At 43.6% G+C, this 288358-nt stretch overlaps 1 protein-coding gene across 1 annotated transcript; it reads right to left on the bottom strand.

The window, feature by feature from the left end:
• Window positions 1-119419: 119419 nt before the first annotated feature.
• Window positions 119420-259694, bottom strand: UBE2H (ubiquitin conjugating enzyme E2 H). The gene is made up of 8 exons (XM_030217018.1): window positions 259689-259694; window positions 254281-254345; window positions 211051-211127; window positions 203998-204072; window positions 186897-186936; window positions 155831-155883; window positions 131540-131668; window positions 119420-127229 (listed from the first exon to the last, which is right to left on the bottom strand). Exons 2-8 carry the CDS (start codon window positions 254331-254333, stop codon window positions 127105-127107), a joined length of 552 nt encoding a protein of 183 aa, XP_030072878.1. The 5' UTR covers window positions 254334-254345; window positions 259689-259694; the 3' UTR covers window positions 119420-127104.
• Between the last annotated feature and the right edge of the window lie 28664 nt (window positions 259695-288358).

The raw sequence follows: 288358 nt of genomic DNA, 5'->3' as shown, positions 1-288358 counted from the left end.
GGCAGACTGGATGGACTGTTCAGGTCTTTATCTGCCGTCATTTACTATGTTACTATGTAAAAAGGCAACAGAGAAGGATGGGAGGGGCAGTAAAAGGGCATTAGGGGTAATGGGGAAGCAGATAAAATAACGCTTGCCACACCACCTATGTCTTCACTCACCACTTAATAACCTTCAATAACGGAGAGTCCATCTCCTTCCTGGTAACTTGCTCCAGGACTTAAGTATCCATATGACTGGAAAAGTCTTCCTAATATCTGTTTAACCTAAATATCTCTGCTTTAACATAAATCCATTCCTACTTGTCCTGTTCCCACTAGAGATGGTGAACAGCCAATCTTCACCCTCTTTCTAACTAACCCTCTTGAGCCGGTCTTGAATAGTCTCTTAACAAAGTGTACAGAACATGTGGTCTGTGTAGGTCCGTCATGCATGTGAGCCCCCACATTATCAGACTAGAACAAATAATTCTATAGCCTTAGTCCTTGAGGGCCACAACCCAGTTGGGTTCTCAGGATTTCCCTTATGAATATGGATATCTATTTGCATACAAAGGAGGCAGTGCATGCAAATAGATCTTGAAGACCTGACTGGGCTGTGGCCCTCAAGGTCCGAGGTTGCCTACCTCTGCTATAGCAGATGACCGAACATTTTGGAAAGGTGGTGCGTAACACTCAAATAACTTCTGTCAGGTACTTCTGACCTGAAATGGCCACTGTTGGAAGCAGGATACTGGGCTAGATGGACCATTGGTCTGACCCAGGATGGCTATTCTTATGTAACCTATAATATCAGAATGTGGCAGCTTGTTGGGGGGGGGGGGGGAGAGGGTCTAATTTAATTGGTATTTCCACTTATGGTCACCCATATGTCCCAAGACATCTGGAACAACCTCAGGTCATGTTACTCCACGGTGTCTATGCACTTGGTGTGTCAGTTCACTTTCTGGAGCTACAAGTCCATAAATTTAGTAAGAAAAAAAAAATCTATGACTGTTGCAGCCGGTCCCTAAGTAACAAAGAGCCATCTGGTACAGGCACATTTATGAGACAACTTTTAAACTCTAAGGGGATAAGTGCCTTGAAACCTGTTTTGAGGGGAAAGATTTAATGGTGCTCAGTGCATTCTGTACCCAAGGGTGGGCCTTCCCCTGGCACACTGAGACGTCTTGAGACTGCTGACAAACTGAACATTGCCTTCACAAACCCAGCGCCACTCTGCCCTGACAATGTCTTGATTGTATTTGAAGAGAAGGAAGCTCTAATGATATTCCCTTAGCGGAAAGTAAATGGAGCAGACTGCTTTACAGCTTTGAAGCATCTGTCAAGCAAGAGCCATCAGTACCTCAAAAGAGAAAATATTGTATGGTTAAAAAAAGATAGATTTTGCCTCTAGAAGAGCTGAGAGACGTGGAGGCAGAGTCTTGTTAAAAGGGTTGAGGGAGTCCGATATGGAACACAATCGCTTCCGTGGCCCTGGCTCTGTGAATCTTTGTTCACAATTTTCCTGTTTTAAACACCTTTCATTTACGAGCACTGTGCCCCCCCACCCTCGGCTTCAGACCAACCAGCATTTTCAGCTCCTGATTAAAATAAGTTTCCAGTAAAACTCCGCAGATCTCCTTAAATACACATTACTGTAAAAAATTTTTATTGAACAAGGAAACAAAAGTACAGGAAGTCAAACACGTGGTGGTCAATATTTTACCATTTTTAACGTCTAACCAGTGGTGTGCTGGAGCAGGCTCTCACAGGCTCTCGAGAGCCGTTTGTTAAGATTTTAAGAATTTTGGGAGCCGGTTCTCCATGGCTACTTTAACAAATGGATCCCAAAATGTGGGCTTGGGCCCCTCCTGAATTCTCTTTTACTTTGCTGGCGAGAGAGAGAGCCCCCTGTTAACAAATTTACCAGCACACCCCTGCGTCTAACCCAAACTCCCCACTGCCCACCCTACCCTTCACATTCAGCATATTTCAAGACTGTGAAGATTATAAATCTGTAGCTGGATCAAGAAACTAAAACAGCAAACAATTAAATGACTAGTTTAAGTAAAGATATCGAATGGATACAGAATGATGAACATACAAAAATACGCCATTTGTATCTGCTTTTTTTCTAGCCCATTATAAACCATAAAGTTTTATTTCTCTGTTTATCACCTTCCTCTCACCTACCCACCCCCACCCTGCTAGACTGTCAATGAAATGCTTGGATGTTTCACTTATATACACTGTCAGCTAGCACATTTGCTTATTTCCGATCTGAGGAAGAAGGGCAACCTTCGAAAGCTAATCAAGAAATGTATTAAGTTATGTCCAATAAAAAAGGTATCATCTTATTTTCTTGTCCATGTTTTATTTTGTTTGATTTCTATTGATAACCTTAAGAGTGGACTAACACAGCTACCACACCTCTCTATTTAACATGTAGAACCCCAAAGAGTAGCAACATTCCATGTAGAATCCCAAAGAGTAGCAAGATTCCATGTAGAACCCCAAAGAGTAGCAAGATTCCATGTAGAAGAAGGGCAACCTTCGAAAGCTAATCAAGAAATGTATTAAGTTATGTCCAATAAAGGTATCATCTTATTTTCTTGTCCATGTTTTATTTTGTTTGATTTCTATTGATATCTGCTTTACTGAATCGCACCCCGTTCCTACCCTGCCGTAACCATTACTTTAAGCTACCGCAGAGATGACCTGTTTGGATGCTTATGACTCCAGGTCATCATTGCAATGATAACATTGACTTTCCTAGCCCCCTCCCCACCCCACCCAGGCTCCTTAAATACACATTAAAAAATCTCCAGCATGAAATGTGGAACTGTGCCTCAAACGTATGCTCTGTTGGTGTTGCTTGCAATCTGCTTGATTTACCATGGCTACCGCTGAGCTTACAACCTACGTGTAGGTTCGTGTGCGTAATACATAAGAATAGCCATCCTGAGTCAGACCAATGGTCCTTCTAGCCCAGTATCCTGCTTTCAACAGTGGCCAATCCAGGTCACAAGTACCAGACAGAATCCCAAATAGTAAGCAGGAAAAGAAAAAGGAGTAAATGGTAATATGGCATTCTTAAAAAGTCCTAAATGAGGAGAAAGGGAGGACATGGAAACATCAGATACACACCAGAGACAAGGCCATTGGATCTCTTCTAGCTGTTTCTAATTCCAGGCCTACTGTGCGTAATCAAATCACTTGCAGCCATAGTCCAAGAAACTCTAAATCTAATTTCCATATATCACTCCTTCACAAATATTCAGAACTGTTTTATAGTATCTGCTTGTTATATTATTACCATGTTCTATCATTATCTTGTTGCCCATGATTCTTCTGTAATACTAAATGTCTATTTTCTAATGTATTTCCACTACACATGATGTATTCTAAGTCACATTGAGCCTGCAAAAAGGTGGGAAAATGTGGGATACAAATGCAATAAATAAATCTCAAAATCTCTTTGTAAAATGTAATAACAAGACAATCTACATGATACGTAGAAAAAAAATGATATATAGAAAAAAAGCAACCACTTAGCTGCACAAGCAGAAACAGCGTCGACTTGGACAGCTTGCTGCGTTCTCGGTACTAAACAGTACGATCCAAACAGCTGACATCTTACTGTAGCAAGGACATTAGCGCCCAACCTGCATTAAAAAAAGGTTTGAAATTCCATTAGTTTTGCATTTAATCTAGGCTTAGTGCAGGGGAAAGTTCTGTGTTAAAATGCGTTCAGGCCAGATTTTACTGCACTTCAGTAAAACAGCCATTAGCACACCTTAAAAATGTTTCTGCACACAGTCAGTCACTTTAAAACACATTAACCTACAAATTAACACGTGCTAGAACTTATTACATACAAATCGACCTAACATGCATTAAGAAATTTTTATTAACCAAATACATGAAAAGAACCTTAAAAAAAATTGCCTGACCAAAAAAAAAAAAACCAGAACATTTCCAAAAATGTCAAGCATGAATCCTACAGAATTCAGTTGTTACCAGGACAAAATGTAGCTACTAATGGGTCTGCAGTTCAATTTCACATATTTCTCTGTCCACGGAGGAAGCGACTTTATTCAAGGACCCGACACAGCTCGTGTTTTGACGAATGCCCTGCGTCAGGAGTCAGGATGTAGTTAGGACAACGAAAGTCTTTCGGTACAGGTTCCAGAATCACAATGGTAAAAAAGGTCAATACACTGGATCTGCAGCCCATTGTCATTGTGGCACTTCCTGTACTGGAAGATTTTCATTGTCCTAACAACCTCCTGACCCCTGACGCAGGCATTCACCGAAACACGGGCTGTGTCGGGTCCTTGAATAAAGTCGCTTCCTCCTTATCCTGGCTCCACCTCGTTGTTTCATCTGTGGCCCTCTGCACTGTTGTTCCACATTCTGTGACCTGCTTGGTTCAGTTTTCATGTTTGGCAGAACAATGCGCCAGTTTACAAGAGCTGCAGAAACAGACATTTTAGTTTGCTTTGTTCAAGACTAGCTTGATTTTTTTTTGGGGGGGGGAGGGGGGAGGTCTTAAAATTCATATTTCAACACAATAGATGGATGGAAATGGATAGCGATTTTTTTTCCAGCAGGAATATGTGAATGATATACTCAGGGGAGAGAATCGTTGTTCTGCTAAGAGGGTTTCTGCGCAAAGGACATGAACAAAAATTTGATTTGGTAAATTAAAATTGCATTATACATACAGCTCATTGACCAAAATGGAACTTTCTGATAGGTTGTTAATGTGCATTATTGGCAGCCAACGAGCAATTTGTTGGCTCTGAAAGGAATTTCCATGACGACCTGTGTAAGTATTTTATTTATTGATGCTTTAAATAAGCTGCTTCCAGTAGCAGTGGTGCTCTAAGCAGGGCTGCCGAGAGGGGGGGACAAAATTCCCCGGGCCCGGGCCTCCGGGGGGGGGGGGCAGCACCACCGCCGCAGTCCGGCCTGCCCGCCCTCCGTCACTCCCTGGCATTGAATTTAAGCGCCTCACCTTCGAAAGCACAGCAAGCAGCGGCAGACCACTCCTTCCTTCCGTGTCCCGCCCTCGCTTGACGTAACTTCCGCGAGGGCAGGACACAGAAGGAAGGAGTGGTCTGCTGCTGCTTGCTGTGCTTTCGAAGGTGACGCGCTTAAGGTCAGTGCAGAGGGCACGGGGGTGGAGAGAGGGCCCGGTGGTAGGTGGAGGGGGGGCCCCGGGGGTGGCCTTGTCCCGGGCCTGGCCCAGTCTCTCGGCGGCCCTGGCTCTAAGAATAGTTCCATGTCAGAGGCATACTAAGCTGGTCCTGGCTTTACCCACATTGCATTTAGGGACTTGTAGTTCTTCATGGACTTCCAAAGCTGGACCTTCATGGGAGTACATGATCCAGGAGACAGGTTAGGCAATTGGCATTTCCTCGGGCTCTTTAAAGTCTTCCTGCCTTATGGTCAGTGGCGTTCCTGGGGGGGTGGGTGGGTGCGGTCCACCCCGGGTGCACGCCACTGGGGGGGTGCCACACGCCTGTCGGCTCCGCTCGTTCCGTGCTCCCTCTGCCCCGGAACAAGTTACTTCCTGTTCCGGGGCAGAGGGAGCATGGAACGAGCGAAGCCGACAGGCGCGCGGCACCCCCCCCCCCCAAGCAGGTAAAAATGCACCCGGGGGGGAGGAGTGTCAGCTACTCTAGGAACGCCACTGCTTATGGTACAATCAGTGATTTCTAGAAGGCCTGGAAGAAGCTTTCAAGGTAATTGTGGTAATAGTGCACAGCAAGTGCACCTGCCTTGTACTACTACTAAACCGAACAGAGAGGGTAAACAGCATACATAGAAAGTATACAGACAAAAAAAAAAGTAACACTGGGCCTTCAAGACTGAGACAACTGAAGTAGTTTATTGATAAGTGACCCGACACGGGCCGTGTTTCGGCATGAAACAACGCCTGCCTCAGGGGTCAGGGTTATGATGTAAATGATACGTTAATGTGTATCTGTCCAATGCCTCCAAGGATGGACGGATAAGTTCTGGCTTGCCTGTCTAAGAGGATAGCCACGATGTAGAGTGTAAAAACTCCTGTATAAATCTCGTCTTAGACAGGCAAGCCAGAACTTATCCGTCCATCCTTGGAGGCATTGGACAGATACACATTAACATATCATTTACATCATAACCCTGACCCCTGAGGCAGGCGTTGTTTCACGCCGAAACACGGCCCGTGTCGGGTCACTTATCAATAAACTACTCCTGTTGTCTCAGTCTTGAAGGCCCAGTGTTGCTTTTTTTGCTGGTACTACTACTAATCATTTCTATATTGCTACTAGATGTACATAGTGCTGTATGTATTATGCAGGCACTTTCTCTGTCCCTAGAGCACTCACAATCTAATTTTTTTTGTACCTGGGGCAAGGGAGGGTTAAGTAACTTGCTCAAGGTCATTTGGAACTGAAGTGGGAATGGAACCCAGGTTGCCAGGATCAAAGCCTGCTGCACTAACCATTAGGCCACTCCCCCACTACAAAGAACTGAAGTAGGACTTGAACCTGGGTCCCTTGGTTCACAGTCCACTGCACTAACCGCTAGGCTACTCCTCTGACCTTGTCATCTGTGGAAAAACAAAGGTCAAGAGTTCTTTGTGCAAAAAGGGAGGGGGGGGGGCTATATTGGCAGGTATCTCACAGACCAGTGTGCAATGCATTAGCACATTTCATGAAAATGCCTTAGCATGCAGCTGCAAATGTGGGTGGACATATCCACAATCAATGCATGGTTCTTATTGGATACTATCGCTTGCGTGCATTGAGTGGCGCATTTAAGCACGCCCGCTTATAGGCCTGCCATTGATTTGGCGTAAATGGGTACACCTTCCTTTTGGGCATGCTAATGTGGATTTATGCTAATACAGTAATACCTCTGTTTTCATTGACTGGTTATCGTCGGTTTCATTTTTTGTCGATTTTTTCCGCAAAAAATTTGTCTCAGATTTCGTCGGCGTGCCCACGTGACCTCGCTGCTAATTTTGCGACAACAAAGGGCAACCCACATGTTCTCCTGCTCAGTGTGGCGTTGTTTCTCGTTGTGTGAGCATCACCCCGCGCATCTAGCCAAACAGTTCCATTGCTTTCCAGTGTTGATTCATATGGAAATAATTGCCTCGGTTTCGGATTTCGCCAATTGTTTTCGGACGGATTATCGACGAAAACAGGAGGTATCACTGTACTGTATAATGGAGTCAGGGCATCTTGATTCTATTATAGAACTACTGCATCGGGGGTGCCCAGCAGGAGGCGCCACTTTATAGAATTACCCCTTTTGCAATTAGAAATGGGGGAAGGTAGTAGAACAGGGTGCAAATTAAATAAGGAATCCTAATTGATTAGTCATCTTGTCCAAATCTAAGTTCAACTGAGTTACATTCAGTACACAAGCCATACCAGAGGCAATAGAAGGTGAAGTGATTGGCCTGTCACAGAGCGTCAGTGGAAAAAGTGGGATTTGAATCCTGATTTCCTGGTTCACAACCTGCCTCTCCGACCCATCTCCCAAAGAGGGCTGTGCTGAAGATAATGAAACCTGCCCTGGATAGGAAGTGATTTCGTACAAGTGGCCATGACCTGTGGCTGACAGCTTGGGTATATCCTTAAGTGGAAAGAGAACTGGGCCAGCTGGATGCACTGGTTGGTCTTTTTCTGACATCTACTACGCTAATATTTTATTTACTAAAATAGTATGCTACTGGACATCATTTTTTTTGGACTCTTAGTCCCCCCCCCCCCCCCCCCCCCCCCCCATTTACAAAACCATTCTAGCGGCTGTGCACACCCATTTAGGCCACCTACAACCAGGCCTACATACTTGCACCTAAGTTAGACGCAGATTGGGTGTATTCTGTAACAGTGTGCATAGTTTTTTGAAACATCCACAACCCACCCATTTCACGCCCATGGCCACACCCCCTTTTTGACTGTACACATTAGAATTTACGTACACCGTGTTATAGAATACACCTAGAAAGTTGTGCTTGTAAATTCTAATTGAAGCCAATTAGTGCTGCTAATTGATGTTAAGTACCAATTATCGGCACTGATTAGCTTGTTAAATTAAGTTGTGTGCGCAAATTAGCACGCATAACTTAAGGCGTCATATATAGAATTTGGAGACTAATGCACAAACACGGAGAGATAGACATGTTTAGTCTCAAAGATAGAAATGTGCCATGAAGATATAATTAGTACTTTGAAATGTACTTGTATTTGTGCCATGGATTTCTCTTATATAGATCAGTGGCGTAGCCACAGGTGGGCCTGGGCGGGCCAGGGCCCACCTACTTTGGACTCAGGCCCACCCAAAATTGTGACACTCTTGTTCTAGCTGGTGGGGATTTTCTCTCCTTGGACAACCAGCGCTCTTCCAAATGTCAGCCAGCAGTACTTGCCTTGAGCTGATGCCGAGACTGCCCCTTCTGCACATGCTCAGTTTTTGTACATGCAAAAGCAATGAGCATGCACAGCCTGCTGGCAACAGCATCATTGCTGGCTGCTGTTTGGAAGAATGCTGGCTGCTGGAGGAGGAGGAGGAAATCTTCAGCTGGCAGGGTTTGAGGATCCCCGCCAGCTAAAGAATTTAATATTTGGGGTTTGTGGTCAGGGAGGGGTGGAGAGAGGAGCAAACTGGAGGGGGCCCGGGGGAAGAACAAATTCCATGCCCGCCCACCTTGGGCTCAGGCCCACCCAAAATTGGCCATCTGGCTACGCCCCTGATATAGATGCAACTCATGTTATATTAAAAGTTCAGAAAAATCCCTTAATGCACAGTAAGGCAACAAACAGTGACAGTGTACCTTTCCCAGTGCCGGAAGACAGATTTTTGCCAATCAGCTGCCCAAACAGTAAAATCTGAATTACAAATTGATTCTGTATATTAAATAAAAATGTGTTGGTCCCAGAACATTTCATAATTAGTACAGTAATACTTTGGCTTTTGTTGACTTCGGTTATTGTTGGTTTCGGTTTTTGTCGATTTTTTCTGAGAAAAATTTGTCTCGGATTTTATCGGTTGCCTCGGATGTCGCCGGCGTGCCCACGAGACCTCGCTGCTAATTTTGCGAAAACAAAGGGCGACCCACGCGTTCTCCTGCGCATTGATTCATATGGAAATAATTGCCTCGGTTTTCATTGGTTTCGGATTTCGCCGATTGCTTTCGGATGGATTATCGACAAAAACCAAGGTATCACTGTACTCCAAATGGTGCAGTTAATGGACTATGGGACCCTTTTACAAAGGCGAGGGAGGCTCTACACGCATGCCCCAAAATGAGACTACCACCAGGCTGATGCACCTCCTTGGTGGTAATCGGATTTGGCACACACCCAGACCACAGGACAAGTTTTTAAATTTACTACCACACACGGCGTTTCCGGCATTAATCGGCAGTTGGCGTTCACCGACGCGGTAAAAACTGGCCTGGCACATGCCAAAAAACATGCCCACACTACCACAGGCTATTTTGTGCCACGGCTTAGTCAAAGGACCCCCTGTGTGAGGCTAAAACATAAAACAAATTCACCTCTTTCAATGCTAAAAATAAACTGTATTATTAGTGTAAAATCTTGTATTCACTAACTTGGCTGCAAGCGAGGGATTTTTTTTTATTGTTGGAATATTGTATTTTTAATTGTATAAAAAGAATGAAAATAGGGAATACTGGCGGCAACGAGATCTGAATCACTCTGCTCAAAATCTCAGAATCCTATATCACTAAACCCTAAAGATAAAGAATGAAAGGTAACCTTTCTGCAAATATAGGAGACCTTTTACAAAAAGTGAGTAAGGGTCTACACAGGTCCAGCGCATGCCAAATCGTCATTACTGCCCGGCTACCAGGTGCCCCTGCGGTAATTCCTAATTTGGCACACGCCGAAAACATGCAGTAGAAAATCATTTTCTATCGCGGGGCGTTCCCAGCAGTAATCGGCAGTTGGCACGCGTGGAGGCATATTTTCAAAACACTTAGACTTACAAATGCTTTGAAAATGAGCCCCTAAGTCATTGGGTAGCGTTAAGGGCTCAGGCCATAAATAGATGCGTGCTGGTTTTCATTTGGCCACACATCCATTTCCCAGCCCCCAATAACCCTCTTTTTTCCCCAGACGCAGTGGAGAAATGGTCCAGTGTGCATCCAACACATACACCCACACTACTGCAGGCCACGTTTGGGTGTGCCTTTGTAAAAAGGGCCCCATAGAATTCAAAACAAAGATTTAGGTTCCTTTCAAATACGCTAAGGGGCCCTTTTACCAAACAGCAGTAGAAATGGACTTAGTGTGGGAAATAGTAACCTGTACGGTCCATCCAGTCTGCCCAACAAGATAAACTCATATGTGCTACTTTTTGTGTATACCTGACCTTAATTTGTAGCTGCCATTTGCACAGACAGTAGAAGTCTGCCCAGCACTAGCCCCGCCTCCCAACCACTAGTCCCGCCTCCTCCCACTGGCTAAGCTTCTGAGGATCCATTCCTTCTGAACAGGATTCCTTTATGTTTATCTCACGCATTTTTGAATTCCATTACCATTTTCATCTCCACCACCTTCCGCGGGAGGGCATGGTGGAGATGAAAATGGAGTGACCCACATAAAGGCACGCTAAGGCCATTTTTACTGCTGGAGTAATATATACCATTTTTCATATTAATGGCCGCTCTCTAATTTTAAAGCAAACAAAGGAGGGTCCACACAGCATCCACAGAGGAACCAAGGTACAAAGCAGGGGTGGAAGGAAGATGTTCCAAAACGTTCACGCAAAATGAAAAGATTTTAATTGGTCAAATTCCACAGGCATTGAAGAGGTAACCCAAACGACCCTACACGGGGCCGTGTTTCAGCACAAAGCCTTCCTCAGGGGTCACCTGGACTTAAGACAAAAAATCTCCATGAATTAAAAAAGAAACAAATAATACCTGGAAATTGAAAAAAAATCTTAAAATCCAAAGTATCTGATCCCAAGATTTGTTTTTAATTTCCAGATATTACTCAATTTTTCAATTCAGGAATTCTGGAGTTTTTTTTTTTGTCTAAGCCCAGGTGACCAATAAAATCTTTTCATTTTGCCTGGAACATCTTCCTTTCACCCCTGTTTTGTACGCTCGCTAATTTTCCAATTAGCATGTGATAGGAACTTATACACTAAACCTGCACCAATCGGTTAGCCCACAGCAATGCTAACAAGCTGATTAGCACAGAACGTACCCACTCTCTGTCCCCAGCACCAAAAAGCGTACGGAGTGCATGCACATTCCCAAATTACCTTGGGATGCCCCAGCGCACCCCATGGTAAGCCATTTTGTGCTGTGGTACGTTTTAATGAAAGAGTTCAGGCTCTACAAACCAATTCTGCCTTGTCATAGATTCTGTGACTGGTTGCAGGGGGCCTGGCTATTGTGGGGTGGGTCTCTCAGTAATCACTTCACCCCTCAAAGGTGGCCTAGCATTTGAGTACAGACGACACCTTTTTTGCAAGAAAAAAAAACAACGCACTGCGTATAACCCATTTCAAAATGATTAGGGGTGTCACACACACAATATAAACTGCTCTCCCTAGACACAATAAAGGAAGCTTGCTCAATATTGGGGAGTGTTCAGGTCTCGCTGGCACGCACACAGCTGCCTCCTATTTCAAGGAGGAAGGTTATAGGATAGATTTTGCTTTGCTTAAGCATTCATTGTCTAAAGTATTGCCTTCTAGTGAGCAAAGTCCTTGAGATGACTTTGAACATTCTGGTGTTCCAAGTTCAGCATCAGCCTTGGCATCTGGGCACAGCACCAGGCTCCTTCTCTTTTCATTCTCTGAATCATGAGGTAAAGACCCGACACAGAAGCAGAGGAGAGTAAAGATCTGCTGCCAAGTGCAAAAGAACAAAGCTCTGCAAATAATCTGCTGCAGAGGACCTAATCGTAACACACGCTGAAGCCAGCGCAGGCCCCCTTTTGCCACAGCTTCGTAAAAGGACCCCTTAATAAGCCAATCAGTGCTGATAATTGCCGATTAACAAGCAATTACTGACACTAATTGGCATCGATTAGAATTTACGTGCACAACTTGATAAGCGTGTTCTGTAAATTCTAATGCACGCTGCCAAAAAGAGGTCATGGCTGTGGATGTGGCAAGGGCAGGTTGTGGGCGTTTCCAAAAAGTTATGACAAAGTTATAGAATACACCCGTTCCAAGTCTAACAGGCGCCGGTATTCACGTCAAGTTTTATTTGGTTTAAATGGATGCACCTAGAGTTAGGCGCAGGCATGGCTGCAAGGCATATTCTATAAACCCACTAGGCATATTCTCTAAACTGTGCCTAAATCTAGGTGGGGTTTATCGAAAACACCTAGGCAGAACTTTTTTCTGTGCCGATTTTTCAGACGTTATATATAGAATTTAGTCCTAACTGGCTAACGTGGAGTTAGCTCTTAAATATTTTTGCAAGTCTCGGATGCGAATGGAAAATTTAGAATGGGGACTGCAAAAAGAAAAAAAAAAAAGCCCTATTTTAGGGGTATGCTAGAAATGGGCTTAGCATGCAGGAAAGTTTCACATTAAAACATGCCATATTTATTAGAATTTATTTACCACCTTTTTGAATGAATTCACTCAAGGCGGTGTACAGCAAGAATAAGTCAAACATAAGCAATAGACAATTACAGCAGAACAAATATTCAAACAATACAAAGTATGGCATAATATAGTACAATGTCAACACAATATACAGTAATACCTCTGTTTTCGTTGACTTCGGTTATCGTCCGTTTCGGTTTTCGTTGATTTATTCCACGAAAAATGTGTCTCGGATTTCGTCGGCATACCCATGTGACCTTGCTGCTAATTTTGCGAAAACAAAGGGCGACCCACGCGTTCTCCTGCTCATTGATTCATATGGAAATAATTACCTCGGTTTCGGATTTCGCCGATTGTTTTCGGACGGATTATCGATGAAAACCGAGGTATCACTGTATAATAAAACATTATAATAGCACAGAGTGTAAGCAAAGATGGAACATATAGATAGGTAAGATTACTCTAAGAGCACTACTTTAAAGAAAGCTGCACGCAAAGTCAGAAAGGTGCCGAAGTATGATCTCAGCTAGGGAAGGAGTGAATAAACATGTCCTGCAAAGTATGTGCAGCCTGTGTTACTCCTTGTGCGTGTGACTAGCAAGTTAGTTCTTCCCTTAAAGGCCTGGTTGAAGAGCCAAGCTTTCACCTGCTTCCTGAAGTAGACAGTCTTGTGTTAAGCCAAGCCTTTCAGGGAGTGCATTCCAGAGGGTGGGGGCTCACATCATGTGATGTCCATTGTGCATCTCAGTAAAAGGGCCCCAGTATTCTCTAAGTTTCCTGTGTAAATGTCAGCCCCGTATACGACCCACCCATGTTCCTCCCCTGCGAATGCCCCTCTAATAATGATAGGCTGTGCCATAATTATAGAGCAGTGATTATACAGAGCAGTGATTATGTGGGATGCTACCATTTACGCATTATGGGCCAGATTCAATAAACGGGCATCGGGGAAAAATTGGCCATTAGCGCTCTTCAAAGAAGCGCTCCAGGCTGAGCACCCTTTATCAAATAGCACGTAGCGCCAATTCCAATGCACAAATTTGCATGCCAGGATTTACAATTAGTGTAAATCCTGGTGAACAAGTTGAGTGCACTTCATGTTGGAATGCCCCGGACCCCTTGTTAGCAACCAATTATTGGGCAATAACGACTCGTCAACCAATTGAGTTGTGCGCACAACTCAGGATCGCATGCAAATTTAGGTGCCCATTTTAGAGTGCTCTTTACAGAATCCGCGAGTAAGCATACATGAGTGAATGGCAGTAAATTTAGGCATATAATCAGCACATATGTTTAAGCAACCTGTTATGGAATGAGGGGGTTAGGGGGGAAATCTATAAAGGGGTGTCTATTTTTAGACACCACGAATTGGTTTGGAATCTATTCTAAAGAAAAAAGTAGGCCCTCCTTTTTATAGAACACCGGCCTAGTAGGTCAAAAATACACATATTTTGGGCATGATTACATACATTAGCCATAGAGTGGTGCAAATACTCAAACCTAGACTGTTAAAGGACATATGTAGGCTATGTTTTATGATCTACACATGCATGATGTGCATCTTGCACAAACTCCACCCATGTGAATGCCCACCATGTGCACAATTTTACAGAATAGCATGTAGCCAGACTCAACGTGTAATTAAACTCTGGAATTCATTGCCAGAGAATGTGGTAAAAGCAGTTAGCTTAGCAGGGTTTTAAAAAAAGCTTTGGATAATTTCCTACAAGAAAAGTCCATAAGTCATTATTAAGTTGGACTTGGGAAAATCCAGTGCTTATTTCTAGGATATGCAGCATTAAATCTGTTTTACTGTTCTGGGATCTTGCCAGGTACTTGTGACCTGGATTGGCCACTGCTGGAAACAGGATGCTGGGCTTGATGGATCTTCGGTCTGTACCAGTATGGCAATACTTATGTTCTTATTTTTCACATATGCAGATAAATGACTACAATACTGACAAGCTCCTACCTCCTAAATCTATCAGCTCCTTATATAAACTTACACCCTTAAGCCAAGATTCTATATACGGTGTCAGACTTTCAGTAGAGATCTACAATGAAACAGTCTTCAGTTTTTCTCAAAAAATATGGGATGCAATGAAATGTCAAAGGATTTTGAGGTTGGAGGCGGGGCTGGTGGTTGGGAGGCGGGGATAGTGCTGGGCAGACTTATACGGTCTTTGCCCTGAAGAGGACAGGTACAAATCCGCTCATTCTGCCTCGCCTCACCCTATGCTTGGAACAACCTTCCTGAGCCCTTACGCCAAGCCCCCTCCCTGCCCATCTTCAAGTCTTTGCTTAAAGCCCACCTCTTCAATGCTGCGTTTGGCACCTAACCCTTACCGTTCAGTGAATCCAGACTGCCCCAATTTGACTGCCCCTATCGGACCGACCGTTCACTTGTCTATTAGATTGTAAGCTCTTTGAGCAGGGACTGTCTCTCTTTGTTAAATTGTACAGCGCTGCGTAACCCTAGTAGCGCTCTAGAAATGTTAAGTAGTAGTAGTAGTAGTAGTAAATCAAGGTAGGGTATACACAGAAAGTAGCACATATGAGTTTATCTTGTTGGGCAGACTGGATGGACCGTGCAGGTCTTTTTCTGCCATCATCTACTATGTTACTCTGGTGGCACATATGCCAACTGTCTTCATCTCTTGCACATGTGATAACATATGTAGCACAGAACATGGATGGTACGTGGCCTGTACTATGAACCATACTCAGAGAGGCTGCAAGAAGAACTATAATATGCTCATTCATTCAATAAACTTCAATAAAAGAGCCACAAGGAAGCATTTTCCAAAGAATGAATAGCTCAGGGCCAAAGAGTCATTCTGGGGTCCTTTTACTAAGTCGAGTAAGCGTCAACGCAGGCCCAATGCATGCCAAAACGGAGTTACCGCCCGGCTACCGCGTGGTTCTTGTGATAATTTCATTTTTGGAGCGCGTCCGATATGCACGGCTGAAAAATAATTTTTATTTTCGGTGCGCTTGTATCGGGCGCACGCCAAGTGGCATTTGACGTGACTAGGTCATTACCGCGTGAGACTTTACCGCAAGGTCAATGGCTGGCAGTAAGGTCTCAGACCCCAAATGGGTGCGCGGCAATTTTTTCATTATTGCCGCATGTCCCATTTTCAGCAAAAATTTTAAGAGAGGCATTTTTTTGCAGGTGCACTGAAAAATGATTCTGCACGCGCCCAAAACACGTGTCTACACTACCGCAGGTCATTTTTCAGCACACCCCTGAGTTAAGAAGTGAGGTGCAAGAGGAATGTGAGAAAATACGTTCATCGAGAGGGTGGTGGACCTGGTAGAAGATACACAATGTTGGGAAAAGTTGATGCACGAGACAGGCGCAAAGGGAATTTAATATTGGGGGTGAGGGAAAATATCACAGCTCTATTAAGACCTGCACCAACACAGTTGGCTGGTACAAAGAGATAGTTTATTTGGATTTGTTATACTGTCATTAACTAAATTGCAGATCACAGCGGATTACAACTCTAAAAACAAAAGAAAAAGGCAGAAAGGAACTACAATAATTAACAAGACAGATTCAAGGAACTCAATCACACAAGAAACAGATAAATCAAACATACAGTGAAGGAAGGGGGAGGATAGGGAGAGACAATATTTCAGGAACAAGGTGAGAGATGGCCAAAACCTTATGCGAGATTGAATACTTGATGAAACAGCCATTTTTGGAGGGCTGCTTTGACTATTTTGAAATGACACTTCTGCATGAATTGAGAGAGGCACAGAATTCCAAAGGCAAGGGGGCAGCAAAAAAAAAAAGCAAGCTCGGTCATGGGTGGATTCCAGTTGAGCAGAACAGGGACTAAGGAGATATAATTAGTGGCCATTTATTGAACGGAGACATGCAGGGGAATAAGGAATAGTAAGATTAGAAAGACTGGATAAACAATGTTTTCTGTCTACATTTTTACTTTTATGAACCCCTCAGATCTGGTACGTGAATTATCTGGCAAACACAAAAAGACAGGAGAAGTTGTCTTAAAAAAAACCAGCAGTATGAGCTAGGTTCCAAAAATGTGTTTTCTTTTTTTTTTTTTTTTAATGTTTATTGAATAGAAACTAAACATACAAATAGAACTGCAGATATACAACATAATGTTTTCCAAATACAAGTTATAACCTCTTCTGCTTAGCTTTAACCCACTGTATGTTTCCCCCTTCCCCCTCCCCTAATTAATTAGCAAGGCAAAAATGTGTTTTCTGTTTCTTGACTCCACTCCTTCATTTTTGGTCTTATTCATTAGGGGTCCTTTTACTAAGGTGCGCTGAAAAATGGTCTGCAGTGGTGTAGGCGCGCGTTTTTGGCACATGCAGAATCACTTTTCAGTGCACCTGTAAAAATAAAGGCCTTTTTTAATTTTTGCCAAAAATGGACGTACGGCAAAATGAAAATTGCCGCGCCTCCATTTCGGGTCTGAGACCTTACCGCCAGCCATTGACCTAGTGGTCAAGACTCACACGGTAACCGAGCAGTAATGACCTTCGCATGTTTGGTGTGCGTAGCTGACAGGTGCCAGAAAATTAAAAAAATATTTTTTGGCTGTGCATAGCGGACGGGCGCAAAAAATGAAATTACCACAAGGACCACACAGTAGCCAGGCGGTAACTCAGAATCGGAGCACATTGGGTACACATAGACACTTACGTGGCTTACTAAAAGGGTCCCTAGGTCTCCTTTCTCTATTCCTCCTATTTCATTTTGTCTCCACTTTTTTTTTTAACTAGACAGAATGTATCTTAATATAAATAAGTCCTGGTTTTTAAATAAATTTGCCATGCCTAGGCCAGTTCTGTCTGCACTGTATTCATATTGTTTTGTCAAGAGAAGACGGCTTTAACCCAAGTCCCTGAGGAAAGACTTCTGAAACCCGCGGAGTCGGTCGTTTTCAGGGGAAGGCAGGCGGAGACTTAATAGTGGTCGTGGTACCTTGAAAGAGTGAAGCAAGGACTTAGTGAGAATGCTGATAAAACGTTGAAAGATAAGTTCACGTTTTTTTTTATTTTCTTGATTTATTTATATTTTGAGTTGTAGCACTGTTTGATACATAATAGCACGTACACAAAATGAAAAAAAAAAAAAGAGAGAGTAGCCCGATGAAAGAAGTGATGTGCCACTCGGCAATAGAAATGTAATTGCATGAAAATAGTGGTTTTTGCCGAGGGTACTCTTAAGAAAAAGAATAAATAAATAGAAAGTAAAAAAGAAATGCAGAAGTAAATACTTCTGCATATGACTTAATAATGTGTGGTTCAAAACTCTGCCGCCCGTCTCGTCTTCCGCCAGGGTCGCTTTACTCATACTACCCCTCTCCTCAAGTCACTTCACTGGCTCCCTATCCGTTTTCGCATCCTGTTCAAACTTCTTCTACTAACCTATAAATGTACTCACTCTGCTGCTCCCCAGTATCTCTCCACACTCGTCCTTCCCTACACCCCTTCCCGTGCACTCCGCTCCATGGATAAATCCTTCTTATCTGTTCCCTTCTCCACTACTGCCAACTCCAGACTTCGCGCCTTCTGTCTCGCTGCACCCTACGCCTGGAATAAACTTCCTGAGCCCCTACGTCTTGCCCCATCCTTGGCCACCTTTAAATCTAGACTGAAAGCCCACCTCTTTAACATTGCTTTTGACTCGTAACCACTCGCCTCCACCTACCCTCCTCTCCTCCTTCCTGTACACATTAATTGATTTGATTTGCTTACTTTATTTTTTGTCTATTAGATTGTAAGCTCTTTGAGCAGGGACTGTCTTTCTTCTATGTTTGTGCAGCGCTGCGTACGTCTTGTAGCGCTATAGAAATGCTAAATAGTAGTAGTAGTAAATTATCGGTGGCTATTCTAGTGTAGCAGTAGTATTCTTGGTTCTTGTTCAACATGCACTGTGTATTCATGCCTTTCAGGTATCCTTGACCTTGTACTTGCTTGGGGGTTACGATAAATAAAAAAAAAATGAAAAAAAAAGTGTTGAGATCCTTATCTCAGAGACACACAAAGCTGATGTTCAAGGGCCACAAGCAGGTCTGGTATTCTGGATAAATATACATAATACATTTATGAATATTCACTGTGGAGAACCTGGTAACCAGGAACTGAAGAAGCAGAGCCGTGGCTCCTCCAGCTAAGCTTCAGGAGGGTAAGCGTGGGTAGATAAAACGAAGATAGATCTTCAAACAATTTTGATTCATAGTTGAATCAAAATTGTGTGTTTTCTTTTTGCGATCGTTGCTCCTTTGGAGAAATCTCAGGATAAGAGCTGAAAACCAAGGCTTCCGACTATGAACTTTCAAAGCCTATCTGTTCAACCTTGCCTTGAGTGATACCATCACTGCTAGAAGTCTGGAATTTTATTTATTGCATTTGTATCCCACATTTTCCCACCTCTTTGCAGACTCAATGTGGCTTACAATACATCATGGATAGTGGAAATGAGAAGAGAATAGACACATAGAGTCCACACTCACTTACATCAATGCATCACACATCCACTTATGATCTCTCATCCCCCCTAATTCCACATTACTCATACATATACTTACAGAAATATGTACACCATGTGCCTCTGTGTCTTAACACTGCCCTTAAGCTTCCCATTGTCTCCTCCCAAAGACTCAATGTTGATGTCCCATTGTGATATTCCTAATGATAATTTGATTATCTCGCATAACTTGTACAATGTAACCCATAACCAATTTGTAACAACTGTATTCTCATTATTCATATCTTATTGTAAGCCACACTGAGCCCGCAAAGAGGTGGGAAAATGTGGGATACAAATGTAAACAATAAATAAATAAATAAAATTACAGAAGGATTTTGGGTTGCATGGTAATGGAATACATGATAGTGATATAATAGAAGTCATCTTAACATTTCTGGATGCAGAGGGTTTTGTTGAGGTCATACGTCTCCTATTCCCAGAGTAAGCGGCAAGGAGCAAGTTGGATACATTGGCAGGACAGCAGACCTCTAGCAACTGCCCTACAGATTCCCCTAGAGTAGGGGTGTAAGAAATGCAGAAGAAACTTTTGAAGGAGCAAACCAGTCAAATGTCTACATCACACAGACAGGCCCATGTACCAAATTACAATTTTATTTCACTAATGGGGGTTTACTCAAAAAATGTGCAAAGTTATTAAACTTTGGAGTTTTGGGGCATTTGTTATGCAATCCTCCATTTGCAAAATAATTTTCATATGACAAATTTATTTAAATTCAAAAGTCAAATGAGCTGCTGGTAGCACAATCATTTTGCAGGCCACTTTTTGGTTTCGTTTTGTTTTTGCACAAGAGATGTTTATATTTCAGAGAGGCAAATACTATAGAGAACGAAAGACTGTTCAAATCAACAATAGTCAGTCTCTCAAACCTTTAGCTCATAGGACTTTACACAATCAAATAAAAACCTTTGAGTGGAGTACAAAAGGCTCAGAACCCTTTAAGGTGGCAGGAGTTACTTGGGTCCATTTTCCTCATAGGTATAGGAGTGTGGTAGCCGTGTTAGTCCACTCTTAAGGTTATCAATAGAAATCAAACAAAATAAAACATGGAAAAGAAAATAAGATGATACCTTTTTTATTGGACATAACTTAATACATTTCTTGATTAGCTTTCGAAGGTTGCCCTTCTTCCTCAGATCAATCTGAGGAAGAAGGGCAACCTTCGAAAGCTAATCAAGAAATGTATTAAGTTATGTCCAATAAAAAAGGTATCATCTTATTTTCTTTTCCATTTTATTGGTGACATGAAGAAACTGGTGCATCAAAACATGAACATTTGGTCATGCCTTGAGGCAGATTTTCAGCTAACGTCTGGCCACAGTCTGTGTGACTGACATTTGAAAGCTAAAGTTTTACTTTTTTTTCTTTTTTGTTGTCTCTTATTTGAGTCACACTTCAGTTTTTGGGATCCAATGCAATTGAATACTAGTGGAGTTTTTTTAACAATTGTTTTTGGAGGTGGCTTTTATGACTCTTGAATTTTCAAATAAGAGATGAAGGTAGGGTTTTGAGGCTTTTTCCTCTCCAGATAAATTATACACCACTAGAAGGTTTGTTTGGGTTTTTTTGATTGTGTAAAGTGTTATGAGCTAAAATGTTGAGAGCGTATTTATTTTATGATTCATCTCGGAGGTACAGTTCTCTTTTGGCTGCCTGCCTGTGGCAAAATTCCTCATGAACATTTTGTACAGAGCTCATTTGCATCTGTACCAAAATTTATATCACAGGCTATTATTACCTCATGGGGAAAAAAAACACAGATTAGTACATAGGCCTTTATGTGAAGGAGACCATTTTATTTCTGCAAGAGTAACTCACCCTGAAGTCACTGTTATCACAGTGGACAGTCGGGAATGAAAAGACAAATATTCTTTGCTTTGGTAGCATCACAAGAATGTCTAAAGCTTAAGATACCACCATTTGCTTTCTCTTTTCCAAACATAAAGAGAACGCAAATGGTGGTAATCTTAAGCTCTACCAAAACAAAGAATGTTTGTTTCTTGGAATGCTCCGTTCCCATACCAAAATATGGAAATCAGCTTTTACCAGCTAAAGAGTCCCAGAACTGCAGTGACATTTCACGTCTTCTCCCACCCTCTTCTACCAGTTGGCTTGTCAAGGACAAGGGTATGGGCTGATTATAATTTGCTGATGTTGGTTGAACATGCTTGATGTTAACTATCCATCTTCCATGTGGTCTTCCTCTGGCTTTCCATCCCTTTTGTTGTATGTCTGTTTTTTGAAGCAGCTTATTCCAGGACATTTTTATAATGGGTTCAGACTGTGCAATTTGTTGTCCGATAGTCTGTTAAGCCTATTCTAGCTTGTTGTGTCACTGTCAATGCTATTCGTAGACATCTCATTTGTTATTGCTCATCTCTGTTCATGAACTGAAGTTAGAATTCACGTGTGGTCCCAATAACAGATGTTGATAAGCTTGGGGCTCTGGTTTTCATGAATCTTCATCACCTAGGCCGTAATTAATTTTGCTAACTTTAGATCTTATGGTCATTTTGACTCAAATTCATTTGTATTAATGTTTCTCTTTCATACTCAAATCTTCCTTTTTACTTTCCTATTGCTACACTTTCCCTGTATCTGCTGTTGCTCATTTTCTGTGACTAAGGTAGGTCTTGTGCGAAAAGTAGTTCATTGACGTTGTCCACCAAGGTGTTTGCTCTCTATAGACCCGATTGATTTTTTTTTTATTTTTATTACATTTGTACCCCGCGCTTTCCCACTCATGGCAGGCTCAATGCGGCAGGCGATGGAGGGTTAAGTGACTTGCCCAGAGTCTCACAAGGAGCTGCCTGTGCCTGAAGTGGGAATCGAACTCAGTTCCCCAGGACCAGAGTCCACCACCCTAACCACTAGGCCACTCCTCCACTGTTGCTACTATTTGAGATTCTACATGGAATGTTGCTATTCCACTAGCAATGTTCCATGTAGAAGTCGGCCCTTGCAGATCACCAATGTGGCCGCGCAGGCTTCTGCTTCTGTGAGTCTGACGTCCTGCACGTATGTGCAGGACGTCAGACTCACAGAAACAGAAGCCTGCGCAGCCTTCTACATGGAATGTTGCTAGTGGAATAGTAACATTCCATGTGAATCTCCAACAGTAGCAACATTCCATGTAGAATCTCCAATAGTATCTATTTTATTTTTGTTACATTTGTACCCTGCGCTTTCCCACTCATGGCAGGCTCAATGCAGCTTACATGGGGCAATGGAGGGTTAAGTGACTTGCCCAGAGTCACAAGGAGCTGCCTGTGCCTGAAGTGAGAATCAAACTCAGTTCCTCAGTTCCCCAGGACCAAAGTCCACCACCCTAACCACTAGGCCACTCCTCCACATACTCCAAAAAAATGATACCACATACTCTTGGCACACTGCTGATATAACCTGAAAAGGTTGTGAAATACCTTTTGTCCATACAAAACTATTGCTGTCCTTCTGTGACCTCTGACACACTTTTAGTGTTCAGTAACTACGTCTTTTCTAGATTGACCTGTATTTCCCTATCTCCTCAAATGCCCTCACCCTGAAGACTTTTATTGTGTATGTACCTGTGTCAGTATAATTCCTGTTTTCCTATTATTGTCTTTATTTTGTTTCTAGCTGACCTACATTTCGACAGATCTTCAGCCATCACAACCCTTATTTGCTTTGACTGCCTGCTTCTTTTTGATGCTTGTTGGGTTTTCATTTTATATTTGACGTTATGCAATCACCACCAACTTTTTGTCAGCAGTGTTTAGCAACTGATGACCTGTTGTACATTTTTTTTGTTTTGTTTTGTTACATTTGTACCCCGCGCTTTCCCACTCATGGCAGGCTCAATGCGGCTTACATGGGGCAATGGAGGGTTAAGTGACTTGCCCAGAGTCACAAGGAGCTGCCTGTGCCTGAAGTGGGAATCAAACGCAGTTCCCCAGGACCAAAGTCCACCACCCTAACCACTAGGCCACTCCTCCACTGTTGCTACTATTGAAATTCTACATGGAATGTTGCTATTCCACTAGCAACATTCCATGTAGAAGTCGGCCCTTGCAGATCAGCAATGTGGCCGCGCAGGCTTCTACATGGAATGTTGCTAGTGGAATAGCAACATTCCATGTAGAATCTCCAATAGTAGCAACATTCCATGTAGAATCTCCAATAGTATCTTTCCCACTCTTGGCAGGCTCAATGCGGCTTACATGGGGCAATGGAGGGTTAAGTGACTTGCCCAGAGTCACAAGGAGCTGCCTGTGCCGGGAATCGATTGCTTGTTACTTAACTTATCTTGTTGCCATTGTGATAGTCTTGCTTGTATTTGAACAAGGTTTACTTTCTCTTTAAAGGAGATAGTTTATGTTGTAATCTTTGTGCTAATATGCTTCCAGCTTAATTGGAAATACAGGATGTTCCAATACAGGAAGCCTCTTCCCGTTCGTTTATGTTTAACCCTCCGAAGATTATGTTTCTTTGCATGGCTTTTGTATTTTTCTACTGGCTTTTGACTCTAATTGTCTACTTGTTGGTGACCCGCTGACAGAAGTTGCGGTGGTCTTATATACCTCCTAATCTTATATTTTCAAATTTTAAGTGAATCTAGATCCTGCTTAGATGAGTTTTAAATTACAGTAGTAAATAGAATTTCTATTATCTATTATAAAGAAGGAGAGACAGACTCAGAAGGCTAGATTTAGTTATATGAGAAAAAGTAATTTTATTATAGCTTACCAATGGATAGCTATTTCAGATTAGGTAGTACAGCAAATCAAGGCAAATCAATCAGCACAGGCCTCAGGCTTCTTCTCAGAGAGATTACACCGGTCACAACTGTGAATACGCAGTAATACATCTCTGATTCCTATTGATTAGGTTACATCTTATATACTTTTTCTGTTACATTGAAGTCTATTGAAGCCTCGTCATTTTGCATCATTTGCTCCACCTTTTCAAAGTTCCCCTAATGCAAGTTTCGGGATACTTTCAAGTTCTCTCTTCACACCATCTGGCTTTCTGGGTATTTGCACTTATTTCTTATGTAAGCTATATTCTTAATTATAATTCACAGTAAATCACCACATTTTCTGTTTCTTCAGGGTCATCACTATTAGAGATTTTGACAATTGTTCTTCTATTTTTGGTCATCAACCATGTTGGATTATTTTACCATACAGCTTCCATGTATGATTTAAAGAAAATTTGTCTTCTTTGGTACAATGCCATCTGCTGCATTTAGTTGCCTAGTGATGACAATCCGACAACAAAGGAAGTGTAGCAGACCACAAGAAGCAGTGCACTAGGATATTCCTTGAAGGACTCAACACGGACTGTGTTTCAGCTAATAGCCTGCATCAATGGTGCAGTCTAGGTACCTTCAAGATCCATTAACAAATAAATATGTTTTATCAGCAACCAAACACATAGGTACTGCTGGATCATGCTACTGATTCTCTGTTTGTTGTCTGCGATGACAATCTGCCAATCTTTTGGTGTTTCCTGTTGGATCCACCCTGTAACCATTTTGTCTCTGTCTTTCTCTGTGGCTTTAATCATTTTGCCTGATAATCCATTCTATGTCAAATGTGTTATTTCTTGGTGTATTCAATAGCATTTTCCACTTCTGATAGAACGGATGGTTCAAGCTCAATCACCTTTTGGTCCAGCACAAATTTATCAATCTATCAATCAATCTTATCAAAACTACCTTTCCCCCAAAAGGCTATGATGTGCTGTGCAACATAACAACATACATAAAACAAAATCATAATCATAAACCATTTCAAATAGCCAGTTCTTACAAAGATGACCAAAAAAATCAGGTCTTCCATCCACCAGCTTAAGGTCAGGGGTTAGCTTATTCCAGAATGGAGGTCTTACACAAGAAAAGTTCAACACCTAGTAACCATCAACTGGGGAGGGGGGCAGTAAATTACATTATAGACCCGCTATAAAGAATGTTGGGTCCAAAATATTTCACTGCATTGTGAGCGAATCCATGTTATATGGTGTCTATAGTACAATATATAACTGAAGTGGAGTTCAACCCTTGACAACATTATAGATCTCACATATCAAGCTTAGATCTCCTATGTATCAAAATAGTGTCTCCATTTTTCTAATACATCCTCTGGTTGGAGTATTGATTAGAAAATGTCACAGGGATGGGGGACCCACTGTAGCCGTGAGGACAGGGATGAGGACAGAGCCCACAGGCACAGGGCAGGGACAGATCCCAGCAAGAGCCCATGGGGATGGGGACAAACGTTGTCCCCGTGTCTTTTTCTACTTTGAAGCCTGTTAATGAACTGGACTGTTATTTATGTTTGAGTGACACAGACGATATTTTCATTTTTTTGGAAAAACAAGCAAATATGCTGGCCACAACTAGCAAAATTTGCATGAGGGATCATGTACATTCCTGCTCCCAGTACATCTTCTAAGAAGACATCTTCTATTGCAGGAAGGACTGTGGAATACAGGAGAGCTAGACTGAATCCTGAGATTGTTGATGACATTCATCCAGATTTTAAAAATCATAACAATGCTTCATCCACAGATTAAGAAATCATAACAGTGCTTCATAAGGCATATAGAATGGGTTGTATTTTGTACCCCTGGACATTTTAACAGGGTGGATTAGGATTCTTTGGGGTAGTAGAAGTCAGCTATTGTTGGGGATGGAAGGGTAGAGGGTGGTGGTGGGAGAGTTATTATAGTTACTCGTTATTGCTTATTATTGTTTTCTATTTGTAATTTATACACAATAGCTGCACAGCATATTGTTCCTTTTTATACTTTAATAAGTACATAAGTAAAGCCACACTGGGAAAAGACCAAGGGTCCATCGAGCCCAGCATCCTGTCCCCGACAGCGGCCAAGCCAGGCCAAGGGCACCTGGCGAGCTTCCCAAACATACAAACATTCTATACGTGTTATTTCTGGAATTGTGGATTTTTCCCAAGTCCATTTAGTAGTGGTTTATGGACTTGTCCTTTAGGAAACCGTCTAACCCCTTTTTAAACTCTGCCAAGCTAACCGTCTTCACCACGTTCTCCGGCAATGAATTCCAGAGATTAAAATATAAAAGCATAAGTGTTCAAGGCTTCTGCAGATGAAGATAGAGCCCATGGGAATGGGAACAAACTTTGTCCCCATGTCATTCTCTAGTATTGCAAAGATGACTAACAGGAACAAAAAATCAAAAAACAAAAAAATATAAAAAATGTATCAAATATAAATACATAAAAAAGTAATAAAAATTACATAAAAAAGACACTTGGTTGTAAAAATTAAAAAACTTTATTAGCCAAAGGATAGCAGGGAGAAAGGGACTTGACACAGCTGTGTTTCGGCCGTACATTTTTTATATATTTTTGTTTTTTTATTTTTTGTTCCTGTTAGTCATCTTTGCTGTTTTGTTTTTTTGTTGTTTTTCTTGCGAAGACTGGTTTCTTCTGTTTTTTGTATTCTCTAGTATTGACCTTCCCTGTTCATTGCCCACTATTTTGATTGAATTGTATTTTAAATCTTTATTCCTCATTGCTTTCACTTCCTCATAGGTGATTTTGGCAGCTTCTTTTTTCTTCCTTTGCTAGGATCTTCCAAAATCTCCTCAAGACTCTTTGCTTTCCTTACTTCCCCTTTTTCACCTCTCTTCTGGCCATTCTGTGAATTATGTATTTCTCCTCCATTTTACTTAAAATTGACCCGTTCTTAAAGGACTTGTTCCTACCCGATTTCTTCCATCTACCATGCTGATCTTTCACAGATTTGCTAAAGAGGTCAATGTGTTAAAGCTTTACCACTCTTCCTCTATTCATCCACATCTTTGTAGGCCTTACCTATCTTTATTCATATTGTATTCCTTCAGTTTTGATCTCTTCTTTCTTGTTTGTGTGCTTTGGAGTTCCTTTGCTTCCTCAGGGGCCCTTTTACTAAGCTGTGTAAGGGCATACATGCCTACAGCATGCACCAAATCAGTACTACTGCCCAGTGATGTAGCTAGGTGGGACGCCAGGGGAGCGACCGCTCCCCCAAACGGAGTTCTGCCGGCACCAGCGCCTATTTTTTTCTCGTCGTGTTGCATTGAAAATGTGCGCCGGCGGAAGTCCGCCCTCGCGCCACTTTCGCTCCCCCTGCACCATCAACCTGGCTCCGTTTCTGCTACTGCCCAGCTAGCATGTGAGTTGGGCAGTAATTCCAAATTTGGTACTCAGCCGGACCCGCAGTAGGCGGTAAACAGTACTCAGCGCACGTTGCATGCTTACCGTGCGGGCAGCACACGAGACCTTAGCTAGGTCAATGGGTAGTGGTTAAGGTCCCAGACCAAAAATGGATGCATGCTGGTTTCAATTTTAGCACACGTCTATTTTCTGGCCCCTTAAAAATAAGGCCCTTTTTCCTAGGCACGGTAAAAAATGGCCCAGCGTGCATTAAAAAAAACATGCTCGCACTACTGTGGGCAACTTTTTACCACGGCTTAGGAGAGCTGTTCAGTTCTCTACTTGTGAGCAGAACCATCTTACGATCTGTGTCTCTCTGATATTCTTTGTTGTTGCTCTAATATCAGAAATTATTCCTCCTTGCTCACGTTTGTTTAGATGGAATCAATTTGGCTTTTGACATTTAGGTCATTCTATATATGCCATATGTATACTTGATAGAAAAAGATAATCGCCACAAAGAGATTATGTGGGTGAAGCACCTCAGTTATTCTCTCGTTCCATTACTAGTTACTTTTGTCTCCATAATTTGCCCTATTTTTACCAATCTTCCCATTAACATTACCTGTACATATGCTTTGCCCTTTGGGTCCACTTTCATACCCCCACCCTCCCACTCTGTCAGACTGTCAATGAAAGGCTTGGATGCTTCACTTATATATACTATCTGTTACCACATTTGCTTATTTCCGATCTGACGAAGAAGGGCAACCTTCGAAAGCTAATCAAGAAATGTATTAAGTTATGTCCAATAAAAAAGGTATCATCTTATTTTCTTTTCCATGTTTTATTTTGTTTGATTTCTATTGATAATCATTTGTCACAGAGTTTTGGATGTTATTGGAAATAGCGATGTGGGATACTAGAGTTATAGACCTAAATCTGTGTCATTACTTGACATGAATTTATCTCAATATATTTCAACTTCTGTGCTGTTTGCATTTATAATTTATATATTTTGTTAGTTATAAATGAACTGTAAAAGCTACTGGTGTTTCCTTGCCTTCTGTTCTTATATCTGCCAAGCCCAATACACATATGTCTTGGTTTTTATGATCATCGTGATTTCTTCTGCATGATTCCCCATTCCTGAGATATTTATTGTCACAGTCCTTGATACGAGGTTCCCATTTGTAAATCCTTCATTTCTAATCTATTATAATCCATTCAGTTGGACTTCATTTTGAGTCTGTTTCACAATCTGTATCCATCAGCTGCTTCTTTGGCTAGCTGTAGCTTCAGAATTCCCATTAGCCAGCAACGTCTCGGGTGATCCTAGTTGGCCTTCATGTCTTCTGCTGTGACCTTATGAAAACATCATACTATACTTTGCATGTTTTTAGCAATGTTTGTCCTAGTTCTGCGAGGTGATGCTCCAATACTTAGAGGAGAAGTAAAAAAAAAAACAGGCCACTCACGGCTGTTAGCAGTTCCGTTGCAGTACATGCAGCGAAGCTCATAGGAATTGAATAGGCTTCATCGTATCTGCCACAAGGGAATCACTAGCCCAGCTTTGCAAAAGGAGCCCTATATGATCCACCTAGAAATGTGTTTCCTACTTTTTTTATTGTCTATGGGGAAAATGCTTAATATCTGACCCAAAATGTCCAAGTGAATGAACACGGCAAAATCTGGATAATTATACAATGAGAATAAAAACTATCAAATTGTAGTTTGTAGGGTTTTTTTTATGTTTCAACTATTTTATTGACACCTCAATATATGGTACATCACAACAATCAAGCAGTATTACAGAACTTTTACAACGTACAGTGCGTAAACCACCTAACCTTTAACAGGGTCAAACTTTTGTTTGTACTTCGCAGTTGCGGGAGCACGATGATCATGTACAGGGTGGGCTGAGACATATATCCGATCCTAGCTCACCATGTGTCTGAGAAACCCACCCATCTACTCGACATCCAGTCTCTGTCAAAGAGAACGTCTCATTGACCTAGAGATATCAGAACATGTCCAGGGTTCCCTGCGACATTGACTACATACCAGATCCGTACCTCCTCCATAATACACTAGCCCCTAGTCCATCCATTCGCCCTGTAGGGGTTTTTTTATGATTATTTTTGACGTTATTCTGGGACCATCAATGTGTCATTAGTTCAATTCTTTGGAAAGCTCTCCCCCCCCTCAAGTACAATTAATCATCTTGTATACAGATTTTTGCTCTGTCCTCAAAACCTTCCTCTTCCAGGATACCTATAATATTAACCTTTAGATGCCTTATGATACAGTGGATGATTGGCGGAGCCCTGCATACTTCGACACTTTAATCTCTTACTACCTTAATCCTAGCCTCTCAAACTGTCTTATATTGAATGGAGTTCTTTTTCTCTAACCCCCCCCCCCCCCCCCCCTCTTTCTTCACTCTCATGTTATTTTATTAAAACCACTCTGAAAGATTTTACTCAAGGGTTTGATTATATCAAACTTTGAATAAACCCCAAACCAATGTATTCTCCATCCGTTTGGATTGAAGTGATCCTGATGTGACGACAATAAGATAATGTGCAGGAATACACACGTTGCATAGGTAATGACATCTATACTTAAGATTCTGGGGCCGCAAAGGTTGATAACAAAACCCTACACCAGTCGCCAGAAGATTATGGGATCCAAATCCTCCAACCAGATGTGTCATGACCCAAGACATTCTTGCAAATCATTTTTACTTAGGAAAGCTTTAGAAAAGGTTAAGTGTGAAGGTGGAGATGAGGCCCTTCTGTAATTTACACAAGGACACTATTATCAGGAATTGATTTAACAATGTCCGCCATCGATTTGCCTCTTTCTCCAGGAATATCTCCAGTCTCTGGTTACAGAATCGCTCTATTACAATAAGCAGTATCAGAAGCAGGCCATAGACCATCATGTCTCCATAATTGGTTTTCATCCTATGTCTGGGACCATAAAAATCTCCAAAACAGTTTCCGCTTCAAATGACACATTTGTGTCTCAAAAGAAGAGGAAGGAGCAGAGCACTAAAGCGGAAATCAACCAGATCGTGGCAGCTCATTCCGACTCTGCCTTGTGTCAGCGGCACATACATGCCCTTGGCAAGCCTACCTCCACTTCTTCTAGAACAGAGAAAATGACAGCAGACGAAGGCCGTATTGCCTATCCAGTCTGCTCATCCATACCATCCACTATCCCTTCCTCTGCCTAAGAAATCTCATGCGTTTGTCCCACACTTTCTTGAATTCAGATAAAGTCTTTTTGTCTCCACCACCTTCTCTGGGAGGCCATTCCATGCATTCATCATCTTTTCTAGTAACTTGGGATACAACTGAGCACGGTCTACAAATGTATGCATGCCAACCTGCCTCGGTGCCTCCTTAAAAAGGAGCCTTTAGTTCCACACAAAGCAGGAAAGTAGAGACTGCCAAGAGACCCTTGAGTCTAAACAGAGAAACTCAGGAATTGAGTTATGAGACAGGCAGTGAAAAACAAAGGGCTGTCAGAGAGACAGCTGTGATGAGAGTGTTGAAATAATACAAAAAAAAAAGCCCTAACCTTAAACCACTCCCTCACCCCCTGGGTCTTATACATCGACATTTTGCAAACAAATGTTACAGCATTTTTTGGGCATAGTGTCAAAAACATTGCTGACCCTGGGGCTAAGATCTCAGCCCTTACTGTCTATATTACGGTACAACTAACAGCTCCTTTCCCCAAGGTCACACCAGTGACAGGTACGTATAACCTCAGCTTGCTGGCAGTCTTGTTTTCTAACCGTGGCAAAAAAAAAGATATGGATTGTTATCCAGTTAGTTCTCAGGATGCACCATTTTGGGATGGAAGGGCAATATTTATTTATTTATTTTTGTACCCCGCACTTTCCCACTCATGGCAGGCTCAATGCGGCTTACATGGAGCAATGGAGGGTTAAGTGACTTGCCCAGAGTCACAAGGAGCTGCCTGTGCCTGAAGTGGGAATCAAACTCAGTTCCTCAGGACGAAAGTCCACCACCCTAACCACTAGGCCACTCCTCCACTGTTGCTACTATTTGAGATTCTACATGGAATGTTGCTATTCCACTAGCAACATTCCATGTAGAAGTCGGCCCTTGCAGATCACCAATGTGGCCGCGCAGGCTTCTGCTTCTGTGAGTCTGACCGTCAGACTCACAGAAACAGAAGCCTGTGCAGCCTTCTACATGGAATGTTGCTAGTGGAATAGCAACATTCCATGTAGAATCTCCAATAGTAGCAACATTCCATGTAGAATCTCCAATAGTATCTATTTTATTTTTGTTCCATTTGTACCCTGCGCTTTCCCACTCATGGCAGGCTCAATGCGGCTTACATGGGGCAATGGAGGGTTAAGTGACTTGCCCAGAGTCACAAGGAGCTGCCTGTGCCTGAAGTGGGAATTGAACTCAGTTCCCCAGGACCAAAGTCCACCACCCTAACCACTAGGCCACTCCTCCATGCAGAACAGCCTTCTTCTAGAAGATCGCAGGGGATGGTGGCCAGTTTTCATGAGAAAAACTACAGTTTGCCGCATGCATATATCTTATAGTCTTTCAGTAGACTGACTTCCCTAAACTGTCTCCTAAAAACATATGGTACCAGATGGCTAAAGGAAGCCTCATTAATACTGTATAGAATGTATCTAACCATCCTTTGCTCTAGGCTGTCTCCTCCCTCTACATCACCCCCCCCCCCCCCCCCCCCCCCACAAAGTCTGCCAGCACTTTGCTGAAATCTGGCATATTTGGCCTCTGTGCTCTGGAGTCTCCAACAGTTTCTGCATCTGAGTGCCAAATACATGGTATACAAATGTCCAGCAAAATTAGTAGATTTACAGCAAAAATGATTAAAAATAAAAATTAAAAAAGTCTGCACAGCTCATAAAACCTCTGAGAATACCTTCCAGTCATCCGTCTCCCTATTCCAACCTTCTTTCTCACTCACTCAACCTCTTTCCTATCCCTGGTCACATGTTTCCTTTTTCTAGTTCTTTTCTACACATTTTCCCCTCCCCCACATTCACCCTCCATCTCTCCCTTCATTAAGGGCCCCTTTCACTAAGCCGCATAAGGCTCTACACGCACCCAACGTGCACCAAAATGGCCTTACTGCCCCACTACCGCGTGTCTCTTGTGGTAATTTCATCTTTGGTGCGCATCCACTATGCGCATCTGAAAAATATTTTTTATTTTCGGACGCACAGAGCGGACACGCGCCAAGTGGCATCTGATGTGCGTTAAGTCCTTGCCACCCAAATTCTTTACCGCTAGGTCTATGGCTGGCGGTAAGGTCAGAGACCCAAAATGGACGTGCGGCAATTTTGATTTTGCCACACGTCCGTTTTCAGGGGAGGGGAAAAAGGCATTTTTTTGTAGGTGCGCTGAAAAGTATTTCTGCGTACGCCCCAAAACCCGTGCCTACACTACCACGGGCCACTTTTTGCCGTGGCTTAGTAAAAGGAACCCTAAGTTCTTTAAATCACTCCCTCTGTATTGCTTCCCCCATCTTCAGGTTTCTTCTCTCATTGCAAGAGCTAAATAGTTTGGCACATTCTGCTGAACACTGGAAAATAGCTCCCATCTCTCCACTCCACACAGTCTTAACTACGTGACATAAAAAATAATAATGCTACCTCATACCATCTCCAACATCTCAGTCAATAATCCCTCTCCAGAAGCACTTTATATCACCGCAGAATCCAAACTTTCCTACCTATGGCGCTGCCTCTTCCTTTCCTTCACCGTCTCCTTTGCTCTCCCTCTTCCCTCCATCTTTCCCTCTCTTCTCCTTCCCCTGCCTTTGCTGCCAGTCTGACATCAGTGCATTGGTCAAAAGATTGATTTAATACCAAGAAATGATAGGCTAAGTGATCTCAAATGCCGAAATGGCTCCCACAGCATGTCTGCTCCTCGCACACTTCCTGGAGAAATCAATACCTCTAAAAAGCAGCCAGGGTCAAAAGGATATGAAAGAACCCCCTCCCTTTCCATACTGCAGTGCTTCCCCCTCCCTTCATGGATATCCTCCGGGCACTGATGAGGATCACTTAGTAACATGATTAATATTTAACTGTGGCAACAGCCGGGTCTGTCTCTCATTGGGTGGGGCCTTCTATTGTTTTAATCAATGGAATTAGTAGAAAAATATATCCTTTGACAAACGCACTAAGTAATATATTAGGAAGCTACAGCATATACTGTAGTGTATTTTCAATAAAATATATATTTTTGTTATGTTATATTATCAAGGATTTATATCTCGCCAACTCTCTAAATTTGGATTCAAGGCAAGTTTCAATCAATATAAAGAAAGAAACTGATAAATATCAGGAATGATACAGATACAAATATAATTCCTCACACAAGTCCTAGTAAACAAATATGTTTTTCAAAGCTTTACAAAACAATTTCCCTAATTCACATGGGAGATTTTTAAGTCATTATGTAATGAACTTTATAACTTAAAATAATTACATTGTTGTAAATGAAATATATTATTGCATTCAAGTATGTAGATACATGCAGGTATAAGAAATACAATATATATTTTATATGCAATAATAAAAAAAAAATCATTAAATATATATATTGTACGTCATTCCATTTTAGTGACTAATTGGGTTAATTGACCTGTGGTATATAAACCTGTGTTTTATTTCCCTGTTACTAAATAGCAATATTCAGTCTATAAATACATTTCTTGTTGACATGTTGGAATGTCTAAAAACAAGAATTCTAACAAATGATGTCACAAAAAATAATCCATCTCTTCAAAACACTGATTCGGTGAATTACCTTTTATTATTATTTCCTAAAGGTCTTTTTTTTTTTAATGTTGTGTTTAACATTGAGATAGGTCATGGTATTCAAACTCTGGCAAACAACAGGTTAAAATCAGTTATGAAAATAACACTGATAACACGTATCATCCCTGGGGTATTCATTGCACTGATCTAAGAGGGGAAAGGTTTGAGGCTTCTGACCATATTGTCTCCTTTGCACCCATTCTCCCAGGTTTGCTTTGAGTGGGCAGCTGAAAAAAAAATCTTCCTTGACCCTCATCTACATACCTCAACCACCAGTTGGCTAAATCTGCAGATACCCTAATCCCTTAAACACCCCATAAAATAAAGCCATGGCTCTGGTAGACCAGTGTGGGTAAACTGGAAAATGAAGGCGTTCGAACCTTGCTCTAATGACCTTCTCTGATGTAGGTCAAATGCAAACCAGCGTTATGACTAGGTAATTGTTGAATGCTGTTATCAAATAGAACTATGACACAAAAATTATAAGCATCTGATTACTCTGCAGAAATAAAGACCTGCAGAACTTTGGACATAAACTTTTTAATTGTCCACACTATTCAATTTAGAACTGTTGCTTTTGTGCAAGATAAGAGTGTGTGGGGGGGGGGGGGGGGGGAGGAGGGGGTACCAAAGTTACAGAAATACTAAAAATTTGAAACTTTGAATGTATTGTTAAAGTTTACCTCATTGTTTTAAGTATTTTACACTGGCATTTGGTAATCTTACTATTGTTATGCTGTTAATACAATGTAGGTTGTTTATAAAGCTATACCTACTGTACACAACATTGGGTGAATCTTCATAAAAGTGGGTAATAAATGTTGATAAATGATGAATAATGTATTATAGGCTTCTTCCTATGAAGCCCTAAGTTCTCAAGAAAGAGGAAACTGAATAATGATATGAATCTATTGTGTTCATATTTAAATGCAACAGTCTCCCCCCTCCAGCACTGCTCCTTTTGGAAAATATACTGAATTCAAGGATACATGGAGATCTGGGCTGTGTAGGCAAAGAACCTACTTGACAGTAAAAATAATTGATATTTAAGACTGATATTAACAAAGTTAATTGAATAAAAGTCAAAACATTTAAAATGCATGATTAGATTTAACACTTTCACTCTTGATAAGGGCTTTATCAATCACAGATTTTTTTTCCTACTCTTGCTCTGGTTCTTAAGGAAGATTTTAGCAGATGAAACAAATAATATCCCTGCAATGATCTTGAATTTCAAATACCTGGGGGGTAGCCAGGAGGCATCCTGGGACATCTCTTTTTCTGATATTTTTCCTATCTTTGGGGGAGAAGGGAATAAAGGGGCAGGATATAGGGAGGGGCGGGAACGGTTGGAAGAATTCTAGTCTTGTAAAATTTAAAGAAGTTTCCAAATATGACTTAGGAATCCTTTTACTAAGGTACCCTAACAGATTAAATTAAACTCTGGTAAAGGCGGTTAGCTTAGCGGAGTTTTAAAAAGGTTTGGACGGCTTCCTAAAGGAAAAGTCCATAGACCGTTATTAAATGGACTTGGGGGAAAATCCACTATTTCTGGGATAAGCAGTATAAAATGTTTTGTACATTTTTGGGATCTTGCCGGGTATTTGTGACCTGGATTGGCCACTGTTGGAAACAGGATGCTGGGCTCGATGGACCTTTGGTCTTTCCCGGTATGGCTATACTTGTGTACTTATGATTTAGCACATGCTAAATAAGGCTTTTTTTATCAGCCCTAGTTTTCATTACCCAATAGCCAAATGACCACCAAATTTCAGTCAGGCGTCTACCACATCCAAAACAAAAATGAAGCAAAAGAGGACCATTACAAAGCCAGCCCAGGACTCCAATAAATTTCTGTGACTGCTGGTAATATCTCTGCTCCCTGTTTTCTCCTTTTAGACTGTACTTTCCCTATGCTGTGTATCTGCACCAAATTTACACCTCTCCGGGATCCATTATTATTATTTTTTTAAGGCAGAATTTAAGGGGCAGCCTCTTGCACACAAAAAGAGCGTTACAGATCATTTAGAAACATTATCATTCAATTACAATTGTTTCTGTTCGTTTTCTAGTCAAATTAAGTAAATGAAAACCAAATCTTGTCATATAGTAACATTATATTATATTCTTTTGATGTATTTTGAATGAGGTGTAGTGATTTAGAAATTGTCATTTTACAATTAGACTCGTTTTTCTAATAATGACCGTCACTAAACGTATATTATGCTATTATTTGAACTTTTAGAGCCTGTTTGTAGCTTTTAGGAAACATATTTCTAAATGTTAAAATTAGAATTGCTAAGTCAATATTCCTCGTTTAAAATTTATATTTACACAAAGGAATAATTTCTATTTTCTGGAGATAGCAAAAGTGAACTTTGACAGCTGAGCAAATTTTAAAGAAGATTTTAATGGGTTAATGTCAAAAAGTCTGAATCATCCGGGGGAATACGCAAGGAGGGTTAGTTTTGAATTCTTGGATTTTTTTAAAAGTCCGTATGAGGCTTCTAGAATTTCTTTGCCCCTCTATGAAAACGTGCTAGTTTATTTAATACATTGTGATATAAACTGGTTTAAAATGGCGAGATAATCACGTACAGAATCAGCTCTAAAATTCTCAAACAAGAGCCAATATCTGTCTCTTTTTCCCCACTACCAGTAAAATATTGGAATGATTTTATATTTAGGACGGAAAAGAATGACAAACAAGGACAAAGATATTGCCGTATAATGAGGACATTATGAGGTAATAGAGAGGTGTGGTAGCCGTGTTAGTCCACTCTTAAAGGTTATCAATAGAAATCAAACAAAATAAAACATGGAAAAGAAAATAAGATGATACCTTTTTTATTGGACATAACTTAATACATTTCTTGATTAGCTTTCGAAGGTTGCCCTTCTTCTACATGGAATCTTGCTACTCTTTAGGATTCTACATGGAATCTTGCTAGTCTTTGAGATTCTACTTGGAATGTTGCTACTCTTTGGGGTTCTACATGGAATCTTGCTACTCTTTGGGATTCTACATGGAATGTTGCTACTCTTTGGGGTTCTACATGTTAAATAGAGAGGTGTGGTAGCCGTGTTAGTCCACTCTTAAGGTTATCAATAGAAATCAAACAAAAGAAAACATGGAAAAGAAAATAAGATGATACCTTTTTTTATTGGACATAACTTAATACATTTCTTGATATATGTCCAATAAAAAGGTATCATCTTATTTTCTTTTCCATGTTTTATTTTGTTTGATTTCTACTGAGGTAATTGAAAATTTACTGATTCTTCTTTGAACAGACCCGAGGAGAAAATGTTTTAAAATACGTGTTGTTTTATTAATTTATTTCCTCTCGCATTAGTGGCCATCTGAGAAATCTTGCAGGCTCAGAACTGAATTTCTTCACTCATAAGGTTTTGCTACGCAGGTCAGTCTTGTCAGAAATTGGACATCTGCCTTTTAAGTTCTCTATTCCTCCTTTCTGTGCTCCTTTTTTTCAATTGTTTCCATCCCCCCCCCCCCTCCCCTTCCTTTTTCTCTCTCAGGTTCTCTTTCCCTCAGGCCACCTAGGATTATGTAACTATTACATCAGAACATGTTATTCTCTGAAAAATAAACGTCCCCCTTCCCTCATTTTGGGCTGGATTTTCCTCTCTCAGATTAGGTTAGGTTTACCGCAGTGATGTCGATTTCAAGATTCCTTCCTTTTCCAGCTTCTGACAGTAACAGCAGGAGAAAGGTTAAACCTCTGATCACCTGTCCCTGCTCATAATCTGATTTATCCGTGATTATATAGCATCTTTGCTTTATTTACTTAGCTCGGTGCTTCTGACATCACCCATTTCCATCATCCCTCTACCCCACTCCTTGAGTCTGGACTTCTTTTCAGAGACAGAAGTTGAGGGGAGTGGTAGGGGTGGACAGTCTTAGTCTTCTGACACGGTGGAAAAGGATGCCACAAAATGTTCCTTTTCCAACCAACGAGGTCTCTTCTGGTTGTCAGCAAATGTTGAGACCTCAGGAAGACTGTCCCTCATTTGTCTTTTGACCAGTACAATTTACACCAGAGGAGGGATTAGTGGCCAGCACCTGCCAGGGACAGGATTACCCTAGAACCATGACCAGAGCAGATGATTAAATGTCATGTCAGGCTAGGGTTCTTTTTTTTTAAACTCTCTAAGGCTAGAGGTAAGAAATCAAAAAAAGACAACATGGGGGAGAGCGAGAAAGTAAGGGAGAGACAGAGCAAAAAAACATGGAAAGAGGAAGGAAGATAAAGGATGCCTGCCAGTTTTTGCAAGGTGTGACAGTCGCTCCAGTATGCAAGAAGCCAGCGGAGGCAAAACTGCCTAATCTGCTCAGTCTAAGCCTAACCTGCTGTCTGGCTTCAAGGACAAAAGAACAAAAATCCTGCGCATCTTCTAAAATGCTCCCCCAGCCCCCCCCCCCCCCCTCTCTTTACTGCCATCACCGACTGCAGTGGGCGAGACAGGCAGACTACCAAGGTGAGGGAGGGGGAGCGAAACGCCTTAATGCCAGCAGCTGCCTCACATCTGCAAAGTAACATTTGGCTTTCAGGCTCTGAACTCACATTCAGTTGTTTTTCAGCGTTTCAAATCCCTCTTATTCTGTAGGCATATTTGCATTACAAATATGTCTTATTGTGCCATACCAAGACACAAAGGTGCTGTATTTGCAAACGCAGTGTTTGGAAAAGAAATCGTGTAAGGGACGAAAACTGGAAAGGCACATGTCTGTTTTCTCTGAACAGAATAGTCACATGAAAGGCTCCGAAATGCACCTGAAAAGCGGGGACAGCCAGTTTGCATTTAATCCTTTGCAAAAGGAACTGATTGTGTGGAAACCTTTCCTAGCCAAAAAGAAGAAAAAAAAGGGGGGTGGCAGGTAGATGCTGATACTTTCGAACTGCAACTTGCAACTTCAAGCACTGAAATATAAAAATTCAGATTGATTCTGAAAGTCATAATAATACTTTTAGCCAGTCACTTGTCAGACAGAAGAGGAAAATACAGTTATTAATAACTCGATAAGCAGTATGCATTTTTCTCTTCATTTTATCAAGCCATCATTGATATTAAAACAAATAAAAGTCAAATATTTAAAAATGCATTCCTGGATTTAAAAAACAAAAGCTTTCGCTTTCGAATGTGCAACACAGGTCACCTAAAAACTTGACATAATTTCAGATATTTTACAGCAAATGTTTTGCATCAGTTAGTACATGATCGTATTGCTATGTTGTAGCAACACCTAAATTAAATATTTTTATAGTGTATTTGCTCGTTGTGTTATAGGAAGCAAGAATCTTACTGTCAAAGTCAACCTCTATCCTAAAGTGTTATTTCAATAATAATTTTGATTTTTCTTTTTATTGCCAGATATTAGGCATATTTTACATTTCTTCACTACCAGTAACGTAATGAACCAATCTGCTAAGAAATCCTCAATAAGCCTTCTTCATTTAAAAAAAACCAAACAAACTAAAATGCTTATTCAGATATAGATATAGCTTTTGTTATATAAAAAAGAGGTGTCCCCAAGTTCATATGCAATTGACATAACACTTTCATTTTACTCTGCAAATGTTGTAAATGCCCAGAAGTACCAGTAGGTAGAAAAGACAAAGGAAACTTTAATACTGGTGTGGAATTCAATACACATTGATCAAACCCATGGATTTCAAGACCAAGATGCTATCAAAAGAACATGTCCTCTGGGTTAGTCTGCAGTGTCCTTCAAATCCTTTCCGACTATTGGTCTATTCTAAATGGCTCCCTTAATTTCCCTTCCCTATATAAAAATGCTATTTTCAAATGATTTCTAAACCGTGCATTTTTGCACACATTTCAGAAACACTTGGACAAAAAAAAATTATCCCTTGTATTATTATTATTATCGGTTTGATAAAGGTGACAAAGTTGGGTTATTTCCCCACCCGCTGCTCTTTTTAGAAGTTCAGTAAAGTAAAAGCGCTCGTATAAATGTTAATCGTTTTATTCAAATAATCCCTGCGCTGATTTCAAATATTTGAATTGGTTGTTGCTCACTCTGGAAAGGCAGACGGCAACATTTCAAACCCTCCAACCACACCCTTAGCAGTAAACCCTCAAGACAACGAACCAATATTTACATAATGTCATAGGGAAAATAAAACCCCACAGAGAACATGTTTTTAGATTAGTTAAAAAGACTTCCCTGTCTAATATATGCGCCTCTCCAGTCATAAAAGCTATCACACTTACTTACAAAAAAAACCATAATAAAGAAACCGTAAGGCAACAGTAACAATGTCACACCTACACGCCCTTCTGACACCCTGTGATTCTGTATATTGTATTGTGTTATGCCACACACACCACACCTCAATTTAGTTATGATTTGGTAAACTAGACTCGAGTGTCAACTTTAAGCTTAGCTCTACTGGTCCCCAACCTACACAGCGAGCGGACTTACCTTTTAAGCTATGAATGGGGGAAGAAAGACATACCTAGACATTTTCTGGTCAGGGAACATTTGGGGATCGGGCTAAATGGTTTAGCTCAGCCCCAGAGAAAGGACCTCCCTCTGCCCCCTGAGCTCCACCGCAGTTCCGCATGCTTGAACGAGCATGAAAGAAAAGCCAGGTAGAAATCAGCGGAAGGAGAAAGTTGGGGAGGGGGGATGTACTTAATCTGCTATCTCGCCTGCCCACTTCTAATCAAAAATCCTAAAATATATATATTGCTCTGGTATTTTCAGACATTCAAAGTGGTCGTCGTGCAACACATGACAGAAAGCAGATAGAAACTTAGTTTCCTTGTATCATATGTCAGCATTGTGCCCCTGGGCTATTTTTTTCCTTCTCTGCTGAAATAATACTAAGAAAAAAATAAAAGTGACAAAGCAGGTGGCTGCTCTGATCCCTCACCGAAGCTCCCTTCCTGCTCCTCTCCTGTCTGCCAACGGGTTTTCTCTCTCACCTCTATAAGCTGCTCTGCCAGGCTTCTTTAAGGCAAAGCAGGGATTTTGCCAACTGGAACGATAATTAGTTTGTAATCACCTTACCTGGGCAGCAAGTAAAATAATCCCGTACGCGCTCTCTCTCCCCAGTTCGGACTCTCATTTTGCAGGGCGACTGGCTCAGGTGCTTTTTAAGGTGGAGCCGCTTGGGGGCTGGGCCACCTTAAGAGCGCCTGCTCCAGACACCGCCTCCGCTGCGCTAATTAGCATGCATCTCTCTGCAGATTGGCTGGTTTGGGGGTAAAATCTCTACTAAGCCGCATCGCTAGTCCCAGCCCACTCGTCTGATGTAATTTGAAAAGCCCTTTGATGCGCCTGCTTGTCCGTGTATATTTTCCGTTGTTACTTTTTGCAATCCTGGCTTTTATTTTATTTTTTTCTAAATGAAAATGTATTTCTATAAATCCGATGATTCTTCCGTAGACCAAACTTAGAATTTAGCCCTCGGATAAAGGTGCAAAGGATGTTAGAAGTCAGTCGTCTTTCTAAAAATCGAATTCGTTCGCTGCGCATTTCTCGGTCTCTCTCGTCACAACCACTGCAGCAAAAATCGAGCAAAAACTCTTTCACGATCCAAACTTGAAAATATAAGTATCCGTTGCTCGAGTTACACAGCACCTTTTAGCTCACGAGACACTGCGAATTTAGCAACCCTGAAATTTAGGCGCGCGTTTCTATTAGAACCAAGCTTCCCAGGGCTCTGTTTTACATTTCGGCTTTAGGCACATTTCATTTTTTTTTTATCTCCGCTTTTAGAACTGTTTTCTTAGCAGAATGATATGAAAACAAACCATATAACTCATAGCGTGCCCTCCCCCCAAATTCTTTATATTCAAATTGGAGGGAGATGATTTTTTTTTATTACCAAAGAATCTTGCACAGAAAAGTCCCACTTATTCTGCCTCATTGCGCTAAGGCTAGGACTATTTACACCCCTGACCATCTTAGGGATTTTACTCCCAAGAATCTTATCCTACCTGTTCTGCAGTAACAATTCAGCCTCCTGCCGCCCTTCCACTTTTTTTTTACAGCACTCAAACAAAGGGAGCCTGTGGGAAAGGGAAAGTTTTTCTCTGTGTGTGTGTCTCTCTCTCACGGGCTTTCACTTCCACCCACAAAAGTCTTCCTTTTCCAGCTCTTTCTCGGAAAAAAAGGGGTGAAAGTCGGAGAAAAGAAACAGGTGACGAGAAACGGAGCAAAACGGGAGAGAAAGGTGGAGAGAGAAGAGGGAAATATATTTACACATTACTCACCTACCATCTTGCTGGTCTCTTTTATCATCAGAGCTGCCTTGGCAGCCTGCCCTTAGCACATCTGTTTCCCTTTGATGAAAACTACACCCCCCACCCCCACCCCCCAAAATCATCAAGTTGCAAAGTCTCCATTCAGAAAAAAAAAGACCCGTATGTCATGCCCACTGCAGGTGATGCTTTTTCAGGTTACATAACTTCTGCTTCAGGCTGGAGCTGCTGTTCCCTGCTGTCTCTTATAGACCTGTGGCAGAGCCCCCACCCCACCCTGGGCAGATGGGAACCTATAGATTTAATCTATACAGGAGAACTGAACGCGTAGACTGCTGACAACCCGATTTATGAATCCGAGGACACAAAGAAAGAAAGAAAAAAAAGTGTCCACTTTCTGGAAGGGAATCGTTGCATTTCTTTCCTTTTATCAAGAGCTAATTTCACTCTAGAAACTGCTTAAATTATTTCTTGTTTCCGCTTTACACACAACTGGATTTCCCTCTTATCGAATAAATTCAAGTTGATTTTTTTGTTGTTGTTTTTGTTTGTTTTTTTACCTTGTGTAACCTCGACTGTTTTTTTTTAATCCATTTTCTGTCTTTTAAATCTGTTGTTGTGGAAACCACATATTTGGTGCCTGCACCAGACGATTAAACCTACTTTGACTAAGCGGTTGTGATCTGCATTCCCACCCTCTCCTCTTCCTTTTTCGTTCCCTTTATTCCTCTCCTCTTCCTTTCTCCTTCACTGGCTTCCTCCTCCCTTGGCTCTCCCCTGTTATTTTTATGTTCCTCTCATCCAAAGTGATTTGCAAACGATAAACAACGGAAGAAGATACAGATGCATAATATAGATCTTTTCCTTTCCATTTTCCGCTCTTTCAGTAGAGATAACCTTACTGTAGACAAATATAATTAACAGAGGACAAGTCTTGCTCACCAGATTGAAAAAAGTATATGTAAAGTCACTAAAAGCACTACTGGCAATGGAAGAGAAAAGGGGATATGGAAGCCCATTTCCATAGATAGATAGATAGATAGATAGATAGATAGGCAGGCCACAATGGGACAGACCAAAGGTCCATCAAGTCCAGCATCCTGTTTCCAATAGTGGCTAATCCAGGTCACAAATACCTGGCACGATCCCGAAAAAGTTCAATACATTTTATGCTGCTTATCCCAGAAATAGCAGTGTATTTTCCCCAAATCAATTTAATAATGGTCTATGGACTTTTCATCCAGGCCTTTTTAAACCCTGCTAAGCTAACTGCCTTTACCACATTTTCTGGCAACCAATTCCAGAGTTTAATTACATGTTGAGTGAAGAAAATTTCTCTCTGATTGGTATTAAATTTACTACTTTGTACCTTCATCGCATGCCCCCTAGTCCTAGTATTTTTTGAAAGAGTAAACAAACGATTCAGGTCTACCCATGCCACTCACTCATTATTTCATAGATCTCTATCATATCTCCCCCCCCCCCCCCCCCAGCCCTCTTTTCTCTGAGGCATTTCCCTGTTAGTGTTTTCTCTGTCTTATATACTGGACATAGAGCAGCAATACACAGACTAATAGACTAATGGCTGACTTGGCATAGCTTTTGGCATGATTGGCGTTTCTGCTCACAAGCTTCAAAATTGTGCTAAATCAACAACCTTTATGTGTCTGTTTTAACAGAGAAACTGTCCCTTTAAGAAGAGCTACCCCAGTTTAGCAATTTAGGAGGATCAAATAACCATCCAGATGGCCTACTCTGCACTGCACTCACAAGCTCATGTACCAGCCCCATTCCAGAGGCATCTTGACACATTTCTCTCCTTTCCTGGACCACTAAACCCTTCTCTTCCATCTTAAAAAAAAAAAAAAAGAAAGAAAGTTAAAAAAAATCTCTCCTGTCTGCTAAACAGTTCTCCATCCTACCCACTTTTTCCTCACTCCTGTATTGATCTCAAAAGCTTTTCACCATCAAGAGCTTTAAACTGGGCTACAGCTCATAGATTCATTCCTTTGTGTTTTGTAAAATATTGCAAACCCAAATGGTAACATTTCTTTCCCTAAAAAAGAGAAACATCTGGCTTTATGAAAACTCTTTAAAAAAATAAGTATGGCAGCTAGACTGTGAGGAAAATGCTGATTCTATCATTATTTTTGCACAAGGGATCAATATATATAGTCATAATATATAGTTATAAATGTCCCTATTCTTCCAAGGGATTTTCTGTTAAAATCCTTGCGATGGTGCAAAACCTGCCAGTATTCATGGCATCACTGTCTGGGATAAAATAATAATAACAAACACAAAAATTAACCCTTAAGTAGCAAACCAATTGTTTCCTGGAATTTGACACTTCCGTGGTACAGAAGAAGACAGGGCTTCTATTTTTAAATCAGGCTGGAGGTAAATGCAGAAAAAGGCAACCCATAAAAAGATGGTTGTCCAAGAGGACAAGAACCCCGTCCAGAATATAACCCGGAGGCCTGGATATCGCAAAGGCTTATTCTCAGCCCAACTCCCATCAAAGCTGTCAAATGCTTCATCTTACATCTTCCTTCCAACCACCCCCTCAATTCCTGTTGCTCCAGTGACAGGTTTTCATTTCTATTTTTTAATGGCATGCAAAGTTTTGCCCATTTGTGTTTCATGTTCTGTTAAAGTCTAGGAAAGTGTGATTATATTGATATGTTAACCTTGTTATTCTCGACATCTCTGTAACAACAATTGTATTTCTTTACCCTGAAATGGCAATGCCATGACAGATATTTGTAAGCCACATTGAGCCTGCAAATAGGTGGGAACATGTGGGATACAAGTGCAATAAAAAAATAAATAAATAAGATTGGGTTTGTTTGTTTTCTTGAACCACTCCAGACTCTGACACTCAAAATTTTAGGCTTTACCCTAGGTTGAATTTACTTCCAAATGCATGGTCTGAAAACTGACTACCATACTCCTGATAGAAAACCTACTACTACTTATCATATGCAGCACTGTACACTTGAACATGAAAAGACAGTCCCTGCTCGGCAGAGCTTACAATCTAATTAGGACAAACAGGACAAATAAGGGATAAAGACAAAGAGTTGCAAGATTCCAGAATACCAGATTAGCAAAATTCTGTGCAGAATCCTAAAGAGTACTACTACTTATAATAATCATTTCTATAGCGCTAGTAGACATAGGCAGCGCTGTACACTGAACATGTAAGAGACAGTCCCTGCTCAACAGATCTTACAATCTAATCAGGACAGACAAACAGGACAAACAAGGGATAAGGACTGTGTAGCAAGATTCCAGAATTCCAAAGAGTAGCAAGATTCTGGAATCCCAAAGACTACTACTACTACTTATCATTTCTATAGTGCTACTAAACATACACAGCGCTGTACACTTGAACATGAAGGAACAGTCCCTGCTCAACAGAGCTTACAATCTAATTAGGACAGAGAAACAGGACAAATAAGAGATAAGGGAATTACTAAGGAAGGGATGATAAAATAAGGGTACTGCACAAGTGAGTAAGGGTTAGGAGTTAAAAGCAGCATCAAAAAGGTGGGCTTTTAGCCTATTTACCTGCTGTAACCCTCCGAACTGTCCCAGGTGGAGGTCCCAGGAGTATCTTCTGGACGCCAGCTCTCTCTTTCCAGCTAGGATGTCCGGAATATTGTCAGCAAACATTGCTGGTTTCTTCTCCCATGAGTAGGCAAGATCTGGGAGCCAGGGCTTGTCTACAGGTTCCGTCCCAAACCCTAGAGGCAGGCACAGCTCTGGCTCTGTGACAGCCCGGGGTCCTTCCAGGCTAATTTATACAGGTATATAAATTACCCAGACTCCTCCCTGCTATTCCTTTCTTGTCCATTTGCCTGCTGTCAGTAATGAGATGGACACTTTTACCTAAAAAGAGCTCACCTTAGCACATATGATCCAGGGGAGCTGGGGGATCCGGTTTCTACTTTTGAAAAGAAAATTTGAAATGATATCTTTCCACTCTCATTGTTTCCACTCTCATGTTAAAAATTGATCAGGAGCAATCAGCCGCCCCCTTCTCCTTCCCTTCCCTTCCTTCCTTCCACCTTTTGCCACACCGCTGGTTTCCAGCTGATTAACTTTTGAGGGAGTTGTAACCTTAGCCGGGTGGAAGGTCTGAATGAAATGGGGAGCAGGGGTGCAGCAAGGTCTCATAAATCTTTCAGATGGTCCATCAAGTTCTGCCCATGGCTCTCTGATCCAGATGACGTCCTCCTTTATCTTTCCTGTCTGTCAGGATGGAGTTTAGTGTAACTCAAATCCACCTGCGGCATCAGGTTGGGTTTTGGGAGGGGGGTGGGTGGGGAGCCGAGCGCTGACACAGACACAATAGAGAATATGAAATGAAACAGAATTTTGTGGCGTTTTCAGGTGTCTTTCATTTTCACAAAATGCAGCTCATGCATAAATCTGTTGTTCCAGAATACGCGGTACCATAAACATAGTAGCATAGTAGATGACGGCAGAAAAAGACCTGCATGGTCTATCCATATATAAACGTATATACGCTTCATACACGCCTGTGATTAAATCTTCCCTAACCGAAATTGCAACCTATTTAAATTTAACAGGCAATATTATTTTTTTCTTCAGACCCTAAAAATGTGAATAGTTTATTTAGAGCATGTTTTTGAATATTACATCATTTAAGAATCCATAAATAGACAGAGGCAGACTGCTAGGTTTGTAGAGCCGGCCCCGCTAATATTTGAATTAAACAGAGAAATGGAAATGATGCAAAAGCCATTGCTGATGTATAGAAGGTCTTAGTGCTTATTACTTCATCTTCAGTGTAATGTTTATACTAAACGCTTTCTTTCACTACCCACTGGAACTACAGATTTTCAATTAATCATACGCCGTACTAATTCGTAAAGCCAATAAAAACCCATTCTAAAATGTGTGTGTGTGTGTGTGTGTGAGAGAGAGAGAGAGAGAGAGAAGTGTGTGGGTGGGTGTGTGTGTGTGTGAGAGAGAGAGAGAGAGAGAGAGAGAGAGAGAGAGAGAGATGCGTACTAATAAATTGTATAATCAAATTCAAATTACATTCCCTCTGATTAAATGCATTAAACCTTCCTGAAACAGGGAAGGGATGCAACCCAGAGTTTAAGTGGGATGCTATATGCAAAGAGCGCATTTTGTTATTTGTGAGGTTCAGCGTCTATAAGAATAGGACGGATGTAGTAGATAACATGGAAGATGCAGTCATAGCCCTGTAGCAACTACCGTCAGGTAAGACAGAGGAAACACACTCAGACAGCCAAGAAATCACTAATAGGGAAACGCCTCAGACCTGCCGTGTGTGCACTGAATCTTACAGAAAAATGGTATAAGTATGTTACAGAATCACACACACAACCATCACTAAGAGGATTTGGGATTAGTGTCCAGATGCTTGCTTTACCCCCCTTTTTTCCTTGTGTCAGTTTCTATGGAGCATAGTCAGGTTTCCCATATACACACACACACCTAATTTAATACTATCTATCTATACACATACACACAGACACACACACACACATGTAGCACCTGTCCTCAAAGGCTATGAGGCAGTTCATAACAAGCAAGCGTTGCACCAATACAATAAGCCCTAATAGGTATAGACGTATAAGATATCTACGCGCATAGATTACACATATCCGTCAAGCAAAGCTAAACTAGTCACACCGTTTAGTAAAACTAGATCTATCCAAACACACTGTATACATATCATTCTCATTAAAGTATAGCCTAAAAAAATATATCACATTACATTGTTTCTTCTATATGTTATATATTGAATTGCATTAATATTTGCTGTTTACTGTAATGCGTTCTGAAATTCCTAGGCATTTGCGAATATAAGTTTCGTTTAGGAGAGATTGAGAACAAATTTAACTAGCAACAGACTGATTCCTTTAATAAAATGTCGTATATCTCTAAGGAATGGATTTTTGTGAGAGGATTTTACACAAGATACACAGACTTTGTGCTAAATAAATATGTATGATGGATGGATGGATGGATACACCTATGAACATGTAAAAATTCAAATGTGCAATTGATATATTTCAAATAGTCTTGTGCCTATAATTACAATTAGGTTGAATACAATTGCTCACGATTTACTTAATAATAAGGAGGAGGTTAAAAAAAAAAAAAATCATGCAATCACAAGGTACCTAGCGATCATAATACAGGGCAGAAGATGTCATTGTCATTGATCCTTAGACTGACATCTTCATCATATACTCAAAAGACAGAAAAGATTTCTGTCTTTTGAGTATGTGATGATAAAGATTTCTTAGGATCAATGACGATTATGCGTTTCTGACGGATCCAACAATACCTAAAATATACTTTAGGACTTCATCTTTAAATATCTCTTTGGAGCTAGGTGCCTTTGGATTGTATAATTATAATCAGTCATCACAGAACTGAAAATGATAGGGTGTACACGAGATACATATTACATAAACATATTTCTTGTTAAGTATAAAATTTTGATCTTTTTCATCTCTCTAAAATTTCATTCAACACAATGTGGCCTTTTCTGCTTATGAAGACTCAAGTGGCGTCATGGCCTCCCCATCTGTGAGAGTGAATCTCCCCCCCCCCCCCCCCCCCCACCCCCGGTGTAAAAATCCAGGAAAAAGCAGGAGCTGCTGAAATCATTCTTTTGCTGATTGTGCATGAGTGGCCTAGTGGTTAGGGTGGTGGACTTCGGGCCTGAGGAACTGGGTTCGATTCCCGGCACAGGCAGCTCCTTGTGACTCTGGGCCAGTCACTTAACCCTCCATTGCCTGCCATGAGTGGGAAAGCGCGGGGTACAAATGTAACAAAAAAAAAAAAAAAATACTTCCCCGAAATGGAAAGATAGTCACTGCTAAGAAAGAAAAAAAAAAAAAAATCGTTCCTATTGGCATGAGTAAGTCAGATCTGCTATAGGATCTCTCGGATGGCTTTACAGAAATATTTGGATATGTGCCACCAGAGTGATACCTCAGAAATCAAGGAACCTGTGAACACAGTCAAAAAGATAACTCGTCAACCAGTAGAAATTGCAATGGACTGAATTCCTGACCTAGGCGATAGATAGGGTTTATCTCCTATTTTGCTATTGACATTCATGTGAAGTTTTGCAGTGTCAACTAAAAAAAAAAGTCATTTAAACATTTCAACTTGAAAATGTTGAATTTAGTAATATATATATATATTTTTTTTTTTACTAAGTTCGACATTTTTCTGAGATGGGGGATGGGTACCTTAAACAAAGAATCCTGTCTTTGTAAGGGGGAAAGGTAGGTTGTATCTCTCTAGAAATGCATCCAGTGGGGAATTAAAAGGGAGTCTGGAAGAATGAAACCAGTCTGACCAGTGTGTGCAGGGGATGGGATCGGATTGCAGTCTGGGATTAAGGAGAAAAGATTCGCCGCCGCCCCCCCCCCCCCCCCCGTCGCACTGTGCTGCCCAGGGATGGGGGGATGGGGGATGGAGAGAGGGATCAAGGAGGGGAGGTGTGCATTAGAAAGCTTCCCAGTCTCTGCAGCTGATCCCTAGAATAATCTCAGCTAGAGAAAGAGGGAAGTAGGTCAGAAAATAGAAGTGGAACACCTGAGGGCTGTATAACTAGCTGAAGTACTTGACAGCATGCAGGACAAAAGATCTGTGTGTTTAGGACTCCAATCGTCAGTATTTTTTTTTTTTGTTTATGAACAGGAGCTAGAAACCAGGTGAGCAGCTAAAGTGTTTTCAGGTAGCGTCTGCGCCACTTCCTGTCATCTGTCCAGTAACAAGAAAATAATGAGGGTCTTGTCTCAACGCCACCTGAAATTAAATATGACCAAAACCGAGCTTCTCATTCCCCCCCCCCCTAAACCCACCTCCCCGCTCCCCCTGTTTTCTATTTCTGTTGAAGGCTCTCTCATTCTCCCTGTCTCCTCTGCTCAAAACCTTGGGGTTATCTTTGACTCCTCTCTCTCCTTCTCTGCTCATATCCAGCAGATCGCCTAGACCTGTCGTTTCTTTCTTTACAACATCCGTAAAATCCGCCCCTTTCTTTCTGAGCACTCTACCAAAACCCTCATCCACCCCCTGGTCACCTCTCCTTTGGACTACTGCAATCTGCTTCTTGCTGGCCTCCCACTTAGTCACCTCTCCCCTCTCCAATCGGTTCAAAACTCTGCTGCCCGTCTCATCTTCCGCCAGGGTCGCTTTACTCATACTACCCCTCTCCTCAAGTCGCTTCACTGGCTCCCTATCCATTTTCGCATCCTGTTCAAACTTCTTCTACTAACCTATAAATGTACTCACTCTGCTGCTCCCCAGTATCTCTCCACACTTGTCCTTCCCTACACCCCTTCCCGTGCACTCCGTTCCCTGGATAAATCCTTCTTATCTGTTCCCTTCTCCGCTACTGCCAACTCCAGACTTCGCTCCTTCTGTCTTGCTGCGCCCTACGCCTGGAATAGACTTCCTGAGCCCCTACGTCTTGCCCCATCCTTGGCCATCTTTAAATCTAGATTGAAAGCCCACCTCTTTAACATTGCTTTTGACTCGTAACCACTTGTATCCTCTCGCCTCCACCTACCCTCCTCTCCACTTTCCTCTATACATTAATTGATTTGTTTGCTTTATTTTTTGTCTACTAGATTGTAAGCTCTTTGAGCAGGGACTGTCTTTCTTCTATGTTTGTGCAGCACTGCGTACGCTCTGTAGCGCTATAAAAATGCTAAATAGTAGTAGTAGTAGTCTTGGTTTGTTTGGTTTTATTTCTGATCCACTTTAGGTGTAGGAAGGATTTGTATACAAAAGCGTCTCCTTGATGTCTCAGAAGTTTCTAAAGGAAATAAGAATTTGTTTAGATGGGAACCATTTCCAGCATCTACCCAGACTTACAATAAGTGGCCAGCTTTTCTTAAAGGGAAGGTTCATGAGCAAATAAAATGTGAGCACGTGAAATAGTCAAGAACAAACAATGCAAAAAGACAGGACTGACCCATGAATGCATTGGTGTCAGATTTCAAATAGGAAGGAAACCATACAGATGATGTAAGAGCAGGGATCATAGGTAGATAGATAGAAAGAAATTTAGCAGAACCAGACAAAGGATAAGACCTGGATTGGCCACTGTTGGAAGCAGGATACTGGGCTAGATGGACCTTTGGTCTGTCCCAGTATGGCAATACTTATGTACTTTTGTAGTTGGGATTCTGAATGGAATGTTGCTACTCTTTGGGGTTCTACATGGAATCTTGTTACTCTTTAGGATTCCGGAATCTTGCTACTCTTTGAGTTTCTGCCAGGTACTTGTAACCTGGATTGGCCACTGTTGGAAACAGGATACTGGGCTAGATGGACCTTTGGTCTGTCCCAGTATGGAAATACTTATGTACTTTTGTAGTTGGGATTCTGAATGAAATGTTGCTACTCTTTGGGGTTCTACATGGAATCTTGTTACTCTTTAGGATTCCGGAATCTTGCTACTCTTTGAGTTTCTGCCAGGTACTTGTAACCTGGATTGGCCACTGTTGGAAACAGGATATTGGGCTAGATGGACCATTGGTCTGACCCAGTATGGCTATTCTTATGTTCTTATGACAGCTAAAGGAGATACTGTAATTATATACTGACAGCAGGAGATAATAAATTATACATAAGTATTACCATACTGGGACAGACCAAATGTCCATCAAGCCCAGCATCTTGTTTCCAACAGTGGCCAATCCAGATCACAAGTACCTGGGAAGATCCCAAAAAAGCACAATACATTTTATGCTGCTTATCCTAGAAATACAAAATCAAAGGAAGTAGAGCACTCACTCGGAGTAATAATCAACCACCTCTGTGATAATTTTTCTTTTTTTCTTTACTTTCTTTTTTTATAATACAAATGTAACAAAAAAAAATAATCAAGGAGGAGTTTCATATGTTCACCACGGCCGATTTCACTTCACCCATGCAGTGAACCTATGCTCGTGTGTGTATTTTTAATCATAGACTCCCCCCCCCCTCCCCCCCCCCCCCGCGGGTAAAAATACACACACAAGCATAGGTTCACCGCATGGGGTGGTGAACATATGAGACTCCTCCCTGACTATCAAAAAGAAAGTAAAGAAAAAAAAGACAAATTATCACAGAGGTGGTTGATTATTACTCCGAGTGAGTGCTCTACTTCCTTTGATTTTGTATGTATAGACAGCATTAGTAGAGGAGTGCCTTACACATTTGACAGTGTCCTAGAAAGAAGCAGCAAATTTTCCCCAAGTCCATTTTAATAATGTCTATGGACTTTTCCTTTAGGAAGCCATCCAAATCTTTTTTAAACCCCGCTAAGCTAATGCCTATTACTACATTGGCAACGGATTCCAGATAAGATGGCATGGGTAGGATCTTATTTAAGAAAGATTGTTCATAGGCCCAAGGTCCAGAGAGAGACAGTGTGATGACCTTTCAACATCATAAGATAAAAAACAGTCACATAATATGAGGGGTGTGACGTGTAAGATAAAACACAGTTTTGTAATGTGAAATTTATTTCCGCTCTACGTCTCTCCACAATACCTGTTTCCGATTTTGGGTGTATTATCTTACTCAATTTTGCATTCACTTTCCGTGTTTTTGTAATTCGTTGTTCCCAGAAAAGACATGTTCCCTTGTACTTTCTCCCTTATAAAAAGAAAACTGGCATTTTTTTTTTATCTAGGCTTTCTGTAGGACTTAAAATGAATTCACGTGTTTCGGATCGAAACCTTCCAGGGTGAGCTGAGAACCGACCCCTAAGTGGTCTGTCTGGATGGATGATCATTCTTCAGCGAGTTATTTCTATCGGTTTTCAGGGCTGGTATTAAGCAAATCTATGTCTGAAGGGGCCACTTCCACTATTCCTCTGATTTTTCCTGCTATCAGAGTTTAGGATAGTAACGTCGGATGTCTAGTACAGATGCCAGGCTGCCCCGAGTGGGGGACCTAGAGATGGGCAGAAAAATCTGACTAAGTCTTAAGACCGTGTAGGTGGAGAACAGGCACCAACAATTCTTACACACAGGTCAAGGCATTTTTGTCAGTCAATATTTATATTATGGATTATCTGTAACCAACCTCCTAAGAGTTTTCTCTCTTGTATCTTGTACGTGGGCTACCCAGCCCAATCCCTGCGAGAATTAGCAACAAAACAAGACGTAATTCATTTGACAATTGACATAATAAAACCCATTAAGGTACCTTCTTTTCTTCCAGATTCTTAGCTAATCCCTGTTGAGGTACAAACGCTCAGAAGATTTAAAAGCTACTTGTGTCTAACTACGCAGGAATCTCTGGTAAATCAAAACCCAAATGCCATCACATCGATTTAAACTGCAAATGGATGAAAAATAGACTTAGAATGAGGTCTCCATAAACAGGCTGACATGCCGGGCATTAAAAATATATCATAGTAACAGAGGAACATATTTTATACCAAGAAAGAGTAAAGAAGAGGAAGAACTACCGTGTTTCCCCAAAAATAAGACAGCGTCTTAAATTAATTTTTGCTCCCAAAGATGCACTAGGTCTTATTTTCAGGGGATGTCTTATTCGGGAGTAGTAGGGGGACTGTGGCGGTCGGGAACAGTATTGAAGTAGGGGGCGGTATCCTGCAGGAGTAGGCCGCAGCTCGCCTATCTGCCCACAGTGACCGCAGGACTCGAGCGGAGCAGAGCCGCCCTGGCCGGGCTGGGAATGGAGGAGGGGTATGCACTAGGGAAGGTAAAGGAATGTGGGGCCGGGCTGCTCTGGCTGGAGGTCTCGGGACGTTGTGAGAGGGCTTAGGGCGCAGGATCATCCCTACCGTATTACAAACGTTAAAAAAAATTTCTACGGTAGCTCCGTTCCCCGTTGGTGGCGCTTTATGCGCTCCTCCTGTACATTCGCAACACTTTCCATCCTTCTAGTCTGACTTAGCCCTTGGGCGATGGAGCAGCGCCGAAAGGGCTCGGTTACTCATTTTCTTTTCTTTTATTATTTCTGCAAGGGGGATGTTTCTTTTCTTTCCGGGCTCACTTACCGGTAGTTGATCTTCACAAAAGCGTGAAGGAGGATGGTAGGAGTCCGCTGGACGATAGATTTTCCATCCCAGTCTTGTTTCTTGCATTTCTTTAATGTTATTTTGTCTTTGGCTTGCAGCGAAAAAAATTAAGGTTTCTGTGTCCATGTCCCATCAGGGCCAAACAAAAACTTTGCTAGGTCTTACTTTCAGGGGAGGCCTTATATTTAGCAATTCAGGTCTACTAGGTCTTATTTTCGGGGAAACAGGGTATTACCACAAAACATAAAGCGAAGCTAAGATTAAGGTTAACAATGTCACAGAAATAGGCAGGTTAAGATTTTCAGTATTCTGCTTTGAAGCAAAGAACATTTGAGTTGTTAACAAAACACAGCACAACAATTGCACAGAGACAGTACCTTTATTAGGAAAATAGAAACTAAAGATAATTTTAGGAAAAAAAGAAGGGACAGGAGTTCCCCGTTCATCTAACAGATACTTCTGGAACAAAATGGAGAGATTTCCTGAGGGCGAATGGCGGGTCCGGAGCCTGATTTTAACAGGGGGTGAGCAATCACCCAACATTGGCTTGGGCATTTATGATGGGCGTAGTAGGAGTCTTGCTTGACCAGGCCATGGGGGTCAAGAGGTCAAAACGTTATTGATTTGACAAGAGTGGTAGAGGCTCTAGAAGTTTCCACCAGCCACGGCCTAGCTCAGGGATGCAGGAAACTTGTCTAGCCATAGCTTCCTTTTCGCTCGCTGGGAGGAGCTGGGAAAGGAATTTTTAAGATGTCTTGTTACCCTTCCCACCCACTTGGGGGGGGGGATACCTGCGCTAAGAGCACCTTCAAAACAGGTACGTTGAAGGAGGCCTTAAAATTCACATCACCATGGTATGGTAGGGTAAGGGGTTTTCTCGCGTTTTCCTTAAAGTTTACTTTGGACTCCTTGCTGTGTATGGGAGGCTGTCCGCCAATTGGTATGGTTAAGTTTTATTCTTACTCGGATTTGGGTAAAATTTTGTATTCACCAATAAAGCAAAGCCACAACCTTTGTTGTATTCCAATAAAGTTTGTTTATTTTGAAATAAATATATGTTATGTGTATATGTTCAAATTAGTTTAGCACAGAGGGGTGAATAGTCTCACATCCCCGTTGGTAATCACATGTCCATTAAACTATAGGAACTAGCCAAACACATCACTTAAAACAATGAAGTGAAACATTGCTGGGTAAGTTTATGACTGCAACGAACAGCTGATTAGTAAAACTGTGCTACTGACCTAATTTAATGGCCTAGTCAGATAAGACAGCAAATGCTTGACCCATTACCGTCATAGCACATGCTAGAATAATACATTTGAAATTATTGATCCCATTAAAAGGACAGCTTGGTGGTTTTCAGTTCTCCTTTTCAGTGTACAATGATTCGTGTAACATTTTGTTAATGTTATTTATTTATTTATTTATTTATTGCATTTGTACCCCACATTTTCCCACCTATCCACAGGCTCAATGTGGCTTGCATAGTACCGTCAAAGGCATTTGCCCAGTCGGTGGATAACGAATGCAAAGTTGTATAGTGATCGTATGAGGTATAAGTGGAGGGTCGGAATGGATGAAGATTGCGTGATGTCCTGTTCGATCATAGTCGTACTGTGTTGGTAGGTGAAGAGGGTTACTTGGTGTCGTTGGGGTAGGCTTTTTTGAAGTGGTTGGTTTTTAGTGATTTCCTGAAGTTCAAGTAGTCGTGGATTGTTTTCACAGCTTTTGGGAGCCCATTCCATAGTTGTGCGCTTATGTAGGAGAAGCCGGCTGCGTAAGTTGTTTTGTATTTCAGTCCTTTGCAATTTGGGTAGTGTAGGTTTAGGTAGGATCTTGACGATCTGACTTTGTTTATTAAATTAGAACCCTTGGAGCAGGGACCCATTTGACCAGGCATGCCCCTCCCCCTTACTTTGCTCCCCCCCCCCCAATACTTCATCGCTCAATAACTTTTATGCACGCAATTGTGGGATAACCATAGGCCACAGCTTGATTTATTAACAATTTAAAACTTTCAATTAACATCAGTAAAAGATAACCCCCCCCCCCCCGAGCTACAGTTGTCAAAGCATAACATCAACAGCTGCCCCCCTCCGCCGCTCGCCTTGATAGCAAAGCAGCAACTTCCACTTCCTGCTGTCACCGGAACGCTTCCTCTTCCCGGCTCCGCCCTAACAGCAAGAGCCCTGGCCTGTGTGGACCTCCACACATTTATTCCGGGTCACCCGAATAATGACCTGGCTCATCCCCATGAGCCATTGCTCCTGTAGCTCGGGTTTTTGCCGCTGCGACAACTCCAACGCCATTCACCTGGAAAAAAAACAATTCCACAACACAACAAAGGAAGCCTCAAATTCAATGTGAGGGCAGGAGGGAGGGCAAAGCTGCTGCCGAGGATCAGGAAACGCCCTGAGCCTCAGAGGAATCCCAGCCTTTATTCCCTCCCAACTGCCCCGCCCCCGGCAACCTCTCCACTAATCAGATGCCAAAATCAGGCTCAAGGGCTTCTTTTAAGCCAACCAATCATGCCAGCCCTCAAGCCCTCTGGCCGAGAACACTGACCCCCACCCACGCACTCCCTCCTTCCTGCTCAGAGCCTTCTCGAACAGGCCCAACCCTCGTTTAACTGGGCCCGTCGAGACAAGCTCTCGGGTCTTTCTTTCTGGCGCTAGCAGAAATATTTCTGCAGGGGGTTACGCTGCCCGGTTACTGCAAGATTAACAGGGGAGTCCTTACCGCCACCTCAATGGGTGGCAGTAAGCACTCCCCCCCCCCCCCCCGGCATAGCCACATGGTAAGTTCAATCTTTTTTCAGCCATTTCTTTTTTCAGCCTTTTACCCACTGTGGTAAAAAGGGCATCAGCATATGGCAAAAGGAAAAAAGGCCCCTAAAACTTCCTAAGGGACAAAGAGGGTGGCCCCTGCCCTGGTTCAATGCTCTTCTCCCCTTGGGCACTTTGAAGAGAGAACAGTGCCACCCAGCATCTGCGGGAGCCCATTCCAGTATAACCCAAGCATCAAGGAACTAGAGCAGTGATGGCGAACCTATGGCACGCGTGCCAAAGAGGGCACGCAGAGCCCTCTCCCTTGGCACGCGTGCCGTCGCCATCACTGGTCCGCCCACTCTCCCTCCCTTCGGCCTCCCTCCCGCCCTCCCTCCAACCCAACAAGCATCAGGCTGCCCGCCCGTCCGTCCTCCCTCCCTCCCAGCACCAGGAACCCCCCTCCTCCTAAAATTTAAAAAGCGTACCGTCCTTGGAGTCGGGGTTAAGGCGGCATGCGTTGACTCTGCTGGTTCCCTGCTCCCTCTGCCCCGGAACAGGTTACTTCCTGTTCCGGGGCACAGGGAGCCAGTGGAGCCGACAGGCACGCGGCTGCTCTCTGCACCCTCCAGCAGCCAAGAATGCACCCGGGGGGGGGGGGGCTTGATACGCTGGGGGGTGTCATTGCACTGGGGGGTGTCATTGCGCTAGGTGGCTGTCATGCTGCACCCGGTGGGGGGGGGGGGTGCGCAGCGGCGATCTGCCCCGGGTGGCAGCCGACTTAGGAACACCACTGTCCAGGCATGTCTTCTCTGGAGATTATACAAAATGGTTAAAATGGAGAGAGAGAGACAGAGAGAGAGAGAGAAAGAGAGAGAGAGAGAGAGAGAAAGAGAGAGACAGAGAGAGAGAGAAGGACTTAGAAAGATCTTAACGATTTCTTTTTCGGTCAACATCCTTCATCTCCGTTTAAACGATTTCATCAACTCAACAAAGGTAAACTGTGGATAAAGAAATCAAATTGCAGGGGGGGGGGTCCCTGCATCTTAATAATTAGAATATGTTTTTTTTATATGCTCCGTTTCCCATGAATTAACTACTGTATTAGCAGAATCTTCTGTTTCACACCATGGCAAAGGAAAAGCTGCCAGAACCGTGCTGTATCCAAGAAGGGGGGTGGGGAGGAGAGGAGAGGGTTAACTTATACCGCAAATTCGAACAAGATCGTCCAGTTCGGTTTACAATTAAAAACAAGGAGGAGGAAAAACATGTGAGCGTAAGAAAGCGAGAAATATAAGGAAATTAAAACAAAAAACAACAACAACGAAAAATAAGGGAAAAGGAATGAAAAGAATGAGATCGAGGAAAAAGCAAGAAAGAAAGCAAAAGGAGGAGGCAAGAGAGCCAGGAAGGACCTGCTCTAATCTCTCTAAAATACAGGGAGCTGTGTGCTCATTTCTACCATCAGTTTGCTTTGATGCAAAGAGGGCGGGAGATTAGACGGTAGGGAGTAAGGTTGGGGTGGGAACTGGAGCGGGGAGGGTGGAGGAGTCCCGCTGCATTCCCCAGATTCCCTAATGCTATCTACAGGAAGGCATGGAAAAGTCAGGTATATGTCAAAAATAAAGCAAAGACCCTTTGGGTTAATACGATCACCAGACCGAGCTATTTAGCGCTTGAGGAATCGCTCGGCTCACGCTTTGTAAACTAGCAACGCGCAATAAAGCAAATAATAAAACGCACATAGAACAGCGTAAGTTCACCAGAGACCAACCAAACCCACTGAGAACTCGGACACACACACGTATATTTGAAGAGACCTGGTACTGGGACCACTCATCAAACAAGCTGGCGCTGGCTCCTTAACACGGTGGTTGCTGGGATCAAAGGCGGTTAATGATGCAACATTGATGCAAAGAGATTAGAAAATGATATTGACTTTAGGCCGAAGGGCTGGATCCATCTGCACCAGCCTCGCCATTCCCTGGCTAACCGAAAGATCTACTTTTCCATCATTAACATTCCCCAGGCTGCAAAGGTGCCGGGGATATTTGCTGACAGCCCGGCTTAGCTTCCCAAAGCTCTGCCTAACTTCCATTAATACGTCAGTCGGAATTACTAGGAATCTGCAGACAATGTCTGCAGTTAGAGGGTTTCTTGGTGCCCCTGAATAAAGGGTTTTCGGAGCTTTGGGGAAGGGTACCAACAATTTTGCTGGAGACTCGGGTTGGGGGGGGGGGAGTGTCCCAGTTTCAGGTGGATTAGATTATATCACAGGGGCTGAACGTTGGAGATTTAGAAATGCAGAAGGTAGGCAGTGAGAAATGCTAATCCTGATCTCCATCTTATCAATGTGCCCACCTTCATTTGTAGTATTGGATGCCTGAGTTATCTGCTCCAATATCGAATATTATTCTGTAAATTACATCTAGAGTTAGGCTTGGTTTATAGAAAACACCTAGCATCCATCCAGCGGCGTACTAAGGGCGGGGCGGTGGGGGCGGTCCACCCTTGGTGCATGCCGCTGGAGGGGTGCAGAGAGCAGCCGCGCACCTGTTGGCTCTGCTGTTTCCCTGCTCTCTCTGCCCCAGAACAGGTTACTTCCTGTTCCAGGGCAGAGGGAGCAGTGAGCCAGCGGAGCCGAGAGCCGCGTGGCTGCTCCCAGCAGCCAAGAATGCACCCGGGAGGGAGGGGGTTGATGCGCTGGGGGGGTGTCATTGCACCAGGGGAGGTGTCGTGCTGCACCCGGGGGGGGGGTGCATCGGCGATCCGCCCCGGGTGGCAGCCGACCTAGGATTGTCACTGCATCCATCCAGTGACTACATTTAGTTGCACTTATTCATGCCAAGTAAAACTTGATGCAAATGCTGGTGACCACGTGCCCCTTTTAGAAAGCGGCAGGAAGCCCAGCGTGGGCTTACCACTTGCTAAAAATGAAGTACCGCCGGGCTGCTGTAGCCCAGCGATACTTCCCACCTCCAGCGTGCTGTCATATTCAGCGCTAGAAAATATATATTTAGTTTTGTAGCACCGGTGAGTGTACCCGACAGTAATTGGGCAGTGCTGCACACTGCCGGTCAATGCCAGGTTAACACAGGAGCCCTTACTGCCACCTCAAATGCCCCCGAAATGGCCGTGCGGCAAGTGCCAATTCTTAAAAAAAAGAAAGACCTACCTTTTACCCGCTGCGGTAAAACAGGGCCTCGGTGCTCATGAAAAACATGCAGCGATGCCAGTGCAGGCCCCCTCCCCTTTTGCCGCAGCTTGGTAGAAGGGGCTCTAAGTTAGGAATGGAGCGGGTGTACTCCAGGGGCGTAGCCAGACTTCAGCAGGAGGGGGGTCCAGAGGCTGAGGTAAGGGGGCTCATTTTAGCCCCCCCCAGTGCCGCTGACCCCCCCCCCCCATCATTGCCAACCCCGCCGCTGCCACCAACAACAACTTTGTCCCCCCCTGCCAATGACCCTCTGGACCCCCCTCCCGCCGCCAACCCACCGTCGCCTACCTTTGCTGGCGGGGGACCCCAACCCCCGCCAGCCGAGGTCCTCTTTTCTGTTTCTAACGTCCTGCATGTTGTAAGTGCAGGACATCAGAATCAGAAGGAAGCCTTTTGCGGAAAGAAGAGGATCTCGGCTGGCGGGGGTTGGGGTCCCCCGCCAGCAAAAAGCAGGACACGGCGATGGCGGGAGGGGGTCGAGAGGGTCATCGGCAGGGGGGTCCAGGGCCAAATCTATGGGGGCCCAGCCCCCCCAGGCCCCACGTAGCTACGCCACTGGTGTACTCTATATCAGCGCAAATAGATTTTAGAAACACCCACCCACGGAAACTGCCCCGTGGCCACGACCCTTTTCAGTTCTGCATCTTAGAATTAATGCACAGAACTTGACAGACTCGGCTTAGCAAGTTCTGCAGATAAATTCTAATTAATGCCAGTGTCAATCATTACCTGTGAAGTGGCAATTGTCAGCGCTGATTGGCTTGTTAAGATAATTTAATTGCATGTGCAAATCAGAGTATGGTAAACAAGCAGAGCGGGGGTGACAAGAAGGATGATGCAGAGCAGAAACAACCGACAGACTAAAAATGTTCACATCAGAAGTTTAGTCACAATAAAATGGACTCGACACAAAATCGTGTTCCCCCCCCCCCCCAAAGGGCCCGCTTCAGGACTCTCTAAATAATATAAAAAATAAATAAATACATATATAAAAATAGCATCTAAACCAGAGGCACATACATTAAAAGATATACAAATCTGGGTTGACACAGTTAACAGAGATAAAGAAGAAAAATATAAATATATAAAATAAGTCTACAATAAGCACAAACCTCATAAAATACAGCAAATTAAATGGGAAAGAAAATTTGTCTACATAAAGATGAAACGTGGATATGAATATCATATTCAGTTAAAGAAAGCAGATGAAATTACAGATAATGCAACGTTAAGTGATAAAAAATATAAATGATAAAATCAATATAAAGAAATAGTTTCACTAGAACCCACATACAAGAAAAAAGGGCTGGTTGCTTTATAGGTCTGGCAAAAATACTTTAAAAAGGCACCTAAAACTTAATGTTTCTGTGCAGAATATGACCTGATTTGTGCACACAGCTCCGGACCCACTATACAGAATCCTACTACTACTACTACTACTACTATTTAGCATTTTTATAGCGCTACAAGGCGTACGCAGCGCTGCACAAACATAGAAGAAAGACAGTCCCTGCTCAAAGAGCTTACAATCTAGTAGACAAAAAATAAAGTTAGCAAATCAAATCAATTAATGTGTACAGGAAGGAGGGGAGGAGGGTAGGTGGAGGCTCAGTCCACCAATAAGAGCCAACCTCATCAGTGATGTCACAATGGCTTGATTGCCTGATACTTGGCTCACTTCTGATATTGTGATGTCATAAGGGAAAGGGGGAAAGGGAAATGGGACTTGATATACCGTCTTTCTGAGGTTTTTGCAACTATATTCAAAGCGGTTTACATATATTCAGGTATTATTTTGTACCAGGGGCAATGGAGGGTTTAGTGACTTACCCAGAGTCACAAGGAGCTGCACTGCACTAACCAATAGGCTACTCCTCTACTACTACTACTACTACTATTTAGCATTTCTATAGCGCTACAAGGCGTACACAGCGCTGCACAAACATAGAAGAAAGACAGTCCCTGCTCAAAGAGCTTACAATCTAATAGACAAAAAAAATAAAGTAAGCAAATCAAATCAATTAATGTGTACAGGAAGAAGGAGAGGAGGGTAGGTGGAGGCGAGTGGTTACAAGTGGTTACGAGTCAAAAGCAAAGTTAAAGAGGTGGGCTTTCAGTCTAGATTTAAAGGTGGCCAAGGATGGGGCAAGACGTAGGGGCTCAGGAAGTTTATTCCAGGCATAGGATGCAGCGAGACAAAAGGCGCGAAGTCTGGAGTTGGCAGTAGTGGAGAAGGGAACAGATAAGAAGGATTTATCCATGGAGCGGAGTGCACTGGAAGGGGTGTAGGGAAAGACGAGTGTGGAGATCCAGGGGGATAGTGATTAAGAGCTAATGTAAGAATGGCCATTCTTGGTCTACAGTAGCCCAGTATCCTGTTTCCAACTGTGGCCAAATCAGGTCACAAGTACCTGTCAGAATCCCAAAATGTAGCCAAGATTCCATGCTACTTATTCCCAGGGATAAGCACTGCCTTTTCCCATGTCCACCTTAATAGCAGTTTATAGACTTTTCCTCCAGGAACTTATCCAAACCTTTATTTTTAAACCCAGATACATTAACTGTTTTTACCACATCTTCTGGCAGTGAGTTCATTCGATGAGTGAAAATGTATTTTCTTCTACTTGTTTTAAATGAACTAGTAATAATAGCACAACAGAGAGCCCCCTAGTCTTTGTACTTTTTGAAAAGAGTACAGACTCGATTCATGTTTCCCATTCTGCTCCGCTCATAACACCATGCTCTTGTTTTGGTGACAGGTCTTCATTTTATCAACCGTTATTGTGAGAAGAATTGGCAAGGGCAACGTGTACCCAATTTCAGAAGAAATGGACTTCTACTGGCAAAGTTACTAGTTACTGGCATAACTGGGAAAACAAATGTGAAAAAACAATCAAGAACAGAAAATTCATTATAAGTGCCTAGCATTTAAGGGATATAATCAATCGTAGAAACTCACAAAACCAGGAAATTCTATAAATAAAGTGTGCATTAGACTAACAGGTGCAGTCTTGGATAGTCAATTTAATGAAGGTCCTTGTCATTTTAATAGTGGGGATCAAATCAATGTATATAACATACCCAGAGTAAGTAAATTGAAATACGTGTCCCCAAATGGTATAAATAGACAGGAAGCTATCAGAACTGAAATTTCCTTCAAAATACTATTCAGTTCTGATAGCTTCCTGTCTATTTATACCATTTGGGGACATGTATTTCAATGTGCTTACTCTTACGATTTGTGGTTCCCATTTCCCTTCATTATCTATTTAGTGGCTTCTATAGCATACCCAGTGCTAAATTGGCTTCTTTTCAATTGATAATGTGATGTAGTGTACAAAACTTCTCCACAAATCTTATAAATGTCTTAATTTTGTGTGGAGGAGTGGCCTAGTGGTTAGAGCACTGGTCTTGCCATCCAGAGGTGGCCGGTTCAAATCCCACTGCTACTCCTTGTGATCTTGGAAAAGTCACTTAACCCTCCATTGCCTCATGTACAAACTTAGATTGTGAGTCCTCCAGGGGTCAGAGAAATACCCAGTGTACCTGAATGTAACTCACCTTGAGCTACTATTGAAAAAGGTGTGAGCAAAATCTAAATAAATAAATTACCAATTGAAAAGAAGCCAACTTAGCACTGTGTATATTATATACATATGCTGCCTTGGAGAAGTGGCCTAGTGGTTAGGATGGTGGACTTTGGTCCTGGGGAACTGAGTTTGATTCCCACTTCAGGCACAGGCAACTCCTTGTGACTCTGGGCAAGTCACTTAACCCTCCATTGCCCCATGTAAGCTGCATTGAGCCTGCCATGAGTGGGAAAGCGCGGGGTACAAATGTAACAAAAATAAAATAGATACTATTGGAGATTCTACATGGAATGTTGCTATTCCACTAGCAACATTCCATGTAGAAGGCTGCGCAGGCTTCTGTTTCTGTGAGTCTGACGTGCAGGACATCAGACTCACAGAAGCAGAAGCCTGCGTGGCCACATTGGTGATCTGCAAGGGCCGACTTCTACATGGAATGTTGCTAGTGGAATAGCAACATTCCATGTAGAATCTCAAATAGTAGAAACAGTGGAGGAGTGGCCTAGTGGTTAGGGTGGTGGACTTTGTTCCTGAGGAACTGGGTTTGATTCCCACTTCAGGCACAGGCAGCTCCTTGTGATTCTGGGCAAGTCACTTAACCCTCCATTGCCCCATGTAAGCTGCATTGAGCCTGCCATGAGTGGGAAAGCGCAGGGTACAAATGTAACAAAAATAAATAATAGCAGTAAGTTGGAAAATGTAAAGTTATGGGTATCTTGACTTCTTTCACCATTGCTGTTTAGGGTCAGCTTTTAGCATGGGTCATCTCTGCAACCACATAGAATACCAAGCATAAGAGGCACCTGCTTGTGGTACTTAAGGTCTATTTTGGTACAACATCTTCCAACTTCTCCCCTTACGGATCATAATCCTCCATAAACAGGAGGAGAATAGCGCTGACCTGTGTGGCTCCTTAATCTGCTAAATTCTCTTTGAAGCCTGCACTGCCCAGAACTCCATCGTGTCATGGGACCCACCATCTCTGTATGCTGCAAATTTCATACTGAAACCATCAGAGGAAGAGGTAGACGCAGGTAAGAAGCACTGCTTAAGTACATAAGTACTGCCACCATGGGACAGGCCAAATCCTGTTTCCAACAGTGGCCAATCCAGGTCACAAGTACCTGGCAGAAACCCAAACAATAGCAACATTCCATGTAGAACCCCAAAGAGTAGCAAGATTCTAGAATTCTAAAGAATAACAAGATTCCATGCAGAATTTCAAAGTGTATAGCAACATTCCATTTAGAACCCTAAAGAGTAGCAAGATTCCATTCAGAATCCTAAGTACATAAGTGTTGCCATACTGGGACAGACCAAAGGTCCATCCTGTTTCCAACAGTGGCCAATCCAGGTCACAAATACCTGGCAAGATCCCGAAATAGTTCAATACACTTTATGCTGCTTATCCCAGAAATAAGCAGTGGATTTTCCCCAAGTCAATTTAATAATGGTCTAGGAACTTTTCCTTTAGGAAGCCGTCCAGACCTTTTTTTTTAAACCCCGCTAAGCTAACCACCTTTACTGCTATCTTTGTAGCAGTCGGGGTGCGGAGAAGAACAAGAGTTAGGAGGAGAAATGTGCAGCAAACAGAAAGGGGATGCTACTTGGCATCACAGGAAGGGATGCCCTTCACATATGGCATCCTCAGAAGCTACATTTTCCTCTTATTTATCAGACTCAGTGCAGCCTTTATTGTAGAGAAAAGCGGAGGTGGGGCCGGGGGAATCACTATATTTGACTCTTTTCCCTAAGGCTGGCCCTACTGCCTTTGTCTTCTCAATGACATCATCCCAGAATTCTGGAATCTAAAGAAGGTCAGAAACTGTTTCCATTTAGCGATACATCAGAGAATTTCATTTAGAAATATGATACATCGGAGAATTCCAGAACTTTAGTCTATTTGAAATACCTTGCAAACATTTCATCACAAACGTGTAGCAAAACAAACGTAGCAGGTTGTGATAACTTTTCAAGGATCAATTAAAAACAAGCGCTGACTGCTGCAGCCTGGATTTTCAGTACCAGCACCTCTCTGGGTACAGGCATTGAATATTCGGGGTTTTGACAGTGTCTGGCTGATACCTGGGTACAGCCGATATTCAGTAATCTATCTAGGCACTAGCATTTAATATCTGTCATGCCCGGATAACTCCCGATTCTACCCTAGGCTACTCAGAACCAGGGGTGTAGCCAGACAGCAGATTTTGGGTGGGCCTAGGCAAGAAGTGGGTGGGCACCAAATGTTCTCTCTCCCCCCCCCCCCCCCCAAAAAAAATATCTCAGCTGGTGGGAAAATGCTTCTCTCCAGTCTCCACCTTGGTAGTCTGCAGCAGGCATGCGCTGAAAACTGAGCATGCGAAGGTGCCAGTATTGTGGAGAGCAGCATTTTCATTACCATGTGCTACTGTTGGATGGGCCTGAGCCCTAAGTGGGTGGGCCCCGGCCCACCTAGGCCCACCTGTGGCTACGCCACTGCTCAGAACTAATTGGACAGCGCCATGGTGATCAGTGCTAAAATACAGCAGTGCTATCTGGTTAACTGTACTCAATATTAGTGGTTGAGAGGACCAGTGTGATTTAACCAGGCAGGAGCCTGTTGTGTACCATATCTGAGGGGGGGGGGGGGTTGAGGGGGGAGATTGTTCATGTTTGTGGGTAGGGGTTGGATCTGTAATGATTTATTCAGGGGCGTAGTTATCAACCTGGGCTACCATGAAAATAGGTTATTTTTATAGCGCTGGGATGTACCCAGCGGTCGGGCAGATAACGCCACATTAGCACAGGAGGTCTTACCGCCACTTCAATGGGTGGCGGTAAGGGGTCCCCCTGAAATGGCCCCATGGCAAGTGCTTTAATTGCTGTACGGCCGTTTCCTGCAGAAAAGAAAGACTACCCTTTTACCCGCAGTGATGAAAGGGGGCCTCGGTGAGTGTTTTTGACGCTCACCGAGGCCCCCTTTTATCACAGCGGGTAAAAGGGCAGTCTTTCTTTTCTGCAGGAAACGGCCGTACACTGCGCTGTCAAACTGAACGCCTAGAGTTTTTATCATTTTAGAGATGACAAAATCATAGGAATTAACAGTGATCATTTTGGGAATACTTTCTAGTTTTGTAAAGATTGCCTGCATCAGGGGTCTATAAATAAAAAAATAGTACATAGTAACATAGGTGATGACCAAGAGCAGAAGGAAGCTTGGCTGCGTAGAGAGGGGCATAACCAGCAAGAAAAAAAAAAGAGGTAATAATGTCCCTTGGTGAGACCACATTTGGAGTACTGAGCTCAGTTTTGGAGGATGTATCTTGCCAATGACGTAAAAAAACTCAAAGGTATTCAGAGGAAAGCATTCAAAGTGGTACAGGCTCTGCCCTAAAACAGTGTTTCCCAAGTCTGGTCCTGAGTACCTTTTGCCAGTCAGGTTCTCAGGATATCCACAATGAATATGCATGAAAGATCGGCATGAGAGCTTGTCTCGAAGGGCCCCCCTTAAATGAAGGCTGGGCCCGTTCGAGAAGGCTCGGGAAGAGGAAGCGGGCGGGGGGGGGTGGGTGCGACCTGAGTGTGAACGGGGGTTGGGGGGGTGCGACCTGAGTGTGAACGGGGGGAGCGTGGATGGCTGATTCGTAGGACGCTGGTGTGCCCTGTTACCCCAACAGAGCTGCCCGTTGGAGGAGAGGTGGCTAGGGGGTGGGGTAAAGGGGGAAATTAAACGCTGGAGCTCCTCCGAGGCTATGGGCGTTCCCTGATCTGCAGAGGTGGTTTGCCCACCCTCCCACCCTCACATCGGGTGTAGGAGGTGAGGCGGAGTATTGCGGTGGAGTCTTGTTGTTGTTTCTTTCAGATGGATGGCAGCGGAGTTGTCGCAGCAGCAAAAAACAAACCCTGAGCTACGGAGAGTGGGCTCAGGGGGTCAGAGCCAGGTCTTGAAAGGTGGGTCGGGTGACCCGAAAATTGTGTGGAGGTCCACACGGATTGGGGCACTTGCTGTGAAGGCGGAGCCCGGAGGATGGCGGCTTTGCTAACATGGCGGGGGAGGGGGTCGACTGCTGAGGTTATGCCTGGACACTCGTAGCTCGGGGTGGGGGGGGGGGGCTATACTGTTATAATGTTAAAGTTGAATTGTTAATAATAAATCAAGCTGCGGCCTATGGTTATCCCCAGTGGCATTCCTAGGGGGGGCGGTGGGTGCGGTCCGCCCTGGGTGCACGCCCCTGGGGGGGGTGCCGCGCGCCTGTCCGCTATGTTCATTCTGTGCTCCCTCTGCCCCGGAATAGGTTACTTCCTGTTCCGGGGCAGAGGGAGCATGGAAACGAATGAAGCGGACAGGCACACGGCACCCCCCCCCAGCGGTGTGCACCTGGGGGGGTGTTTCCTTTGCCGAGGGGGTGTCCTTTCGCCGGGGGGAGGGTCGCGCTGCACCCAGGGGGCGGGGTGCATTGGCGATCCGCCCCGGGTGTCAGCCCCCCTAGGAACGCCACTGGTTATCCCACCTTGGTGTAAAGAGAGTTATTGGTGATGGGAAAGGTGAGGGGGTAAAGGGGGAGAAGGGGGGAGGGGCATGCCGGTTCAAAGGGGTCCCGGCTCCAAGGTTTAAGAGATTTTCATATAATGGAGGCAGTGTATGCAAAATCAAGTTCATGCATATTCATTGTGGATCTCCTGAAAACCTGACTGGCAAGGGGTACTCCAGGGCTGACTTGGGAAAAACTGCCCTAGAAAAAGTATGAGCAGAGACTTGAATATGTATAGCCTGGAGGAAAGAAGAGACACTGTCACCCCAGATCTCTTTCCTTGCCATGCACAACAGCCATTCACCCCCTTTGCACCTTAAATGCATCACCCTACTTTTCTTCACATTATTTTTTATTTTTGTTACATTTGTACCCTGTGCTTTCCCACTCATGGCAGGCTCAATGCAGCTTACATGCGGCAATGGAGGGTTAAGTGACTTGCCCAGAGTCACAAGGAGCTGCCTGAGCCTGAAGTGGGAATTGAACTCAGTTCCTCAGGACCAAAGTCCACCACCCTAACCACTAGGCCACTCCTCCACTGTTGCTACTATTTGAGATTCTACATGGAATGTTGCTATTCCACTGGCAACATTCCATGTAGAAGTCGGCCCTTGCAGATCACCAATGTGGCCGCGCAGGCTTCTGCTTCTGTGAGTCTGACGTCCTGCACGTACGTACGTGCAGGACGTCAGACTCACAGAAACAGAAGCCTGCGCAGCCTTCTACATGGAATGTTGCTAGTGGAATAGCAACATTCCATGTAGAATCTCCAATAGTATCTATTTTATTTTTGTTACATTTGTACCCCGCGCTTTCCCACTCATGGCAGGCTCAATGCGGCTTACATGGGGCAATGGAGGGTTAAGTGACTTGCCCAGAGTCACAAGGAGCTGCCTGTGCCTGAAGTGGGAATCAAACTCAGTTCCTCAGTTCCCCAGGACCAAAGTCCACCACCCTAACCACTAGGCCACTCCTCCACTTAAGTTCCAATCATTAAGCTCAAGCTTCCAATTTTTGATGGATAGGTGCTCAGATTTGCAGATGACACGTATTACAATGGCAGAGGATTCTGAGAAACTGTAGAAGGATATTACATGACAAAGGAGACCAGGTATCTAAAGGGCAGATGAACAAGTGTAAAGTGATGCAGGTAGGGAAAAATAATCCCAGCTGTGTATACGCAATGCTGAGTAGGGAGTTAGGAATCAACAGCCCAAGAAAAAGATAAAGCCTTGACATTCTCAGCCCTGTGTGCTCTGACTGCCAAAAGAGCAGGTCTTAGCCAGTTACAAAAGAGAAAGATGCAACAGCCATTTTTAAAACTAAAAACGCAGGTCTAAAATATATTAATCAATTTTTTTTAATACTGTTGTACAACACTCCAAAATCTGCTTAAAATTATTGGACCCAATATTCAAAAGGGTTTAACCAAGTAGGAGAGGCTTTTGTCCAGTTAAACCCTACTGAGCTGGTTGTCCAGCAACACTTAACTAGTTGCTGAATGTCGAGTCCGACTGCCCAGGTGGAATCCAGGCAGTGGAGGGGTGACCCCGGGACAGAGTTGAGGAGCAGCCGGGAGTTATGCGGGTACCAGTGTTATTCAGCGCCAGTGCCTACATAATTAAGCAGCCAATAGGACCCCACAAAAGACTGCCTTAACTTTGGTCACACAGCTATGGGGGTGACGCCACTGAATATCAGACTGCAACTGCATAACTTCTGAGTAGTGGCCTGTATAAATATAAAATATTTCTTCACTCAATGTATAATTAAACTCTGGAATTCGTTGCCAGACAATGTAGTAAAAGCGGTTAGTTTAGCGGGGTTTAAAAGAGGTTTGGACGGCTTCCTAAAGGGAAAGTCCATAGACCATTATTAAAATGGACTTGGGGAAAATCCACTGCTTATTTCTAGAATAAGCAGCATAAAATGTATTGTACTGTTTTGGGATCTTGCCAGGTACTTGTGACCTGGACTGGCCACTGTTGGACCTTTGGTCTGTCCCAGTATGGCAATACTTATATAGTTTTTTTCACCTTCTCTCCCAATGACCCTCCCCAACAGCATGTCCCTCCCAAATCTCTGCCAAGAGCATTGCTCCTTCCAACCCCCCAAAGAGCAAACCCCCCTCGAGATCAGCCCCTCCAAGATTCACCCACTTTCCGATCCTTACCATGAGCATTCACCCCCTCCCCAACTCCTTTCAAAAGCAGACTCCCACCTAGATCTCCCCATAAGCTTCCTCCATCCTGATGACCCCCACCACCACCGTTGCCTCCCCCTCCCAGGCCTCCTGTAGGACCCCTGGGAGAGTACTAGCGTAATCCAGGCAGGCCTTCGATGGAGGAGATCTAAAATGGGAAGAGAAGAAAGAATCAGGATGACATAGGTAGTACTAGGTAATACCAACAGTCTACCACTAGAGGTCACAGCAGCCATTTTGTGGCTGAAGTAACTGGGGTTTGCTCCCATTCAGACTACCAGGGAGACCCAAAAGGGATCCAAAATAGTCCGGGGGGGGGAGGAGGCTTACAAGTGGGTGAGTCACCAGGAGATTGTGAATCTTGTGGGGAGGGGGGAGGGAGAAACTAATCAATTAGATGCTAACAATCAGTAATTGAAGTTAACTTGCATTTAATTGGCAATAATTAGGAGCTGCACATGGATCTGCCCTATACGCACCTATATTTCATAGCGTGTGACTCCAAAGGGGGTGTGGCCATGGGAGGGGCATAGGTGGATCAGGGACATTCCCAGAAATTAGGCTCAGTGTAATAGGCGTGCAAATGCAGGTATTCTAACTGCCCTCAACTGGGCACGAGCATTTACACCAGCCTTGGCTAGCTATAAACACTCGCACCCAAAGGTAGACACAAAATTTGCATTAAGCTGGTATACAGTAAAGACACTTTCCGCAGACCAGAGCACCCTGTACAGAATAGTCGCTTGGGGGGGGGGGGGTCCTTTTACTAAGCTGCGACAAAAGGGGGTTTGTGCTAGCGTTGGCACGTGTTTTGACGCACACTGAGGCTCCCATTTACCACAGCATGAAAAAAGGCTGTGCATTTTTGGGGAAAAAGAAATGGCCGCGTGGTAAGTGAACCACTTACTGCACAGCCACTTCGGTGGGGAGCCCTTACCGCCAGCTCCCACACTAATCTGGCGATAACCAGGTAGCGTGCAACACTGCCCCGTCGCCACCGGTTAAGTTCCGGCGCTACAAAAATGGGACATTTTTTGTAGCGCTGGAAATGGCACATGCTAGGGGTGGGAACTGCCGTCAGACTCCTGCAGTAGCCCAGCGGTAGGTCCGGATTGGCGTGTGATAAACCCCGTGGTGGGCTTACCGCTGCTTAGTAAAAATGTCCCTTTGTGCAGATCATATATATTCATATATATTCAGAACTGTCTTACTATATCTGCTTGTTATACTACTATCATGTCTCTTATTAAATGCTACCCAAGATCCTTCTGTACCAGTAATTGTATATTTTCTAACTGTATTTCCACTTATCACGATGTATTGTAAGCCACATTGAGCCTGCAGAGGTGGGAAAATGTGGGATACAAATGCAATAAATAAATAAATCATTCCAGTTTATTTATTTTATTTATTTATTATCTCATTTGTACCCCACAGTTTCCCAACAGTGCAACAGTGGCTTGCAACGCACCACAGAGGTAGACATCAATGCAGTAAATACAATACAGCAGAAAACCTACAAGAGATACTGGGGAAGAGTAGGAATGGACGGAAGGAGTAGGGAAACTTTGAGGGAAGGGGGATGTGTCCAGATGTCTCTAGATCGATGCGCTTCCAGCAGTGGAGACACATGAAGAGGCCGTGGGATAAGCACTTCCAAATAACAAGGTCTTCAGAGATTTCCTGAAAGTTAGATGATCGAGGATGGTTTTTATGGTCTTCGGCAAAGAATTCCAAAGCTGAGTGCTAATGAAAGACAAGTAGGTGTAGACTTGTACTTAATGCCGTTGCATTTTGGATAATGAAGGTTAAGATATGAACGGGAGAGTCTGAATGTATTCCGAAGCGGTAGGATGATGAGATCTATCATATAGCCAGGTACTTCACCATATAGGATTGCCCAACTTCGGGTGCTGCATGGGTTGACTTCTAATTATTTAACTTGCCTTTTTCAACCTTATAATTCTACTTGTCCCATTCATCTGAACATTTTTGGTACTGTATGCAAAGCGGACCAGTGAACAGATTCTCCAAGCTTGAACCTTCTTGGATCTAGAATCTTTAATCACAGTTCTTAAACCTGTCCTGGGGGATCACCAGCCAGTTGGGTTTTCAAGATGCCCCTAATGAATATGCATGAGAGATATTTGCATGTCTGCTACCTCCATTATAGGCAAATCTTTCTCAATCATGGTCATTATAAACCAGTGGCGTAGCCACAGGTGGGCTTGGGTAGGCCAGGGCCCACCCACTTTGGGCTCAGGCCCATTCAACAGTAGCACATGTTTAGCGGTAGCTGGTGGGGATCCCAAGCTCCGCCAGCTGAAGACTTCCCTCTGATGGTAATGAAAACACCACTCTCTATGACACCAGCACCTGTGCATTCTCAGTTTTCAGTCATGCCTGCTTCAGACTGCCAAGGGGGAGAATACTTGGTGCCCACCCACTTCTTGCCTAGGCCCACCCAAAATCTGTTGTCTAGCTACGCCCCTGTTATAAACTATCACACAATAATAGGTTCATTAATATTCCAATATAGTTATAAAATTTACATATCCCATACACTTTACATAACTATAACAGATATCGCCTGGGGGTAGTGGGTTTTGGGTGGGTTTTGGAAGGCTCAGCAGACAAGATAAGGGAGTAACGGTGAGATGACTACCTGGGAACATTTATATGAAGTGCCCCCTAGGGTGCCCCATTGCTCTCCTGGGATGTCTGGGGGGACCAGTCTGCTAAAAATGCTGGCCCCTCCTAAATCTCAATGGCTTGAGTTTGTGCGTTTTTAACTTGTGTGTTAGACGGTTTTCTTTTAAAAAGATAAATGCATAAAAAACATAAAACCTTGTCCAAAATGGTATTTTTGAAAAAAAAAAAAAAGATAGACGTTTTTCTTTTTTCGAAAATGGTTACATTTGCTGTTCGGATTTGGGACGTTTACTGCAAAATGTCCAAAGCCCGACTTAGACGTCATATTCAAAATGCCCCTCCACGTGTCTTTATAAAGTAACCTCTAAATCATGTCTACTTGCCCTACTTAAACCAGGTGTGTTTCATAAAACTATCCTCCAGTTGGGGCCCAGACTCCAAGTTGCCCGAATTAAAACAGAATGGATAATACTCTTAGCCCTGCCAGACACAGGCAGCTGGTAGCTGGAATGACAGTCAAGATGGCATGAAGTACTGAGGTAGGGGAAAGGTAATATTAATCAGAATTACATGTATTAATAATGGGAACTGATCCCACTGAATGTCTGTATTCTCTTTCCAGCTGGTTAGAGAAGCAGGAAACCAGAGATTTCTGAGCTGGGATTATTATAAACAGATTGTGTGTCATACAGGCTCTCCATTTCATGCTTGAAAAATTTATTAGCAACCTAGCTTGTCGGTGACAAAAGACCTGTGGCTGAGCGTTGGGGATGTGCGCAAAGCTCCTGGCTAACTGCAGGCCTGCACATAAGTATGTACATAAGTACATAAGTATTGCCACACTGGGACAGACCAAAGGTCCATCAAGCCCAGCATCCTGTTTCTAACAGTGGCCAATCCAGGTCACAAATACCTGGCAAGATCCCGAAAAAGTTCAATACATTTTATGCTGCTTATCCCAGAAATAAGCAGTGGATTTTCCCCAAGTCCATTTTAATAATGGTCTATGGACTTTTCCTTTAGGAAGCCACCCAGACCTTTTTCAAACCCTGCTAAGCTAACCGCCTTTACCACATTCTCTGGCAACGAATTCCAGAGTTTAATTACATGTTGAGTGAAGAAAAATTTTCTCTGATTCGAATTAAATGTACTACTTTGTAGCTTCATCGCATGCCCCCTAGTCCTAGTATTTTTGGAAAGAGTAAACAAACAATTCATGTCTACCCATTCCACTCCACTCATCATTTTATAGACCTTTATCGCATCAAAAGACTGTGCGGTTTACTGCGTCAGCCATATCGTGAAGTAAAACAGAAGCCCTCAAAAAAACATGCTGAGCAGTTATGTAGCACCTTTACTATTCCAAGACTCTCACAGCGACAATCCTGCCTATGAAAAGCAATGATGCAAATATTACATCACGCACCGGGGCATAGCCAAGGGTGAGCCTGAACCAGTCTAGGCCCCTCCACCTTTGCCTCTGGCCCACCGAGCAGCTGGGTACCCCATTTTGTAGCTGGTGGGGATCCCTGAGCCCCACCAGCTGAAGAAATCCGAAGGCTGCCTCAAATCAGCTTGGATACGATTTGGATGATTCTAAAGAATTTCCAGGCTCTGTTGGGAATGATGAAGACGCAACATTTTCATCAAACTTGTGGCACGTAGAAGCTTGATTCTATGAGAAAAGAGCCTGCAGTGATTGTTTTCAAGCACAAGTACCGGTCAGCCACTGATGCCAGCACCCCACACATGCTTAGTTGCCACCATCTGCCAAGTTTAGTAGAAGGGAATTCTGGCTGCCTTCAGAGGAGGTCCTCAGCTGATGGGGCTTGGGGATCCCCACTAGCTACAGCAAGGGTCAGGAATGGTGTTAGACATGCTAAGGCCCAGGGCAGAAAATAAAGAAGGCCACCCCCCCCCCCCCCCCCCCATTTCCTCTCCTCCCTGCCTCCCCTCCAATCTCCCCACCTGCCATTACAATGAGGACAAGGGATCACAAATTAGAAATAAAAATATGTTTGCATAAATTGAACTGGGAACTTCAGCATGTACTGCAACAGTGGAGAAATAAAAACAGAAATGTATTTCCTTTTCTACTGAACACAATAAAATGACATCTGCTACGCACATTTCTCAAGCTAACATATTTCAGTTAATAAATTCAAAATAAAATACCTTTTCTACCTTTGTTGTCTGGTCATTTTATTTTTCCACCATGTTGGTTTCAGTTTCTCTTTTCCACTTTCCTGTATTTCTGCTAATTCTCCTTCAAGCAGCTGCTGTCCATTAGACTTTTCTCCTCTCTCATTCCATGCCCTCACTACACTTGCCTCTGACATACTGATCTTTCCATTTTAGCTCTTTTTCCTGTCTTTTTTTTTCTGGTCTCTGTCCGTTCAAATTTCACCCTCTTTCTAACCCCTTTCCTTATTTTTACTTTTCAGATATCTGTCAGATTTCCATCTCCTTTCATTCCCTAGCTCTCCTAGTCCCCATCTCGGTCATTCCCCAGCCTTCTATCCCTTCCATCTTCAACCTGTCTCCACAATCTACCCCATGTAATCACTATCCTCCCCTCATTCAAGAGCTTCCTTTCAAATGAAAGAGTCGCTTCCTCAGGGCCGTGCCAACACGGTAAGCGAGGTAAGCATGGCAGGAGGGCGCCATCCTCTAGGGGGGCGCCCCGGCGCACCATGCTTACCTCACCCTCTTCTCCCCAGATCCTTTTCCTTTTTTTTTTGTTTAAATTTACCTCTGTCCGGCGGCGTAGCGTCAGTGAGAAGGAGGCAGCGCTCCCCCGCCCCGACGTGTCTACTAGTCTTCCCTTCGCTGTGTTCCGCCTTCTTCTGACATCAGAAATGACGTCAGAAGAAGGCGGGACACTTAGCGAAGGGAAGAAGACTAGTAGACACGTTGGGGCGGGGGAGCGCTGCCTCCTTCTCACTGACGCTACGCTGCCGCCGCACAGAGGTAAATTTAAACAAAAAAAAGGAAAAGGATCTGGGGAGAAGAGGGCGGGCAGTGTAGCGTTCGGTTTCGGGGGGGAGCGGCGCGGTGCCAATGGGGGGGCACCGGAGGCGCCAACTGCAGGGGGGCGCCGGAGACCCTAGGCACGGCCCTGCGCTTCCTCTTCATTTATGTAATGTAGGTATTTAAATGTCTCTATCGATTCTGTCCTCTTTCTTTGCACTTCATCGAGTCCGTTTGGTTCATCCTCTGCTCCCTGCTTTGCTCCTTTGTCCCCTTGTTTTGGATCTTGTCATCTCCCACTTAGACTGTTGTAACTCTCTTTAGCCGAGCTTAGCCGAGATTGGATAACAGAGCCGGTAGTGGGAGGCAGGGCTGGTGGTTGGGAGGCGGGGATAGTGCTGGGCAGACTTATACGGTCTGTGCCAGAGCCGATGGTGGGAAGCGGGGATAGTGCTGGGCAGACTTATACGGTCTGTGCCAGAGCTGGTGGTGGGAGGTGGGGCTGGTGGTTGGGAGGCGGGGATAGTGCTGGGCAGACTTGTACGGCCTGTGCCAGAGCCGATGGTGGGAGGCGGGGATAGTGCTGGGCAGACTGGTACGGCCTGTGCCAGAGCCGATGGTGGGAGGCGGGGATAGTGCTGGGCAGACTTATACGGTCTGTGCCAGAGCCGATGGTGGGAGGCGGGGATAGTGCTGGGCAGACTTATACGGTCTGTGCCAGAGCCGATGGTTGGAGGCGGGGATAGTGCTGGGCAGACTTGTACGGCCTGTGCCAGAGCCAATGGTGGGAGGCGGGGATAGTGCTGGGCAGACTTATACGGTCTGTGCCAGAGCCGATGGTGGGAGGCGGGGATAGTGCTGGGCAGACTTGTACGGCCTGTGCCAGAGCCGATGGTGGGAGGCGGGGATAGTGCTGGGCAGACTTATACGGTCTGTGCCAGAGCCGATGGTTGGAGGCGGGGATAGTGCTGGGCAGACTTGTACGGTCTGTGCCCTGAAAAAGACAGGTACAAATCAAGGTAAGGTATACACAAAAAAGTGGCACATTTCTTGGGCAGACTGGATGGACCGTTCAGGTCTTTTTCTGCCGTCATCTACTATGTTACTATGTTACATTGGCCTTTCTCTCTCATCCCTTAAATGTCTCCAGTTAGTCCAATCTACAGCTGTTAAACTACTCCACAATGCCAGTCCATTTGATCATGTCATCCCCTCCTCTGCTCTTGTTGCCCAACTCTGCATGAATTTACATTTAAAATGCTTCTCATGGTTTACAAGGCTAGGTCTCCATTTTCACCCGCTTATCTCATCAAAAACCTGATTCCCTCCATTTCCTGCGCTCTGCTGACAATAACCTCCTGGGTTCTTTCCTCCCTTAATCAACTTTGCCTCACCCCTTCCCATCACACAGCCATCCATTATATAGGACCTAACCTCTGGAATGATCTTCCCTTCTACATCGGAAACCAATCCTCCCTCCCGCTCTCTGGACCGACTCCATCCTGTTTATACCTTTTCGAAGGTGCAGTCACCAGAATTGTACACAATATTCTAAATGAGGTCTCAAATAAATATTGATTTCTGACCAAAATGTATGAATCTTACTACACTACCCTAAGGATTGCAAGGAGGTATTGTCATTGATAGGACATTTCGGACGCATGGAAGTGGCAATGCAACCTACTCTATTGGCCTGCTTTTGAGAAAAATACACTTTGTGTAAAATGTGTTATTGACATTCCCGTAGCCCGGCATTATATAACGTCTCTGGGATATCCAATATTAAGGACCCTAGTGGTTGCCCCAAATGCAAGCCTCTATTCAAGGTCCCCATGCCATCCCTGAATCTACCTTCACCTTCTGCCAGGGTTCAGGAAGAGGCTGGTGGCAGTGGGGACAGGAAAGAGGAAGAGATGCTGAACACAGGGTGTCAGGGGATAGGGAAGGAGAGAGGAGATGCTGCTTTCCTAAGTGGATGCCTAGTCACCTAGTGGCAGGGCCAGCCCTGGCTCCAATGAGAAACAAGCTAAGTTTAACAATACTGACAAGCTCATTTTCAAAGCACTTAGCCTCCCAAAGTTCCATAGAAACCTATGGAACTTAGCCTCCCAAAGTGCTTTGAAAATATGCCTGCCCAGCATTGTCACTAGGGGGAAAAAAATCCTGGATCAAACCTACAATGAATCACATCCAAAAGCCCTGATCCCGCAGATCCACCCTGGGCCCAGAATACGGGAGGAAGTAGAAGCCCTGAATACCAGTTAATCTCAAAATAACTTTAAAAATATACACGTGCATTTGTGTCCATTGTTGGTTTTTGGTAGGCTTGTGTCTGCAGGAAGGTTACCTCACTGAGAGAGGCAGGAAATATGTTCTGACAGCCCAAATCCATTCCGTTAGAGGGGAGAACTATTCATAGCGCATTACATCATCCCAAATGAATAGCCTGGCTCTTCTTTCTCTGCCTCTATCTTATCCCATTCCGACGCCCCCCCCCCTCCCCACCTCCACACACACATATACAGATACCCGATTAACGCAATGCGGACTCAGAGTATGTGAATAATTGATTGTCAGTTGAACCCTTCTGGGACATGGTAACACCCCCCTCCTTCTCTCTCAGCAGGATAAACACAGACACAGCTAACAAGGCAGGTATAGCAGGGTCAGAGCATTGCTCTGCAACAGTGGCTTCACTCCCATAATCTTCAGGCTCTAAGATCTGCAGCTCCCACAGAATCCAGTCACTGCTAGGGCTGGACTGAAGCTAGAATCAAAGTCCTGTCAGCTCAGAAAGTGAGGCAGCTGGAGCGCCTGCAGGGGGAGTGGGGGCGGGGGGAGTGCAGTCCCTTCGTCCCTCTACTGTGGCTCATAGGAGTGTGTGGATTTCTGGTCTCATTCAAATCAAGTAGATCTTTCATGACCTCATGTGCAACTTTCTTCAAATCAGTCACCTTACTTTCTAATTCTTCCTAATGGATCCTAAGGAGCTTAGCCGAGATTGGGTGGCAGAGCCGGTGGCGGGAGGCGGGGATAGTGCTGAGCAGACTTATACGGTCTGTGCCAGAGCTGGTGGTTGGGAGGCAGGGCTGGTGGTTGGGAGGCGGGGATAGTGCTGGGCAGACTTATACGGTCTGTGCCAGAGCCGGTGGTTGGGAGGAGGGGCTGGTGGTTGGGAGGCGGGGATAGTGCTGGGCAGACTTATACGGTCTGTGCCAGAGCTGGTGGTTGGGAGGAGGGGCTGGTGGTTGGGAGGCGGGGATAGTGCTGGGCAGACTTATACGGTCTGTGCCAGAGCCGGTGGTTGGGAGGAGGGGCTGGTGGTTGGGAGGCGGGGATAGTGCTGGGCAGACTTATACGGTCTGTGCCCTGAAGAGGACAGGTACAAATCAAAGTAGGGTATACACAAAAAGTAGTACATCTGAGTTTATCTTGTTGGGCAGACTGGATGGACCATGCAGGTCTTTTTCTGCCGTCATTTACTGTTACTATGTTCTTACCCATCTATATGTTAGAACTTTGCCTTACCCTTCATTACCAACTATAATGTTCTATTACGTATTGCGTTGACATTGTTACTATACCATGCCATACTTTGTATTGCTATTTGAATATTTTTACTGCTGTAATTGCCTATTGCTAATGTTTGATCTATTCTCACTGTACGCTGCCTTGAGTGAATTCCTTCAAAAAGGCGGTAAATAAATCCTAATACATAAATAATATTGTGGAGGTTTTGATGATAATGCAACATGCCAGCCAAGTAGAGAGGGTGTGTAATACAAGAACGGATCAGAAGGGTGATGGGGACAGGCAGTGGCGTTCCTAGCCTCGATGACACCCGGGGCGGATCGCCGATGCACCCCCCCCCCGGGTGCACACCACTGGGGGGGGTGCCGCGGTGCACCTGTGGGCTCCAAGTTCGCTATGCTAACTTTGCTGGTTCGCTGCAGTTCCCTCTGCCCCGGAACAGGAAGTAACCTGTTCTGGGGCAGAGGGAGGGAGCTGCAGCGAACCAGCGAAGTTAGCGTAGCGAACTCGGAGCCCACAGGCACGCGCCGCAGCACCCCCCAGCGGCGTGCACCCGGGGTGGACCGCCCCCACCCCCTTGGTACGCCACTGGGGACAGGTTAGGATGAGAGAACAGGTACAGACAATAAAACACAGAATAAGATTATTTTCAAAAGTAACCGTGGGATGAGGTGATCCTGCAGCTAAGACTTCCTCAGAAAGTGGTACATTATCCTCCGCAGCAAGGAAGCATCACTAAGTCTGGGTTTTAGAAGGGTAAAAATAGAAATGCGGTTCTTTTTTGGTGAGGCACAAACCAGCTGCAGCAAAGTCACAAGTCCAAGAACAAAAGCAGCAGACTAAACCAACCAGTGGCCAAAAATATCTGTTTTTATTGAAGAAGCAACCTTTGGTAACCTTAAAAGAAGGAACTCGGTATATCAAGGGTTGCCTATAGTAGGTTCCCAGAGCCCAATATGAATTGCTTCCCAGATTCCATAAAAACCCTCATTTTGCTGAGTGTCCTCTTTAAGGTGTGACACATTCTCATTTCAGAATTTGACTGTGCCCCTGATGCACGTATTCCATTGCCAAAACTTGTTCAGCATAAATTACAACATAATGGTAAAACAATTCTGATACACCTTTACCAAACATTGCTTCTTCAACAAAGACATATATTTTTAGCCACTGGCTGGTTTACTCTGCTTTTTGGACTTGTTGTTTTGGTGATTCACTTGTTAAGAGTGGAGGAGTGGCCTAGTGGTTAGAGCACCAGTCTTGCAATCCAGAGGTAGCCAGTTCAAACCCCACTGCTGCTCCTTGTGATCTTGGGCAAGTCACTTAACCCTCCATTGCCTCAGGTACAAAACTTAGATTGTGAGCCCTCCTGGGACAGAGAAATATCCAGTGTACCTGAATGTAACTCACCTTGAGTTACTCCTGAAAAAAGGTGTGAGCAAATCCAAATAAATAAAAGAATATAAATGGCTGGAGGGCAATGGAAAGGTGGCAGACCTCACACATCACCTAGACAGAGTTTTACAGAACACTAGGGAGGAGCCAGCCACCACATCCCACTCCCTCTTGTAGCATGGGCCTACCATAGCTGCACTAACACAAGGTCTTCCTGCTGAGGCCAGTACTCCAGTGCTGCACATCCTCTTCCTGTAGCATAGGTCATGGGTCTGCCACCACTGTAAGCAAGGTAAGCCTAGTGAATAATGCCTCCAAACTTCAGCAGCTCCTTGACAAGTTTTTTTTGCTTACTGTGTTCTACTGACCCTGGTTTTAAGAAATTTGCCACTTGCCAATTTAGGTTGCAGTATATATTTTATTTATTGCCCTTGTATCCCACATTTCCCCACCTATTTGCAGGCTCAATGTGGCTTACAAAGACCTGTTATTGAGGCAGTGGACAAAGAAATTATATATATAAGAAGTGATATTAACTGTTAAAATCTGGGGTTTAAAAGTGGTGTTTGAATTCCTATTTCAAAATCAGCTTTTTACTTTGCAACTGAAGTGAAGGTATGCCAGATGTTTCATATTATTTCAATGTCTAGCTGCCGAGCTAAGGTTAGGAAAGGTCAGTGAGAAATGCAACTCTGTCCCTTGTGAATTGCCAATGCTAGCTGGCACAGCTGTAAACTATTATGACTGAACAAAGGAATGAGCTAGATATATTGTAGTTTACAAGATAGAAAATACTATTTAGAGAGAGGCAATAGATTAGTATTTAGAAGTTCTGTTTATATTTAGGATATGTCTTATAAGAATGCTTATTTTAGAATATGTTTTATTCTCTGTAATTTCTATGTAGGATGTTTGTTCAACTCTGTGTTACTTTAAAATGATCCTTTGTCTGCTGTTTAAGGCTGCAGTGAGGAGATCAACATGTGTTTTGAGTTTTCTGTGGTCTTAGCTAGTTCTGTGTATGGAGCTGATAGGTGAAAAAGGTCAGGACTAGTCAGCTCTCTTCTCCTTGATTAATTATAGGTAAAATGCAGAAATGGTCTTGGAAGCAATAGCCTGATATGTATGCTATTAAGTAAGACTGACTTTTGACCTCTTTAATGAATGCCAGAGTTTAGTTAGCAGTTAGTATGAACCAGACTAGGGATATGAGAATAACCAATGTTAGATGGGGCCTCTTGGTCTCTAAGGGAATCCAGTCTAAGCTATAGATGAGACATCAATCATAATGAGGAATGTAAGAGACTGGAGACCAAATGTCTGGCTTGAGGGGCCCCAGGTCACAGGTCAGTTTAGGATGTCTGGAACCTATGTAACTGATATTTCAAAAGTAATGATTGGTTGAGGCAAGGTAGCCAATCAGTTTCTTAACCAATTGGGAGTAAAGGGGGCTAGGCTAGGAGGAGGGCTTAGGACCCTATTTAAGTGGGAGCAGAAGCAGTTTACGTCAGAAGGAGCTCAGAAGAAAGAGAAGGACAGAAGGAACAGACAGAAGAAGGAGACAAAGACACAGAGAGCTGAGAGAAAGACCCAGAGAGCTGAGAGAAAGACATAAAGAGCTAAGAGAAGAGAAGAGAGCTAGAACTGATGTCCTGCTTTGTTTGCTGGCAAATAAAGAAGATTACTCTCTCATTCTGGTGTGTGCTGTCTGACTCCTGAAGCATCACAAATTCCTATCTCAATTCCTGCAACAATTCTTGGTGGCAGCGGTGGGATCCTGAATCCTGCATTAATCCCAGCACCCAACTGACTGGAGAACATTCGCCGGGTATGTATTTTGTATTCTGTATTTTGTATTGTAATCCTAGCTAGGAAATTGTAAACCAGCCCCTCAAGAAGGAGGGAAGGAGAATCTGATCAATTCTCAGCAAAGGCCCTAGTACCTTCTAGTCGCGGGGACTAGAAGCGAAAACGCTTGAGCTTATCTGTATTTGAGAAATCTGAAATTGTTGGGTGGGATTTTCTGTATGGAATGTGTGATGCGTGAATGATTAACTGAGTGCGGACTTCTTATAGCTGCATTTCCAATTAACGCGAGTTCAATTGGTCAGCAACGGAAGGAAGCGATTGTTGTCTGTCTACCTAGTGTCTCGAGAGTGCAGACCCCTTACTGCATTCTCAAAAATTCCCTCCCTTTTTGTGTGTTGTAACTGTAAGCATTATGGGTGGGACATCATCTAGACAAATTGTTACCCCCCTAGATTGTATGCTTAGAAATTTCAAGAAAGGCTTTTTAATTAATGACTATGGACAGACTTTAAGCTCAAGTACTTTAAGAACCTTGTGTGAAGTTGAGTGGCCATCTATGGGAGTGGGGTGGCCCCCTAGTGGCAGCTTAGATATTGAAGTAATCCGGAAGGTCTACAGCATAGTTGTAGGAGAACCAGAATATTCTGAACAACTCCCTTATATAGATTCCTGGGACAGCCTTGTGACTGACCCTCCCTCCTGGTTGAAAACTTATATGGGATCCCCAGTAAAATTCATGTTAGGCCGTGTTCAAAGAAAGATTAGAAAATCTAAACTAGAAGAGGGAAAGAGCCCCAGGAAGCTTACCACCCAATCGGTGGCTTCCGCCCCTACCCTGTCTGAGAAACCCATACTCTCTGATGACCCCTCAGACCTTGAGCCACCACCTTATGGCCCATTGTTGGGGTTCCGTGCCACCCCTAGAGATCCACGCCGCCCAGCCCAAGCCTCTCCAGCACAGGCTTCTCCGGATAGTTCTTCCCCTCCTGTGCCAAACCTGCCACACCCTAGGTTGGACTTTTCACCTGGCCTCTACCCTTCTGTGCCACATCCTCCCCTGTTAACCTCCGAAGACCCACTTTGGGCTCCACTCCCTGACTCCTCAACTCCTGACAGCCCAGCCTCTCCCTCTAGTACCCCTACCCACTCATTAGGGGCCCGGCATCCCTTTCAATGGACTGACTCACCTGTGACCACCTCTCAGTCTATGAGTACCCCTCCCCATCCCTCAGGGGTTCAACACACCTCCACTGAATGGGTTAGACCTGCTGCAATCACCTTTGAGCATGATAGGAGGGTAGCTCCTAGCTCTACCTCAGGTTCCATTCCCACCTCCTCGAGGGTTCTGCCACTCCGACAGGTAACTACCACTCGACCGGATCCTAATAATCAGGGTCAGGTTATACAGGCACAGGCCTACCAGTATGTACCCTTCACAACCACCGATCTCCTGAATTGGAAGACGCATTACCCCTCTTATACTGAAAAGCCTCAGGCAGTGGTGGACCTAGTGACTAGCATTATGGCCACCCATAACCCAACCTGGACTGATTGTCAACAACTTCTCCTGACCCTCTTCACAACTGAGGAGAGGCGGAAGATTTTGCAAAATGCTGAGGCCATCACGCGAGAGCGTGCTCCCGAGAGGACACCGGACCTAGAGGGGTGGGTTAGAGCTCGGTTTCCTCGCGCAGCTCCAGATTGGGATCCAAATGATGGGCAGCACTATGAACTGTTGTCAGGCTATTGCCGGGACTTACTGGAAGGTATGAGGAAAGGCATAAAGAGGCCCATTAATCTGGCAAAGGTCTCTGAAATTCTCCAAGGGGCAACTGAATCCCCTGGGGCCTTTCTAGAGCGACTAATTGAAGCCTACAGAACATACACCCCATTTGACCCTGAAGCCCAAGAAAACCAGAGAATGGTGAATAGCGCATTGGTGGCCCAGAGTATGCCAGATATCCGGAAGAAGTTGCAGCGTCAGGAGGGATTCGCAGGGATGAATACCACCCAGCTAATTGAGATCGCAACCAAGGTTTTCATTAATAGAGATCAGGAGGTGCGCCGAGAGGCTGACCGGAAGATGCAGAAGAAGGCCGACCTTTTAGCGGCAGCCATTACTAATTCCACCCTTAACCGAGGTCGACTTCTAGCTAATGGGAAGCCAAAGTGGGACCCCGGACCACCAGCCAGGGCCCGAGATTCCTTCAATCAATCCCGGCCAAGGGGGGAGAATCCCAGACCAAGATTGGAGAGGGATCAGTGTGCCTATTGTAAGGAAAGAGGGCACTGGAAAGATGAATGCCCCCAGAGGCGCCAGGGACTGAGAAGGGGACCAGGAGATCGAGGAAGCCGAGGCCGAGTTCGAGAGGGAAGATATGAGCCTCCTGAATCTGACATCATCGGGATAGCCGAGATGGCAGAATGGGACGAATAGGACAGACCGGGTTCCTATAAACTGGGCTCCCAGGAACCTATGGTCAAGCTAACTATAGGGAGCCGCTCAATTCCATTCATGATTGATACAGGAGCTGAACATTCTGTTGTGACGGAGCGATTAGCGCCTGTGTCTGGAAAAACTGTCCGAGTGGTGGGAGCCACGGGGGTGCAGAACCGGAGGCCCTTCCTGACAACCCGTAGATGCCAATTAGGCTCACACATAGTCACTCATGAATTCCTGTATATGCCAGACTGTCCAATCCCTTTGTTAGGTCGAGACCTGCTGTCCAAGCTTAGGGCCCAAATTTCTTTGACTCTGATGGCCAGACTTCAGTCTCCTTTCGGCCCCCAGCATCCAGCCCTAAGGGTATATTGAGTTTCTGCTGCCCTCTTGAAGAAGAATGGCGGCTGCATCAGTCGCATGGCCAAGTTGACCTACCCCTGGCAGACAGCTTTCAGGTCAGGGGGGTATGGGCAGAAGATAATCCCCCAGGGTTGGCCCGAAATATTCCTCCTGTACATGTAGACTTACTTCCAAGTGCCCGGCCAATCCATCTTCGCCAATACCCAATTCCCAGAAAGGCTCTGGAAGGGATTCAAGCACATTTGAATCGTCTGTTATCCCATGGAATTATTCGACCTTGCCAGTCTCCATGGAATACGCCACTATTGCCAGTTCAAAAGCCAGGGACTGAGGACTACCGGCCAGTCCAAGACTTACGAGTGGTCAACAAATCCACTATCTCATTACACCCTGTAGTGCCTAATCCATATGTCCTGCTAGGATTGATACCTTCTGGGGCTACCCATTTCACGACACTAGACCTAAAAGATGCCTTCTTTTGTATTCGGGTGGCCCCCGCCAGTCAACTGCTTTTTGCCTTTCAATGGGAAAACCCAGTAACAGGAAGGAAGCTTCAGTATACATGGACTCGCCTGCCACAGGGGTTCAAGAATTCCCCCACCATTTTTGGGACTGCCCTAGGACAAGACCTTAAGACTTTTAAATCTGAGCCTTCCAGGCGAGTTTTACTCCAGTATGTAGATGACCTCCTGATTGCAGCAGTGACCCAGGAAGAGTGTTTTGAGGCTACTAGAGAATTGCTGGAGCTACTCTTGGATGCAGGCTATAAGGTCTCACGCTCAAAGGCCCAACTCTGTCAGTCAGAAGTGAAGTATCTGGGTTTTTGCATTTCCCAGGGAAGTCGGAGACTGGATGCTAGTAGGAAGCAAGCGGTAGCTGCAATCCCCCAACCCAAGTCCAGAAGAGAAGTTAGGGAATTTCTGGGAGCAGCTGGATTCTGCAGAATTTGGATTCCAAATTTTGCATTGATGGCGAAACCCCTTTACCAAGCCACAAAGGGGGGTGAAAAGGAACCATTTGAATGGGGACCTACTGCTCAACAATCCTTCATTGCCATAAAGAAAGCCCTACTCCAAGCCCCTGCGTTAGGCCTTCCTGATGTGGAGAAACCTTTCTCATTGTATGTCCATGAGCGACAGGGGGTTGCTCTGGGTGTGCTGACCCAGATGATGGGATCCTGGCAGAGGCCTGTTGCATACCTGTCTAAACAGCTGGATGGAGTGGCTAAAGGATGGCCAGCCTGCATGAGGGCCATTGCAGCAACAGCCTTACTGGTCCAGGAAGCTGATAAGTTGACCTTGGGGCAAGAACTGGTTGTTAAAGTCCCCCACGCAGTTCTTACCCTCATGGAGTATAAGGGCAACCACTGGTTTACAAATAACCGCATGGTTAAGTACCAAGCTAGCTTGTGTGAGAATCCACGGATACACCTGGAAACAGTGGCTACATTCAATCCTGCTACTCTTTTGCCAGCATCTGAGGGACCACCGGATCATGACTGTATCCAAACTATGGATGAAGTGTACTCCAGTCGACCAGATCTTAAAGATGTTCCGTGGAGGGACCCAGATGTAATTTATTTCACAGATGGAAGCAGTTATGTGGAGAACTCCAAGCGATTGGCAGGCTATGCTGTGGTGACAGAGGACAAGGTGATAGAAGCAAGAGCCCTGCCCCAAGGAACTTCAGCCCAGAAAGCAGAACTTGTGGCCCTCATACGAGCTCTGGAGCTAGCAGCAGGACTGGTGACCAACATTTATACTGATTCTAAGTATGCTTTCACAACCCTACATGCTCATGGAGCTTTGTATAAGGAAAAGGGACTCATAAATGCTGCAGGCCAACCTGTTAAGTATGGACCTGAAATACTTCAGCTGCTAGAGGCTGTGTGGGCCCCTAAGAAGGTAGCTGTTATTCATTGCAGGGGACACCAAAGAATAGATACTCCAGTGGCCCGAGGGAACCGCCATGCTGATCGGGTGGCCAAGGAAGCTGCTCGAGGACCCCCAGCAAGTACTGTGACCCCCCTGTTCCAAATTCGACTGCAAGAATGGACACCTATGTATACCCAAATGGAAGAGAAATGGGCTCAAGAAGAAGGTGCAGTAAGGAGACCTGATGGCTGGTTACATCTCCCTGATACCAGAGTTCTGGTGCCACGCCACCTAGCTTGGCCTGTAGTGTCTCAAGCTCATGACCTATCACACTTAGGGAAAACAGCACTAGCCCGTCTACTCAGTCGAGTAGTGGTGCTGGAAGGATTGGATAGTCTGGTTGCCACTGCCTCTGCCCGATGTACTCTCTGTGCCCAGAATAATGCCCGTCAGGGACCCCGTATTCCACCAGGAGTTCAGTCTAGAGGACTAACACCCTTTGAGTCCCTAGTTATAGACTTCACAGAAATGCCCAGGAGTGGTAGGTTCCGATACCTCTTAGTCATGGTCTGTACCTTTTCTGGGTGGGTGGAAGCATATCCTACAGTCACTGAGAAAGCCACAGAAGTAGCTCGAGCTCTCCTTAGGGATGTCATCCCCAGGTATGGACTGCCCCTTGCCATAGGTTCAGATAATGGTCCCGCCTTTGTTGAAGCTACACTTCAGGCCCTGTCCCGCGCATTGCGCATTACCTGGAAATTGCATTGTGCCTATCGTCCCCAGAGTTCAGGGCAGGTTGAGCGAGCAAACAGAACCTTGAAAAATAGCCTAGCAAAGATTTGTCAGGAAACCCAACTGAAATGGCCACAGGCACTGCCACTAGCCCTCTTCCGCCTCCGATGCACCCCAACTAAAGGAACAGCCCTCTCTCCCTTTGAAATTGTGTATGGGAAGCCCCCAGCCATTTTACAGGGAATTAAGGGAGACATAGGGATTTTAGGGTCTGCCCAGGTGCAGGAGCAGGTAGCCCTCTTGGGGAAGATAATTTCTGAGCTTCAGTCTTATGTGAGAGAAATAAACCCTGTCCCCTTCCAGGCTCAGGTACATTCCTTCCTGCCAGGGGATAGAGTTTGGGTGAAAGACTGGAAGCTCCAGCCTTTGGGGCCCCGATGGAAAGGACCTTTTACTGTTTTGCTTTCTACCCCTGCAGCTGTGAAGGTCGCAGGGATAACTCCATGGGTCCATTGGTCTCGAATTAAGTCTGCTGACCAGACTGAGCCCAGCACGGATCAGACGGAGCCTAGACAGTGGAGAGCAGAAAGAGATCCAGCGGAGCCATTGAAGTTGCGCCTGACCCGAACCAAAGAATCTACTAGCTGAAAAGAAGGGTCAACTGCATACTGCAGGAGCGGCTGAACTTCGGCTTCATACTGAGACTCTTTCTTGCCGGATTCTGGCTTTCCTGGAATTTGAGAGCTTGATCCTTGTCAGTTGAGGGTCTATCCCAACTGGTATAAGAACTCAAAGACTGAGAACACTATATTAGAGTAATCTGTGATTAGCACAGACTGTTGAAATATTATTGCTTAAGTAGTTTGCTGTATTTGTTTTAGATTAGGAAGAAAGAAAATGTTAGTAGTTTGGATGCTTTTGTTGTTTTCTACTCCTTGCCTCCTTGTTCCTAATACCCCAACTCGCTCCAACCTTTGGTTACACTCTGTCCAGGAACTAATTAGCCAGGCAAAGATTACTTCCCCTTGTATTGTGTGTTCCCGATTTTCTCCTTATACTACAGATGTCCCAGCTGTTCCTGTCCCTGTGCAACTCCCAGCTCTTATACCTCCCTACTTTTCGAGTTCAGGCCCTTGGAGCCAGGATTATACTTGGTGGTCCTTTTATAATGCTACTTCCCCCTCTGAATCTTCTCTAAGGCCAGTTTTTACGTCTCCCTATCCAGCTTCTGGAGTGTTTTGTTTAACAAGAAGCATCTCAACTGTTCTTCCCATTCCCTGTAATTATACTAATGTTCTCCCAGAAAAAGGAGAATCTGTGTGGGTAGTTTCTCCAGGTACTCCTATGTGCCCTACTACCATACCTGTAGATTATGACCAAGGTGATTATCTGGCTCCTAACTATACTACTGAGAAGACTATAGTGTCCCATCCTATTTTCTACTTTCATAAGTCCCCGGGGGATGAAGGGGTTGCATCATATGAGCGGTCTGTTACAATTGGGGATTGGCACCTATGGTGTGCAAAGTCTCCATTTCTTCTTCGTTCCCCCTGGGATAGGGGCTCGCATTATGGGCATCCTAATCTCCATCCTGTGCCTACATTTATTGGGAACTTTCGTCGCCCTCTCCTTGGTCATTACTGGCTCTGTGATAATGTCCTCCACATGATTCTTCCCTCCACATATGATTTTTGTGTATTGGTAACCTTGAATTATTTTCCTAAAGTTATTCCTCTTAAGCCACTATCCCCGCACCGCTCTAAGCGAGAGGCTTTGTCCTTACCCTCCTCCGTTGCCACAGAGGATGAGGCGATTGAATTAGCCCTCCAGTATATTAATTCTACTTATCCTCTGACTAAAAAGAGACTTGTAGCCCTTTCTGCCACAGCCTGGATTCCAATTGGAGGCCCGGTAGCGGGTATTACTGAACTAGGTATGGCTACCCGGAGACTTCAATCCCTACTCCATGTTTTAGTTCATGAGCTGAACGTGGTAGTCAATGCATTGCAGGATCAAATTAATGAATTAAGTATAGTTTCTAGATATAACCGTATGGGCCTTGACTATCTCTTTGCAGCTCAGGGTGGCCTCTGCACAGTGCTAAATTCTTCAGAGTGCTGTACTATTGTCATAAATAGGACGCATGTAGTTAGGCATGCCATGGATAAAGTCCTACAGTTGGCCAGCCTTAATGTGGAAGATTACCGAGGAGGATTAGATCTTACCTCCTGGTGGTGGTCATTGACCTCCTGGATACGTCCCTTGTTCATTTCCCTAATAGTCTTAGTTTTAGCAGGGTTTTTGTTTTGTTTCCTGGCCTCATGTGCTTCGGCAGTATGCCGTCGGACCTTAACAAGTAGGGTAATGGTAATTCACAAGTCTATTCCTAGTTAGGATCACTATAGTCTCCAGAGTTTGAGATGTGAGACTTATCTCTGCATAAGCTGATTTTAGTCTCAAAGGGGGGAATGAGGCAGTGGACAAAGAAATTATATATATAAGAAGTGATATTAACTGTTAAAATCTGGGGTTTAAAAGTGGTGTTTGAATTCCTATTTCAAAATCAGCTTTTTACTTTGCAACTGAAGTGAAGGTATGCCAGATGTTTCATATTATTTCAATGTCTAGCTGCCGAGCTAAGGTTAGGAAAGGTCAGTGAGAAATGCAACTCTGTCCCTTGTGAATTGCCAATGCTAGCTGGCACAGCTGTAAACTATTATGACTGAACAAAGGAATGAGCTAGATATATTGTAGTTTACAAGATAGAAAATACTATTTAGAGAGAGGCAATAGATTAGTATTTAGAAGTTCTGTTTATATTTAGGATATGTCTTATAAGAATGCTTATTTTAGAATATGTTTTATTCTCTGTAATTTCTATGTAGGATGTTTGTTCAACTCTGTGTTACTTTTAAAATGATCCTTTGTCTGCTGTTTAAGGCTGCAGTGAGGAGATCAACATGTGTTTTGAGTTTTCTGTGGTCTTAGCTAGTTCTGTGTATGGAGCTGATAGGTGAAAAAGGTCAGGACTAGTCAGCTCTCTTCTCCTTGATTAATTATAGGTAAAATGCAGAAATGGTCTTGGAAGCAATAGCCTGATATGTATGCTATTAAGTAAGACTGACTTTTGACCTCTTTAATGAATGCCAGAGTTTAGTTAGCAGTTAGTATGAACCAGACTAGGGATATGAGAATAACCAATGTTAGATGGGGCCTCTTGGTCTCTAAGGGAATCCAGTCTAAGCTATAGATGAGACATCAATCATAATGAGGAATGTAAGAGACTGGAGACCAAATGTCTGGCTTGAGGGGCCCCAGGTCACAGGTCAGTTTAGGATGTCTGGAACCTATGTAACTGATATTTCAAAAGTAATGATTGGTTGAGGCAAGGTAGCCAATCAGTTTCTTAACCAATTGGGAGTAAAGGGGGCTAGGCTAGGAGGAGGGCTTAGGACCCTATTTAAGTGGGAGCAGAAGCAGTTTACGTCAGAAGGAGCTCAGAAGAAAGAGAAGGACAGAAGGAACAGACAGAAGAAGGAGACAAAGACACAGAGAGCTGAGAGAAAGACCCAGAGAGCTGAGAGAAAGACATAAAGAGCTAAGAGAAGAGAAGAGAGCTAGAACTGATGTCCTGCTTTGTTTGCTGGCAAATAAAGAAGATTACTCTCTCATTCTGGTGTGTGCTGTCTGACTCCTGAAGCATCACAAATTCCTATCTCAATTCCTGCAACATTATGGCATAGCCATGCCAGGGTAGAGAATACATTTGATGTTACATAGATGTCAAGGAAGACCAGAAGTTTTGGTCAAGGAGTTTTAGAGAGATACATTCTAAATGAAGGTGGCTAGGTGTTGTGTTATAGTTGGTTATGTGTTCTCGTGGTAAGCTTTGTTAAAGAGAAAGGTCTTCAGAGATTTGCGGAAGTTAGTTAGTTCGTTGATCGCTTTTAAGTGGTTGGAAGTGTGTTCCACATCTGCGTACTCTACTACTACTACTACTACTTAACATTTCTAGAGCGCTACTAGGGTTACGCAGCGCTGTACAATTTAACAAAGAGAGACAGTCCCTGCTCAAAGAGCTTACAATCTAATAGACAAGTGAACGGTCGGTCCGATAGGGGCAGTCAAATTGGGGCATTCTGGATTCACTGAACGGTAAGGGTTAGGTGCCGAACGCAGCATTGAAGAGGTGGGCTTTAAGCAAAGGCTTGAAGACGGGCAGGGAGGGGGCTTGGCGTAAGGGTTCAGGAAGGTTGTTCCAAGCATAGGGTGAGGCGAGGCAGAATGAGCGGAGCCTGGAGTTGGCGGTGGTGGAGAAGGGTACTGAGAGGAGGGATTTATCCTGTGAACGGAGGTACTCATATAGGAAAAGCTGGCCGCATGTGTTAATTTGTATTTTAGTCCTTTACAGCTGGGGAAGTGTAGGTTGAGGAAGGTGCGGGAGGATTTTTTTAGCATTTCTGGGTGGAAGGTCCACAAGGTCTAGCATGTAGGTTGGGGCATCTCCGTAAATGATTTTATGAACAGTTGTGCAGATCTTGAATGCGATACATTCTTTAAGGGGGAGCCAGTGTAGTTTTATATAGAATCCAGGGCTAATGGGTAAAGAAACTTTTGTTATTGGGAATGCTAAATATAAATTTGAATTTTCCTCATGTATTTTAGGGGTTGATCAGGTAAACAAAGTAATAAAATTTCCTTTTTTTTTCTCCATGGTGCGACCTTGAGTATTGTGTTCAATTCTGGTCGCCGCATCTCAAGAAAGATATAGTAGAACTGGAAAAGATGCAGCGAAGGGCGACAAAAATGATAGCAGGGTTGGGACGACTTCCCTATGAAGAAAGACTAAGGAGGCTAGGGCTTTTCAGCTTGGAGAAGAGACGGCTGAGGGGAGACATGATAGAGGTATATAAAATAATGAGTGGAGTGGAACAGGCGGATGTGAAGCGTCTGTTCACGCTTTCCAAAAATACTAGGACTAGGGGGCATGCGATGAAACTACAGTGTAGTAAATTTAAAACAAATCGGAGAAAATGTTTCTTCACCCAACGCATAATTAAACTCAGGAATTTGTTGCCGGAGAACGTGGTGAAGGCGGTTAGCTTAGCAGAGTTTAAAAAGGGGTTAGACGGTTTCCTAAAGAACAAGTCCATAAACCACTACTAAATGGACTTGGGAAAAATCCACAATTCCAGGAATAACATGTATAGAATGTTTGTACGTTTGGGAAGCTTGCCAGGATTGCCCTTGGCCTGGATTGGCCGCTGTCATGGACAAGATGCTGGGCTCGATGGACCCTTGGTCTTTTCCCAGTGTGACATTACTTATGTACTTATAAGATCTGTTTGAAGATACTTTGCACTCCCCCCTTTTCGACTTGTAGTACAATCCTTGCTGCTTTCTAAGTTAGATTATTGCAACATTGTATATGTAGGCTGTGCCAATTTGGTTCTGAAAAAGTTACAGTTCAAAATTTAGCAATTACAGCTACATTTTCATTGTGCCAGGATGAACCAATATCACCATATTTTCAAAAACGTCATTGGCTACCAGTTGTGGCGAGGTCCCATTTTAAACTATGTACTCTAGTTTGTCGGTCCCGTTATAGGGATGCTCCATCATTTTTGGTGAGGTTTTTTCCCCTTTTAAACAGACAATTATTACGGGAACAGGTTGTTCTAAAATTCATTTCAGTTAGTTCAGTTAAACTTGCTAGATAACTATCTCCATCCTTGCCCCTACAAAGCTGCCTCAGTTTGGAATTCTCTTCCTGTTTCAATCCATTCCCTAAGGGATTATTTAAAATGTAGAAAACAACTTAAAACTTTCATACTTAAGAAGTATGTGGGTTGCCCTATATCTTAGATTGCGATATAGTGCTGTACATTCCTGGATTATTATTCCTGATCTTGCTGTTGTGATCCGCATGGAACTGAATATAAAACCAATATGCACTGTAACGTAGCTCGGAAGAACTGGAGCGCCACCTGGTACTGGAGCCCAGAACTGCAGTTCCTGCACTCGTCTAAATAAAAGACAAGTGGAATACCTTGTCAAACAAGCTTCTTGCCACATGAGATCTAATCAACTGTTATTCAGTCAAAATTCCCTTGTGTCCAAGTTTACCAAAGGAAATCAGCTAAACAGTGGTGTTGCCAAGGAGCACAAGTAAGTCCTTGGATCTGGAGCCTTGTACTAATGACTGATCCTGATTATTCTCTGGCAGTGCAAGCAAGATATCAATAGTTGTGAATACTTGGACCGGGCACAATGGAAATGTTAATTAATCCATCTACCTTATAGTTCTCCTTTCTAGAGTTTGTTTCTGAGGTCACAGGATGAGATATTGGGTTTGCTTTCATATATAGATGATTATATCCAGGGCATTTTGTCTAGCAAAAAAGGTGCCGGTACTCAAATGCCAGGCCACCCTTCAGGGGTGGAGTGATCATTGAGGGACTCACCCCACAATAGCCAGGACCCCTGCAACCAGTATGTAGAACCTGAGCTCTTTCCAGTGGCGTTCCTAGGGGGGCTGACACCTGGGGCGGATTGCCGATGCGCCCCACCCCCTGGGTGTAGCGCGACCCCCCCTGGTGAAAGGACACCTCCCACGAAGGAAACCCCCCCCCCCCGGGTGCATGCCACTGGGGGGTGCCATGCGCGCCTGTCCTCCGTTCGTTCCATGCTTCTTTTCTGCCCCGGAAGAGGAAGTAACCTGTTCTGGGGCAGAGCAGAAGCATGGAACGAACGGAGGACAGGCACGCGCAGCACCCCCCCCCCCCCCCCCCAGCGGCATGCACCCGGGGCAGACAACACCCCCCTAGGAACACCACTGGCTCTTTTATTAAAATACGAGAATCATGGGTCAATTTTAGCAGACAGTGGAAAAGGTGCCAGTACTCAGTACCCCCAAGTACCCCCTCAAAAAAAAGCCCTGGTGATATCACAAAATAAAAGGAGCCTAGAAGTGGAGGCTAATACAATCACAACTGTAACATAATGTCAGTTTATTCATGCCTTTCTGTGACACTCAGTGTATGATGTAATATCCCTACTCATGTACATGCAAAATAACATAATCCCCATTTTGCATAGGGCTGTAGATGGGAAATGGGACATGCAAGTTGGGACGTTGATATTTCCCTGGTTATTTGCCAGCAGTGAACTATGAGCAGATATTCTGCAAAACTGTTAGTAGAAAACAAGACGAGCAGCTTCCGGATGTAAGTGAAACTTGTACATGTGGAGCGGCATTTTAGAAAGGACATCGGACTCAGAACATGGACATCCAAGTCTGTCGGGTATTTTAGAACAGGATCTGCTGAAACATAGGAGCCGACTCTGTGGGTGCTGTGGTGGGTGCTTGAGCACCCCTAGTATTGAGAAAATTCATTGTGTGTGTCCAAGGAAGGGTTATTTCCACTGGGCTTAGCACCCCCACTAAGTTTGAAAAGTTGGCTCCTATGTGCTGAAATACCGCCTGTCCTGGAATACATGAGAAACAGACGTTGGTGATGTCCTGCATAAACATCCATTTACAAACTGAAAAGTCCAAATTGTGAACAGGGCAAAACAAGGGACAGGGATGGATGTCTTTGTTTCACTCTCACCACATGCTTTCAGTTCACAGCATGTTGTGAGAGTGAAACAAGTCTGCTTTTTCCTGTGTCAAGTGGGGCTTCCCAGGAAGGAAAACAAGGTACAACAGTGACATCTGGACCGTTACTGAAGTACTGAATCTCATAAGATAAGTGTTTGCATTGGACTTTATTATTTAGTGTGTTTTTGAAATTTACAGTCCTCTCAGACGTGCTTCTATTTTTGAGTGATTTTTTTCTTGAATGTTGATGACTTTCAATTTGCATGTGTGTGTTCTTTCACATTATTTATTTTGGGACATTTGCATGGGAAGTACCTATGATGGGGTGAGCTTTAATTTACTCAAGGGATCACCTGTCTTTATTAAGGTTACATTGTTTCCCATTATTGGCAGGTTAGACCTATATATTTATTTATTTGTTGCATTTGTATCCCACATTTTCCCACCTATTTGCAGGCTCAATGTGGCTTACAATGCTCCGCTATTCCAGAGTGAGAGATAACAATTGGTGTTACATAGAGAACATAGATGGCATAATAGAGTTAAACAATTAAGCAAACAAATCTTGGAAGAAAACAATTCAGAATATAAGGTAAAGTGGTGATATGTTACGATTACAATTATTTATTTATTTATTGCATTTGTATCCCACATTTTCCCACCTATTTGCAGGCTCAAAGTGGCTTCCATGATTATGTTAATATTGTCATATCAGGAGATCAGATACAGTAGAATTCTGCATAGTATAAGTAAGGGAGGATAGAAGAAGGAAGGGAGTGATTGGGGTAGTTGTAGAGGGTGGGCTTTCATAACTGATTGGGTTGGTGAGGTATATTAGTGAGGCTGCCGGTTATCGGATCTCATTGTAGGCTTTGTTTTGAAGAAGTGTGTCTTCAAAGATTTGAGAAAGATAGTTATTTCGTTGATTGTTTTCAAGTCTGTAGGTTGTGCATTCCATAACTGCGTGCTCATGTAGAAGGTAGTGGCCTGCATCAGCTTGTATTTTAGTGTAATCTTCCCTGGAATTCCTCCTATAGAAGGGAGGTGGAAAGGTTTCTGAAGACTCCCATCACTAAATTCCAATTAAGATACTTCAGTTATAGTTTTGGTATTCACACAGTGGAGTTCATCGCCATTATTAAGTTACCTTTTAGTTTTGGTTTGCACAGCTAGCCATGTGGAGGAGTAACCTACTGGTTAGAGCAGCCAGCTGAGAACCAGAGGATGCTGATTCAAATCCAACTGCAGCCCTTTAGTAATTTCTTTTGATTATAAGCCCTCCAGGGTTACAAAAGAATACCTACTGTGACATCTGACTCCCTCCCGTGCAGAACTGCTGAAACAGAGTACATTTCTGTAACCTGGATGTGCCAAGTATCAGGTCTAAATATGGACATAGACATCCCTTCCCTTTCTGAAATCGGAGCTGGGGGTCCATATTTTGGATCCTCCACAGTCCCGACCAAACAGAGTCCCTTGCGGTGTGGACATACTGCAGTATTAGATGTTCATGTCCAGGCTTTATAAAATCAGAATTTGGTTACCCATGCACTGTGGATGCCTAAACACCAGTTTTCAGACATGCAAACCATAAATAGAGCTTCTAAACTAAGGGCCATAAGTGGTCCAATCTCATGAAACTATATTCTATAGGTGATGCCAATTACTTAGAAAACCTTCCAAAGCTTTTTCACTTTCAAAGTCAAAATTAAAACAATCCCCTCAGTCCTTTGTCTAAAACCCTTGACAAAAACAAGTACTTTCATAAAACCTATACATGCCTTGGACCTGGGCAAAGCAGATGAGGAAATGCATGAATTTATAGACTGGTGAGCCTGACGCTGGTGCCGGGCAAAATAGCAGAGACTATTATAAAGAACAAAATTACAGAGCGTATTCAGTAGAGAGGTGTGGTAGCCGTGTTAGTCCACTCTTAAAGGTTATCAATAGAAATCAAACAAAATAAAACATGGAAAAGAAAATGATACCTTTTTTATTGGACATAACTTAATACATTTCTTGATTAGCTTTCGAAGGTTGCCCTTCTTCCTCAGATCGGAAATAAGCAAATGTGCTAGCTGACAGTGTATATAAGTGAAAACATTCAAGCATTACTATGACAGTCTGACAGGGTGGGAGGATGGGGGTGGGTAGGAGGTATGCATGGGGACAGCTAGCACATTTGCTTATTTCCGATCTGAGGAAGAAGGGCAACCTTCGAAAGCTAATCAAGAAATGTATTAAGTTATGTCCAATAAAAAAGGTATCATCTTATTTTCTTTTCCATGTTTTATTTTGTTTGATTTCTATAGATTCTACATGGAATGTTGCTATTCCACTAGCAACATTCCATGTAGAAGGCTGCGCAGGCTTCTGTTTCTGTGAGTCTGACGTCCTGCACGTATGTGCAGGACGTCAGACTCACAGAAGCAGAAGCCTGCGCGGCCACATTGGTGATCTACAAGGGCCGACTTCTACATGGAATGTTGCTAGTGGAATAGCAACATTCCATGTAGAATCAATAGAAATCAAACAAAATAAAACATGGAAAAGAAAATAAGATGATACCTTTTTTATTGGACATAACTTAATATATTTCTTGATTAGCTTTCGAAGGTTGCCCTTCTTCCTCAGATCAGAAATAAGCAAATGTGGTAGCAGATAGTATATATAAGAGAAACATCAAAGCATTACTTTGACAGTCTGACAGAGTGGGAGGGTGGGGGTATGCATGGGGACATCAAAGCATTTCATTGATATTCTAACAGAATGGGTGAGAGGAGGGTAATAAACAGAGAAATACAGCTTTATGTTTTATAATGAGTTAGAAAACCCAGATCCTTATTAAGTCCTGTTTGTTGGGTGTCAAAATATTCAATCATTCTTATTTCAAAGGTCTTACGTTGCTGTATTGTTTTAAAATTACCTTTCAGTATTCTTACTGTGAAATCACTGGTGCAGTGTTCTGGTCTTGTGAAGTGTTGGCCCACAGGGATGGGGGCTTGACTGGCACCGGCTATTTTCATGTGATGTCTGTGCAGATTGAATCTTGTCTTAAGCATCTGGCCTGTTACACAGCCAGCTGCAAACTATGCCAAAACATTTCACAAGACCCCACAGTCATTCACAAAGGAAAAATATTCAACATAAAGGACTCCAGGCTCCGCCCATTCTGCCTCGCCTCAACCTATGCCTGGAACAACCTTCCTGAGCCCTTACGTCAAGCCCCCTCCCTGCCCATCTTCAAGTCTTTGCTTAAAGCCCACCTCTTCAATGCTGCCTTCGGCACCTAACTAATACCTTCTGGATATCCAGACTGCCCCAATTTGACTGCCCCTATCGAACTGACTTTTCACTTGTCCTTTAGATTGTAAGCTCTTTGAGCAGGGACTGTCCTTTTATGTTAAACTGTACAGCGCTGCGTAACCCTAGTAGCGCTTTAGAAATGTTAAGTAGTAGTAGTAGTAGTATTTTACATGCTCATCTTCCAATGTGGTATATATCATTCAGTGTAAAAAATGTAACGAAGGATGCTATATTGGAGAAACAGGCCAGATGCTTAAGACAAGATTCAATCTGCACAGACATCACATGAAAATAGCCGGTGCCAGTCAAGCCCCCATCCCTGTGGGCCAACACTTCACAAGACCAGAACACTGCATCAGTGATTTCACAGTAAGAATACTGAAAGGTAACTTTAAAACAATACAGCAACGTAAGACCTTTGAAATAAGAATGATTGAATATTTTGACACCCAACAGACAGGACTTAATAAGGATCTGGATTTTCTAACTCATTATAAAACATAAAGCTGTATTTCTCTGTTTATTACCCTCCTCTCACCCATTCTGTTAGAATATCAATGAAATGCTTTGATGTCCCCATGCATACCCCCACCCTCCCACTTTGTCAGACTGTCAAAGTAATGCTTTGATGTTTCTCTTATATATACTATCTGCTACCACATTGGCTTATTTCCAATCTGGCGAAGAAGGGCAACCTTCGAAAGCTAATCAAGAAATGTATTAAGTTATGTCCAATAAAAAAGGTTTCATCTTATTTTCTTTTCCATGTTTTATTTTGTTTCATTTCTATTGATAACCAGAGCATATTCAAAAGCATGGATTAATGAGACAAAGCCAACATGGATTTAGTGAAGGGAAATCTTGCCTCACCAATCTACTACATTTCTTTGAAGGGGGTGAACAAACATGTGGATAAAGGTGAGCTGATCGATATTGTATATCTGGATTTTCAAAAGGCGTTTGCCAAAGTACCTCATGAAAGACTCCAGAGGAAACTGGAGTGTCAGGGGATAGGAGGTAGTGTTCTACTGTGGATTATAAACTGGTTAAAAGAAAACAGAGTAGGGTTAAGTGTTAAGTATTCTCAGTGGAGAAGGGTAGATAGTGGGGTTCCCCAGGGGTCTGTGCTGGAACTGCTGCTTTTTAACATATTTATAAATGATCTAGACATGGGAGTAACGAGTGAGGTAATTAAATTTGCTGATGACACAAAGAGGACCTTACGAGACTGGAAGACTGGGCATCCAAATGGCAGATGCTTAATGGTGTGGAGGAGTGGCCTAGTGGTTAGAGCACCTGTCTTGACATCCAGAGGTGGCTAGTTCAAATCCCACTGCTGCTCCATGTGATCTTGGGCAAGTCACTTAACCCTTCCTTGTCTCAGGTACAAACTTGGGGGTATGTTAATAAGGTACGCTAACATTTTTTAATGTGCCTGTAAATTTAAGGCGTGTTAAACTCTACCACCCCTATACATTTCTATGGGCATGTTAGCATTTAATGCACATAAATCATTTATGCGTGTTAAAAACGCTAACACACCCATAGTGCCACTTAGTACACATAGACATTAGATTGTGAACACTCCGAGGACAGAGAAATACTCACCTTGAGCTACTACTGAAAAAGGTGTGAGCAAAATCCAAATAAATAAAAATAAGAAATAAATGTGAGCAAGTGATGCAAGGTTCCACAGTAGGAGTCACCAACCAGGAAAGGGATCCAGGTGATAAGTTGAAACCCTCTGCTCGGTGTGCGGCGGTGGCTAAGAAAAGAAATAGAATGTTAGGTATTATTAGGAAAGGAATGGAAAACAAAAATGAGGACGTTATAATGTCTTTGTATCACTCCATGGTGCGACCACACCTCGAATATTGTGTGCAATTCTGGTCACTGCATCTCAAAAAAGATATATAATGGAATTAGAAAAGGTACAGAGAAGGGTGAAGAAAATGATAAAGGGGAAGAGACACCTTCCCTATGAGAAAAGGCTAAAGCGGCTAGGGCTCTTCAGCTTGGAGAAAAGACGGCTGAGAGGAGATATGGTAGAGGTCTATAAAATAATGAGTGGATTGGAACGGGTAGACGTGAATCGCTTGTTTACTCTTTTCAAAAATACTAGGACTAGGGGGCATGCGATGAAGCTACAATGTAGTAACAGAGAAAATATTTCTTCTTTCAACATGTAATTAAACTCTGGAATTCATTGCCAGAGAATATGGGAAAAGCAGTTAGCTTAGTGGGGTTTAAAAAAAGGTTTGGATAGCTACCTACATGAAAAGTCCATAAGCCATTATTAAGACGGACTTGAGGAAAATCCACTGCTTATTTCTAGGGTAAGCGGCGTAGTTTACACTTACTGTTGTGATTTTTCAGAGCTGATTTTTAAGACGTCATTTATAGAATTTGGCCCATAGTTTAGGTGTGCCAACTTGACATGGAGTAAGAGGGTGAACTAATGCCAACATTACACTAGTATTCAATGATAGAATCTTAGTGCCAAGATGGCAGTAGAGAACTGATGTTAAGCAACAGCCTTGGTGTGCTAGACTGAGGTGAAATGTTATAGAACTGCCCCCCTAGGATTTGAGAGAAGTATATGTTTTGTGTTTTTCTATTAAAACCCACGGTAATGGAATTCAAACATGTGTGGGATAAACACAAAGGAATCATGTTTAGAAGGAATGGTTCCATGGAATCTTAGCGGAGATTGGGTGGCGACGCTGGTAATTGGAAACAAAACAGGAGCTGGGCTGACTTCTACGGTCTATGCCCTGATCGTGACTGAATAGATAAGGAAGGGCTAGAGTGTAAATTTTAAGAGGCTTCGACGTTAGCTTCAGAACTTAGTACAAGAACAATGCTGGGCAGACTTCTACGGTCTATGTCTACTCCATGATCGTAACTGAATAGATATGGATGGGCTGGAGTGTAAATTTTAAGGGGTTTTGATGTTAGCTTCAGAACTTAGTACAGGAACAGTGCTGGGCAGACTTCTACGGTCTGTGCCCTGAGAATGGCAAGGACAAATCAAACTCGGGTATAAAGTATCACATACCATGTAAAATGAGTTTATCTTGTTGGGCAGACTGGATGGACCGTACAGGTCTATCTCTGCCGTCATTTACTATGTTGCTATCTTACTCTTTGGGGTTCTACATGGAATGTTGCTACTAATTGGGATTCCAGAATCTTGTAACTCTTTAGGATTCCAGAATCTTCAGAACTTTTAATACAAGAACAGTGCTGGGCAGACTTCTACGGTCTGTGCCCTGAGAATGCGGTCTACGCCCTAATCTTTGCCGAATAGATATGGATAGGCTGGAGTGTAAATTTAAGGGGCTTTGATGTTAGCTTCAGAACTTAGTACAAAAACAGTGCTGGGTAGACTTCTACGGTCTGTGCCCTGAGAATCAAACTCAGGTATAAAGTATCGCATACCATGTAAAATGAGTTTATCTCGTTGGGCAGCCTGGATGGACCGTTCAGGTCTTTATCTGCCATCATTTACTATGTTACTAATGCTTACTGTGTGCACTTGACTTGTTATAGTGGAATAATACTCTAAACCACTTTGAAATCTTGTGAAAGGTGGTATAGCAAATAAAAGTGTTCTTCAGGTAAGTTAGGGCCCCTTTTACTAAGCAGCAGTAAGCCCAATGCAGGCTTACCACTTGCTAAACAGGAAGTACCACCGGGCTACCACAGCAGCCCAGCAGTACTTCCAACCCCTAGTATGCAGTCATATGTAGTGCTAAATATATATATATTTATTTTTGTAGCATTGGAGTGTTCCTGGCAGTAATTGGGCAGTGCCATGCGCCTGCCTGGTTACTACTGGGTTAGCACAGGAGCCCTTTCCGCCACCTCACTGGGTGGTGGTAAGAGCTTCTCCTCCCCCCCCCCCCCCAAAAAAAAAGGCCACATGGCAAGTGCGGCCATTTCCTGCAGGAGAGACTTCCCGTTTACCTGCTGCGGTAAAAGGGGGCCTTGGCACGGGTGAAAAACACACACCAACACCAGCACAGCCCCCTTCTGCCGCAGCTTGGAAAAAGGGGCCCTTAGTTTGCATAAACTTCAAAGGCCAATGAACTCTGCACATTCATTGTCTCACAGAGAAGTAATTCAAGAGGCATCTGGGAAGGACTAAAAATTTCTCAGACAGGTGTTGGAGCTGAGAGAGAAGTTTCTCATAAATAATCTTAACACGAGGCCCAGTGGCATGATCCAGTTGAAGCTGCAAGATATTTTGACACATGTGGTGGGTTAGGTCACATATCCAAGAAGCCGCTAGGGGTTTCCAGATTGTAGTTTAACTTTCGTTACAGCTGAATGCGCTGAAGTGTTACAGAAAGCAGGTAGCCATTTTCGCCATAGGTTAGAGGTGGAGAAATTTCTCTCTTTCTGCTCTGTATAGTGCTTAATGCACGGGAGGAACGATACACACCAGCTTTAACCTGTAGAAGAAATGGCTTAAAAGTCATTGAGTACTTGCAACAGTATATCAAAAACAATTTAAGGGCTATAGACCAAAGCGGGCATGTCATGGGAGTATTGCTGGATTTCTTGTGAAAATACTTTTCAGGTACATTTGTGTTTTGTATTAACATATGACGTATCCATTGTTCATTGCATTCTTGATATTCAATAAAGACTTCATATAAATTCACAGAGCTGCAAAATGAAAAAATAAATAAATAAAAAGCTTCCAGCTCAGGATGAGAAACTAACCTGCTTATAATCGAATGAGAAAAACGCCCAAGTTCCGACCTAAATCGGGAGATGGATGTTTATCTCACAAAAACGAATAAAGCGGTATAATCGAAAGCCGATTTTTGGACGTTTTTAACTGCACTCCATCGCGGATGCGGACAAAGTTGATGGGGGCGTGTCAGAGGTGTGGCGAAGGCGGAACTGGGGCGTGGTTATCTGCCGAACAAAGATGGGCGCATTTCACCGATAATGGGAAAAAAGTATGCGTTTTTAGCTAGAATTTAGGACACTTTTCCTGGACCCTGTTTTTTCACGAATAAGGCCCCAAAAAGTGCCCTAAATGACCAGATGACCACTGGAGGGAATCGGGGATGACCTACCCTGACTCCCCCAGTGGTCACTAACCCCCTCCCACCACAAAAAATGATGTTTCACAACTTTTTATTTTCACCCTCAAATGTCATACCCACCTCCCTGGCAGCAGTATGCAGGTCCCTGGAGCAGTTGTTAGGGGGTACAGTGGACTTCAGACAGGTGGACCCAGGCCCATTCCCCCCCTACCTGTTACAATTGTGCTGCTTAATGCTTATTAGTCGTCCAACCCCCCAAACCCACTGTACCCACATGTAGGTGCCCCCCTTCACACCTTAGGGCTATAGTAATGGTGTAGACTTGTGGGCAGTGGATTTTGAGGGGGATTTGGGGGGGCTCAACACACAAGGGAAGGGTGCTATGCACCTGGGAGCTCTTTTACCTGTTTTTTTGGTTTTGTAAAAGTGCCCCCTAGGGTGCCCGGTTGATGTCCTGGCATGTGAGGGGGACCAGTGCACTACGAATCCTGGCCCCTCCCACGAATAAATGTCTTGGATTTATTCGTTTTTGAGCTGGGCGCTTTCATTTTCCATTATCGCTGAAAAACAAAAACGCCCAGCTCACACATTGTTGAATAAAACATGGGCGTCTATTTTTTCCCAAAATACGGTTCGGTCCACCCCTTCACGGACCCGTTCTCGGAGATAAACGCCCATGGAGATAGGCATTTTCGTTCAATTATGCCCCTCTAAGTCAGTCCAGGTTTAACCCATTAGATGTATGGACATGTAGTCCTGCCATTCCTCAAGAAACTGAGACCCCCTCCCCAAGACCAGTGCAGTACTGGCACAAGGACAGGCTGAGAACCTTTTCCCAAGGACATAGAGCGATCAGATGATTCTTCAAGAGAGTAACTCATGACCTCACCCATCTCTGTCATGTGCATGTGTGCTCCACACTGATATGCCACCTACTGTTCCTTACCTAAAGGCAGAAAGTTAATGGGAAAGTTGAGACTGCCGTGTAGCCTCCTTTCTAGCAGCATGAGTAGGTCTCTTCTCGTTCAATGCTATAAACATGGCAGATCCGTAGGCCTCTTGTTGTTACCTACACCTCTCAACAGGTAGCCACACCTTACCTGAATGACTCAAATAGAGTTGAAAAGGCAGGCTATAAATTGTTAAATTAAGCATAACTTCCCCATGCTTTCCTTAACTTTTGATTTTTGCTTTTTAAAGTTGAAGATGGCAATACATTATCCAACAGACAAAAAAGTGAGGACAGCTCAAAGAGGATATCAGGAAGTCTTTAATGTAGATAGCTTAAAAACAACCCTAGGGATGGAAGACGTGATCTCCAGCATACACCTTAACTATGTACACCTAGCTACTATCACTTGGCTGAGACGCCATATAGCTATATATCTCTCTCTCTTGGTTAAACCACCAGCCACAACCCAAGAGATGTGTTTGACCCCTGATGGAGGCTTTGGTGCCGAAACACAGCCTTGTCGGGTCGTTTTTAAGCTATCCACATTAAAGACTTCCCGAAATCCTCTTTGAGCTGTCTTCACTTTTTTAATCCATTGCTTTTGTTGCAGTGGCAGTAAGTAGAAGGTTGCTAGGCTATATTGAGAGGGGAGTGACCAGCAGAAGAAAAGAGGTGTTAATGCCCCTGTACAAATTGTTGGTGAGGCCCCACCTGGAGTATTGTGTTCAGTTTTGGAGGCCGTATCTTGCTAAGGATGTAAAAAGAATTGAAGCGGTGCAAAGAAAAGCTACGAGGATGGTATGGGATTTGCGTTACAAGACAAATGAGGAGAGACTTGCTGACCTGAACATGTATACCCTGGAGGAAAGGAGAAACAGGGGTGATATGATACAGACGTTCAAATATTTGAAAGGTATTAATCCGCAAACGAACCTTTTCCGGAGATGGGAAGGTGGCAGAACTAGAGGGCATGAAATGAGATTGAAGGGGGGTAGACTAAAAAAAAAATGTCAGGAAGTATTTTTTCATGGAGAGAGAGGTGGATGCTTGGAATGCCCTCCCGCGGGAGGTGGTGGAGAGGAAAATGGTAACGGAATTCAAACATGCGTGGGATAAACATAAAGGAATCCTGTTCAGAAGAAATGGATCCTCAGGAGCTTAGCCGAGATTGGGTGGCAGAGCTGGTGGTGGGAGGCGGGGATAGTGTTGGCCAGACTTATACGGTCTGTGCCAGAGCCGGTGGTGGGAGGCGGGGCTGGTGGTTGGGAGGTGGGGATAGTGCTGGGCAGACTTGTACGGTCTGTGCTCTGAAAATGACAGTTATAAATCAAGGTAAGATATACACAAAAAGTAACACATATGAGTTTGTCTTGTTAGGCAGACTGGATGGACCGCGCAGTTCTTTTTCTGCCGTCATCTACTAAGTTACCATGTTTTTTACTTTGCTTTTGTTGCATGTGAGGATTCTTCTCCCTTTTTGTGTTCCTGTTGAATACATTATCCAACACCCTGCTATAATAATATTATGCTTAGAATCAGTCAACTGCTAAAGAATTTGATAGAAACTGAGACCTTTAGTAACACAGTGCTCGAAGGCATATTTTCAAAGCACTTAGACTTACAAAGTAACATAGTAACCTATGGAACTTCGTAAGTCTATGCGCTTTGAAAAATGAGCCCATGTCAATTAGTATAATCAATTTGCAAAGACATGTCATTACTGAGGTTGCCTAACTGGCAGGTGGCTGTGTGCACTTTGGAGTTTGTTTCCATTAATCAAAATCCTTTTGATTTGCTTTTTATCCAATTGAGATTCCAAAATGCTTTAGAGTAACAATATTTTACAGACTTATATCTAGTAGGTGAAGATGAGTAACCTCAAACAATTTGTAAGATGGTAAAGTTATTGAAGTCTAGGAAGCGGATGATGTGGGAAGATATATCTAATTCCCATAAAAAAAGCAAGAAAGGGATCTTCAGACACAAAGCAATCGCCAAATACAAGCAGCTGCTCTCATCATAGGTCCATAATATCAATCATTAGAGCCTTGGCAAAATAACCTACACGATCCCAAACACAAGGTGAAAAGAAATACTTCAAATATATTTAACCATAGTTTTGAAAACGCCATGCCGCTACTGTGAAGCATTTGGCCGTGTGCTTGGACCTAGATGGACAGTGAGGAGCTGCATTTGAACACTGATCTGACACAGTTTGTCCAGGGGCGTAGCCAGACAACAGATTTTGGGTGGGCCTAGGCAAGCAGTGGGTGGCCACCAAGTGTTCTCCCCCCCCCCCCCACCCAACCACCACCCAAAAAATCTCAGCTTGTGGAAAAATGCTTCTTTCCACCTTGGCAGTCTGCAGCAGTATGCGCAGGTGCTGGTATCGTGGAGAATAGCGTTTTCATTATCATCAAGAGAAAGTCTTCAGCTGGCCGAGCTTGGGATCCCACCAGCTACCACTAAACGTGTGCTACTGTTGGTTGGGCCTGAGCCCTGAATGGGTGAGCCGGGCCGGGGCCCACCTGTGGCTAAGCCACTGAGGTTGTCACAAAACTCAGGGACCCGTTTACTAAGCCATGTAGGCGCCCATGTGTCAATTTTGAGTTACCACCTGGCTACCGTGTGGCCCTTGCAGCAATTTCATTTTTGATGTCTGTCTGCTACGCGCGCCGGAAAATATTTTATTTTCCGGTGCAAGGGCGGTAATCAGCATTTTATGCATGTAGACCACTACCGCCCGGTTACCGCGCGAGATCTTACCACTGGGTCAATGGCTGGCAGTAAGGTCTAAGACCCATAATGGACACATGGCCATTTTCATTTTGCCGCACGTCCATTTTTGGCAAAAATTTTAAAAAGGCATTTTTTTACAGGTGCACTGAAAAATAATTCTGCGCCCGTCCAAAACACGCATCTACACTACCGCAGGACATTTTTCAGCGTGCCTTTGAAAAAGGGTCCCTCAGTGACGTTCTAGGATTAAGAAGCTATTTCAAGAAGAGTCACAGCTATTTTATCAGTGCTCTTATGTTTACATTGCATTTATATGAAACTACAATGTAGTAAATTTAAAATGAATCGGAGAAAAAGTTTCTTCACTCAATGTAATTAAACTCTGGAATTCGTTGCCAGAGAAGGTGGTAAAGGTGGTTAGCTTAGCGGAGTTTAAAAAAGGTTTGGGCGGCTTCCTAAAGGAAAAGTCCATAGACCATTATTAAATGGACTTGGGGAAAATCCATTATTTCTGGGTTAAGCAGCATAAAATGTTTTGTACTTTTTTGGGATCTTGCCAGGTATTTGTGACCTGGATTGGCCACTGTTGGAAACAGGATACTGGGCTTGATGGACTGTTGGTCTTGCCCAGTATGGCAATACTTATGTATTTGCTGTATTTGCTACCACAGTCAGCAAGGACCATCACCTTCAACACAAAAAGGCTTCAGAAAACAAACAAGCCTTAAACTGATTCCTGAATTGTGAACCTGAGCGAATGCAACACATTTCAAGAAGTGGGGTATTCCACAAACAAATATCTTCAACTTAAAAAAAAAAAACAGGCACCATCGTTGATACATTGAAACCCTCTGCTCAGTGTGCGGCGGCGGCGGCTAAGAAAGCAAATACGTTAGGTATCATTAGGAAAGGAATGGAAAACAAAAATGAGGACTTTATAATGCCTTTGTATCGCTCCATGGTGCGACTGCACCTCGAATATTGTGTTTAATTCTGGTCGCCGCATCTCAAAAAAGATATAGTGAAATTAGAAAAGGTACAAAGAAGGGCGATGAAAATGATAAAGGAGATGGGATGACTTTCCTATGAGGAAAAGCTAAAGCAGCCAGGGCTCTTCAGCTTGGAGAAAATACAGCTGAGGGGATATATGCTAGGTCTATAAAATAATGAGTGGAGTGGAACAGGTAGACATGAATCGCTTGTTTACTCTTGGACTAGGGGGCATGCAAAGAAGCTAAAGTAGTACATTTAAAATGAATTGGAGAAAATATTTCTTCACTCAACGTTGAATTAAACTCTGGAATTCGTTACCACAGAATGTAGTAAAAGCGGTTAGCTTTGCAGGGTTTAGAAAAGGTTTGGATGGCTTCCTAAAGGAGAAGTCCGTAGACCATTAATAAAATAGACTTGGGGAAAATCCACTGCTTAATTCTAGAATACTAAAAAATATATACTGAGGAGAAAGTCCCTAAGAATACTTGCAGTTAACAACCAGGTGGAGTCTCATATCACTCCCCTGGTGACTCTATAAACGTGCGTAGGTTTAATCATCGACTAAAAACCACCTCCACCCTAATGTTGTAATTGCAATAATAATAACTTGTGTTCTCACACCATCATGTGCAAATATATGGATATTCAAAAAGACACTTAGCTTAAAGAGCATGTATACTCCACAATTCAGACTGGCGTGTGTAGAAGCCCCGTGCCTGTTTCGCTATGCTGCTTCTGGGGGAAACTCACACCATTTAGCCTGATAAAACAAATCACAAAGTGGCACATATGTTTTAAGCCCAACTACAGGTATTCTAACAACATTCATATTCACTGACGTGGACTTACTGTATTGTGTCTGAACGCAGCTTCTTAGCTGTCAATATAAAATGGCGCTCCTACTCGCTTAAAACCAACGGGCTACCGGAAATTACTGCTCATCATTTCCGTGACAGGAAATCTTAGGTGCTTACATAAAACTACCCCATTGCAACATTGTGTTAAGACCCTCTGGTTCCACCGTATTCAACTGGTGTATCCAGAAGGTCTCACGTTGTAACAACTTCCTATTGAAATCGACTCCTCTTGTTGATGGATCAACGCGTTCAATTACTTTACATTTTAGATCTTCAAAAATATGGTTCTTAGCCACACAATGATGGACTAAAGGGGCTCCAAAATTGCATGCATTAATCCTCAATTTGTGCTCTATCAATCTGGTGTGTAACGACCTGATAGATTTGCCTACTTATAACTTGCCACATGGGCACTTGATGTAATATATTATACCCGGAGTACGGCACGTTGCATATTTTCTCAACTTGTACATTTTACCATTGTGTAAAAAATGGTCACCCTCTTCTGTGATCTCACATGTCTTACAATGAGGTTTACCACACAAAGTGTCCCGTTTTTTTCCTGCCTATCAGATTCATTATTGTCTGATATGGCTGGTAAATGAGCTGGACTTCTACACACGCCAGTCTGAATTGTGGAGTATACATGCTCTTTAAGCTAAGTGTCTTTTTGAATATCCATATATTTGCACATGATGGTGTGAGAACACAAGTTATTATTATTGCAATTACAACATTAGGGTGGAGGTGGATTTTAGTCGATGATTAAACCTACACACGTTTATAGAGTCACCAGGGGAGTGATATGAATATCCGTGCTAAGTGATATGAGGCTCCACCTGGTTGTTAACTGCAAGTATTTTTAGGGACTTTCTCCTCAGTATATATTTTTTAGTAGTCTATACTTACAATTGGAGAAGGTCAAGCCATACAGTTTTTTGTTTTTACTAATTCTAGAATAAGCAGCATAAAATGTATTGTACTGTTTTGGAATCTTGCCAGGTACTTGTGACCTGGATTGGCCACTGCTGGAAACAGGATAATGGGCTTGATGGATCTTCAGTCTGTCCCAGTATGGCAATACTTACGTAGAAGAGCAATATATCCAATCTCGTAATGTATCAGAACAAGGGCACCTCAAGCAACATTTTCTCAACAGATTGCAAATAGCATGTTAGACAGTAGATTCTTAATGAAATAGCAATGGCAAGTGAGGCTTCTTCGAGGTTTTATGAATCAAACTTGGCATAATTTAAGACATCATTGTACAGAGCGCCAATGTTAAGTCTTTACTACTACTACTATTTGACATTTCTAAAGCGCTACTAGGGTTACGCAGCGCTGTACAATAAAACATAGGACAGTCCCTGCTCGAAGAGCTTACAATCTAATGGACAAATGTACAGACAATCAAGTAGTGGCAGTCAAATTGGGGCAGTCTAAGGTTAGGTGCCGAAGGCAACATTGAAGAGGTGGGCTTTGAGCAAGGATTTGAAGATGGGTAGGGAAGGGGCTTGGCGTAGGGCCACAGGAAGTTGATTCCACGCATAGGGTGAGGTGAGGCGAGGCAGAATGGGCGGAGCCTGGAGTTGGCGGTGGTGGAGAAGGGTACTGAGAGGAGGAATTTGTCCTGTGAGCGGAGGTTTCGGGCGGGAACGTAAGGGGAGATGAGGGTGGAGAGGTAATGAGGGGCTGCAGACTGAGTGCATTTGTAGGTGAGAAGGAGAAGCTTGAACTGAATGCGGTATCTGATCGGAAGCCAGTGAAGCGACCTGAGGAGGGGGGTAATATGAGTATATCGGTTCAGGCGGAATATAAGACGAGCAGCAGAGTTCTGAATGGATTGAAGTGGGGATAGATGGCTAAGTGGGAGGCCAGTGAGGAGAAGGTTGCAGTAGTCAAGGCGAGAGGTAATGAGGGCGTGGATGAGAGTTCGGGTGGTGTGTTCAGAGAGGAAAGGGTGAATTTTGCTGATGTTAAAGAGGAAGAAGCGACAGGTCTTGGCTGTCTGCTGGATATGCGCAGAGAATGAGAGGGAGGAGTCGAAGATGACTCCAAGGTTACGGGCAGATGAGACGGGGAAGTCTTTAAGTACAGGAGTAATCTGATCATTCTACAACAAGGCATGAAGCTATGTTAAATGTATTTGAAGTGTTTGTTTTTTATCTCGGTACTTACTTTTTACATTGTATTTGGGATTGTGCAGAGGTAGTACCAATCAGGATGTCACCTCTGTGGGGCAGCACTTTACAAAACCAGAACACTGTACCAGTGATTTCATGGCACGAATCCTGAAACAGAACTTTAAAATAATACAGGAACCTAAGACCTTTGAAGTCAGAATGATTAAATATTTTGACACCCACCAGACAGGACTTAAGATCTGGGTTTTCTAGCCCATTATAAACCATAAAATTGTACTGCTTTGTCACCTCCTATCTCCATGCATATCTCCCTGTCCCTCAACCACCAGACTCTTCCTGTCTCTCACCTATCCACCCTCATCCTGTTAGACTGTCACTGAAATGCTTTGATGTTTCACTGTCATCTACCAACATTTGCTTATTTCCGATCTGACGAAGAAGGGCAACCTTCGAAAGCTAATCAAGAAATGTATTAAGTTATGTCCAATAAAAAAAGGTATCATCTTATTTTCTTTTCCATGTTTTATTTTGTTTTATTTCTATCGATTACTCTCTATGATAGAGGTATTTCTATTATTGTTCACAATTGATTTTCTTAATTTCTTGCCCAATTTCGATTTTGTTCAGGAAGACATAGGACAATTTGGTTAGCAGGATATGACTTTCACTAAGGAGATAAAAAGTATGGATTTGCCTCTGGTCAGCGTTAGTGATTTAAACAGCAAAATTGCAGGAATTTTCATTTACGCTTTAGCTGTTTCCGCCCTACAACCGTCCTTCTAGCTCCATGCTCGATTTTTCAGAAAGTACCTGAAGCTGGTTGTTTTTTGATCACGTTATTATTTCTTGAAATATTTGGGCAAAAATGTTTGGGAGGTCCCCCACCCCCAGTTTTGGGCAAATGTTAACAGTAGTTCATACTATTTTGGAAGAGTGCACTATTGATGACAGACCCCCCCCCCCCCCCCACCACCACACACACACACATATTTTGGAGGCTTTTTTTTTAAACCCTGTTATTTCAATTTCTAATACCCTTTCAAACAAACGTGCATCCCTGACAGTTCAAGATGAGAACCACAGAGGCTTAGTAGTATGAAAATCCAGAAGACAAAGAACAGTATTACAACAAATTTCTTTGCAAGATGTGATCCTTTATTAAAAGCCAGGCACGGCCACATTTCACCCTCGGGCTGCGTCAGGGGTACGATGATACAGCAAATCCCTTTGTCAAACACAAAAGTTATTTGATTTATAGAATACAACGGCAATGTAAAACTGCTCTTACAATATTCCTCACACAGCGTTACAGCACAAGTCAAACTGACAGCCTGAGGGTGAAATGTGGCCACATCAGGGTTTATAACAAAGGATCACATCTTTCAAAGAAATTTTATTTGTAGCAATACTGGTCTTCGTCTCCCTGAAAGTTGCAGACAGTGCCATCTAGTGAGCACTTGCTGCATGTGTCAAAGCTTCCATTGCAGACTCAACATTATCCCAACCAAGAGCTTCTTTTACAAAGCCACGCTAGCGATTCCCGAGTGGTAAATGACAGGAAGTCCATAGGAATCACGGTTGCCAGATGGGCGGTTTTCCACAACCCGCCGCGGGAAACTTTTGCCATTGGCGGGTTGTGGTTTTTTGGGCTCGTTTTGTTTTTTCTGTGCGGGTTTTGGGGCGGTTTTTCGGCCGGCGGGGGGTGGGGCTAATGGTGACAGAGGCATTGTGACATTTTGGGTGGGGCAATGATGGTGGGGCGGGGCTGATGACGGCAGGGGTGATGAAGGAAGGGGCGGGGGTGATGACAGCAGGGGTGGGGTGTGTGCGGTTTTTGTGTGGGATTTTTTTTTTTTTTTTGGTAACCCTGATAGGAATTGACTATGCTTCCTCTCGTTTGCTGCACCAGGAATCAGTAGCGTGGCTTTGTAAAAGCAGCCTCCAGTGCCCTCCACTACCAGTTTTCCTGTGTACATGCAATAAATTTGTATACATTGGATTTTTAGATGTAATGACCTTTTTCAATGAGAGCTTCAATTCAGGTAGAATAGTAATAGTTATTTCCCTCCACAAGAGGGCTCATAATCTAGGTCACACCTGAGACAAGGGAGGGTGGATGTATTTGCTAAGGAACAGACCTAGGATTTGAATTCTTTTGCTTTTCAGCACACTGCTCTAACCACTTCTATATATATTTTAACATAGTAGATGACGGCAGAAAAAGACCTGCACGGTCCATCCAGTATGCCCAACAAGATAAACTCATATGTGCTACTTTTTGTGTATACCTTACCTTGATTTGTACCTGTCTTTTTCAGGGCACAGACCGTACAAGTCTACCCAGCACTAGCCCCGCCTCCCACCAACGGCTGTGGCACAGACCGTATAAGTCTGCCCAGCACCAACCACCAGCCCCTCCTCTGCCATCTGCTAAGCTCCTGAGGATCCCTTCCTTCCGAACAGGATTCCTTTATGTTTATCCCACGCATGTTTGAATTCTGTTACCGTTTTCATCTCCACCACCTCCCGCGGGAGGGAATTCCAAGCATCCACCATTCTCTCCATGAAAAAACACTTCCTGACATTTTTCTTGAGTCTGCCCCCCTTCAATCTCATTTCATGTCCTCTCGTTCTACCGCCTTCCCATCTCCGGAAAAGGTTCGTTTGCGGATTAATACCAAATACAAATTTATGTCATGCATATTTATTGTTAATATTCTGAAACCAGAAATAGTTGTGTGAACACTAGGGTTGGTTTGGGAAGCTATTAGCAACACCTATAAGGCTGTGGTGATATGCTAGCACTGATGATCACAACTGCAGATGGTGAAATGCTTATGACATGTACAGTACACATACCGCGAGACTTCCCATCTCATACAGGAAAACCATGAGAAGACAAAGCCTCAATTCTTAGGCTTTGCTGTAAAAACAGTCAGTCATTCTAAGCAATGTGCCCCACCCTCCAGAAAGCTGCAGATTACTCCTCTGCCCTAGTATAGAAAGGAAATATAAACAGCTCTGGCACAACCATTCATTCACAGAAAACTTTCTCATCAGGATGAAAAGGTTTTGTAATTCAGCTGTCGCTCCCTGATTCTTAATTCAAGCATGAAAAGAACTGCATAGCCAGACATTGTGTGATTTGCACATATCAAGGGGATCAAAGTCTAAAACGTGCTGACTCTCTCCCCCCCCCCCCCCCCCAAACATTTTATTCTTGAATGTAAATTGCTTGGCAACACTATTAAATGGCTGTATTTCTTTTATATTTTTTTTTACAATTTTGGCTTAACCTAAGAATGTGAATTGCCATGACTAGTACTCAGAGTCCTTCCCATGCTATCCCTCATCCAACCCAGCCCGCATAGCCTATTTTTTGTTTATAAATACTTTTTTTGTGGGTGGAGACAGCCACGCATTTAAAGTGACCCCTATTGTTCTGTGCCTGTCATGATAGCCAGGTCAATCCCTACCTGTTGTAGTTTTTGCTCTTTTATTAAAACAATTAAAATTCCTATTACCGATTTCCCTTTGGCCTGAAGAAACAGAAAAATACTGGTCAACAATTTTGACTACACTATCCACAGGAGTCTAATTTGGATGCATCTTCCTGTAACCATAAGAAGCAAGCGCTCCTGCTTGCATCCCCTCCCTCCTTGAAACCACAGCCATTCCTCAGACTGTTCTCTCCTCTAGATCTTAAAAGGGCAAAGCTCCCCAATACATTAAAAGGGGCATTTTCGATATGATGTCCAAATCCGATTTTGGATGTTTTTCTGAAAACGTCCAAAACTGAAGTGGTGAACAAAGCGACTTTTAAACCAGAAAAATATTTTGTTTTGCAAGTGAACATTTCCTAGACTTTTTGTGCTCAGTGTGGTTTTTCTTTTGTGACCATTTTTTGCAAAAAAAAAGAAAAAAAAAACTACATCGAAGGGGAAAACACATAGAAACAAGCCATTGGCACTTATGGGGGCCAGCATTCTTAGTAGACTGACCAGACAAGACATCCCAAAACAGCAGTAGGGCAACCTAGGGTCTGCTGCAGTGGACTTCACATAAAATGTCCCAGGTACACATCTCACGGTCACCCCCTTAAATTGTATGGCGAGTACTCCAAAACCCACTAAAAAAACTATCTACATAAAGGTGACACTCAAGTAGCCTAGTGGTTAGTGCAATGGACTTTGATCCTGGGGAACTGAGTTCGATTCCCACTGCAGCTCCTTGTGACTCTGGGCAAGTCACTTAACCCTCCATTGCCCCTGGTACAAAATAAGTACCTGAATAGATGTAAACCGCTTTGAATATAGTTGCAAAAACCTCAGAAAGGCGGTGTATCAAGTCCCAATTCCTTTTCCCTATTGTGGTGTACAGTACGTTTTTGGTGGGTGTTGGGGTACTCAAACTTTCCACTACATGTGTACCAGTTCAAGTGGGATATGGGCTTCGGTCCCCTTCTATACAGTCCACTGCACTGACCACTAGGCTACTCCAGGGACCTGCTGCTCTAATAGGACTGGCCATAACATCTGAAGCTGTCAGAGGCTGCTATGTACTTTTTTTTTCCCCACATATTTGGGGGGTGGGAAGGGGTTAGTGACTACTGGGGAATTAAGAGAGTCATACCTTAATCCCTCCAGTGGTCATCTAGGGCAGCTTTTTGTGACTTACGCGTGATTAAAACAGTTCTAGACCAAAAAAGGTGTTTTAGCTCTGGATGTTTTTGATTTGTTCTATTATAGCAGAAAAACATTCAAGTTCTAGGAACAACCAAATCCCACCCCCCCTTTGCATAGAAAAACATCTTTAAAAACATGTTTCAAAAATAGCGATTTGGACATTTTTGGACCAAAAAACACCTGCCACTTTGCACCGTTTTTCTGTTTTGAAAATGAGCCCCTAAATGTAGCAAACTCCATCTGTCAACTAGACTAAAACCTATAGAGCAGATATTTGTCCGGTGTATGCAGCATTATACAATGTTTGTAGTAGCATGTGATCTAGGACTGCATATTACCATCTTTTACCAGATTTTGGCAGTGCTATTAAATACAAAAACAAAAAAAAACCTCTTCAACTATATAGGCAAATGCATACAGTGTCCATAGCGAGCCACTATGGAACGGCTGCTCCTCAAACAATGATCCGGGGTCTCAAAAAGCTTTAAACTAGGCGTTCTTAACCTTATTCCCAAGGGCTGCAGGAAGAGGTTGAAACAGGGTGCATAGAAAGGTCTTGAAATTTCAATTTATTGAAACTTTCTAGACAGTATTGGTAGTATATCTTTGTGCTACTGTAGCACTATTGGCCGCTAGCAGCAGACTATAAAGGACACGTGGTTTAAGAAGGGGGTACAAAGAGTTTAATTGAGTAAAGGGGTGCAGGAACCGAAAATGGTTAACCTAGTAACATAGTAGATGACGGCAACCTGCACGGTCCATCCAGTCTGCCCAACAAGATAAGCACCTCCAATTTAAATAAACCATGATCCCAGGGGTGATCTTGAGAAAGCTGGAGGTCTAATAAGGAAGTGGGGGTGGGGGGAAGAGAGCTTGCATTATTGTAATTTAACCACCTTTATGATGAAATTGACCTAGGGCAATGTATACAGGTACGTTTTACCCCTGCCACCTACCTGGTAGTAGGAATACTTTTCTAAAGGGGCCACCCCCACACCAACTGCTTTTCAACCTTGCCTGCAGATGGATTTAGCGCAGTTTGATTATGGAACTTTGGCAAATATGTACAGGAACCATAGCTAGTTGAACAGAAGATGTGCACATAGTAACATAGTAGATGACGGCAGAAAAAGACCTGCACGGTCCATCCAGTCTGCCCAACAAGATAAACTCACATGTGCTACTTTATGTGTATACCTTACCTGGATTTGTATCTGCCATTTTCAGGGCCCAGACCGTAGAAGTCTGCCCAGCACTAGCCCTGCCTCCCAATCTCCGCTAAGCTTCTGAGGATCCATTCCTTCTGAACAGGATTCCTTTTCTGTTTATCCCACGCATGTCTGAATTCCGTTTTCGTTTCCACCACCTCCCGCGGGAGGGCATTCCCAAGCATCCACTACTCTCTCCGTGAAAAAATACTTCCTGACATTTTTCTTCAGTCTGCCCCCCCCCCCCCCCCTTCAATCTCATTTCATGTCCTCTCGTTCTACTGCCTTCGCATCTCTGGAAAAGGTTAGTTTGCAGATTAATACCTTTCAAATATTTGAACATCTGTATCATTCAAATATCTGAAAGGTACTAATCTGCAAACTAACCATTTCCGGAGATGCGAAGGCAGTAGAACGAGAGGACATGAAATGAGATTGAAGGGGGGGGGGGGGGGCAGACTCAAGACAAATGTCAGGAAGTATTTTTTCACGGAGAGAGTAGTGGATGCTTGGAATGCCCTCCCGCGGAAGGTGGTGGAAATGAAAATGGTAACGGAATTCAAACACGCGTAGGATAAACATACAGAATCCTGCTCAGAAGGAATGGATCCTAAAGAGCTTAGACGAGATTGGGTGGCAAAGCATGTGTGTGATGTTTGGCCTGGACATAGGGAAGAGTTTTTGTTTTCTTAAACTTTATTATAGGTGCAAAAGCTTAGTAGAGCTGACTAGTGTGTATAAATATTAACACACAGCATCTGCTGGAGACCACCACTGCCTCATAAGTACTGGATTAAGAACAAGACCAAGGCCAATGTATATACACATTTTATTAAAAAAGTTATTACACATTTTTCTTTATACACAACTAATCAAGAGGTTATATTCTTGAAGAAGTGGCATTTGTCTTGTAGACAGGCATGCCTACCACATTACCACAATGTAGGGGGTAGTTGGGTGGGAGGAGGAGGTAATTAAAAATAAAACAAAAAGCTTAGACTAGGGCCAACTGCCCTTTTCATCTCTTCAAGTATCACACAATATGTACCAAATACAATGAGGAAGACAAAAGCCGTTCCTCAGGCTATGCACTCTCCTGGCAGAGTGCATGCAGGGTAAAACCTAAGATTAAAAACGGAAAGCAAAGAAAATCAAGGAGACTGCTCCTCACCAAGAGCTTGGACTGGGGTATCTACCAATTGGCAAAAGTCACCTTATATGAGCATATATGCTCCTATAGGGTATTGTTTGAACTACACCTCCCAATTTTCCTTAATGAAACAGCTTTATTTTAAGAAATGGCAGGGTATGACCCAGGTCAGCTTAATTTTTTTTTTTTTTTGGAGGGGGGGGTTGTTTGCTGGTTATTTTGAGATTTCAAACTTGACCTAAAATTAACTCACTTCCCAATGCACATTGTTCCTCTGGAGCAAGATTTCCCAATATAGAGGGCAACATTGGCAGGCCTATGCCCAGACAACGGAAGCACCAGCCTCCCTCCCCCCTCCCCAAAGTTACACTTTCCAAGTTCTTCCAAAGACCAAATACACTGGACACTGAATATAACATGAGAATGTTAGTGCAATAAACTCACAAATCAAAGCAAAACCAAGCTTTGGATTTTTGTGGTGAAGGGTTGTCAAGTGAAGCATCTCATTTCCTTCCCTACAGCTGGACCAACCCATCCCTCTAATGTACTGTGCAAATGTGATTTAAAATAAAGGAAATGGCCAGACTGTGGTCAACGTTTCCCCCCTCCCCCCTATTGATAGGCTACTTCACATGGGATCTAAGTTTATTTAATTTGTTAAGTCCTTCATAAGGTTAATTAAAAAAAAAATAACTACATCATACATGTAGCACAAGGACATGCATCAGTGCAAAACCAGATAGCAGGAGCTCCTTTTAACGGTAAGCCTGCAGGTGGATTAGATCCTCTGCTAACACAAGGGGCAGATGTCTCATAAAGAGCTATATTTGTCTTCAGTCTTGCAGGGATCAGAGCTAGACCAACAGAGGTGATTTTTCTCTCTCTCTCATGAGCAGACATGCCATGAAAAGAGTACCTTCATTTTTTTTCTGATCGTCCACATATCACAGGAAGTCTTGGTATTCACGATATTCTTATTGAATATTCATGAGATATATTTGCACGCCTACTTCCTCCTGTATACAAGCCTCTCATATACATAATTTCAGTAGAGCTACTGAGAACCTGACCCACTGGCAGACAGCCCTCAAAGACTAGGCTTGAATACTAAGGTATTCCATGCACCATCTTGCTGTCGGGTCCTTTGATAAGCATCACAACTAACAAAAACTTCTGTTTTCCACCAGATATGGACTACAACTCTTGTACCAATGATTTGCAGCGGAAATTAGTGCAATATCACTGGATGCCAAAAGGCATTCTTTACAGCTCAATTGTCTACACCAGTATGCAAAACAAAATTATTCAAATTGAACTGGGGTAGTAGTAGTATTTTACAACCCTTTTTCTTAGTGTAAGTTGCTCTTTAAATCTTTTTGGAGGTGTGGTGTAGAAAGGTGCAAGCAGGATGAGAAATCAAAGGTAACCGGTCGGTTCAGGTGCTGTAAGTAAATACTATGAATAAATAAAAGGATTCTACTGATGACACTGTTCACTGTTGCTGTGGCGGGGGGGGGGGGGGGGGGGGGGGGGTCATTTTTCCCACTACCTCCCACAGCCTCTGAGTTTAAAAACAAGAAGCACAGGAAACACAGCAGTCAGGGATATTGTTAAGTTAGTTCCTCATTTCACAGGGCAATAAACAATGGGAGGCAATAGCAGTGGAACCAAAAATTGCCAAGTCTTCATCTCGCACTCGCTGCTGAATGGGATAATGGGGTTTCTAAAGTCTAGAGGCACAAGCTTTCCATGGAAAGTATCTGGGTATATCCTTCGGTAGCCATGGAGAAAATCTCAAATTGCTGAAAAAGCAGTTAAGAGTGACATGTAGTTACTGTCTTGCTGTGGGGTCTAAAGTTTTGAGCCCTGGGTTTTGCTACTTTAAAAGATATGAAGGAAAGAAAATAAGCTATTCTGACCTCACATGCAATCTTGGAGGCCTCTGCTTAATATGACTCTAAGGAGCATTGTGTTCCAGCAGCACAAAGGGCAGGAGGTACTAAGAAGTATACCTGTATATAGTACAGATGTCGCTCTGCAGAAAGTCAGGAACTTAAAAGGAATGTGTGCTACTTCACCCCCCCCCCCCCCCCCAAAAAAAAAAAAAAAAATGGTCACCACTTTAATGCTGTCTGCTGGTATATAGTCTATGCACCTGATCTTTGGTTGAAGGATGGGGCTAGCATACATTCCATAGCTGAACACAATTAAAGAAAAAAGTGAAACTTCACTTGCAAAATTTCAAGTTTTGGTCCAAAGCCAGCTCAGCAGCTTCAACGTCTTCAGAATTTACAGGGTTAAGAAGATCTAACAATCTTGTGTGGAATTAGCCACAAAGTTTAATTTTCAAGACTGGCTGTAATTTTGCACTAGGTGGTACTAGATAGAAGGGGAAAAGCACAGAGGCACCTGTGGAAAACATGCTGCCTCTGGGTTTGTTAAGGGAAGGGTCTTTTCAAAAGACTACCACAGATGCGGCAGTCCCCACCAGACCACAAATGGCACCAATGAGAGCCAGCTTTCCTTCAGCCCTGGAGCTAGTATGCCCAGCTGGATATGACTTCTGAGGAAAGAGAGGGTGGAGGAAAGGGAACATCTGTATGTATATGAACAGCAAAAGCCTGCAGACTGTCAGGCTGCTTTAGGGCATGCTCACTGAACACCATTGCATTAGTGCACTTTATAAATACACCACAGACAGCTATGGAAGAGAGCCAAAGAAAAATGGTAAGCAATTTTGTCCTCAATTATGTGTCAAGATCTTAGCTTATAGATTTCTTTCTTTTCCCAGAAGAAATCCGAGCTGCTGCTGTGTTCATGACTTCATGTACATCAGTAAATTTATGGAAGTAGTGCTCTGACGCCTCTAACAATCATAGCTACAACATGACTTTCGTCAAGATCTTAGAGGGATCTGTGCTACATTCAAAATGAAAATCCAACTTTATATTTAAAGTTAAAATAAATCAAACCTGTGATCATAACAAAGGTCAGTAAGAAGGAAGTTGATATTCTGGGAAGGAACAGTAGCAAGGTTAAAGATGCTGATTCCCAGCATCTAACTTTGGGTTCCAGAACCAAGTGTACAGCTAGTTATAATTCTGGTTAGCAGATCATACTATAATATTTCGTCGAAGGTTGTTTTGGGAAAGCTGCAGCAACTAGGAGGGATGGTAGTTTCTGAATCAGAAACCAGCGGCATCGCTTTCTGAATGGACTCATTTCGTTAGCCAACATCATTCATGGGCTCCTACATTCTCTAACCTAAGAAACAGCTTGCATATGAAAATTAATGTTTAGAAATTGGGGGAATAAGGTGGGAAGCTCTTTGTCTTTACTAAAGTAAAATATCAAAAGCTTTAAAAAAAAATGTAAAGTGTCGAACAGATTATAGGACTAAACCTCATGAGTTATACTGTATGAAAAGATGCATCTGAAAAAAGCCTTTAAAAATGAGAATTTAAACATTTATACAATATTGAAAAAATACATTTTATAAATTGTTTTCACTGAAATCATTACCCAGTATAATCCTACTCCCAGATATAGCACCTATTAGTAATAGTACAGGCATACTGCTGGCTTTTTAGCAAGTAAAAAGTAAAGATCTGGGTCAATGGGAAAATGTGAAACTGTCATAATTGGGGAAAATCTCTGAGCCCATTTCTCAAGTTTGTGCTTCAGGGCTATACTTGCTCAGCCCTGGTTACTCATAGACCAAGGCTAGGTCTATGACTTAATTAAAGATAGAAAATGCAAAAAAAAAAAAAAATAAATAAATTTTAAAAAGCTGGAAATTGCAACTTTACTAGGTTGAGTGTTTCCCAGAGACCCTGGACAGGACCAGCAGTACTCCCTCTACCCCCGCCCACAGTAATAACACAACATGCTAGATAAGAGTTAAAAGTACACCAGTACATGTTACACACTTAACACCACCCTTCCAAGAAAAGCCACAAATGCGAGACAGATAGAAACATTACCACATGAACTAACCACAGACTGAACAGTTGTATTTTACGCGGTTATTTTTAAAAAAAAACAGTATGCCTCATGCCCTTAATTAACAAAAAAGCCACATACATTTCTTTGTATGTCTTTATTTAGGAAAATAATCATGCTGAAGTTGTACTTTCTAGAAGGGAAAAAAAAAAACAACATTGATTGTGCTCTGTGAATTTAAAATAAGAAAAAAAAAAAAAAAAAGATTGTATTTTCCAACCTCAGGAGATTTGACTTTTCCCTTTTTGGCATCATTAACTTTTCAAACTAAAAGAATCTAGAAGAAAAAGATCTAGGCAGAAGTAGAAAGAAAAAGGAAACGATTAACCCAGGAGGATAAACTAAAAACTTTTAAGAACATAGAAAAAAACAAAACAAAAGCTCCCACAAAATAATTCTAACAGAATTCCATTCTTACATTTAATTTTGTTTGAAAAATGTCTCACAATTGAAATTATTTGAAACAATGGTTGAGGATGCAAACACAGGTGTGAAGGAGCCCTTGAGAAATTTGCAAAGGGTCTCCTAAATATTGTCAAGTCTTGTGAAACTCAGTGCTCCTCCCCTCCCCCCCCCCCCCCCCGAAAAAAAAATCCTAGGGTGACCTGGAAACATTAAAAAAACAAAACGTTTGGTAACCTGTTACAAAGGCAGGGTGTTCAGGTACTGCGGGTAATACTGTGAGTAAACAGTAGGGTTCTGCTGACAATGCTGCAGCATGGAGGCTGTGATGGCACCCCCGCTATCTCCCTGCCTCCCCTCTGAAACTCTCCTTATACTGGAAGAAATGAATTTTAATAAAAAGTCTGTAATGCACTAAGAAATAATGTATGTGCAGATCACCTTTAAAGCAAAAAATATTCTTCACACTTAAGTTAGAGGCTTTCATTCAATAAAATTTTAGGAAATAAGCCACTCAAAGTTTAATAAATTCTCCTAGCACGAGCAAACATTTGCTATATTAAAAAGCATGACTGTGACCCAACTGTAAAAACCTATATTCAAAGCTGTGACTTTACCCATAAGACTGACTGAAAATTTTGGTAGAATCTGTCCCTCTAAATTATTAACCCATATACTAACGGTCAAACCAAAGAGATGATGATTATGTCACAGGGAAGAAGCAAAATGGTCATCAAAATGTTAAATAAAAATATTTTAAATGCAAAAGCAATGCCATTAACTCAGACCTTAAACTTGCACGCGGACTCAATAAATTAACTTAGTTTGTGGCTGTTCTAAGACTACTCCAAATTCAAAATGAGCACTGTTAAGAGCCCACAGCTAGGCCTGAGGCATCAAGAAGGTCATTTACCAACGATAAGCACATACCAGCATTAGCGCAGGCTATCTGCTGCAAAGATGACAAGTATAAAATAGGCCACGTTAATGCCATTAACAAACTAACCACCCCACCAATTGTGTTACAGGTCAGACTGCAATACAGAACTAAGCATGACGAGGTTCCTGAATAACCTTTCAATAAGGAAAACGGTCTACTACAGAAACTGCTGGAATCAAAATACAAAAGGTTAGATCAACCCCTCAAATTGCACCTTGGTTTCATAAAACTAAGTGCAAAAGCCTCATTCACTACATTATGGCACAATAATACAAGGGACGTCAATGAATCAGGACACTATGTGGTTCACGTTTGCCAACCTAACTACACTCCCACTAACCTTGGAGTCTGGTTGCAGTGCATTCTGGGGGCCTTCTCAATAGAAAACAAGCAACTCGAAAGAGCAGACAAGTTAGAAAATCAGGACCAAACTGTAATCTCAAGCAAAAGCAGAATTAGGGTGGCGGATATGATTATTGTTGTTGTATGTTTTTACATGCTAACATGCACACATACAGGCGACTATCCTCTCCCGCCCCAGTAAACAGCTTTTACGCACACAGACATTAATTTGGAAGAGGACCATGGCAGCATAAGCTGGAAGAAAATAACCTGCAGCCTCCATTCTCTGAGGCAGTCGCTTCTTGAAGCTGTTTTTTAGGTCTACCTGGCTATGGCTTTCAGTCTGTAAATGATTATATTTAATCGAACGTTCTTTCCTTCAGTATTTGGGAAAAAAAAGTGGAAGATAATGGCCAGAAGGTCTGGAAAAGGTTCCTAATCCTGCCATCTGTCTAGAATCCACCACCCTTTATTTATTTTTGAATACAAGATGTGTACCGTCCCCGACAGCATAGTTGTCTACACGCTGCTGGTGGCAATGATAGAAAGAACGAAATCTGCCCCTTGTGTTCTGATCGATATGTCACTAATAGTAGATGACGCAAAGATCAGGTGAAAGAAAACCCAGCAATGATGAAGATTACAGAACTCACAGCCTAACCTCTATGAGCTGTGTTGCTGCAACAGGAAGAACATAGGAAGTCAATGTTTGCTGAAAACAGAGCAGATAGGACCCAAAACCAGAACCACATACTATCCAAAGTCTCATTTAACAAAGTGACAGAGGAAAACCATTTAATGCTCCTGGTGAAAGACAGGTTTAGGGGGTGTGGAAACGGTGGGGGGGGAGGGGGGGAATACATTTTTTGTTTTAAAGGTACAATTTCCCATTCAGACCAGTCTTTGGAACAATCTGAACACCATTAGGGTTATTTTATAAACTATGTTCATTTAATATTACCCCTCGTTAAACTTACTGAATAGCTAAGTTTGGTTTAAATAGACCCAATTCCAACCTCTAACCAGAAAATGGTAAAATCATGCCACCTCTCCCCCCTCCTAAAGCTGAACAAATGTGCGTTGATCTTCATACGCCATTCACCTTTCCCGAAAGAAATTCACTGCCATCCCACTGGATCACTGCTTAACTGTTTGGCCATACACATCACCAGAAGTCCAAAAAAAGGTAGAGCCTGAATCCTTCTCATGCTGAAAATGCAGCCATTTTGGGTACCTGCTTAAAGCTCAGTTAATGAAGACCAGATCATTAACCTTGTAGACATTTTAAAGTACATGAGCACTAAGTTGTTTGAGAGTAGCTCACACAATCCATGCACCGAGACAGCGAGCTTCTGTTCAGGAAAAAGGCGCCCCAAGTGCCAATAAAGCAGACATGTGAGAGCTTGCAAAGCCCCCAACCAGCCTGAAAGGCAGAAATCCACATCTGAAAACATACTGACAATCCAGGCCATTTGATGGGATTTTGTCTAATGTAATGTTTTTAATTCTCCTTGGAGTTTATAGTTTCCTTTAAAAAAAAAAAAAAAAACTTGCACAGTGGTGGTGTGACTCTGAACAAGCAGGATCTTCCAGAATGAAGGAATTTCATTTCCATTTTCCTTTCTTTCAAGCTAAAATGTTTCCTTCACCTTTTGTATTTTAGCTTTTTCCCCCTTTTAACTTTTTCCATCCTAGCATCCAAGATATTCCTTCCTTAAGGAATACTGGGAGGGGAGCAGAGAAAGCAGCAGCAGCGAAAAATGTTTTATTCAAAGCCTAGATCGTAGCGACTAGGTCTGGGGCCACACAAGGGGGTTTAAAATTTTTCATTAACTGGCACGAGTTCAACAGCGCGTTAACTCTTGACTTGGGGAGTCTGCCTTGCTGGAATTGCAGGCATATGGGCTGCGTACTGTCATCGAAACTGGAATGTGGGCAAGACTGTGTACTTGGGCTTGAGAAATGAATGACTGAAAAAAAAATCAATACCTAAAGGGCAAATATACATAAGTACAGATAGATATTGATATCTATCTATCTATATTTACATTTGGGTATGCCAGAATGCTATTCATAAAAACCTTGTTTAGTAATAAAAAAAATTGCTTTGTTTAAATATGAATATTATAGTTTTGCTTCTCATGGTTAGCAAATAGTCTTTTTTTTGTATTTTTTTTTTCTGAAAAGCATGTTTTGCCTCTTCTACTACAATTCCATGTCCTGTGCCTCGTCCTCTGAGAAGTCAGACATGGAGCTCTCTGATGAGCTGTCCCCAGTGCCTTCTTCCTGTTCTTTTAGTGCTTCTTCTGTTGCATATTTCTGGATGTATTCTGTGGAACAGAGACAGAGAGTATGATCAGTTATGCTTTGAAAAATAGTGGAAGGGAAAACTAAAGAAACAGGAAGAGAATCTTACAGCACCAGAGAGAATACAACACACAGTATAATACTGTGTAGACACATTAAATGACTAAATTACACTGTGCAAAGAAAACTGTTCTACAGTGACTGTGAGGGTGCTGTTTTACTTAACTGAGGGCCCCTTTTAGAAAGCAGCAGTAAGCCCCAACGCGGGCTTACCGCTGGGCTACCACAGCAGCCCAGCAGTACTTCCCAACCCCAGCGCACCGTCATATCTGGCGTAACAAAAATATTTTTGCAGTACCGGAGTGTACCTGGCAGTAATCGTGGAGTGCCACATGCTGCCCAGTTACCGCTGGGTTAGCGCAGGAGCTCTTACCGCCACCTAAATGGGTGGCGGTAAAGGGATCCCCCCAAAACAGCTGTGTGGCAAGTGCTTTACTTGCCCCACGGCCATTTCCTGCAGAAAAGAAAGACTACCTTTTACCAACTGTGGTAAAAGGGGGCCTCATCGTGTGTCAAAAACACACGCTGATGCCAGTGCAGGCCCCCTTTTGTTGTAGCTTGGTAAAAGGTGTCCTGAATGTATAAGAGACATCTTTCATAACTTTAGAATACAAACGCTACATTAAATTTACTTTTCTTGAAATGGAAAAAATTTTTCCCCACTATTCAGGACTAGGAAAGAATGAAAACTGTCTACTGTTCCTTGAAGTGTCATGGTCTGCACCAAAAATTATATACAGGCTGCAGGAATACGAGATCAAGGCCCCTTCCCCATCACAGTTCGAGACATTTTCATCTACTAGTTCAAACACTTCTTTGCAGAGGCATGAGCATTCACTTTTTTCAATTACGAGCAGAAGAGTGAACAGGTTGCCTCTTGCTTTGTGCCTGGAAAATGACACTGCTGATTTTAAGCAGGGTTTAAAGATTGACTTGTTTGGGCAGGTTTTTGAGGTTGTGCCTTGAACTGGTATCAAAGCCCTAATGCAGTATATTTTTTTATTTTCTTATAAGATGTGCAGTTATTGTCTGCTTATGTTTATAGTTTTTATGCGATCATGTTTTAATTATGAATTTTACTCTAATCTGATTAAAGTAACTGGACAATAAACGTGCAAATTGTGCAGGCTGGCTCCCAATGTCAAACTAATCAGGACTTCCCACCAGGAGAGATTACTAAATTTCTCTGAATCTGCTCAGACCTTATCAAATAAAATACTCACATAGCCAACTACATCAAAATATACAGTAACTGAAAATCAAACATTGGGAATTTGGGAAGTGTAGACAGTGAGTTCACAGAAAGGTATTTACAGTGAAACCTCGGTTTTCGTTGACTTCTGTTATCGTCGGTTTTGGTTTTCGTTGATTTTTTCAGTGAAAAATGTGTCTCGGATTTCATTGGTTGTCTCGGTTTTCACTGCTAATTTTGCAAAAACAAAGGGTGACCCACGCGTTCTCCTGCTCATTGTGGCGTTGTTTCTCGTTGTGTGAGCATCACCCCACGCGTCTAACACAACGCCCACAAGATAAAATCACGTGCTCAAATCTCATTTTCCCTGTTAAGTGTTTCCCTTGCTAATAAGTTAACCCTTTCCCTTTAGCTCCATCATGGGACTATATTTATTCTCTATAAAATGTGTTTTTGGTATGTTTTTTGGAGTGTCTAGAATGAATTAATTGGATTTACATTGATTCTTATGGAAATTGCCTCGGTTTTCGTCTGTTTCTGTTTTCATTGATTGTTTTCGGACAGATTATCAACGAAAACCGAGGTATCACTGTAATGGGAAGGTAAAATGCCTAGATTAAATAAAAAATGTTCAGAAGAATATATTTTCAGATTCTGACCAACCCAGTTGCTTAAAGTGCTTTGTAAGTTCTATGGGTAAAGCAGTTCAAGCAACTGGGTTGATCAGAATCTGAAGATCTATTCTTCTGAACATTTTTAATTTAATCTAGGCATTTATAATACACTTAACCTTGTGTTAGGTATTTCCTACATTTTATGGAGTAATTTTTTTTCTTATTTTGATTTCTTTTATGTATTTTGATATTGTGAACCACCTAGATCCTGTTACTGGGTTAGCAGTATATCAAGTTTTTAATATACTGCTGCGTCGAATTCCAACATGCAGCTTTGCATGTCTTCTAGACACTTGAACCTCTTTTCTATAGGACCTACTTACTTACACATTTTGTTCCTTTATATACTTCTGAAACATATTAGTTGAGAAATTGATGGTTTTAAGGCTATTAAGACTTTCTGGCTTCATTGAGTAAGAACTGCTGTTTGGATTTGAAATATTTATAATTTAAAAAAAACCATCACCAGGTGGAACATTACATAAAGTAGTTTAAAAAAATGTATAACAGTCACTGAAGATATTACCATTAAAAAAAGTGAAGACTAGTAGCACTTAAAAGGTTCAAAAGTAGGATATTCAACAAGAGAAAGGGCAGCCAATAAAACCCACAGAATGCAATGTAAACCAAGTACAAGAGTGAGAATGACCAATGCGATGAGCCGGGTGAAATACTACTACTACTACTTAACATTTCTAGAGCGCTACTAGGGTTACGCAGCGCTGTACAAAATAAACAAAGAAGGACGGTCCCTGCTCAAAGGAGCTTACAATCTAAAGAACGAAATGTCAAGTTGGGCAGTCTAGATTTCCTGGGTAGAGGTGTAGAGGTTAGGTGCCGAAGGCGACGTTGAAGAGGTGGGCTTTAAGCAGAGATTTGAAGATGGGCAGGGAGGGGGCCTGGCGTACGGCCTCGGGGAGTTTGTTCCACGCGTTGGGTGAGGCGAGACCTTGTGTGACAGCAATGATTGCTTTAAGACAGCTCATCAAACAAAGGAAACAAGTTCCACTGGAGAATGGACTCAACACGGTACCTATTTCGGCCTAAGTCTTCACCAGGAGTCTGGAGCATTGAGTGAACAAAACCAATGCCCAGCTGGCTCAAAACTCCAGCGCTGTTCCAATACCACCACATCAGCTTGTTTCAGCCACCCCCCTTCATGCTCAACATTAACGACAGGCAAACTTCAGCATAGTCATAGCGTTGAGCATGAGGGATAACTACAGGAGGATTGTGCCTGGGCATGAGCTCAAGAGCTGTGCATTACAGCATAGCTCTTGAGCGCATGCCCAGACCAAAAAAAAAAAAAAAGACCTAAAGCCCTGATCTAGTGGACCCATACTCTCTACCCCCCACCCCCTGAGGGCTAGCCCTGGTGGTATAGCAGCGCCCCCCCCAACCCCCTCCTACCTTGAAGAAAGAAGGGACTAGGACTCCCTCTCCTCCTGCTGGGCGCCTCCACACAACGGCAGTGCCCTGCCCACTCTGGGATGCATTGGGCGAGGCTTAACTACCATATAAGGGCACTGGGTAGGGTATGGTGCCCCCATTTTGAGGAGATGCCCAGAAGGAGGGAGTCCTAGTCCCTCCTCCTTTCTTCAAAGTAGGAGGGGGTTGAGGGGCCACCACTAGACCGCCAGGGCTAGCCCTTTTGGGGGGGGGGGGTTCGGGGTCCCACTGGACCACCAGGTCCTCACATCTTTGGGGGTCTCCCCATTCCTCTTCAATGTGCTGGTGAACCCTAAACGCCATCTCCAAGCTAGCTAGCTATATTTTACTGCAGCTTAGAACCACTGCCCCACCACCACCATAAAAATATCTGATCCACTTAGGTTTAGAGGCTTCGGCAAGTATGGTGCTGAATTGCTCAGCCTCTCAGTAAGCTCATGAATCACCTGCACAATCATTCTGGATAGGTGGATAAAAGAAAAAAAAAAATAAAAAGTAAAAGAATCCAGGCAGATGAAGCTGACAGAAAAACCTTAACAAGTTCTTCAAAAATATGTTAGACATTGTAGTCACCCTTTGCAAATCAACACGACTTGTCAAAAAGCTAACCACGTGATTCAATAATGTGCCTGCAGACTTAATGAGATAAGTGAATCTTATTGAATTCTTGCTAAAATAGTACATTTTTCACAACTCCATACAGCATCAAAACTGTCATCCTAACAAAACTATGAAATATGGCAGAGGCATGATGTGTTCATCTCTATAAGAAGGAATATAACTTCACCACTATAACCTGGATCAGAGCACGAGCACTGCTCCTACTTCTGAACTTGGATGTAGCCAAGGGTCTAATGAGCTGAGAAAAAGTTATCACCATAAAAATACAGAAACATTTAAAGTGCAAAATGAGTTCAGTTTGAAACATGAAATAGCACCAAGTCCCATAAGCCCTTACCTTTAATTTTTTGTTTGTATTCTTCTGGTCGGTGGAGATACATTGCTGCAGCGTCGCCATTTAAAGGATCTATTGGGTTAGGATAAGCCAGCAACTGGGGCAAGAACGACTCAAATATATTGGTAAGATCTGCAAGTATTAGCACAGAGAAGAAAAAAACCCTCTAAATTAGTAAGAATCCAAACATTTGAAAAAGACAAGAATCTCAGAACACAAATCAAAGCCAGAAGCAGACCTATAAACAGTGGAGTGCCCTCAAAGCTATAAAAACCTAAAATATTTAGAGAAAAACTTATTTTATACATTCTCACCAGTATAATATGCCCGAGCAACATTAATAATGAAAAATACCATATTAATAGTGCTGAAAACTGAAGTCTACTTATATACAGTACCAGCAGAAATATGCAAGCTTCACTTCCTACTCTGGTAGGGTCATTTTTAGGGATTAGAGCATTTCAGTTCCTACAACATTTCAAATCTTCATATTGTGCAATGAGGAGCTAGACTGAATCAACATTTATATCACGACACACTAAGGAGTACATGCAATAAAAGATTTTCTCTTATTTTGTGTGTATGAGAAAGTGTTTTTAATCCTTGAGGCTCCAGAAGGTTTCAATACAATTGGGGAATAACCTGAAGAAGTTGTCCATATGCTAAAGTGTCCGTCAACCCAATAAGTAAGTTTAGCAGCTCTAAAGGTGAAAAATTCCATATTCCTTTTACTAAGGGCTTCTTTTATGTGCAGTTCAATATAAAAGATGTATACTGATTTCATGAGCAAATTGCTCTCAATAATAAGAAAGCACTTTATTCTAATGAAATAAAATACTTAGTGCTTGCTATTAGAAACATCTGGGTTCGGACCAGCTCATCTTCCATTCTCCAGGTTGGCTGGGGATGCTGTGGAGGCGGCGACCCCGAGGTAAAGGGAGGGGGAGAGTCACGCTTACTACTCAAAGGATACAGGGCCCTTGAAGGAACTCTGGCGCATGGTCCTGACTCTGGACAACTGCTATGACCAGACTAGGTACATGAAAGGAAGTGACCCTATGAAGTTGGCAAGATCTCGCAATTGAGTTGGCAGCCCGAACAGGGAGGAAGCTACCAGGACAAGAAAAATTAAATTGGATTTCAAAAAAAAATTATACAAGATATCACCAAAATAAAGACAAAGTTGTCTTTACCTAATGTACGGTCAAGTTTATAGTTTGTTATGATTCAGAAGGCTCGGTACTGGAAATGCTCCTTTTTGAAAAGCTTGCAAACTCTTGAAATGAAAAATTTCAGTTTTGAACCAATATCTATCACCTTAATCAATGTGCTCTATAAAAAACATTCTGCATAACCTATGTAAAAAAGTAAATGCCCCATTACTCAACCAATTGACCAAACTGATTAGATTAATCTGATTGAACAGTTAGGGCTTGATCGCAGCAAGCCCTGTTGAATCTAAAGCTCACTATATATTGAATCTTACCATGTGTGAAGTAGTCATCACAAAGTTTCAACAAGAACACTATGCCACAATCCATGGAAATTCCAGAAAAACAAGAAAGAAGCTGTTGAAATATCAGTCAGGAAAGGGCTACAAAGCCATTTCTAAACCTCTGAGACTCCAAACCACAGTGAGAGTCATTATCTCCAAAAGATGACGACTTGGAACAATGGTGAATCTTCTCAAGAGTGGCTGGCCTGCCAAAATTACTCCAAGGGTGCAGTGACAACTCATTTGGGAAGTCAAAAAACATCCCAGAACATTCAAAGGATTGCAGGACTCTTGAACCTCAGCTAAGGTCCATGTTCATGACTCCACAACAAAAGACTGGGCAAAAATGGGCTTCATGACCGAGTAGCAAGCCTGGAACCATTGCTATCTAAGAGTATCATCAGTGCTCACTCATTTGTAAAAATACACCTGGATGATTCCCACACCTTTTGGGATAATGTTCTATGAACAGACAAATCAAAAGTGAAACACTTTGGAAAGCACAGGTCCCATTATGTCTGCTGCAAAGCAAATACAGAATTCCACGGTAAGATCATCATGCCAGTCAGTCAAACATGGTGGTGGTAGAGAGATGGACTAGGGATGTTTTGCTGCCTCAGGACCTGGAAAATTTGCCATTATTGAAAAAACAAAACAAAACATGAATTCTATACTGTCCGAGAAAATTCTTAAGGAGAAAGTTCGGTCATCTACCTGTGAGCTGCCTGTGGGTTACACAGCAAGACAATGGCTTAACACACAAAAGCAAGTCTACATTTGAATGGTTGAGGAGAAACAAAATAAAACCCAATATATGCTGTGACAGGACCTGAAACAACCTCATGCACAAAAAGATCCCTCAACAGCAGTACGAAAGACTGATAAATTACAGAAAGTGACTGGTTGCAACTACTGCTGGTAGGCCAGTTATTAAGTTTAGTGGGCAATTACTTTTTCACCTGGGCTTATCAGTGTTGGATAACTTTGTTCCTTAAATGCATTATCATCTGGAACCCGGTGTGGACGTAGACTAGCAAGATCAAGAACTTTCTAGTAGTGTTCCACCACACATGCATTGGTGCCTTCCCACCCGATGTGCGAGCGAGCGTCCTTCACTCCTTCTGATTAGCTAAAGAAAGCAACTCCAAGGGGAGGTTGGTGGGTATGTGAGAATACCTGGCCTGCTGTCCTCGGAGAACAAAAATGGTAGTGTCTGATGTTGAGTGCTGCATGGGAATGGAGATCATGGGAAATCCCAGAAGTATGATTTCTCAAGAAGCAGGAATCCTGCAGGGATGGGAGACATTGCCACAGGTTTCCCACGAGAGGGTTGTCAAAATCTCTGGTGCTAACCAGAGTTAGGCTTCAAACGCACTTAGAGGGGTGTGAATGAAAGAAAAATTGAGAAGTATTGCATTAGAACACAACCAAGTAGTTTAATTTTCTTTTACTCCTAGGGGGCTAAAGGAGAATTTAAAAATACCTTTGAGTTTAGGTTTTTCTGTAGGGTCTTTGAGAATGCTGTTTAGTTTACCAATCATGGATGTGATTACATTACCTAGTACTTATATGCTGCCTGCACAAATGTCCAGTTTGAGGCGAATTACATATTATAAGAGTACCAGCAAAACAGTCTGGGAAGTACAAATAATATTTATATTAAACCAGCCCTAAGACAGCAATCAATATTTGTTAATCTAAGAGATTAGGTGGGAAAATGTGGGATACAAATGTAACAAATAAAAATAAATAAAAAGTAGATACTTATTAAATAAAATAGTCTTAACAGAATTAAGAAAGGAAATGGTAAGTCAAATGAATTACAAATATAAGCAATACATTCCAGAACTTGGCTGTTTGATAAAAAAAAAGGGGTAAGAAATTTTCTCTTAGATCTTAAACCATTACACATTGGAGATCACCTTAAAAATGTCAGGTCCCATATCTCGAATGCAGAACTTTAGTCAATGTGAACACATAAACCAGGGCGATTCTATGAATAATTCTGAACAAACAACTTAAAAATGCCTCCACAGGCCACCAATGAAGTTGAATATAGTAAGGTGTAATCTACCAAACTTCAATCAGCAAATCAACCGTATAGTTGTATTTTGCATAGTTTGTAACTTCTTTAACAAGTTCTTAGAAAAACCCAGATAAACTAGATTACTGCAATATAATCTAACAGTAGAAGCCTTGATATTATGTAATCTAACAATACCCTAATTAGGTATTTTCAAATTCATCTGAGGTTATATCAAACAGAAACATTGCCTAACAAGCACATTTATTTGTGTTTCCAACATCAGGTTTTGATCAAGACCACCACCAAGGAATCTAAGTTGTAAAGTCATATTATTTACTGAAAAGGAGTAAACCTGAGGAATTATCCCTTTCGGAACAACCAAAAGAAACTGTTTTATCATTGTTTAATTTTTTATCATTGTTTAATTTTAGCCAACTGTTGGACATCCAGGTGATAATCAAGGAAATACATCTCTCTATACTAGATTAAATTTCGTAAATATTGGTGGTGGTCAGAATTAGCACTGTGATATCAGCACATAGATACCCCAAAACCTGCTGTCTCTAATACAAAACCCAGCGAGAACATAAGAACACTGGGAGAGTGGTGAATCCTACAGCCCATTTATCTAAAATAATACCATTCATCACAACCAAGTGCAGTGGAGGAGTGTGGCCTAGTGGTTAGAGCACCAGTCTTGACATCCAGAGGTGCCCGGTTCACTTAACCCTCCATGCCTCAGGAACAAATTGTGAGCCCTCCAGGAACAGAATACCCAGTGTACCTGAATGTAACTCACCTTGAGCTACTACTGAAAAAGGTGTGACCAAAATCCAAATAAGTACATAAGGATAGACCGAAGGACCATCAAGCCCTGCATCCTGTTTCCAACAGTGGCCAATCCAGGTCACAAGTACCTGGCAAGATCCCAAAACACAATAATACATTTTGTGCTGCTTATTCTAGAAATAAGCTGTGGATTTTCCCCAAGTCCATTTTAATAAGGGTCTATGGACTTTTCCTTTAAGAAGCCATCCAAACCTGTTTAAAATCCCGCTAACTGCTTTTACTACATTCTCTGACAACGAATTCCAGAGTTTATTTACACGTTGAGTGAACAAACATTTTCTCCAATTTGTTTTAAATTTACTACTTCGTAGCTTCATTGCATGCCCCCTAGTCCTAATATTTTTGGAAAGAGTAAACAAGCAATTCACATCTACTCGTTCCACTCTACTCATTTTATAGACCTCTATCATGTCTCCCCTCAGCCGTCTTTTCTCCAAGCTGAAGAGCCCCAGCCACTTTAGCCTCTCCTCATAGAGAAGTAATTCCATCCCCTTTATCATTTTTGTCACCCTTCTCTGTACCTTTTCTAATTCCACTATATCTTTTTTTTTTTTAGATGAAGTGACCAGAATTGAACACAATATTCGAGGTGTGGTCACATCATGGAGCAATACAAATGCATTAAACATCCTCATTTTTGTTTTCCATTCCTTTCCTAATACCTAACATTCGATTTACTTTCTTAGCCGCCGCCGTACACTGAGCAGAGGGTATCAACGATGACGCCTAGATCCCTTTCCTAGTGAGTGATTCCTAATGTAGAACCATGCATTACGTAACTATAATTCAGATTTCACTTTCCAACATGCATTACTTTGCACTTGCTCATATTAAATGTTATCTGTCATTTAGATGCCCAGTCTCCCAGTTTCGTAAGGTCCTCTTGTAATATTTTTACTATGTGTTTTTGCCTCCAATGCAGTCTTTTTTTCACAGTTCCTCTTTGCCTTCCTTATCAGCGTTTTGCATTTGACTTGCTATTCCTTATGCTGTTTCTTATTTTCAGTCGGTTCTCTCTTCCATTTTCTGAAAAATTTTCTTTTAGCTCTAACAGGTTCCCTCACCTCACTTTTTAACCAAGCCGGCTGTCGTTTGGCTTTCCTTCCTCCTTTTTTGATACATGGAATATATTTGGCCTGGGCTTCCAGGATGGTATTTTTAAACAGCATCCATGCCTGATGTAAATTTTTGACCTTCGCAGCTGCTCCTCTAAGTTTTTTCTCCACTGTTCTAATTTTATCAGTCTCTTTTGAAAGTTAAATGCTAACATATTGGATTTCCTGTGTGTACTTACTCCAAAGCAGATATCAAAGCTGATCATATTATGATCACTGTTATCAAGCGGCCCCAACATCATTAACCCTGCACTAGATCATGCGCTCCACTAGAATTTTTCCTTCTCTTGTCGGTTCCTGTACCAGCTGCTCCATTTCGTCAAGCAATTTTACCTCCCTAGCATGTTCTGTAGTTACATTTACCCAGTCAATATCGGGGTAACTGAAATCACCCATTATTATTCTGTTGCCTAGTTTGTCTTCCTAATTCCTGATAAGTATGATCTTTTAGTGAGAAAACCTCTAAACCAATTTAAATGTTATATCAATATTAGAGTTTTCAAAATCTGCTCGATAAACCAAACTGCATAAGAGCTTTTTTCCTCCTCACTCATCAAGAAGTAGATTTAACAAAACTGTAGGTACAGTGGGGATGGGTGAAATTTCTGCCCCCATTCAATTCTCTATAGAGTTATGTCCCCCCAAAAAGTGAGGCAGCTAAGTTGACTAATTTATTAAATCCTTGTTAAGTACCAGATGACTTCTTTTCATTCTTTCTCATGTCTTCACATCCTGAGGAGAGGTGTCTAGTAATCTTGTTTAGTTTTTGGAACTAACTGTTAGTAAGCAACACTTAGTGGGAGGTGTAAGGAGATGGGTGTTCGTTCCATTGTTTAAAAAAAGTTGATGACTGTGGACAATGTTATAATGTTTCTTCAAGGATCACTGCTGTTTGTATTCTGGTCTGTTTAATCAATAAAAATTATTGAAACATAAATGCCTTGCTAAGTGGCATTGTGTTCCCATAGATAAAACCTCTTGCTGGAATTTATGGGGTTTTGTTACACTACAGAAGATCTGTGATTAATTTATGTGACAAAAGTGGATTATTGATTTTTTTTCTTTATTTTTTACACTTTGTATTAAAATGATTTTTTGCTTTTATACCAGCAGGAACCGTCCATGTAGTAATTTCAGTAAAAGTTTCGTTTTATCTGCTTTTCACATCCATAATCGGTAAACTAAACACTCTCAAAGACCCTACAGAAAAACCTAAACTCAAAAGCATTTTTCAATCCTTTAACCTCTTGGCCAGTAGTTTTATTTTGTTGCTTTGTTTAAATTGTTCAGGGTCCAAATTAAAAGGCATTCAAGGGATTGTACTATCGAGGTCTCAGAACTAATAAAGAATAAGATAACCAAAGAAATAAAAAATTTCAAGCTAAGTGTTCATGAACATTTCATATAGCACGATGTTATACAACTTTCTATGTCATGTTATATAAGACTTCATGTGAGCAAAGCCTATAAAGATGTCTGTTAAGGGGGTCACGTTTTGCCATGCTACGGGGCGGACGCTGAAAAGCAGAGCTCCGTGCGCGCCTTCTAATAATCAGCAAAATCAGCTAAATAGAGAAGGAATCACGAGAGATTATATGTGAGTGGTGGAGTCAGTTAACCCATCAGAGAACCAAGAAACTATAGCACAAGCGGCAAAATGACGACAAAAGCGGTACGAAAAGACTGGGAGAAATCGAAACTGGCGAAAAACAAAATGGCCGACCCACACACCCCAGGTGAGACAACAGTTGGATTGGCGTGGGTAGCTGAAATGACGGCAGCGGTGGAGGCAGCGCTTGATAAAAAGCTGCAACAAATATATAATCGGACAGAGGAAGCACATGAGCGTATCGATAATATATGCTTGGAGCTGGATTCGGGACTGCAGTGCACTTCTGAATTGGAGGAATGTACAACAACGCTGAAGGAATCACATTCGAAACTGCAGCAGAAGGTGGTGGACTTAGAGGCCAAATTGGATGATTTAGAGAATCGTAGCAGGAGGAATAATCTGCGCTTAGTGGGACTCCCGGAAACATTATTAGATAAAGACTTACCAACCTTTTTGGAAGAATGGATTCCGCGGGCGCTGCAGCTTGGAGATCAGCTTCAGAATTTGTGTGTGGAAAGAGCACATCGGATTGGACCGATTAGAGAAACAACGAACCAACCAAGAGTAGTAATATTTAAAAGCCTGAACTTCCGACATAAACAGCAGATTTTGAATGAAATGCGGAAGGGACGTCAGCTTACATACCAGGGACATAATATACTGTGCTTCCAGGATTACTCTCAGCATGTACAGCAGCTAAGGAAAACTCTCGCTGGTGTGCACAGAGCTGTATAAGAAAAAGATCCACTTTGCGCTCCTGTATCCGGCTAAACTGAAGATTACGGACAATGGTTATGACTAGACATTTTGACCAGGTGAATGAAGCTAGAGCCTATCTGCAGCAAATGAATACGGAGGCGAGCTAGGAGGATATCGGGCCGTACTTGATGCATACACAGTGGGACTGTACGGAACTACATTGATTGTTTGTCCTTCCAAAGAGATGGAGGGGCTGCGGCTCATGGTAGGGTCAATACGGAGGGAAAAGAGATGTGGTGGGGACAGTTCGATTTCAGAGTTATCAGTTGAAATATGTATTGGAAGAAAGATGTATTGTGCTTAACTGTTAAGGAGATTGAACTGATGGGTTAAGTATAAATATCACAGGGAGAGAAAGATACTTGTATGACTCTGAAGAAGGCATGGAAAGGGAGGAGGTGTAAGCGACGGAGGGTAACTTGTCCTGATGGAGGGAGGTGAAAGAAAAGGGGATGGGAAGGGTGAAAGGGGGGGAGGGGGAGGGTTGAAAATGTGCAGATCCGGGGTATGTGTGGGAGTGTGAGTGAGGCTCTGGGAAGTGGAAGGTGTTCATTGGATGTGTGTACGGGGATGTTGGGGCTCAGGCAACATGCTCAATGGTAAATATTCTGTTAAGAATCAGAGTGGGTGGAGCAATAACATAATGGGACTGAAAATATACTCTTGGAATGTGGGAGGTATATCATCGCCCATTAAAAGAAAGAAAATACTTCATAATTTGAAGAGGAAAGGGGCGTCAATTGCTATGTTACAGGAGACGCATTTGTCATCTCTGGAACATAAAAAATTACAAACTTGGTGGGTGGGCAGTATGATAGAGGCCCCTGCGTTGGGGAAAAAGGCAGGGGTAGTGATCTTATTCCATAAATCTCTTCAGGTAGAAAAACAAAATGTATACGTGGATCCAGAAGGGAGATATACAGTGGCTCGAGTATTGATAAATGGAGCATCCTTTCTCTTAGGTAATGTGTATGCCCCCAATGTTTACAGTAAGCAATTTTACAGGAACATTATTAGTAAATTGCAGTCGGTTAGTCATACGGAGCTGATTATAGGAGGAGATTTTAATATAGTGGCGGACCCAGGTATGGATAGGTCTCACAATAGTCAAAGAATGGTCATTGATACCACAAAGGGCATACCGCTGTTATGTGAGGCATTGGGGGTGGTGGATGTGTGGGGGGTATTGCACCCGGAAGTTGGAGATTATACTCATTACTCACGAGCACATCACACTCAAGCTCGCATAGACTATATCTTAGTAGATGAGAGGAGTTTTGCTAGGGTCCAGGTAGCGGACACAGATCCAACAATAATCTCGGATCATGCAGCAATATTTATAGAATTAAAAGAGCGGGATTCACGGGTTGCACAGAAAAGGTGGAGATTTCCCCCAGAATTATATTATGATCAAAAATTCCTAGCCTTTATACGGGATAAATGGATGGATTATAAGGTTTACAATGGGAAACATAGACATAAAACAATACTTTACTGGGAAGCAGTGAAGGCGGTTCTTAAGTGGGGAGATCGTTGCGTACTGTAGCCACAAAAAGAAGCGAAGAGACAAGGATATAATTAGGCTGGGGCAACAACTGACTATCTTACGGAGAGCATATCACGTCAACAAACCAAGCTCAAGAGAGGCTTTTGGCCACTCAAGCAGCTCTTAATGAGCTGCTGCACCAAAGGAGGACTAAATCGGCTGCTTATTATAGATATCAACTTTATAGATATGGGGATAAACAGGGTAGACTTGGCCTGAATGGTGAGACAAAAGACGGGCAGGCAAAGAGTGTTGGCCTTGTGTCAACCTTCGGGAAAATTAGTGCACACAGATGAAGAGATTAAGCAGAAAATTCATGAATATTACAGGAAACTATGAATTAGATACATCGGAGGAGCTGGATCCGGGGATGTATCTTAGTAATTTAGATTTACCAAAGTTGTCGGAACACCAGAACATGCTGTTGAACAAGCCTATAGATCCTGAAGAAATTTGAAGGGAGATAGAGGAGTGCTTTGAATAAAGCACCGGGCCCAGACGGGTATCAGGTTGACTATATAAGCTTCTGAAGGTAGACATGGCAAAGTCACTGGCGGACTTCTTTAATACATTGGTTGAAGCTAGTGAGCTGTCGACACCATTACGATTAGCGGATATAATGGTATTTCTTAAGGCACAAAAAGATCCGACTAGGCCAGAATCGTATAGACCTATATCACTAATTAATTATGAGGCTAAATAATTTGCAGGGATAATGGCCCAGCGTCTAGCAGGAGTGCTACCAAAGATTATAGCGTTGCCTCAGGTGGGTTTCATCAAAGGTTGACAAATAGTTAAAAATATTAGGAAGATCTTAGCATCGTTAGAGTGGGTGCGTACCAAGCAGCAGGACTCCTTACTAATAAGATTTGATGCCGAACAAGCATTTGATAGGGTTAAGTGGGATTTTCTGTTTCAAACATTATGCATGTATGGGATTGGGGGTTTTTTTTTTTTTTTTTTGAAAAGGCAGTCTCCACACTTTATAATGGGCCCATGGCCAGGGTATGGGTCAATGGTGTCTACGCGCAAGCATTTACCAGAAGTAGGAAAATGCACCAGGGTTGCCCGATGTCTCCTTTACTATTTGCTCTGACCTTAGATCTGTTAATCCGGGAGATATTGGGGAATCCTGAGATCACTGGGATCAAGATACGGAAATGGGAATTTAAGATCTCAGCTTTCGCTGATGATCTATTGGTCCACATACCTAATCCATGTCAATCTCTGCCGGTGCTACTGGATAGCTTTGCCGAATACGGGGCCTTTTCGGGGTTTAAATTAAATACCCAGAAGTCGGAAGGTTTACCCACTAACTCTACATTGCGGAAACGATGGGTGGGGGGGGGGATTTCCATTACGATGGGCAGAAGAGGGATTTACCTATTTGGGAGTCCGGTTAACTGCAGACACTAGTTTATTATATAAAAGGAATATAGACAGACTTATGCAGGATATGAGACAGCAGCTAATACAATGGCAGCATTTGCCATGTCTTTGAGTGTGAGAATCAGTCTATATAGTATGATAATTTTTCCTAGATGGCTGTATGTCTTTAGACAATTACCGTTATATATCTTACAGAAAGATCATAGACAGCTTAGATCAATGTTATCACGATTTTGCTGGGGAGGTAAGAAGCCTAAGCTTAAATTAGAATGACTATATGGAGGATGGAGATTAGGGGCTTAGGACTTCCTGATATTAGATGGTACAATTGGGCAAGCCTGTTAAGACATTTGGCAGACTGGGTATTGGGAACGGAGTTTACACCTTGGGACTTAGAGAGAGATCTTTTTCAGCCCCTGCACCTGCATTTCTTACTCCATGTGTCCTATAGGTGCATGCCTAAATTGAGGCAAAAACATATCCTGTTGCATACCATGAGACGTACCTAGCAATACTTACTTCTGAAATTACACAAGAACCCTTACTGCACGGATATGATACCTTTGATTGGGAATTCTGATTTTGGCCGGGGGTTAGTACAGGGGAAAGTGGCACAATGGGTGAAGAGCGGTGTGGTCTATGTAGCAGACATGCTGCAGGAATCGGGAGAGATTACATCTACAGAGCATATGGCAGCCATAGTGGGGAGTGGAAATTTCCGTACTATATCTTTGTACCTTCTAGGTACTTATGCTCTAGAGGGATATATAAAATACTGGAGAAATTTTTTCTGCCATCGGAGAACGTCCAAGTTACGGTTTTGACGATGTACAGAGCTATAGTAGTGGTGAATCCACCTAGAAGGTACAAAGATATAGTACGGAAATGGACAGCAGAGTTGGGGGTGGAAGTGCAGGATGGGGACCTATTACAAAGCCTGAGAGAGATATATGCTCAGGTATATATAGCGCAAGACATAGAGAACTTCAATTTAGAGTTACTAGAGCATATTTTTCCCCCAAGCAGGCATTTTATGCCAGATGTTTGGAGGAGCCTAAATGCTGTAAGTGTGGTAATATGGACGTTTCATTATTTCATATGCTTTGGAGATGCCCATATATAAGAGATTTCTGGAATAAGATAATGAGTTACTGTGGGGCCCTACTGTGTAGAGAGCTTCTGAAGGATATTGTGTTGGGCATGACGGAGAGCAGGAGCCCACCTAGACGGGCAGATCGCTCATTGCTTTATAAAGCCAATGTCATAGGGAAGCAATGTATTTTACAATATTGGACATAGGAGGTGGCGCCTTCCTTTTGGCACTGGAGGAATGCTTTCCATGCTTTGTTGGTGGTTGAAGCACGGGATGCCTGCCGCACATTTAATCGAAAGAAAACATTTCGGGCAATTTGGGAACCATACAGTCAATCATTGTCGGAACGAACACACAGCCTTATTCTGAACTCCATGTCACTTTAAGACATAATGGAGGAGAGGATCTAGATACTTGCTTAGGGAGGGTGGGAGGGGATGGGAGGGAAAGTAGGGGGAGGGGTTCGGTTTTGGGAGTTGGGAGTAATAAGAGTAAGTTTAATATGTTAAGCTTGAATGAGGATGTGTTTTTTTGGATTGGGAGGTTGAGGGTTGGGAGGGAAGGGCGGGGGGGAAAGGGGGACTGATCAAGAGATTACATATATAGGTAAATGAACAACTACAAATAAGTGTATCTGTTTTGGTTGTCTGTTCAATAAAGATATTTAAACAAAGATGTCTGTTAAAAGTGCAGTAACATGGTAGATGGCATGAGCCCATGTTACTGAATGAGCCCATGAACCAATGAGCCCATCCTATCTCCCAGTTATTCTAGTTTACCCTGTTCTAGCAAGGATACAAATTCAGCTGTCAGCCAGACAAACTTGATCAGATGCAGTGTATTTGCTCCTTATTTAAGCCATTTCATCTTCCCTCTCTGGTGACTCTCCTATTGTAGACTGCTATGGGAGCTGGTATGCTCATCTAAATATATACCAAGTCCCCTCCCTGAGCCCATCATGTATCTTTTACTCAACCTTTCAACCCTGCTTTGACCACGGTCTAATTTTTCCCAAGCACATCAGTGTTGGATGCTACCATTTCCGTTGATAAGTTTCCATGCCCCTTCTCTTCCTTGTACAATGACATCTTGTCCTTTGAAAACTGCAACTACCAAGTCTGCTAAAAATTTTTAATCTTTCTAGCCAACCTCATCTTTCCTTCGTTTCCTCCAACAAGTAGTTTGAGTGTTTTAAATTATGTTGCAGGCCATACAATATTTAATTTATTTGATTGGGATTTAACCAACCGCATTTATGAAGCGATTCACCAAAGGCTGTTAACAAAATTGTAAGTTTTATGTTAAACTGTACCTGCTGCGTACAGCAGGTACAGTTTAACATAAAACTTACAATTTTGTTAACAGCATAACAATAGCAAAAATGACCAAATATAAACATAAATACAATAAATGAGGTACATAAGTATTGCCATACCGGGAAAGACCAAAGGTCCATCGAGCCCAGCATCCTGTTTCCAACAGTGGCCAATCCAGGTCACAAATACCCAGCAAGATCCCAAAAATGTACAAAATTTTATACTGCTTATCCCAGAAATAGTGGATTTTCCCCAAGTCCATTTAATAACGGTCTACGGACTTTTACTTTAGGAAGCCGTCCAAACCTTTTTAAAACTCCGCTAAGCTAACCGCCTTTACCACATTCTCTGGCAACGAATTGCAGAGTTTAATTACACACTGAGTGAAGAAAAATTTTCTCCGATTCGTTTTAAATTTACTACATTGTAGCTTCATCGCATGCCCCCTAGTCCTAGTATTTTTGGAAAGCGTGAACAGATGCTTCACATCTACCCGTTCAACTCCACTCATTATTTTATAGACCTCTATCATATCTCCCCTCAGCCGCCTTTTCTCCAAGCTGAAGAGCCCTAGCCGCTTTAGCCTTTCCTCATAGGGAAGTCGTCCCATCTCCGCTATCATTTTCGTCGCCCTTCTCTGAACCTTTTCTAATTCCACTATATCTTTTTTGAGATGCGGCGACCAGAATTGAACACAATATTCGAGGTGAGGTCGCACCATGGAGCGATACAAAGGCATTATAACATCCTCATTTTTGTTTTCCATTCCTTTCCTAATAATACCTAACATTCTATTTGCTTTCTTAGTCGCAGCAGCACACTGAGCAGAAGGTTTCAACGTATCATCAATGACGACACCTAGATCCCTTTCTTGGTCCGTGACTCCTAACGTGGAACCTTGCACGATGTAGCTGTAATTCGGGTTCCTCTTTCCCACATGCAGGTAAACCTGAGAACAGCAAATTAAAACCTAGCAATAGGACTACCATGAAACAGTATAAAAATATACATATTTATCTGCACTGAAATTCAAATAAGAGATATGACATCAGCATAATACCAATGAAACACCTAACCCTGTTCTGAGCTGACTATTCTGTGTTCTTATAAAGATACAGCCTTCAGGCCTGAAAACAGTACTGCAGCTGAGGTCTCAGTATTATCTTCATTTCTGAAGCTGAGTTCACCGTTAAGTTTTCCCTGTTGCTTTACTACATCGCTTGAAAATATATCAAAATACCTTTTCTGTTCACCAGTTGTTCGCTCTTGTCCTAGTTAAGGGGCTAATAGATGTGCACTCTATAAACAAACTGTTACATTGTCTTGCACTTCTCCCCCCACACCCTTAAATTGCCACACGTTCCTCCACCATAGCCTTCAGATCTTGGGATTTCTCATAGGACTTCAACAATACTAACCCTCTCTTGACCCCTAGGGCCAGGACCGTAATCTTATGGTTAAGCTCAGGCATGAGTTCAAAATACAATGATCACTAGATTATCAAAGTCCCTTCACTACGAAGTTAACGGTCTCTAATTGCAGTACTTGATCCAGTGCGGCCTCCCCTCTAGTGAGCTCTTGAACTAGTTGCCTAAAGAACGGTAAATGTAAGGCCTTTCCAATCCTGTAGTAAATAGACTCCAATTCAGATCTAACAGACTTAAGTTACCTAAAAACAGGACCTCCCCTTTGCATGCCATCCTATAAGGTTGGTTGCCTTAATCCACTTTTTTCACCCAGAACTGGAGAGCTATACATTACTGTCACAAACACTGAAATTAAATTTTCAGGGCAACCCATAGTAATCAATAGTTACCACTGTTTTTAGTACAAAGCATTACTCCTTCCTTTTGTCCCAACCTTGTTCTGAAAAGATGTCTTGCTTGGGATGCTCATCTCTCAGTCTCAATTTACAGAAGAGTGGTACATCAAGTCCACTATCCTTTACCCTTTATACTAAGAATCAACAAACTGCAACATCATTCAAGCTTTCCTCTGACATGGTGATCACCATGTCTGTGGCTTTAACGGTTAAGCACTTGCATATCTCTCCAAGATGCTCTTGGCTTTCTAATTCCTTCTGTTCTTTTGCCATTGAGCAATTTTAATCAGTTACTCCTCAAACCTGTCTAAACAATATTAAAAAAAAAAAAAGTGTCATCATTGGCCTGTACAGGCCCCAGTTACACAAGAGGTGGGGAATTGAAGCAGTCTCAGCTTTTGGAGCTGAACAGGACACGCAGTTCAGCCTGCACAGGCCCAACCAAGTGAAGAACTGGCCTGGAGCAGAGGTAATATCAGCTGATAGAAAATAGACTTAAGCTCGGTTCTATGTTTGAGTTTTGCTGGGAACTTGAGCAGCACAGAAAGCACAAAAATAGCACATTTTGCACTATCCACAAGGGAGATAGTGGCCCAATGAATGAAGTGCTATGTCACCCGTCAGTGGTTACAATAGACCACTAAGTGGGTGTGGAAATCTCTGAGGGCACTCTTCCTAACACATATATATAAAGGTTAAGAATCTTCCTGGTTTTATAGAGGATACAATTAGTCCAAAACATGGCAGCTGGATTGGTGACGGGTGCTAGAAAATTTAACCATGTGATTCCCCTGCTTCGTGAAGAACTCTGGTTGCCCATGTCACATAGAATTATTTTCAAACTTTTGATGTTAATTCGCAAACTCCATTATTTTCTATGGAACCCTCTGTATTTATCCCAATTATTGATACCATATGCCCATTAGGGCCTTTACGTCATCACTGCAGAACTTCTTCATTATCCCTTCTTTTCGAGTCATCTGGACACTATTAGGACTAGAATATTTACTATGACTGGTCCTCCCACTTGGAACGCACTACCCTTGAGCCTTCGGTGGGAGCATTCCGTACACAAATTCAAGAAAGGGTTAAAGACTTTCCTTTTCCAAGTAGAGAGCTGCACGGGAGCGAGGTTAGCGAGAATCCCACAGGAGTCCCACGGGGATGGACGCAGGACCTACGGGGTTCCTACGGAAGTGTAGTGCCAAGCCAGCCTACCTATCCCTTTCCTTATGCCATGGCAATTATAATAGCACTACAAAAATTAACGGATATGGTTAACAGCATTGAAATCCCCATAAACCCCAAGAGGGGAAGTTATCAACATGGGCTACTGTTATTTTACCACAAGTTGGGTTATTTTAGCACAGGGGAGGGGCAGGGATGGAGAGGAGTACGTAAGGGGGACGTGTGGGAATGGAAGAGATTCCAGCAGAGATGGACAGGAACGGGTGAAATTTCTGTCCCCTTGCAACTCTCTATTTCCAAGATACATAACACGTATGAAAGTCATGATTGCTTAATTCTCCTCTTATTCTGTGGGTTTCTTTGGATGATCCCATGGGATGCTGTAGCTGCGATGCTCCATACAAATGCCATGCCTTTCTTTTCCTATCTATGCTGTAATTTCTTTTCCTTTTATTTGCAGGGTACACCACCCAGAGTCTTCTCTGATTGGGCAGTATTTCCCAATTGCAAACTTTCTGGAGACAGGGAATACATTCAGATATGCTATGTGACTTGCCTTCAGCTACTACTGAAAAGGGCGAGAGCTAAATCCAAAATCACTTCCTTTCTCCTACCTGCAAGACATGCTTACAGAAATAAGTTTGCATCTTATGCAAGACTAGGAACAATCTGATTGGCTAAACACCTGCTATAAGCATGAGGTGAATTAATGGTATGGAGTGACAATGAAAGTACAACTGTCACTGGAAATGTAAGGAAAGGATGTAGGCTAACCGTGTTCGCTTATCCGTGTGAACACTGTGAGCCTTATAGTTCTCAGGAATAAACGCATATTCCCAACTTGATTTATTTAACAACATAAAGTTATACAGACACAACTCCCGAAGCAGGCAATTTTATTGCCAAAGCATGGTCTGGTGTCCAGTCTATTGTATCTGGTCCCTAAACAAACATTCGCTACAATCAACCTCTGGAGCTTTCATCTGATCGGCTGCCCTACATCCCCTTCCCTAGTTTTCCAGTGACCTTTGGCTTCTTCATAGGGAATTTTTCCTTGTTTGGTGATTGGAAGGAAAACGAGAAATTGTGTCTTACCTGATAAATTTCTTTCCTTAAGATGCAGCAGATGAATCCAGAGACTAATGGGTTATGTCCATCTACCAGCAGATGGAGATAGAGAGCATGGAACTGAAGTGCTATATAGGACATCAAGCTCCCAGTCTAGTCAGTATTTGCATAAAAAGCAGAAGGAAACATGAACAAAAGCATAATAATGAAGAACATTTCTCCTCCCCAAGGAAATCACCCAGTTGATTGAAGAACTTCCCGAAGTAATTTACAACAACCATGAAAAACAAACAACAGGACCTGCAATCAATGGGCAGATACCAGAAAAAAAAAAAAAAAAAAACAGAGCAAAGAACTGCGGGCCTCTGGATTCATCTGCTGAGTCTAAAGGAAAGAAAATTATCAGGTAAGACAATTTCTCGTTCCTTGGTGACAGAAGCAGATAATCCAGAGACTAATGGGATGTAGCAAAGCAGTCCTCAAATAGGGTGGGGAATCTGAAGCTCCCTCAGCAAGAACCTCAGCACGCATTGCAACGTCCACACGATAATGCCGCGAAAACATATGAACAACCAAGTTGCCGCCCTGCAAATATCTTCCAAAGAGAACAGACGTGCTTCAGCCTAAGAAGTTGCAATCACACGAGAAGAATGAGCATGAAAATGGTCTGGCACTGACTTACCCTTCCAGCAAATACACTGAAGCGACCGCTTCTTTGACCCAGCAGGCAACAGTCGCTTTGGATGCCACCTCTCCCTTGCGGGCCACCGCAAGGAGAACAAGTGATCTGACGGAATTCATTAGTCACTTCCCAATAACAAAACAGAATACGGTGAACATCTACAAAACGGAGAACATGGAATTCCCGAGGGTAGGCTTCCTCCAAAAAGGCAAAACAGTTGGTTCAGGTGAAAGGCTGATACCACCTTTGGCAGAAAGGAGGGAACCGTCTGCAAGGTAACTCCTTCAGACAGGAAAAAAAAAAAAAAAAAACAACGGAGAAAAGGCTCACGACAGGACAACATTTGAAGCTCAGAGACCCTGCACACCAAAGCAATAGCGATGAGGAAAACCGTTTTCAGGGGGAAATCTTTTAACGATGCTCACCACAACAGATCAAAGGGTGCTTTTAGAGGAGTCCACAGCACCAGATTAAGATACCACTCTGGGCACAAACCGGAGGTCTAAGGCCATTCACAACCTTAAGAAAATGTACTACATCTGGATGTGAAGCCAACAATAAATGAAGATGATAGCCTTTATAACAGTATAAGGCTGCAACCTGCACCCTCAGGAAATTGTAAGCAAGACCCCTCGATAAACCATCCTGAAGAAATGCCAAAATGTGAGGTAGCGATGCCCTAAAGGGGGCAATTGCCCGATCTGCACACCAGGATTCAAAGATCCTCCAAATCTGCGCATAAGCCGAGGATGTAGAACGCTTTTTCGTTTGAAGAGGAGTAGAATATCACTTCCGGAGAATAATCTTTTTCTTTCTCAACTTGACCCGCTCAATAGCCAGGCTGTACAACCAAAGAGGGAGGGATCCTTCATTGGAACTGGGCCCTGAACCAGAAGGTCAGGGAGAGGGGGCATCGGGAGAGGCTCGTCCACTAACAGTTGCACTAAGTCTGCATACCAAAGCCGATGTGGCCAATCTGGAGCCATGAGAATTACCCACCCCAAATGCCACAGGATCTGAAGAACCCTGCCTATCATAGGCCATGGAGGAAACACATAAATGAGCTTCACCAGCCACGGTTGAACGAGTGCATCGATGCTCTCTGAACCATACTCTCTTTCTGCTGAAAAACTGTGACGCCTTGAAATTGCGCTGAATCACCATTAGATCCATGACCAGCGTCTTCCACTTGCGGACCGGCCTCCACCAGCTCCCACTCCCCCTGGTTTAAGACGTGCTTGCTCAGAAAATCTGCCTGGATGTTCTGAACTCCCGCAACATGCGCAGCTGACAGCTGCTGCAAATGGGCTACCGCCACTGTCATGTTGTCGGACAGCACCCAGACAGGCTTACTCACTACAATGGAAACACCAGAAGAGCAAACTGGATCACCCGCAGCTCTAACCGTTTGATCGACCACTGCCTCTCATCTGACGACCAATGTCCTTGGGCCACTCGCCCGAGACAGTGCCCCTCCAGCCCAAAAGGCTGGCATTTGTCATTACTGTCCACAGCAGAGTCATCAGTGGCAGACCATTCTGCAGCGAGGACCACCGCAGCCACCACTCCATGCTCTGGCGCGCTGCGACCATCCAGGAGAGCATCAAGTCATAATCTTACTGGACACCACCGGCTCAACAGGGACTGTTGTAAAGGAAGCATATGTGCCCGAGTGCACAGAACTACGCCCAAGGTCGCTGCCATCAAACCTAAAGCCTGAACATAGTCCCAAACCAGAAGACATGGGGACCAGAGAAGAGCCCTGATCTGCTCCTGCAGTTTTGAGACATCTGTGCCCTGGCAAGAACACCTTGTCCTGTGCTGTGTCAAACTGCACTCAGAGATACTCCAGAACTTGAGTGGGGACCAGATGATTCTTGGGAAAACTGATGATCCACCCCAATGACTGCAACACTGTGATGGCACGAGATGTGGGCCAACTGCTCTCCTGGGCCGACGACTCTCCGATGAGGCAGTCATCCAGATAGGGATGGACCCATATGCCCTATTTTCGTAAGAAAGCAGCCACTACCACCATGACCTTGGATGTGGTATGCAGAGATGTGGCTAGACTGAATGATAGTGCTTGAAACTGAAAATGCTGCCTTAGAACGACAAAGTGCAGGAAATGATGCAGAGGCCACATGGGAATGTGCAGATAAGCCTCTGAGATCTAAAGCTGTGAGAAACTCTCCAGGCTGCACAGCCAACAGCACCAAACACAGGGTTTCCATGCAAAAATGCTGCACTTTCCGGCACCTGTTGACTTTCTTGAGGTCCAGAACCAGCCGGAAGGCATCTCTCTTCACCTTGGGACCACAAAGTAAATAGAGTACTTTCCTGTCCCTTGCTGGTCCAGAGGCACAGGACCTACAGCTCCCAGCAGGTTCTGTAGGGTGGCCTAAAACACTGCTCTTTTCCTCAGGTTTCCACACGAAGACGCCAAGAAAAAATCTGCAATGGGATTGGTGAATTCTAACTTGTAACTGTCTTGAATAATGTAGAGGGATCCACTGATCTGTCGTGTTGTGGGCTCACTCCTTGCCAAAGTGAGCGGTGACTGAAGGAGGGTTGGTTTGCAGGCACCGAGGCCCACTTACCAGTCCAAAAGGACTGCTTCACAGAATAACGAGACCGCTGAGCCATATTCTAGCGACCCCAGACGGTACCGACGTATGTCTCTGAAGTTAGGCTGGGAGGAACTCAACCAAGCGGAAGGCTTAGCTTTATCCTCTGGCAAGCGCTGAGTCTTGGGCCAGATGCATAAAGCTCACTATGCTATTAACGTTTGCTTTAGACTGGTTATAGCTAGTCTAAAAGCAAGCGATCATCCACCGAGAACCCCATGCAAATGTATTACAATGAGCTCATTTGTAGTCTAATATGTATACCAGTGGGATGCACAGCTCCGGAGCAACATAATTTAACGATTGCTCTGGAGCTGTCGAATAGGAGGGAACCACAAGCAGGCAGCTGCAAATGCCTGCTTGTGCTTCCTACCCTCTCAGCTCCTGGTGTCTCCCCCTAGACAAGCCTTATTGTGAGCTCCCCCCTCCCCCAATTTTTTTTTTTAATTCACCTGGTGGTCCAGTGGACTGTGACTCCCCCCCCCCCCCCTCCAACGATCCCCCTGAATCTATTTTTTTTAAACAATTTTCCCTGGTGGTCCAGTGGACCGCAACCCCCCGTGCGCGCACACATCCACCTCGACCCCATCCACACCCTCTGTGTACCTTTAGAAGGTGAAGGCAAAAGGGCAGGAGCAACAGTTCCTCCCTCCGGCCCATCTGGAACGAAGTGGCAGCGCCCAGGCCCTGCCCACAGCATGGGATGCATTGGGTGGGGCTAAGCACCATACAAGGAATAAACTCCTTATATGGTGTTTAGCCCCTCCTAGTGCAGAATGCAAAGGGCAGGGCCTGGGTGCTGCCACTTTGTTCCAGGCAGGCCCGAGGGAGGAGCTGTTGCTCCTGCCCTCTTGACTCCACCTTCTAAAGGTACACAGAGGGGTGGGGTGGGTGTGTGCACTCGTGGGGGGGGGGGGGGGGGGTCGCAATCCACTGAATCACTAGGGTAAATTTGTAAAAAAAAGATTGGGGGGAAGTCAGGGTCCACTGGACCACCACGGAAATTAAAAAAAAAAAAAAGGTGTGGGATTGGAGGGTGCATATTGCTTCACAGCTGTTAAAAGCATTTGACAGCTTGGACTTGCAAACAGTACAGCGATGCACAAAGAGGGATCTGTGCAGCTCATATGCATGCAATCCCCTTTGTGCATCGCTGGCTGTTAGCGAGTTGCTAAATTTTACAGAGGAAGCCATATTTTATGGCTGCCTTTGTGCATTGGGCCCTTAAAGTCACCCAAATCTTTAACCTACTTCTCAAGATCCTCCCCAAATAGCAACTTGCCTTTGAAGGGTAACTTAACCAGACAGTGTTAAGAAGCAAAATCCGCAGCCCAGTGGTGCAACCATAATAAGCACCTTGTGGCTAATGCCAGCGACATTTGCTTTGCTGAGGCCCGAATCATATCATATAAAGAATCCGCCAGATACGGAAGCCGACTCCATATTTAGTAATGTCCCGGGCAACAGAACCTCATATCCCTGCAAATCATCAGCAAACTGCTGAACCTAACTAAGGCAGGCCCGAGCAGCATAACAGCTACAAACCGCGGCTTGCATGGAGAGGGCAGACACCTCAAAGGAAAGCTTAAGAGACACCTCCAGTTTCCTATCCTGAACATCCTTCAGGGCCACCCCTCCCTCCACAAAGAAGGTGGTCTTCTTGGTGATGCCGCCACTAAGGCATCCACTTTAGGCATGCAGAGCTTATCCAGTTCTGCTGAGGTTAACAGACAGAGTTTAAGTCATAGTCTTGGCCACCCGTAGGACGCTGTAGGTGTTTCCAAATGAGCAGAAATGATCTCAAGCATGGCCCCATGCACTGGAAAAGACCACAGTGGTTTCAGAGTGCTGGCCATCTTAGGGTTAGAGGCAGCTGAAGTGGCTAGATCTGGGAAAAGGCAATATTAAGAGCCTTGGAGATAAAGGAGGGCATTTCCTCCTTGTGGAACATTCTCTCTGCAGTGGGGTCATCAGCTTCTTCCTGAGGAAGTTCGCCCTCCTCCAACTCCAGCTGTGCTCGACAAGACACCACAGCTCCTGAAAACCCTCCCTCGGACACTGGGAGAAAAAAGGGAACCATGTACACCCCCTTTCAGATACTAAGGCACCACGCCTCCTTTTCTGGGCAGGATCCACTGGCAATTGCGCTGTGAGACACAGATGCCTGGTCCCAACAAGCTCCAAAACTGGGAGCCCCTGCCGCCTGTTTCAATAAATAAGCCCTGTGAAAGAGCAAAACTCGAACTCCAGGGAAAATGGGTCAGACAGCCTGCCCCCGGTGGGAACACTGAACTGGTCAGAAGCGGAAATCAGCTGTGCGGCATTAAAATCAACCATCACTGAACTCTGCAGCCTAGTCCCCAACTCAAATCTGCAAAACGGCTGCGGCACACCCTGAGCAGAAGGCTCCTCACCCTGCTCTGGCATGCGGGAAAAAACCGCTACAGCAGGCCTGGCCTCCTCCGACATCAGAGAGATGCTGCAACCTCCCTGACGCTGACCCAACACTGCTCTCCACTTAACACAGCGGGAGCAGCACTTAACGAGCCAAAGACTAGGGCCCTGCTGAAAGTCAGACAGCTGCTGCAGTACTCTCAACCACTCTCTTATGCTCCCAATAACTGCTGAACAGCAGTTGGAGTGGAGGAGTGGCCTAGTGGTTAGGGTGGTGGACTTTGGTCCTGGGGAACTGAGGAACTGAGTTCAATTCCCACTTCAGGCACAGGCAGCTCCTTGTGAATCTGGGCAAGTCACTTAACCCTCCATTGCCCCATGTAAGCCACATTGAGCCTGCCATGAGTGGGAAAGTGCGGGGTACAAATATAACAAAAAAAAAAATCCTCCAGAGCAAGTCAGGGAGTCAGACTCAAATCAAACCATGGCAAGGCTCTCTCCTTTTTTTTTTCGTGGGGAAGGAGAAGTGAGGAAGAGAATGAGAAGCGAGCTGGGGGAGTGACCTGGGGTGACCAGATGTTCCCCCTAAAGGTAGCACCGCATAGCCACTCACCCCAAGGCTACACTGAACTAAGCTAGCACAGGAGCCAGTAGCACAGAAGCCAGGACCACATGAGAACGTCCATCCGTCTGCTGGAGATACAGAACACTGATTGGGCTAGGCGCATGACGTCCTATATAGCAATACGGCGCTCTCTTTCTTCACCTGCTGGTAGATGGACACAACCCATTAGTCTCTGGATTCATCTGCTGCTGTCACTAAGAAACTGACAATTTGTCAGACCAAAGTATAAGGGACATGTCCCCATCTTCTCAGCTGGCGAAATCTGAACCATGAATCTATGAAACAATCTTTTGACAAGTAATACCTTTATAAGAAAATCTAAGTGTGTTAAAATTCTGGGGCAAGTACACTGTCTATTAAAAAAAAAAAAATCCCTTCACACGTTTGCCAAGACTAATAGGAGCACAGTCAAGTGACCACTTCTAGGAGGAGATTGCGTTTCATAATGAAAGGTTTCATCTTTTTACAAAACATTCCACAGGGAGAAAAAAAATGTATACCTGGTTGGAAATTTGATACGTTTCCAATCTAGCATTCTGATTAGCTGAATGACCTATGATGCTTTATTATAAAGATCTGAACTTTAAGATGACCTCACTGATTTTACCTAACCAAAGAGTGAGATTACACAGTCAATAACTGGGAGTGCTGGTTTACTATGAAATTGAAGAATAAAATCCATGCTTACCATAAAGAGCTGTCCAGGTTTGATTAATTACATCTAGACATACGGTTCCTGACCTAGAACAAATGAGAAAAAAGTTAAGTTGCACCCTGTAACTAATTAATTCACTTTACCAAAAAGTAACAATAAACAAATTATATATGAGCCTGATGTATAATAAGACTTGAACATTTATAGCTAGTTTCCTTCTCTGGTACAAAAATGTGCACATACTTATTACAGGAGAACTTTCAAAATGTGCCATGTTAACCAATGGCAAGACAACACACTATCCCAACAAACCTAAATTTGTGGAATCAAGAGCAGCTTGCGTTCTGGCTTGTGTTCCCCTCCACTCACCACTTTGCTTTCAGCTGTGCTAGTTTTGATTTTGGAACAAAAAAGAGAAGGTAAAAAGAACCTCACGAAACCGTGAGACAGACAAAAGGAAGTGAGGACAATCCAAAGAGGATACAAAAAAACCCCTTTATTTGAAATACTATCAATAGAAATCAAACAAAATAAAACATGGAAAAGAAAATAAGATGATACCTTTTTTATTGGACATAACTTAATACATTTCTTGATTAGCTTTCGAAGGTTGCCCTTCTTCCTCAGATCGGAAATAAGCAAATGAAGAAGGGCAACCTTCGAAAGCTAATCAAGAAATGTATTAAGTTATGTCCAATAAAAAAAGGTATCATCTTATTTTCTTTTCCATGTTTTATTTGGTTTGATTTCTATTGATAACCTAGTGGACTAACACGGCTACCACACTCCTCTACTTTGAAATACTAAAAACCGACCAGACAGTGTTTCCGCCATAAGGCCTGCCTCAGGGGTCTTGATCAATCTGCATAAAAAGTAAACATGAATGTATTCTATATAATTTGAAAGTAAATGAACAATAAAATTGTATATTGTTAATCAGATAACGTATGATAAAAAATAGAACAAACCATTTAAATTATCAGTAAAAATAAAATAATTTAAAATATGAAATAAAAAACTTAAGTTTTTTTATTTTTTCATTAGAACAATAAATTTTATAAGTAACCTCATATTGTAATAGTCCATTTGAATTAACATTATGATATAACAAAGCACAACAATTTATTTGATAACATATCTTTTATATTAGTATCTATTTGGGTTTCACTACAGCCACATTATTGTTTTGGTGCATCGGATTCCAATTCCTCGACGGAATAAAAAGAAATATATATATAAACAATTTCTACGTATTTCACAATTATGCCAGGTTTTTAAGGTGTAGTATTAGACATCTTTTCTTTTTAATAACACAACACCAATATTCCTTTACAGAACGTCAGATGTGAAATGAGATCAACATATATATATATCTTTTTAGGTTATATAGTTTCATTTTTATAGGTTTTATGGTTTTTAATTTTACGAAAACATACATTCCTTATTTAAAGGAAACACTATAAACTATACTACTTCATATCATTCGAGATGTCAATGAAGTTCACTTTTCACCAACATATTTTGGCACCTTTTTTCAAAATTAACATCTGCATTCTTTCCACCAATCATAGCTTAGTATATATGTGATAATATATATAATAGTTTTTTTATTACCTTTACATTATTTATATCGTTGGTTTTCATGCACTTTTCCCTGTTTTTGTAATATTATATAATCACCAAGCCATATAGTACTAACGACGCACAAAATCTCTTTACCTGTGGTATTTGTTTGTAGCTTTCACTTTTCACGTGCACTAGTCACATATTTTCTAGTGACGTTGTTTCTTGATAATTATGATACTCCACTTTTAAATATTTTTTATATATTTTGTTTTGATTTATTCACTCATACATAGACGAACGGAGTTAACACTTGTGTGCATATTCTCTTCGGTGTATAATATTACACTGCAACATCAGAGGTACTTTCAATTTTAATTTTATCAATTTATTATTCTAATTCAATACTATGTTTTAAGATACATATTTTGAAAACAATTTTGGTTATTTTTGATTACTTGTTAATTATATGTATTTATGCACTTTTTATACAAATATTGTATCAACTATTAATTTTTTGCTTGATTATAGTAATCTTTTCTATTATCTATGTGTGTGTGTGTGTGTGTATATATATATATATATATATATATATATATATACACACACACATCATTGTATGTCATTTTAAAAAAAAAACTTTATTAGGACGCATGCCCGAAGTGTGCAATGAGGGGAGCCACGCTTTATCATGGCATGTGGCAATGTAGGGACATTCAGGTCTTCTGGACAGCCCTCTCTCAGTTTGTGTCTTGGGTTCAGCGACATCGGGTACGCATCTCCTTTGAGCGAATGATGTTCTGTTCGAACACAGTATGGGACCAGGGGTCGCAGGAGGAGAAGTTTTTTCTGAGTAAGGCCTGTATTTTGGGGAAAAAATGCATTCTCAACCATTGGGTCTCAGACAGGGCGCCATTGTACTGGTACTGGAGAAATAAACTTCACGAGCTTATGCTATGGGAGCTGCGGGATGCTAGGTACACACCGAAAGAAGGCAACGCTTCATACGGGTATGGGGGGCCTACTTAAACAGAATATCACCACAGACACAGAGTCAAGTTCTGAATGTGCTGGGTTAGGTTATGAGAATGAGTGGAGTGAATGGTATTTGGAGTGAAGTCCCGCAAGGGATCTGTAGGATGAAGTTTCAGCTTTTGGATATGTGAATCAAGGGGGCGGGAGAAGGTAATGTTATAAAGGATCAGGACGTTCAGCGGTTTAATGGGCAATTGTTCTGTATTTCGCAATATACAGTAAAGTTGGTTATGATCTGAATGTTTCTAGCGCTTGAACTAAATACTGGAAGTAAAGACAAGTTTGGGGATCAGGGGATAACATGTTATAAGTTTTGGGGGTTGTTTAGCAACGCGTGAGATCCTCACGCTGAAAGTTTGTGTAACCCACTAAGTGATGGGTTATTACTGTGGTATGACCTGTTGAACTCAATGCTAGAGTTTCTGCACTGTTTAAATGCACCAGCAAAGTGGAATTGCCATAACAAGTTTATAAGACTATGTATAGTGGGAGGAGGAGGGGTGAAAATGCTAAAGTTTGATGTCTGAACATCATGTTGTATATCAGATATGTTGTTCTCTTAAGCGTTGCAATATTGTACTATAGCCAACATGATGAGGTGGACTACTATTTTTTGCTGTGTTTTCAATAAAAACCGTTGAAACATAAAAAAACTTTATTATATTGTCTGTTTAGATATAACATCTATTTTATATATTCAACAACATCTATATATATGTTACTCCATGTGTTTCATTCATTGTTCACATTTTAAAAGATTTGTTCATATTTAAATGATTTGTTTTATTTTATTTTTACTGATAATTTAAATGGTTTGTTCTATTTTATCATATGTTATCTGATTAATATACAATTTTGTTTATTCATTTACTTTCAAATTATATACAATACATTCATGTTTACTTTTTATGCAGATTGATCAAGACCCCTGAGGCAGGCCTTATGGCCGAAACACGGCCGTGTCGGGTTGGTTTTTAGTATTTCAAATAAAGGTTTTTTTTTTTTAATCCTCTTTGGATTGTCCTCACTTCCTTTTGTCTATGTCTAGTTTTGATTTTGCCAGGTAAACAGAAGAGGCTTTCGTGATTGGCATCTGCAATTTCAGGTTGACTGTCTTGTTCTGGCATGACAACTGTTCCTACAAGACATTGTCTTTGGGTGGGGGAACAGGCTCTTCAAGCACTCCAGGCTTGGAGACTTCACAGAGTCCATGCAAAACCACCTACGGGAAAAGCTAGAGGTGTTCTTTAAACTTTGTTGGTTGATTGTTGAGAAGATCCAGTCAGATGGGAAGCACAGGCTGACTGGCGGGTCTAACAGAACTTCTGCAGAAGAGAACAGATATTTCTAAGACAGGCTGATACAGATTTGGTGGTTTGCTACTTGAAACTGAGATCTTACAGTAATCCATTTGATTCATGGAAATATTCATTCCTGAATTCAGGATGATGTGTTGTGAAAACTAGACAAAAAACCTTCCCTCCATAAAAGTTAATGTTTGTGCAGCGCTGCGTACGCCTTGTAGCGCTATAGAAATGCTAAATAGTAGTAGTAGTAGCGAAAACAGAACATTAAAGTTAACTATCTGCTCTAGAAGCTAAAAAGTTTTTTCTGAATATTTTGTTTTTCAAATTTAGTAAGCCTACAGTGATGTGTAATAAATTAGAACATTTAGAAAATGTGATAAAGGTGGTGCAATTTCTTTTATGAAAACGGATAAGTACAATAATCAAATGTATCTTGAACTGACACCCGAGTCAGTTGCTCCTTTCTCCAGGACCTTTTACCTGCCATGTTAAAAAGGAAAGAGCTGGGTCAACCAATCCCAGTTGTTCTTTGATAGTTTGGACCTTACAGGGCTCCTGTAGAATTTGGAAACTGAGCGGGGGTGGGGTGGGGTCATAATAAAGTGTATTTTATATTTTGATAGAAATTAGTTTTTGAAATATAGTTTTCAGCTTAAAAAGATTTGCTCTGTTTAAAGTTGTTAAATTAGGAGGTTTTCGTAAGGCTTCCCCCCCCCCTCCCAAAAAGAAGAAACATTTCTTCTTTACAAAGTTCTCCAGTATTAAAACAAATACCTTGTAATTATTTAGTAAAGTGTTCCAGTGATAGTCCTTTTAATCCTCCACAGCTATCTGTATTTCTCAGCAGTAAACTTTCTGAAGGTATTCCTCTAAGCTTCTTCCAGAAGAGAGAAAGAATGGAGTGGTTTGAATAGTGCCCTACCTAAACATTGTATTCATTTGAAAAGAATAAAATAAAGTTAAATAAAAAATCATCTCTCTATATAAAAGGCACCACCAACATTCTATGAAGCCTCCAGCCGGAAGTGTGAAGGGGGAGAGATATCCGGTTTCCCCATGAGTGTCTGCCCCTCCCTCGCTCTCTCTGTAACACAAACAGTGAAGGAAAACACAGCAAAGCAGGAAATCAAATCGCTCTCTCTGTAACAGTGAAGGACTCAGAGGGGGGGAGGGGAGAGAGGGCAGAGGGCAGGGACACACACACTCCCACATGCACACAGAAGAAAACCTTGCTAGCCCCCGTTTCATTTGCATCAGAAACGGGGCTTTTTTACTAGTGTGATAATATATGTAGCCATTAGAGGTCACCGACAAAATTTCAAAGGGCAGAGAGGGCAGAGGGCAGGGACACACACACTACCACATGCACACAGAAGAAAACCTTGCTAGCCCCCGTTTCATTTGCATCAGAAACTGGGCTTTTTTACTAGTGTGATAATATATGTAGCCATTAGAGGTCACCGACAAAATTTCAAAGGGCAGATTTTACAGTTTAATCACACAGTGCTCCTGTCTCACAGCCAGTTATGAACTATATTGGACCCCTAAGAGACCTCATTTACTTCTTTTCTGAACAACCTCTTCCCAAGACTTTCCTCCCTCCTCACTAGGATCTTTGTTCATGGATCCCCCCTCCCCCCCCCCCCCCCCCCCCGAAAACTACAAGAGCCCAGTGCTGAGTGTGGTGGCAGCAGAGAGTTACGAGCAGGCATTCGTTTTAAACTGAGTGGCCCCTCGTGCTTGGAGTTAACAACTAAGAAAACTGGGAAAGTCATTTTCATCCTCCACTGCCCTTGGCACAAATTAGAGATGGCAAGGATGGACAGCATCAAAGAATGAGATTTAAAAGCAATGCATCTGAGGTATAAATCCAGAAAAGATCTGTGCCAGACGTGCTGAAAGGCAGAGATCCCCAATTACTGCTGCCTGTATTGGTGAGATGGGGGTCTTCGAGGGAGGCAGGCACAAGCAGGAAGAGCAGATGCAAAATTGGAAACCCCCATACGACAACTGCCCCACCAGAGATACACACAAATTCTGGTGCTGTGTCGTCGCCTGCTGCACCGTCATCAGCTTTGCCTATCATGTAAAGTTCTTACAGTTGTATATAGTTGTTTTTGTTTTTTTTAAACTCTTGTGTAGCAGCTTCCCTCTTCCCCTCATCCCTCTCCCCATTTCTACTCCACCTTTGCACCCCTTCCCCCTCCCAAAAGTTACTGGTTCTTCCCAAGGTTAGTCCAGTGCCTCTTGCAGAAGCTTCACTTGTACAGCAAAGGGAGCTCTCTTCTACCTGGCTCAACCCCTCCTTTTCTGTGACCAGAGCTCCCCCCTCAAATACTCTGCCTCCAATGCTTCCCACTGGCTTAACTCAATCCAGTCTCTGCAGATTAGGGTTTAAAACTCTAAAAAAATGTCCACAGCCATTAGCCATTCCATCCATCTAGCTTCCGGTCAGTGGAGGAGTGGCCTAGTGGTTAGGGTGGTGGACTTTGGTCCTGAGGAACTGAGTTCGATTCCCACTTCAGACACAGGCAGCTCCTTGTGACTCTGGGCAAGTCACTTAATCCTCCATTGCCTCAGGTACAAATAAGTACCTGTATACAATATGTAAGCTGCACTGAGCCTGCCATGAGTGGGAAAGCGCGGGGTACAAATGTAACAAAAAAACAAACAAAAAAAATCCATAAATCCTGAAAAAAAAAAAAAAGCCAGAGAGCAGGAAGTACGCTGAGCCTTCAGCATATCTTACAGGCCTCACTAAACAATTGGGCACCAGTTTGCCAAACCTTAAACTGGCCCTGCCCATGGCAAAGGGATTAGTTTGCAGCACACACAGCAAACAATAAGTATGATTCAGTCAGTAGGTTTCACAGGAGAATTAAGAAAATAAAAGAACCAATTAAAAAGTCAGCCCATCAGAGAAAGGGAATTATTTCCCATTCCTCTGTCTCGGTGTTCATGTTGGTACGTGTTGGCTCTGTGACCAGGAAAGTAGAGAACAGAAGAGAAGCAATTTGAAGGGCACAATTCCCTGACACAGTGAAATAGCAAAGTTACTATGCAGAAACTGGAACTCCCAGACTGATCTGCTTGCCCGTTTTAACAGCAGGCAGCCTTTGCATGCACAAGTGTTTGTTTATATATTTATCACCTCTCTATATAAAATGCACCTCCAACGTTCTATTGAATCCTCAAGTTTCCCAACGTTCTAAAAATGAAGTGGTGTAGATCGATGCTCCTCCATGAGTGTATGCCCCGCCCTCACATCACAACGTGATGACGTCGAGGGCGGAGCACTTACACTCAACGAATCACATCGCCCACCCAATCCATGACGTCAAACACATCGTGAACACGAATGACCTGCAACAAAGGGAGGACTACCATCGCCCCGCCCTCGCGTCACAACGGAGAACTGACACTTGGGAGGAAGCAAGGGAGCGAACCAGCCTGAACGTGGAAGGGAGCGTGCCAGCCAGCCAGAACATGGGAGGGAGGGAGGCAGGCAGGCAAAGCAGGCAGCCTGAACGTCGGAGGGAGGGAGCCAGCCAGCCAGCCAGCCAGCCTGTCTGAACGTGGGAGGGAGGGAGCCAGCTTGAACGTGACAGTGAGAGGGAGGGCCACGACCCTGAAAGGCTGAGGGAGGGGGGAGGGGAGGAAAAAGGGGAGGGGAAGGAAGGGGGAGGGAAGGCAGGGGGAAAAAGGGTGGGAGACGGAGGGGGGGGGGGGGGGCCCTGCCGCACAATCTCATACACACACTCATTCTCACACACACTCACACAGATAGCCTCACTCTATGTCACACACACACACTCGCACATTCACTCTGTCTCTCTCACATACAGTCACTCTCACACATACACACTATGATGAAAACCTTGCTAGCGCCCGTTTCATTGGTCTCAGAAAACAGGCCTTTTTTGCTAGTAGATAATAAAGATACCACATTTATTGAAAGTGGAAATAAACCATTCCTTTTCATCTAGTTCAGAGCAGTGGGATTTACCTTCTGCCAGCAGATGGACATAAAGAAGTCTGCTACAGTTTCCTATATAAGCTGGTGCAACTGGGAAACTGATCAGTATTGCTGGTCTTCAGCAAGAGAAGAAATTTACAGGTGTAGAAGAAATAGTGGTTCTGGCAGAACAAGCTAACTTGTGTGCCTTCGCTGCAGTTCCAGGAGCCCAGGGCCTTAAAGTACTCTCCCTGGATCATCTCAGCCAGCAGTGAACTGTATGCCTCCCCCCTTCCTCAGGAAGCCTAGACAAGGGTCTCTTGAGGACAAGCAGGATCATCATAAGCCTTAGGATTTCTTGTCTAGGATCAATAAAGATGCTGAGAAAATTTCAGAAAAAGAATATAAAAAGGAAGGCGGCAACAGGCACTCTTACATGCTGCTACAGGACCAGAAGGCAGGCGCCTTCCCTGCAGCAAGGCCTTCAGAGCCCCTGGGGCACACTGGAGTGCCAAAGCCCAGAAGTCTGGTACAACAGTAAGTGGGAAGTTGAATGCATACAGCAGCAGATTGCCCCAGAAGAGCTGTCTAGCTGCCCCATTCAGTGCAACCCACAACCCCCCAATTCCAGCCTCATGGGCTCTTCAGTAGCATATCTTGATTTATACCCGGATTGCAGGACGGGTGACTGCAAGGTAAAAAGTGCAGGAAAGGCTTTGCCCTTCTGAATTCCGGGATTTTCTTCAAGCCTGCTCAGACTGGCTCTTTGCTAGGATTCAGGAGCTCTTGCATGTCTCTTCACAAATAGAATGCTGGCTTCTTCCAGAACAGGTTTGTAAACTGAATCCAAGTGCTCACTCAGCTTCATCTAGAAGCTGCATATACACTTTAGACTTTTTTTTCTTAATTTATGCAATTTCACACATTACATCCCAGCACAGCTTATAAAGTAATAGAGAAAATATTCAAGAAATCAAAATCTCTCAGAGAATTACAGTGGAGGGGGGGGGGGGGGAGAGAAATGAATTACATGACCCTCTAAGGGGACAGAGCACATTACAAATGGGAGAATAAGCAAGGTAAACAAAAAAGAAATGTTCTACTGGTAAAGACGCAGGGACTTTAAATGACAAAGGGGCAGACTCAAGAAAATAAGTCAGGAAGTATTTTTTCATGGAGATCGTGGTGGATACTTGGAATGCCCTCCCGCAGGGGGGGGTGGTGGAGATGAAAACTAACGGAATTCAAAAATGCGTGGGATAAACAAAGGAATCCTGTTAGGAAGGAATGGATCCTCAGAAGCTTAGCGGAGATTAGGTGGCAGCACCGGAGGAGGGGGGGTTGGGAGGCGGGGCAAGTGCTAGGCAGACTTCAACGGTCTACGCCCCAAAAATGGAAAAGATAAATCAAGGCCAGTTATACATATAAAGTAGCACATATGAGTTTATCTTGTTGGGCAGACTGGATGGACTGTACAGGTCTTTATCTGCTGTCATCTACTATGCTACTATGTTAAAGTCAACTGAAATGGCTCAAAAAAAACAAAAAAACATTTAACACTGTACCAAATCGAACATTTACAAGGAAATTTTAAGATATCTAGCCCCAAGTTTTAAAAACTTAGGCCTGAGAGGAAGAAACTGACATCATCTAATCTGTGTGGCTCTAGCCACATCTGGAAATACCCTAATTTTATTAGGATTGTTGGATATGAGAAAAAATAATTTTCTCAGAACCAAAATCTCTATTTACTGTTTCTCTAAAAGTTGCAATCAAAGTATCTGTCAGATTCTAGTTCTTTCAGTATGTCCATTAGAAACGCCCAAATTATCAGATAACTCTTGATGAAAAAAATCAAGACTTTTCATGATCAGCAGGCGTTCCACTGGAAAAGGAACATAAGCCCAAACTATGGAAACGTTGACATCTTCAAGATTTCCTTCATATATTCCATTAGCAAATCCAAAAGGAGATAAAGCCAAATGCTTTGGAAAATTAATCTTAAATTCTGGGATCTTAGTTTTCAGTTGCTTCCAGTTTTCTATTTATCATCAAATTACCTTAAGACTTAAATCTATATCCTGAATCTATTATTTTTCCTGCTCAGCTAATTCAGTTGTATGAGAGGATGTTACTCCAACTAGTTGCACTACTTGAGCCCACTATAAATCTAACATAACATGCCGCAAAGTTCGTAAAGTTATCACCTGTAGTTGTTTTTTTTTTTAATAAATTCCAATTTCTCAAACAAGGGCAGAGTCAGTTCCATCAAGTCAGGTTCTATCACCAGAATAACCAGGCCCAATATCCAGCATTTATTCTCTGCAGGGGTAGGCTTCTGTTATGACCCGGTAGTGGTGAGCCCCTGTGCCCCGACTGAGCACGGCAGAGATGGAGTGACACCGCACTCGGTCAGGCAGCCAGACAACCCCTAGCTTCACCTGGGAAGCAACCACCGTTCACCGGGAGTTGAGCCCCCAGCTGCAGGCGGCCACCAGGACTTCAGGAACCGGCGGGGTTGCACAGCCGCTGACCAGGACAGCAGGAAACAGACACAGTCCAGAACCAGTACTCCAACAGGCAAAGAAATAGTCAAATCAGTCCAGAGTCAAGGCAGGCAGCAAACAAGCGAAATCCGAGATAACTAGCCAAGGTCTGGTACACAGGAAAACCAGGAACAGAAGGAAGTTGGTGAACAGCACTCCGACAGCAACTCCTCAGAACAAATGAGGCCGAAGCAATGAAGGCCTGGAGGCAGTGCTTTAAATAGTGAAGTAATCTGAGCAAACCAAACTCAGGTGAAGCCAACATGGCTGCCCCCATAGGAGATCCTCCCAAGACCAAATATGGAGTTCCTTCCTGATCTCGTTTATACAAGATGGCCGCCCCCTCCTGAGCTAGCCAAGATGGCCGCTGCCCGTGCTCTAAGCCGGATGATGGCTGCCAGACTTGGGAAACTGAAACCGACCCATCCTGGAGAAACATCAAAAAGCCGGCTAGCTCTGCCGGACCGCACCTTGCCGGCGCATCAGACGCGCAGGCCTGGAATCAGGTGAGGAACGTAACAGTTTCCAGTGATTTCCCATGCTCTTCCTCCAACGAAGCTAATGAAAATTTAGCAAGGGAAGGTGTCACCTTCTCTCTTATGGGCTAAGAGTAAAATCGTGAGTCAAGGGAGAAATTGGGATTCCCATATCAATAGCCCCTCCCAGTGGCAAGCCCATCAGTCTGAACTGGAAGAGAAATTCACTGCACAAAACTATCCAGACTGGCAACAGGAACCAGAGTCAAACTCCCAGTTCCACAAGCCAAACTTTTCCTCTTCTTCCCATCAAAATAAGAAAGAGGCAGAAGAAAGGTAAGCACTGAACTCATCACGCTGGCAGGGCTACAGATGCCAACTTGCTTTGCCAACTTTAGCTCTCTACAGGTTACTAGTTTGCCTCGGCAATGCAGGGCATGCAGCCATTTTAAGGCTTTGTCTCGGACCACAACAGCCCGATTCAAACCAGAGATATACAGACTGTGGTATGTGCTGTGAACATCCTGGCTCACAAGCCAGGGTCTGCCCCACTTGAAGGCAAGGGCTTTGCCTCAGCCACAGCGTGATTTCAAAAAAGCAGTTGAAAGATAAGGAAAATGCATTCGTTGTCCAGAGATACAGCTGATGCTGTAGCTCATCGATGCTGCCTAGGCTGGGTTAAGGCCGATATTAATCATTTCTGGCTGCCCGAGTCAAAGAACAGTGTGCATTCCTGGCTATTCTTGGCAGAGTGTGAAGGTTAGCAGCTATCAATGCTGTTATGCTCCAGCAAAAACTGATGTTTATCACTGCAAGCTGTATGGTGTGCAGACTGGCACTATGGTTATGGTTACGGCTACATTTGATATACCACCTTTCTTAAAACAAAGCGGATCACATTAAAACAAGAAAGGCACATATATCCTAAGGAAAAAAAAAAGACAGAAAAGAAAAAATACTTGTCCACCTGGTTGCCCGTCTCCAACTGGAAAACACATATGGCCAAAAGCCTTGTGAAAAAGATATGCCTTCAAGGCCTTTTTAAAGTGGGATAGAATTGGCTCTAACTGAAGTACTAGAAGAAGATGGTTCCACAAAATTTGAGTAAGAAAAAAAGAAAGCTGCATGTCAGATGCAATCTTAATCTACTTCATGGACGTAGTAGGCAAGAAAGGAGTAAGGCATTAAAAGTACTGCTAAGTAAGGTGGCATATTATTGTAAATGGCCCTATGAGCCAGGATCAATATTTTGAATTAAAAACAAAAAATACTATTGGAAGCTAGTAGTGTTGGGCAAGCAGGGGAGTAATACATTCAGAACAATGGGCATAGCAAAGAACAGTACAGAACTAGGTACATACCAGTACACAGAAGCAAAAGTGTGTGTTACATAAAGACCAAGACATTTTGTAAGCGATGGCATATGAGGTACAGACCTAGAGCCATCAAAGACTGGGCTGAACTTGATGCTAGATAAGCAGCCAGTGCTTACTGATACTAACCACCAGAAATATGCCAACACTCATTCAGAAAGACCACTGCACCAAAGTCAGTGATAGAAAAAGCAGCTACCCATCAATTGAGGCCAGTACTTTTCACTTTTGAGTTGGATTATCTTCTCCGATTCCTCTCCTCCCTACAGTTTCAGTTTTGTGAAAACGCTACTCTATAGCCACCTCAGTGTGAGTTTTGATTCTTCTGGGGCCTAGTGCATCCCTGGCACAGCTTCAGCGTACACTGGATATGGGGGTCATCTATCCATCTCACTCAGAACTGAGGTCATTATCTGTGGACAGTGAAAAGCCAAATGGAGCACATTCTAAGCTTTCTGCAAGGGGACTTGGAGAGGATTCTTCCTCAGCTCCCTGTAAGCTTAATTCGCAGCACATAAAAACATCAGTGTTGTCATACTGGGACAGATGGAAGGTCCATAAAGCCCAGCATCCTGTTTCCAATAGTGGCCAATCCAGGTTACAAGTACCTGGAAAGATCCCAAAACAGTATAATACATTTTATTGCTGCTTATCCTAGAAATAAGCAGTGGATTTTCCCTAAGTCCATCTTAGTAATGGCTTATGGACTTTTCTTTTAGGAAGTTATTCAAACCTTTTTAAAACCCCGCTAACTGCTTTTACCACATTTTCTGACAACAAATTGCAGAGTTTAATTATACATTGATGAAAAAGCGAATGCTACATACCTGTAGAAGGTATTCTCCGAGGACAGCAGGCTGATTGTTCTCACTGATGGGTGACGTCCACGGCAGCCCTTCCAATCGGAATCTTCACTAGCAAAGTCCTTTGCTAGCTCTCGCGCGCATGCGTGGCCGTCTTCCCGCCCGAAACCGGCTCGAGCCGGCCAGTCTCGTATGTAGCAAAAGAGATACAAGGGAAGACAACTCCAAAGGGGAGGCGGGCGGGTTTGTGAGAACAATCAGCCTGCTTTCCTCGGAGAATACCTTCTACAGGTATGTAGCATTCGCTTTCTCCGAGGACAAGCAGGCTGCTTGTTCTCACTGATGGGGTATCCCTAGCCCCCAGGCTCACTCAAAACAACAACCATGGTCAATTGGGCCTCGCAACGGCGAGGACATAACTGAGATTGACCTAAAAAATTTACCAACTAACTGAGAGTGTAGCCTGGAACAGAACAAACAGGGCCCTCGGGGGGTGGAGTTGGATCCTAAAGCCCAAACAGGTTCTGAAGAACTGACTGCCCGAACCGACTGTCGCGTCGGGTATCCTGCTGCAGGCAGTAATGAGATGTGAATGTGTGGACAGATGACCACGTCGCAGCTTTGCAAATTTCTTCAATGGAGGCTGACTTCAAGTGGGCTACCGACGCAGCCATGGCTCTAACATTATGAGCCGTGACATGACCCTCAAGAGCCAGCCCCGCCTGGGCGTAAGTGAAGGAAATGCAATCTGCTAGCCAATTGGATATGGTGCGTTTTCCCACAGCCACTCCCCTCCTATTGGGATCAAAAGAAACAAACAATTGGGCGGACTGTCTGTTGGGCTGTGTCCGCTCCAAGTAGAAGGCCAATGCTCTCTTGCAGTCCAATGTGTGCAGCTGACGTTCAGCAGGGCAGGAATGAGGACGGGGAAAGAATGTTGGCAAGACAATTGACTGGTTCAGATGGAACTCCGACACAACCTTTGGCAAGAACTTAGGGTGAGTGCGGAGGACTACTCTATTATGATGAAATTTGGTGTAAGGGGCCTGGGCTACCAGGGCCTGAAGCTCACTGACTCTACGAGCTGAAGTAACTGCCACCAAGAAAATGACCTTCCAGGTCAAGTACTTCAGATGGCAGGAGTTCAGTGGCTCAAAAGGAGGTTTCATCAGCTGGGTGAGAACGACATTGAGATCCCATGACACTGTAGGAGGCTTGACAGGGGGCTTTGACAAAAGCAAACCTCTCATGAAGCGAACAACTAAAGGCTGTCCCGAGATCGGCTTACCTTCCACATGGTAATGGTATGCACTGATTGCACTAAGGTGAACCCTTACAGAGTTGGTCTTGAGACCAGACTCAGACAAGTGCAGAAGGTATTCAAGCAGGGTCTGTGTAGGACAAGAGCGAGGATCTAGGGCCTTGCTGTCACACCAGACGGCAAACCTCCTCCATAGAAAGAAGTAACTCCTCTTAGTGGAATCTTTCCTGGAAGCAAGCAAGATGCGGGAGACACCCTCTGACAGACCCAAAGAGGCAAAGTCTACGCTCTCAACATCCAGGCCGTGAGAGCCAGGGACCGGAGGCTGGGATGCAGAAGAGCCCCTTCGTCCTGCGTGATGAGGGTCGGAAAACACTCCAATCTCCACGGTTCTTCGGAGGATAACTCCAGAAGAAGAGGGAACCAGATCTGACGCGGCCAAAAAGGAGCAATCAGAATCATGGTGCCTCGGTCTTGCTTGAGTTTCAACAAAGTCTTCCCCACCAGAGGAATGGGAGGATAAGCATACAGCAGGCCCTCCCCCCAATTCAGGAGGAAGGCATCCGATGCCAGTCTGCCGGGGGCCTGAAGCCTGAAGCCTGGAACAGAACTGAGGGACTTTGTGGTTTGCTCGAGATGCGAAGAGATCCACCAAGGGGGTGCCCCACGCTTGGAAGATCTGGCGCACCACTCGGGAGTTGAGCGACCACTCGTGAGGTTGTATAATCCTGCTCAACCTGTCGGCCAGACTGTTGTTTACGCCTGCCAGATATGTGGCTTGGAGCACCATGCCTTGACGGCGAGCCCAGAGCCACATGCTGACGGCTTCCTGACACAGGGGGCGAGATCCGGTGCCCCCCTGCTTGTTGACATAGTACATGGCAACCTGGTTGTCTGTCTGAATTTGGATAATTTGGTGGGACAGCCGATCTCTGAAAGCCTTCAGAGCGTTCCAGATCGCTCGCAACTCCAGAAGATTGATCTGTAGATCGCGTTCCTGGAGGGACCAGCTTCCTTGGGTGTGAAGCCCATCGACATGAGCTCCCCATCCCAGGAGAGACGCATCCGTGGTCAGCACTCTTTGTGGCTGAGGAATTTGGAAAGGACATCCCAGAGTCAAATTGGAGCAAATCGTCCACCAATACAGGGATTTGAGAAAACTCGTGGACAGGTGGATCACGTCTTCTAGATCCCCAGCAGCCTGAAACCACTGGGAAGCTAGGGTCCATTGAGCAGATCTCATGTGAAGGCGGGCCATGGGAGTCACATGAACTGTGGAGGCCATGTGGCCCAGCAATCTCAACATCTGCCGAGCTGTGATCTGCTGGGACGCTCGCACCCGCGAGACGAGGGACAACAAGTTGTTGGCTCTCGCCTCTGGGAGATAGGCGCGAGCCGTCCGAGAATCCAGCAGAGCTCCTATGAATTCGAGTCTCTGCGCCGGGAGAAGGTGGGACTTTGGGTAATTTATCACAAATCCCAGCAGCTCCAGGAGGCGAATAGTCATCTGCATGGACTGCAGAGCTCCTGCCTCGGACGTGTTCTTCACCAGCTAATCGTCGAGATATGGGAACACGTGCACCCCCAGCCTGCGAAGTGCTGCTGCTACTACAGCCAAGCACTTTGTGAACACCCTGGGCGCAGAGGCGAGCCCAAAGGGTAGCACACAGTACTGGAAGTGACGTGTGCCCAGCTGAAATCGCAGATACTGTCTGTGAGCTGGCAGTATCGGGATGTGTGTGTAGGCATCCTTCAAGTCCAGAGAGCATAGCCAATCGTTTTCCTGAATCATGGGAAGTAGGGTGCCCAGGGAAAGCATCCTGAACTTTTCTTTGACCAGATATTTGTTCAGGGCCCTTAGGTCTAGGATGGGACGCATCCCCCCTGTTTTCTTTTCCACAAGGAAGTACCTGGAATAGAATCCCAGCCCTTCTTGCCCGGATGGCACGGGCTCGACCGCATTGGCGCTGAGAAGGGCGGAGAGTTCCTCTGCAAGTACCTGCTTGTGCTGGAAGCTGTAAGACTGAGCTCCCGGTGGACAATTTGGAGGTTTTGAGGCCAAATTGAGGGTGTATCCTTGCCGGACTATTTGGAGAACCCACTGATCGGAGGTTATGAGAGGCCACCTTTGGTGAAAAGCTTTCAACCTCCCTCCGACTGGCAGGTCGCCCGGCACTGACACTTGGATGTCGGCTATGCTCTGCTGGAGCCAGTCAAAAGCTCGTCCCTTGCTTTTGCTGGGGAGCCGAGGGGCCTTGCTGAGTCGCACGCTGCTGACGAGAGCGAGCGCGCTGGGGCTTAGCCTGGGCCGCAGGCTGTCGGGAAGGAGGATTGTACCTACGCTTGCCAGAAGAGTAGGGAACAGTCTTCCTTCCCCCGAAAAATCGTCTACCTGTAGAGGTAGAAGCTGAAGGCTGCCGGCGGGAGAACTTGTCGAATGCGGTGTCCCGCTGGTGGAGCTGCTCTACCACCTGTTCGACTTTTTCTCCAAAAATGTTATCCGCACGGCAAGGCGAGTCCGCAATCCGCTGCTGGATTCTATTCTCCAGGTCGGAGGCACGCAGCCATGAGAGTCTGCGCATCACCACACCTTGAGCAGCGGCCCTGGACGCAACATCAAAGGTGTCATACACCCCTCTGGCCAGGAATTTTCTGCACGCCTTCAGCTGCCTGACCACCTCCTGAAAAGGCTTGGCTTGCTCAGGGGGGAGAGCATCAACCAAGCCCGCCAACTGCCGCACATTGTTCCGCATGTGTATGCTCGTGTAGAGCTGGTAAGACTGGATTTTGGCCACGAGCATAGAAGAATGGTAGGCCTTCCTCCCAAAGGAGTCTAAGGTTCTAGAGTCCTTGCCCGGGGGCGCCGAAGCATGCTCCCTAGAACTCTTAGCCTTCTTTAGGGCCAGATCCACAACTCCAGAATCATGAGGCAACTGAGTGCGCATCAGATCTGGGTCCCCATGGATCCGGTACTGGGACTCGATCTTCTTGGGAATGTGGGGATTACTTAGTGGCTTGGTCCAGTTCGCAAGCAATGTCTTTTTTAGGACATGGTGCAAGGGAACAGTGGACGCTTCCTTAGGTGGAGAAGGATAGTCCAGGAGCTCAAACATTTCAGCCCTGGGCTCGTCCTCCACAACCACCGGGAAGGGGATGGCCGTAGACATCTCCCGGACAAAGGAAGCGAAAGACAGACTCTCAGGAGGAGAAAGCTGCCTTTCGGGACAGGGAGTAGGATCGGAAGGAAGACCCTCAGACTCCTAGTCAGAGAAATATCTGGGGTCTTCTTCCTCCTCCCACGAGGCCTCACCCTCGGTGTCAGACACAAGTTCACGGACCTGTGTCTGCAACCGTGCCCGACTCGACTCCGTGGAGCCACGTCCACGATGGGGGCGTCGAGAGGTAGACTCCCTCGCCCGCATCGGCGAAGCTCCCTCCGCCGACGTAGTCGGGGAGCCTTCCTGGGAGGCGACGGCAGCCGGCACCGCACGCGGTACCGGCGCCGGAGACCACACCTCGGGCGATGGGCCAGCCGGCGCCACGCTCGACGGTACCGGAGGCGCAAGCACCGCCGGTACCGGAGGGGTAGGGCGCAACAGCTCCCCCAGAATCTCTGGGAGAACGGCCCGGAGGCTCTCGTTCAGAGCGGCTGCAGAGAAAGGCATGGAGGTCGATGCAGGCGTCGACGTCAGAACCTGTTCCGGGCGAGGAGGCTGTTCCGGGCTGTCCAGAGTGGAGCGCATCGACACCTCCTGAACAGAGGGTGAGCGGTCCTCTCGGTGCCAATGCCTGCTGGGTGCCGACTCCCTCGGCGACCCAGAGCTCTCGGTACCGACACGGGAAGGGGACCGGTGACGATGCTTCTTCGATTTCTTGGAACGAAGCATGTCACCGGAGCTTCCCGGTACCGACGAGGAGGACGTAAAATCCAGCCGTCGCTTCCTCGGGGCCGAGGCCGAAGGAGGTCGGTCTCGGGGGGGGCTGTACCGCAGGAGCCCTCAGGGTAGGGGGAGACCCACCCGAAGGCTCACCGCCACCAGCAGGGGAATGGACAGCCCTCACCTGCACTCCTGACGATGCACCACCGTCCGACGACATCAGCAGACGAGGTCCCAGTACCACCGACGTCGATGCAGCTATCCGATGTCTCTGCGCCGATGCAGAGGGCCGATGCCTCGATGCACTGGCAGCCGAGGATGAAGCTCTGGACGCTGAAGACGTCGATGCACACGATACCCCCGGTGCCGATGAAGAGCCCGAGAACAATACGTTCCACTGGGCCAATCTCGCTACCTGAGTCCGCCTTTGCAAAAGGGAACACAGACTACAGGCCTGAGGGCGGTGCTTGGCCCCCAGACACTGAAGACACGACGCGTGCCTGTCAGTGAGCGAGATAACCCGGGCGCACTGGGTGCACTTCTTGAAGCCGCTGGAAGGCTTCGATGTCATGGGCGGAAAAATCACGCCGGCGAAATCAAAATCCGAAATGACGAAAATGAGCACCAAAAACTTTGAGGGAGAAAAATCTCGACCGAGGCCGAAAAGAGGCCTACCCCGACGACGAAAGAAAACTTACCGGGGCAAAGACTGGAAATACGGGTAGGGGCAAACGAAACCCAAGGGGGTTTGCGGAGCACTTCCCGAACGAAATCAAATATTTTCCGAAGAAAAAACACGTCGATTAGACAAAGGACGCGCGAGGTCGACTCTCCGGGGCTCGACACGGCGAAAAACACAGCCGTACCGAGTGCGGACGAAAGAAGACTGGCCGGCTCGAGCCGGTTTCGGGCGGGAAGACGGCCGCGCGGGCGCGCGAGAGCTAGCAAAGGACTTTGCTAGTGAAGATTCCGATTGGAGGGGCTGCCGTGGACGTCACCCATCAGTGAGAACAAGCAGCCTGCTTGTCCTCGGAGAAAATATTTTCTCCAATTTGTTTTAAATTTACTAACTTTGTAGCTTCATTGCATGCCCCCTAGTTCTAGTATTTTTAGAAAGAGTAAACAAGCGATTCACGTCTACCCGTTCCACTCCACTCATTATTTTATAGACCTCTATCATATCTCCCCTCAGCCATCTTTTCTCCAAGCTGAAGAGCCCTAGCCGCTTTTTATCCTTTCCTCATAGGAAAGTCGCCCCATCCCGTTTATTTGTCCTTCTCTGTACTTTTTCTAATTCTACGACATCTTTCTTAAGATGCGGTGACCAGAATTGCACACAATATTCGAGGTGCAATCACACTATGGAGCAATACAAAGACATTATAATGTCCTCGTTTTTTGTTTTCCATTCCTTACCTAATAATACCTAACATTCTATTTGTTTTCTTAGCCACCACCACACACTGAGCAGAGGGTTTCAAACGTATCAATGATGACACCTAGATCCCTTACCTGGTTGGTGACTCCTAATGTGGAACCTTGCATCACGTAACTATAGTTCGGGTTCCTCTTTCCCACATGCCCACATTAAATGTCATCTGCCATTTGGATGCCCAGTCTCGTAAGGTCCTCAATCCTCTTGCGATTTAACAACTTTGTGTTGTCAGCAAACTTAATAACCTCCCTAGTTACTCCCATCTAGATATTTATAAATATGGTAAAAAGCAGTGGTTCCAGCACAGACCCCTGTGGAACCCCCACTATCTACCCTTCTCCATTGAGAATACTTTGCAACTATTCTACTTCCTCACACCTTAATTAACACCTAATTCAGGTCAGTAGCAGTGCTACCTCTCCAGCAAGCAAAGAACAGAAAATAACTTTCTTTTAGGACAAAGTCCCAGCTTTGCTACTATCCTTTTTAATACTCTTGGCTGTTAAGTTTCTACCGCTAGCGAAAGTTTGTTTAAAACTATGGGGAAAAGGGTTGCACACTATGAAAACTAGTTAATGCTACTTGCTTCTATTTTTTTTTCTAAAACTAAACTAGGCCCTGCTGTGTCTTCTAGAGTCTGTGCTGCGATAGAAAATTCAGGTTCTTAAACTATAAGGAAAAGGGTATGGAAACTAAAGTTGGTTTTTGTTTTGTTTTTTTAATTCTGTGTTTATCAATAACCTACAATTCCTCTTTTAATCCCAATCTATTTTCCAATCTGACGAAGAAGGGCAACCTTCTAAAGCTAATCAAGAAATGTATTAAGTTATGTCCAATAAAAAAAGGTATCATCTTATTTTCTTTTCCATGTTTTATTTTGTTTGATTTCTATTGATAACCTTAAGAGTGGACTAACACGGCTATCACACCTCTCTACTTAATCCCAATCTATAAAGGACAGATAATGATGGCCCAATAGGATACTTAAGTTTTTGTTTTGTTATTTTTCAGGGGTCCTGGGCATTAGACCTCGCTGCACAAGTTGTTACCAGTGTGGGATTTCAATGTGATTAGTTCAGGAGACTTTGAACCCATGTCTGACACCTCTCAAGGTTTTTATCCAGAAAGTGAACTTTCTGCTAGAAACTGCCTTAGTGAATGAAAAACAAAATGACAAAAATTAAAGAAATAAAAGGTAAGTACTTTCAAAAGTTGAGAAGATATGAAAATTTTGTTAAGATTTCCACAGAGACAAGGTCTCCCTGTGCACCACATCATTTTCTTAAAGTGGTTTTACTGTTCCATATTAGTCCATTGGGCTGTCAATTTTTCCCCAGCAAAGAACAAAAGAGGAAATCAAGTCACTTCATTGCCTATTAGAACGAAGGTGAACAGATATTCTTCGGGATAGGGTTTTGCCTTTTGAAGGCCTCAAACAGGCAGCATTTATTTAAACTAACTTGGTATACTGCCATTCGGAAACCACCATGGTGGTGAACAATTTTTTTAAAACCCATTAAGTCACGACCAACAATCAACCATAATCTGGTAAGCAGTGCAACGCAAAAGAGGGAGAATGAACAGTAGCACAAAAACATAATACAGACAGCAGGACACAAAAGGGAGGGAAAATAAAACCCAATGGCATAATATAAAAATCAAAGGCCGCTCATGGTAAAAAAATCAGCAAAGGCATGATGAAACAACTAACTGATTAGTAAAAGAGGAGTGTAAAAGCCCTCAGGGCCGATGTGGAACCAAAAGAGTTAAGATACAAGGGACTGCGGGTAAAGAAGGCCTTATGTGCAAGAAAAAGCTTTATAATGAATTCTATACTCAATATGTAGCCAACGTTGCTTAAATAAAAGCAGTGTCACACAATGACATTTTTTGGCATTGTAAATAAGTTTCACACCAGTATTCTGAATCAGTTGAAGGCGCCAGATGGATCAGGAAGCCTATCATCTGTATCACTCAGTGTCGTGGTTCATCAGGAGTTAAGGGCACATTCCAAGAGAATACAAGCCACCTACCTTGTGGGTGAAATTCAGGTTTATTCTCCCAGAGGAAGACAGTAGGCAGCCACATGAAAGGCACTTCACACTTATTTGACATTAGAGGCTCCATCTCTGAGCCTAGCAGCAAGCAAGTTTTGGGGGCAGCAATCCCAGGAACTATAGTGGCTACAGCTCACCCTGCACTGGTCTGGAATGGGCAAAAATGAAAGTACAATTAAGCCTGATAATTGTGAGTCCTTGAATCCTACCAGACTAGTCCAGGATTCTGCCTAAGTGTGTCAGAATAATAAGGAATTCAAACCTTTGCTTCTGATCAAAGGGGTAAATTCTGTACAGATCATCTAAAGTTAGGTGTTTGGATGCTGAGTGCTAAGCCCGAATTCTATATCAGCAATTATGCGTGTAATTGCTGTTATAAAATACTAGCATAAATTAGCATTCATGCACCGTTTAAGTATGGTCGCTTACATCATGTCAATGGCCGGTGTAAGTGTCCTCGGCTGAATGTCGCAGTTGCATGTGTAACTGACACGATTCTAGAAGCTTAGCGTGTAAATGTTTGGCACGCCCCTGACCTGTCCATGCCCCTCCGATGCCCACACCCCCCTTGCAGTTATGCACTATAGATTTTAACCACCAAGTTTATAGAATAGTAACTAAATGCAGTTATGCACCTAACTGGAAGTCAATGCCAACTAGCACCAAATCCCATCGATGATTGATAAAATCAAGCGCCAACTGGTGCTAACCAATTAAGTTACACACATAACTGCCAGTATTCTTTAATCTAGATGTGCAATTTTACGCACTAAGGGCAGAAAGGGGGACATGTGTTATAGTCACAAAAATATAAATTGCATATAACCATGAAAAAAATAATGAAAAAATTAATGCATTATGTATGTTAACAGCAAATTGTAAAGTAAAGGAAGCTATGCAACAGCATATTGATCAGCTATCAGGCTGCACATCATAGAGCAAACCTGCAAGACTTCTTTAAATTTTCATCTACTAGCAGAAGGGCAGATTCCATTGGTTTGGACTGGTCTGGTAAGACTCAAGGAATAATAGTTATCAGGTACGGCATAATTGTACTATAGCTTCAAGAGAACAATTCTGAACAAAATCAGTGGGGAGCAGCTATAGAAATTAATATCTAATACTTAAACATTTAAAAACCTACCATTTATAGCAACAAGTACATTTAAAAAGGAGAACTTTTCTATATTAAAGTACATGGCAGAGTCTTCTCTGGTCATCCTTCAGAAAACAGAAAGATCCAACTGAAGGTAATAGAAAACAGCATTAAAAATGGCAAACTTGGTCAAATGCAAAAGCACCGATAAGGAAGGCAAAGACACTTTGAAAAGATGACTGCCTCAGAGGGAAAACCACAAAGTTTTTATTATGTATTTTAGAAGCAAGAACCAGTTGGACCGCTAGATGACCGAGGGGTAAAAGGGGCACTCAGGGAGAACAAGGCCATTAGCAGAGAGACTAAATTAAACTTTTATTTTGGTCCTCACTGAGGAAGATGTAAGGGAAAATACCCATGCCAAAAATAGAACTTAATGAGTTGGAGTTGGAGAACTGAAATAAATCTCTAAACCTGGAAGATATAATAGGGCAATTTGACGACCTGAAGAGTAGCAAGTCACCTGGACTGGATGGTATATATCCCAGAGTACCAATAGAGCTAAAAAAAATAATAATAAAAAAATAAAAACTTGCAGAGCTATTACTAATATGTAATTTATCTTTAAAATCAAGCATGACTCTAGAAGATTGTAAGATGGTCAATTTAACACATTTTTTAAAAAAAAGGTTACATGAGCCTGACATCAGTACCGGGTAAAATGGTGGAGTATAACAACAAAATTACTGAGAATATACATCGAAAAATTCTCTCTTACCTGATAAGTTTCTTTCCTTTAGAACAGCAGATGAATCCAGAGATTAGTGGGTTGTGGCCATCTACCAGCAGGTGGAGATAGAGAGCACTGACTTGAAGTGCCTTATAAGACAGAATGCTCCTTTTTCTCCTTCCCCACATAAAATTTGAAATTTCCATACTGGAAACTAGAACCTGTGTGAAACACTGTATCCAAACAAAAACATAAGTTCTAACAGGGAGAATTAACCAAGAGGTCGCATGGCAAAAAAATCAGGGGGGGAGGGGGGTCCTCTGGATTCATCTGCTGCACTAAAGGAAATAAAATTATCAGGTAAGATATTACTTTTCGTTCCTTAGCACGAGCAGCAGATGAATCCAGAGATTAGTGGGATATAGCAAAGCAGTCCTTAAATAGGGTGGGAACTGGAAGCTCCTGCAGAAATCACTGAGACACTGAAGGAGATGTCCAAGTGAGCAGTGATGTCAAGACAGTAGTGCCTGGTGCAGGTATATATCGACGACCATGTCGCCACCCTGCAAATGTCCTCTAAGGAGAACAGGAATGCCTCCACCCAGGAAGTCACAACAGCCCGAAAAGAATGGGTCTGAAAACAGGCCAGAAACAGTTTATCCATCAACAAGTATATGGATGCAATAACTCCTTAACTCAGTAAGCAATAGTTGCTTTTGAAGCCGCCACCCCTTTAAGGGACCCCGAGCCAAGCACGAACAAATGACCCAACTGACAAAACTCATTGGTCACTTCTATATAACTGACATGGCAGACGTCAAGCAGATGCAGGGAGTTTAAAATCCCCAGGGTAAGAATCCTCCCAAAAGCTGGAAGAAACAATGGCTGATTGAAGTGAAAAGTCAGCACCACCTTAGGAAGATATGAGAGAACTGTGCACATCACCACCCCATCAGGGGTAAACCAGAGAAAGAGATCACTACAGGACAAAACCTGACTTTCGACGAGATTGAAATGAGAAACATCGCTTTCAGAGTAAGATCTTTCAAAGAAGCCCTACGCAATGGCTCGAACTAGTGCCCGAAGCACCAAACTGAGATTCCACTCTGGACAGGGAGGACATAGCGGAGGTTTAGGATGATTGACCCCATTCAGAAAGCGAATGACATCAGGATGTGAGGCTAACGACGACTGAAGAAGCTGGCCTCTATAACAGGATACAGCTGCTACCTGAACTCGCAGCAAATTGTACTCCAGACCTTTCACTAGGCGCCACCATCATCCATTAGAGAGGAAGCTCATAATCCTCAGACACCAGTGACTCAGAGTGTTAAAGAGGTCGCATGTGTGCCCAAGGCACCTCCTTCAAGGTCGCCACCATCAACCCCAGAACATAAGAATAGCCATACTGGGTCAGAACAATGGTCCATCTAGCCCAGTATCCTGCTTCCAGCAGTGGCCTATCCAGTTTACAAGTATCTGGCAGAACCTGAACATAATCCCAAATCCAAGGCAGAGGAGAGTGAAGGAGAAATCTGTCTGCAATTTGACACACCTCTGGATCTGGCAAAAAGGCCTTGCCCCGAGCTGTGTTGAAACATACTACTAGGTACTTGAGGACCTGCGTGGGAACCAGCTGGTTCTTGGGCAGGTAGATTATTCTCCTCAACAACTGTAAGAGATGTCCCGAGACGTGGCCCCGACAACTTTCCTGAAATGAAGATGCTCTGATTGGCCCATCATCCAGGTAAGGGTGGACTCAAGACACCCTGCTACTGCAAAAAGGCAGCCGCCACCACCATGATCTTGGAGAACGTTTGAGGCACTGTGACAAGACCGAAGGACATCACCTGAAACTGAAAATGCTGACCTAGCACAGCAAAGCAAAGGAATTTCTGATGTGGAGGCCACAAATAGGGATGTGAAAATACGCCTCCTTGAGGTCCAAGGTCCTGAGGAATTCCCCGACTACACCACCACCAGAACGTTTCCATGTGGAAGCAGTGGACCTTCAGAAACTTGCAGACTTGAGATTGAGAACCAGACAGTACTAGCCCCCTTTCTTGGGAACTACGAGAAATGGAATAATGACCCATCTGGCACTCCCCAGACAGAACTGGAATCACCCCACCCCCCAACTCCAGTAAAGACTGTAGAATAGAATGAATTGCTGCCCGCCTGCACAAGTTCTCCAAGAAAAAAAAATTCTGCAATGAGAGAGGCAAATACTAATTTGTAGCCTTCTCAAATAATGTCCAGGACCCACTTGTTTGCAGTAACGCAGGCCTACTCCGTGAAGAACAAGGACAGCTGTCTGCTGATCAGAGCCGAGGAGAGATCCGGCACCCTATCACTGGGGAGGCAGAGAAACGGAGGAAGCTCAGGCTGCTGGAGCAGAAGCCCGCTTGTCTGTCTGAAAGGACTGCTTATTCTGATATCTAGATCTTTGATTAAAGTTAGGGTGCAGCAGATGATACCAGCGTGCGTCCTTAAAACGAGGGTGAGCCTGGCTCGGCATCAAGAAGCTTTAACCTTATCCTCCAGCAGATGCTGGTTCTTGGAATCACAGAAATCCTTGACCAGCTCCTCCAAATCCTCCCCAAACAACAACTTACCTTCAAAAGGGAGTTTAGCCAGCCACTGTTTAGAGGCAGCATCCACCACACAATGATGCAACCACAGCAAACAACAGGCTGTTACCACAAAAGACATCTGCTTAGCAGACGCCCTAATTAAATCGTGCAAAGAATCAATCAGATACGCCAGATACCCAAGATGGTCCAGTTGCACCGAGTTTGAAGCCGTTGGGTGTCTTCGATGACATGGAAGGAAAAACGGCTTCGGCAAAATTAAATGATGCGATCGTGCCAAAAAAGTAAAGGGCACAAAAAGGGGAAAAGGCTGGCCGCGTCAAAAAGAAAGAAAACTTAGAAAGTGCCAAAAACTAAGGAAAAAAATGCTGTTTTTTTTTTTAAAGAACGAATAACGATATAAAGAAAAAAATATATATAAAATGAATCGTGAAGACTCTCTTTCCTGGGCCAGTGAAGCGAACAGGGAAAAACCACTTCACCTCACCGCGAACAAGAAAAAACTGAGCGGGAACGCTCATGCGACAGGCGGGAAATGGTGCGTGCGCTAGAAGGCTCTGACAAAATTTTAAAAATTTTGCCATTTCCTGGGCCGCCGTGGACGCCGACCCACATGTGAGAACAAGCAGCCTGCTTGTCCTCAGAGAAATCTTGCTTCAATCTGCTACATTTCTTTGAACAGGTGAATAAACATGTGGACAAAGGTGAGCTGGTTGATATTGTGTATTTGGATTTTTAGAAGGCATTTGACAAAGTACCTAATGAACGACCATAAGGAAATTAGAAAAAAAGTCATAGGATAGGAGGCAATGTCCTAATGTGGACTAAGAACTGGTTAAAAGATAGAAAACAGTAGGGTTAAATGGTCAATATTCTCAATGGGGAAGGGTAAATAGTGGTGTTCCCCAGGGATATATGCTGGGATCGCTGCTTTTTAACATATTTATAAATGATCTAGGAACGGGAACGAGTGAGGTGATTAAGTTTGCAGAAGACAAAGTTATTGAAAGTTGCTAAATCATAAGAAAACCTTAAGACTAGCTGACTGGGCATCCAAATGGCAGATGACATTTAATGTGACTGGGAAGAACCACCCAAAACTATAGCTACATGATGCAAGGTTCCACGTTAGGAGTCACAGATAATACGCTGAAACCCTCTGGCTCAGTGTGCAGCGGCAGTTAAAAAAGTAAATAGAATGTTAGAAATTAGGAAAGAAATGGAGAACAAAACTGATTATGCCTTTATATCGCTCCATGGTGCGACTGCACCTCGAATATCGTGTGCAATTTTGGTCAACCCATCTCAAAAAAGATATAGTGGAATTAGAAAAGGTACAGAGAAGGATGACAGAAATGATAAAGAGGATGGGACGACTTCCCTATGACGAAACGCTAAAGAGACTCAGCTTGAAGAAAGAACGGCTGACAGAAGATATGAAAAAGATGTCTGTAAAATACTGAGTGGAGTGGAATGGGTAGATGTGAATCGCTTGTTTACTTTTTCCAAAAATACAAGGACTAGGGTGCACACAATGAAGCTACTAAGAAAACTTAAAACAAATTGGAGAAAATATTTATTCACTCAACATGTAAACTCTGGAATTTGTTTCCAAAGAATGTGGTCAACACAGCTTAGCAGGGTTTAAAAAAGGTTTGGATAAATTCCTAAAAGAAAAGTCCATAAGCCACTAAGATTGACTTAAGAAATTGCACTGCTTATTTCTGGGATAAAACAGCATAAAATCTGTTTTACTCTTGGGATCTTGCCAGGTACTTCTGGATTGGCCACTGCTGGAAACAGAATACAGGACTTGATGGACCTTCAGTCTGCATAAGTATGTCAATGCTTATGTTCTTACTGTTTGGGAGAAAACACCTGACAGAGGTGAATGATCTGTGAATGTATTCCTCTACAGATACATTAAAAACTCTTGGAGTGCTTCAAGGTTGTGGGCAGACAAAAGCCACTATGATCATCTTTCAACCAAATTCCATTTTATCTGCAGAGAAATGCACCACCAGATTCTTCATCCTAGAAGAAAGTGTTTCTTCCAAACAATGGCCATCGATAGAAAAATTAAATTAAAAAAATGTAAACCTTTTATACTCGTTTCACCTTTTAAACTGAAACAATAAACATGTTTCAAATCAATAAAGCCATTTTCAGTGATATAACCAGCTATAAAATATGATTCCCCACCACTTTTTATTCTTCCACAAAACCTTATTTTGAAACTGCTTGTTTACCCAGTGGCGTTCCTGGGGGGAGTGGTCCGCCCCGGGTGCACGCCGCACGCGCCTGTCCGTCGTTCGTTCCATGCTCCCTCTGCCCCGGAACACGTTACTTCCTGTTCCGGGGCAGAGCGGGAGCATGGAACAAACGAAGGACAGGCGTGTGGTGCACCCAGGGGGGGGGGGGGGTGTCAGCCCCCCTAGGAATGCCACTGTGTTTACCTTCCACATAAAATTTAGATTTTGATGGAATTGTGTGTCCATTTCTTTTGTGGGTTACTACTATGTTGGTCAAACTTTGCATCTCATTTGATTTGATTGTGAACTATAGTATCAGTTTAAAAAATACCCCATATCACAATATGCTCAAAATAACACTGAACTAACCTATATCCCCTATAGAAAACAGAGTATTCAAAGTGTCGGTGGGCACATGGAAAGCAGGAGCTGAGGTCAATGGTAACTCTGGCAGAACTGAATAAATTGTTAAAAAGCTATTTTCAGGGGGGTGAAGAGAAAACTAGCACAATTATATAGTATTATGGTTCACTTCGTGAGCACCACCTGAAAAAAAAAATGGAGTGCGGTGTTTTAAGAGCAGCATAAATTACTTAGGGCTTCTTTTACAAAGCCTCGCTATTAATTCTTGGAGCAACAAATGAGAGAAAGACTATTCAATTCCTATGGGCTTCCTCATTTGCCACGCGGGAATTGCTAGCACGGCTTTGTAAAAGACCCCCCCAATTTTTCCAAATTAAGTTGGAGTAAACATTCTCCTGCACATGGTATTAGACAAATCTCTCACTAGCTACAAACCACAAAAAGTTCCAGTATCTTCTACATGGCTGTTCTGGTCCTGTGCATACCACCAGCAGGTGATTAAAAACTTGTGCAGGAACTCTTGCCTTTCCAGCTTTTACTTTAAATTTGCACCAACATTATCCAAGAGTGTCTTTACAGAACCTTCACGGGACAAAATATGGATTTCTCATTTATCTATGGAATCACAATGAAGATTTAAAAAAACTCATACTTTCAACACAATGAAAATAATAATCGCATTGCATAGAAAGTTCACTAATTCATGATGCAACCCATGGAAGATGCTTTTTAACATACATTCCGTTTCTGACAGCTTAAAATAGTGTATATATGTCTATGCATTAAGTAATAAGACCGAAGGATCGTCCTCCCGAATACTATGTGCACCCTGAAAGAAAAAGCAGTAAGTATAGGAGGGTATGCTAATCTCACAAAACATGCAGACTTATCACCTCTTCCTTCATGTGTCTAACTTTGATAACATTAGACTTTTACATTTTTTCTTTCCATTTACAATGGAACGTGGAAAGAGCATTTCATATTTAAGCGCATGCACACACACATGACACCATTTCGCTCTTGGTGTAAATTCACAAACAAGACTAAATGTTCATGTGACTGAATGTCAGGTCTAGTCAAATGTTAACCTCAAAGTAAAGGCTGTTATTTTGGTTTACAGAAGAACTTAGCATTTTCAGTATGCCATATTTTAATTTTCCTAGCTCCACACATTAGCTATGTTTATTCAAACCAAGACTAAAAAAATGTTAACTTGTAGCCAGGGGCGTATCTGGAATCCGGCGGTAGGGGGGGCCACAGCCAGAGAGGGGGGGCACATTTTTGCCTCCCTCCCCCCCCCCCCGCCGCCTCTCTCCACCCCCTCCCCGCCGTCAACCCTCCCCCGCTGCTTACTTTTGCTGGCGCCGAGGTCCGACCCGCAATCTTCGTTTTTCGTCTTCCTCCGTGGCCATGCTTCCAGGAAGTAACGCTGCAGTGCTGATTCGTTGAATCCAGTTCGACGTCTGACGCCGAACTGGATTCAACGAATCAGCACTGCAGCGTTACTTCCTGGAAGCATGGCCACGGAGGAAGACGAAAAACGGAGATTGCGGGTCGGACCTCGGCGCCAGCAAAAGTAAGCAGCGGGGGAGGGTTGACGGCGGGGAGGGGGGCCAGGGCGAAATCTGCGGGGGCCCAGGCCCCTGTGGCCCCACGCAGATACGCCCCTGCTTGTAGCTACACACACTTTTGATATGCTAAGTTATATAAGAATCTGTCCCACCCCTACTTCTTTTGTTCTTCTAGGCTTCGAGCTCTACTGGAACCAGACAGAACTTTGATCTGATGCCATAAGACTTCATTAACAACCAGTTGGGAATTTTTTTCCAACAATTTCATGTCCCTTCTCAACCTATATTTGGCCAATTACTGTGTCAAGAGTCCTCAAGACAGGGCACATGCACCAAGACTCCTAAAACTCTGCAACCATAGGCCTGAAATCTAGCCACTAGGTATCAAGATTGCCCAATGAGTCCCCCACCCAAGGGTTATTAACATTGCTTTCACATCATCTCTATCAAGGCTGACTGTAGGGTGGTGTAGTGCTTAGGTAGTTCAGCCAGAGCTGGGTGACAGAATTAAAGAACATGAGGGGAGGCCTGGCCCAGTACTGAAATCTGTGTGGACTGCTGCACTAACCCCTACTCCAGCAAAATGCAAGTGATGCTAGATATTAGGAGTGGAGCTAATATAATAGCAGAGGTCTCAGAAGCACAGGGCATAGAACCCAGGGCATTCACCTCAATTCCCACTCCCTTTCCAAAGATGGTTCTGAGCCCCAGCCTTAGCCAAAAAAAAAAAAGGCAAATCATCATGTCATGCAAAGAGAGCTGATTTTTCAGGACACCAAACATTCAGTAATTTGGAAATTAACTTACGCTTCATCGATGTTAGGATGAAAAATTTTATTCATGAATCCTGTAAAAGGAAATATTAGTTAACGGAAGAAACAAAGTACACACACAGTTCCTAGAAAGGGAAAGTAGTCTCTCCCACTGCCAAGAACTATCTGAATAATTTACAAAAGTAGAAAGGGAGAAAGGTATAGGACTCCTCCAAAAATAAAACTTGCTAGACATTTGATAAGGTAGTCGAGATACCTTTCTTGCATTAACAAATGTTTTAAGATGCAAACTTTGCATCAGTGATTCATTCCTTAGCTGAATTATTTAACTATAGAGGCAGTTAAACCTGAACATTGGGTTCTTACTGGCACTAAGTAATGGAAAGCTCACATTAACAGTTTTTTTTATATAAACATTAAAAAATGTTGGCAGATAAAGACCATATCATGCTAACACGACTGACAGAAACAGGTATCAATGGAACAGTACTTGCGTGGTTCAGATCCTATTTATCAGACAGTCAACAACCCATAACGTTTGGCAGCAACTCATCACCACCATGGACACTGATGTACGGTGTACCACAAGGAATCAATACTGTCACCTATTCTGTTTGTTCAATATCTACCTCAAGTCACTAGCTGAGCTGATTCAGTCAATGGACACTCAGTACTACATCTAAGCGGATGATATGCAGCTATTCATACCCATTGACAAGTAGTAGTGCTTGTCTGACATTGCTGTCTGGATGTCTCAACGCCACCTGAAATTAAACATGACCAAAACCGAGCTTCTCATTTTTCTCCCCCAAACCCACCTCCCCACTCCCCCCGTTTTCTATTTCTGTTGAGGGCTCTCTCATTCTCCCTGTCTCCTCAGCTCGAAACCTTGGGGTCATCTTTGACTCTTCTCTCTCCTTCTCTGCTCATATCCAGCAGATCGCCAAGACCTGTCGTTTCTTTCTTTACAACATCCGTAAAATCCGCCCCTTTCTTTCTGAGCACTCTACCAAAAACCTCATCCACACCCTTGTCACCTCTCGTTTAGACTACTGCAATCTGCTTCTTGCTGGCCTCCCACTTAGTCACCTCTCCCCTCTCCAATCTGTTTCAAAACTCTGCTGCCCGTCTCGTCTTCCGCCAGGGTAGCTTTACTCATACTACCCCTCTCCTCAAGTCGCTTCACTGGCTCCCTATCCGTTTTCACATCCTGTTCAAACTTCTTCTACTAACCTATAAATGTACTCACTCTGCTGCTCCCCAGTATCTCTCCACACTCGTTCTTCCCTACACCCCTTCCCGTGCACTCCGCTCCATGTATAAATCCTTCTTATCTGTTCCCTTCTCTACTACTGCCAACTCCAGACTTCGTGCCTTCTGTCTCGCTGCACCCTACGCCTGGAATAAACTTCCTGAGCCCCTATGTCTTCCCCATCCTTGGCCACCTTTAAATCTAGACTGAAAGCCCACTTCTTTAACATTGCTTTTGACTCGTAACCACTCACCTCCACCTCCCTCCTCTCCTCCTTCCTGTGCACATTAATTGATTTGCTTACTTTATTTTTTGTCTATTAGATTGTAAGCTCTTTGAGCAGGGACTGTCTTTCTTCTATGTTTGTGCAGCGCTGCGTACGCCTTGTAGCGCTATAGAAATGCTAAATAGTAGTAATAGTAGTAGTAGTAGTAATTGAACCTGACTTACCTACAGCCTTGAATAAACTGATTACCAGTCAATCATCAATTCAAGAATGGGCTCAACACAACAAACTTTGCCTGAACCTAAGTAAAACCAAGCTTCTCTGGGTCCCTAACAAAAGTGGATACATAACCAACATCAAAATCCCCTCCCCATCAAATCACAAGTCAGGAACCTTGGAATACAACACTTGCTCTGATTCCCCAAATCCAAGCAACCTTCAAGAGCTGCTTCTACTATTTGCGACAGCTACGTTGCCTCTCTCCTTACATCAAAAGGTAAATCTTACCCCAGTCGTGCATGCCATGATAACTTCCAAGACTGGATTACTGCAATGCACTATGCAACGGTCTGACTACAAAGGCCTGCACCAGCTCCAATTGATTCAGAATGCTGCAGCAAGACTCATAGAAGGTTGCAAGTGACGTGACCACTTCACACCATTTTTGCAAAAACTTCATTGGCTACCAACACAATATAGGACTAAATTTAAAACTCTGTCTGATCTTCAAGGCCCTTAAAGGAAATGGCCCCAAGTACCTGAAAAATAGGATGATCCTCCACACACCGCCAAGTACACTAAGGTCCTCTCAAGAACTAATTACTAACCACACCCTCTCCAAAAGACATTACACGATGTGATACCCACAGGCGAGCCTTCTCCAGAGTAGCCCCAACACTCCGGAATGCACTGCCTGAAAGGTTCCGCTTAACACAAGACTCTCTCTACTTCAGGAAGAAGGTAAAAGCTTGGCTCTAACTTGTTAGTCTCACTCACACGAGTGGCAAGGGCTGTACGTACTGCAGCAGGATATGTTTATCCACTCCTACCCTAGCTGAGATAATATTTAACCATCTCTCTGACCTCATGTGCAACTTTCTTTAAATCAGTCACCTTATTTTCTAACTCTTCTTACTCTCTTACCTATCTATATGTTCTATCTTTGCTTTACCCTTCACTATCAATTAAAATGTTCTATTACATATTGTGTTGACATTGTAAGTATAATAGTTTTACTACTGTAATTGCCTATTGCTCATGATTGATCTATTCTTTCTGTACACCGCCTTGAGTGAATTCTTTCAAAAAGGAGGTAAATAAATCCTAATAAATAAAATAGGGCCTATCCAGTCTGCCCATCCATGCCAACTACTCTCCCTATCATTCCCTTAAAGATCCTATGTACTTCTCCCAAGCTCTCTTGAATTCAGATACTGTTTTCATCTCCACCATGTCCACCGGGAAGCTGTCAATGAATTCATCACCCTTGCTGTGAAGTATTTCCTCAGGTTACTTCTGAGTCTATTCCCTTTCACCTTCATCCTATTCTCCCTAATTCCAGAGCTTCCTTTCAATTGAAAGAGACTCACCTAAACTCATAGACCTGTGTCAAGACCACTTGGTTAAATTTCAGAAGATATGGGCACTATATGAAACCTAAAGGACCAAAAAGGAAGACTATAGCATTGATAATTGACTAGATGGACACATCCTGTTGACTGCGCCCTACTCTGGGTTTCCTAAGCGAGAATGAATGAGCAGGGTTAGTATTTAAGGCACTTCTAGAAGAGCAGCGGGGGAGGGAAGGGAGGATTATTAATCTCAGGACACTATACACATCTGCAAATTGAGATACACCCTGTAAACTGTTTTCTGTATGTTTGGATAGTATCAAGTAAATAAAGAGTTTCCATTTAAAAAAACAAAAACAAACGTTGCCTCGTGTGCATTTATGCCGCATAGGTATTAATGTCTTCCCTTCCCTTAACACCATCCCCCTTATCCAATTCTTGTTTAGTTCAAGTTTCTCCCTGGTTGTTCCTTAACCTCTTCCTAATTCCCTCCTCCCCTGTCATACATAGTAACATAGTAGATGACGGCAGAAAAAGACCTGCACGGTCCAGCCAGTCTGCCCAACAAGATAAACTCATATGTGCTACTTTTTGTGTATACCTTACCTTGATTTGTATCTGTCATTTTCAGGGTACAGACCGTATAAGTCTGCCCAGCACTATCCCTGCTTCCCAACCACCGGCTCTGGCACAGGCTGTATAAGTCTGCCCAGCACAATCCCTGCCTCCCAACCAGCCCCCCCACCCCCCACCACCGGCTCTGCCACCCAATCTCGGCTAAGCTTCTGAGGATCCATTCCCTTGGAACAGGATTCCTTTATGTTTATCCCACGGTACCGTGGGAAGGAGATCAATGGCGATGCTTCTTAGCCTTCGCTCAACGCCCGTCATCGACACTCCTCGGTACCGATGAGTAGGACGTGGAATCCTCACGCCTCCTCGGGTCTGGGGGGCCTGCATAGCAGTAGGCCTGGAGACAGGTGGAGACCCACTCAATGCCTCGCTGCTCCCAGCTCGAAGTGGTCTCTCGGCAGCCATTACCTGGACTCTTGGTGCTGCTTCCTTCGACGTCGACGCCACCGACCTCGGTACCGATGTCGATGCCGACATCGCAGCTGCGACAAGGAGCTGACAGCCAAGAGCCTCCCCGAACTTCTCTCTTTTGGAAGCTTCCTTGTGATCATGTTATGAGGGCAGGTGAAGACCACAAGGTTTACCCAAGTGTGCCCACTTCACACTCTCACTGCCAGCACAGTTTTTAATGCCCTTCCCCCAAAAGCTAGCACAAAATCTGGGGATAGCTAGACATTAAAATAAAGCACGCAGCACATTTCCAATCAGCTGTAAAGGAACCACGTCACACATTTTAAAAGATCCAGCCAGGGGTATTGATGACCTCAAAGTTAGATAAAAATTGGACACCCTGCAGCTCTGCTCTGTCTTCTATAGTCCTTCAATGATTGATTGATGTATGGATGTGTATCTTTACTTTCCTGTCTTTATATTTTGGAGTTTTTTTTTCTAGTTAATATTGTCTTTGTAAACCGCTCTGATTTATATTCAACATGATCAGTATGGCAAATGTTTAATAAACAATCTCTCTCCTATCATGCCATTCTTCCGAAGAATACATATTGAGAGCTTTAAGTCTGCCCCCATATACTTTATGACAAAGACCACTGACCATTTTAGTAGCTGCCTTCTGGACCAACTCCATCCTGATTATATCTTTTTGAAGGTGCAGTCTCCAGAATAGTACATAATATTCTAAATGAGGTCTCAGAATCTTATACTGAGGCATCACCACCTCTTTCCTACTGGCCATTTCTCTCCCTATGCACCCAAGCATCCTTCTAGCATTTGTAGTCACCTTTTCTACCTGCTTGACCACCTTAAGATCATCACACATGATCATACCCAAGCCCCGCTAATCTTTCGTGTACAAAAGTTCTTTACACCCTAAAACTATACCATTCCCTCAGGTTTTTGCAGCCCAAATGTATGACCCTGCACTTAGCATTAAATCTAAGCTTCCAAATTCCAGACCATTCCTCTAACATCACTAAGTCCTTCCTCATGTTATCCACACCATCAAGAATGCCCATCCTATTGCAGATTTTGGTATCATCTGCAAAGAAGCATATCTTACCAGACAGCCCTTCAGGAATATCACTTACAAAATGTTAGAAAGAACCAGCCCAAGAAACGAACCTTGCAGCATGCCACTGGTAACATCATTTCCTCAGAATGAGCTCCATTTACCACTACCCTCTGTCGCCTTTCACTCAATCAATTCCTAACCTAGTCATTTACTTTAGAAGCCATACAAAGGGCACTCAGTTTGTTAGTTATCTATGCGGAACTCTGTCAAAGCTTTGCTAAAATCTAAATACACTATATCTAGCTCTCTCCCTCGATCCAACTTTCTGGTCATCCAGTCAAATCAGATTTGTCTGACAAGATCTGCCTCTAGTGAAATCACAGTTGCCTCGGGTCCTGTAATCCATTGGATTCCAAAACCTTTATTACTCTCTCTGTTTTAAAAGCATTTCCATTAATTTACTTACTACAGAAGTCAGACTTACCAGTCTGTTAGTTCCCAACCTTTTCCTTACTTCTGCTATTGTGGAACCAAGAGCAAAAGCTGACATTAGCAAAATTTAATTTTACAAAACAATCTGCTATCATTAAACCAAACAGAGACCATTAGATAAAATATTTCTGAAATAGCCAGAATTTCAGCTTTTTACGAAATTTCAAGTACTCTAGCTCCATTCTAAGATCCGATGGCATAGAGATCCATTTATATTCTTGTGACAGTCTAAGACTTTGTAAATAAGTGATACTATCCAGTGGAGATGGGTGGAAAACGGAGAGGAAAATCACTATATATATATATATATATATATATATATATATATATATATATATATATATATATATATATATATATATATAAAGGACCACACCAATATCTACTTTAAACCATGGAAAACATTAGCTTCACAGAACAATTTTAAGTATTTACTTTAATAACAAGCTTGAAGATTGTTCAGAACCCTTATTTTATCATCCTCACTTTAATATTCCTTTATCTCTTCTTTGTTCTGTTTGTCCTAGATTGTAAGCTCTGTCGAGCAGGGACTGTCTCTTCATGTTCAAGTGACCAGCGCTGCGTACGTCTAGTAGCGCTTTAGAAATTATAAGTAGTATTAGAAGATTCACACCAAAAATTGTCATGTGAGTTGAGTTTCAGTATCACTAGTCAAATTTCCCAAACTTAGGTTAGATTTACTAAAGCATGCTACCTCATCAGCACCCTACTTAACATATTGCATGCATATTGTTACATAACTGACCTGTGGTAGATAACACATGCTAACATGCATTAAACATTTTTTTCTTTAGGCATATAATGGGTAAGAAGTCTCTTGAATAAGGCCTGTAATTTTCTAGAATTTACATTGAGGCAGTGTCAACGGTTAAATATTCAGTTAACCATCAAATCTTCAAACTATGCAAGTATATAGTCAGATACATGTAGTTCCTAAAGGGAAGGCAATTCGGGACAATGGCCCGACCAACATTTTTTCCCCAACGCATCACCAGCAATTAAAGAGCTTGGGGGTGAGGCTAAAGATGGTTTGGCCCTTCCAACCAAAAAGTTGCTCCTCTGCCCCTGCCTTCAGGTAAGCATCATCCATAGGTTTGCAATAGAGGAAATAAAATTAAAAAATATGGCAGCCATTAAGACAGGTTTAAAAATAAATCCGAACTGACATCCTGATATTAAAACATGCACACATGTGGGACAGGAGCTGTATGTACAAAAGCAACTCCAGAAATAAGGGCAAGTGCCTGCACAAAAAGCTAATGCAAATATCATGGGTGGTTTGTGATTTTATAACCTTGGCGGCACAGGCCAGTGACATTTTTATGGAGGACCTGTGACCACACTGGCGATGCAACCCGTTTGGAACATCTGACCTAAACGATATCAAGGCATGTTACCGTATGTTATGCACCATAGGTCCCCTTATACAACACTAACTGTATTAGAAGGCTAATGAAGTAGCACATTTTAAGTTTGGGAAATTCGACCTAGTGACATTAGAACTCAACTCACATGATTATTTTTGGTGTAAAACCATGGAAATGCTACCCTTCTGAACAACTGTACTTACTTTTAGAACAAACTTGAAGGGTCCACAGCAGTATCTTTTTTAAAAAGTGTGATTTTTTTCTCCACCTTCCACCCACCTCCCGTGAGTAGTACACCACTCATTTAGATTGTACAAACTTAGGCTGTGAGCTCTCAGGGACAAAGAAATACCCAGTGTGTATGAATATAACTCACCTTGCAAAATCCAAATAAATAATTTGCAAAGTCTTAAGACTATTAGAAAAATATAAATAAGTTTTTCCGTTACTTGATAGTGCCAGTCAGAACCCAGTGGTCAGGTTTATCTCCTCTATGGTTTCAATAATTCAGATAAGGAATGCATCTTACTGACAACCACCACCCATGATTTTATGCCAAATGTGAAGTTTAAAGAACAAAAAAAAACTATCCCTTAGCAGATATCTGAGCTCATAATGTTAACTTGTGCACCTCTGAATGGAACCCTAGGTGGTGGTGGTCATGGCTGACATATCTAAATAAGGGCTCAAGGAAAACAGGTTTCACCATGGAAATGGATTATTGGGGAACATTTCTACAGACCATATTCTTTTGCATCTATATGACTTTTCCTTTGGTGCAGGTGCCATCTCTTCTACAATCCTATATTCATAACTATCAAAAAACCTGTCCCTTAATTCCAGGTATACCTAGAGTAGTACGTTATGTTTTACATTTACAACCTATCATCAAGCTTTCACCCTACTCCATGCATTTTATTTACTTGGTCGTGTATGTTTTAAGGTATGATGGTTTCAAGATCCTGTTGATCCTTACTCAGTGAGACAAATGATCTGTGTGGGGCTCTAGATTCTGTTCGGAACTGTCTGGTACTCAAGTATTTTCTGCTGCTTCTCCGACTGTTGTCAAATTTGGATCACAACTTAGACAACCTCAATTTTATGACTTTTACAAACAAAACTGTGTAGGAAAGAATAAAATACTTCATAATGACAAGACAACTAAATATGTTTCCAATATATTTCTACATCTCTTTTAAACCTATATTGTGTTGCCTCTTGTCTGTCCATCATACTCTATGTTCCTTTAAATTTGTGACATTTTGACACAGCAGTTTCCTCCTGCTAAATGGAAACCAAAGAAATCAGGACCAACTTCTACTGAAAACAAGCACCATAAAAGCAACATTCCTTCCCTATTTTACATCCCAATTCGGACTCACTCATTCTCCTTTTTTTTCAGGAACGGACAGAGGCCTCTCCTCGCAGCTCATTCTGAAACCCTGCAATTGGTGGCATCAAGTCTGGGAACTAGGTACCAACACTCTTCCCCCAAATTCCAACATCTCCTGAATAACCCAGGGAGCAGAAAAACCTATCCTGGCAACTGAAGCAATGTCACTGGCAACTAGACCAAACCTAATTTCTCATTTACCATTTCAATAACATACACAGAGCAGAGGGAAAGGTGGAAGGGGTTTCACACTGCTTTTTGTTTAGCAAATTCAAGGCAAGTTATATTCATGTACAGGAGGTATTTTCCTGTCCCAGAGAATTTACAATCTGAGGCCCCGATGCACAAAAACTTTCCATGCTGTTAACATTTGCTTTAGACCAGTTTGTAGCCAGTCTAAAGCAAACTCTATTTAGCTTTTCTGTGGCTCGAATGTGTGCTGTTGGCAGCCATCAAGAACTCCATGCTCTCTTCCCTGGCACCCCCACACCTCCTGACCCCCAAACAATTCCCCTGGTGGACCAGCAGACCCCGCACTCCCCTCGTATGCCTCCGAACCCCCCTCAAAACAATTCCATGGTGGTCCAGTGGACCCAGGCTGCCCCCCCCCCCACGCACCCCAAACAGAGATCTACCCTGGTGGTCTACAGACCCCCAGCCCTCTCCTCCCCTGCCTGTACCTTTAAACAGTTGGAGGCAGGAGGGCAGGAGCAACAACCTCCTTCCTGCCTCGGATGCCTCCTCTTCCAAATAGCAGCACCCAGCCCCTGCCCAGTGCATTCTGGGTGCACCGGACTACCAGAACTGTATTGGGGGGGGGGGGGGGGGTCAGAAGGCAGTCCACTGGACCACCAAGGATTTGTGTGCAAGCTGTCAAAATGCATTTGACAGCTTCTAGTCACAAATAGCGACCAATGTACAAAGGGGGAATCCATGCTCTCATTTGCAAGCAATCCGCTTTGTGCATTGGTCACTGTTTGCCACTCGGTAATATAGATAGATAGATTTCTTTTTTTTTTTTCTTTTTAACTGAGGCAGCCTTATGTTACGGCTGCCTTTGTGCATCAGGTCCTAAGTTTCTAACCGAGGCAATGAAGTCAGGTAACTTGCCTAGGCCACAAACAACACTACCGGGATTTTAACCTAACTTCCCTGGTTCTCAGTCTGCTGCTGTATTATTTTATTTCTTTATTTGCTACATTTTGTATCCCACCTTTTCCCACCTATTAGTAGGCTCAAAGTGGCTTACATAGTTCCAGAGAGGTGGTTACAGACTCCGGTGTGAGGGTACCGTCACAGTGACAAATGCAGTAAAGTAGTATCGGTAAATAGATTTGGAGTGGTTCATCCCAAGCAAATTGTTAGGGTGGGATCATGTGTCGGGGTTGAGTACTGTCTGTTTCCTGGTGTAATTGTTATGTTTCATTATTGTGTATTTATCTCGGTTCTGTGGAGTGTGCCTTTTTGAAAAGGTGAGTCTTAGGTTTTTTCAGAATTTTAGATGATTCTTCATGGTTTTCAGGCCTTTTGGTAGTGTATTCCAGAGCTGTGTGAATATGTAGGAGAAACTGGACGCGCATGGTTGATTTATACTTCAGGCCCTTACAACTTGGGATTATAGTATTAGACTACTACTCCTCCATTTGTGCATTCATACGATTCTATATGCATAAAGACACAAAGGGAAATGAATAAATCTCAGGATTCCAGAGGTTATGAGGAGCCCTATAAAAAACGGATTGGTCTCATGAGAATTTCCAAGAATAAAGAAATGGCAGAGTACTAGTTAAAGCAACGGGCCGTAAAACAAGGAAACGGGAATCCAATCTCATTTTTCCAACAGACACTCCCCATGACCTTGGCAAGTTATTTCAAGTTCTCAGGTACCCACTTAGATTATAAACTCTCCGAGCGCAGACTTGCACCTAAATTCTTATAGCTATTGTACGTATGCCACTGCACTGTAGCACTTTAAAAATGAGAATTATGTATCAAACATTGAATCAAGTTTTATTTCAATGCAAATATGCCAATAATAAGCTACACACAACTATTAGGACAATGCACTGTCAGCCTAATAAACCATCTTACAGTCACATGACTATCTTAACAAGATGACAAGTGTAATACATCGAATCTGCCTGAGAATTCTCATGGCTCATTAAAAGGGACAGGATTTCCAAGCTAGTATCAAATATTAAGCGGTGCGATGAGGTATATGAATCACTAGCATGTCTTGTGACAAATTTAAAAATAGGCACCCCCATGTACAATGAAGCAGTCTGGGAAGCTTCCCAGGAAGTATAATGATTCTCATGATCCACTAGTGTGAATCTATGCAAAATACAAACCTTAAGAAAAGATTTCCTTTCCTCCCAATGCAACACTCTTAAATGTGAAACTAATCAAATGCTTTCATAGTTAATGTTTTAAGAAACAGGATCAGAACATTTTGATTACAACTGTAGGAAGGTCTGACAAAACATGTATTAAAAGTAACTCAAATGATCAAAGGTCATTCAGAACCAAATCACTATTATGACACTGTTCAATGCTGGCAGAACTCATGACAGACATCCAACTAATTCTTCCTGTTAACCTAAACTATTTGGAATGTCTGAAAGCCAGAGCAGGAATAATCTGCCAACAGTGCTACAGCATGCTGGATGGTTTGCAACGCTAGTACTTATTCAAAAGGAAAGGACTGCGTCACTTCCTGTGAAAAAGCAGCCTTCCTAGGAAGGAAGAGCACAACAGAGTGCTCTACAGCTCCTCACAAACAACGCTTGGGGGGGGGGGGGGGGGGGGGGAAATGATTCAAGTTCCAATTCAAATCAGTTTCTCAAGGTGAAGTCAAAGTTTCTGGCTCACTTTCGATCAAAATCTACAACTGGAGCTAAGGTAAAAATGTATTTATACTTGTTAATTTCCTTTACTTGAGTCCTGCAAGACCAGTCCAGACCAACAGTTTTGTGTCTCACTACCAAGAGATGGGAGCAGAAAAGCTATTCCAATTACATCATCAATATAAGGACTGGTGCAGGATTAGGTCTGTTTTGCCACAAATGAAGCTAAACCCCACTGAAAGCACAGGTACAGCTAAAGAGAGCAGACACAGCCTAAAAGCAGTGTTCAATATTCCCCAGGCTCATAGGGGCCTCCGGAGCACAGATTCCACTCCTGGGCCTGCAACTTTAGTATGTGGAACATAAGAATAAAGAATAACCATACTGGGTCAGGCTGATGGTCCTTCTAGCCCAGTATCCTGCTTCCAAAAGTGGCCAATCCAGGTCACAAGTACCTGGCAGAATCCCAAATAGTAGCAAGATTTCATGCCACCGATCCCAGGGAAAAACAGTGATTTCCTCCATGTCTATTTATATCAACAGCAGACGCTGGACTTTTCCTCCAGTAACTTATCCAAACCTTTCTTTAAACCCAGATATGGTAACCGCTTCCCACATCCTCTAGAACTATAGATCCCTGCTTTGTATTTAAACCAACTCTGGAGGTACTCCAACCACATCCACTCCCCTCCATCCCCACCCCTAGTGGCAAAGGCCATGAGCATGCCAAGCTTCAACATGTGGGCTAAAGCTTGGGGCTGTGAAATGCAAAGCACCTTTAAAGCTCAACTGGTGTAGGGTCTGTGGAATGAACCTTAGAAGTGAAGCGCCAAGGACGTACTGCAAAATGGCACAGGCCATGGACTACATCTGGGAAGTTGGGTCTAGGACCTGCTGTCCAGCCAAGACACCTACCATTTACTGGAGGGTACAAAAATATTGGTACAACTCTGGCTGCCTTCTAGGGCAGACTGCATGGATCATACAGGTCTTTATTTGCCATCATTTACTATGTAATTCCAGGCTGCACCAGCCTTAATACTGTTGATTCACTAGAATAGTTGTTTTTCTATCTCCCTCATCTATCTCCCTCATTTGTGCTGCTGCGGCTAGGAAAGCGAATAGAATGTTGGGTGTTATTAGGAAGGGTATGGAGTCCAGGTGTGCGGATGTTATAATGCCGTTGTATCGCTCCAGGTGCGACCGCACCTGGAGTATTGTGTTCAGTACTGGTCTCCGTATCTCAAAAAAGATATAGTAGAATTGGAAAAGGTACAGCGAAGGGCGACGAAATGATAGTGGGGATGGGACGACTTTCCTATGAAGAGAGGCTGAGAAGGCTAGGGCTTTTCAGCTTGGAGAAGAGACGGCTGAGGGAAACATGATAGAAGTGGTATAAAATAATGAGTGGAATGGATCGGGTGGATGTGAAGCGACTGTTCACGCTACCCAAAATACTAGGACTAGAGGGCATGAGTTGAAGCTACAGTGTGGTAAATTTAAAACGAATCGGAGAAAATTTTTTCTTCACCCAACGTGTAATTAGACTCTGGAATTCGTTGCCGGAAACGTGGTACGGGCGGTTAGCTTGACGGAGTTAAAAGGGGTTAGATAGATTCATAAAGGACAAGTCCATAGACCGCTATTAATGGACTTGGAAAATTCCGCATTTTTTAGGTATAACTTGTCTGGAATGTTTTTACGTTTGGGAGCGTGCCAGGTGCCCTTGACCTGGATTGGCCACTGTCGGTGACAGGATGCTGGGCTAGATGGACCTTTGGTCTTTCCCAGTATGGCACTACTTATGTACTTATGTACTTATGTAGTAGGGAGATACAACCCATTTGGTCTGGACTGGTCTAGCAAGATGAAAAGGAAAGGGGGAATTGAAGGGACTCTGAACATGTGAAACACAGACATTTGTTTCCAGAGGTTTTGCTAGGTGGATAAATTCATACAATATAAACACTAAATTGAAATTATTGTACAACAACAATAATCAAATAGCTAGTGTGAATATAAAAAAGTGCATACACTTTCCTGTGAAGAAGCACAGAAAATGTATATTTACTGTACACAAATCAGAAATCTATGCAAATCTATGCTCAAAATTTCATCCCAGTAAGCCGATATGACGGAGGACAAGTCACCACAAAAGAATCAAACATATAAAATCTCCTTGCCAATGAAAAGCAACTCTTAGAAAGTCAAGTTTGACATTAAAGCACTTTACCCAGCAGTAACATACATAAAAAATTATTCATTCTTTTGAAATTAAATCAGTGTCCGTGGTAGACTAAAGGTCAAACTGCTTATTAAGGTGAAAAGTTTGTAGTAAGTGAGTAAAAAGAATAAAATGGGAGCCTGAATAACATATCATGAACTCTGATTAACAGGCAGTCATATCACCTACTTTAATCTAGTGGTCAAACTTGCTCTTATCACTATGAGCCACTCGATTTCATTAAAATTATCATAGCCACGAAAATCAAGTTACCCTCTCAGCTTGTTCCTATAATTCAAGTAACAACCTCCTCCAATGTGACCTCACAGAGTAACTATTCAGCAGCCATGAGTATAACATATAATTCAACATTACCACCTCACTGTAGGCCAGAGTAAGATTTAAAAATGGACTTGCAACTGGGAAATGCAGAGGGAAATTAGTTATGCATACATCTATATATCGTTCTTACTTCAGGAACAGGTAAAATGCTCCGTGTTCCTCTTCCTTTCAAATTTTAAATACCAAGCCAAATGTGTAGAGGCAGGTCCTTGGAAAAAAAACCCAATCATACGACTTATCTTTGGGGGCAGAGGAAGATATAGTGGGGGGGGGGGGGGGGGGGGGATAGTGTCAAAGTCCATAATTTGCACATAATGTATACAGAAATTCAAAAGCAGTGCCCATGCTGGTGAAACTTTATACTTTGATAAAACAGCACAAGCAACCTTAGTTGCTCTAAATTAAATTAGGGTTAGTCCTCAGTTTTATATCCACAGGTAATTTTGCATACAAATAAACTTGATCCTGCATTTTAACTTTTTTTTTCTGGCCTAGCACTTCTCTCACAATTTTTCAATTCAACTGTCATTCCAGCAACAGTCCTTGATCAAAGTGCAGCAGCTTCAAGAAACCAGCTAACATGGACCAAGAATGCCCACTAGGTACCGCGGTTGAGCTATGGCTGAGATTCCCTTGCCCCCAAGGTCTGTAAATCTTGAGACTCAGCCAGCTCTGGAAGCAAAGTCTTGGAATGGGAAGCAAACTCATGTCCTCCATCATAGCCACTGGCCAGCCTTCTAATTTTTATATCAATATTTTATATTTAGATTCTTAGACTAGTCCATCCAAACCCGCAAGCCTCATCTATTCTTATATGTATAGCTCCCATTCAACATGACATCTTTGGTTGATGCTGTCATTTTCTTTGGCCAACTACACTTCCACTACTGCAGCCATCATGTTCACAACAGTTAAAAGCTTGCCTCTAAAAACAGAAGTCCTTTATTTTAAAATAAAGTATTTATATTTCTTGTGATTCTTGTATGACAAATATTAGCTCAAGTAAAATGATTTGAAATGTAAGAAGAGACTCTTTCAAGAGTTCAAACCACTAGTGACATCCCATTATATGCTTGGGACGGGAAGCCCAAAAGTATTTTTGTTTCGTTTCCTGTTGCTTATAGAATGTTTCAATTTTTTCTTCTCGTTTTCGGAACAATGTCGTAAAGAGTCTTCTACAAAAACAAATGCACTCAAGACAGAATAAAACAAAATATTGGTGTTTTTTCTATGTCTTTTCAAATTAAAAACAAAGTGGAAAACACTGCTGACATTTCTCATAGCCTTTGAAGCTAATACATATCCTTATTGCATACTGATAAGAGCTCCTGAAAACCTACATTTTTCATTCTACTGCACAGAACTGTCACCAGGAACTCAGTCAACCTAAATTAAAAAAGGGGAATAAATTGGAAAATCTGTACAAATTACTGTATGCTCGTTAGAGCACCATTTATCTGGAAATCCATTATCTAGAAACTTCCATCCATATCTGGAAAATAGAATCTCCAGCAGGACTCTCTTCTTACTCATGCATCCCACATGGCTTTTCATCAGGCCACTTATATAAACCACAAGGCGTTCCATAGATTAATCTGAACTGTGAACCATACGTGACAGAGAAGAGCAAATAAGGATGAACTGGGTGGGAAGCTGAACTTCCAAAACCCAGAAAAATCTATTACACAGAATAGATTTCTTCATTACCATGCCAGATAAAAAGGTGCTCTACTAGTTCAGGGTAGATATGATATAGTACAACCAAGTACCTCAATCAGGAAAAATAAATAAATAAAACCCACACTGCTACTATAAGTTACTAATGTGACAAATTACAAATATCACATACCAACATTTGGAATTCACTGCAGGACTAAGGAGAAACTGACTAGTAACACAAGCATTTAACCAAAAACAACACTGGAATTCTTACAGCACAACATCTGTTCTGGAAGTTCTGATGATTTCTCATGAAGAAAGCCTAGACAGATTATGGCTTTTCTGTTTAGAAAAGAGAAGGAACATGATGGAAGTTTACAAAATCATGCATGGGATGGAATAGTTAAATAGTGTGAAGTTCTGCCACCTAGCAGGGGCCTATCTTACTTGGCTGGTTGGTTGTTTCTATCCACTCTATGGTTAGTCCTCTCGGAGGCCCACCTAGTTCCTGTTTGGGTACCTGTTTAAATCCAGTATGTTTTGTCTCATTACAAGAGTTTGGGATTCACCAGTCTAGCACGGTCTCATGCATTTGATTCTTTGCTGTAATCCTTCTGTGTTCCTTATCTGGATTCTTGAAAGTGTTTCTCACTCCAGAATCAGTTTCCCTGATGTATCCAACCCCATACTGGTGCTAGGATCTCTAGGTGTAGGTGCACCGCCCCTGGGTTCTAGTTTCTTGCAAAAGCCTGTCAGCCACCAGCAGAGGATTGAACCTAAAGGCAGTCAGCACAGGCAAAAGGATCATAGTGTGTGCTATGTCCAGTGTGTAGTCTTGTCTGTAACCCTCAACCCACTCACTCTTTCTAGCTTTTTCTTACTGGTAAGGTCACAAACAAGCAACAGTTAAACCTCTGTTAAGCTGAAAGAGGATAATCCATAAAACTAAAAATCAAAAGAATCAAATACATGTTTTTTCATGCAGAACAATTAGACAGTGTAACCTGTTGGATCTGAGCTTTACTATACACTGTCTTGGGTGAGTTTCTTCAAAAAGACAGGAAATCTTAATTAAGTGGATCCTGGTCCTTGAAAGCTCATGCCTAGATGAATTAGTTATAAGGTGCCACCTATCTCCATCAACTATGTTGTAAGATACAGTAAAGTTAACCAACAGCAGAGTTCATGAACGGTTTGGACAAATTCCTGCAGGAAAAGTCCATATTAGCAGCCAGATAGACTTGGGAAAGGAGCTATAAGAAAACAGATCTATTTTCTGGGGATCTGCTGGGTACTTGTGACAAGAGCTGGTCATGGTCAGCCAGAATACTGGGCTTGATGCTTGGTCTGACTCAGCATGGCTTGTTATCTCCTTGTGACAATAACTAATATTTAGAACTGCAGAGTATTATAACTCTTCATACGCCCATAACTAAATTCTTGGTCTGTTTACATAAAAAGGAATAGCATCTCCAAGATGAAGATATGGTGACCATAAGCAGCCCAAAATAACTCACCCCAGCAAGACAACACATAGTGAGAAAACCACCCAAAGTAGGTCAGGGCCAAACCACAAGCAAAAGGACGAACAGGATACACTGCCAGTTTATGGTGGCAGAAAAAACAGTAACACTCGCTTACCTATAGATGGGGATTTGAAAGGGTATTTATCAGGTAGATCCACTCTAACTTTCCACACACCGCCTTCATACGGCGCTATAATAAAAAAGGAAGAACAGGTTAAACACAATGGGCTCAGAGTCACGTGTTTGTTTCAAACTTTATGCACAAGAATTTCTCTAGTGAGACATATTGAAGTAATGCAATCTGGCATGCAGCCACCACCAAAACACTGCTGGCCAAAACCATTCAAATCAATTCAGACAGAACGAAAGCAAATGGACTAAATCTTGTGTCAACCATACTGAACTTTTTTTCTGCTACACTAAAAGCGATGAGAGCCAAAATTTATTGTAAGGCCAACTGAAAGAGTCCACACCCATGACTAGAGTTTTAGCACACCAGCAGTTAGCTAGCTATTAAAACTAGGTGAAACAGCAAACAAGTCAGATAATTTTGGGATATGAACGTAAGGAGAAAAAGTTAAGCATCCGATGCCATTTTATTGCCTTTTTTTCATGAGTAAGATTCCGAGCAAACTATGAAAGCTTCAGGAGTGCTCTGAATACATTTCAATATTGGAAATGTGACTCCAAGCAATAAGATCACTAGCGGCAAATGGACAAATTTTCTAACAAAGGAGGCATTTAAAAATTATGACTAGCAACTGAAGGATATATTAAGGCAATGTTCACACTTGAAAGACTAGGGTAAGTGATCTATAAAAGTACAATATCAGCAGGTTATCCTTGAGAAGGAGGTTCTCACTAAACAGGAGAGATCTCAGAAAATTTTCCATTTGAGGTCTTTTAGATATTTTAAGGTATCTTAATAGTTTTAAATTCATAAAAGCAGCCTCTCCAAGCTTGGGCTACAGGCAATTAAACCGAACAATGACATATCCAAAAAGCTATCCGTTTTCATTCTTGTAACGTTATTGCAAAATTTCATAAATACTGTGTGCCAGTAGGGTCGCCAACTAGATCCAGATTCGCCTGACAGGACTGATCCAGTCTTGGGCTTATACCAATGCATTCAAGGACTTGTAACCTTTCTTAGGGAATCCAATATGGAAATCAGAACTACAAGTCCCTGAATGCAATGGGGTACGACCAGGACTGGATCGACTGTCGGGTGAATCTGGATCTAGTTGGCAGCCCTACGTGCCAGCCTGTCAGGCATGACCTGATGATAGAAAAGAATTGCTGCTTAACTATAACGGATGTTTTCCCATGGATAACAGGATTGATCAGGCACAGACGGGTGACATCATACAACAGCACTATCACAGAACTTAGAAGGAAGTATGCCAAGGCCTTCCCACATGCACAGCAACTTCCAAAGCAACTCTTACGAAGGTGAGAAGATCATTCCCGCTATCTACAGAGACCACCTGTTTCAGGTGGGCAACAATTATTTTCTAACAACAAGCGGAATCATGTCAGGCACAAACATTGGGCAACTCTCAAGGTTTGGACTCTTTTTTTTGTTTTGTTTTAATTTGTACCATAGTTAAGAGTAGCTCAGTGCTTAGTGGTGCTCATGATCTAGTGCAGGGGGTAACGATACGAGGGCCGCTTGATAACAGTGATCATAATATGATCGGTTTTGATATTGGCATTGAAGGAAGTGAAACTAGGAAATCAAGTACGCTAGCGTTAACTATAGAAAAGGTGATTACGACAAAATGAGAAAAATGGTGAAAAAAAGACTGAAGGAGCAGCTCGCAGAGTAAAAAACTTGCATCAGGCGTGGATGCTGTTTAAAAACACCATCCTGGAGGTTCAGGACAAATATATTCCACGTATTAGAAAAAAGGGAAAAAAGACTAAACGTCAGCCGGCGTGGCTAAACAGTAAGATAAAGGAAATCATTAGAGCCAAAAAACAATCCTTCAGAAAGTGGAGAAGAGAACCAACTGAAAGTAACAGGATAGATCATAAGGAATGCCAAGCCAAATGCAAAGCGGAGATAAGGAGGGCAAAAAAGGACTTTGAGAAGAAATTAGCGTTGGAAGCAAAAATACATAGTAAAAATTTTTTAGATACATTAAAAGCAGGAAACCGGCCAAAGAGTCGGTTGGGCCGCTGGACGAAAATGGTGTTAAAGGGGCGATCAAGGAGGACAAAGCCGTAGCGGAGAAATTAAATGAATTCTTTGCTTCGGTCTTCACCGAGGAGGATTTGGGGGGGACACCGGTGCCGGAAAGAATATTTGAAGCGGGGGAGTCGGAGAAACTAAACAAATTCTCTGTAACCTTGGAGGATGTGATGGGTCAGTTCAGCAAGCTGAAGAGTAGTAAATCACCGGGACCTGATGGTATTCATCCCAGAGTATTAATAGAACTAAAAAATGAACTTGCGGAGCTACTGTTAGAAATATGCAATCTGTCCCTAAAATCGAGTGTAGTACCGGAAGACTGGAGGGTAGCCAATGTTACTCCGATTTTTAAGAAGGGTTCCAGAGGAGATCGGGAAATTATAGACCGGTGAGTCTGACGTCGGTGCCGGGCAAGATGGTGGAGGCTATTATTAAGAATAAAATTGCAGAGCATATACAAAAACATGGACTGATGAGACAAAGTCAGCACGGATTTAGTGAAGGGAAGTCTTGCCTCACCAATCTAATGCATTTTTTTGAGGGGGTAAGCAAACATGTGGACAATGGGGAGCCGGTTGATATTGTATATCTGGATTTTCAGAAGGCGTTTGACAAAGTGCCGCACGAAAGACTCCTGAAGAAATTGCAGAGTCATGGAATCGGAGGTAGGGTATTATTATGGATTAAGAACTGGTTGAAAGATAGGAAGCAGAGAGTAGGATTGCGTGGCCAGTATTCTCAGTGGAGGAGGGTAGTTAGTGGGGTCCCGCAGGGGTCTGTGCTGGGTCCGTTGCTTTTTAATGTATTATAAATGACCTAGAGATGGGAATAACTAGTGAGGTAATTAAATTCGCCGATGACACAAAATTATTCAGGGTCGTCAAGTCGCAGGAGGAATGTGAACGATTACAGGAGGACCTTGCGAGACTGGGAGAATGGGCGTGCAAGTGGCAGATGAAGTTCAATGTTGACAAGTGCAAAGTGATGCATGTGGGTAAGAGGAACCCGAATTATAGCTACGTCTTGCAAGGTTCCGCGTTAGGAGTTACGGATCAAGAAAGGGATCTGGGTGTCGTCGTCGATGATACGCTGAAACCTTCTGCTCAGTGTGCTGCTGCGGCTAGGAAAGCGAATAGAATGTTGGGTGTTATTAGGAAGGGTATGGAGTCCAGGTGTGCGGATGTTATAATGCCGTTGTATCGCTCCATGGTGCGACCGCACCTGGAGTATTGTGTTCAGTACTGGTCTCCGTATCTCAAAAAGATATAGTAGAATTGGAAAAGGTACAGCGAAGGGCGACGAAATGATAGTGGGATGGGACGACTTTCCTACGAAGAGAGGCTGAGAAGGCTAGGGCTTTTCAGCTTGGAGAAGAGACGGCTGAGGGGAGATATGATAGAAGTGTATAAAATAATGAGTGGAATGGATCGGGTGGATGTGAAGCGACTGTTCACGCTATCCAAAATACTAGGACTAGAGGGCATGAGTTGAAGCTACAGTGTGGTAAATTTAAAACGAATCGGAGAAAATTTTTCTTCACCCAACGTGTAATTAGACTCTGGAATTCGTTGCCGGAGAACGTGGTACGGGCGGTTAGCTTGACGGAGTTTAAAAAGGGGTTAGATAGATTCCTAAGGACAAGTCCATAGACCGCTATTAAATGGACTTGGAAAAATTCCGCATTTTAGGTATAACTTGTCTGGAATGTTTTTACGTTTGGGGAGCGTGCCAGGTGCCCTTGACCTGGATTGGCCACTGTCGGTGACAGGATGCTGGGCTAGATGGACCTTTGGTCTTTCCCAGTATGGCACTGCTTATGTACTTATGTACTATATAGTAGAAAAATGCAAGAGAGCAACCAGCACAAGTTGGGCAAAGACACAATCCTTTATTGTGGCTCAGACTAAGCAGTAGTGCCAAGTCAGGACCAATGCCGCCATCTGGACCCACAGCAAGGCCAGTGCGAAGCTTTTATCCAGACCATTCTGTAGGAAATCCAATAGCCCCCCCCCCCCCCCCCCCCACCACCACCACCTGAGTATAAGGGAACTAAAAGTTGAGTTTGGCACCATACTTCAAAATCTCAGAACCCAACATAAGCTAGGAGTAGTTGAGGTCTTCCTGGAGCGTAAGAGTATCTATAACTGTCAACTTCGCCCTCTCAATAGCCATTCCATAAAGACAGAACAGAAACATCCTACATTGGAATTGGCCACAACAAACATACAACTGCCTGCCTCTCAGCAACAAGTGCACTAAAGCATGCATGCCTCCTGCAGCTGAAAAACCATGGAAACTTGGCATTCTCTGCTGCCAGCATCTGAGCCACGATTGGGCTTCCCCAGCACTGTACTATGTGAGAAAAGGCCTTCTCCACCAGGCTCCATTCTTCTGGGTTCAAGCCTCAGGAAGTCTGCGTTTGTTTTGTTTTTTGACTCTGGCAACATGTACCACCATCAAGCTGGTCAAGTGCCTTTCTGCCTAAGACAAGCATTTTTTAACCACTTCTCTACCGATTGACATATGCCACTGTTGTGTTATTCAATAACATCCAAACTGCTTTGACTCAAACTAGTGGCAGAAGGCCTGAAAGGCTAGATGTATGGCTCTTGCCTCCAAGTGGCGATTTATCAACAAAAGTGCATTCTCTGACCAGCGAACCAGACCCAGAGTCACCTTACTCAGATAGTGGGTCCTCCAGCCACTCAGGCTGGCATGAGTCAGCCCTAGGATCCAGTTTGATGATGCCAGTCCATTTCTCACAACAGGTTGGTCAAGTGCAGCCATCAAAACAGATTGTTCCTTGCCTCCCCTTGGAAAGGTAAGAACTTTCCAGAGCTTGCATCTGAGGCAATCAGCAAAATAAAAAAGGAGCCTCTACAAAAGTTTCATATGAGCCCAAGCCCATGGAACCAGCTTCCAGGGTCATCACCATGGACCTCAGTACCTGAAGATAATCCCAAAACTTGAGCCACACCTGACCATGGTCCTGATTTGCGACAAACTTCAGCCCAGATGCCGAACCTTGCTCCCAAGTACTCTATCATCTGAAATAGAATCAGCTTCTCTTGCATGGAATTCATTATCCATTCCAAGTCCTGAAGAAAACAAACCACTCTCATTGTGGCCTCCCTCGCTCTCCCTGTGTTGACTTCACTAGAATCAAACAGGTGTCTAAATAGGGTGTACCAACACCCCCACCTTCTGCAATGCAATCACAATCACTACCATCACCTTGGATAATATCTTAAGTGCCATGGCTAGCTTGAACCAGGAGTGCACAGAACTTAAAATGCCACCCCAACACCAAAAATTGAAGGAACCTTTCATGTTCCATCCCAATAGGGATACGTAAGCAAGCCTCATGTTAGGGAACATATAAATGGTGCCCATGGCTAACACACACCCAGCAACTACCCCCGGAGACAAAGTTAGCACTTTTCTCTTCATGACCTACCAGACCAGATCCAGACTGAATTTCACCTTCCTACTGCTGGAGACTGAGAAATACTAGCTGGTTGTGGACTGAACTGGATCCTCTACAACTAAAAAGCACTGAACCAGTGGATTTCAAATCTCCATCTACAGGCAGTAGAGCACATCCCCATACGTCTGGACTGGTCTGGAGGGGCCATGAAGTATAATCATTTAAACACCCTGCAATTCTGACACACCATAGCCATAGTATAACTTATACAAACATGTACAATAAAAATGGACAAAAGACAAGGGCTAATTTATGTAGTCTTTAAATGAGAAAATACCATTTATAGCAGTCAGAAGCAAACCTTGTTCTAACATACTGGTGAGAATTCATATTTATAAAAACGGGAACAGATTTTACGCAAAGGAACATGTATCTATAGCTACTAAGACAAGAATGTTATACAAAGAAAGAATGAACAGTGAAAAAAAATAATTCATGCACTCCTATCCCTTAGGTCACATATACAACCTGAAGTGAGTGGAACTGTTGAAGTACTGATGAGATTAAATCCATCAATATCAGGATTTGTATAAGGCAATGTAGTGTCAGGACCAAAAGAGTACCTGTGAAATATACACGCTAAAATCATTAGAGGCCTGGGTTCACTTTAAGCTAATTAATGTACACTAGAGTTAGTTGAGACAAGGAGCTGTTATGATGCAACAAACCACCATAACTAAACAAGGGCTATACTAAAACCTCAGAGGAAGTGAAGAGCATTGTAAGAGAGAGTAACTGTATTCAAGTAAACTGCACTTAACAGATAATCTGAAAAACCCAACTAGCTCATAGGCCCCCCAGGATAGGTTTGAGAAGCAATGATCTAATAGACCTCTTCCCTCCCCCCCTCCCAGCACCTCAAAAAAATAAATCCCTGGTAGTCTAGTGGACAGGAGTGACCGCCACTTGGCTCCTACTTCCAGTGACACTGTCCAAAACTGGTGGCACCTGACCAACAGAAGTACCGGGACATCACTCCTAGTTTTGGAAGTAGGTGAAGAAGTTTCCAGGGGTCCACTAGACTACAATGGATTTATGTTGGGGGTAGGAGGAGTCCATTAGATCACAGGTTTCACTGGGAAGAGGGGACATGTGTCTGGCAGGCTGGGGTTTTGTCTCCCTTCCTGTCAGTGAGCGAGGCAATCCCTGCTCATGCAGTGAGAGGAAAGGAGACCTTTGCAATTGGCCGCTAAATATTACTGAAGCATGTGTGCTGTTTTCGAAAGAGCACACTAGCACAGTGGTAATTTGCATGTTTGCTTATTGCCATTGATGAGTTAAAGTTCTGCATTGCTCTTGCATTAGGAAGCCATATGCTAAGTGCAAGCTTGCTGAACAGGCCCCCATTAGAAGACTTCAGACTTGAATTTTAACATCCTAGAGCCAAGATGGTCCTGTAGGGAAACAAAAAAGTAAGACTGTATGGCATAAAGAACAAAAAAATAAGATTGTATGGCATAAAGAACAAGATTAGTGATTCGACTTACTCCCTTGTGGTCCATAAAACTTCACTACGAATTCATTGAGTCCTCCTAAGATCGTGACTTCATGTTTGCTTTCGATACTGAAGAAGCAGGTAAAGGAAAGTGAAATCCAGTACTTGTAAAATTAACATTCCATGAACTAACAAAACATGGTTTACTGCTGCAAAAAGAAAAATCCAAACTCAGAAACCTCTCCTGCTTCTGCTTAGACAAGCAGACACGCCTTAAGTCCCCTCCCCTCTCACAATAGCCAAGTACTGTACAACTAACTTTTCTACCTATGCTGAACCATGTACTGTCCTTGGGTCTGACTCAAAAGTATTGGCATTACAATATGTATAAAAGTGTGCTGCAGTACTGCATAGCATGGTTAAATACGAAGGGAAAATATACCAAGAGTAAAATAATTACAAGAGTATATAAAAGACAAGGATGACTCCAGGATTCTGGAGATGTCCAGTATTGTCTGTCATTATACATTTCAGCTTGGTGACAGATGACCTTATGCTTCTCTTCCTGCAGTCGTTTCTTTTCACCAGGAATAGAGTTTTGCCTGTTTAGTGTTTACCGAGAAATTGTGTCTTACCTGTTAATTTTCTTTCCTTTAGACGCAGCAGATGAATGCAGAGACGTGTGGGTTGTGTCCATCTACCAGCAGGTGGAGACAGAGAGCATCGAACTGAAGTGGTACATGGGACGTCATGCTCCTAGCCCAGTCAGTATTCTCTATCTCTATTAGGCGGATGGACGTCTTCCCTCATTCGTGATTGCTGGCTCCTGATGTGTATTTTTACAGCATTTCCCCTGATATGCCAAGTTTAATTCCATTATGTTAAATTTTTGAAGTTAATATGCCAACACAAACATTTGATCCCTTTTGTATAATTCTTTCCAACTTCCATTTTGCTGGAAAGAATTAAAAACAAACAGAACCATACAAGGTATTTTAGAGACTTCAGCAACGTGCTGAGAACCAGGGAAGCCACAGTTCAATTCTCACATCTGATTTGAACACTAACCTTTTGCAAGTAACTATCTACAACTGTCTCAGGTACTAACAGACTCAGCTCTTTGGGACAGGGACCTAATGTAACTGAATAACTGTTACCATTGTACAGTGCTGTGTGCATCCTGCAATGCTATAAAAATATTTGTATTTATTTACTGCTTTTTTGAAGGAATTCACTCAAGGCAGCGTACAGCAAGAATAGGTCAAAAGCAATAGAAATTACAGCAGTAAAAATATTCAAACGATACAAAGTATGGCATAGTATGCTAGATTACAATTTCAACATAATACACAACATTTTAATAGACAGTATAGAGTGTAAGCAAAGATAGAACATATAAAAAAAACAGTAAAAGGAATTTTACAGTACTTTGAAAAGTGCTAATTTAATATAGCAATGGACATGCCCAAGGCCCTCTCTCTGTCTTCCCTTAAAGGTAAAGGGAAGATTCTAGAAGAGGTGAGGGGCAAAAAAAAAAAAATTATGAAAAATATTCCAGAAGTAACACTGCTACTCACTTCTAAGAACTAATTAGACTTTTCCTCTCTTGCTTTTCAGCCATGGAGGAGTGGCCTAGTGGTTAGGGTGGTGGACTTTGGTCCTGGGGAACTGAGGAATTGAGTTCGATTCCCGGCACAGGCAGCTCCTTGTGACTCTGGGCAAGTCACTTAACCCTCCATTGCCCCATGTAAGCCGCATTGAGCCTGCCATGAGTGGGAAAGCGCGGGGTACAAATGTAACAAAAAATAAAAAAATAAAAAATAAAAAAAAATGTAACTTGCTATTCTGCAAGCATTTCAATAATTCAGTCCTTTTTGATTTCCACAGCATATCAAACTAAAGCAATGGTTCTCAGTGTGTCGGGACACACTGATGTGTCACCAAAAATCAGACAGCATGCTTGTGCTTTTCTTAACAGCAAAATGTGCTGCAGAACCAGAAGTCAGATACTTGAATCTCCGTAACTGATCCTTATCCCTGTCATTAGCCTCAAATCAAAATGTTGTTGCTCACCCCCTCTTCCACCCTGGCAGGAACCACTATTGCGTCTATTTCCCTTACATTAGTAGTAGCAATAATTAAATGACATATAGGGCTTTTTCCTTTGTTCAGCTGAAAACTGTAGTGTTCAGCGTGTCCCACATGTGAACACTGTCTGTCAAATGAGTCACAACACAAGAAAGGTTTGAGACCTACTGAGCTAAAAGTATCCTTACTCTAAGTTTTTACAATGACTATGTTAACCATAGTTTTAATATGATGAAGTACACTACGATCCTGCTTCTGAGAAGATCCAAGCTGATCCTTGCTTTCTCTACCTCACCACCTCTCCCTCCACTAGTCCGTTCCCCTCTCTCTCCTTCCCCTCATTCCCTTTCCTCCTTTCCTGAAGTTACTACTGAGGAAACTACACTTCTCCTTTCTTCCTCAAAATGTACCACCTGTTCCTCTGATCCCATTCCCACCCACCTTCTTAATGCCATCTCTCCTGCTCTTATTCCTTTTATCTGTCACATTCTCAACCTCTCACTTTCCACTGCGACTGTCCCTGCTGCCTTTAAACATGCTGTGGTCACACCTCTCAAGAAGCCTTCACTCGACCCTACTTGTCCCTATAATTACTGACCCATCTCCCTCCTTCCTTTTCTCTCCAAATTACTTGAGCGTGCTGTTCACCGCCGCTGCCTTGATTTTCTCTCCTCACATGCTATTCTTGACCCACTACAATCTGGTTTTCGCCCTCTCCACTCAACCGAAACTGCGCTTACTAAAGTCTCCAATGACCTATTACTGGCTAAATCCAGAGGTCAATATTCCATCCTCATTCTTCTTGATCTTTCCGCTGCTTTTGACACTGTCGATCACAGCATATTTCTCGATACCCTGTCCTCACTTGGATTCCAGGGCTCTGTCCTTTCCTGGTTCTCTTCCTACCTCTCCCTCCGCACCTTTAGTGTTCACTCTGGTGGATCCTCTTCTACTTCTATCCCTCTGCCTGTCGGCGTACCTCAGGGTTCTGTTCTTGGTCCCCTCCTCTTTTCTATCTACACTTCTTCCCTTGGTTCATTAATCTCATCCCATGGCTTTTCCTACCATCTCTATGCTGATGACTCCCAAATCTACCTTTCTACCCCTGATATCTCACCTTGCATCCAAACCAAAGTTTCAGCGTGCTTATCTGACATTGCTGTCTGGATGTCTCAACGCCACCTGAAATTAAATATGACCAAAACCGAGTTTCTCATTTTCCCCCCCAAACCCACCTCCCCGCTCCCCCCGTTTTCTATTTCTGTTGATGGCTCTCTCATTCTCCCTGTCTCCTCAGCTCGAAACCTTGGGGTCATCTTTGACTCTTCTCTCTCCTTCTCTGCTCATATCCAGCAGATTGCCAAGACCTGTCATTTTTCTTTCTTTACAACATCCGTAAAATCCGCCCCTTTCTTTCTTTCCGAGCACTCTACCAAAACCCTCATCCACACCCTTGTCACCTCTCGTTTAGACTACTGCAATCTGCTTTTTGCTGGCCTCCCACTTAGTCACCTCTCCCCTCTCCAGTCGGTTCAAAACTCTGCTGCCCGTCTCATCTTCCGCCAGAGTCTCTTTACTCATACTACCCCTCTCCTCAAGACCCTTCACTGGCTCCCTATCCGTTTTCGCATCCTGTTCAAACTTCTTCTACTAACCTATAAATGTACTCACTCTGCTGCTCCCCAGTATCTCTCCACACTCGTCCTTCCTTACACCCCTTCCTGTGCACTCCGCTCCCTGGATAAATCCTTCTTATCTGTTCCCTTCTCCACTACTGCCAACTCCAGACTTCGCGCCTTCTGTCTCGCTGCACCCTACGCCTGGAATAAACTTCCTGAGCCCCTACGTCTTGCCCCATCCTTGGCCACCTTTAAATCTAGACTGAAAGCCCACCTCTTTAACATTGCTTTTGACTCGTAACCACTCGCCTCCACCTACCCTCATCTCTTCCTTCCCATTCACATTAATTGATTTGATTTGCTTACTTTATTTATTTTTTGTCTATTAGATTGTAAGCTCTTTGAGCAGGGACTGTCTTTCTTCTATGTTTGTGCAGCGCTGCGTATGCCTTGTAGCGCTATAGAAATGCTAAATAGTAGTAGTAGTAATCAGCACTACAACTATCATCAGAAATTATGTCCTGGTAGCAGAAAACAAAGGGAGTCATTTACTAGCTGTTAACTTTGGGAAATAACATGTGCTGTTAGTGACCTACAGTAGTTTCTTTATATTTTAGTTTCTGCTATACACTATTCTGCTGAACTTCAGCTTTGACCCACTTTTTCTGACAATCAAGTGAATACAGCTTCCTATTGTTTTAAACATGTGATATCCTTTAGATAAGCTGTAGGCTAACCCTACCAGCACACAAGATAAATCTCATCTTTTCCAGCAGGACAGGATTTGTGACAGATGTGACAAAGCTAGCACTCAGGGCCCCACATAGAAGCAGCTAATCCCCGAACTACGGTTCCCAGAAGCCCTTGCAAGCAGGAGAGAAGAGGATAGTCCCAAATGGGTGGAATGGATTTCCAACCCCAGCAGGGGGAGCAGTGACTCAGGGGAGCCAGTTACTCCCTTCCCCACTAGAGGGGGAAGGGGAGGTGAAGATCAGTCCCTTAGCTGCATCGCCAGTATATAATTCCCTCCAGTTGTGAGAGGAGGGAGAGATTTCTGGGTGGCTCCCAGCCACCAGGAGGGAGAGGAACCTGAGTGAGAGAGAAGCTGCCATGGAGTAGGTGGAGGACAGGAAGGGCCTGCCACTGGAGCTTCCCTGGGGGGGGGGGGGGGGGAGTAAGCTGCCATGGAGTGTGAGAATGTAAATGTAGCCCTGTCCAGCACATGAAGGCAGTGTGAGAGGCCACAGGGGTGTGGTACTGTGAGGTAGGAGGAAAGCTGCCAGCCCTGTTTGGTACAGGGTCCTCCTGGGTGCTGTGAAGAGGACTGGGGCATTAAGTAGTGGTTTCCTTTGAAGAGACTGTTTGTGAAAGGGTTGAATTATTGGTATGTATAGAACAGCAGGCTGAACTTTGACTGAGCCCTTCTGAGGGAGAGGGGAAGGTAGTGCAAAGGAAGTGGGCCTGAACTGTTAAGGAACTGAGGGCCAGATGCACTAAACTTTAACGACCCAGTTTTAAACCGTGACATGCATTAAAGGCCTTTTTCCAGTAGCAGCTCACAAAAACGGAATGCAGTTGAGCAAATTGTGTAGAAACCCTATTGGAATGAGATGCACTAAAGTTTTCTGCTTGCCCTAACGCAGGAAAACTCCGGGAAAGCTAACGAGAGGTCTGTACCTCTCGTTGTGGCTGCCCGGCTAACACTTCAGACCTGTCAAGAGCTTAAAAACTGGACACATGTAATTCTCTGCTTATCATAATAACACATCAAACCCACCTTCATCCACTTCCCCTTCGCAGTATCAAAAAGGCACTCAAAAACAATGTTAAAAAAATAAATCGGGAGGGGGCAAAAACGCTCATCAGGAGCGTCCTGTATGGAAGGACTGGTGACCAAACAACTCAATGACTACATAAACAAATTTGATATATTACACGAATCACAATCAAGGTTTCGACCCCTACACAGCACTGAAACAGTACTACTCACTCTCCTAACCAGGTTCAAGCAGGAAATAGCAGTAGGCAAGAGCATTCTCCTCCTCCAATTTGACATGTCAAGTGCGTTCGACATGGTTAACCATAACATACTGCTAAGAATCCTAGAACATTTCAGAAGCAGTAGGAATACTCTCAATTGGATCAAGGGTTTTCTAACCACAAGAGCATATCAAGTGAAATCAAAAACAAACATATCGTCACTGTGGAAACCAGAATGCGGAGTACCACAAGGATCACCACTTATCACCGATCCTATTCAATCTCATGATGACCCCACTAGCCAAGACCTTATCCACTCAAGGCCTTAACCCATTTATCTATGCTGATGATGTTATATTATACATCCCCTACAAACATGACCTAGCAGAAATCATCAACGAAATCAAGCTCAGCTTAAACATCATGAATTCATGGGCAAATGCATTCCAACTCAAACTCAATACAGAAAAAAAACACTGTCTCATCATATCATCCCAACACAATACATATAAACCCACAAACATTAACATCCCAGGATACACCCTCCCTATCTCAGACAGCCTGAAAATTCTCGGAGTAATAATCGACCGTAATCCATCACTAGAGACCCATGCAAAATCCACCATAAAGAAAATGTTTGCCACAATGTGGAAACTCAAACACCTGAAACCATTCTTTCCAAGGGAAATATTCCGGAACCTGATACAGTCAATGGTATACTAAGCCACGTAGACTACTGTAATGGAATCTATGCGGGATGCAAAGACCAAATCATAAAGAAACTTCAGACCGCCCAAAACACAGCAGCCAGGCTAATATTTGGAAAACCGCATTTTGACAGTGCCAAACCACTCACAGAAAAACTGCATTGGCTACCAATCAAAGAACGTTATCGCTTTCAAAATCTACATGACCGTTCATAAAATACTTTACGGTGAAGCACCGGTATACATGACAGACCTCATCGACCTGCCAACCAGAAACACTAAAAAATCCACACAATCATACCTAAACCTCCACTACCCAAGCAACAAGGGACTCAAGTACAAATCCACCTATGCATCCAGCTTTTCCTACTTAAGCGCACAAATATGGAACGCACTGCCAAAAGAAGTAAAAACTACGTTTGACCATCTAAACTTCCGGAAAGCACTAAAGACGGAACTTTTCAGAAGAGCGTACCCCACCAACCCAACATAAAAAACCTGGACACTTGCAACACAATGTAACCAAAGACCGCAATGAACACTACTTGTACCTCATTCCACCTATCACTTTGTATTCATTCATACCATGTGTTTGTTCAGACCGGAATCGGCTAACGCCGCTAACGGTAATATTTAAGCCACATTGAGCCTGCAAATAGGTGGCAAAATGTGGGATACAAAAGCAACAAATAACTAAAATAAAGCTGGAATGTCCTTAGCAGATTACACATTTAAAACTTGGACAAAGAATGTGACCTTGATGTTCACTCACAGGCTGCGATTTAAACTGCCCTTCTAGATAGATGAACATCTGGATCCTCCATAGAAGCAAGCTTCGTGCCTACAACTCACCTTGCTGTCTGCAAGTCATCACTATATAGTTTCATAACTTTAAATAAAACTGAAGCAAAATATGATACTACTAGTAAAAGAGGCCCGTTTCTGAGCAAATGAAACGGGCGCTAGCAAGGTTTTCATCAGCAACACCCCCCCCCCAACCCCTTCGTTGTTGTGGCATTGCTCCGCCCTCAACGTCATGACGTTTGACGCGAGGGCGGGGCCCGTAGCGATTTCCCACCCCCCTGCCTCCCTGCCAACCCCTTCGTTGTTCTGCCCTTGCTCCGCCCTCGAGGGCGGGGCCCGTAGCCATCTCCCACCCACCCCCACCTCCCTGCCTGCCAACCCCCTTCGTTGTTCTGCCATTGCTCCGCCCTCGAGGGCAAGGCCCAGAGCGATTTTGGTGGCTTCCCCATCACGAACCTTCGAACCTTTTCGAGGGAAGTCAGGGCTTGGCTTCACTGACGTCACTGTCTTCAGAACGTTGAAAGTGAGTTTTATATATATATAGATAATAGCAATAGATGTCACCAACTGGATCTCAATGGACAGATTCTATTGTGGGTCCCTATCATGAAGCCCTATTTAAGTTCTTTTCTGACCTTTTGTTCATGGCTTATCCCACGCTTCACCTCTCCTGAAATAGCATGAAAAAACTGCCATACACCATCTTAGCCAGTGGTACCTCAAAATCCTAGCACACGTTTTTATTGGGTAGTATTTTCTATCATCAGATGTTGCTGAGTCCATGGCTCAACAGTTATAGCTCTTTCTAATGACAGCTCTCAATGATCAGAATTAAGTGAAAACATGGTCTACAGTTTAGTTTTCCCAAACTTGGAGGAACCCCACCTCTCAGCCATAAGACCAAGAACAAACCAGAAGATAGAGAATACATACAAGCTTCTCTTCTCTACCCTTTTTTTCCTGGCTGAAACCCAACCGTCCAGTTTCAACCTTCTCACAGAACTCGTTTCCAACGCCTTCTCTCAGTATAAACATGTTTCTCTTTCTCAGCCTTAGATTATATTACTTTTAGTACACACACACACAAATAGCACAATTTTATCAATGAAAGCCAGGGATTTCATAATACTGTCCCCACTCATACCTCTAACCATTGTTTCACTCTATCAAAATTTCTATGCTGCAGAAGCAGGAACTGCTTCTCCCACAGAAATGCATCAAGCTATGTTTTGAGAGAGTTTCTCTGGAAGCCACCCCTCTTCCCCCCACCTCATCCAGTCTATCCCAGTTTAAACTTCTCGCAGTCTCTTCCCCCCCCCCCCCCCCCCCAAATCTCAAATTTGGTCCTTTCCATTAAGTTTTCAGAGTTATTCTGCCATCAGCCATTCTCAGCTACTTATAATTCTTTGCAATAAGGTGAGCTGGGAAAAAAAAAAACCACAAGGATTCAAAGATGACTGCTCTAAAACACCACTAAACCAGTGTAAATTCAGCAAAGTCCTGTTCCCTTTCTATATTTACATGTTGGAGGCATTAACTTCTCCCCTAAAATGGATTAAACTTAGAAAAGCAAGACATCGTTTTAACATGCCACAGTGCCAGGAGAAATAAAGACAATTCATAGGTCCTTAGGACACAGGCAGCCAGCTGGGTTTTCAGGATATTCACAATGAATATGCACGAGATAGATCTAAATGCACTGCCTCTTTGGTATGCAAATTATCTCATGCATATTCATTGTGAATATCTTGAAAACCCAACTGGCCGCATGTGTCCTAAGGACTGGGTTGAAAAGCACTGAAGTAGAGGTCCTGGGCTACAATGAAGAGGGGAGCGAGTGTGAAGGCCAGCCTGAGATCAGCTGAGGTCTGCAGCCTCACAGTAGGAAATAATTTAAACAGATTAGATGAACCCTGTAATCCCTATCTGCATTCTAAAGCCAGAGCCTTTATTACCGTCTTGAGAGAGGGCAAAGTCCAGCATGTCCTAATAAAGAATGGGGAGATCTTGCCCACTACTGTAACAAGATGAAGAGGGCCACAGCTAATACAGATAACAATTTCATGTGTCAGCATCTCGGCAGAAGTGAACATGGTTTACAAATTCAGTTCTGTATTATATCGTTTCCTTAAAATGATTTTGAATTTTTAATTACAATGTAGTGTTATTTAATGTTAGAAGGTGCACACAGTGCTATACAGACACATGATAATCCACAGGCAAGGATCATCCAGCCAAGTGACAGACAAGATTTTGTGTTACCTTAAAAATGATTTAAGTCAAAAGACCACAGGCAGAAATAATTACAATAATGTTCATCTTTGAAAGCACAGAGGTGAGCAGAGGTAAAGTCTTTAGGCAGGATTTGTTCCTATCCCTCCCTCCACGTTCAGCATCTGCCCTCAGTGTCCCTATCTTCCCCTTACATTCAGCATCTTCCCTCTGTCTGTCCTGCCCTCTCACCTCCCCACTGCATTCCCACTTTGTCCAGCATTGCCCATGTCCCCATCCTCTCTCCATTCAGCATTGCTAATCTGTCTCGTCTGTCTCTCTGTCCCTCCACTCGCCTCTTCCTCCTGCACTCCTACTCTGGAGCCTGTATGTCTTCCTCTCTCTTCCCACCCACCACGGTCCACTATTGCTCCCTCTTGGGTCTCCAATGTTATCTCCCACTGTCTTCCACTCCTTCAATCCTATCTCTCTCTCACCTCCCCCTCCCCCCTCCAGATCTATCCTCTTTCCCAAGTCTAGCACCTCTCTCTCTTTCCCTCCCACCACAAGTCCAGCGTTTCCCCCCTTTCCTTCCACCCCAACCTCATAGTTCCAGCAATTCTCTCTGCTACCTGTGGTCCAATGGTACTGCTAATTTGCCTTGATTGCTGCCAGGAGTAAAACCACAGTGATTAAGGAAGGCTGCCTCGGCCTTCCCAGTGTTGCCTCCTACCCACACAGAACAAAAGCTGCATCAGAAGAGGAAGGGAGGCATCACTGGGAAGGCTGAGGCAGCCTGCTTTAACTGCTGCAGCGTCACTACCAGCAGCGATCAAGGCAAATTAGCAGCACCATCGAAGAGATGCCAGCATCTGAAGCCAACAGCCTGGGACAATGCCTGGAGGGGATATAGGCTGGGTTCTAGCTGCTGCCAACTAACACTGGAGGTGTTTCATATCGAGCACCTATGATCAGGAACCTTTTTGGCCACCAGCTTAACAGGGGCCGAGGTCCCCTCGTAGATACATCACTGGTCTAAAGTAATTTCAAGATCTGCCTCGCTTCCATTCTATTTGTTTTATATGGTCCTACTCAGTGCTTCACCTGTGAACACCAAAACAGGATTTATGTTAATTCTGCATGCCTCAGCCTCTACATGGCCCTCTTTCAACTTCCCATGTCACACTGCCAAGAGGCACTGCACTGTAAGACCTGTCTCCCCATTTCACTATATTATCTACTTTTCTTCCATTTGTATTTTCTCTTTTCCCAGTTCTCTTAACTTTCCCAGTATGCTGCCAATACTGTTCTTTGTGATTTCTTGTAGTCTAGGAAATCTAATTTTATTTTCTTACTCTTTCAGCTACTACTTTCAAAAGCCATAGAAGCGTCCCAAAAGATAACTGATATATTCTTGCAACTACTGTAATTTTACCTGAAATGTGAGCCTATGATTTTACAGAATCAAAAAATGGGGTCTTCCAAAATAGTGCCGAGAAAATACCAAAATGTTTATTGAAATAGCTGCTCTTTATACAAAAATCACAGGGAACCCAACAACTTCAAAACGCTAGTGGTTTTCAGTGTTTGAAACTCAGCCACTTCATAAAAAGCTGCCTTGTAAAAATCAGCCTTGCAAAAATCAAAGCACCAGTGGTCATCTTTATTTAAACCCCGGTGGAATGTTAAAAACGGTTCAGAGATAACCGATGGGACCCGTTTCAGGGTAAATTCTTATACAGATAACCAATTCTGCAGCTGCTGTGTACATGGTTCTGTACCACCAGCGATTTGATTATTTGGTGCAGCATATATAAGAGAAGTTTAAATGTTGGGTGCACTGTGATTTTTGTATAAAGAGCAGCTATTTCAATAAACATTTTGATATTTTCTCTGCGCTATATTGGAAGACCCCATTTTTTTGTTCTGTGTAGTTTGGTCTTTCCTTCTTCTATTTTTTGTCACAGTTAAAGCCTTACACCACAGGTTCTCAATCCAGTCAGGTTTTCAAGGTAACGAATATGCATGAGATTGATATGCATACAATGAAAAGGCAGTGCATGTGACTCATGCATATTCATTATAGATATCCTCAAAACCTGACTAGCTAGGTGTATCCTTAGGACTGGGTTGAGAACACCGGCTTTAGACCAGGGTATCAAACCTTGACACTCGCCAGGTTGGGTTTTCAGGATTTTCACAATAAATATGCCAGAGATATATTTGCATGCAAAATTTGTGCATATTCACTAGGGAAATCCTGAAAACCCAACTGGATTACAGCCCACAAGGATCAAGGTTATATACCTTTGCCTTAGACAGATGAAAGAATTTCACATGCCAAAACCAAGCCTACTAGCTAAAGACCTGGAACTACAAAGTTAAGTTTATTTCTAATGAATTTTGGAAAACACCAAAGCAATTTCCATCAAGTTATTTTCAATAAACTTTACAGTCTTGAAAATTCATTATAAAAACAGAGTAACTAGTTTAGTCCTGATCAGAGAAAACTTAGATGTGGATTCATAACAGGTTAACCAGAGTTCATCAACAGCACTTGAAAGTGCTTAAGAAATCCATATATGACATCATATACCAGGGCTACTCAATTCTGGTCTTCGAGGTCCACAGGCAGACCCAGGTTTTCATGATATGCACAATCAATATGCTTGAGAGAGATTTATATGCACAGCCTGCTTGGTATGCAAGTCTCTCATGCATATTCATTGTGGATATTCTGAAGATCTGGCCTGCATGTGGACTTCAACGACAGGAATTGAGTAGCCCCTGTCATATACCATATTCTATGTACCTGTTACTCTGCCACTTACGTAAGAACTGCGCAGTATATTTTGTAAAGTTTTGAAGCTACAAGTCTCACACAGAGCTGTACCATATCTCCAACCATCCGCTAATCCTATCAAGAATCTTTTACAATGAAATCTCAGTAGGGTTGATTTATGTAGGTGCTATCAACACACAAACTTAAGCATTTAAAGATTCAAGTCATCTGAAGTTTCTATTCTGCCTGGAAATCTTTGTATTTTCCAGTAACCATTGCAGAAAACCACTTGAGTCTGAAGTCCCTAGGGAACCTTGGGTTCAGCTCTACTTGTACCAATGATCCCGTGGCATCACTGTTCATGTACCAAAATTACAGGTCAAGTGCTATGGCACTTTAGCATGAATCATCTTTTCCCGATTCATGCTAAAGGGAAAAGTCAGACATGTCAAAAACCTCTAGTGTCTCTCAATTTTAGGCTATTTCATTTTCAGGAGAATTAAGTTAGTAACCTGACAACAAATAGCAAAATGGCCAAGCCAGTCGCCCAGCAGTGATCTGTCCACTCTGGGCAGATACACATACAAGTTCCAATATGGAGGTGAAAACACATACACCTCTTTCCCCTGTGTCCTTCATATAACTTAAGTAATCTGCCTGAGTGGAAGTTACAACCTTAAAGATACTAGTTAACTAGTACTATTGTCTTGAAAGTTACTTCTGTGTTTCCTTTTCAGGAACCCTTAGAACTCATCCCACGCTTTTCTGAATTCCATTACATTTGTCTCCATCTCCTCTTCCTAATCAATCACAAGAATGGGAGGGGGGGGGAGAAGGAAGGGAGGGAAAACAAAACACACACATTGACTAGTCAGATTTTGATTAAAACAAAAACATAAAAATAAAGCATCCTGAATTCTAGTCCTCTATCATTCAGCCCAAAACTGCTGACCAAGTCAGCAGCATTTTTATCTTGGAACACCTGCTTCCTTGTTGCTTTCACAGACTTGGCTCAGCTACGTTTAGCAGTGTGACGTGTAGGAGATATACCTTTCCTTCCTGAGATGGAAGAACACTGCTGTTTCTTTCCTCATAAAGACGAGACCAGCACCAGGCTGAGCACAACAGACCTTTTTGCTAGAGTCTACATCTCCATTTCAAGGCTCACTATTGCTCACAAAACAAAGGAATGACAGCAAAAGAAATTAAGAGTAAGCAGAGAACTACCACTGTCCTCAACTCCTGTATGACAGACCCTATCAGAGTCTCTCTTGCTAGTCATCAGCTTTTATTGAGATTATTTTACTTGCAATTTTTATTAAAAGTATTAGAGAAACAGCAGGAGTAAACTGGTGCATTAACATCAGTATACTTGAGGGTAGTTGGTGGGGCTGACACTCTGCATCAGTGCTTCCAGTCACTGTTCCTTCTTGATATGACTTCTTGACAGAGTCCAACAGGTGAGGAAAAGGATTCCTCTCAAGTCTTTGAAAATATTCATAAAAACATGCACAGTGAGTAATGACTATGGTTATTCTCAAAAAATAAAATAAAACCATCATATACACGCTATTTAGCCTAACAGTTTGCCTTGAAATTTGGCATCTGCTATCCAGACAGACTAAACCACTTTTTGGGGGGGCTTTTTGGTATCATGCTTCTGCTTCCAATACCAGCACAGTTTACTCTAAGAGTAAGGACATCTTATCCTCAGGGACCACCTGACCAGTCAGGTTTTCAGGATATCCATACTGAATATGCATGAGAGATTTTGCACACACTGCCTTCTTGGTATGTATATCTCTCATGCATATTCAATGTGGATATCCTGAAAACCTGACTGGCCAGATGGTCCCTGAGGACTCAGTTGAAAACTACTGCTCTAGACCACTCTTCATGTACAAGGTTCTCATCAAAATACTCTAGCTGCTTCCTGTCTATGCATCAAAGCACCCCCCTCCCCCCAATGACACATTACTAGAACAAGAAAGGAGGGCTGTGGGGATAAGGGAAGGAGAGGACAGAAGACAGCAGGAAGCCTGAAGGCAGCCAATGGGAGGGGGAAACGCTGGCACACGAAGGACTCCAGAGAGGGAGGAGCACAAAGACGGAGCCCCACTGCGAGCCTAGGAAGGATGATGTGGGGAAGCCAAGGAGACTGGCGGAATTTGGCAGAAGACTGGTGAGAAGGGTATTTTCATGCATATAACGTGCACACATTATGAGGTTTGGGGTTTTTTTGTCCCCCATCTGCAGGCAGTGTGTGTGCATTACATGCATGAAAGTACAGTAAATCACATCCAATTCTGATTTCTATCATTCACTAGCAGGCAAAGATAAATGGACATTCATTTTCATGGTCTCAGTTCAGCTGTCTGCTATTAGTGACCACTGCCCATTTTCCTAAAATTAGCCTGTGTATGTATTTTTGAACAGCCATAGTCATTACTCGATGCATGTAGTGCCACGTAATTCCCATGTCTTCACAACTATATGCCACAAATGCCTGTAAAGTGAACACCTCAGATATTAAGATGATTATATATCTAAATGCTATTGTTTTAGGCTTATAAATTATGAAAACTCACCACATCATCAACACTGGATATTCGTACAGATTTTTTTTTTCTGACAACCCACTTAAATGCATGCATGCCAGGAGCTTGTTTTCCACTAGCTAATATCCTACTCCCTCTTCTACATCCCATGCTTAGTCTAAAGTAATTGACTCTTTAAACAATCTTGTAATTCTGACATCACAGCAGCCAATTATGTCACAGGCAGCACCCCCCTCTTTCAGAAGGAGCCAATGTCCACTACTGGTGTATGTTAGGTAAGCATAGCAACTTCCAGGGGAAAATGTTACTATTTTAGGATACAAAATTAGTCCATACAAAACAGAAAAGTTCCTACATAAAATCACTGACAGGTCTTTGGCTCCATGCCTTGGAAGATAATGATATTTGACAGTCATGAGCCAAATCACTTAACACTAAAGATCTTGGACCTCCAGCAAAGAAGCAAAATCCCAGGTAAATGTCAGGGCGCAATGTTAACTGATCACGAGGCAAAAAGATGAAAACCGATGCCAGATATAGTACAACCACTTGAACACAAAATAATTTCCCTTTTTTTTTTTTTGTTACATTTGTACCCTGCGCTTTCCCACTCATGGCAGGCTCAATGCGGCTTACATGGGGCAATGGAGGGTTAAGTGACTTGCCCAGAGTCACAAGGAGCTGCCTGTGCCTGAAGTGGGAATCAAACTCAGTTCCCCTGGACCAGAGTCCACCACCCTAACCACTAGGCCACTCCTCCACTGTTGCTACTATTTGAGATTCTACATGGAATATTGCTATTCCACTAGCAACATTCCATGTAGAAGTTGGCCCTTGCAGATCACCAATGTGGCCGCGCAGGCTTCTGCTTCTGTGAGTCTGACGACCTGCACGTACAGAAACAGAAGCCTGCGCAGCCTTCTACATGGAATGTTGCTAGTGGAATAGCAACATTCCATGTAGAATCTCCAATAGTAGCAAAATTCCATGTAGAATCTCCAATAGTAGCAACATTCCATGCAGAATGTCCAATAGTAGCAACATTCCATGTAGAATCTCCAATAGTATCTATTTTATTTTTGTTACATTTGTACCCTGCGCTTTCCCACTCATGGCAGGCTCAATGCGGCTTACATGGGGCAATGGAGGGTTAAGTGACTTGCCCAGAGTCACAAGGAGCTGCCTGTGCCTGAAGTGGGAATCGAACTCAGTTCCTCAGGACCAAAGTCCACCACCCTAACCACTAGGCCACTCCTCCAGAACGTCAAGAACACAGAAAAAAAAATGGGCTGTTGATAAACCAAAGCGATTCCATGGATTGTACATCATTGTTGCACCTTCATAAGTTTTGATTATGGCTGCAAATAAATAGGGAAGAGGAGCTAGGATAAGTTACTCCTTGACAGTCTCACTGAAGGCGGACATATTAGATTTAGAACTTTAAAAAGTTCAAGACCACATCAATTTGACTATTGCCAGAGCAAGAGTGGGTCAGATGTGGTGACGAGGTGGTAAAGAGGGAAAATGAGGTAATATGCAGAAACAGTGTTAAGGTAGTGGGAAAGAATTCGGAAGTGAGTGAGAGCCAGAAAGATGGGTGAGTGTGAGAGAGCACAAAGTGTAATGGCAATTCACATGAAAGACTTGCAGAGGGTACTGGGATTAGGGAGCAAGAGAATAGAGGTTGGGGGGGGGGGGGGAGAGATATGCTTATGAGGAGGGTAGGGAAAAAAGGAGAGGGACAGAAGTATTATGTTGGAACAACTAAGCCCATTATTCTTGTTGAGGGGAGGGATTATACAAGGGCTGCCAAAACCCCATCAGTTTTGTGAAGCATGGTGTTATGCTACATCTGTTGAGCTCCCGAGACCAAGCCTTCCTTGCTTGGATTTTATGGGCACTGTTCTGGACGTGAGGGAGTAGTCAGCAAGAGATGCTGGACAATGCATGGAGACACAGTAGGTAGAATATGAAGAGGGAGGAGGAGACAGATACTGGGTAATGACCGGCAAGGGCACGGTGGGATGATTCAAGCCGTTGTGGTGACGGTGTGTGGGAAGAAGGGCATGCCTTGAAAAGCAGAGGCTTTTTGAAATTTTACATTCTGATTCGTTGGTTCTTGAGTCAAAAGGTTGGACACCCCTTTGCAACACAATGTGTACTTGCTTTGAATTTATTTAGTGGCAAATTCACTTGGTAGAAATACTTTATAAACCTAGCACAGTTAACGCCATTACTACTGCTCATATCTATAGTAAGAATAACTGTTTATTGGCTGACTGCTCACAGTGCATTCTGCTCATTTCTCTCCTCCTCCTCAGCTGTTCTCTCATTTGATGATATGCATGTGCCACCAAAATCAGAACAGATGAGGAACGACTGGCAAGTCTTCTTCAAATGCCCACTTCCCTGGGAGGGTTTCAATATGACAAGCTGAGCAAACAAAGATCCCATGTGAGAAACATGACGTGGCTGAGCAAAATAAGTTCAGGTGGCCTAGCTGCATATCCACAGCGCTAGAGACACCAAGCAAATTGCGTTATGCCAAGTCAATGACTAATGTATTCAGACGGAGGCACGGCAGAAACAGCTGTGCTCTCCACTTTGCCCTGAAATAAGGAACTTAACAAAAGCAGCGGCAGCTCAATCGGCTTTCCTAGCTACAGTGGGGGAAATAAGTATTTGATCCCTTGCTGATTTTGTAAGTTTGCCCACTGACAAAGACATGAGCAGCCCATAATTGAAGGGTAGGTTATTGGTAACAGTGAGAGATAGCACATCACAAATTAAATCCGGAAAATCACATTGTGGAAAGTATATGAATTTATTTGCATTCTGCAGAGGGTAAATAAGTATTTGATCCCCCACCAACCAGTAAGAGATCTGGCCCCTACAGACCAGGTAGATGCTCCAAATCAACTCGTTACCTGCATGACAGACAGCTGTCGGCAATGGTCACCTGTATGAAAGACACCTGTCCACAGACTCAGTGAATCAGTCAGACTCTAACCTCTACAAAATGGCCAAGAGCAAGGAGCTGTCTAAGGATGTCAGGGACAAGATCATACACCTGCACAAGGCTGGAATGGGCTACAAAAACCATCAGTAAGACGCTGGGCGAGAAGGAGACAACTGTTGGTGCCATAGTAAGAAAATGGAAGAAGTACAAAATGACTGTCAATCGACAAAGATCTGGGGCTCCACGCAAAATCTCACCTCGTGGGTATCCTCTGATCATGAGGAAGGTTAGAAATCAGCCTACAACTACAAGGGGGGAACTTGTCAATGATCTCAAGGCAGCTGGGACCACTGTCACCACGAAAACCATTGGTAACACATTACGACATAACGGATTGCAATCCTGCAGTGCCCGCAAGGTCCCCCTGCTCCGGAAGGCACATGTGACGGCCCGTCTGAAGTTTGCCAGTGAACACCTGGATGATGCCGAGAGTGATTTGGAGAAGGTGCTGTGGTCAGATGAGACAAAAATTGAGCTCTTTGGCATGAACTCAACTCGCCGTGTTTGGAGGAAGAGAAATGCTGCCTATGACCCAAAGAACACCGTCCCCCACTGTCAAGCATGGAGGTGGAAATGTTATGTTTTGGGGGTGTTTCTCTGCTAAGGGCACAGGACTACTTCACCGCATCAATGGGAGAATGGATGGGGCCATGTACCGTACAATTCTGAGTGACAACCTCCTTCCCTCCGCCAGGGCCTTAAAAATGGGTCGTGGCTGGGTCTTCCAGCACGACAATGACCCAAAACATACAGCCAAGGCAACAAAGGAGTGGCTCAGGAAGAAGCACATTAGGGTCATGGAGTGGCCTAGCCAGTCACCAGACCTTAATCCCATTGAAAACTTATGGAGGGAGCTGAAGCTGCGAGTTGCCAAGCGACAGCCCAGAACTCTTAATGATTTAGAGATGATCTGCAAAGAGGAGTGGACCAAAATTCCTCCTGACATGTGTGCAAACCTCATCATCAACTACAGAAGACGTCTGACCGCTGTGCTTGCCAACAAGGGTTTTGCCACCAAGTATTAGGTCTTGTTTGCCAGAGGGATTAAATACTTATTTCCCTCTGCAGAATGCAAATAAATTCATATACTTTCCACAATGTGATTTTCCGGATTTAATTTGTGATGTGCTATCTCTCACTGTTACCAATAACCTACCCTTCAATTATGGGCTGCTCATGTCTTTGTCAGTGGGCAAACTTACAAAATCAGCAAGGGATCAAATACTTATTTCCCCCACTGTAGGTGACTGCCGATTATTGCTTATTAATGAGAACTAAAATAGGAAGAACATTGGTTCAATAGCTACCATACATTTACAAATTCCACTCCCATCAGTTTAGTTTTCTGACCTTAAAAATCAATTCTTTTTTTTCTTTCCAGTAATTACATCATTTCTCGCTGCTCACTAATACAGCAAGCATAGGGAGCAGCAGCAGGACGGCTTCAGGTTGTTAACGTTACTCAAGTTCACACTTCCTGCACCCTTTACACACAAGGTTCTGAGGAAACATGTGCAGCAGGTATACAGGGATACATGGTAACTAGACAGGAGTCTGTATTGGAGATAAAAACGTATTCCACTCCGCTACAGAAGGAACCTAAGACTATGAAGCCCAACTGTGCACACACATACCGCATTAGTCATTTATGTAGGTCTATCAGCCAGCATACGTTAGCAGCTAAAATACTCATATTCAGATGCTAACCGAGTGCTAGGGTTAGAACATTAGAACAGACAGATCAGAGAAGCAACTTCTGACTAATTCAGGTCCTGTGAGAAAATAAAAAGTATGGCTACAAATTATCACATCAGAGGACATGAGCTCCCTCTAGTTAATCGATGAGGAGAAAACATCTGTTAATGCTGTAGAATGCTGAGGTTTCAAGGCAACAAAATAACCCAATGAAACCAAGCAGTGGGAAATAAATGCTCCAATAAACCAATGGAGGCACTAATGCTTTAAAAGAGAGAAAGGAGAAAAAAAAAATAAACTTCTTCACTGAACATTTGTTCTTGTGTAAGCAGTTTCCTGACTGGTTGCCCAGACTACAGCTGATCTGTTATTGCTGTGTCTGGTGATAAACATGCCCGTTTTGTAGCAATCCTTTGCAGATATTTCTCCAAAGTAAGTGCTAATTTAAAATCTGCTCCGTTACTATTGTCTGCTGCCGTGCAACAGACTTAGGATCCAAGGGACTGGCCACCAGAACAACACTGAACTTATTTTCCACTAGTAAGGCATCATATTCAGTGTCATTTTGCCTGCCAGCTGACTGCACAGCTGAAGAGTGTCTAGCAGCTTAATGTATTAACAGAGCATTTCAAAAAGCCCTTTTCATACAGCACAGCAATCCGACAAGCAAGCGAGAACTTGGTGCTTTGTAGCCCCCTCCTTTTACAAATCAGCTTTGTGTTTCACAGGCAAATTGGTTCTGATCTAACATCCCAGAGTGCTAAATGCAAGAAACATGCAAGAGACCCTGACCAGATGCACAAATACATAATCACTGCACCACACAGATCAGATTACTACTCATTAATCAAGCCTGTTGAGACAATACAGGAATTCTGATGAGAAATCTCAGGACTCTCCAATATTTCAAAGCAGCAATACAACCAGGGTGAAGCGCCACACTAAGACCACTTTTTCAGTAGACGATATTATATATTTGCAGCATTTGTATCCCACATTTTCCCACACACAAGCAGGCTCAATGTGGCTTACAAGACAATAAGAAATAGGGTTAGGTAAGGAAGGAGTACATGTGTAAAATAAGGTACAAAATAAGAAGGACTGAAATTGTCCTTTGAGGCAATATAATGTAGGGTCTTATTGTGTAGCACCAGTACATAAGTAATGCCATACTGGGAAAAGACCAAAGGCCCATCGAGCCCAGCATCCCGTCCCCAACAGTAGGCCTTACAAAACAGAAAGGTCTTTAAAGATCACCGAAAGTCTTGATGATCATGCAGCGTTTTCACACAGTTTGGTAATGCATGCCACATCTGCGTTCCCAAGTAGGAGAAATTAAGCACGTAGGTGGTTTTGTATTTAAGACCAATGCAACTGGGATAATGAAGATTCATATAATTATGAGATGATCTGATTCTATTCCTCACCGGAAGATCAAGTAAAATCAATCATATAACCCAGGGCTTCACCATAGATTATTTTGTGGACCAGAGTACAAAGTTTGAAGGTAACACGGATATAAGTGGCTTTATCCTCCTTAATCAGACAACCGAAGACAGTCTCCACTTTATGTGGGCTGTGAAATAAAATAAAGCATCTGACTTCTAATGGACACCTTCAGATACTGCAGAAAAGAGAAATCCTACTTATGAAGAGTCCAAGCAACACTCAATTCCAGTGGATGCCAGAAGCAAAACCACTCAATTCAGGTGAAATGAGGAAGCCGCCATCTTCAGGAGGAAGGCATCATCCAAAACGGGAAAACGTCAGCCAGGACAGATATGGATCCCCAAAGATGACGGCCTGCAGGTCAAACTCTCCCGGCCGAGCAATAGCAACTTTCCATCTTCAAGGACAAATCTCTTCAGAGGCCCACTTTAAAAGTTCAAATGGCAAACTTGTTAGGGCGCACAGGACCAAGTTGATGTTGCAAGGAAACACAACCCCCTTGAGAGCAATTTTCTGGTTTAACTGCTGCAAGAGCCAATTTGCATCTGTCTGTATTGCCAAGTAGAGTCTATTAATCCCACCCAGAAAGCAAGTTGCCATTTGAACATTCAGAGAAGATCAAACCCTGGTCAAAACCCCAACGCAAAAAAGACCAGGATCAACAGAAGATCCTGCTCCATGCACCAGCATTTGAAATCCCACCAGACACAGACATATCCCAAGGAAGTAGGAAGGCCTATGCACTTGGAGCAAGGTCACAACAGCAGAGGCTAAGCAGCCTCTCTGTTTCAGGCACTGCCTCAAGGAACAAAATGGAAGCCAGAAGAGATTCGGATCTTCCATTAGCAGCAGCCCTCGTTCTAGGAGCCCAAGCTCCCTTGGAACTGAGGACATTACTCAACAAGTGAACCTTGTCCATATACCACAGACATCAGCATTAATAGAAAGGAATGCTTCACCACCTTCCAGAGAACCCATCCAATCAAAGGCCATGGAGGAAAAACATGTGGGTTCTCGCTTTGGCCAGGGCTGGAAAAGGGCATCAATCCCTGCTACTTCCTGCTCCTTTCTGCAGCTAAAGTGCAGACAATTCATGTTTTACAATGACATCAGGTTGAACAAAGGGGGCCCAAATGCAACACCAGGAATTGAAAGGCTGAGGGGCTGAACTCCCACTCGCATGGATCCAGAGCACGCCTGCTTAAGAAATCCACTTGCACATTGTCTACATCCACAATTTGGGCTGCCAAGATTAGACAAGTCTACCAAGCCTCCTATCAAAAGGACTTCCTGTGCCACCACTGCACTCCTGGTTCTGCCTTGCTTGTTGAAGTATGCCATTGCCACTGCATTGTCTGACAAGACTCACCACCTTCCCCTTCAGAGGCATATGAAATACTGGAGTCAAACAAATGGCTCTCATATTTTGATGACGGATGCTCCAGGCAGCTTTCTGAAGGAGATTAACACCCTTGTAAAACTTGTACCAGATGCTCCCACCCCCAAACTCATTGGTGGTGAGAACCACCCAGTCAGGGGGATTCCACTACAGATGGGCCAGAGAATTTCACCACATAAGATGGCTCTGTAAAACTTCTGCTAAGCAGGATTCCGATCTCAATTTCATGGGAGTTAGGGAACCAGTAGAACAGTAACACCCACTACAGTGGCTTCATGTGTTTACATATTAGTGCTTTCAGAAGGCCTGAGGAGCTATAGCTAATCCCAAGTCCAGCAAGCCTTCTATGCATATAAAGTCTTCCTCTGAGCTTAAGACCACTGTCGTGCTGGTGTCAAAAAGAACTTCAAGGCACTCCAACCTCTGTGAAGGCACCAGATGGAATGGTTTACTATCCATCTAAGGTGGGAGGTCATCATCCTTGAATATGCCTCACAGTTGGCCCAAATGAGCCAAATCATCCAAGTACAGATGAATCTAAATCCCATGATCATACAGAAAAGCTGTTAAAACCACCACGACTTTGCAAAAAGGTCTGTGGCTAACCTGAAATAAGAAAGCCTGAAACTTAAAATGTTGACCCAAAACTTCAGGAAGCATTTGTGCTCAATCCTGATCATGATGCAACAGTAGGCTTCCACCAGATAGCGACATAAGTAATCCAGGATAGGCTGAAAGGAGCCCCCTTTTCCTGGGCATGACAAAATAAATGGAATAATGGCTTATACCAAGCTCCTGCTTCAGGAGGATTCCACAGCCCTTAAGAGGAGCAACCACTACAATGCAGATTTCCAGGGGGACACCATAAAGGCATCTGAAACAGGTTTTGCAAATTCCCAGGCACGCCTCTGCAGAACCACTTCTAGCATCCATTATTCTGAGGTGATAAAGGCCCACTCCTGGTGGAAAAGGAGAAGACAAACAACTCCACTCCCACCTGAACCCACCTTAAAGGGGGCTCCTGGTGGCAGCAGTGGAGAAGGTGGCATCCCTTGACCTCCTAGCACCTCGGAAGGGCAATGGAAACTCTTATTTGCCAATGAGCTCAATCCTTAGTACAAGCTGACCCTCAAGGTCAAGATCTTACCTTATCCATGGGGAGCTGCTGCAGACTTCCCAGTCAGCCTGAAGAAATACAGAAAGCTAAAGAGATCTGACCAATCAAGGATGTGAGCTCCTCCTTAGAAAATAATTACAACTGGTGAGACAGCCATGTCAGTATCCTCCCTGCCATATTTAAGGTCCGCATTCCCATTGAGAGGAAAGGGGGAGGGAAGAGAGCTGCTGCACTCCCACTGGGCCCTGTACTTCCTCGGGTTGTGTAGGATTTTGGTGGTCTGGTGGGAAAATGGCTGCCATTCCTGCAACAAATAGCTTCCCTAATGAAGGTCCTGGAACTGACTTCCTGACCTCAGAATTAGTTATTGCCAGCTAAAGCAGAACCGCATGGGTACAAGACATCATCAATGGACAGCAGGAATTGACCACATTGACATACTGGCTTCTACATACCCACACCACCTTTATTTTTAATTATTATTTTTTAAACCCTGCCTTATTTTTTGTCTGCAGGAGGACAGACCCTGGGATGAAGGTGCAAACTCATCCCCGCTGCCAGAGACCCCTTGGAACTACTACAATCTAGCTAGCCCCATGCTTGGAACAAACTCCCTGAGCCCATATGCCGGGCCCCCTCCCTACCCATCTTCAAATCATTGCTCAAAGCCCACCTCTTCAATGCCGCCTTCGGCACTAATCACTTCATCTCTTCTCAGGAAATCTCATCTACCCCAACTTGACATTTCGTCTTTTAGATTGTAAGCTCTTCTGAGCAGGGACCGTCCTTATTCGTTAATTTGTACAGCGCTGCGTAACCCTAGTAGCGCTCTAGAAATGTTAAGTAGTAGTAGCTTAACCCATTAGTGCCCAATGTTCCCACATAAGCAGGTCCCATATGGGAACGTTAGGCACTAATGGGTTAATAAGCTAAGCCCATGGGCTGGAACTTGGGGCCACAGAGTGAAGTTCCCATGGGAAGCTATGTGGACTGATCCCTCGGCGCAAATTCCAAGCCAAAGCTTAAACTCAAGGGCTGTAGGCTACAAATTGCACCCTAGGGAAAATTATCTACTAAAAAAAGCCTGCTGCACCAGATGCTGTAGGCAGAGAAATACTGAAAAGTTCCAAACCGCACCAATACTTATATTGGTAATGCCACTGAAACAATTCAGGTTCTCCGTCTCCACCTCCTGGCAAGGCAACATAACCCATCAGTATAGGATGAAAGAATTTGTTATCACCATTCAAAATGGTTCACAAAAACAAGACTGAGAAAAAAAAATGGACATCTTGTAAACAAAGTATAAGTCGGTTTTAAGAGCTTTCCTGAACTGTAGCTGGCTGGGACAATGTCCCAATTCTAATAATTTGTTCCTGCATTCTGGGGCAGTTACACTATGGACTGGATTTGGTATATGGTGCTGAAAAAAATAAAGGCACTGGACGGTATTCCAGAAAGGATGTTCTGGGATGGGCGCCCTTTATAGAATAGCGCTGGAATCCATGCCCACCTTTTGGCATTTTGGCTCTTCTTTTTATCTGGTTCATGGGCAGCTGGTTTGTATGTTCATGTGAGGTTTGGAACTCTGTTGCCTAACCTCCCTCTAAATGGTTGTGTATTTGTATGTTAAACGGTTTGTGAGTGGGGGACCTCCTGGCCAATAGGGTGATCTCAGGCTCTTACATCCTGTGCATGGAAGCACTGTTTTTAGATCAATGATTGGGGGGGGGGGGGGGGGGGGGGGGGAGAGAAAGGAGGAGGGGAAGGGATGGATGGGATTTTTCTTTGGGGAGGTGTGAATGTGGGGGTTTGATATGGGTAGGTTTGTCTTTGTGACTGCTTTATACATTTTCATAGGGACTATTGGATTTTATTCCTGGGTATGGGCCGAGTATCCTGGAACTCTTATGGATTGTATCTTGATCTGTTTAATAACGTTCCACAAGACTGCTAATCATGCCATTCACCTGCTCTCCTTAGAATGTATTTGATATATCTTCCCCTACTAAACGTAGTAAAATATTAGCCCAACTGAACCACTATAAGGCTAATATTGCTCTTCTTCAAGAAGCTAAAAACTTTCTGATATAGAATATCAGAAGCTTAACAGAGGGTTGGGTAGGTGGGATCTATTATTCTTCCTCCTTATATAAGGGGGCAGGTGTGGCACTGTTAATCCAGAAATCTTTGCCTTGTGAGGTTGCACCAGTAACTAAGAATGCTTAGAGGTGGTATTTGTTGTTAAAAATTGTGTTAAAGGGGTAGGCCTTCTACTTATTGAAAATGTATGCACCGAATGTGTATGAACAAGCGTTTTTTAAGCAATTGGTACAGAGAGGTCTGCAGGATCCCTCTCTTCCTCTGGTATTAGTTTGGGGTCTCTCGATAGATCCACTATTAATCTTGGGAATGTGATGGGAGAGGCCAGAAGGCTGCCTTTTCTGTGTTCGGGACTAGTGGATCCCTGGTGGCTTCTGCACCCTACTGAACGTGATTATATGCATCTGTCCAGAGCATAGGGGTCATGGTCACATTTAGTTTACATATACGTGCCATCTTCCACTTTTGCCATTGCGAATGCAACCGAGATCAGACCTTTTTTGATCTCTGACCATTCCCTTATATGGCTGGACCTGGCACTGGAACACTATTTATGTTGCTTCAGTTAACTGGTATTTTCCAGTATACTTACATGTTTTATTTTAATCTCCAGCAATTTTTACAGCAGAAATGGAAGGATTTTGAGACTTTCAATGGACAATATGCAGATGACCTGATACATTTTTGGGAGACAGCAAAGGTGGTCTTGCGTGGTGACATCACTGAGTATGTTGCAGTGCAAGCTAAGTACCTCTCGCAGGGTATCTTGCATTTAGATTAAAAAATATTGTCCTGCCAAATGTGCATATATACAGCGCCCTTCACCATTAGCAAGAAAGGTTCTTATGGCAACAGAGTCTGCTTTGAATTCCCTCATACATGAGCGTACTAAAAAGATGCAATTTTATCATAAATTTCAGTATTATTGATTTGGGAATAATCCCGACAGGATGTTGGCTCACATTACCAAAAACTGGATGAGCTCCAGGTATATTCCTTGTTTATGCACCTGAATTTTACAAAATGCTCACCTCACGCAACTCTGTGGTTTCTTAGCTGCTTCTTTTTCAGTGGCCTTGGAGCAGGCTGCTTTTCCGCCTCATTCAATGAAGCTTTGATTACGCTTATTCCAATGCATGGGAAGGATCCACCTAGCCCTGACTCGTATCAACCTCTCTCACTTAAATCTACATTAAGAAGATTTGAAGATACTGGCTACTAGAATGGTGACCCACTTGCCATTTTTAATGATTCTCAAGTGGGTTTTGTTAAGGGGCACCAATCTGTTTTGAATGTGAGACGGGTTCTTCTGGCTATGTCCCATGTCCAATTCTGGTTGCCGCATCTCGAAAAAAGATATAAAGGAATTAGAAAAGGTGCAGAGAAGGGCAACGAAAATGATAAAGGGAATGGAACGACTTCCCTATGAGGAAAGGCTGAGAAGGTTAGGGCTCTTCAGCTTGGAGAAAAGGCGGCTAAGGGGTGAAATGATAGAAGTCTACAAGATAATGAGCGGATTAGAGCGGACAGATGTGAAGCGTTTGTTTACACTTTCAAACAACAACAAAACCAGGGGACACAAGATGAAGCTAGAATATGGTAGATTTAAAACAAATAGGAGAAAGTTTTTCTTTACTCAGTGTGTAGTTAGACTCAAACTCATTGCCGGAGAATGTAGTGACAGCAGCTGGCCTTACGGAATTTAAAGGGGGTTTGGACAGATTCCTGAGGGCAAAGTCCATTGAACATTTTTTTTTTTTTTTTGGGGGGGGGGGGGGGTTGCCGGGTTTTTGAAGCCTGGATTGGCCGCTGTCGGAGACAGGATGCTGGGCTTGATGGACCCTTGGTCTTTCCCAGTAGGGCGGTGCTTATGTACTTACTCAGCAACTGGGGTATGCTTGTGGCACTAGATGTGGAGAAGGCCTTCGATAAGCTGGCCTGGCCATATCTGTTCCAAATCTTACGTTATATTGGTCTGGAGGAATGGTTTTATCAGACAATTCGTCTTTTATATCCCAACCCTATGGCTGCAGTTTTGGTAAATGGTACCAAGACTGCTTCCTTCCTGATTCAGGGTGGTACCCATCAGGGTTGCCCCCTCCCCTTTTATTTTTAATATACCTGGAGCTCTTCCTACATGCTATCCAACATGAGATGAATTTGAATTTTGTCATGATGGGCCCAAGTGAAGTCTGCATATTGGCTTTTGCAGACGACCTTTTATTAACGTTGATCCGTCCCCAAGCATCGTTGGAAAGCCTAATGGACTTGATGGATGAATTTCACTTTTATTCAGCCTTTACTCTTTTTTTTTTTTTTTTTTTTTTAATGTTTTTTATTGAGATTTTTCAGTTTTTCCATCTTTCCATATAAACAACACAACAGAAGCTTAGACATTGACATGTACTACAATAGATCTGAAACTCCAAATCTAACCGCTAAATTTGCTAATCAACACTTATATAAATCTCCCCTTATAACAAACAGCCTTTACTCTTAACTTGCTTAAGACTGTAGCCTTGCCAATTCAAGATGAAGTCCAAGACACTTGGAAGGGGCCCCTTCCTTTAACCTGGGCTGATAGACCAATTAAGTACCTAGACATCTTCATCCCTCAAGAGCTTACACAATTGTATATGTGTAATGTGGAACCTTTATTAGCTACCACTAAGACCACACTAACTATTTGGAGGGCTTTCCCACTATCTATCCTGGGCTGCACTGCATGGTGTTACTTCCAAAGTGGGTTTATATTTTTCAAATGCTGCCCTTAGTCTTTATGCAGAAGCATGAACGGCAATTGACAGTCTGCTCAATCAATATTTGTGGGCTGGTCGTAGGACCCATATGGCTATTGCTCGTGTATATCTACCTTGGGATACAGGCAGATTAGGATTAAATGTTAGATTGTTGTCATTAGCTTCTACGATGCAACATATTAACGACTAGCTTCATAATGTTGTTCATTTTTCTTTTACGCAGGTAGAGATGTATTTGCTAAAGCCATATCATCCAAATTATGTGTTACATGTGCAATCAAGATCCTTGGGATGTCTTTTCAATCCTATCCAATATACAGGTTAATGAGGAAGACATGGCATTGGGTATGCAAGGCCCTTAAGTTATCTAGTATGCTTTCCCCTTTTTTGTCCATTCAGGGAACGGTGCGTTTTTACCAGGGTTGAAGTCTGCCATGTTTCAGGCCTGGTAGAAGGGTTTGTGCTTTCTGTTTCAATGCCTTACTGAGACTGGGAAGCCTCGTACTTTTGCTTATGTACAGACTGTAATCTGTCAGCGTCTTTTCTTATTTGTGGCTACACGATTACATTGTTACTTTGCCTATGGAAAAATTAGTTTCTTACCTGATAATTTTCTATTAGTACCCACAGATCAATCCAGAGACGAATGGTTTATGTCTACCTACCAGCAGATGGAGATAGAGAGAAAACCAAAGCTGCTTTCATTTCAGTTTGGCCGATAACAAAGCAGAGACACCAACCACAGGATCCCCTGCCTCTTGCAATGCCAAACAAGACAAACCCAGTCAACAAGCCAAACTGTGACAGCAAATGATACAACTCTAGCGGCCAAATTCACAGCAATACATATATTCCCTTGGATGCAAAGCTCCCCCCCCCCCCCCCCCCAGTTCTGTATAGCACTGATTCATCAGGAGCTGCATCCACGGAAAAGACACCTCCGGAAAACTACAAGACAAACGAGGGTGGGCGGACCTCTGGATTGATCTGCAGGGCTAACAGAAAGAAAATTATCAGGCATAGTGTCCACCATATCAATCCAGAGATTAACGGAACACAGAAAAGCAGTCCTCAAGAAGGCAGGGACTCGACAATCCCCACAGAGAGCACAGCTGCTCCAAAAGAAGCACTGTGCCACGCTAGAATATCCAATCTGTAATGCTTTGCAAACATATGGACAGAAGACAACATAGCCAAGCAACAACTCTCATCTACAGAGTCGGCACATAGCCGTGCAACAAATCTCATCCAGAGTCAGCACATGCCTTCCCAAAGGAAGTAGCCATGGCACGGGTAGAGTGGGCCTTTAATTGGAGAGGCGGAGACCTGCCTGCCAAGAGTTAAGCTACAGAAATGGCCTCACCAAGCCAGTAGGCAATCATAGCCTTGGACACAAGCTCCCCTTCCTGCAGCCAGAGAACAAGGCAAACAGATGATCAGAGTGCCGGAAGTCAGTGTTCTCCAGGTACCACAAAAGCACCCTAGAAACGTCAAGACAGCAAAGAGCCCGAAAATCATCTGGGTAATCCTCCCTACAGAAAGAAGGCAAATAGCTGCATCAAGTGGAAACTAGAGACCACCTTAGGGAAGAATGAGGTCATTTTCTGCAGCATGACCTGCATCTCGGTAAACAAAGAAAAGGATCCCGACATGAAATTGTCTGCAACTCAGACACTTGTCGAGCCGATGCCACTGCCACCAGAAACATCAATTTCTAGGTAAGATCCTTCACCAAAGTCCAAGTCAACAGCTTGAAGGGCAGCCTCTGAAGGGCCCAAAGGACCACATTAAGCTGTCACTCTGGGCAAACCAAATGTCTAGGGGGATGAAGATGGCTCACCCTGCAAAGAAAACGTGCCACGTGAGGGTGGGATGCAAGGGAAGAACCCTGAATCCAACCCTGGAAGCAGGCCAGCGCCACTACCTGCACCTTCAGTGACCCCAGCACCAGCCCCTTCGGCAAACCATCCTACAGAAATGACAACACCAGGCTGAATAAAGCAGAAGTCGAATTCACACTTCTCTCCGCACACCAGGCGTCAAAGGCCCTCTACACACGGGCATAAGTCATCGAAAAGGACTTCTGTGCATGTAACAAGCTGGTAATCACCAGGTCCGAATAGCCCCGTTTCCTCAAAACTGCCCTCTCAAGAGCCAAGCCATAAGACAAAAGGGGGAGGGATCCTCCATCAAAACAGGTCCCTGAAACAGAAGGATCCAGGAGAAAGAGCTCAGGGTATAATCAGGCGCTGAAAAAGACTGCCCCATGGCTCAGTTGCTCCACTACTTCCACAGTAATCAGCTGTGCCTGCATGGGAAAACTGCTGTTTACCACGGGGTTTTCTTTTCTCAATGCAAGGAAGCAGGAGATCCAAAACCCAGCAGGAAAGCTCAGCGCCAAGGGCAGGAGGGGAGGTAGGGAAAGACCTGGCACCACCAGGTGTACCCTATTGCCCATCGGGCACCCTCAACCCCACACTCACCAACCCAGGGAAGGGCAGGAGGCAGCACCAATACAGAGCCACACAGGAAATGTCCATCCACCTGCTAGACAGAGAAAAAACAGACATGGAAACTGCTACACAGGGTCCTATATAGCAGAGCTTTGGTGTTCTGGTAGGCAGACGTAACCCATTCATCTGTAGATTGATCTGGGGAATGCTATGGAATGAGTTATTAACCTCTACAGTTCATACTACTACTTATCAGTTCATGAAATTCTTTCTGAAACGTTCAGTTTAGAAGCTCAGTGGCAGGTACTTCTGCGTTGCCACCATAGCTTACTCCAAGATATCCTGCCCGTTTTTAAATTTACACCTCTTGCTCAGAAATGGACTATAAACTTGACTACTCCTATATCAGCAGATCAATTCCAGCGAAGTCTTTGCCTGTATTACTCCCTCACGTCTAACGTTTTACATTGGGAATTATAATATAAATTGGTGATGAGTCTCTACATTTCTCTTCATCAAGTGTATCAGGTTCATTTTAGGAAGTCAGATCAGTGTCAGAAGTGTGGACAATCTGCTGCCACTTTAGGACACTTATTTTGAACTTGTACAAATTATCAGGAGCTTAACCGAGATTGGATAGCAGAGCCGGTAGTGGGAGGCGGGGCTGGAGGTTGGGAGGCGGGGATAGTGCGGGGCAGACTTATACGGTCTGTGCCAGAGCCAGTGGTGGGAGGCGGGACTGGAGGTTGGGAGGCAGGGATAGTGCTGGGCAGACTTATACGGTCTGTGCCAGAGCCGGTGGTGGGAGGCGGGGATAGTGCTGGGCAGACTTATACGGTCTGTGCCAGAGCCGGTGGTTCGGAGGCGGGGATAGTGCTGGGCAGACTTATACGGTCTGTGCCCTAAAGAGCATAGGTACAAATCAAAGTAGGGTATACACAAAAAGTAGCACACATGAGTTGTCTTGTTGGGCAGACTGGATGGACTGTGCAGGTCTTTTTCTGCCGTCATCTACTATGTTACTATGTTTTTGACGGACGATGTGCTCATGTGTCTCATTTGTGGAATACCCGCTGGACACTGAAATCATCAGCAGCCCATTCCTACTGGTTTTATTGGTTTTGTTCACCACACCTCATACTTCAACATTGGTTGCTTCCTGACCCTCCTTTGATATCTCACTGGTGGGTTTCAATGATCACACAAGCGGAATTTGAATGCCAAGAGGTTATTTGGGCACCGCTCTCTTACACAGAAGGCATGCAGCCAGATTCTTAATACGTAGCATGTTTGACTTTAGTCTTTGTGGCTGTCTGAATATCCTTCTACTTCCATTTTTCACTTACTCACCCACCCATGGCTTGTCAAAAAAAGGAAAGGGAAGAGAGGGGATGGAGGGTGGTAGGTGTGGGGTAATATTGGGTATGAATCTTTCTGGCTTAATCAGGAATTTGGATTCTGTTAGGATAGGCATAGGCGGCTTATGTGTTTACTTCATTGTTATGGTTTGAATATAATAATTTTACAACTAAACCTTCAGGACTTGTACATACTCTGCGTTGCAAAGTAATAGCTAATATCATTAACACAAGATTCAAGTAAGTGTGGTATTGGGCATAATGTATACAAAAAGTCCTTCCTGCATCAGGCACCAAGTGTAACACACACAGCGCATTATATAGTTTACATCTCCTTATTACATCAGTTGCTCTATCCTTAAAATGCTTGAGTTTTGTTACCACTACCTTACTAAAGTAGCAGCTTTCAACAGCCTCCCTCCAGCTTATTACCTCTGTCACCAATCTAAATTTGTGCCTGAGGTAATGGATGATTAAGTGACTTGAACAAACTCACTAGTATTAGTGGGATTTGAACCCTGGCTTCTCTCCGATTTGTTTAAAGTTTACTATTTTGTAGCTTCATCGCATGCCCCCTAGTCCTAGTATTTTTGGAAAGAGTAAACAATCGCATCTACCCTTTCCACTCCACTCATTATTTTATAGACCTCTATTATATCTCCCCCTCAGCCATCTTTTCTCCAAGCTGAAGAGCCATAGCCACTTCAGCCTTTCCTCATAGGGAAGTCATCCCATCCCCTTTATCATTTTCGTCACCCTTCTCTGTACCTTTTCTAATTCCACTATATCTTTTTTGAGATGTGGCAACCAGAATTGAACACAATATTCTAAATGCGATCACACCATGGACTGATACAAAGAAATTATAATGCCCTCATTTTTGTTTTTCCATTTCCCTCCTAATAATACCTAACATTCTATTTGCTTTCTTAGCCGATGCAACACACTGACCAAAGGGTTTCAACGTATCATCATCGAAGACGCCTAGATCCCTTTCTTGGTCGGTGACTCCTAACGTGGAACCTTGCATTATGTAGATATAATTTGGGTTCCTCTTTCCCACATGCATCACTTTGCACTTGCATACATTAAATGTCATCTGCCATTTAGATGCCCAGTCTCATAAGGTCCTCTTGTAATTTTTCGACTTTAAATAACTTTGTGTCATCAGCAAATTTAATTACCTCACTAGATACTCCCATCTCTAGATCATTTATAAATATGTTAAAAAGCAGCGGTCCCAACACAGACCCCTGATGAACCCCACTATCTACCCTTCTCCACTGAGAATACTGACCATTTAACCCTACTCTCTGTTTTCTAACTTTTAACCAGTTTTTAATCCACAATAAGACACTATCTCCTATCCCATGGCTCTCCAATTTCCTCTGGAGTCTTTCATGAGGTAGTTTGTCAAACACCTTTTGAAAATCCAGATACACAGTATCAACCGGCTCACCTTTATGCACATGTTTGTTCATTCCTTCAAAGAAATTTAATAGATTGGTGAGGCCCTAAATCCATGTTGGCCTTGTCTCATTAATTCATGCTTTTGAATATGCTCTGTAATTTTGTTCTTTATAATAGTCTCTACCATTTTACCCGGCACTGATGTCAGACTCACTGGTCTATAATTTCCCAGATCTCCTCTGGAACCTTTTTTAAAAAATCGGCGTTACGTTGGCCACCCTCGATTTTAAAGATAAACTAGTGAAAAAGGCCCGTTTCTGAAACGAATAAAACGGGCGCTAGGAAGGTGTTTCCTCAGAGTGTGTATGTCTGATAGAGTGTGTGTGAGAGTGAGTGTATGAGAGAGAGAGAGAGAGTGTGAATATGCGAGTGTGTGTGTGTGACAGAGAGAGAGTGCGACTGGGTGTGTGTGCGAGAGACTGGGTGTGTGTGTGTGAGAGAGAGTGTGTGTGTGATAATGAGAGTCTGTGGGGGGAGGGTCCCCTCTCCCCACTCCCTCCCAGTTCCAGTGTGGTCCATCCAGTTCCAGGGTTGTCACTCCCCACTTCCCCCCCCCCCCTTCCATGGTCATCCCTACCTCCCAGTTCCAGGTTTGGTCCCTCCCTACTTCCCACTTCCTGGTCCCCTACTCCCTCCCTCCAGGTTCCTGCTCCTTCCCTCTGTTTGTAGATCCTCCCTCCCTCTCTCCGTCCCTGTTTCTGGATCCCTTCGTCCGTCACAGTTGGAGGGTCCTCTCTCCCTCCCAGTTCCAGAGTGCTCCCTGTCTTTTCTGCCTTTTCTCCTACATTGCCCTGCCATGCGGTATCTGTCCCCAAGAACCCCATGTCCACCATCATTCCCTTTCTGTTCCCATCCATGGCCCTCCCCGAGTTATGCGGTTGCCGTTGCCCCCGAGATCGCCGGTCACCGCCCCCCCCCTGCGTCTTACCCCCGTTATAAAGTGCTGCACGCAGCAGGCCAGGCCATCCATGCCCCTCCCCCTGAGCTCTCCAGTCGCCCCTGCCCCTGAGATCGGCGGTCACCATTTCCATCCCTGGCCCACCAACCTTTTTCTTGTCCCACAGAAGCTCCGGTGTAGTGCTGCACGCAGTACGCCTCGCCAGCCCAGCAGTTCACTTCCTTTCGGGTCGTCTTCCCTCCTTGTGTTCCGCCCTCTTGTGACGTAATTTCCGGAAGGGCGGGACACAGGGAGGGAAGTCGACCCGAAGAGAAGCGATATGAGAGGCAGTGTTCGTTCATTGGAGGGGGCGTGGTCCGTTGCTAGGAAGGGGGGGCGGGTAGAGCGGCGAAGTTGTGGGCGTAGCGGTAGCATCGGTGGGTGAGCGAGTGATGGACCTGGGGCGGGTAGTGGCCAGAGGCTTTGTTGGATGTTTTGCGCAGGAAAGCATGTTGTCCTCAGGTTCCTGCCAGGGGGGGTCCGGGGGGGGGGGGGGCGTTGAAATTGGAGGGAGGGACGGGAGGGGCGTTGAAGTGGCAGCGTTGTAGGAACAGAGTGACATCTGTGAGGTTGGGGGCGTGGTCTGGTGGTTCGAGCGATCCCTTCACTGTTATAGATCCGCCCTCGACGTCATAACGTTTGACGCGAGGGCAGGGCAAAGAGACATTGTGAGTGGGATGGCTTCACCACCATGAATCCACGAACCCTTCAGCCTGGGAGTGACGTCAGATGGCTTCAGAACGTTGAGGGTGCATTTTATTATATTAGAAGATTACATATTACTAACAATAGTTCCGCAAGTTCGTTTTTCAAATCAATTCTTGTATACCGCTACTATCCCCTTTCCAGGGTTCAGTGCAGTTTAAATGCAGACCTCAGCTGCTAACCCATCAAAGTTTAAAAAGTCATTCTACTTTGTTATTTGTAATCCTTGCAATGAAATAACAAGAACAGAATGTTGTTTTGCCTGAAAGCTCAGTTTACATCAAGAATTCCCAGCTAGAGGTTTAGGAGCCACATGTTTCCTTCAATGTCCCTAGTTTAATTTTTTCAGTACAAATTTTGTTTTGAACAAAGGTCAAAAGGAAAATCTATTTTTATGCATCAGAAATAAAAGAAAACAGCATCTATACTACATTTTCCATGAATAGCAATGATTAAAAAGAAGTTAAACTGTAAGTTCTTTGGGGCAGACATATCTGAAAAAAAATAGATACTGTAAACCACTGTCTTGAGCTAAAATTAGTCAAGGCGGTATAAGAAATACAACAAAAAGTTTAAAGAAAAATACTAGTACTTGAGGCATTTTAGAATCAGAAGAATAGACGAGGGCCACCATTATACAGTTGAACCTGTGTTTTGGTTTTAATCCAGTGTATATTCAAGTGTTTCATAATGCATTTATAGGCTAAAGAAGGGGTTCTCAACCATGGTATGTATAGCCTTGGAGGCAAACATCCAGAGTTGGTTATTCTTTTTTTTTTTTACTGCCACTGCTTTGGGAAATTGGGAATGCAGCTGCCTAGGAAGGAAGAGTACTACTACTACTTAACATTTCTAGAGCGCTACTAGAGTTACGCAGCGCTGTACAGTTTAACAAAGAAGGACAGTCCCTGCTCAAAGGAGCTTACAACCTAAAGGACGAAATGTCAAGTTGGGGCAGTCAAGATATCCTGAATAGAGGTAAAGTGGTTAGGTGCCGAAGGCGACATTGAAGAGGTGGGCTTTGAGCAAGGATTTGAAGATGGGCAGGGAGGGGGCCTGGCGTATGGGCTCAGGGAGTTTATTCCAAGCATGGGGTGAGGCGAGGCAGAAAGGGCAGAGCCTGGAGTTGGCAGTGGTGGAGAAGGGTACTGAGAGGAGGGATTTATCTTGAGAGCGGAGGTTACGGGTAGAAACGTAAGGGGAGATGAGGGTAGAGAGGTAAGGAGGGGCTGCAGACCGAGTGCATTTGTAGGTTAGTATGAGAAGCTTGAACTGTATGCGGTACCTGATCGGAAGCCAGTGAAGTGACTTGAGGAGAGGAGTGATACGAGTATATCGGTCCAGGCGGAAGATAAGACGTGCAGCCGAGTTCTGAATGGACTGAAGGGGGGATAAATGGCTAAGTGGGAGGCCAGTGAGGAGTAAGTTGCAGTAGTCAAGGCAAGAGGTAATGAGAGAGTGGATGAGAGTTCGGGTGGTGTGCTGAGAGAGGAAAGGGCGAATTTTGCTAATGTTATAGAGGAAGAAGCGACAGGTCTTGACTATCTGCTGGATATGCACAGAGAAGGAGGGAGGAGTCAAAGATGACTCCGAGGTTGCGGGCAGATGAGATGGGGACGATGAGGGTGTTATCAACTGAGATAGAGAGTGGAGGGAGAGGGGAAGTGGGTTTGGGTGGGAAGACAATAAGCTCGGTCTTGGCCATGTTCAGTTTCAGGTGGCGGTTGGACATCCAGGCAGCAATGTCCGATAAGCAAGCCGATACTTTGGCCTAGGTTTCGGCAGTGATGTCTGGTGTGGAGAGGTAAAGCTGGGTGTCGTCAGCATAAAGATGATGGAAACTATGAGATGAGATCAGGGAGCCCAGGGAAAAGGTGTAGATTGAAAAAAGAAGGGGTCCAAGGACGGAACTCCAACAGAGAGCGGGATGGGGATGGAGGAAGAACCATGAGAGTGTACTCTGAAGGTACGGTGGGAGAGATAAGAGGAGAACCAGGAGAGGACAGTGCCCTGGAACCCAAATGAGGACAGTGTAGCAAAAAGTAAATTGTGATTGACAGTGTCAAAAGCAGCGGATAGGTCGAGGAGGATGAGGATGGAGTAGTGACCTTTGGATTTGGCAAGGAACAGGTCATTGCAGACTTTAGATAGTGCCGTTTCTGTCGAGTGTAGGGGGCGAAAGCCAGATTGAAGCGGATCGAGAATGGCATGAGAGGAGGGAAAATCAAGGCAACGGCTGTGAACGGCGCGCGTTCAAGTTTCCCTTGCACCTTGTGCTCATGCCTTGGGTCCCTCCAGGGCAACAGTGATTGCTACCCTTGCTGCTGCACTCCAGATCCCCCAACAAAAAAAATAAAGTAGAAAATCCCCAATTTATTTTCTCAGAGGGAGCATGAGTGGAGAGTTCTGGGTGCAGGGGATAGCATCCATCCGCAGGGAGACAGAAGGTGGCTACCTGTTGAGATGAGGGCAGGAAACTGTGTGCTATGATCATCATGCCCCCATTGTTCTTTTGTGCATATTGGAGGAGGAAGGGAAACTTATTTTGGTGCTCCTCCTGCTAGCAGACAATTTACCTAGGGTCAGCCCTCTTCTCTTCCCAAAAGCTGGTGCTGGGTCCCTATGGAAAAGGAAAGGGGATTTAAAAGAGCACAAAGGTGAAAGGTGGTGGTGTTAGGTGGTTTGTGTTGGGGTCACTAAGCTCCTGCCAATTTTTTGTGCTTTTTGGGGGGGGGCAGGGGGAGGGGTTATTACACTGCATCACTGATTTTGTTTTAAGGATTTTCATGTGTTCGGGGGTACTTGCTAGATCAAAAGGCAGAAAAACATTGGGCTAGATAGCAAAACACAGTTGTGAAATCTAAGAATTAAGCAAATCATTTAATCTTTGTGCATTTGGACTAAACATGATTTCCCAACAACTAGTATTGCTTGGTTATTCAACTACTATTTTTACACATGCGATATAGGAGTCAATCCTCTACTGAATATTCATAATGGGTGCCTGAAATCCCACTAAGGGGTTCAAATCTTCTAGACAAAAATATTGCATGACAGTAATTTACAGTGTGGGAGTGCTATCTTCAAACATCACAGATCAGCTGAGCTTTTTTTCCATGTGGTTAGGTGGGTTTCTACTCACCTTGGCAGCTACCCTACCATGTTAATTCAGTGCAAACTATTTTGCAATTAGCTGCAATGATGTTTGCACTGCCAAACCCGATATACTACTTAGAAACAGGTTATTGTTTCACCAGATTTTATCCTCACATTACAAAAACGTAAATCGCTGCATAAACTTAAGCTGATTACCTAAGCAGCAATCCAACTTAGTGGAATTTCTTTGTTTATACCTTATGTAAAAAATAAAAAAATAAAAATCGAGGCTTACCAAAATGTCCACAATTGCCCAAAAAGCTAGAAGATATCACTAATGTTTTGGTTCTTTTGTCTTTTAGGCTTCAATTAAAAAAAAAATGTACTGTCACTCAACTACTTGGGGTTTCCCCCCCTATTTTTATATCCAATCCAAATGTATTTAGCTAAGCCACTCACTACAGTGATGGTCCTTAGAGCCACAGACCTCAGCGCCCTCCAGAATAAAGGAAGGTAGTTCAAGTTTGGTCACTAAGGCCACAATGCTAAAAAGTCACCGTTAAATACACAGTTCGTCTATAGCCACAGTTGAAATAGTCATCAATGCTCAAAGGAAATCACATGCAAATGAGATGCACGGAAATTCTGCAAGTGGCCAACCACATTGCAGGCATGCATCCAGTGACATCACATGGTGTTTCCTTTTTTTTTTTTCAAGAACTTTAACACAGATGTTACATGCAAGACACACACATATAGTGGAGGAGTGGCCTAGTGGTTAGGGTGGTGGACTTTGGTCCTGAGGAACTGAGTTCTATTCCCTCTTCAGGCACAGGCAGCTCCTTGTGACTCTGGGCAAGTCACTTAACATTGCCCCAGGTACAAATAAGTACCTGTATACAATATAATATGTAAGCCGCATTGAGCCTGCCATGAGTGGGAAAGCACGGGGTACAAATGTAACAAAAAAAAAAAAATCACACACACATGCAGATACTATTAAAAAATGCAATCCACCAAGAAGTTGTCTTCATGCAACGACAGCTCCAGACCTGCTGGAAAATTTTGAAAGTTAAAGGTAGGCAGGCACTCCTTCCTGTGCATCACACGGAATGCTCATTTTAATAATAACAAGCTCATTGTAATACATTTGCATAGGATTATCGGTAGCTGTTAGCACCGGAGACCCTTTTTGTGCATTAGACGCTGAATAACATGTGCGCTAGACTGGCTACAATCAGTCTAAATCAAACACTGCAAGCATGGTAAGCTCTGAGTATTAGGGCCTACAACTCTTGTCTGGGAACCAATTCACAAATCCCCCAAATGATAGTCTGCTTCTAAGCCATTAAGCTAGCCCAGATTACAATCTCTTACCCATCGAATGAGCTATCTGTACCACATTTTCCTTAAAGAGAAATAGCAGGACTTAAATTTGGAATCCATAAGCTTGTGAAAAAAAACTGACTGTTTAACACTATCCCAACAGGGGCCGTTTTACTAAAGCTTAGACGCACACTAGGATTTTCAATATTTAGCACATGCTACTTTGTACCTATGGACCACATGGCACTTAGCACATGCTAAACTTTAATAAAAGGACCTAACAGTTATTTAGTTCCTTAGCTTCTGCAAAACATTTAAATCCTCCTGCAGAAAAAAAAAGGCTTGAAAGGCAACTCAATCTATTTTTTACTGTTAACTTAAAAAAAAATTTTTTTTTTTATAGGGGAGGTCATACATGTTTGAAATCAGCTGTGTTGTCACGCTCTATCATGCCTCATGCTATACATAAGAAATGCATCACTCATGTTAACTTCTTTTAGTTGCACTTAACTATTTATAAAAGGCTTAAACATAAAAGCCAAATGTCAACAGTTTTAATATTGCAATACAATTATGCCTTTTTTTTAAATATACAAGCAGCCATGAGCTGAAAGTGCAAAATATATACCATCAAGGCTGGTGCAAAAGGTATTAGGTGTCCTAGGGAAACTTTCAATCTTGTGTTACAGCCCCCAACCCACCCTCTTTACCAACAAATTCATTTTTAGGCCTCTTGTCTCTCCTCCCCCCCCCCCCCCCCCCCCCCACTTATCAATTATGATCTGAGTGAATGTACTATTTGAAAAGTGCCCACCATCCATACTGATAAAAGTACCTCCTGCTGTTTCTTTGGAGTTTTTGTGGCTGTCTGGACCGACTGTTTTGCTTTAATTGCACAGCTGTTCTTTGTTGGCCCCCTCCCCCTAAGCCACTCTGCCTAGTTCTCTCAAATGGTTGAGCTGCCCTGAGTACTCCGGCTTCACCATCTCTAAAGCATACCTACATAAAGGAATACAACTATAATTTCAGAAATAAAAGCAGCTCATTTGTAGTATGTAATCACAGTTTACTTTCTCTCTCAAATACAAAAGCAGGGCAGTATTTTAAATCCTAATGACGCGCTCATTACCCTTGGCCCATAAGCTTTCAGATTAAATGTACAGGGATACAAAAGTCAAATTTAAGTTTCAGGCTATTTTCAAAGCTCCTCGTCGGTCCTCCAGCTCTCTTTGCCTTCTTGCTGTTACTCTGTCTCCCTTGCTTTCTTTTACATGCTGATTCCCAGCACAACTCTGTCTGCCGTAGCCTTTCCAAGTGGATCAGCTGTTCGACTGGCCCCGCCCACAATTCGTTTCCGGATAGTAACAGAGCGACCAATCCGAGGCGAGCAACTCTGCCCGAGGCCTTGCCTGAAAAGACTTTCCAAAACAAGTAGTTCATTTACACAGGGCACCTCCAACCTTGCAAACAGTGCAAAAGGTAGGGAAACAAAATTTTCCACTCCAACACAAGCATTATTATGTCGCTATTTGCTCCAGTAAATCACTAAAAATATACAGATAGGCTGCCCCAACCTTTCATTTGAAGAATCACCAATGCTCCTTTATCATCACGTCGCCATCAGTAGACAAACATCTTACTGAATACTTAACTCCCCTTGACAAGTTAAACACCACTACAAAAACAATACGTTAATTCATATCGATCTAAAGTTCAAACATGCTATAGGGGCTCTTCCTTCTAAAGCCAAAGATACGTGGCTCATGACCCATCATTACTTGCAGGCATGGTTTATTCTAGAGATTTAATAAGCAACCTAAATTATTTCCATGCTAATTTTGTTACACAAAAGGAAAAAAAAAGACCACTCTAAGCTATTTGTTATTTTTGGTATTGATCATAAATAGGTCCTGTACGACGAACCTTTACTAATTCACAAATGCTACAGACTATTGCATTAAGTATGAAGGAACTGTACGAAGGGAGAAATGAGGAAAAAAAATGGAAGCACACACACACAAAAAAAGGCATCAGATTGTATGGGAGCAAACCCAGACATTCCTATAGACTCGCCCCCAGCAGCCCACAACCGGAGACATAAAATCAAAAGCAGCACAGGGTTAACCAAGCAAAGCCAGAAATATAAACACACAAGGCCTCTCTCTCCAAGGCACAGAAAGAAACCGAGAGACTAGGCCTTACCAGGAAAAAAAAAAAAAAAAAGACAAGGGGAGCAAAAAGACACTTTATAAACAAGAGCTTTCAAACTTTAACTTCCAGTACACCCTCAAAAAAAACAAATTGCAGGCTCAAAATATTTCTTTGCACACATTTGCGACCACATCACTGCAAGAACAATTCCAGATTTCTTTTGTTTAAAAGGGAAAATTATAGTCTAAACCCTGCTTGGAAAGGGTGTCAACCTTAGACTGGGCCTTGATTTTTAACACACACACAAAAAAAGCCTACTGTGATTAACCGAACAAACAGGATTAGAGTCATTTTAAACTAGGCCTCTGTCTTGTCCCAAACAATAATTAATTGTAGATGCAAACTGATTTTCAAAAGGGAACAAAAAGTAGATAATACACGAACCCGGATTGTTTTCTACATTTCACAACATTAAGATTAAAACTGCAGCTTCTCAAAAAACTTGGAGATCTATAATACTGCTTGTTAGAAGCTATGGATGTAATTGTAAACGTGTATAAAAATAGCTCTATAGTGACTAGTGTCAGTTTCTGAAAGGAAAAAAAAACACCTTGCATTTCGATGCCTTCTATAGACAACTACAGTAAGTTAAGATGCCATCATCGTCTGAGCAATTTTCAAAACAAACCCCTGTTTGTTTTTTTCTAAAAAAAAAAAAATCTGACAGTAAATTTTATTGCAAGATCCATCCCCCACACTAGTGCATAAACAAATTCTACAAGGAAAAAAAAAACTCGAAAGAATTAAAGATTTGTTTACATCCCAGATACCAAGAATTAAATTACTTTCCAGTGCAACAGCTTTGGGAACAATAAGACTTTAAAAACAGTTTCAAACACTTCTGAAAACTAATTCTGAATATCAATCCCTAATATATTTTTACAGTTATTAACAGACATGCAAATACCAAAAATACATTTTTCGAAGCAAAAAAAAAACACACACACCACAAGGAGCCAGCAGTGACTAGTCATATAAAAACAAAACCTTCTGGAAGGAAAAGGTTGGGGGAGGGGATAACTTTGAAAGGGATTTTTTTTAATCCGCTTTTTGCAAACATTGGTGGGTTTTTTATTATTATAGTGTGATCAGGGCAGCAACATCTAGCAAGAAAAAGCCTTTGGGAACTCACCTTGAAACAAAAATAGCAAAATGAAGAAAAATAAAGACAACAGCACACAAAAGCCCCCTCCCCTTCTTGACTTGTCAAAAAGGAGTCTATGTGCCCCCTTCACCTGGCCCGTGACTGACAGCAGAATCAGGCTGAAGGCGAGGGGTGGGGGGGAAACACATAAGAAGCACCTTTTACAGTGCCAGCTGCCCCCCCCCTCCCTCCCTAAAAATATACTAACACAAGAGAGTAGTCGTGTCAGGCGCAGGCAGCCTGCCGGGCCCATTCCCAGCTGTGTTCAAGACCCCCCCCCAGGAAAGGATACAGTTTCACCACATCGGTGTCCATCCGTCTCTTGCCCGGGCTGGGAGATGACATGGTTCTGCCCCTCTATTTTCTGCTTCTCCCCCCCCTCCACCTTTTTGTTCTCCCCCCCCCTCCCCCTCTTCTTTTAATATATTGAATCCGACGCCGCTGCTCAGGCTTCGTCTCCCTCCGCCGCTCTCACCGTCTCTCTCTCCCCCTCTCCCCGGAGGGGGGGGAGGAGGGGCTGACGGACACCGCGGCCTGACGGACCCTGCGGGGCCCGGCTCCTCACCCCCGCCCGTGCTGGGCCTCGCTGCTGGCCGGAGAGTCCGGTCCCTCGGTGCCGGGCCTAGCCTGTCTCTCTCTCTCTCCGTCCCTCCGCGTCTCTCTCCCCGCCGCTCTCTCAGCACTCCTGCCCCCCTCTCGCTCGCTCACAGCCACTCTAGCTCCGCTCGTGACGTCAGCGATAGTTACGTCGGAGTCGCGCAAAAAAAGGGGCGGGGCCTCGGCCCGACGTGACAGGCAGCCGCCGGCTGGCTTGGGGTTGTTGCTGCTGCTGCTGGTGCGGGTCACGTGATTGGTTTCGAGGGTCAGAGTTTTGCGTGTTCTGGAGAGGGGTCGCTGAAGAAGTCTAGAGGAGAGAAACGGTTCGGTGGCCGCTGACGTGAATAGAGAGGCCAGGCAAAGTGTGCCCTGTTGCTAACCAAAACAATTCGTTTGCTTATTTTCCTCTTATTTCTGAAGTTCCTTTGCATTACTACTACTACTACTACTATTTAGCATTTTTATAGCGCTACAAAGCGTAGGCAGCGCTGCACAAACATAGAAGAAAGACAGTCCCTGCTCAAAGAGCTTACAAGCAAATCAATTAATGTGTAGAGGAAAGAGGAGATACTTTATTTTGAAGTAGGGGCGTGCAGGGTACAAAGCCCACCTGCTCTTGTGATGCGGCCCACTTAAAAAACACACTGCCTTATCCTCTCATCCCAATACAATGTGAACAACAACCAGTGGCGTACCAAAGGGAGGGCGATTCGCCCCGGGTGCACACCTCTGGGGGGGGGGGGTGGGTGCCGCGCACCTGTCGGCTCCGCTCGTTCCATGCTCCCTCTGCCCCGGAACAGGTTACTTCTTGTTCCGGGGCAGAGGGAGCATGGAACGAGCAAAGCCGACAGGCGCGCAGCACCACCCCCCCCCCCCAGCAGGTAAAAATGCACCCGGGGGTGTCCTTTCGCCGGGGGGGGGGGGGTCGCGCTGCACCCGGAGGAAGGCGCATCGGCGATCTGCCGCACCCTAGGAACGCCACTGACAACAACCCCATAAGCATAAACACCCCAGACTACACCCTCCCCATCTCAGACAGCCTGAAGCTCCTCAGCGTTACAATCGACCGCAACCTAACACTAGAGAGCCACGTGAAATCCACAACTAACAAATGCGTGAAACCATTCTTCCCGAGGCAAACATTTCGGAACCTGATACAATCAATGGTACTAGGCCACCTAGATTACTGCAATGGAATCTATGCGGGATGCAAAGAACAACTCATAAAGAAACTTCAAACCGCTCAAAACACGGCAGCCAGGCTCATATTTGGAAAAACGCGGTTCGAAAGCACCAAGCCCCTCCGTGAAAAATTGCACTGGCTCCCAATCAAAGAGCGTATTGCTTTTAAAATCTGCACCCTGTTCATAAGATTATCTACAGCCATAGGAGCCAACTTTTCATAATTATTGGGGGTGCTAAGCCCAGTGGAAATAACCCCTCCCTGGACACATACAAAGAATTTTCTCAATATTGGGGGTGCTCAAGCACCCACAGAGTCAGCTCCTATGTCTACGGCAAGGCCCCGGGATACGTGACAGACCTCATTGACCTACCAATCAGAAATACAACCGGATCAACACGAACATTTCTAAACCTCCACTACCCAAGCTGCAAAGGACTCAAATACAAATCAACTTATGCATCCAGTTTTTCTTACATAAGCATACAACTATGGAACGCACTACCAAAAGCCGTGAAAACAACTTATAACCACCTAAACTTCCGGAAATCACTAAAACCTGTTAAAAAAAGCATACCCTACCGACCCTACTTAAATACCTGAACCCTGCAACACTACTAAACCAAAGAACGTAATGGACGTAACGTAACTCTTCCTCTATATGATTCCCTAATATGTCTGTTCCACATGAACCTTATTCTACCATAACATCACTGTGTAACTGTTTATACCGGAATTGGCGAACGCCATTATGGTACTATGTAAACCACATTGAGCCTGCAAATAGGTGGGAAAATGTGGGATACAAATAAATAATAAATAAATAAATAATTAACTAGCACACATGATTTTTAACCATTGCAGAGCTATATGATAGATATTAAGTTACAATTTCTGAAGCCCTTCACAGATTTTGATGAGTATATGTCATGCTGCAATAGGCTAAAATATTTATGCATCTGACACATTGGTGGATTTATGATCATTTGGCCCACTGTTGAAAACACTTGAACACTTATCCCCCCCCCCCCCCCCCCCCCCACACACACACACATATATTCAAAACTAACAGGCCAGGAACGGCTCCTGGCTTGTTAAATAGTGTTTAAACACCTAACTGCAGATATTCAGCTGGAGATAACTGTTCATTTCCCTCTGAATATTACGGTTAGTGACAAACTGTGGATATTCAGCACCCAACTGGCTGGGGTCAAAATAGGCTGCTTAAATAGTTAACCAGTTAGCACCGAATATCAGCATAGCCAGTTAACTTTTAGCGGCCAAAATAAATCCGGATATTCATTGCCAGTTGCCAGACCCTGCCACCGGCTGAATATCGGGTCCTCATGTGTTGAAAGCTTTACATGTCCATATTTTGTCTATTTCTTATTTATTTATTGCATTTGTATCCCACATTTTCCCACCTATTTGCAGGCTCAATGTGGCTTACAAAGACCTGTTATGGCATCGCCATACCAGGGTAAAGAATACAATTGGTGTTATAAAGAAATCAAGTAAAACAAGAGGATCTGGTCAAGCAGTTATAGAACGAGGCATTCTGAATGAAGGTGGGTGGGTGTTGTGTTATAGTTAGTTATGCATTTACAACTTCATATAGCTTGTTTTTTGTGTGTTATTTTTGGTTTGATTTGGTTTTTTTGGGGGTGGGGGGTTTCAAGTATTTTATATCACATTCATTGTTGGCAGTGACATACCAAGGGTGAGGCAGGGCGGAGGGTGCGGTCCGCCCCTGGTGCAGGCAGTAAGGGGTGGATTGAGTGGTCACGGAGATGCATTCTACAGGCGTGTGCACGGCTATCGGCTCTGCCGGTCCCTAGCCCCAGGAAGTTGACGTCAGAGGGGATAAAGGACTGGCAGAGCTGATAGACTCGGGCCTGTAGACTGCATCTCAACTACTACTACTACTACTTATCATTTCTATAGCGCTACAAGGCATACGCAGCGCTGTACACCATACACAAAAAAGACAGTCCCTGCTCAAAGAGCTTACAATCTAGATAAGACAGGTAAACAGACAGAACGATTAAGGGTAAGGGAATAAATAGGTGAGGATAAAAGGACAGGGCAAGTGAGTAGTGGTTAGGGATCAAAAGCAGTGATAAAGAGGTGGGCTTTAAGTTTGGACTTGAAAACGGCTAAGGACGGGGCTAGACGCACGGGCTCGGGAAGTCTATTCCAGGCGTGAGGTGCAACAAGACAAAAGGAACGGAGTCTAGAATTAGCAGTAGAGGAGAAGGGGACAGATAAGAGAGATTTATCTACAGAACGGAGTACCTGAGGGGGGGGAGCGACTGCTTGGAGGAGAGAGGGTGGGGTTGATGAGCCTGGAGGAAGAGGTGCTTCCACAGGTGGCAACCAAGCTAGGTATGCCACTGATTGTTGGTTTAATTATGAATTGATAATGAGTGTGACTGTTGGGCAGACTGGATGGACCATTCAGGTCTTTACTTGCCATTATTTACTATGTTACTCTGTGTGGGATTTTGTTTAATTCACAGCCCATGCATTTGTTAGCACGTAAAACAGATGGGATTCAAATAATTTTTGCTTATGTACAGCTGTTAGACCCGCACTGGGGCTGGGCTACATGAATAATAAAGGACTGTGAAGTGGTAAACCAAGCAGTGGCGACTTACAGCAGCAGGAGGCTGAGGTACAAAGGCCAAAAGAGACAGGTCAGCTGGAGACTGGGAACAGCAGTTTCCTTCTAGAACAGGTGGAACCTGCTTTGGGCAGTGGAGAAGGAAGAGCCTAGGGATAGCATTCCTTACTGCCTCTGTACTGCTGGAGCTGGATCTGGTGCAGTTCTTAGCCTACTGTAAATGTGAGGGAGAAAAAAATAATGCAACTGTAAAACCAAGATCGGTAGGGAGATGGTGTGGTGGAAAGCAGCAGGTCTGTGAGATAAATAGGCATCTAGGCTATGAGGTAGGAAGATAAAGGGTGGGTGAGAGAAACAGGTACAGATAAGTTGAGTTTTTACATGAAGGTCCAGCCCTGACAGTCAAAGGAAGTGAGTTCCAAAAGAAAGGGGCGGAAAAATAGAAGGCACGGTGACGAGTAAATTCAAGTTGGGCTGATTAAGGACCTGGAAGTACAAGGCGAAAGTCATTGATAGAGCGAAGTAAGCGTACTGGAGAACAAGGAATAGTCAAGGATGCCAAGAGTTCCTCTCAAAACGCCCGAAACGTCAGTGTGAGAAGTTTGAATATAATTCACTGTTCAATAGGTAACCAGTGACATTTTTGCAATATGGGGGTAGCATGATAGTCATTTTTAGAATGACAGATCAGTTTAACAGTATCGTTCTGGATTGACTGAAGCTTCTTAATGTTCGCACGTGAACAACCAAGGAAAATGATGTTGCAGTAATGTAGTCTAGAGACCAGGAGGGACAAGACCGAAGAGTGAAAAGTAGTCTGGTCAAATTAACAGCTTATAGTACATAGTTGCCAAAACACGAAAAAAAAAAAAAAAAGCAAGTTTTAGATAGATATGATACATGAAGGGGGAAAGTCAGGCGAGAGTCTAGGATGACTCCCAGATACCGAAAAGAATCAACTGGAGCAATGTATGTACCACTACCAAAGAGACAGAGAGTAGTAGTAGGAATAGTCAAGCTACAAGAAAACCAACAGGCCTCAGTCTTTTGTTTGTTGAGTACTAATTTGTGATCTGAGAGCCCTTGAGAAACCTAATCAAAACAGTTTTGCAGAGGGGCTAGAGTAGGATTCATGGAGCTTGTGGAATAAAGTAAGAGGATATCATCGGCATAAAAATGGAAAGAAATACTAGTTACATAGTAACATAGTAGATGACGGCAGAAAAAGACCTGCACGGTCCATCCAGTCTGCCCAACAAGATAAACTCATATGTGCTACTTTTTGTGTATACCTTACCTTGATTTGTGCCTGTCCTTTTCAGGGCACAGACCGTATAAGTTTGCCCAGCACTATCCCCGCCTCCCAACCACCAGCCCCGCCTCCCACCACCGGCTCTGGCACAGACCGTAGAAGTCTGCCCAGCACTATCCCCGCCTCCCAACCACCAGCCCCGCCTCCCACCACCGGCTCTGGCACAGACCGTAGAAGTCTGCCCAGCACTATTCCCGCCTCCCAACCACCATCCCCGCCTCCCGCCACCGGCTCTGCCACCCAATCTCGGCTAAGCTCCTTAGGATCCATTCCTTCTGATCCTAAGGAGCTTAGCCGAGATTGGGTGGCAGAGCAATAGTTGATTGTATAAGAGCCGCAAGTGGGCTTAAGAACAGATTAAAAAGAAGAGGGGACAATAGTGAGAAAGGCGTGAGCTAAATCCAGATCTCCCTTTTAATTCATTCAGGAGCTGACAACCTGGTAACCTAAACGGGGAGTCCGGATTATAGTGAGAATTAGGAAGGACTTGGATAGCAGATTTACTTCCTGGTGCTAAGATGACCTGATTGGGAGAAACAAAAGGGGTATGAAAGAGAAGGAGTCAAGAAGGAAATGGGTAAACTGGAAGGTGTGTGAACTTACTCAGAGAGACGAACATGGGAAATGGACGTAGGGTACAATTATAGAATTAAACCAGAAGCCGTGTTTGGCAGGTTGCAAGCACAGTAATAAACAGACGTTCTAGTAAAACCACAGGTGCTCACATAGACAGGTTTATGTGACAGTCTACACAGGGGACCCTAGGAAGCCAGATGTTCAGGCTACAGCTTTGTGGTTTGACAGAGACATAGAGGGATACTGTGAGTGAACTAAATAGGGGGAATACCATGGAAAAGATAAGAAAAATTCTCTTGGATAGAAAATTATATCTTACACGCAGCCATGTTCTGTGGGTGGCAGCTAGCATATATCCTTAGCTGTGGAGCAACGTAATCTTGCCTGACCAATTTACTTCAATTCTTTGAAGGAGTAAACAAACATGTGGACAAAGGGGAGCCGGTGCAGCGAAGGGCGACTAAAATGATAGTGGGGATGGGACGACTTCCCTATGAAGAAAGACTAAGGAGGCTAGGGCTTTTCAGCTTGGAGAAGAGATGGCTGAGGGGAGACATGATAGAGGTATATGAGTGGAATGGAACAGGTGGATGTGAAGCGTCTGTTCACATTTTCCAAAAATACCAGGACTAGGGGGCATGCGATGAAACTACAGTGTAGTAAATTTAAAACAAATCGGAGAAAGTTTTTCTTCACCCAACACATAATTAAACTCTGGAATTCATTGCTGGAGAACGTGGTGAAGGCGTTAGCTTGGCAGAGTTAAAAAGGGGTTAGAACGGTTTCCTAAAGGACAAGTCCATAAACCACTACTAAATGCACTTGGGAAAAATCCACAATTCCAGGAATAACATGTATAGAATGTGTACGTTTGGGAAGCTTGCCAGGTGCCCTTGGCCTGGATTGGCCGCTGTCGTGGACAGGATGCTGGGCTCGATGGACCCTTGGTCTTTTCCCAGTGTGGCATTACTTATGTACTTATTTTTATTTATGAAGGGGTGCTTTTACTAAGGTGTGCTAACAGATTTAGCACGTGCTAACGATTAGCGTGCGCTAAATGATAAGACGCCCATAGCAACATGCACATATTCAGCAGACTGCTAAAACCTGTCGTTTCTTTCTCTAATATCACCAAAATTCGCCCTTTCCTTTCTGAGCACACTACCAGAACCCTCATCCACACTCTTATCACCTCTCGCTTAGACTATTGCAACTTGCTTCTCACAGGTCTCCCACTTAGCCACCTCCTCTTCAATCTGTTCAAAATTCTGCTGCACGACTAATATTCCGCCAATGTCGTTATGCTCATATTAGCCCTCTCCTCAAGTCGCTTCACTGGCTTCCTAGCCGTTTCTGCATACAGTTCAAACTCCTCTTATTGACCTATAAGTGCATTCACTCTGCAGCTCCTCAGTACCTCTCCACTCTCATCTCTCCCTGGGAATTCCGTTCACTGGGTAAATCTCTCTTATCTGCACCCTTCTCCTCCATCGCTAACTCCAGACTCCGTTCCTTTTATCTTGCTGCACCATATGCCCGGAATAGACTTCCTGAGCCGGTACGTCAAACTCCATCTCTGGCCGTCTTCAAATCTAAGCTAAAAGCCCACCTTTTTTATGCTGCTTTTAACTCCTAATCCTTATTCACTTGTTCAGAACCCTTATTTTATCATCCTCACTTTAATATTCCCTTATCTTGTTTGTCCTGTTTGTCTGTCCTAATTAGATTGTAAGCTCTGTCGAGCACGGACTGTCTCTTCATGTTCAAGTGTACAGCGCTGTGTACGTCTAGTAGCGCTATAGAAATGATAAGTAGTAGTAGTAACATAATGGGCTTTTTATCATTTAGCGCATGCTAATCATTAGCACGCACTAAGGGCCCCTTTTACTAAGTCGCGTAAGTGTCTACACGTGCCAAAATGGTCTTACCGCCCGATTACTGCGTGGCTCATGCAGTAATTTCATTTTTGGCGCGCGTCCGAAAAAATATTTTTTAAGTGGCATCTGAAGAGCGTAGGTCATTACCGCCCAAATTGTTTACCGCTAGGTCTATGGCTGGCGATAAGATTTTGCCGCACATCCATTTTCGGGGGGTGGGGAGGGAAAGAGGCCTTTTTTTACAGGTACGCTGAAAAATGATTCTACCCGCGCCCAAAACCCGCGCCTACACTACCACAAGCCATTTGTTAGCGCGCCTTTGTAAACGACTCCTCAATCCATTAGCACGCCTTAATAAAAGGACTCCTTAGTTATGTTTGAATGGTCACCTTATCCACCACACCCAGAAAGGGTTAAAGTCCATTAAAAACTTAATTTACAATCAAGACAATAGTATCCATAAAAAAAACAACCCTTTATCATTCCCAAATATGTCCCCCTGAAAAAAAAAAGTTCCACTGGTGACGCTCAGAAAATGGATCCCTCCTCCTATAGTAGACTTTTCCTTCTATATTAACAGGGTGTTTGACAGCAGGGTAAAGAGCAACATGGCCCATTCAGTCTGCACAGTGCAAGTTGCTTTCCCAATGCCCTTTTTTATTTTTATGGCTATACTTGCCGTGCAGTGCAGGTTACTTCCCCCATGGTTTCATAGAAGTTCAAAAGTCATTTCACAGCTGTTTTGAACCGTGGAGGGGCATTTTCGATAGAATGTCCAAATCTGATTTTGAATGTTTTACACAAAATGTCCAAATTCTGAACAGGAAAGAAGGTCATTTTCGAAAAGGGCAAGGGGGGGGGGGAGGGAATGGGGCTTGGTATACTGCCTTTCTGTAACTACATTCAAAGTGGTTTACATGGTATATACAGGTACTTATTTGTACCTGGGGCAATGGAGGGTTAAGTGACTTGCCCAGAGTCACAAGAAGCTGCAGTGGGAATCGAACCCAGTTCCCCAGGATCAGAGTCCGCTGCACTAACCACTAGGCTACTCATATCTTTTCTTTTTGAAAATACCATGGACATTTTTTTTTTAATGTTTTGTGATTTGGACCCTTCTTTTTTGGGGGGGGCCATTTTTGAAAAAAAAAAAAAAAAGTCCAAGTGCAAAACACACAAAATCAGTCTCTCCCCTCTTATCGTATACAGCGCTCCATTGACTTTCCGCACCCCAAATGCATCGCTCTGCTCTTCTTTGCATTAAAGGTTAACTGCCAAGCATTTGACCAGTCTTCTGGTTTGTGTAGAACACTTCTCACTTTGCCTACTTCCTCTGTGGTTTCCACTCTATTGCAAATCTTTTTGTCATCTGCAAAAAAAGCCAAACTAAAAGGGGGGGGGGGGAGGGGGTCACGTGATGCACTGATCAGAGAAGCAGTGTTCTGCTTAGCTCTCATTGCCCTGCAGTAACTGTTCCATTTATTTACCTGCCATGAATTGGGACTATAACAGATGTTGGAAAAGCAGGGTGACACTGAAAACGGTCGTGCTGCAACAATTTAAGGAATGTTGGGTTCCTGGAGAATGTGGAGAGGAGGGACTCGAGCTACTTCCTGGTTGAGTGAAGTCCAGCTTTGTTTAAGATGGAAGTCAAAAATGGTGTACTTAAAATCAATGAGGCGCAAAGGATCTTCGCGGCGATGCCTGAGAGTGGTAGTCAACTGTAGGCTGTGATTCTGATACTGCATTGCTTTAGGGATAAACGGAGGATCTTGGATGCAACCATGCACATTGGAGAGATCGCCTGTCACAGCAGCAGGATCCATGTCTTTCCTAATTTCTCTGCGGATCTGCAAAGACAGCAATTAGAGTTTCAAGCAATTAAGTGGCACCTGAAGGGCTTCAGGGTGCAATATGCTAGCTATAACTGGCACAGCTACGAGTGATCAGCGCAGTGGCGTAGCTACGTGGGGCCACGGGGGCCTGGGCCCCCATCAAATTTCCTTTGGGCCCCTGGTTTTGCTGGCAGGGGTCCCCAACCCCCGCCAGCTGAAGCCTTGTCCAGCGCCGGTCTCCAGCACTGCCACATTGCCTGCCCTGCTCTTTCTCCCCCCTCACGTCCTGCACGCTCCTTTTAGTGAAATTGTCACTAAAAGGAGCGTACAGGAAGTGAGGGGGAAGAGAGAGCAGGGCAGGTAACATGGCAGCGCTGGAGAAGGCTTCAGCTGGTGGGGGTTGGGGACCCCCCAGCCAAGGTATTTGCTGCAGTAGTGGGGAGGGGGGTGGCAATGCAGCAGCAGGGCAGCAGACCAAGCTTGCCCCCCACCTCGGGCTCTGGCCTCCTGCCACCGCAAGGTCTGGCTACATGCCTGGATCAGCAATGGGTCTACCTTTACATGGCAAATGACATTTAATGTGAGCGATGCATGTAGGGAAGAGGAAACCCATGAGGCAAGGGTCCACATTAGGATTCACCGCCAGGGAATAGGATTTAGGTGTCTTTGTTGATGATACACTGAAACCCTCTGCTTAGTGTTCAGTTGCAGCTAGGAAAGCAAATAGAATGTTAGGAATTGGTAAGAAAGGAATGGAGAACAGAACTGAGAATATTATAATGCCCTTGTATCGCTCCATGGTACAACTGCACCTCGAATATTCCCCAAAATTCTATATATGGCGTTCAAAATTGTGCACACAAATTTCGGCATGTGCCCAATTTGTGCATGCAATTTAACTGAATAACAAGCCAATTAGGGCCAGTAATTAGGTGCTAATAATTATTCGCATTAATTGGAAGCAATGTAGATTTTACACGCACATCTTGCTCAGTGCTATTCTATAAAATGCATGGGTAAATCTTTAGCATGCAACTGAAAATGGGGCGTGGCCATGGGAGGAACATGGGCAGGTCAGGGGCGTTCACTAAAGATGGACGCATTATTATAGAATTCGGGGAATCTGTACCTGATTTATTTGCAGGAAACCTGGTGTAAATTGTTGCGCCCAAAGTTGGGTGTGGATTCTGGCACTACGCACTGCGAGGGGTTCCTGGGAGAGGAACAGGTGAAGAAGAAGAAGCAAACCAGCAGCAGCCTGCGTTCCCCTGGTGCTTACAACTACAAGTCCCAGGTTGCCTCAGACCAACCAGTTAGGATCCAGGGGAGGAGGAGCCACGCCAGGTCTATGGGGATAAGGGAGGACCATGATTCCCAAGTGCCCCGGCGAAGGGGGGAGGATCCAGAGAGAAAGGAACCGAAAGACTACAAGTCCCAAAGGGCCCAGGTGGAGGGGGAAGATTGCTGCATGGAAACTAATCAGGGGAAAGACAAACAGGTAGAAAACACAGGTGGTGAGGAGCTGATGGACTGGGAAGCAGGCAAAAGGGAGGAGGAAGGGACTGAAGAGGAAGGAGGAGAAGGAGAGTAGATGGACCTTTCTACCCTAGCACAAAGGGGAGGTAAACTAAAAGGGCACGCCAGAAGGGATTGCAAGAGCCAGCACAAGGAAAAGGGGGGGAGGCAGCCCATGGTAGCCTAGTAGAAACCCCCTTTGAGGTGCCTATCTGGCCCCATCGGAGTGAGTGAGGTGTGGGCTTGTCGGCGAGTCGGAGAAAGCGGAGGCCCGGGTCGGAGGCCCCAGAGGAGCACCACAGGAGTCGAGAGAGGGGGGCGGCCCCTTGAAAGGTGACAGCACTATTCTATAGACGGCACCCAGTCAGGGGCCCTTTTACTAAGCCATGTAGATGCCAATGCGCACCAATTCGGGACTACTGCCCGGCTACCATATGGCCCAGGTGGTAATTTCATTTTTTACGCATGTTCAGATTGCATGCCACAAAATATATTTTATTTTTGCAGTGCGCGGCGCTAACCAGGTGGTAATCAGCATTGTACGCGTGCTGATGATTACCGCCCGGTTAACGCGTGAGACCTTACCGCTAAGTCAATGGGTGGCGGTAAGGTCTCTGGCCCAAAATGGATGTGCGCCAATTTTCATTTTGTCGCATGTCCATTTTCGGCCAAGAAAAAAGACCTTTTTTGCAGGCGTGCTGAAATATGAACCTGCGCGTGTCCAATACACACATCTATAACGGTGCAGGCCATTTTTTGCCGCAGCTTAGTAAAGGACTCCTCAGAGTGCCGTTTATAGCATAGCGTTCAGCGCTCATTTTTTTCTGCACCCAAACTTGGGAGCCATTTACAGAATGTAGTCCATTGTATACAATTTTGGTCACCGCATCTCAAAAAAGATATAGCAGAATTAGAAAAGTTACAGAGAAAAGCAATAAAAATAATAAGGGGGTTGGGACAGCTTTTCTGTGAGGAAAGGCTAAAGAGGCTAGGACTCTTTAGACTGGAGAAGAGACGGCTGAGGGGAGCTGTGATAGAGGTCTGTAAAATACTAGTAAAAAGAAAAACCGCTAAAAAGAAAAGTTGACAAAAGCAGTACAAACAAATTACTCCCCCACTCGGAACAATGCGTGCTCTAATTTGTCTTCCAGCTTTGCACTTCCGGCTCACGTGAAGGAAGGAAGAGGAAATGACCTTTTTTGTTGTTGTTGTTTTAGCTCTGATGGGACCTGCACCACAAGAACGCCAGCTAGGACCTGGCGTTATTCTGCGGTGCTGTTTTTTGGCATAGTGCCGTTCAACACCTCTGTTCATGAGGCGCTAGTTTTCGATCATCCGGGAGGAATGCAAAGTGACCTCATTTACATGAAATTGACTACATTTAAATGTCCTGTGCGCAACTGCCTGGCGTGCTTGCAGTTTATGGCGGTAACCACGTTGATCATCCCACATTGTTAAGAGCGTATGCAAAAACGGCGCAAAAACAGCGCTAATGGGCTTACGCGCTCGTGTTGACTTTTGATCATCTGGGTGTAAGTGAAGTGGAGTGGGTAGCTGTGAATTCGCTTGTTTACTCTCTCCAAAAATACAAAGACTAGGAGGCACACAATGAAGCTACTAAGTAGTAAATTTCAAACAAATTGGAGAAATATTTCTTCTCTCAACGTATAATTATACTCTGGAATTTATTGCCAGAGAATGTGGTAAAAGCGGTTAGTATAGTAAGGTTTAAAAAAGATTTGGATACTTTCCTAAAAGTTCATAAGCCATTATTAAGATGGACTTGAGAAAATCCATTGCTTATTTCTGGAATACGCAGCATAAAATCTGTTTTACTCTTTTGGGATCTTGCCAAGTACTTGTAACTTGCATTGGCCAATGTTTGAAACAGGATACCGGGTTTGATGGATCTTCGGGCTATCTCAAAATGGCAATGCTTATGTTCTCTATATTTTACTCTGTCAAATGTATTGAACAATACATCCAGATCTCACAGTCTAATGGCACACATCATGATGTATAGGAGACTCACTTTTTGGTCTACGGAAGTGGCAAGTTGTGAGGGACGATGGTGTGCCTCGTGTCCTGAACAGATGGAGTTAAAGCTGCTACCTTGTTCCAACTGCTTCTTGAGTTTCACATGGACTAGTCCTCTGGACTTGGGCTGGACACGTTGTTGGGGGATGGGGGGAGTGCAGCATATTTTCGTTTTTTCTGGGAGAGTAATCTGTGGGTTCTTTCTTTTCTTGGTTTTGCTGATGCGAGGAGTAGGGGTTTGAGTGCAAGATGGCGGGTGGTGCAGTGGCCAGGGACCGAGGTGACTCTTACCCAGTCTGGTCCAGCACCGGGGTTTGTCTTGAATTCTCTGTTTTGGGTATCTGGGGTGAGTCTCCAGGACACTGTGATGAAGGGACTGGTTGGTTGTTTAGAGGAGATTTGGGTTTTCAGTTGGGGTTCTGATTATGGTTGTAAGGGTTGGTTAAGGGTTTGGGAAAATTATGAGTGTGTGCAAAGGCTTTCCTAAGCTTTTGTACATCTGGTTAGGGCTATGTACTGTTTGGTTCTGTTCTAGATGGGAGAGAAAGTGAGATGATGTGAGAACGAGGATGAGGGCGGATCCAGGGCCCCGATAAATGAAACCACACTGCGGGTTAAAGGTGAAAGTAAACTACTTTATTAATGTACCGAAGTTGGGGAGAATCCTGCTCATTTCGTAGATAGGAAGTAAATAAGCACAAACATCCAGTTCTTAGATTCATGAATTGTCCTCCTGTGACCTGCTTTTTACCAGGGCCACAGTGTGCACTACTGTCTCTAAACACAAACAGTATATTCAGCTTGTCTTGGGCCTGGGATCCAGAGATAAAAGTTCTGTCTCCTGTCAGGTAACAATCACCAGCCAGCCATCGGTCGAGGTTTCACACACAATTCTGCAAGGCTTCAAAATGAACTTGGCCTACCTGAATGTACTGTCTTGGAATTATACCTAGGTGATGGAGGCATAGGTGGTAGGGATCCTATTCTTCCCTCTGAGCCTCCTGAGCTTTTACGCTTCCTGGACCATGCCCTCCCAGTTCCACCTTTCCTGTGTCACCTTCCCCCTGGGCAGGATTCTGAGGGTTCAAGTGGTTCTTCGAAGGAGTATCATTGAGGGTGAGTGGCAGTTAAGAATAGACTCTTTCATAGGTGGCAATGTGCAGAGCCTCAGAAGTAATTAAATGCTTGTAATTAAGAACATAAGAATAGCCATACTGGGTCAGACCAATGGTCCATCTAGGAGTGGCCAATCCAGGTCACAAGTACCCAGCAGAAACCCAGTTAGTAGCAACATTCCATACTACCAATCCCAAGGCAAGCAGTGACTTCCTCCATGTCCATCTCAATAACAGACTATGGACTTTTCCTCCAGAAACCTGTCCAAACCTTTTTTAACACAGATACGCAGAAGGAGCAGGGAACCAGCAGAGCCGACAGCTGCACGGTTGCTCCCAGCACCCCAGGAGGTAAGAGCAATGCGGGGGGGGGGAGGTGTTTGTAGGTGATACGCCGTGGTTGGGGACGACCTGCGCAGGGGGTAGGTACCATGCTGCACCCAGGGGGGTGCGCAGCGGCGATCCGCCCCAAGTGACAGCCGACCAAGGAACACCACTGCCTTTGGTAAAAGGGTCCCTAAGTTTGGCTTATTCTGGCTGCACATTGTCTTGGGTGAATTTCTTCAATAAGGCGGTAAATAAATCCTAACCCTGTTTACAAAGCCCAGCAATGCTGACACAGCCTGTTCAAAGTGAATGGGCTGTGTCGGCATTAGCGCACAGCTTAGTAAACATGGCATTCAGTGTTGGCAATTATACACGTAACTGACAGATTTTAACTGGATGTCCAGAAAGAGCTAATTAAGAAGCCATGTGACAAAAAAAAAAAGATTAAAAAAACTTTATTTTTTAAGTAGTATAAACCTCAGAGAGGTAAGCACAATTGGCCCATTGTTCCCTCAGTACAAACCCCAGGTCAAAACTAACACTTGTCTCAGAGCAGATTCAAGCACCGGTGTCTCCATTTTTATAAACTTTGAGTGCATTTCCATTATAAAATCAAAACATACTGCCCATACCATACCCACAAGAGATCCCCCCCCCCCTTCAAAACTGTGTGTACTGCAGATATAAATATGTAAATAGTGGCTTTCCGATCGCTGTTTGCACAGCTAGGTCATTTCCATGTAGAAACGCTATGCGAGCCGCCTTGAACGGCCTCCTAAATGTAACCGAAACAATATGAGCTTTTCCTGCCATGTTTATCTTATTCGGTGTTTAAAATAGAGTTGCAAGAGTAGGCCTAGTGGCTAGAGAAGTGGGCTGTAGGAGAAGTCAGGGTTCAAATTCCACTGCCGCTCCTTGTGATCTTGGGCAAGTCACTTTGGGCTTCTTTTACAAAGCCACACTAGCAATTCCCACGCGGCAAATGAGAGGAAGCCCATAGGAGCAGTGGCGTAGCTATGTGGGGCCAGGGGGGCCTGGGTCCCCGTAGATTTGGCCCTGGACCCCCCCTGCCGATGACCATCTTGACCCCCCTCCCGTCGCCAACCCGCTGTCGCCGTCACCTGCCTTTGCTGGCGGGGGACCCCAACCGTGCAGGACGTCCGAAACAGAAGGAATCCTTTTGCGAGAAAAAGAGGACCTTGGTTGGCGGGGGTTGGGGTCCCCCGCCAGCAAAGGTAGGCGATGGCGGGTTGGTGGTGGGAGGGGGGGTCGAGAGGGTCGTCAGCATGGGGGGGGGGCAAAGTTGGTAGGGTCGGCAGCGGCGGGGGTCGGCAATGGCGGGGGGGGGGGGTTAAAATGTGCCCCCTCACCTCGGGCTCTGGATCCCCCTCCTGCCGAAGTCTGGCTACGCCCCTGCATAGGAGTTGAACGGGCTTCCTCTCATTTGCTGCACCGAGAATCGGCAGCAAGGCTTTGTAAAAGAAGCTCTTAATCCTCCATTGCCTCAGGTACAAAATTAGATTGTAAGCCTTCTGGGGTCAGGGAAATACCTAATGTATCTGAATGTATTTGCACCTTGAGCTACTACGGGAAAGGAATTAACTAAATCCAGCATCAGTATGCAATGTTATTACTTGCAGCGAAGTGGTTTAATCTAGTCACTATTACACTGCAGCTTCATTTTATGGAAACTCAAGATGTAAAATATTCATTGTGTGGGTTATGAGGGACAGTTTCTTTCTTTTACACGAGGTCCTGAGGAAAAATAAAAGTTATAAATCACTAGTGTAGTCTCTTCCCTTGGTGCAGTAGCACCTGAACAGGAGTCAGATCTGTGCAGGAGCTCATTGCTGAGGGGGGGGGGGGGGGCAGAGCTGGACAAATATAATTATACTGCATATTATTTTTTATTTATAATCGTGTTTATTAAATTTTTGCAAACAACAAATAATCAACCACCAAAACAGAATGTAATGAACCTCAGAGCAAATTGAGATCGCAGAAAGAGAAATGTCAGACCTATAAGGCCTTGACTCTTATGGCCTCTCCCCAGCTATACATCTGAATCCAACTAAACCACCCTTCCCCCCCCCCCTTTCCAGTTCCAAAAACAACATAAGCCCATAATACATCCCGGGGGGGGGGGGGGGGGGGGGGAACCCACGTCAGAGAGTTAAGAATACCACTGCGGGCCCTGTGGAGGAGGGACTGGATGTAAACCCTCCCAAGTAGATCACAAAAATAAAACAGTAATTTATTATTAAAACCTGAAGTTATATATACATAAATAGCCTGACACAGGCCGTGTTTCGCCCGACAGGGCTGCTTCAGGGGCTATACAACAATCCTTTACTCACAAGTTTAATTGATAATATTGGATATGTGCTGAGATGAACTCAAATTTCATACATAGGAGATCACCTTGATTAATTTAGAAAAACAGCTCTATCAGCGATGCCAAAAGAGTATTGACATAACGTCAAACGATCAGTCTCTTATCTCTGAAATCGCTGAAAAAGAGATAAGAGACTGATCGTTTGACGTTATGTGTCGGGCTATTTATGTATATATAACTTCAGGTTTTAATAATAAATTACTGTTTTATTTTTGCGTTCTGCTTCGTTTGTTTTCCATCTTGGAGCTTGCAGACCGTTTGCCCTTGTGTTTTCTTGAACCCTCCCAAGTAGACAGAAATAATTTTCTGTATTTGGGCGATGTCTTGGCCTGGTTACTTTCGAAAAAGCATTAAGGCATGAAATTTATTACGCCAGGCCCAAAAAGGTGGGTCCTGGACCATCCAGATTCCCAGAATAGTCTTTTTGCCCACTATAGTTGCCTTCCTGAGCAACTGACGCCCCCCCCCCCTGTCTCCCCAGCAACACAAAAACTTCAAACTGATCTAACAAAATTCCTGTCAGGGAAAGGGGGGTAGGGGCCCGTAAGATGCCTCCTACATATGCTATCACGATATCTCATATTATTTTACTTTTTTTTAACATAGTCATACTATGGGGTTACTTATTAGATATTATTAAAATAGATAAGGCACTTATTTACTATAAATGAAAAACCTAAATTTTCAAAAACCAAGCTGGGGGGAGGGGAGGTCTGGTGTGGGCTTAATTGAAAATATCTTCCCTCGGTGCAGAAAAAGCTGGTCCTGGCACTGACCAGGACCACAAGTTCATGTAGACACAGTGGGGTAAAAGCAGGCAGGGCCATGCCAACACGGTAAGCGCGGTAAGCGCTGCAGGGGGGGGCGCCTGCCTTCAAGGGCGCCGCGCCGTAGTTGTATTTAAAAAAACCTTACTCCTCCGCTCCATCCCCGATTTCCCGGCGCTTTAAATTTACCTCGCTCCTCCGACGTCTGCGCAGCGTCAGTGAAAGCGCTGCCTGTCTGACATCTCTCCACCAGCCTTCTCTTCGCTCGTTCGTTCCCTCTGTGTCCCGCCCTCAAGGAAATGACCTCAGAAGAAGGCGGGACACAGAGGGAACGAACGAGCGAAGGGAAGGCTGGTGGAGAGACGTCAGACAGGCAGCGCTTTCACTGACGCTGCGCAGACGTCGGAGGCGGAGCGAGGTAAATTTAAAGCGCCGGGGAATCGGGGGGCGTGCGCGCCAACTGATAGTCTGCAGGGGGGGCGCCAACTGATGGTCTGCAGGGGGGCGCCAGAGACCCTAGGCACGGCCCTGAAACCAGGACTGGATCTGCCTCTCTAAGCTGATCTGACTGCGGCACTGGGTCAGAACCCAGTCCCTAGGACACAGCTAGCCAGTCAGGTTTTCAGAAAACCCACAATGAATATGCATGATTAGATTTGCATATAATGGAGGCATTGCATGGCAATTGATCTCATGCACATTCATTGTGGATATCTTGAAAACCTGGCTGGCCTGATGTATCCCAAGGGCTGGGTTAAGGACCCCTGAACTGAGGTGAAAGCACTACTTCAATATAGAGATATTATCATATTCTTTTGTATATATAACGTTTATCGACCTAGCAGCTGCATATGGCAAAAAGCTTCTTTGTTTTGCCTTTAATAAGCATCAGGGCTCTTTAATGACTTCAGTCGAGATAACATTTCTTTTTTCTTGTGGTTAACTTATTGTTCTTGTCCTTTAAAAATAGAACTGGCATTTCCTTCGACTGTGATCCTATGCATCACGAAACACCACAGCAACATCGAAGTGGTTTTGTTATGTCCATGTAACAGGGCACTGTACCAGACAGTTATCAAGATTATAACACATACTACAGCAGGACATGTTTATCCACTCCTAATATTCAAGCACCTTTCCGCAGTGATGATCCTAGGTTGGCTGCCACCTGGGGCGGATCGCCGATGCGCCCCCCCCCCCCCCATGTGCATTCTTGGCTGCTGGGAGCAGCCGTGCGGCTCTCGGCTCCGCTGGCTCTCTGCTCCCTCTGCCCCGGAACAGGAAGTAACCTGTTCCGGGGCAGAGGGAGCAGGGAAACAGCGGAGCCGACAGGCGTGCGACTGCTGTCTGCACCCCTCCAGCGGAGTGCACCCGGGGCGGACCGCCCCCACCGCCCCGCTCTTGCTACGCCGCTGCCTTTCTGACCTCATTTGCAACTTTCATGGACGTATGTAAATGTCTCTATCATATCTCCCCTCTCCCACATTTCTTCTAAAAGTATACATATTGAGATCTTTAACTCTGTCCCCATAAGCTTCATGGCGGAGACCACTGATCATTTCAGTAGCCGCCTTCTGAACCGACTCTATCCTGTTTATCTTTTTGAAGGTGCAGAGCTCCAAAATTGTGCACAGTACTCTAAATGAGGACTCACTAGAGACTTATACAGAGGCACTATCACCTCATTTTCTTGCTAGACATTCCTCGTCCTAATCACCCACCAATCCGTCTAGCTTTCACCATCGTCTTTCGTATCTGTTTGGCCACTTTAACATCATCACTTATGATCGATCACCAGGGCCACCGAGAGGGGGGAACAACATTCCTTGGGCCTGGCCTCCAAGGGGGGGGGCCCGAGCCCCGCAAGCTTCTTCTTGCTGCCTGCTTCCGGGTTTGTCCTCCCCTGCTCCTGCCTGCTGCCCAGGACCCGGGTCCTGACGCCCAGCACAGAGAGGAGCAGGGAAGGACAGACCGTGGGTGTCAAAAAATCGGCTTTCCATTATGCCGATTTGGGCGGCCTTGCGAGAAGGGCGCCCATCTCCCGATTTGTGTCGAAAGATGGGCGCCCTTCTCCTTCGAAAATAAGCTGGATAGTAACTTATGTAACTTTGTAAGTCTAACCAGCTTATAATTGAACAAGAAAAACGCCTATATTGCGACCCAAATCGGGAGATAGATGTTTATCTCACAAAAACGAATAAAGCGGTATAATCGAAAGCCGAATTTGGACGTTTTCAACTGCACTCCGTCGCGGATGCGGACAAAGTTGATGGGGGCGTGTCAAAGGCGTGGTGAAGGCGGAACTGGGGCGTGGTTAACGGCCGATCAGAGATAGGCGCCTTTCGCCGATAATGGAAAATAAATGTGCGTTTTTAGCGAGAATTTAGGGCACTTTTCCTGGACCCTGTTTTTCCACGAATAGGGCCCCAAAAAGTGCCCTAAATGACCAGATGACCACTGGAGGGAGTCGGGGATGACCTCCCCTGACTCCCCCAGTAGTCACAAACCCCCTCCCACCACAAAAATATGCCGTTTCACAACTTTTTATGTTCACCCTCAAATGTCATACCCACCTCCCTGGCAGCAGTATGCAGGTCACTGGAGCAGTTATTAGGGGGTGCAGTGGACGTCAGGCAGGTAGACCCAGGCCCATCCCCCCCCACCTGTTACACTTGTGCTGGTAAATGGGAGCCCTCCACACCGCCCCCCCCAAACCCACTGTACCCACATGTAGGTGCCCCCCTTCACCCCTTAGGGCTATAATAATGGTGTAGACTTGTGGGCAGTGGGTTTTGAGGGGGATTTGGGGGGCTCAACACACAAGGGAAGCGTGCTATGCACCTGGGAGCTCTTTTACCTTTTTTTTTGTTTTTGTAAAAGTGCCCCCTAGGGTGCCCGGTTGGTGTCCTGGCATGTGAGGGGGACCAGTGCACTATGAATCCTGGCCCCTCCCATGAACAAATGCCTTGGATTTATTCGTTTTTGAGCTGGGCGCTTTCATTTTCCATTATCGCTGAAAAACAAAAACGCCCAGCTCACAAATTGTCGAATAAAACATGGACGTCTATTTTTTCCCAAAATACGGTTCGGTCCGCCCCTTCACGGACCCGTTCTCGGAGATAAACACCCATGGAGATAGACGTTTTCGTTCGATTATGCCCCTCTAAGTGCTCTGAAAATGAGCCCCACCGGTGAAACATTTGTGTAACCAGATATTTGGTTGTCCTAACTGAGGGGCCCTTTTAATAAGCCACGTAGGCGCCTATACGCGCCCAACATGCGTCAGTTTTGAGTTACCACCCAGCTACCAAGCGACCCTTGTGGTAATTTCATTTTTGACGCATGTCTGCTACGCGCACCGGAAAATAATTTTTATTTTGCTGGCGCGTGGCAGAAACCGGGCGGTAATCGTCATTCTACACGCAGAGACGATTACCGCACGGTTAATGCGTGAGACCTTGCCGCTAAGTCAATGGCTGGCGGTAATGTCTCAGACCCACAATGCATGCCAATTTTTATTTTGCTGCGCGTCCACTTTTGGCAAAAATTAAAAAGGCCTTTTTTTTACAGGTGCGCTGTAAAATGGATCTGCGTGCGCCCAAAACACGTGCCTACACTAGTGCAGCCCATTTTCGGCACCCCCTTAGTGAAAGGGCCCCTTATTCATCTATTTCATTGATCTTTAGCAATCCTTGTTTGAGTCATTTGTACCATTTGACTGATGAATAAAGTTTGTTTTGAACAGAAGGTTATATACTTTGGAACAATATTTTTTTCAGTTGACCTGGTGACAGTTTATGCATTTACCACCTTTTACAGTTTTTGGTCAAAGCTTCTTAACCCATATAGTACAACCTATCACTCTTTTTCTATTGAATCACTTGTTCTCTATTTACCACGTGTACTGCTTAATTTTTTTTTTCTTTCCTGATATGTTTGTCTTTGGATAGCAGACATTATTTCCTTACCTACCTTATAAACAGACAATCAACATCCTTGCATCAATATTCTTTCAAAAAGGCAGTAAATAAATCCTAGTAAATAAAATATGGACGCAGTGGATGGCATGCACCCACAGTGGAGGTACAATGATATGGAGTCTGTGTCTTTTGTCTTTAGGTTTGGTAGGCGTTTGATCATTAGTCTTCATCAGCACAGTCAAATCTCTTGTATTCGTTGCTATGTGGTCTCAGCTGCAGAATCCTTGTCTGGTATGAGTGGGAAAGCTTGGTCAGTGTCTCAGTAAGGAGACAATGTTGCAAGGCGTCATCATGCCCTTGGAGGTCAACATTTTTTAAAATGCTGACTGCCATTGACAAAATTACCCCTGGATATTCAATGCTGGGCAGGGCTATGTCTGAGCATTGGCATTGAATTCCTGGTGCTGAGTTGGCATCTGGTACCTGTCAAGTCGTGTGTAGGTCCCTGCCACTCCCTGAGAGGATCAACAGAACCCCCTTTCTATCCTCCCTCCCTCCTTTCCCTCCCTGGAACATCAACAGACACCCCCATTCCAATCCTTCCTCACTCTCTCCCATTCCCCAGGAACATCAACAGATCCCCCCCTTTACGATCCCCTTCCCACCCCCCAGAACATCCAAGCCCCCCTTCAAATCTCCCTCTCCCTCAGCAGATCTCCTCTTCTGATCCTTCCTCCCTTCCTGCCCACCACCCCAGAATCCCCCTTCCCTCCAGGGGGTGGGAGGGAGGGCAGGGGGATCAGAACATGCCTGGCCAATACCTGGAAGTTATATGATATTCCGTGTCAGCACCTGTAAATCTAAGCAGGCTTAGTTAGGACTGCTTTTTGTGTGGTTGAGTCTTCCTGCTTAGCAATGACATCACTGGCACTGAGTTTTGCTGGCACCTGCCAAACTGTGGCTCCTCCCCCAACTGTGCCCTGTAATAATACCCTTGTGTGGCCCAGTTCTAAAATGGCCATTTAGTGCCATTATTCTACAGCACTATTTAGTTAGAATTATTGGTATATAGGGGCAGTTATTGTTTTGGTGTTTGTGAGTATATTTACATAGTAAGCTGGTAAAACGCTGACGCAACCACATATTCACTAATGCATCACACATCCAATTCTACAATCTTATCCCGTAATCTCACATCACTCATACCTCCACTCAGAGAAATATGTATACCATATGTCTTCATGCCTTAATATTGCCCTTTAAGCCTCCCATTGTCCCCTTCCAATGTTTCAATGTCTGTGTTCCATTGTTATACTCCTTAACGTTACTTAACTGTCTCGCTTAAATCTACACAATGTAATCCATAACCAAGTTGTAACAAATTGTATTTCCATCATTTATATCATATTGTAAGCCACACTGAACCCGCAAAAAGGTGGGAAAATGTGGGATACAAATGCAATAAATAAATAAATAAATAGTAACACAGTATCATAGTAGATGATGGCAGAGAAAGACCTGTACGGTCCATCCAATCTGCCCAACAAGCTAAACTCTTATGTGCTACTTTTTGTGTATACCTGACCTTGATTTGTATCTGCCACTTTCAGGGCACAGACCGTAGAAGTCTGCCTAGCACTAGCCCCGCCTCCCACCACCGGCTCTGCCACCCAACCTCCTCTAAGCTTCTGAGGAGCCATTCCTTCTGAACAGGATTCCTTTATGTTTATCCCACGCATTTTTTAATTCTCTTACCGTTTTCATCTCCACCACCTCCCGCGGGAGGGCATTCCGAGTATCTACCACTCTCTCTGTGAAAAAATACTTCCTGACATTTTTCTTGAGTCTGCCACCCTTCAATCTCATTTCATGTCCTCTAGTTCTACCGCCTTCCCATCTCCGGAAAAGGTTCATTTGCGGATTAATACCTTTACTACTACTACTACTACTTATCATTTCTATAGCGCTACTAGATGTATGCAGTGCTGTACACTTGAACATGAAGAGACAAGTCCCTGCTCGACAGAGCTTACAATCTAATTAGGACAGACAAACAGGACAAATAAGAGATAAGGGAATTACTGAGGTGGAGACGATAAAATAAGGGTACTGAACAAGTGAGTAAGGGTTAGGAGTTAAAACCAGCATCAAAAAGGTGGGCTTTTAGCCTAGATTTGAAGATGGCCAGAGATGGAGCTTGACGGACCGGCTCAGGAAGTTTATTCCAGGCATATGGTGCAGCAAGATAAAAGGAATAGAGTCTGGAGTTAGTGGTGGAGGAGAAGGGTGCAGACAAGAGGGATTTACCCAGTGAACGGAGTTCCTGGGAAGGAGTGTAGGGAGAGATGAGAGTGGAGAGGTACTGAAGATCTGCAGAGTGAATGCACTTATAGGTCAATAAGAGGAGTTTGAACTGTATGCGGAAACGGATTGGGAGCCAGCGAAGTGACTTGAGGAGAGGGCTAATATGAGCATAACGACACTGGCGAAATATAAGTCATGTGGCAGAATTTTGAACAGATTGAAGAGGAAAGAGATGGCTAAGTGGGAGACCTGTGAGAAGCAAGCTGCAATAGTCTAAGTGAGAGGTGATAAGAGTGTGGATAAGGGTTCTGGTAGTGTGCTCAGAAAGGAAAGGGCGAATTTTGGTGATATTATAGAGAAAGAAACGACAGTTTTTAGCAGTCTGCTGAATATGTGCAGAGAAAGAGAGAGAGGAGTCAAAGATGACCCCAAGGTTACAAGCTGAGACAGGGAGGATGAGAGTGTTATCCACAGAAATAGAGAACGGGGGAAGAGGATAGGTTGGTTTAGATGGAAAGATAAGAAGCTCAGTCTTGGTCATGTTTAGTTTCAGTTGGCGCTGAGACATCCAGGCGGCAATGTCAGACAGGCAGGCTGATACTTTCTGGTGTGGAGAGGTAGATCTGGGAGTCATCAGCGTATAGACGGTACTGAAAACCATGGGATGAGATCAGAGTACCAAGGGAAGACGTATAGATGGAGAAAAGAAGAGGTCCCAGGACGGATCCCTGAGGTACACCAACTGACGGTGGGACAGAAGTGAAGGAGCAACATTGTGTATGTTTTAATACTGGATCCCGCTTAGGTTTTAGGCAGGCCATAAGCGGACAGAATAAATAAAGAAAGAATTACTTGCTTTGAATATTGGTTGGCCTATTAATTTCTAAATGCTCTCCTGTCCTGAATTGCAGGGTTTGTTGAGTTGTTGAAGTTCAGTAATGTGAGCTGCATTGATCTCTCTTGTAGAACTGGAGACTCAGAATGCTTTCAGACTGCCTTGATGAAAAGAGCTGCTAGTGGGCCATGCTAGAAAGGCCAGTGAGCAGGAGTAGCATAGTGGTTAGTGCAGTGGACTTTGATCCTGTGGAGTTGGATTCAATTCCCACTGCAGCTCCATGTGACTCACCTAACCCTCTGTTGCCCCAGGTACTAATAAGTACCTACTGAAAGACAGTATATATATCAAGTCCCATTCCCCCTTCATTAGGCTACAGCACCATTTTTTTTACTATGTTACTGTACGTTAGTTTCAGAACTTTTAGTATAAGAAGAGTGCCGGGCAGACTTCTACGGTCTGTACCCTGAGAATGCGGTCTACGCCCTGATCGTGACTGAATAGCTATGGATAGGCTGGAGTGTAAATTTAAGGGGCTTCGACGTTAGCTTCAGAACTTAGTACAAGAACAGTGCTGGGTAGACTTCTCTATGGTCTGGGCCCTGAGAATGGAAGGGACAAATCAAACTCAGGTATACATGTAAAGTACTGTATACCATGTATAATGAGTTTATCTTGTTGGGCAGACTGGATGGACCGTACAGGTCTTTATCTGCCATCATTTACTATGTTACTATGTTACTCTTTGGAGTTCTACATGGAATGTTGCTACTCACTGGGATTCTGGAATCTTGTAACTCTTTAGGATTCCAGAATCTTCAGAACGTTTAGTACAAGAACAGTGCTGGGCAGACTTCTATGGTCTGTGCCCTGAGAAAGGCAGGGACAAATCAAACTTGGATATACATATAAAGTATCACATATCAAGTAAAATGAGTTTATTTTGTTGGGCAGACTGGATGGACTGTTCAGGTCTTTATCTGCCATCATTTACTATGTTACCATGTTACAATTGCATTTTGTAGCCAATCCAACCTCACCACCACACCTTCTGTTTTGTGTTTCTGATGTATACACTGCTCAGATTACCGCTATTGGGAGTACGGCCCTGCGTTGCCATCTCACGAAATCCAGAATTATCCAATAACTGAAGAAATCAAAAGATTAGGAAAAACATGCCAATCCCACAGTAATATTTTGGCAAGCCAAGGTGCTTCATCGGGTTATTTGCCTGCTTGAATTTCCTTGGAATTCTCAGGTTTTCCCTCCCCTTCTGCTCCCAAGATGGCTGAAGGAACAGATACCACCATCTGTCCCACTGTACTGACCTCAGTACATAATCGGTGGATTGAGTCTGGTGTGCCCACAGTCCTCAAAACAGATGAAATAATCATGCTGTCTGCTGTAGTATTCAGAATAGTCAGACACAGTAGGACACATTTACTTAGGTTTCAAAACAAAAGAGCAAGCCTACAGAGATAGCTAACAAAACAAAACAAAAAAAATAGTATAAGTAAATTCTACGTCCCACATAGACACTATCAGAAAAATAGAGGGCAGGGGGTTTTAGCTTGTGAGGTAATCAGTCTTGCACTCGTGATCATTTGAATAACTTCCACAGCATTAGCCAGATAGTGTCTCTAAATATCCTTACAGACCGTCTGCACTTTGTGGATAGCGCTGGAGCAGAACCAGGGCGGTCCCAGAACTTATCCGGAGAGTGTCTCTGAATATCCTTACAGACCGTCTGCACTTTGTGGATAGTGGTGGAGCAGAGCCAGGGAGGTCCCAGAAATCTGGATAGTGCCTCTGAATATCCTTACAGACCGTCTGCACTTTGTGGATAGCGCTGGAGCAGAACCAGGGCGGTCCCAGAACTTATCCGGACAGTGTCTCTGAATATCCTTACAGACCGTCTGCACTTTGTGGATAGTGGTGGAGCAGAGCCATGAAGGTCCCAGAACTTATCCGGATAGTGCCTCTGAATATCCTTACAGACCGTCTGCACTTTGTGGATAGCGCTGGAGCAGAACCAGGGCGGTCCCAGAACTTATTCGGACAGTGTCTCTGAATATGCTTACAGACCGTCTGCACTTTGTGGATAGCGCTGGAGCAGAACCAGGGCGGTCCCAGAACTTATCCGGACAGTGTCTCTGAATATCCTTACAGACCTCCTCTGTGCTATGTGGATAGTGCTGGAACAGAACCAGGGCGGACCCAGAACTTATCCGGATAGTGTCTCTGAATATCCTTACAGACCTCCTATGCACTATGTGGATAGTGGTGGAGTGGAACTCAAGTGGAATCCAAGAAAGCTTGGAACAAGTACATAGGATCTCTAAGGGACAGGAAGAGGTCATAGATGGGCAGACTGGATAAGCCACATGGGGGCCGATATTCAACCAGCAGGAGACACCCCTCATAAGTGCCTTCGTCGGTGCTGACCCCAGATATTCAATGCCGGGCCGTTTCCAGTGACCGGCGTTGAATATACGGCTTTTTTTTTTTGGTCGGCGCTAACAGGCAAAGATAAGACTGCTATTTATGTGGTCCAATTTGCCCACTAAACATTGCCAGTTCTCCCTTAATATAGCCAGTTAACTTTTGGCGCTGACCACGAATATTCATTGGAGATAACCAGCTATCTTGTGCTGAATATTAGCGATTTGGCACCAAAACGCTATTTAACCGTCCAGCCGTCGTTTCTGGCTGGTTAAATAGCTTTGAATAATCAGGAGGATGGTCTTTATCTGCCTTCATTTTTGCTGTTTCTATTAGGCATTTATCAACTCCTAGTGATGCTTTGTAAAAGGGCCTCTGAGTTTGTATATGAGACAATGGAGGGTTAAGAGATTCAGTAGGTTTTGAACTGAGTTTCACTGGTTCTTGGCCTGCTGCTTTACCCATTAGGCTAATCCTCTACTGTGTATATGGTTGGCTTAATAACATAAGAAGAAGCCGCAGCAGCGGAAGACTGTGGTCCACTATGTACAAAAGTCCTCGCAAAATGAGTAGTGCGACCAGCCAGGCTCTTCCAAGAACAACAGGAGGGCAGAAAGTCAGATGAAAATGCTTTATTCTTATAGCTCTCGTCACGGCACCCGGGCCAAGTGCCTGCCTCAGGGGTCTTGATGTTGGTTGCCAAAGTATACTGTCTTGAAAAAGACACGAAGTGAAAAACAAAATAAAAAAAAAACAAAGAACAAGAGTGATCGCTGGAAACACACAGACCTATATACTGTTTTTAATTACCCCTCTCTAGACCCCCGCAGGACCCTTGCCCACGGAGGTGGAGAGAGGGTTTCAGAAGGCTCAAAATAAGTCTCTTAAATATGACCTCTGTTTTCTGGCTCCTAATTTCTAAGGACATCCTAGGGCATCTATTCTCCCACATAATGTACTGAACAGTAAAAGATAATTTACTTATGTGAACACTATTTGTGTAAGAATGTTCAAGGAAACAGATAGACGATCAAGAAAAGTTAGTGATAGAAATAGTCTTTATTCTCACCAATTGAAACTTCAAGCTGGTACACACATCAGTCAGATTCTCAGTTCAACCGACCGTAGCTCTGCCCTCTGAGTAGCGTTGGGGAAAACTCCAAAATCTACCCAGATTTACATTTCTTATACAGTATCTGCTGTCCATACAATTCAATGGGGACTCAATTTTTTTTTTCATCTGTGATTCATACTTTCTGACAGTTTGCTTAACCGCAGATCGGATGCCCAAATCTCCCCCTTCTTTTTTTTTTTTTTTATTTTTTAACAAGAATCTTTATTAAAGGAATCCATATATTACAACAGAAGCTTTTCAAATATAAAAAGAAAACATCATACAGTCCCTTTGTCATTAAACATCTGGTATACATACATTTCTCTACTAAGAACCTTCACATCACAGCAATTATTTTTCTTGTATCATTTAAACTTTTCAAGATTACCCCTATCCCTCCAAACCCCCCTTCCCTTCCCCCTCTCCCCGCCCCTCATCTCTTCAGGAAGAGAGACTCTATCCAACATTTTCACTTCAATGACTTTATAACAGGTGCCCACATCTGCTCCCATTTTGTTAGGGTTTTATGTTCCTTAGCCAGTAGCTTTTCCATGTCACTTATATACATAACCAGATTATACCATCGGCGAATTGAAGGGCATTCATTCTTCTTCCACATCCGTGCAATCAACAATCGAGCTGCATCGAAACATTGCTTGGCCAACTGGTTTCTGCCAGCACTAAGCCCGGCAATAGGTCTATTAAATAAGAACACCGCCGGATCCCAAGGAATCTGTCCCTCCACCCACACCTGCACTCTTCCTTGCACCGACTTCCAGAATGCTTTTATTTTTTTACAGGTCCACCAGATATGCCCCATTGTGCCTTCCTGTCCACATCCCCTCCAGCATAATTTTGATGCCCCTGGGAACATATGGTGTAACCTCACCGGAGTGAGATACCATCTGTATAAAACCTTTGTACAGTTTTCTTGAATATTGACTGCCCTGGAGCCATGTACTGAGGCCCGCTCCATCTGCTGCCAAAGTTCAGGCGTATAAGTCACCTCCAGTTCCTTTTCCCATCTATCACGGTGCTTACTGCTAACCTCTAATGAATCCCTCATATGAGCATACAATTTAGAAATCAGTCCCTTAGTTTCTTCCGTTTCCACACACATTCTCTCCAACAAAGTAACCTCTCCTCTTAATTTACTCTTTAGACCTGATGTCTGAAGAAAGTGAATAATCTGATTATACGCATATCTATCCTGTAGAGATAATTCATATTCAGCTGCTAGTTCTCCAAAAGTAATAAACTGTTCTTCTTTCATTAATTGTCCCCACCATATCAACCTATTCTTTCGCCACTTAATAAAAGGGGATGGGGAGCATCCAGGAGGGAACGTAGCATTATATGCTATGGGTGTCAAACGTGAGTCATGAAATCCTTTCACTCGTTCTATTTTATCCCAACATGAAAAAGTATATTGTATGATAGGGTTAAGAGACTGAGGAAGGTATCTATTTTTAGGCGCCAACCAGAGTAATTGCCCTAACTTTAATGGGCTACGAATCATAAATTGTTCCATTCTGATCCATAGTTTATGATCTGATTCATGAAACCATTCAATAGCAGCTTTTGCCTGGGCTGCTCTGTGGTATAACCCCAAATGTGGTACACCCAATCCACCCTTTCCTTTACGGGCTACATATAAAATAGATCTGGGCAGTCGAGGTTTACGACCCTGCCATATAAAATGGTGCAGCTTGTTTTGCAGCGACTGAAGCATACGGTCATCAATTGGCAGAGGGATAGACTGAAAAAGATATAACAGTCGCGGTAATATGTTCATTTTAACTGTTGCTATTCGCCCGAACCATGACAAATATAACGGATTCCATCTGTCCAAATCTTTGCCCAGTTCCTTTATTAGTGGTAAGTAATTGACTGCACTCATATCTTCCATCCTGCGTGTGAGTGTTACACCCAAATATCTTATTCCCCGGGTAACCCAAGTTAACGGGTAACGTTGGCGACATGTCTGATATTCTATCTCCTCCATCCCTACTGCCATTGCCTCAGTCTTTGTATAATTGATTTTGAAACCCGAAACTTGGCTGTACAGTTCAATTTCAGCAAACACTGCCGGTATTGATGTCAAGGGAGTGGTAAGTGTCAACAAAACATCATCCGCAAAGAGGGCAATTTTTGATTCCCAGGCACCAGCCCTCACCCCCTGGATTCCCTGATTAGTTCTAATATTATATGCTAAGGGTTCCATTACCAGGGCAAATAAAAGAGGGGAAAGAGGGCATCCCTGGCGTGTACCTCTATGTAGTTCAAAAAAAGGGAGAGGTACAGCCATTAACTCTGACACATGCCCTAGGAGCTGCATATAATTCCTGAATCAAGCCTCTAAACATAGGTCCAAAGCCAAACCTCTGCAGCACCATATGCAAAAAAGCCCAGTGCACTCTATCGAATGCTTTTTCGGCATCGATACTAAGTAAACAGCAGGAGGATCGTGTTTGTTTCGCCAGGTATAGTACATCCAACGTTCTTCTAATATTGTCAGAGGCCTGTCTTCCCAAAAGAAAACCCACCTGATCTGAGTGCACCAAGGTTGGTAAAACATTCACCAACCGAGTTGCCATTACTTTAGCCAGAATACGTACATCAACATTAAGTATGGAAATCGGGCGGTAAGATGCGCACTCAGTTACCTCCTTATTAGGCTTAGGGATAACTGCTATCCATGCATCCTTCATAGTAGGGGGTAAATTTCCTCCCTCCCGGACATAATTTAAGACTTCAGTCAACACTGGGGCAAGATATGGAGCAAAAGCTTTATAATATTCCCCCGTATATCCATCCATGCCCGGCGATTTACCTGTCTTTAGTGACTTAATAGCTGTAAGTACTTCCTTAACCTCAATCTTAGCTTCTAACATATCCCAGTGATCCTTTTGTAGGGATGGGAGATTCACTTTCTCTAAGTATGCCTGAATAGCAGCATTTTGAATAGAGGGATCATTAGTGTATAATTCAGCATAAAAAGCCTGAAATCGGCTTCTGATAGCTTGAGATGTGGAGAGAATCTTACCCTCCCTATCTTTGATCCTAAATATATTTCTATCCACCCTGAGCTTACGCAACTTAAGTGCCAATTGACGACTAATTTTATTTTTCTCTTTATAAGCATGTAAATGAAGTTTTTCATTAACAAAATCTAGCTCCTTAGCAAGCAGTGCATCTAACTGCATTCTCGCCTTCTGGAGTGCTCTATAAATCGTAGGGGAGCCTGTGCATTTATGTTGAGCTTCAAGATTTACAATCTGGTCCCTCCAATACCGCTTCAGGCATTCTTTCTGCCGTTTGAGGCGTCCCGCCACTGTCATAAAATGTCCTCGTGAGACTGCTTTCAAAGCTTCCCATACTACAGCAATGGAGGGACCAGATCCCAGATTAAAGCTTAAATATTCTTTAAGTACTGTCACATAGGTCTTGCAAATCTGCTCATCTTTAAGCATAGTATTATTCAAAGTCCATTGCCTATGAGAGCCATCTTCACTAGGAACAGAAAACAATACTGTACATAAGGCATGATCTGAAATAGTTATGTTTCCTATTTTTGCATCTCTCACATGTCCCCCTAGTAATTTATCTACAAATAGAAAATCAATGCGAGAGTATGAAGCATGCACAGAGGAATAGAAGGAATAGTCTCGATCAAGCGGATGTTCATCTCGCCAAACATCAAAAAGCCCCATCTCTTCTACATAGGAGGCCAGATGTTCCGCCAGTGTTCTATCCGCTCGAGAAACTGTCCCCGAACGGTCCATCTCAGGGTTCATGGTGGCATTAAAGTCACCCCCAAAAATAAGATAGCCTCCCTGTACAGATCGCATACTTTTCTTCAATGTTTTAAAAAAGGAGGCCTGGCCCGTATTTGGCCCATAAATAGATCCCCAAGTGTATTCCCTAGATTCCAGCGTTCCCCGGACAAATAGGAAACGGCCAGCTGAGTCCCTCTTGACTTGCTGGATCTGTATAGGTATGCTATCATGAAAAAGCAAGGCCACTCCTCGTTTCTTACTATTTGTGATATCAGAGGCAAAAAAAATTTTTGAGTAGTATGCTGGACGAAACAGATATTCGTGTGCACGCTTCAAGTGTGTTTCTTGTAACATTACCACCTTTGGTCGCACTCTAGCTAGTTCTTGGTATATCAACTGTCTTTTTCTTGGAGCATTTAAACCCTTAACATTTAAAGTAAGTATCTTCAAGTCAGACATCTTATTTTTTTCTTCTCAAAAAGAAAGCAAATTATATGCATAGTCAGCAAATCCTGTTTGGTATAGAATTTCCCCCCATTTAAACTCTGAAAACAAACATGTTCCCCACCCCCCACCCTTCCCCAACAATATTTTCCATGTAGCAGAGAGAGAAAAACCATCTCCCCTCTACCACACTGAACTCCCAACAAGGCCAACAGCCTCATCTCCGGCCTGCCATCCCATCCCCCCCACACCCAGAAACCTGTCTTCAAACCTGATATGGTTACAAGGAAAAAGAACATTGTTCTTCTCGTACTCCTAGTGGCTTTGTCAGCCCGAGGAGGAGAGATAAAGCACAACCCTGTGTCAGTCACAATTCAAGTTGCATGTCGTGCAGCTGCCAATCGTGGCTTCTTCGCTTTATTAAACACTTGCTGCCATTGACGGACTTTGTCCCGAGCCTTGTCTGCCACTGTAGTATCTTCAGCTTCCATTTCCATCAGGCCTGCCTCTTGTAGCAACTGCTTCGCATCTACAACAGTACGCATCCGGTGAGATTTGCCTGCTATGGCAAAACATAAGGCAAATGGAAAGGACCATCGGTACTTAATGTTGTGTTTGTTCAATGTTGTCAATACTGGTTTCATCTCTCTACGCCATTGTAACGTATGTGCTGACAAATCTTGATATACTGTAATCAAAGATTCATTATATCGCAGCTCTTTTTGTTGACGTGCCTGAGCAAGTATATTTCAAATCTCCCCCTTCTTACAATTTCTCAATACCTGTAACATCCATTTTGGTAAACAACTCTCTGACTAATGCAGGGATAGGTATCCATTTTATGAAAAGGACTCCATTTTTAATTCAATTGCTTGACCTAAGTTTTAGTTATTTGAGTCATTTAATCCTTCATCTAACCTTTAAAACTGTATCTGGATGTTACCCCAGATCCTGATAAGGCTTGTCAGCTGGGCCCTGCTTCAGCAAGTACTCAGCAGCAAAGCCATCATCAGATTTGTGGCCTGGTCAGTGCTTCTTAGCAGCCTAGGCTTTAGAGCTCGGCCCACCACTATTCCAGTGGAGGGGTCTCTAGTTGTAACACAAATTAACAATACTTTGGCAACCAACAACAAGACCCCTGAGGCAGGCACTTGGCCGAAACACAGTACTACGTCGGGTGCTATAAGAATAAAGCATTTTCATCTGACTTTCTGCCTTCCTGTTGTTCTTGGAAGAGCTTGGCTTAATAACATAGCAATGATTAGGTTTAAATTCGACTAAAAATAAGTTTATGTCCTTACAAAAACTGAATACCTCCTTGCCTGTTGGATAGTAAAGGTAAATCTATAGTTCCTTCAGTTACTTCCTTACAG

The sequence above is a fragment of the Microcaecilia unicolor genome, chromosome 10, assembly GCF_901765095.1.
Source record: "Microcaecilia unicolor chromosome 10, aMicUni1.1, whole genome shotgun sequence".
In the NCBI taxonomy this organism is placed as follows: Eukaryota; Metazoa; Chordata; class Amphibia; order Gymnophiona; family Siphonopidae; genus Microcaecilia; species Microcaecilia unicolor.
Note: the sequence above shows the minus strand (reverse complement) of the source record. Positions and strands in the feature narration are given on the sequence as shown.

Excerpts from the sequence above, each read along its gene's own strand:
- UBE2H (XM_030217018.1), bottom strand. The coding sequence starts at position 254,333 with ATGTCATCTCCCAGCCCGGGCAAGAGACGGATGGACACCGATGTGGTG. Across the intron at positions 155,884-186,896 it reads CATCCTAACATCGATGAAGC|GTCAGGAACCGTATGTCTAG; the intron begins GTAAGTTAATTT and ends CATTTGTTCTAG. Across the intron at positions 127,230-131,539 it reads ATACAAACAAAAAATTAAAG|AATACATCCAGAAATATGCA; the intron begins GTAAGGGCTTAT and ends TCTGTTCCACAG.